The 284,440-nt window shown below is 51.6% G+C and overlaps 1 pseudogene across 1 annotated transcript; it reads right to left on the bottom strand.

The window, feature by feature from the left end:
* Positions 1-116,268: 116,268 nt before the first annotated feature.
* LOC309585557 (epidermal growth factor receptor kinase substrate 8-like protein 2) lies at positions 116,269-272,093 on the bottom strand (annotated as a pseudogene). The gene is made up of 11 exons: positions 272,055-272,093; positions 131,600-131,674; positions 130,790-130,938; positions 130,518-130,644; positions 130,048-130,163; positions 120,361-120,472; positions 119,487-119,594; positions 118,477-118,624; positions 117,206-117,389; positions 116,667-116,799; positions 116,269-116,340 (listed from the first exon to the last, which is right to left on the bottom strand). The product of its transcript is annotated as an epidermal growth factor receptor kinase substrate 8-like protein 2 (transcript).
* Positions 272,094-284,440: the final 12,347 nt, after the last annotated feature.

The following is a 284,440-nucleotide window of genomic DNA, read 5'->3' as shown; positions in this document are numbered from 1 at the left end:
CTTGCCGAGAGCTTTTTTTATCATCCTCATGTCCCACTGCTTGTAGTATAATGTGTTGTTTGAGTTTGTGTCTAGCCTGGAATTGCTCTGCTCTGTAGAGTAGTCTTGGGGGGGGGGGGGGTTAGGTGGAGAAGAAAGGAGACTTTACAGGGAGCCTTTTGCTTTGCTCAGCCACCTGAGCCACGCCTCGGATGGAGTGACTGTGGCCAGTCTGTGTGGTGTTCAGTGGAGATGTGGGAGTGGTGCAGTGGTGTCTTGCAGTTTCATAGTAGTTTGTCCTAAGGCCGACTACTGTGGGATCCTAGGCAGTTTGCTTTGAGGAATGAGAACTTGGGAAAGGCTAAGCTTTCCCTGTCTGTCTGGGTAACTTTGACAAATAATTCTTTTGCAGAGGGAGAGCATGTAAACCTGATATGAATGGAGGAGACCAGAGGAGCACAGCAGCGAGGTGGGTCAGTGCCTGAAGTCCAAGCTACGGCCTGACTTTGGGCTCTATGTTTACCTCACTGTTGGGATTTTCATTTTGAAGATGCGAAGCACTTGGCACAGCAGGGTATTGGCACTGGGGGGACCATGAGCTGGATGAGTATTGATTCCAGCACAGAACTGGATGCTACTGGAGTTGTTGTATTAGTGATGAAACTATAAGTAGCCTTTGATTTTTTTTTTGTGTTTTACAGGTGGTCTGCAGCATTCAAATTGCTACTCCAACATGACAGACACCCTTGCAGAAAGAGGTCACAGTCAAGCACTTTCAGGTGGAACCTATCTCGGCAATGCAACCCTTTTGGACACTACATGGGCATGTGCCTTTCCATTTTGTTTTGCCCCTTCTCCCCTGGGAAGGTTGGTCATCATTCAGCTTTTCAGGGGTGGTGTTTCATTTTGGTTATGTTTCAGGGCTGTTCTTTGTCTTTATTTTTAGGAAGTAAACCTGGATATCAGCAGTCAAGGTCAAGTGAGTGAGGTAAGCAGTGACCAGTGGACGCAACCAGTTACTGCTCGGGTGCCAAATTCTGGGGCAGCTCAAAGCATGCATTGTCTGAGCATCCATTTGTGTGTTTTAGGTGGCCCACTTGTATTATGCCTACAGGGGCTGAACCCCCTCATGGACCAGCTGATGGAGCCAGTTTATCACCCTTGAGCTGCCTGTCCCTGTGAGCCTTCCAGAAGTATTACAGGGCTCTGCGATGAAGCCTGTACCTTTTCTGTTTGAAGGTGCCATCTGGGCAGCCTTTGGCAATGGCTGAGGAGTTGTGGCGAGTCGGGGAGGGAGGGAGGAGCGAGGGTCCCCTCAAGTTTCAGCAATGCCACATCACCTTGTCTCCCCTTAACCCAGGGATACCCTGCGACGTCGGCCTCGGAGTGCGGCCACAGAGTATGAGCCAAGGACCGGGGCGTTCTCAGGAGCCGGTGAGTAGTGGAATTGTTGGGTTTTGGCTGATGTGCTGCTGAGTTCAGGCACTGATGTTTGGTTTTCTTTATTGTAGTAGACTGAGAGAGAACAGCCCTCTGAGGGCAGGAACTTTCCAGATGATGAGGTGGCCTTGTTTTGCACCTGATGAGGATTTGCATCCCTGGATATCTGAGAGCTAAGTCGAGGGCTACACCTCAGGGAGGGGGATGAGAGTGGGGTGCTGGGTCAGGACTTGGTGGGAGGGATCTTTGAATTAGCTTTGGAGATGGGGATGTCCACGAGAGGGCCCCTTAGGCCACGTAAAGGCAAAGTCTCGCTGTTGATCGCAATGCTGAGGTGTGCAGGGCAGAGCAGTCCCGGTGCGTGTTGTGTCACTTGTCTATTGTGTGTTCTGTGTCTCTATTGTGGGCATCTTGTGTCACATGTCTTTTGCCTTACCCCTTTGAGGGGCTTATCAGAAATGCTGGGCATCATCCTCAGCAGCTCCTTTGCGTTCCTTGGCCGGACGCTGGTACCCTTGAACCTTTGACTTGCAAGCTCGGACATGCATCGGAATCGCATCTCTCTTTAGCACTATTGAGTCAGACACCTTTTACAGTCTTGTTCTGAGCTGTATTGACAGCTGTGCACCGCAACGATCCCTTATAACAGATTAGGACTTGGGAGAATGCGAGGATAGGTAGAGGATTCCAACCGTACGATTCTCGGGCGTCCATCTTTGCGGTTCTTGGCGTAAGTCCTTCTGTTAAGGTCTTTTCCTGCCAGAGTTCTTTGAGCCTCATCTAGGTCATGTCATTGGTAATTCTTCTTGCTGAGACTTTCCTCTCCTTGTTGCATCCCCTTGTTTGTCATCTCCTGTGTCACAGGTGTCTGTGTGTTTGGCCTGGGGCTGCTTTGCCCTGCTACATAGTCTGGGTGTAGGTGTAATAGGATAAGTCCTAGGGACTTGACATTTGTAATGTAGGGATTAGTTGGACTCAAGATGGTATTTCTAGATTAACACAAAATGTCTGGAGCTGCTAAGTTATGATGCAGTACTTTGACTTTTGTCATCACTTTCTTTCAGATGCAGATGGATTGAATCTGTGGCAGAGTGCCCCATACCAGGTGAGGTGGTTCCCACAGGAAGGTCAGTCACCGTTTGTCTTTGCAGGGCAAGTGTAAATGGTGACTGTGTTACAGCTTTGTTCTTCATCTTTATTTGTAGGAAGTAATGCTGAAGATCAGTGGTTGAGGTCGATGGAGCGAGGTGAGCGGTGACTGGTGGCCAGAATGAGTTGTTACTGCTTGGGTATCAGTTTCTGGTGCAGCTCTAAGCATCCGTTTTTGTTTGTGCATTTTAGGTGGTCCACTGGGAAGGTGTCCCGGCCCTGGGATGCTGGAGGCCAGGTGGGTGCAAGCTTAAGCTATAGGTGTGGTGTACTTGAGTTGGAGCGGGGAGGCTGTGGTTTCAGTCTCTCAGCATGTTTTTTTGCTTTGCTTCTCTGCAGGTGCTGCTGCTGCCCTGGGCATGCCAAGGGACAGAGGCGAGCAGGTGAGTTGGCATTTAGGTGGGGCGACTGATAGGTGAGAGGTACGTGGCAGCATGCGAAGCGTGTCCCTTTTTGCTTTGCGGGTATCGTCCGGGCCACCTCCGGAGTCGGATGGAGATTTGAGGTGAGCCTGGGCCAGTGGTGCAGAGGGAGCCCAGCCCGTGCCTTTATTCTTCTGGAGGGCAATAGTCGCAGTTTCTGTTTTGTTGTCTTAGGTACCACAAGTAGGTGCAGAGCCTAAGTTTGGAAACGGCTGGTGAGCAATGAGCCTCAGCAGTTATGAGGGAGAGAGGCATTGTGCAAGGGGTCACTTCTGGGACATGTCATCACAGTCTGAATTTTGTCATTATTCTCCATCTTTTGCAGCCACCCAAGTGGGCTGTGGGCCATGTATTGACATCCACGGTGCTGAAGCATTCTTTTCTGTTGAGGATGGATTTCGTCTGCTGGTCTTCAGAGAGCTAAGTGTGGGGACTGTTGGCTGGGAGAAGGCAAAAACCTTTGGAATCACAGGAGGCAATTTGAAGTTAGCTGAGAGGAGAGGGCTGTAGTGGGCCAGGCCCCTTGGAGGTGAAGGGAGAGAGGGTTTCTCTTCAGCATCACTTGAGCCTTTGCCGGGCCGGGCAGTTCCAACCCATCTCCATGTTCTTGTGAGCTTTGCATCATTGGATTTTGAGTCTCGATGTCATTGTCCATCTTTTCACCCGAGGAGCCTGCCTTCGGGTCTGGCACGATTGCCATGGTCTAAATTTTGCCTACTCTTCAGTGTAGCCATGCTTTTGAGCACTTTTGAGCATAGCAAGCACGTGGACATCTTGCATCTTGGCCATTTGTGGGTCGGTCATGTTTTGTGATGTCACTTCAGCCTTTGGCAGCAGAATCCTTCTCTAGGGATCCCTTTGTATCAGCTGGCAGTTGTTGCCTCCTTCTCTAGGCCTACTGCACTTCTTGAGCATCCTCTTACCAGCTTTGGCACTAACTTCTCATAAGGAGTTTACCTTTCACTGTCACGTACTACTGCCGTAGAGCCTTCTTTCCTTCGGCGTCATCAGCCTCTGGCTTATCTTGCACTAGCAATCTTGGGTCCATCAGGTAAAACTGCTGGGCAGTTTCAGTTTGTGTCTATGTTATGTGGTCTGTGTCCGTTGTCTTCAGTGTCATAGGGCTTTGTGATGTCTCAGTGCTTTACAGGCATCGTTATGGGCCATATTGGCAGCAGGAGCACTTGCATACTTTCCTGGATCGGGCCTATTCTGGCATCTTTATGGTTTTGCTTTTTGAGACCAGAAGAAGTACACAAGGTGTTCCTATCCATCTTCCTTCTCAGTTTTGGTAGTATCTTTTTTTTCATGTGCCGTTCCCTTGGACTTCTGTATGAAGTGTACTAGACCCTCCTCACTGCAGTAGTTTTGTAGCTTCTGTCGCCTCAAAGCATCCTGGTCTCAAAAATTTATCTTCTGAAGCGTTATCTCAAGTCTTCATGTCATCTTTGCCTATATTTGATGCACTGTGTATCCATGTGCCACTTATGCTTGGAGCTGCCCTGCCCTGGCACATTCAGTCATGGCTAGTTTGAACAGTTTTAGAACTCTCCTCTCCTGTCTATGGGCTTTTGGGTAGAAAGTTTATGGGGCTGGTGTGGGGATAACTCCTAGCTGTCAGCTACTTTGCAGACTGCCTCATGCTGTCTTGCAGGTCCCTAAGGCAAATTTTGATCCCTATGGTCACTGATGCTACCAATTTTCCCAGGATCTACTGTTCCACATCAAGGAGCAGCAGATGGAAGAAGATGTTAAAGCATCTTCTTTAGGGGGGAGTGTTTCTAGTAAGGGCTGCAGTCAGTGTGTAAGCTGAAGAAGGGGTGTCTGAGAGTGTGTCTGTCTGTGTGTGTTGACTGGCTCTAACCTTATATGTGTGTTGTTTTTTGCCTTTCAGGTTCTTCAGTTCATTTTAAAATTTAGAATATGAAGAACCCAGCTGGTCCTGCCCATGCTGTGGGGTCAGTCAGAGGGACACAGGGTTCCTCTTCTCCTTTGTGCTGGGATGAACTGCCTAGGGAATACCATTTCTGACAGCCCAGTCCTACCTGTGTCCTTTGGAAAAGGGCAGAGGTGAAGAGGCGACTGCCAGAGTTCCTTGGGGATGATGGAGTTGTGGTGTTTGGCTGTGCCCAGAGGGGCAGGTTGGGCATTATTTGTGTGTCTGAGGACTGGGGAGCCGAGCTCTCAGTGCATTCCCAGCTCTCCCAGGGGTGGGAGCAGGTGCAAGGCTGGGTGACAGCCTCTGGTCGGGGCAGGCCCTGGCCCCGGCACAGACACGCTGGGGTGGTTTGGGGACGCTTGGGGAGCAATGGGAAGAAAATGAGGGATGGTGCTGGGCGGAGCGATCGGCCTGTGCTCGTGTCAGCGCAGCCGTGCAGGGCACTGGGATCTGGGTAAAACACCGGCTCTCCTGGTGTTCAGGGATGCAAGGTCTGAGGGACTGGATTTACCTAGGGCTTTTCAGGAACAAGGGGAAATGTGGTGCCAGAGCTGTGCCCTATCAGGTTGTGTTTCCCTTTGGGGACAGGGAGTCTCTGGGCTGAGGTGAGATTGCTGTGTGAGTGGCAGGGAACAGGGAGCTCAGAATTGCAGGCACTGATGGAATAATTGTCTTAGGTCTGTTTGGTTTGTGTTGGTGAAAACTGGGATTTGGGCTGGAGAGGTGCTCTTGGGAACAATGGATAGAGTACATTTGCTCCATGGATGTGTCAGGAAGGACAGAGAAGGGGAGTATTTATAACCTGTTCTCAGTATTTCATGCAAATTTGGGGTGGAGCAGCGATGCAGGTGGGTGGGTTTGGCCTGGGCCTGTCAGGACTAACCACAAAGAATCCAGCCAAGCCCCTGACCCCTCAAGGCATCTGTGAAACACTTCCACAGCAACCCAAGTCAGAAATCCAGTGATTAGGGAGGTAAAATTATAGGTAATTGCCTATGATCTGTGGGGAATTTCCTTTGGAATTATCAATCAAGGCAGGGCCTATCTTTCAGCTCTTTTCCTGGTGTGCAGTTTGCTCTCTGGTTTAAATGAGTTTGTGTGCTCCTGTTAACAAGCAGTGTGTTTTCACCCTGAAATTTGGGGTGATAGGCCTTCTTTAGCGTTTTTCCCACAACTGAATCATCCCTTCCATGAGTAGTCCATGTTGTTCTACACAGCTGCTTTGGCCGTGGGTCAGAGAGAGAGAAGGGAAATGACTTTTTAGGGCATTGAAATTTCTCCAGGCAGGAGTGGGAGGTCGTCTTGCCCCTCCCCAGAGCCCTGCAGGCGCATGGGAGTAGCTCAGTGCCAGCGCAGCTCTCTGAGCAATAACAACGCTTGGGAGGTTTGAGTGTTGATAGCAGCTCTCCTGTCTCCTGGTAGCAGTCCTAGGCGGAGGAGGGGAAAAAAGGAACTTGTGTTATTCATGGAAAACTTTCTGCTGTTTCTTGTGCAATGTTTTAGATCTTTGTATGATTTACTATCCAGTGTCTGTAGGTAGAGAATGACTTATTGGAGGTAAAAATTGAGATAATCACTAATGGAAATGGTAGGGAAAACTTTTGAAGTGAACTTGAGGTGACCTGTAATGGAGAGCATGAAGATTTTGAAGTAAACTATAGCAATCAGTTGTGCACAGGTAGGGAAACCTTTGGGGGTAAAATACAAGGTCACCTCTAGGTGAGGGAATGAACACTTTTTGAGGTAAACTGAGTGAATCAGTTGTGGAAGTATTAGTAAATTCTGGGGGTGAAACTTGATGTAACCTCCATGGTAGAAAATAAATCAATCTTTTGAGGTAAAAAGGAAGTAATCAGTGTTGGAGAGGCAGGGAGATTGAGAGTAAACTTGAGTCTGTAGTCCAGAGAATGAACATACTGAAGTTAAATGGAGGTAGTAACTTGCAGACAGGGAAAAAATGTGGGGGTCAAGTCTGAGGTAATCTCTAGGGGAGACAACATTTTTGAGGTAAACTGAGGCAGTCACTAGGTGACAGGTTGGACAAGTTTTGGGGGGTAGAAATTAAAATGACCTGTTGGGCAGAGAATGGACATACTGAGGTGAATATCAGGTAATAAGTAGTGGACAAGTAGCAATAATTTTGGAGGTGAAAGCTGGGGTGATGTGTGGCAGGGAGAGCGTACATCCTGAGGTAAAGTGAGACAGTACTGGAAAGATAGTGAAATATTTCAGGGTAAAACTTGATGAAATCTCCAGGATAGAAAGAGAATATTTATAGGTCAAAAAGAGTAAATAGTTAGTGGGCAGGTAGGGAAAATACTGGGGGTAAAACCTGAGGTTATCTCTAGGGGGAGAGAATGAACATAGTGAGGTAAAAATCAGGCAATGACTAGTGAATGTTAGGGCAATTTTGGGGGGGTAAAACTGGAGCTAATCTCCAGAGTAGTGAATGAATACTTTCTTGTAAAAAAGAAGAAATCAGAAGTGCACAGACAGGGACAGCTTGGAGGGAAAATCTGAAGCAATCCCCAGGGAAGAGAATGAACAGCATGAGGTAAACTGAGGTAGTCACTTGCAGAGACACAGTGAAAATTTTGGGGATAGACACTGAGACATTCTGGAGGACAGAGAAAATTACTTTTTGGGGTAAAAATGGGATGATGGGTAGGGCAAAGCTTGTGGGAAAAACTTGAAATAATCTGTAGGAAAGAGCATGAGCATTTTGATGGAAAAATGAGATATTTATTCTTTGCTTCCCTTTGGGATAACTTAATCTGCACCCTTCCATGAGCAATTCCTTGGCTTCTCCTGGAGAAAACCCCCATGGCAGAGGCAGTGTGCAAAGGAGCCCAGAGCTGTGCTTGGAGCAGAGAGTGCTGAGAGCTGCGTGTGCCTCTGCTGCCCCAGGCTGGCAATATCCCCATGGAACAGACTGGGCAAATGGCATTAGAGGAAGCACAATCCCTTCCTGGAAGAGGTTTTCTCCTGTGCAGATCAGGCATGGGGCAGGAAGGGAACTTTGGAGATCAGCTGCTTTCCCCCAGAAAGCATCACTCACACCAGCATGGATGACATGACCTGTGCCCACTGCTCACCATGCACCTACCTGGCCAGAATCAAGAGCAAAGGTGGGTTTGGGTGTGAGCACTTGAAATAACTTTGAAAGAGAAGCAATCACCTTTTGCTGCTTCTTTCTTTCTTGCAGATGCTGGGATTGCCTCTGGGCACATGTGCTGAGCTCTCCCTGCAGGGAACTGTCAGCCCTGAATGCCTGTGCAATAACTGCAGCTGCCCAGGCAGACACAGGAAACTATTCCACACATGAAATTGCCATGACCCAAGGCACTCCTGGAGAGAGAGTGTAGAGAGTTAGAGCACTGATCCTGCTCCCTGCTTTCCCAGTAGTGCATGAACATGATTTCATCCTGATCCTGAGAGCTCCAAGGACAGTAACAACTGAGGTGCCACTGATGCTGCCACTTTTCTGATGGGCCTGGCCCAGAACCATAGCCCAGCAGGGGTCTGTGGGAGCAGTTCAGTTCCCCCTCCCTTCCTGCACTCTGGGCAGTTCCAGGAGCCATCTGATCCCTTTCTGAGGTTGCCACCACAGCCTAAGCTCCCCCCCCCACTGGGCCATGATGGCATCTGCGTTCCCAGAGCCAGCGAACGGCTCCGGCCCTCGCACCACTGCTGCACATCAGGCCGGGCTAGGGGAGCTGAAATAAAGCCTGGAACTCTCAAGGGTAAACTGGCACCACAACCACAAACCTCCCTCAGTTGAGAGTAAAGTACACGTCCAGGAACAATACTCCTCTAGAGCAGTCGTGGATTTACTTTTTTATCAGTTGAACTGGCACTGCTGCCCCCTGATGCCATTAAATTCTCCATCCCCACAATCCCTGGTTCCCCTTGGCTGTGGGGTTTTTGCTGTCCCACAGTGAGTTAGGAGGGATCTCTGGCCAGCCTTGTTGTCCAAGAGCATTCAAAATCCTAATCCTCACTTCTCTGACTACTGAATACCTTAAACGCCACTCTGCGTTGTGCAAAAAAGTGCCTTGGGCCCACTGGGAACTGCACATCTCTAACAGCTGTTCTCAGTTATTCCAACTGAGTAAAATAATTATTAAGGAAAAGAGGAACCAGTTAAACCTAACAACTTTTGCCTGATGTTTTCCTCAGGAATGAGTTAGGAGCGCAGTAGCAAGGCCTTCAGACAGGCACAGTGTCTGATATAAACTATATCTGGGCACACATAAAAAATAGGTTATATATAAATAGATAGCTATATGCCCTAATATATAATACATATTTATATTACATAACTCTGTAAGGCATAAATATCTGCCCTACATATAACCAAAAATATTTATCACCAACTACCTCTAAATTACCCCCTGACCCCTGATGCTAGGAATGTAACATTTTTAGGGATCCTAAAATCAAACAGATGCAGGAAAATAAACCACGATTTTATGCCATTAATTCCAAGATGTTTTCCTGGATGTGTGCTGCTGCGTCTGTTTTTCTGTAAGATCTTGTGCCTTATCCCTGAAGTGCACTCAGAATTGTCAGGATCATGAAATCCATTTGGGATTTTACTGTTGCTGCAGTATCCAGTGAGATGAGTTTTTTCAAAATTATTTCTCTTGGACCAAGCACATCTCCTCAAGTTCCTTCTCACTTTCTGCATCCTGGAAATGCAAAAAGGGAAAAGATCAATGTACAGCTCAAGTGAAACAAATAAAAAGCATCATTTCCCTTCTTTCTCTCCAACCCCAAATCAGTTTTTAAGCATATCATGGAATCCTGGAATGGTTTGGGTTGGAAGGAGTCTTGAAGCTCATCCAGTTCCACTCGCTTCCACTGGGCCAGGCTGCTCCAAGCCCCGTCCAAGCGTGAGTCTGAAAAACCCCAAACAAGTCCCAGATCTAGACAGCCCACTGGAAGAAAACCCAAAATTAATTAGAACAGCAGAGCCTGGCTTCAGTCTGGCACTTCTCCTTGACAGCACACAGAGCTGAACGGAGTGGTCAGGGCACACTCGAGGGCAAACTGGGAGAAATCACGGCGGGGTCTGCCCTGGGATGGAGACCCAGCGCCGTCCCGCTCGCCCCCCCTCCGGCCCCAGGGTGGGTCGGTCCCCGCAGCGCGCGCCCCTTCGGCCGGGCTCGCCCACTCTCCGTGAAGAGGGGCGGGAGAGGGGGCTAAGCAGAAGCTGCGGAGACAGGATCCCCTCATGCCGCTTCTCACCGTTGAAGTCCCCGGTGTCGGCCACCACCGTGGTGTGGTGCTTGAGCTGGTCCAGCGCCGACTCCACCTTCTGCCGCTTCACGGGGGACACCGACACGTCCGCGGCTCCGGGGGACTCGCGCGCCCAGGAGGGACGGTACGTGCCCGAAGGGCACCGGCCCGCGCGCTCCCGCCGCCCGCCGCCAATCCCAGCCTGGCTGGGCGGCAGCGGCCAATCAGGAGCGCGGACAGGAGACGGACGAGGCCGGGAGGAGCCGAGGCGGGGCAGCGGGAGGGAGAGCGATTCTGATTGGCTGGTTCGTGAGGGCCGGGCGGGGGTTCGCCTTGGCGACCGTGACGCCGCCATCGTCCCCGACGGAGCGTATCGGGGGAGTCTCCTGGCCCCGAGATCTCTCGGGCCCGGAACCTCCTGTCCCCGGAGTCTCCGTGTCGCCAGAACCCCCGGCAGTCTTCCCCGCGGCCGGTACGGCGCCCGACCCGCCCCTGAGCCACCCGTCCCTCGTGGCCGCGCGGGGCCCGGGCGCGGCCGGTGCCGCAAGGTGGCGGCGGGCAGCCCCTGAGGGAGGCGGCCGTGAGGGAAGGCTCGGGGCCGCGTCGGTGGTGCCCCGCTGCAGGAGCTGAGCGCTCTGGGCTCCCTTCCCCGCCGTTGTGGCAAGGTTCGAAATGGTTTATCGAGTGCAGCTCCAGGCGCTGAGAGAGCCCTCGGCCCAGTAAGGCAGGTGTTTTGGGCTCGTGGTTCGCCTGAACTTTATTTAGGCTGTAAAAGAGGTGATCTTGTTAGTGTGGGCCCACTTGGAAATTGTACTCTCCAAAACATCTACAGAAGGAATTACCAGTTATTTCAGCTGGGTAATTTAATTGTTAAGGAAAAGAGAAGACAAACTTTTGCTTCTGGAAACAGGATGGCTCTTGGCTGGAAATGTTGGAGAATCCGTGTAACAGGCTCCTAGTCATGGGGTTATGCTGTTCCCTCTTTCTGTATGGTTCCACTTGGGACAGCTGCCACAGTCGTTCCCCTTCCAGAGAGGCAAGAATGTGCTTTTGTGCAGCCTTCTCATGCTTTGCCCCTATTCTTAAGACACAGCTATCCAGGCCGTAACATCCTTCCTGTTGAATGTCAGTCCCCAAACCCAAAAGGAAATGTGTGGTTTCAGACATTCTGCTGAGTTTCTGAGACTCTCAGTGACAAAGCATTATGAAAACCCAGTGAAAGAGACGGAGATGGAGTTATAACTTAACTATTTTAATAAATCTTGTACAGTGCATGGTTATATCATTGTCTCCTTCGCTCAGTTACATCAATGTACAGTACTTTATAGCAGTGTCTGCAGGCAGTACAAACAGAACAGATGCACAGCTCAGTCGCGTGGAAATTTGTAAAAGTGGCCTCTGCAATAAGGTCTACTGAGCTATTTGTTTTAGGAAGTGCTCCTGTGGCTCCCGGCTTTACAGAGCTGTCATGTACACTCCTGTTAAAATCCCAGATAACCGTAATTCCCTGTGATTTGCTTTCCTCTACACCCCAGGACTAGAAGATGGTGTGTTTCCTAGCTCAACATTCGTTTTTATTTTCATTTTAGAAACTTTTTCGCCTCCCGTGCTTGCCATCCTGCCTCCCATCTCCACCCTAATCCGGAGCCAGGGCTTCTCAGGAGGATTGTCCTCTTCATCCCTCCCTGACAAGGTGAGTGCCCTTCTCAGATCCTAGCAGGGCTGTGACTAAACCCAGGATCCTCCCCTGCCTGCACCCTAATTCTGCTGGTGAGAGCAGTGTCCTGTTTCAAATGAAGAAAACAGATTATCCATTGGAGACGCTTAAGAATGAAGCCAAAACTAAGGTGCACTGGTGTTCTCAGTTTTAGACATGAGCTCCCCAGATGCTGTTTTAAAGCTTTTTCCATTAAATGTGCAATGACAGGCACAAATTTGGACCAAGACTCAGCATGTGCTGAGAGAGAAAACCCAGCTGTCCCTGGGCTGTGGGCAGCTCTGGAGCTCTGTGTGCTTCACTGCTTTGCAATCAGATTGGTCTGTCAGTCAAACAGAGCTAGAAATGCAATGTGCCAAACTTGCTGTGGACAGGAACTACGCTGCTTGCTTGAGTTTTGAAATGGTGAGTAAATTTTGGAAGCATAATCACTTAATTCTGCTTCTAGGGAGAGGGATTTTCCTCACCCCTATTTACAGATTGCTATATACAAATGCACATAACTTTATGAAGGAAAACGGGAAGTAAAGAGCAACACCCTGTGCTAAATTAGAGGGGTTTTTTTCTTGTGGCCATTTAATTTGTGTTAAACCTGCCTTTCCCAGTGTGCTTTGGGGTTTCAGCTCTTTGGGAATCATTTCAGCTGACTTTTTGCAGTGAAAATGTGAAGATGGGGACAAGTGACCAACACCCTGGGAAGGGCTGTGGGTGTGCCTGGGTCGGGAGCAAACGGTCAGGGCTTATCTTCTCCTGGTTTGAGGCCCGGTTTGGCAACACCACCACAACATTCCAGTGCAGGATCCGTGCCCCAGGGAAGGGCTGCACAGCTGCCCCGAGCCCCAGCCTCTGCATCAGCAGCGGTGGGCGGGTGGAACTCACCTATTTCCAGATTCAAATCCCTTTGTTTGTCACTCCTGCTCATTTCTAGGCACTGAAAGCTCATTTCAGCTGTTCAGAGATAGCACTAGCTGGTCCATGGATTTAAGGAAGCAGCCAGACTTCGGGAATGTGTGTTGCCATTCTAGCCTTGTCCAACGAGGGGGCACAGGGGGACAGGACAAGGACAGGCAGTTGTCACCGGCCCTGTGCTCGTGGGCTGCAGGGGACACCTGCACTGAGGAGGAAATGGAAATGGAAATAGAAAGGGTTAGGTTGCCCAGAGAGGTCATGACTCACCATTCCTGGAAGTGTCCGAGGCCAGGTTGGACAAGATTTGGAACAACTTGGGCTTGTGACAGGCATTCCTGCCCATGGCAGGGGGGTGGAATGGGATGAGCTTTAATGTCCTTTCCTTAAACCCAAACCATTGCAGGGTTCTAAAGCCTTATTCCTCTGGTCCAGGCTCCAAGCCTTGAGGCTGGCCTCTCTTGTGCTGTGTGCCACGCCTGCTCTGCCAGGGGAGAGTGGGGAGCAGGGGACAGCCCTCGGAGAAAAGCTTTGGGGGTCTTTTTTTGCTTGAAGTCAGCCCTTGTACATCCAGCCCCGTGTGAATCCTGCTCTGATCGCATGCACGGAAAATTTCAGTATAAAATATATAGTTATAAAAAAAATACTTCATGCAAAATTAAAACACCTTTCCCAGTGGGACATGGTCTTATTGTCAACCCTTCCCAACAGTGTTCAAGGAATTGTCACTCTGATGGCAGCTGGACCCCAAGGGGAGCTCTGCTGCATCTGGCCTGGGCCAGGAATCATTGCTTTCATTCCCTTTTTTTCTGCACTACTTAGGGCTAAGAGCTGAAATAAAGCAGAGAGACTTTAATTTGCAGAATCAATCCTTTCCTGGCGGCGCTTCGTGATTTCTTGGAGCTCCGACTCCCCTCTGCTTTTCTGGAATGGAAACAAAACAGGCAGTTTGGATTTGAACTTCAAGCTGCAGTTAAGTGACAGTATTTAATTAATGCTGTAAAAGTAGAGCTAGTTTCAAAGAGATAAGTGATATCAGTAAAAAGCAGATTAATTAGTGGAAACAGGGGGATCTTACAGATTTGCTCAAAAGACACTTCGGAATTTTTACGTGTGTTTTATTGCTGGTGTAGGTTTGGTTGCATTTTTTTTCCCCACAATTGTATTTTTTAAAATGCCTGTTTAATGAGCTATCTGACGCTGCTGGTACAGCCCCCATTCCAGCAGGAATTATCCAGAAAAATGCTTACCTCCAGCTGGTTTTTCTCCACTGTGATCTTGCTGTAGACTCTGTTTCCCTCATCACCGCACACCTTCTTCAGCTCCTCTCTGTTGAGGGAGAAGAGCTGAGCTCCGGTGAGGATGCCCAGGTGTTCCACGGTCCTGGGGAGACACAAAGTAGGGAGGTGACGATTGTGCTGCACGTGGCCTCGTGCCAGAGGTGAGGAGTTGGAGATGGGAGGCCAGGAGCTGCAGTGGGACCATATCACGGGGCCCTGGGGCTGTTCCAAGGTGGCAGCTGCAATTCCAGTAGCATTTCAGGCCTTGGATTTAGTTAGTTAACTGTTTATCTCCAAGAAAATATTTATACCAGAGAAAGGGAGTGACTTTGGGCTCTGAACATTCTGGTTATAGAGCCTGGATTGAACAGGGTTGAAATCTAATTTGCAACACAGGCTCTGTAAGTAAATCCAAGTGGCTTGTCCCAGGTGAGATGGTGCCGGTGGCCTCCCCCGCTCCTTCTCCAGGGAAGGACGAGCATTGCACGTGGCAATAGGGCAAATCTTACTCTTTGCTGAATGACTTGGCCTCCAGCCAGGCTTTGACTTCTTCAGTGCTGGATTCAAAGGTGAGGGGCACGAAAACTTGCTGAGGCTTTTCCACTTTGAAATTCCTGTGGGGAGGCTGAATTTTATTGTTTGTGATCTTCTTTAGCAGCTCGTCGTTCAGCTCATCCGTTTGGTGAATAAGTTCTGTAGAAACAAGTAGGGAATGAAAGCAAGTCTTCAGTCAAAAATGCCATTAAATGTTTGTGGGGAAACTGTAAGGCAGATGGGGATGTGGCTCAACATTCTTATTTAAATTCAGCCCAGAAAAGTGATTCCCATTTTCCTGTGCCCCTGTGTTGCCATTTATTTTGCTCCCATCACCCCTTGGCTGTTGCCTGATGTGGACGCACAGTTCTGTGAGAATCTACAATTGGAGGTTTGGAATTGAGACCTTTTCAGTCCTCTCTGCTGCTTCTAGTCACTAATTTGCTGATCGCAGAGCTCCAGGTTTTGCTCCGCAACAGAACAGAAGCGGCAGGAAGCACAAACTGGGAATGAGCAACACACTCATGATGGGATGAGCTTGAAGGTCCCTTCCAGCCCAGGGCATCCTGTGCTTCTGTGAAAACTCCAGTGACTCTTCATCCAGTATCGCTTTCCCCATGAAACTCCTGAAGACTGTGGAGAATAACTCAGTGATACGAACAGATTTGTGTCCTTGTATGGTGGGGCTTCCTGTCGTCCCAGAAGGGCTCCTGCTTCCAGGAGTGGACAGGGTGGGATAAGGGGTGAGGTGAGCAGGGCCCCTGATCTCTCTCCTGCTCTGTGAGCCCCACAGCATGTGCAGGGTGAGGGAGTGATGCGGATCTCCTGTTTGGCCGGGAATTCTGTGGAACCACATGAAGGAAGCGGCCAGGCGGGCACTGTGTGTGTGCCGGGAGATGAGCAAAAGGAAGTGAGAGAAAGGGATTGACCTGAGCTGTTCCTTAGACACACTTAAACATTTTGGAAGAGAAAGGAAACTCTCTCCTTGGGAGGAGGAGGAGGAAGTTAGAACTGGAGGAAGGAGGCATGGGGTGATCACTTATTGCCCTGCTCGGCCCGGGCTGCCCGAGAGCCCCGGCGGTGTCACAAGCCCCAGGGCTGCTCTCTTGGCTCTTGTCCTGCCTGGAATGGCCTCCAGACACAGTGCTGCTGCATTGCTGTGATCAGTAAAAGGTGCAGGGGAGCCCCTTGGGCAGGTCTGGTCCCCCGAGCGCCCAAACCCAGGGGAGCCCAGAGTGGGACACACACGTGCGTTCTTTGGCGTCCTGTGCAGAGTGGCGCGACAACATCTCACTGCCCCACTTATCCCCGGCGTAGCTGGCAGGCAGCTTGTGGGTTGGGCTGGATGGGCCATGGCCCCTGGGGCTCAGGTCTCCTTTGTACCTCTGGTTAGACTGGTTAGAAAGGGAAAGAAAAGTAAGAATTTTTTTTGGTCGTTTTTAATTTTCTTAAGCTTTCTGCCTCACACCCACGGAGGGACAAACTGCCGTGTTCTCCTTGTGCTGATGTGGGGCTGGGGAGACCTCAGGTGGAGCTGCATGGAAGAAGTTAATTTCTGGGAATGAAGAACCCAAAGCAAAGTCTGAAGTTTGCGCAAGGGAATTCCTAGTTGTGCCAAACGTGTTCGATCTCATTGGAAGGCAGAGCCTCACTGCTCCGTAGCTGGGATGTGAAGCGGGACCACTGCCAAGGGCCTGGAGCGGACTGGAAAGTTTTTTGACGTTTTGATTAAACTAGCAGGGATTTATCCAGAAGCCTGCTGGGCCGCCTTAGGCTTTGCCCAAACGCTGCAATACCAAAATGGGGAAGCAATTCCATGCTTCCCTAGGGTGTTTAGAACACTCCAGCTCCACATTTCTGCAGTGCAAGTTGCAGTATTCAGTTAATTCTCACTTAGATGGTGTTTCCATCTGCCTCCACTCCAGTAACGTGTTCCTGGTGCTGAACTGAACTGGCTGAGGGAAGTGTCCATCTTTAATTTAACCCCCAAGAAAAATCTTGATGTGGAAAAATATGGAAAGCAGGAGGCTGGTGCACAAATAGGAAGGATAGGCCTTATTTGGGAAGACGATCGTAGCAAAATGTGAATTTTATCATAGGAGACTCAGGAATCTCCTGGCTTTGTCTACTTCTGAAGGTCTGTCCTGATTGGTGCATAGTATCCTAAGAAATCAGGGAGGTCTAATGACAACATTATTCCCAGAGGCAGATTGTGCCCTGCAGCTGATACCAGTCAGGTATTACCTGACTACAGACCTGTTTGAGCTCTTCCAGTTTCACCACATCCAGGATATTGTACGGAACATAACCGGCCTGCCCACTCCGGTTGAGCAACTTCCACCACTGCTTATTATCTTCCAACACCTGAGAGAGGGACAAAAATAAATCTGCTGTGGGAAAATGGGATTTCAGGCATAAACAACCAGGATATAGCGGGGCCGAACCATCCAAAAGGTGAAGTTGCCAGAAGGACATCACTGAGGCCAGGAGCTCTAATCAGATCTGTTGCTCTCAGATGCAATCCAGGACTGAAACTTTTCCTGGAAAGCATCAGAATGTATCGTAAGGATGAACAGGAGAGCACCTCTGCGTGCTGAAGAACTCATAGTTCCTACATAATGTCCCTGTTTCTCCAGACCTTTTTTTCCTAATGACTGAGTTTCTGATGTCTTTTTGCATTAAAATAAATAATTAAATAAATAAAAAGCCACATTTTGCAGAGAAACCTTTTCCTCAGGTCACAGATCAGTGTCAGCCCAAGTCACATCCCACCTTGTCCAGCTGCCAACAGTGCTGCAGTAAGAGAAAGGTTATGAGAAAGGTGCTTTTCAGAGAAAACAAATCCTCGTGGAGGAGGAAGTGGTGATAAGGAACCGACCCAGCGGGGGATGAGCAGGGCTCTAGAGCGAGTTGTTGTCCTCCCTCCTCACTGTGGTTAAAATGGGACCGATGTCTTTGAGCTGAGGAAATGACACGACACAGCACAGGCAGCCTGCTCCAGCTTTGGGTTTGAGCAAAGCTTTGTGTCACTGCTGAGATACCACCAGGGAAAATGGAGTTGGTGCTTGTTGCTATCCCGAGCTCTCTCCTGCCCCTGGGGGACACACCTTTTCCAGGAGCGGTCACGTACCTCCAGGATTTCATCCTTCAGCACCGAGAGCTCACTGGCGTTTCGCGCGGTGAAATCGTAGCGGATTTTGGCAAATCTCTTGGGCACAGCCACCCCCTGGGCCTCGAAATTCCTGCAGAAGAGAAGTGGCCTGAAGTTCATTAACCTGAGCTAGACTGTTGGAAGGACTCTGTGTGGAAGCTGGAATTGTATTAGAGGATCATCATAAACTAAAAATATATGTGACAATGTGGCCAGATTGCAATGAATCTAAAGACAGGACAGGGTTGGCTCGAGCTCACAGAGCTGCTGCCTCCAGTGTAAACTAACCGCCTCGTGAAAGCAAATGGTTTTTCACAGACATTATTCAAATAAAAGGGGAAAGGGGAAAAATAACCCAACCAAGAAAAAAGGAAGATTCCCATTAGCAAAAAAAGCCTACATGAAAAAGTGAGGTTGTGAGCTATGGCCGAAGGGCCGAGTTTGGTGCTGATTCTCAATCAATTCAGCAAATGACAGTGCAATGATGCAACTGTTTTTTTAGTCAAATTTAGTCCTGATTCTTCACAGTAATTTGCCTCAAGAAAATGAGCCCCATATCCTTTGGTGAGTTCCCTGTTGGCTGAGGCCCAGACCTTCAGGCCGTGACTTCTCAACATACTTGCAGTGAGACTGGCTCCCTCTTAATTGCTTCTTTTTGAAGTATGGTTTGTCACTATCATCCTGCTGAAGATGAACAGGGCTGGTGTCTCATCTTCATGTATTCTTCCCCCTCCTCCCCTCTCCTTCTTTTCCCCTTTTTCACCTCTAAATAAATTTCTTAAAGGCGATTTAACCCTGGGATAGTCTAATCCACTTTAGTCCTTCGTGGTCCACCCTCAGATAGATGTGTTGGCACAGAAGAAGTAAGGGTGTTCCTTTAGGATCTGATACTGTAATAAAGGGAAGAGAAAGATGAAACAGGCATTTCATGTTTGTCTGTTTTCTCTCCATGTCGTTTCGTGAACATGTACTCACACTTGGCCAAGAGTAGTGCATTCAGACACTGAATATGAGTGTTGAAGAGGGGACTGAGAAGGAAGAAGCTTAGTGTTCTGCAATAGGAATTATGCTTTGGGGATTTTACGAATTGTTTCCCTCTTTTTCACCATCATGCTCTTCTTGCACACTTCCTTGTCTTTTGCTATTGAGCGAAAGTCTGGAGGCTCAGAAAGCCCAAGTTTCATCTGAGAAAGATTTCCTGTGTCAGAGAGAACGGAAGGGATTCTGTTTCCATCCTTTCATGCCAGGAAGGATGAACTGCCTGTATCAGGAGGTGCCGAATTGGTTCTGGGTGCTGCTGTAGCTCACAGAATTGCAAGACCCAGTGCTGCAGGAGTTCAAATAACAGACCAGTGGAAAGGCTCAGGGGCCACAAGCTGTGCTGCATCTCTCATGGACTTGCAAGGAACCTCTCCTTTGGTGTCTGTGCAAGTGCTGGCTGATGTGGGCACTAGGATTGCTCTTTTAATCAGGCAGCTCCAGTACCTTTCAGAAAAGAATTTTCATGGCACATCATGAGCCATTAATCTCTTGACTAACCATAACATTTCCTTACTCCTTGGTTTTACAGCATTACTCAAACACTGACATTTGTCATTTCACCAGCCATCTCCCTTGACCTCTAGCATCAGGCACTTGCAGGGGGAAGGATCTGGTCTCACAAATATTTTCATACTCTGATCTCTGTGATTTATTAACCATGAAGTTTTGCCTTCAGAACTCAAGATGCCATTTCAAATAATTTCGTGTGCAAAAGTCGAGTTATTGGGCAAAAGGGATCCTTGATAGCTGGGCACAAAGGACAGCAGGACTGCTGTTGCTGTTTTCTTTTCAACTACTGTGCTTGCTGTGTGACCTTGAGGAAATAGGTTCATTGCAGCTTTATGGTTCCGTTTTTGCATAGGGAAAATAAGGGCAGTGATAATTGCTTTCAGTTGTAAAACACTTCAAGATTTATGGAATATGAATGATTCTTACTAAGTGAAAAGTGTTGCAAAGCTGGCTTAGTTGCACACTGTGCTAACAAAATCGCGTATCAGCCTATTGACCCCAGCCTGAAACACTCATTAAAGTTTATAGGACATTTTGGTGGATGAGTTGAGGCAGTTGTTCTGCTGGAAATATCATACTGAAAGCACTTTTAAATCCATCATCCGCTTTGACTTTTTTCTCTATTAAAACTAAACACAACTGCTTGCTCTTTCCAGTTTTCTTAGTTTAGTTTTTGATGGGTAAGTACTCACTGTTAACTCAGCTTGTACCCCCATGGCATCTGAGACATTACAGTTCATTCTAGTCATAGCATAAACACACAATAGCTGTTGTACTGAGACAAAAAGAGTTATAAAACATGTAAGATATCCAATGGACTGGTATTAACTATCAAGTTGCATGGTCACTTTTGAATGTCAAATGTTCTTTTTATGGATACTGCATTAATTTAATTTGTGCTTAAACGTTAGCTAGGCTAGACATTGGTGTCTGAAAAGTACATATTTTTCCAATGTCAAAATGTGTAAATTTAGTATTAAAGAAACAAAACTATTTACTTGTACTAGAGGAAAAATACTTTCGTAGCAAAGAAATTAACTGAGGTGCTCTTTAGAAATAGGTCTGGCTTGCTTACAGAATTGTTGCTTATGCAGTAAAGCAGATCTACAGATGTTTTCTTTTTTTCTTCCAGATAAAACTTGGATTGTTTGAAAAGTGGGGAGATATTTCACCATAGTACAAAAGAAGATACAGAAGAGGAGAGCAGAATGAGAGCTTTGCAAGTGCCACATGCCTGCAGCCTGCTGTCTTTAGCGATGCTGTTCCTTCCAGTCACTGGAACGTCAAAACAAAATATCCCAAGACTGAAGCTTTCCTATAAAGGTAAACTTTTCAGTAGTTTTTCTGATTCTGGCACTTTCGTTTCGATGTGATACTGCCAGCAGTTCTTTTTGTATTACTAACCAGGAAATACATAATAGAAGCCTTAAAGATGGATGAATTCTGCCTCGGGGCAGTATTAAAATCTGGGTTTTTTGTTGTGTCGGGGCACATGTTTCTGAAGTATAAATGTCTTTTAAAAGTATTATTTCTGTTTGCTCCAAGAGGATGTTAACAGACTCTACATAAATTAGAGGGGAGTGGTCCTTGAAAGGCTCTGAGGTGCATTGGAGACATTCCTGTGTGGCTGGTGCGGATGATGTGACACATGGAGGACATTCACACCTTCCTACAGCATCAGAGAAAGTTGAGAGCGCTGACTCAAGTGTTTCAAGGGGACTGACATTTATTTTTGTAGTAATTCTTTTTCTATCACTAAGTGGATATGTTAAACTCTTCATATGTGGTTTTCTTTCTCCTTGCCTCTTTGGATCACAAAAGCGTGATTCTCTGCAGAATTTCTTAGTCTTGTGTGTAGTTCTTGTTAAGAATGGTACCGTCTGAGGGATTTCAACACAGACATATTTATGTATTAATGGCCAATTTTTTAAAGAAGGTGGATTTCTTTTTGCTTTGCATGTACAGTACACCTCCACAGGCACAGAGATGTGTCACTGACACTTCCTTCTTTAGTGAAAACAAATGCTCTCCAGTTACTTATGTTTCAGCTATGTCAGCACCTTGCCCTTAGGGGAGCTATTTCTGCTCTGTTTTTCAAACTTATGTCTTCCTATGCATTGCAGAGTTACACTCAGGATGGTGTGATGGGACAGGCTGTAGAGCCTTCATCGGGGCTTATGATATGTTTATCATGAGTTTAACACCCAGAGAAATGTATTGAGTAAGCAGAATGACATGCTATTTATTTACAAGCTTCTCTTTTGCTAGATTTGCATGCCACTGTGCATGCTATTCCACTGTGTATATAAATGTGTTTGGATGTGTTTGTGCGAGAGAGACAGAGGAAGCAAGATCAAGGGATCTTGACAACATTTTTATAAATTCAGGGAACAGTTGCACTCCCTGAAGCCAATGCATACAGAAACTGAAAGAGCTGACATGAGTTATGAAAGTTAGCAGTAAAACCCTCCTGACATACAGCCGGCCTTCTCACAGCTAGGCCTTTTGAGCTAATTCCCAAAAGCAGCATATACCATATGGCCATGGCATTTACTGTGGATTTGACACTCACGATTAGTGAATTCCTCTCAACTTCAAAAGCAGATAGCCTTTGGCAAAATCCTGATGGATGTCTTTGGCAGGTAAAGAGGGGGAGAAAGAAAAATTAGTGAGGTCAACACAGGGGAAAAAAAATGGCTGAAATCTTAGTTTAAAATAGTGGCAGAGACCTGCTGGGAACAGTTGGGAAAATGCCTGAGCTTGTTTAAAAAGACAGTGAGCAGATGATTGATATTTAGGCCCTGACCCAAACTTTTATTAGCAACTTTATAAACCTTTCAGTTTGGCTTGAGGGATACCGTTTCCTGTCCAAACTTATTCACCTATATCCCTGTAGGGGGGGAAAATCAACAACAGATACAGATGCAAAACAGCACATAAATCTTAGTTTTGAGAGCTGTGATGGAACTGAAAAGTCAGAAGAAAGAGAATTACCAGAATTTATTGTGCCTTGTCTTACTTTCTTGGGGGGTTGGAAGGTGTATATTTTTCCACATGGAACAAGAAATAATTTAATGCTGTTTTTTCACATTTATGTATTGTAAATGATTCCAGTATGGCTTATCATAATTAAACTATATTTTGCGTGTTGACAACAGAATATCAGATGTACTGAATATTTAATATAGTTGTGAGAATTAAGTCTACCTTCCTCCCCCCAAATCTTTCAAACAAAACAATTCCAAGGTTTCTGAGAATAAGATGTAGGAGAAATGAACTGGTTTTTTGCCAGTTCTCATAAAATTGTTAGTCATGTCACTGACAAGTCCTGGCATCTCTGTTCTTTGGAATTCATACTTGAACTCTCATGAAGAGGAGAATACAGGGCTCTTTTCCTTCTTTATGGAAAACAGATGAGAACTGGCCACATCAGGCAGTTCCAAAAACCTGGTCACATGTGTCTTTGAAGGGAAGGTTTCATCTCCTTTCAGGTGCAATGTGCTTATGGCATAGCTCCATCTTCCCAGAAGAGCTGAGCATTTGCTGGGGCAGGAGAGCTGGAAGTAAGCGGGACTTTGCTCTGCAGTTACTGAAGCTTCCAGTTGCATCAATCAGTGGTGGATGGAGGAAGAGGGAGAGGGGTAGGGTGGTTAAAGATGTGTCTATAACTGCAGGAGTGCTTCAATAAACCACAGCATGTCAAAGCTCCTTTGTGTTCAAACAGCAATTGAAATTTTAGACCTTCTCTGAATGGCAGTTATAGGTTTCCTTCTTCTCAAGGTTGTCATCTTAACGAATGGGAATCTGTGCAGGAAATGTTAAGATATTCCAGTGAGTGATGTTGGGATCAATGTAAAGTCATACAATGGATTTCCTTTATTGTTTGTCCCAGTCTAAAGATGTGTTCTAAAAAATTGTGCATGTATAAAACTAAAACTACACACAAATCAATTAAAATATGTTGTAGTACAGAATCAAAGTCATATATTTTCCACCTGTGTTAACCGAATACACTATGATCTTTAATCACATATCTCATCCTTTCACATTTTCCCTGATCCATTAGTTGAAAAATTCTCTTATTCACTCAGACTTAACGTTTAGATACTCGTTCATGTCATTACTATCCCAGAAATTGTCACTCCTCTTGTGATGTTTTTAGGGTGCTCTCACTGCATATACCTTACTTATTCTGTGTATCTTAGATACTTCTACAAGATTGAGGTGCTTTTACTATTACAGCTTTACTATTAGGAGAAGGTAACAAACTGTCTTCTAATAGAAGATTATGATCTTTAGAAAACCAGGGGATGATTTTGAGTAATATTCCATATTTTGACTCTCTTTGCCTAGTACTGCTTTCAGTCTAAGACCAACAGTGTGTATTTATCACTCATTTTCATGTAGCTGGAGATAACCTGTGACCTTCATCCAAACTGCAGAACTCCACAAGCACAGAAGTGATATTCAGCTTCCCTAAGCAGCACGTCCTTGTTGTCTGCTGCCTCATTTAACATCCTCATTCCAACCTCTAGAGCAGATGCAGAAGGTTTTCATATACCAGTGTAATTCATTAATGTCATTTTCAGGACAGCATCAGTTCTGTTACTAAAGAATGGAAGGCTCAGTGTCCTAATTCATGTATGTTTAATTCATACAGTGTAGACAGTCTTGTTTCTGTTTGATCTTCTGAGTAATAATTTTTCCTAATTCATTGGGAGGTCCTTCCATAAATATCGTGTGTGTGTCTTTTTAGATTTTACTTCATAGGGAGAAGTAAAGAATAGCCAGACCAGAAGGTTGATTGCCTTCTGAGAAAAAGAAGAAAAAAAAGCAAATTTTTCTCAATTTGTGGCTATCCTAAAATTTTCCTGCCGAAAGAGAGAATCCTAATTGCAAATTTAACCCTATTGATTTGATTTACTTGGCTGCTTTTCATGGACATTTTAGTAAGTGCAGTCTGTGTTCTCAGTGAATGCATTTATATTACAAAAGTGTGCACCCTAGTTTCTTGGCTGGGGGGCATGCCCTAGCCCAGATTTGGACATTGTCACCAGTGACATCCACAAACATCTATCATTCCCGTGTGGGAATGTGGCCATTCCCCAGAGCAAGCCATGCTTACTGTGACAGCGGTGACTTGGTCAGAGGACCAGGAATCCTGCATTGTGACACAGTACAGAGGAATAAGCAGGACTGAAGGCAACGTTTGGCTTTTAAAGCAGGATTTACTTAGCACTGTTAAAAACGACTATGGTAGTAATTTACATCTAATAAACAAAAGCATTATTCTCAGCTGATTTGTTTTTCTCCATATAGAATGAATTAAGATGCAGTCTCATTCTCACTGAAGTCATGGCAAGAGTTTTTCCACTGAAGTAAATTGAAGCAAGATCAAATTCACGCTCCTCACTTTTTTCATCTTACCTAAGTAAACTAAAGACAGGTAGTTCTTTCTCCTCTGCTGAAGGATGACAGTGCTAAATCATCAGCTCCACATGGAAATTAGCCATGTTTAAGGATTGTTTAGTTTCACGCAGTGTTTTGCACACAGGATTTTCTTCCCCCAGAGTGATCTATTCTTAAAACATGGTGAAAAAGCAAACAGAGAACATTTTGGTGCCAGGAATTCTTTTGAAAATTTGACTGGGTGAGTGCATTTCCTTAATGTTCAAAAATTATCCTTTGACCATGCTATTTAACAGTGTCAAGCATTCTGTTCTCTATATTGTTTTTGCTTTAAACCTGTTTCATTTTAGAACTGATGAGATGCTTAACTGTTGCATCAGAGCAGTTAGTTTGTTCAGTTTCAGTACAGCTGGCTTATTTCCATGTCATGCATCATTTAATTATACATATAAAACATAGTTAAAATTGTACAGCTCCATGAGCCTCACTTAAACTGTCTGTGGCACTGCAGTAATCCCAGTACCCTGACGGGGTGTTGCACAGCTGTGACTGGTTGGAATGTGGTAAACTGGTGATGTGTAAGAGAGCCTAGAAGTGAGCTTGCATTTTGCAGCTGTGCTCGCTCTACTGGAAGAGGAAGTTAAACCAGAAAAAAACTGCTCTTGTGGCAATATCAGCATCTGTAAATCTGAATGCTTAATGAAAATCAAGGAAAATGTGCTGAGTGAGGAAGTGGTGCTTTTCCCTTGTTTGTCATTTAATTAATTTTTGGTGGTTTGTTATTTCTCAGAAAAATCTATCTCAGATTCCTCTGTGGAAAAACATGAAGTGTTTATGTGAGAGTGAAGATCCTAGTATTGGATGATTGTCTAGATATGCAAAAGACTTTGCCTGTTTTGTCTCAAAAATGCTTTCTGGAGGCAATGATCATTGACACTTAAAATGTACCCTAGCTTGAAGATGGATGGGCACTGCTGTCCATGTGTATATGCTGTCGACTGAGTATAAACTTGAAGGCATCTATTACATCTTAGTAATGGGAAAAGCAGCAAATTTCTTACAGACATTTTTTTCCTTTTTTAAGCTAGTGAACTTGAAGGTCAGATTCAACTATATGTTGCATTTTCTGTCATATAATTATCATATCTATAATGTCCTGAAGAGCAGCCTCCAGTCAGTGACATCAACAGTTTACACAGCAGTTGAACTAAGAATAACCTTGGAGAACTGACCCATGTCAACCTCTTATGAGTGTAAACTGTAGTTCACAACAGTTTCTGTTTTTTCATGATCACAGAAGGGCCTCAGTTGGATAAAAGAAGAATTGTGTTCAAAAAATACAAAACTATTCTGCTGAATGTTCACTTTACTGTATCTCAGAAGAGGAGAGGAAACAAAACTGAAAGAGTAATACTTAACAAAGTATTTTTGCTCCCTTATAAAAAGAAGGACAGGACAACATCAAAAACAGCTTCCCTAGAAGAATGCAGGGAAGATACATGATAAGTGGCATCAGCTTGGAAGAGGGATCAAAACTCTTTCTTTGATTGCTTTTACTAATGACATCTGTTTAAGCAAATCCAATTCAGAGCAGTTTCAGGAATCCCAAACTTGTTCTCTTTCTGAGCACTATTTGGAGGGCATGATCTGCCTGACATCAGTGTCTGTCTAGCAGTGGACATCTGTGGTCACTATGCAGGTGCTCGATTCACATCCTGTTTCCTTTTCCTCCCTCCCCATTTCTGCAGTTCCATTTATAGGTGAGTTCCCCAAAGAAGAGCTGAGGAACATAGGGGATGACTCTTCCGTACTCACAGTCCTTTGGAGATAAATACACAGAGATAGCAGAAAGAGTCAGAATTTCCTTTAATAAACCAGCGCAATATCAGACAGGAAGGGCCAGGAAGTGCTCCAAGAGCTAGAGCATTACACAGACGGGCTGGGAGGGCTGGGAATGTTCAGCCTGGAGAAGAGGAGGCTCTGGAGAGCCCTTAGAGCCTTTTCCAGTGCCTAAAGGCGCCCCAAGAGAGCTGGCGAGGGACTTGAAGAGCCTGGAGTGAAAGGACAAGGAGGAATGGCTTCCCGCTGCCAGAGGGTGGGTTTAGATGGGATATTGGGAAGAAATCCTTCCCTGTGAAGGTGCTGAGGCCCTGGCACAGGTTGCCCAGAGAAGCTGTGGCTGCCCCTGGATCCCTGGCAGTGTCCAAGGCCAGGCTGGACAGAGCTTGAAGCAACCTGGGATAGTGAAAGGTGTCTCTGGCCATGGCAGGGGGTTGGAACGGGATAATCTTTAAGGTCCCTTCCCACCCAATCCCTTCTGTGATTCCATGATTCCAGCGTCTCTACACACATGGAGAGCCAAAGCGCAGTGCAGCATCTTTGGCACCTGATCCTTAAGGTCACTTTGCTGGGCTGATGTTGGGAAACAAGACCTATGGATGGACTGATGAAGTCAGTCAATATTTTTGCCTCCTGCGTGGAAAACACCTGCGATTCCTTTCCTTGCAGAGCTGCTGGGGGTTAAACAGCAGACAGTGCTTATGGGAATAACCCCTCAGCTGATCTGTCTTCCCTTGGTGGTTATTAACAGTGGCAGGGAGTTGTCTCCAGGATGCCCAAACGTCCCAGTGTCACTGTACGTGTCCGTGTGCGTTCATGAGGTTCCGAGGCGGGAGCCAAAGCTCCGGGCGTGCGGATCCATCACCTATTTCCATGTGGAGTGATGTTCTGTTTGAAGGCATCCCCGACCTGTGTCTGCTCAGCCGTCTGGCCACGCTTGAGTGAGGAGTTCCAGTAAGGATATCCATTGGCTGAGGAGAGCTGGAAAGGCAGACATGGAGTCAGTGTTACCAGGAAAGGGGAAAGCTGATCGGAGAAAAGGAGAGGGATAGTGGTAGATGAGTCATGGTCTGGCAGATTTTGGTCAAGGTGTTCTCCAGGGAAGCCTGTGTCCCTGGAGCTCAGTTACGCTGTAGGGTGCTGTTGCCTTGGATTGGGAGAGGCTCATTATTGCTGCCCTTTTCCAGCCTCATTTGCTTTCTGTATTTAACTGGGGCAACCAGATCCAACTGAGTTTTGAGCCAACTACTTGTTGCATGCCACCACTACCCCTGCAGCTCCATTTCTCCGGAAAAGGGGGAGGGAGAGTGAAGAGACAGGGACACAGGACTAACCTTCCTCTTGCAAGTGTCCAATGTCTATTTCCCAGGGAGCTCCACGGAAGATTTCTGTGGGTGGTTCCCAGCCGTTGTGGAATTTGGGGATGTAGGTGGGGACGTTCGTGTCTCGGGGCCACTCGGCTCTAGGACAGAAAGTGGGAATATGAGGTGACATTCACGAAGAATGTGTCTTTCAGGGCATCCCCTGAAAGAAGAAGCAGGAGCATCAGGGAATCCAAGCATCCTGTCTGCGTGGGGAGCCTGGGGAGATGGCAGCTCTGTCCTTACCTGGATCTGGTCCATGTCTCCCCCAGGGAATCCCAGAGGTTTATCTCTTTGGGTGTCAGGTGTCCTCTCAGGAAATGGGTGGTGTCTTTAGAAAGCAGTGGGCTGAGGACAGACGGGGCCAGCTCGGGGCCACTGCAGCTGTTGATGATCTGGGTCACACACAAACCACACAAAGAGGAGAGAACTTGCAGGAAACGGTCAAAATGTCAAACCAGGGACACACAGATGAGCAGGAATCGAAGACAAAGCTGATCCTTGGATCAGCACAGTCACTGCAAGAAACATCAACCTAAGTCTTTGAAGGAGACTGGACAGTTCAAGGGAACATGAGATTTTTTTGGATTGGAGTCAAAGGAAGAGCTGATCTACAAATGAGCTGTTGTTACAGACGAGTGAAGTGTCAGAAGCTGACACTTCAAAAAATGGAAAGTATCTTGCTATTCCTTTGTGGCTCCTTTTCCAAGTTGGGATTTCTGCTTCCAAGCATTTTCAGTGCAAATACTGAGCCGTATTTGCCTGAAGGTGAGACCAGACAGATTCCCAGTGGGGATTCCAGCTGGCTGCCCCTTTTGTTCACAGTAATGCCTTATTGACCCGGTGGAAGGATTCATATTTGCTGGGATTCCTGTATTTACTTCAAGCTTCAAACCGGATCAGAGGCCAGGAACAACCGGCATCGCTTCTGGAAGTTCCTGAGAAAGCTGTGGCCAGGTATGAGCAGTTTTCCAACCCTGTTGCACAATCTATCTACTTGTAAGTGTGAACTAGAAATAAAAGGAGTTCCCAGTGAGACCTGGGAATAAGATTTACCAGTTCCAGCGGCCTGAAGAGGAAATGCACCAACTCTGAAGCACGGGGGTTTTGGATGTGCTTCCTTAGTTTGGCCTGAAAAGAGAACGTAAACACAGTTTAACCCTAACCTGAGTGTGCCTTCTCTTTTCTGTCACATGGGGCGAGTGTTGTGGACTGATGAGAAGAGTAAGGGATGGAGGAGTAGGAATCATTCATTTTTATTTTGTGTCCATTTCTAATTCCCAGTGAATTTCAGGCGGGGGGGAATACCCTCTCTGTTAAATCAGTGCCTTTAAAGCTAATTTGAACAGACACAGAAGACCTTGGCTTATTTTGAAAGTCCTAGTGAGGAAGGGCCAGGATTGCTGGTGCTTCTGCCTCTTGCAGGGTTGAGAATCCCACTAGTTCCATGGATGAAAACAACAGGATAGGTGTTCTGAGGGTCCCCTGGCAAACTGCTGACAAGGGAAAGTCTCCACCAAGGTCTTGCCTGGGGCACCCGGAGCTGCCCTGGCCACTGAAAGGCTCCAAATCCAGTGGTATTTGAGGTGAGCTGTGGCAGAATGGAGGAGCAAACACTTGGGACTGATTTACTGCAAGAACTGGGTTTCAGTAACAGCAATCAGCTGAGCTGTGGTGAGAAACCTCTCCAGTTTGTGCTCCCATTCAGCTCCTTCTCCTGTCCTGGACTCCTGGCACTGTTGCCATGGGAGACAGGCTCCCCGCTCCTACCGAAATGCAAAGCATTTGAAATGCCGGAGATGAAACATTAATGTGGAGTGGGAAGTGCGAAACAACTGCTGGCAGCAGGGTGACCCAATGAACGGGCACTTCCCAGGGACTCGGCAGCCCCATGGTGAGGAACGTGGCAGGACCCCACCACAGTGTCCCAGCTCTGCTGCGTGCTCCACCCTGGGCTCTTGCCAGGAGATCAGCTGCTCCTTCTGATTCTGAGCAGGCACAAATTAGCCATATTTGCTTCTCAAAGAAAAGGCTGGAGCTTGGTATCCTGCTTTAAGGTTGTTTACAGTCTCTTGGTTTTCCTTATTAATAACTGCCCAGGAAGGAGCTTGTAGGATGTGTTCGCTGGACAAGTTTGGTCACAACTGACAGAATTCCTGCTGCAGTGGTGAGGCAGGGACTGAGCCTGGTTCACTGTCCCCAGAGCTCGGGTAGTACAGGACAGTCAGGCCAGTAAAGCCCCTGCTCAGGGCTGGGAATGAGATCCTGGCCAGCTTTCCCTCTCTGCCCCTCTCTGCAGTCCTGCTGGCCTATGTCATGCCCTGGGGCCACTCTGCCGTTGCTCAAATGGCCAAAATCCACTCATCCAGGAGTGGGAAAGGGAGGGAGGGCACAGGAATTCATCTTAGGTGGTGAGGCCTGGAAATTTTCAAGGCAACAAATTGATCTTTGGATAATTACAGCAGAGCAGAGAACACGGTGCCATGGGCTCTGGCAGGGCTGTGCTCAGCTCTTTGTTCTCTCCCAGGTCCAAAAGTGTGACCAGTTCCAGCAGCAGCAGCAGCAGCAGTGACAGCTCAGCCAGCGACTCCTCTGACAGCCAGGACTCCTCTACCTCCTCCGAGGACAGTGACAGTGAGGACAGCTCCTCCTCTGTTGAGAGTCTTTCTGAAGAATGGCTAAAAAGCAAAGGTCATGATAACACAGCAGGCTTAGTAAAGATGCAGACACTGAGTCCTTGAGCAAGAGGTTGCATAGATAACAGAATGTGCATTCAGATAAGTAAGAAGACAGAAAGTAAGAAGAGGAAGATAAGACCACCGTGTTTGCAGATCCCACGGAATAGCTCCCACCAATGAGGAGCTCGACTTTTGTGTTGAGAGTCTTTCTGAAGAATGGCTAAAGAGCAAAGGTCATGATAACACAGGAGGCTTAGTAAAGATGCAGACACTGAGTCCTTGAGCAAGAGGTTGCATAGATAACAGAATGTGCATTCAGATAAGTAAGAAGACAGAAACCATATGGAAGAGGAAGATAAGACCACCGTGTTTGCAGATCCCACGGAATAGCTCCCACCAATGAGGAGCTCAACTTTTGCAATATGTATGAGCTAATTAAAGGTACTATAAGTAAGTGTAGTTTTGAAAAATAAATCGAGACTTGCTGAACATCATGCCTTGAGTGCTTGTCTCCCGCGACTCCACCCGACATCTGGCGCCCGAACAGGAGAAGTTGCCCTAGCCTTATGTGACGGGGGAGTTGCGTTGGGGTCGGGTCCCGCAGCTAGACGGACGGCGAAAGAGGTCTCGTATACTGCAGCGATTTCCTCCGCGCCCGAGCGACCGCACAGGCGGGCTCGCCGATACGTGCTGCCGAAGCCTGGAGGGGCTAGCAACGGTACCGACGTAAGTATGGAAAGGCAAGCAGCACAGGAACTTTTCAAGGCTTTTTTACTTAAGCGTAATTTTAAAGGGATTGATCTTGATAAAGACCTCCCCGCTCTTTTAACGCATGCGCGCTCTTACGGTTTTTTCACTGACCCCCACTCCATTCATGAATTAAGTCAGTGGCGCGCGTATAGTGACAAACTCTGGGATCTTGTCTTAGATGACGATAAGCCAGCTAAAAAGATGGCTAAACTATGTAGAGTTGTCTACAATGAACTTTTAATGGTACAAGCAGAGTAAAGGGCAGCAGAAAAAATTAAGGCAGTCCATGATAAAAACCGTAATTACGATTCTGCTGCTTCCCTTTACTCCGCTGCCCCTAACCCCCCCACCTTTGCTACAGTCGAGGTTCCGCCTGAGGCATTTGCCTCCGGCCCGGCTTCACACTCACCCTCTGCGCCCCCTGATCCTCCCCTGCAGTCCCCGCCCCCGTCCCCCTCGCAGCAGCCGCGGCAGCCGCAGCAGCCGCCGCCGCCGCAGCCGTCTGTTCCTCCAGATCGCTCTCGTTCGCAAAACCCTTTCCTAAGCCATGAGCCTGTCCCTGGGGCAGATTCTGACCTCGCGGAGGCCATGGCCAAGGGTCATAGAGAGCTGTGGGCGGCTCTCGCTCGTGACGGTTTGCATAAGGGCGATGCAGAGATGCTAGCGGCTGCCCAGGAAAGCTTGGCTTTCCCTGTTCTGTTTGTTCCTAATCCACAGGGAGGCAATATTGCGCAAGTTACTAACCTCGACTGGAAGCTGTTAGCTCAGCTACGAGCAACGGTGGGGAATTACGGTGTCACCAGTGAACCAGTTAAACAGATGCTTGATTATATTTTTAACGCTTTTACCCTTCTTCCTGCTGACATTAAAGGCATTACTAAGCTCATGTATACCCCGCATCAGCGACTGCTTTTTGAGGCTCGCTGGAGGGAGGAGGCAGCTGTTAGTGCAGATCTCGCTAGACCCCAGGGAGATCCGTTAGCAGATATCACTGCAGATGAACTTCTAGGACAGGGTCAACATATGAGGGTTGAGGCTCAGGCTGCACTAGGCCCTGCTAAATTGCGGGAAGCTATAGCAGTTGCTAAGAAAGCTATGGATAAAGTCCGAGCCCCGGGTGGGATCCCTATGTATATGAACATTAAGCAAGGCAGAGAGGAATCTTTAGGCTCTTTTGTTGACAAAGTTATGGAAGCCATCTCAAAAGCTGGGGTTCAAGAGCATATGCATGACCCGTTACTTAAGCAATGCCTTTTACAAAATGGCAATCAAGCCACCCGTGCCCTTATTACTTCCACCCCAGGGGATTGGACTGTCCAGCAGCTCCTAGAAAAGGCTGCTACCATGCCCACTGGCTCTCAGCTGTTCTTAGCACAAGCCTTAGCAAAATTAGGTGAAGGGCTTAAAGAACAGGCTATTAGCTCTCAAAATCAGGTAATGGCAGCCCTTGCTCCTCTCCAAGCGGCAGCAGCACGTCCCCGCCCAGCTCCAGGTGGCCGCATGAAGTGTTATCGCTGTGGGACACTCGGTCATATTCGTCGCGAATGTACAGCCGCAAGAATTTAGCGACCCAGCGCGAACAGCGGCCGCGCGACGACACAAGTAACCGCTCCAGCACCTCTACCTGTCCCCGCCCAGCGACAAGCTGAAGTCTTGGCCTGGACCTGGCAGCCTCAGTAGATACTGAGTTGCTAACATCAGAAATCCATCGCATTCCCACTGGTGTCATCGGACCTGTGTACATTAATGGCCACGCTATGGGAGGACTTACTGTAAGTCGTTCATCTGCAATTACAATAGGACTCCTAGTAGAGACTGGTCTTGTTGATGCTGACTCCGCTAAAGAAATTTTTATTTTAGCACATACCGATTATCCTCCCGTTAAGATCCCGGCAGGACAAAAGTTAGCACAACTAGTACCATTACCACATCTGGCTTCAAGCATTCCGCCTGTTTGTGATGCACCTAGGTGTCAGCCAAGTCCTGGCTCTACTGGATCTCTGACCTTACTCACTATTGATCTCACCTCCCGCCCACGGAAGCGTTGTCTCCTGCTGCATCAGGCAGAGTCCATCACCTTGGAACCTATCCTCAACCCCCGACGCCCATGCCTTGGGTGCGCTACAAAGACCCCAAGACGGGACCTTGGCAAGATCCTGTAAAAACCTTGTACTGGGGAAGAGGTTACTTATGTGTGTCCACTCCGACAGGTCCCCTATGGGTTCCGGCCAAATGGACTAAGCCTGTTGTCACTGATGAGCAACCCACAACAGAGGAAGAAAAGAAGGGTACAGAGGAAGATCTCACAGATCCTGCAGGAAGTTGAGCAGCGGTTTTGCATTACCTTCCTTGTGGACTCTGAACAGGAGATAGAGGGTTATCTCCTCCCACACTTGCAGAGACACTTTTTGCGCTTTTGCCAATCTGCTTGCTTTGCATGTAATTGTAACAATCATAAGGCGTGGGTAAGATTGCTTTGCGGAGGCTGTAATTTACAGTGGTGGGTCCACCAGCAACATCTATCAGAAGGGTTTTGGTGTCAGTCTTGCAGTTTTCACTGGCACCGTGAGACGGCTCAAGGAGCATTAGTACAACTCACAGGCAAAAATATCATTGACAGTTTGCAATTAGTTGAAAATCTTGAAGATCTGCGGCTAAGAGAATTAGAGTGGTCAGTACAGCATTTAGCAAAAAAGATCTTAGCCGATAGCTACTCTGTAATTTTGCAATCCTCGTGCCAACCAAATATCGGGGTCCCCATTCAGTGGCAAGTTGACCCAAGAAAGTGGGATCATGTTCGCCGGCGGTTTAAGCATCGTGCTGCTAATCGCAGGCTCAGTAATGGGTCACCCCCTTTCCTACCCTCCTAAGGTGTTTGACCCTAGAGATAATATCTGGGTCTCCTTGGCACGTGAATTGAACACCACAACATTCTGTGCCTCCCTAGCCACACCCAGTACCCCATTTTTGACATGCTTAGTTGGAGTACCACTAACAGATAATACATGGCGTAACTTCGTAATCGAGACCCAGAACCAGTTCAAAATTATTAGACCATTAAAATCCACAATGAATATTACCGCTGGCCTACAAGAGTATGATAGCTGGGATGATAAACTCCCGGTGGGTCCTGAGCCACAAGAGATAGAACTAGTTGATTCTCTTAACGCTACAGCCTGTATTTATATTAATAGTTCACGTAATTTATGCCAAGAGGGCAGCCTTAATGGCTGTCGACTGAATGAATCCAACCCCACCTTGATTTATCCTATTGGCAATGCTTCACAGTGGGATTTAGAATGGTGCAACATTACCGTGAGAAATCGATCTCTTGCAGCCCCTGGAACGTTTTTCCCTCGAAAGTTACCCAGAGGGTTTTTCCTAATTTGTGGGAATCGTGCCTGGTCAGGTATTCCATCCAGGCCTGTAGGTGGGCCCTGTACCTTTGGCCAACTGAGTCTTGCACTTCCACAGCACCATCCTAATGCTACACACCGAACACAATGGCAGAGGTCTTTAACAGAAACTATAACACCTGAATGTCAGGATGACCTCACGCTATGGAGCAAATCAGAAGTGCTTTTTACCTCCCTTTTTGTTCCTGGTGCAGCTGCGGCACGAGCCCATCGTCACTTAGAAAAACTGGCATGTTGGGTAGTTAAACAGGCAAACGGTACCAGCCGAGTGTTGTCTGAACTTGCAGAAGATCTGAGTTCAGTCCAACACGCCCTGCTTCAGAATAGAGCAGCTATAGATTTTCTACTCTTAGCCCACGGCCATGGCTGTGAAGACTTTGAAGGAATGTGCTGTATGGATCTTGAGGATCATTCTAAGTCCATCCATGCCGAAATTAAGAGTTTGATTGAACACTCCCAAAAAATAAAAAAAAGACTCCAGATTTTTCGGATTAGAAGGACTTACAGAGTGGATGGGCTTAGAAGGATGGATGAAAAGTGTGATTAAATCTTTAATGCTGTTGCTAATAATTGTTTTGCTTGGTTTACTTATGCTTAGCTGTATAATGTCATGTGTAAAAAATTTAATTTTGAAGTCAGTCAATATGACTATGATCATGCAAAAAGAAAACAGGGGAAGTGTTGAGAGTCTTTCTGAAGAATGGCTAAAGAGCAAAGGTCATGATAACACAGGAGGCTTAGTAAAGATGCAGACACTGAGTCCTTGAGCAAGAGGTTGCATAAATAACAGTGTGCATTCAGATAAGTAAGAAGACAGAAACCATATGGAAGAGGAAGATAAGACCACCGTGTTTGCAGATCCCACGGAATAGCTCCCACCAATGAGGAGCTCAACTTTTGCAATATGTATGAGCTAATTAAAGGTACTATAAGTAAGTGTAGTTTTGAAAAATAAATCGAGACTTGCTGAACATCATGCCTTGAGTGCTTGTCTCCCGCGACTCCACCCAACACTTTTGCAATATGTATGAGCTAATTAAAGGTACTATAAGTAAGTGTAGTTTTGAAAAATAAATCGAGACTTGCTGAACATGATGCCTTGAGTGCTTGTCTCCCGCGACTCCACCCAACACTCCTCCTCCTCCCCCTCCTCCTCCTCCAGCAGCTCTTCCTCCTCCTCTGACTTCGACTCGGATCCGAGCTCCTCCAGCAGCAGCAGCAGCAGCAGCTCTGAGGATGAGCCCCCAAAGAAGAAGAAGAAGAAATAGCTGGGGAGCTGCAGGACTGGTGTGGAGTGGGGGACAAGCCCCTCCCAGGGGCTGGAGCACACGGCTGCCAAACATTCAATGGTCAACATTTCTACTGCTCACACTTTCCAAGTGTTTTGCCTAGTTGTTCCTAGGACATGGAAGGTATTAAATGGCTTCCTGAGACGTACTGAGAGAGTATTTTTGTGCTTTATCCTTTTATGGAAGATTTTACTTTTTTAGTTCCAAGAAAAATTAAAAAAAAATCTATCATCAGATTCGTTTCCATGAGCTGAAGTCCAGTAACCTGGATGCTTACATGCTGGAAAGCAAAAGCTTTTTATTGCAGGTTATGTTGTGCATCGTGTGCTGTTCCTCTGTTAATGACAGCTTCACTTCCATTGAGAAAATCCTCTCCAGCTGTTAAAAGCAGAAGTTTTTCAGCGCTGCTGTGGAGCTGTGGCATTGTTGAAGCTGAATGCACAACGTGTCCCACACAGAGCCTCCCATCTCATCAGCTGGTGCCAAATGGATTCTGTGCTGCTGAGCTTGTGTTCCAATGGCTTTTCCTGATGCTTCCAGGTCCAGTCTTAAGTGCACCATCCAGCTGAGCTGTGTTGGTTTGTTACTGATCAGTGGAGTGCTTGTCCTGCCCGCAGGCTCTGGGCTTTTCACTCCCCTGTGGCCTTGGCTCGTGCGTTGGAAGTGTTTGCTGAGACACAGAGTGTTGGTGGTGGGAAGCAGCAGCTCAGTGACTTGGGGCTGCTGCTGCTTTAGGAGTTTCATCTTTGTGCCTTTTTTTTGTCAATTCGGTGTGCCCCAGTGAGACAAGGGCTGCAGTGGGTGTTCTGCAGAGCTCCAGCTCAATATTGCCACGCAGCAAAAGCAGAGAAATAATAACAGCCACAACTGGGCACTGTTCTCACTGGATGCTCAGTAAAAAAGAGACTCCTTGAAATAAAGGGCTCAAAGGAAAGTGTTTCCCTTTGCATGTGTGAAATGCAGGATTGCCGAGTGACAGTCTGCAGAAATTCAGTCATTCTTTGTTTGTGGGAACTGCCCTGGAGAAGGAAGTGAATGCAAAAGCCCCACAAGCCCTACAAAAGCAGATGCAGACAGGCTGCAGAGCAGGGATTGCTGGATGCAGAGTGGGAATTCGTTGTTCTTCTGGTGCATTGAAGCAGTTGCCATTAGGATTTTATTTGGTGATGCAGTCTCCTGAATTTCTTCTTGTCGGAGTGCCCTTTGTGGGGAGGGGGCATCACTTGTGGAAGAATTCTCAAGTATCTTGGTTTAGGTAGAATACAGTAACTAAAGTATTTTTAATAATTTTTATGGAAAAAGTAGTGCGTAGACTTCCTTTGGAATAAACTGTACTTCTTTAAATGTTTGTGCGTGTGTGTCTGTGAGCACTCCTGTGTTTTACAGAACACGCTGCAGACTGTAAATAAAACTACCAGAAAGCTGTTGAAGTCTTGTGGACTGAATGTACCATTTAATGGGAAAGGGAATAAATTATTAAGCAGCAGTTGCTAAGTGGATGCTTCCTGCAAATATCTGAAATCTTTGTGGTGTTTGTGTGCAGGTTTCAGCTGGAGTTGCCCTGGCATTGCCTCCAAGAGGGGCAGGATTGCTCCCCAGGAAGTTCTCCAGCCAGAAGTCCCTCTGGATCCAGATTATTTTTTTAAAAAAGTTTAGTTTGTCTTGGCTTTTTCTTTTTTTCCTGCCCTTTCTGGTTTGTCTCTCCCTGTTCTTCTTTTACAGAGGAACCCCTCCCCAGCCTGGCCAGAGCCGCAGCCTCCTTCATGTGCCGCTGCCTCACTCGCTGCTGCTGGTGCTGGCTCAGGAATGTGCTCAAAGCCCGGCTAAGCAGGAATTGTTCCGGGCCTGCTCTGTTGAATCGCTGCCGCCGCGAGCAAAGCTGCCCCTGCTCCTTGAGGGGAGCGCTCGCTGCAGCCCGGCAGGAAAAGAGCCCAGGAAAAGCCGCGCCCTTTGCAGGAGAAGCGCTGGGAGCAGAGGGGAGAGCGGGAAAAGGCAGCGAGAGCAGCTGGGCGGGCGGGGCGGCATCAGCGCTGATCCCTCCGCGGGCAGGAGCGCATCACAAATAGTCCCTCCGGCGGATCACTCCGCGGGCGGGCGCCATCACCGCTAATACAAGTATTTATAAATTCAAAAGAACTCATTAACACAGAAGAAAGCAAGTATGCTTCATGCTGGGTGGGAAACATAGGGTCTAAGGGATAAGAATTTTAAAGTTGTTGATTTTATTTTTTTTTATTTTTTTTTTTTTTATTTTATTTTATGAGAGAACTACATATCCCATGGCACCCACAGAGTTCAGGACGGGTAGAGAGGATGAAACAAACTTTAAAGAGAACCTTAACTGAATTAATAATTGAAACTCAAATGTCATGGGGTAGGTAGTTCTCTCATAAAATTAAAAAAAATTAATATAAAATAAACAACTTTAAAATTCTTATTTTATTATTATTCCATGTTCTTCTCCCCCTCCTGGATGAGGAATAGGGGTCGGTATTTGCGGCTGTGCACTGTAAGGAAATAAACGAGGAGTGGCTGAACCTGCCATCGCAGGTGGCTGTGATCTGGCCACTGGAGGAGAGGGTGCAGTGGATCTGGGTAGGGTACTGCCAGCATGCGGGATGGGTGAGGGGTGGGGACCCAGTGCTGCAACCTCTGGAGGCAGATAATCTGCACGTTCTCTGAGTCGGAAATAAAGGTGACGAACAAAGTCATCCGAAAGCTGAAAGCGACGGTGGAAAAATGAGGGATCAGATGCCTGTTGTGGATTTCGAAGCTGTGAAGAAGGCATATGAGAAGTTGGAGTTGTATTGGTTGTTGTAAAAAAAGGAGATGAAGCTTGGGAAGATAGAGGAATGCTTTCTAAAGCTGTGCTGGTCACTATATCCTTCTCACTGAAGTGTTGAGCAGGCATTTGAGGATGAAAAAGTCCCATAAAATCAGCTGAATGTCCCTGAGAAGTTCGAGAAGAATGTGCATGAAATGGAATGTCTCGATGCGAGACGTCACTATTAATAACACGTGCTTGGTCCTGTTGTGATGGAAGAGGTGTCCACGTATAGTTGAGAAAGTCCTCTTTCTGTTCTGGAGATAAAATCGTATTTGTTTCGCTGAAATGGCACGGGAAACATGGTTCAGCATCGTGTGATTGTTGTGATAATCCTCTGAGTGGTGTTATCAGAGTGATGATAGGGGGTACATGCCGTGGTGACACGGCAGCTGTTGAAATGTCTCTGCTGTGTGTCCACGGCTGTGGCTGCGGTGCAGACGGGGGCTGTGTGGACACAGAGCTGGTAGGAGGTGTAGCTGCCGAAAGCTCCTAGGATGGAACTGCAGTAGCCGAAAGAATTGCACTGCTGGCTGGAGGTGCTGTGCTTATCGGTCGTATCGGCGTGGCAGCTGAAGCGTCCGTGTGCGGCTGGAGGTGCCGGGCGGGCGGCCGGGACCGTGGGCGGGACCGGGCTGGCCTGGGAAGCGCTGGTGCCGGGCAGCGGGGCCGGGGCTGGGCTGGCAGCGGGGCCGGGGCGGGGCTGGAAGCGGGGCCGGGGCTGGGCTGGAAGCGGGGGCGGGGCTGGGCTGGAAGCGGGGCCGGGGCTGGGCTGGAAGCGGGGGCGGGGCTGGAAGCGGGGCCGGGGCGGGGCTGGAAGCGGGGCCGGGGCGGGGCTGGAAGCGGGGGCGGGGCTGGGCTGGCAGCGGGGCCGGGGCTGGGCTGGAAGCGGGGCCGGGGCTGGAAGCGGGAGCGGGGCGGGGCTGGAAGCGGGGCCGGGGCTGGGCTGGAAGCGGGGGCGGGGCTGGAAGCGGGGCCGGGGCGGGGCTGGCAGCGGGGCCGGGGCTGGGCTGGAAGCGGGAGCGGGGCTGCGCTGGCAGCGGGGCCGGGGCTGGGCTGGCAGCGGGGCCGGGGCTGGAAGCGGGAGCGGGGCTGGGCTGGAAGCGGGGCCGGGGCTGGAAGCGGGGCCGGGGCTGGGCTGGCAGCGGGGGCGGGGCTGGAAGCGGGGCCGGGGCGGGGCTGGAAGCGGGGCCGGGGCTGGGCTGGCAGCGGGGCCGGGGCTGGAAGCGGGGCCGGGGCTGGGCTGGCAGCGGGGCCGGGGCTGGGCTGGAAGCGGGGCCGGGGCTGACGTCCCGGGCAGGGCCGGGGCCGGGCCAGGAGCGGCTCGAGCCGCGAGCGGCGTTGCCGGGGTAACCGGCACTGAGGAGGGGCGGCCGATGCCGCGCCGCGCAGGCGTGGAAGCGAGGGCTCCCGAAGGCGGAAGTAAGGCCGGGATGGAAGCGGCGGGAGTGATGACGTCAGCAGCAGGCGCCGCCGTTCAAACGCGGAAGCGGCCGCGAACCCGGGCCGCGTGGGGATAGCGGGAGGGCCCGATGGAAGCTCCGGGACCGCCCCTGGCCGCGCGCATGGCTCATCTGATGGGAGGACCCCAGGCTCGGGAGGTAGGGACCTGCCTCTGCCTTGCGCCGTAACAGATGGATCGGGCGAGATGGAAACCGAGAAATATTCTCGGCACTCTCGGTTCCTACACTCAGGTGTATTCCTGGTTCCTGACATTCCTTTAAAACTACCGAATTCTTCTCTCAGGTCCCTGGCAAATGGGGCTTTGCAGCCTGGGGGAGTTCTTGCAAAACGGGGTCTAGTGAAGCGCTCTGCAGGAGTGGTTGTGCACCTGAGCGGTCATTAATTGTCTCCTCTAATGAGGGAAACGTGATTAAACTCCCGGTGCTGTGCTGCTGTTGTGTGTCGGCCTCGAGGTGTGAGACAGTCCCTGTGTCACACTGGAGTTGCTTAGTGGCTGGACTGGGACTGGGACAGGTCTTGTTGGTCAGGAACAAAAGGGAAAATTTATCTTTTGGCTTGCTTAATATCTTGGCTTTATTAATGTATCAATGTCAATTGTTGTCATTTGCTGCCTCCTGCACAGTGTGTTTGCAGCTCTGTGTGAGAGCAGACTCTCCCCTGTTGGGGAGTGAGACAATCCTGGAATATCCTGAGCTGGAAGGGACCCACAGGGATCACCCAGTCCCACCCCCGTCCCTGCCCAGACCCCCCAACAGCCCCAGCCTGGGCATCCCTGGCAGCGCTGTCCAAACGCTCCTGGAGCTCTGGCAGCCTCGGGGCCGTGCCCATTCCCTGGGGAGCCTGGGCAGTGCCCAGCAGCCTCTGGGGGAAGAGCCTTTCCCTGATCTCAGCGTGAGCCTGCCCTGGCCCAGCTCCAGCTGCTCCCTGGGTCCTGTCTGTGTCCCAGGGAGCGGAGATCAGAGCTGTAGGCCCCGATGTGTTCTGACCTCACACTTCTCTACCAGAACAAACCCAGTGCCCTCAGCAGCTCTTTCATGGTCCTTCCACACCCTTCCCCATCCCCATGTCCCTTCTTTGGATGCTGTCAGCTTTGTATCTTTTGTATACTGTGGCGCCCAAAAGTGCCCCCAGGACTCCAGTACAGTTTAACAGCAATGAAAGGAAACAGTGGATTTCAACTTTGATCTCAAAAGCTGTCTCAGGCCCCTGATACTGCCTCGAAATGTCTTTGCAGTTCTTGCTTTATGACTTGTGTCAAACACGGAGAGAGTGAGACTGAGCCCCTGGGGTCAGGTTCTGTGTGAGAAGCCACACAGCAAGCCAGAAATCTTTGCTCCAGATCACCAGAAATTTACAGTATTGAGGGCGGAAATACTGAGAGTTGAGTCTTGGGAGCTGAGCCAGGAAAGCAGCACCTCTGCCATGGGCAGATTTGGCACGTGGAGAGAGCTCGAGCAGCTTGCAAGAGGTCCCAGCAATGTGTGTGTGGAGCTGGGAGGAGCATGAGTTGCAGTGTCGTGTTTGGAGTCCCCCTGGGTGAGGATGTAGGAATAGACTGGAGTTTTTGGTGACTGAGGTTTCTTTTCTGTGGCAATAATTGTTCTTGGCCACATCATTTTGGTTTGTTACTCGCCTGTGGTTTGTTCTACAGGCCTGTTTCCTTTCTCTCCTACTATGGTGTCTCAGTTATCTTCAGCAGAGGCTCAGCAATAACTAAACTTGAGCTTAGATACTTAAACTTCAGTTCAGAGTAGATACATGGAAGAAATCCTTCCGTGTGAGGGTGGGCAGGCCCTGGCACAGGGTGCCCAGAGCAGCTGTGGCTGCCCCTGGATCCCTGGCAGTGCCCAAGGCCAGGCTGGACACTGGGGCTTGGAGCAGCCTGGGACAGTGGAAGGTGTCCCTGCCCTTGGCAGGGGTGGCACTGGATGGGCTTTAAGGTCCCTTCCCACCAAGGCCTCGTCTTCCTTTGCCTTCAGTGTCTGCCTCAGAGTTTGTACCCAAACCAAAGTGAGGTTGGTGTCACCTTCTCTAAACTGGGAGAACAGATCACTCCAAGCTGTGGGGAGATGGAGAGGCTGTAGGATGGAGAGGGTGCAGCCCTGCAGACGCCGAGCTGTGGGGTTGCTGCTTTCAACAGCCTCGTTGTTGCTGCGGACACAGCTCAAGGTGGGTCTGAGAGAGACAAACTCTGCTTTTGGGGGTTTGTGTTGATGAGGAGGGGAGGGGAGGTCGCTGCTCTGCTTCTTGTAACTGCTGTGGCAGAGCCAGGAGCCCAAGGCAGGACAAGGGCAAAGCAAACCTCTCCGAGCTCTTGGGTTCTCTTCATTCCCAGATATTCTGATTCCTGCCCAAGTCCAAGTTCATTGTGCTGTGCAGGATGCAAGTTTAATCAGGTTTTAGTGCTGGTTTAGCTGAGTGTTTCTAGGGCTTGAGGATGAAGCCAAATGCTCTGCACTGAAAAAGTGATGGATGTTCAGCACGAGATTCTCTTCAGGAACTGGCACGAAAAGTGGTTGCTGAAGCTGAGGGAGAATTCACAGCTTGGCTGGAAGAGGGAGAAGTGCTCACTGCTGGTCTGTCACTTCATCCTCATGAGTGAGTCTGGGAGCTCCCGAGATCGGCCAGGCTGCAATTTCAGATAGTTTAGATGGGCTGGCCTTGAAAAAATCATATTTTGGTGCCTGGAGCAAAAGCTGAAGGTGGCAGGAAGTGGCAGCAGTGGCAGGGAACTGAAGTGACACCACCCTGAGCTCAGAACTAATTTTGGTTGTGACCTTGAGCAGTCCCTGGGCCACACCAGAGCTTTTTGTGTCACCTGCTTTGGGAGGTTCTTCCTTGCCCGTGGAGAAGTTGGGTCTGGCACAGGTCTGCTGTGGAGCACCTGTGCCACCACCTTTAAAGAGCCACCCTGGAGGTGTCAGTGAGCCCCTCAGTGCCTGCCCAGCCTAGAGCAGGGCTGGGAGGGCAGGGGGCTCAGGGAGTGCTCATTCCTGGTGGTGTTGGAGCTCTGAGCCCAGCCCTGAGCTGGGTTTGTGGCTCTGAGGGCACGGGGAGTGTCCGGAGCAAGCCTGGCCTGGGCAGAGTAGGAACTCCTGGAGTAACTCCTGAGTAAGCCACACCTTCCACGTGAGAGGGAGGCACTCCCAGAGTCAGGCGCTGTCTCCTCAGAGGTGCTTTGGGGTTTAATTCTGTTCTCACAGTGACTCCTCTCACCTGGGAACCCCGTGGTTACCTACAGAGGGTCTGAGGCCTTAGGGATGTAAATATGGACAGGAGGGGTTGGAATCTGCCTATCAGGGAATCTTCCCCTTGCCCACAGGAGAGTGTGCAGAACTCTTCTGTGTGATGATAATGTTTTCATACTTTAGGTGTGAAAATAAAAAATGGGAGAAATCTCGTTTTTCTGGCAGCACGCAAAGAACTTTCTTCTGTGTCACCTCTAAAACTCTGTGAGGGGATGAATACCTGGGAATCTGAAAGAGACATAGCTGGAAAGCATCAATATGAATGGATTTTTCTGCTTCTTTTTGCACTTGAAAGAAAGGTGAAAGTTACAGGCTGAGTCAAGCTTTTACCCTTTATTTCAATCAATTCAGTTATTGCTAAATATGGCTACACACAGGTAGCCCAGGTGACAGAGCTGCCTCCAGCTGCTCCTTGGCCCCAGTGTCCCACACGGGATGCTTGAGTTATCCACTGAGAGCCCCCTTGAGACTGGAGCACAGGTAAATCTGCCTGTCTGAAGGGCAGGATTGTGTCCTAAGTCCCTCCTCATTCCTTCCTTTCCTCAGGCCCCACCATTGTGGCTTGGGTGGCAGTGGCACGTTGGAAAGGCCTGGGGGTGCCAGCTGGGGTGAGAGCTCGGGGTGCCAGCCCAGGCTCCACCAGCACTTGGCCCACACTGGGGCACAAATTGAGAGATGAACTCTTGGAAGCTTGTCCTGAGGAGGATGAGTGGTACCTGCTGGCGAAATTCGGTGCTTTCACAGAGCTGTGATAAACCCCAAAGTCTTAGACTGCCAACCTACAGCCTCTGCACCGTCACATTCCCCAGTTGCATTTTGTATTGGAATTTTACCTGCTCCCACCTGCGTCCTCCTGCTGGCAGTGCCAGCAGCCCACGTGCTGCCTCTCCTGAGAGCAAGTTCCTGCCTGTTTCCTCTCCCAGCCCCAGCTCTTGCTTCCCTCTGGCAGAGGCAGCTTTAGGTGCAATATCCTGATGTTTCTGCGAGTGGGTTTTGGAATAAACCTACACACGGGATGTTCATGGGTTGCTGCTATGGATTCTGTGAAAGGTGATCAGGAAAAGCAAGTTCAGAGTTACTCAGGGGATTCTCTGATTCCTGCCCATCTCACGGAGCTGCTCAGGGTGAAACTACTACTCCCATGCTTTTTATTTTGCTCCTCTTAGTGCTGGTTTTTCCCCAGGTAAGTCAGTGCTGGAGCAGCCCTTGTGGGTTTATCTGTGATGAGCAGTGGTTGTGTCTGCACACGGAGATAGCAGATTCCAGCTGTAGTGTGCAAACGTCGGTGCTTTGTGCCTTAGTGCACAGCCACATTTGTCAGCTGACAGGGCTGATGCGATGAGAAAACCTCGCACTCTCCAATAACCTGAGCACAGGCACTTCCTGCGTTGTTACATTTAACCAAAGCTCTGATAAAAAATACTACATTAATTTTTCTAATGGAGACCAGATTCCGCATTATCATCATTTACGTTTTTGGATAGTCTTTGATTGGCTCTGGTGGGAAGGGAGGTGAATCAGTATCTTGTACTTTAGGGAAAGATCTAGGGGAGAATTGAATTGTACTTCCTTGGAATTCACATCACCCGCCCTTAGTCGGAGATGTTGATCTTGAGAACAACAAGCAGAGAACAGCCCAGGAAGGGCTGAACGTGACAAAACAGTGCAGAGCATACAGAAATCCTCTTTGCTGTGTTCATCATTCTGTCTTCATCTTGGATTGTTTCCACCCTTCTCCTCCACCTGGAAGTCACAAGCATCCTGCAGTGGCAGGTACTCTGGGTTCTTCAGCCAGGAGTAGTCTAAGAACAGCTTTTGCTGGGAGCGGCTCTGACCTTGCTGAAATCACTGCTGAAACCTCCCCTGACTCTTGCAGTGCCAGAATTTCAGGGTGCCAGTGGTGAGGCAGGGACTGAGCCTGGTTCATTGTCCCCAGAGCTCGGGTAGTACAGGACAGTCAGGCCAGTAAAGCCCCTGCTCAGGGCTGGGAACGAGATCCTGGCCGGCTTTCCCTCTCTGCCCCTCTCTGCAGTCCTGCTGGGCTATGTCATGCTACTATGTTACAGCATTGTTCCATGTATTTTTTTTTTTTTTTTGGAAGTAATGCCGGATATTGGCAGTCAGGGGCGATGGAGCGAGGTGAGCAGTGACCGGTGGACAGAATGAGTTGTTACGGCCTCGGTCTCAATGTTTGGAGCAGCTCTAAGCATCCGTTGTTGTTTGTGTGTTTTAGGTGGTCCACTTGCAGGATGTCCTGGCCCTGGATGCTGGAGCGTGCAAGCCTAAGGTATAGGTGTGGTGTACTTCAGTCGGAGCAGGGAGGCTGTGGTTTCACAGTCTCTCAGCATGTTTTGTGTGTTTTTGCTTTGCTTCTCTGCAGGTGCTGCTGCTGCCCTGGGCGTGCCAAGGGCCAGAGGCGAGCAGGTGAGTTGGCATTTAGGTGGGGTGGCTGATAGGCCAGCGGTCTATGGCAGCGTGCTGAGCGTGTCCCTTTTCATTGTGCAGGTTTGTCCTGGCCACCTCCAGAGTCAGATCAGGATTTGAGGTGAGCCGGGGCAGTGGTGTGGAGTAGCCCGGGGATGCTCTTCTGGAGGGCAACAGTGACGTTTTCTGTTTTGTTGTCTTAGGTACCGTGAGCAGGTGTGGAGCTGAAGTTTGGAGAGAGCAGGTAAGCGCTGAGCCTCGGCAGTTTCGAGGGAGGGGGCCTTGCGGAAGGGGTCTCTTTTGGCGTGTGTTGTCAGAGGCTGAATTTTCTCCTTGTTCTCCATCTTTCGCAGCTGCCAAAGCGGACCGTGGGGAACGTGTTGACATCCGAGGTGCTGATGCATTTTTTCTGCCAAGGATGGATTTTGTCCGTTTGTCTTCAGAAAGCTAAGTGTTGGGAGCAGTGGTTGGGAGAAGGGAAAGGCCTTTGGAGTTCCAGGAGGCAATTGGAAGTTAGCTTAGAGGAGAGGGCTGTTGTGGGAGGGCCCCTTGGAAGTAAAGGGAGAGGGTTTCTCCTCAGCATCACCCGAGCCTTTGCTGGGCAGGGCAGTTCCCACCCATCTCTGTCATCGGCCTTTGAGTCTCGACATCATCGTGGATCTTTTTGCCCGAGGAGCTCGCCTTCGGGTCTGGCACGATCGCCACGGTCTCCATTTCACCTCCTCGCTGGCGTAGCCACCCGCGGGCATCTTGGCCACTTGCTGGATGATCAAAGGTAAGGGATCAAAGCTCGGGTTGTCAAGGAATGGGTCAAGGGGTCAAAGGTCAGGGGATAAAAGGTCAAGGCTCGGGCTCAGGATTAGAGGTTCCAGCATGATTTTCCGTGGTGGTTCCCAGTGTGGGGACACGGGGTGTGGGGTCAGTGGCGCCGGGGGCGGGCAGGAGCCCCGTGGGCAGTGGCCGGCAGCGGCGGGGACGCCTCCGTACGGTCGCGCCCCTCCAGTGCCAGCAGAAGCCCCCCTGCGCCGTGCGGTGCCCGGCCCCACTCCTTGCCCTCCCCGCCGCTGCCTTCCCGCACTCCCACCGCACCCCCTGCTCCCCTCCAGCCCAGGGAAATGCAGGAAAACACAAAATCATCGAGGTGGAACAGTCACCGGAGCTGCCCGAGCCATCCCCCCGCCTGAAGGCGGCAGCTGCCCAGAGCCAGGGGCACCCAGCAGGATGCAGCTCCTCTTTCCCAGGAGCTGGAGGCAGGGTTTCCCAGGCAGGGGGAGCAGGGAGAATTTCAGCTCCCAGCAGCTCTCTGTGAGTGCTGGATGGACTCTGGGCTGAGCCAGGTGGGAGGTGTGGGTGGTGTTCATGTCCCCAGGAGCTGCTCAAATCCACCTTAAACTCCTGGAATGGTCTGTGCTGGCAAGAACCTTACAGACCATCCTGTTCAGCCCCTTGCCATGGTCAGGGACACCTTCCTGGGGTGTCTGTGCCAGAGTGGTGGAATGGGCAGGACTTTCTCCCTGAGCCCAGTCCCGGGCAAGATTGGGGTTCCCATGGGAAGAAGCCTGTGAGCTGCATTTCCGGAGCTGGGAGCCTCCATGCCCGGGAGTGTTTCCAGTACTGTTCTTTGGCTTTTTCCATAACTGGGCATGATGTTTCTCCCCAGAGCAAGGTGGTTTTCCCTGGATTGTTGGGGTAAGACACTGGCTGTTTGACAGCTCTGTTGTCTCTTTGTCCTGAATGGAAGAGTGAGGAACGGGGGATGCTCCCGACTGTCCCAGGGATGTGGGAACAGCCCAGTTCCAGTGAGGAATGTGACGCCCAGCTCGTGGCGTGTGCCCTGAGATGGTCTTTGCTGTTGTTTTGTCCTTAGAGCCTGTTGGAGTGCTGGCCTGGATTTGGGAGGAGCCAAGTAGCCTGGAGCAGTGAGGTTTTTCCTGTCAGAAATCCATGCTGGGGATGTTTTCCCTGGCTGTCCCAAGGGGAAGGAACAGCTCTGGAGTTTTTGCAGCCACAGGCTGGGGATGCATCCCCTGAAAACCAGTTCAGGATCGTTCATCTGACTCTGTCCCTGACCTGTGGCTTCCAGGGAGCCTTCTGGTCTTCTGGATATTCCCAGGAGAGGATATTCCACCACCTGACTTTTAAGCCAGGAATTCCAAACCCAGTAAGTCGGTCACATTCTATGGGAGCTGCCCCAATGGTGGGATGGCAGAGGGCACACCCCACGCTGCTGTTTGGGACATTCCTGACTGGAACGGGAGCCAGCTGGGCATTTTGGAGCACTGAGGCCACCAGGGCAGCCTTGAGTGGCATTCCCAGGCAATGCTGAGGCATCCCATGCCTGTGGCAACACATGCCTGATGTGGAGCAGAGAGAGGAAGGGAGAAATTCTGAGTTGATGGGAGGAATGGAATTGGGCTTTCCAGAATGGAATTGGGATAGGTGCTGATGGTATCATGGAATCATGGGGTGGCTTGGAAGGGACACAAAGACCCTCTGGGCTCTGTTATCCCATCCCGTGGCAAAGAACACGTCCAAAACTGCCTCCTCACCCCCATGGAATGGCAGTGGGTGTTGGGAGCTCTGGCTGGAGCACCTGGAGACCAGGTAAGAATAGCAGTGGCATTGTTTTGGCTGCTGCTGGATGTGGTTTTCTCTTGTCAAGATGTTCCTCTGATTGATATTTTCACAGTAGCTTGCTAGGCCTCATTTGAGGATAATTCCAAGAATTTGGAAGTCGTTGGAAAAGAATGAGGAAAAAAGGTGAACCTGATCCAATTCTAGTAATTCTGAACTTCTCTTGCAGCACCGTTCCAGGGGAAAGCTGGTGAAAGGATAAAGATGCAGAGGAACAAGTGTTGTAAACCCCCTTGCCTCCCTGACAAAGCAAACCTTTCTGCAATCCCAGTAAATCTCTTGGAGAAACTGTGGGATCATAAGGTTTCCTAGGAAAGGAAAACTAAGGACAGAGATGAGGAAATAGGCTTCCAGTTAACAATGATTTGATGGAGGTAGGAATGATTCTTGTATGTTTGATGCACCCCTTTTTATTCCTGGGATAATTTTAAATGATTTCTTTAAAAAATCATTTTGATTTGGGAATTCAGATTAGAGAGGAAACGATGCAAAATAAATGCAGGGAGAGATCACAGAATCATCCTGGAATGGCGGAATAATTTGGGTGGGAAGGGACCTTAAGGATCACCTCATTCCATCCCCAGGGTGCTCCAAGCTGCGGCCAGCCTGGCCTTGAACACTTCCAGGGATGGGGCAGCCACGATTTCCCTGGGTTTACGGGCACAAGAGGAAATTTCCAGCAGGAACTGAGGGGTTTCCCTTGCTCTGCCTGGCCCTAGCAGGGCTTTGGGAGGCAGAGGCTGTGGGAACAGGAGCTTTGTCCACTGCCTTGGAGGAGTCTCTGATGTCCCAAAACCCAGCAGAGCAAGTGGTTGTGGTTTAACATCCCGTTCAAAGGAGATGCCAGGCCAGGAACGGGAATGGACTGCAGAGCAGGGATGGTGCCCAGCAGAGGGGTGAGTGTCCAGGGGGTCCCAGCAGTCCATCCCTGCTGCCCAGGTTTGGGATGAGCATGCTGGTGAGTGTCCCTGTGCTTGCTCTGCAGGATGAGGAAGCCAGGCCTGCTGAGGAGGAAGATGAGGAGGTGTGGGAGGATGGAGACAACGGCCACCAAAGGCTGGGGAAGGCACAGATCCAGGTAGGAGACGTTGCCTTGCGAGGAGAGGGACTTGTCTGTCCCGTTGGAATTTGGGGCGTGAGGCCAGTGGAACAAAGGCTTTGATTCCATTTTCTTGCTCGGGTTTTCACGTGCCTTAAGAGAGCTTTGTGAAAATGTCATTATCCCTGATTGAGTCTCTGAAAAACAGGGATTGAAGCTTTCAGAAGGGGCCCAACCCTGCCTGCATGTATCCAAGTGCAGCCCCCACTCCCTGTTTTTGTGTACAGCTGGGATGAGACCTCAGCTGCTGTTACTTGCCAGCTCACAAGTTGTGTAGCTCAGAGCCTCAGCCATGAAGGGCCAGGCTGTGTTTAAAACAGCCCAAGGTGCCAGAGAGCTGGAGTCATTTCCTAGCAGGTAACTTGACTTGGAAGCTGCATTCTAAAATTTGTCCGCATTTAATTGATGTCCCACATGGAGACACCTAAAGAAGCAGAGGTGGGGTGTTCCTAAGAAAAGAGCATCTAAATTCTTTGGTGGTAGAGGGCTTAAAGTCTGAGTGAGGTGCCTTTAGGACACTTCCATTCCAGTATCTGAATGGAATTTAAATGAAGTAGCCAAATCCTGACAAGCTTGTATGAACTCCAAAGCCTCTGCAAGTGGTTTACAGCCAGGGAAGGAGATAAGAGTCTGGAGTCTCTTCCCCAAAACCTGGCTGCTGGTTTCTTTGGCCAGGCATAGGAAGAATTGTGTATTCCCTGGGGCTCTCCTTATGGGGAGAGGTTTACTTATGTGCCCTGGGTTTATTCAGTGCATCTTCAAAGTGATGGAAACTGATTGCATTGAAATGCCAGGGGTGCCAAATGTTTTCCCCAGGCAGAGCTCGGAGCCAGCCCAGTGGGAAGGGGTTTAGTGGCCATTTTCCCGCTCCCTCGGGGCAGCAGCACTGGAGCACTCGCAGCCACCCGTGCCCGAGGTGCCGAGTACTGGCAGGAGGCAAAGCCAGGGACTGGGCAGGAGGAGCTTGCAGTGCTCCTGGAATCGCAGAGCTGGAGCTGTGGGTTAGAACTGCCAGGAGCTGCTGCCTCACTCAAACCTTGTTTAAAGCTCAGCATCCCTCCTGCTCCCTTGGAATGATTGTTGCTTCTGTTGTTGCTCTTTCCCGATCCATTATGATTATTATTGTAAATTCCCACTCCATTTCTTCCATAGCCCTTTGCTTCCCAGAGGTGGTGCTTTAGGCAAGCCCCTCCAGCCTGGGAAGGGGCTTTTGGCTCCAGACTCAGTCCCAGTCCCCATGAGCAGCTGGAGCTGTGCTGTCCCCAGCAGGTGCCTTTCCTTCCTTCCCTGCTGCACTTTGGCTTTTTGAGGGCTCTCTAGGGGGCTGAGGGAGAAGTTCTTTGTCATTCCAGGGCAGCATAAGCCCTGATCCCACTCAAAGCAGGAGGAATCATTCCATCCTTGTTTTTGGATACACCTTTGGTGTTCTCTCTCTTTTGCTGACACTGTGTGGTAAAGCAGCAGCTCCCTGGAATAACTTTTATTTGTAAAACAATGAATTCCCTGCTGGAATCCCAGTCCCAGCCCCCCAGATCAAGGTGCAGTTTAAGGCCTTACACCCTGACCAGGACAAGTTCCTGTCCTTAGACATGGAAAACAGGGGAAAACTCAGACTGGATTGGAGCCAGCATCCAGAATGGGGAGAGTGAGGCAGCATGCTTGGCCCAGGCTGGGGCTGGTACAGGGGGTGTTCCCCATAGGATGACACCCGTTTGGAGCAGATGCTTCTCTTCCTTTGTCCAAAGTCCAATGGCAAAGGAGTGAAGAACCCACAAGTGGGGCCTGGAAGGAAAACAGTTCTGTTAAAATTAGGCAAAGAATGCACTAAGAAAAAATGGACATCCTTTTTAGGTATGAAAGTAAGTAGGGGAAAAATGTTGAAAAAGAGCTCTTTTATTTGGTGCCACCTCTCATTTTTTTATGGATAAAACCCTCTAGTGAGCAATCAGAACAGGAGTGGGAAAGCCAGGAGCCTTTGACTTCCACAGTGGACTTAATTGCCATGCTTAATTTCAACAATTTCTTCTTTCTCTCAGGCCAGGAAAACCCACTTAACTTGTCCCATCTTTGCCAAAAGCTTTGGTGTTTGAGCAGCCAAACCCAATGGGCTCTGGCCCCACCAGCCTGTACTGGAGGGCCCCTGGTCCTGCCCATGGTGTGGGATGAATCCCCAATTGTCCCCAGAGGGGGCTGCCCTGGTCCCTGCAGTGCCCAGCACCTGAGACACAGAGAGAGCCCTGTCCAAAGGGGCTCCTTGTCAGGAATGTGGCAGCAGCCCCAGGAGCAGGCTGGAGGTGAGAACTGGGGCTGTGTTTGAGACTGACCAGGTCAGCTCAGTGTTTACCTGTGGGGGGAGTTTGGCCCCCCATGCTGAGTTGAAGCTGGATCAGGGTGACAGATGCTGCATTTTGGGCACCCTGAGAGTTTCTCTCCCCCTTGGAGATTTCCTGCAGGGATGGGGCAGGGCAGGGAGCAGAATTAACCCTGCACCTCCCGTGGGCACTGCTGGCCTTTGTCTCTCTGCTGTGCCATCAGCCTGTGGGAATTTGCTGCTGCTGCTGCCACCCCACCTGGGGGCTGCGTGCTCCTGGCAGCCCTTCCCAGCCCCACACCCGAGCTCCAGCGCTGCCTCCAGGCTGTGTTGGGAGAGTTTGCTGGGAATGTGCCTCATCCCTGGGAGTATCCTTTCCTTCCAGAGTGGCTGGATGGAGCTTCTGGGCTTGTCAGCTTCAGAGTTTGCTTGCAAAAGTCACTGCAGGGAAGAATGACAAGGAGGTTTGTCAGAGTGCTGCTGTCAGACCCCACCTGCCAGTCTGTGCTTTGGCTTGGAGGTTGTTGTGTATTGGCCCTGCAGGGAATGAATGTCCCCTTCCCACCTCAGCCCAGCAGATCCCAAGGGCTCTTCCTGGAGTACTTACTCTTTGCTTCCCTTTGGGATAACTTAATCTGCACCCTTCCAGGAGCAATTCCTTGGCTTCTCCTGGAGAAAACCCCATGGCAGAGGCAGTGTGCAAAGGAGCCCAGAGCTGTGCTTGGAGCAGGGAGTGCTGAGAGCTGCGTGTGCCTCTGCTGCCCCAGGCTGGCAATATCCCCATGGAACAGACTGGGCAAATGTCATTAGAGGGAGCACAATCCCTTCCTGGAAGAGGTTTTCTCCTGTGCAGATCAGGCATGGGGCAGGAAGGGAACTTTGGAGATCAGCTGCTTTCCCCCAGAAAGCATCACTCACACCAGCATGGATGACATGACCTGTGCCCACTGCTCACCATGCACCTGGCCAGAATCAAGAGCAAAGGTGGGTTTGGGTGTGAGCACTTGAAATAACTTTGAAAGAGAAGCAATCACCTTTTGCTGCTTCTTTCTTTCTTGCAGATGCTGGGATTGCCTCTGGGCACATGGGCTGAGCTCTCCCTGCAGGGAACTGTCAGGCCTTAACAGCTGTGAGGTTGTGTTCTTCTCAGTGGGGAACTGGAAATAATTATTAATTAATTGCAGAAATGTTTTCTGAACCTTTCCTCTTTCCTGGTAATCTTCTCTCTCTGCCTCTGAATTTACAGCTGTTCCCTGGTGTCATTGGCCCTGCCTGAATTCCTTGCAGCTCCTCACTGGGAAAACCTGGGATGACTTTGAGGGGACAGAGGAGACATTTTCAGCTGAAAACCTGGGGTGACTGAGAGGGGACACAAGAATTGTTTGTGTAGGAAAATGGGAGGTGATGTCAAGCAGAGCAAGGTGGCATTTTTGAGGGAAAAGCTGAGGTGATGTTTAGGGGAAAGAATGCACATTTTTGGGGCAGAAAAGAGTTAATATTGTACAGGAAGGAAAAACTGGGGGGTAAAACTTGATGTAATCTGTAGGGGACAGAATGAATATTTTGGAGCAAAAATGAGGTACTCAGTAATAGACAAAGAAGGAAAATTTTGGAGGCCAAACTTGACAAAGTCTCAAGAGCAGAGAATGAACACTTGGAGGGAAAAAGGAGGTGATGAATACTGAGCATGTGGGGAAAATTTGGGGGCTAAATCTGAGCTAATCTCTAGGGGAGAGCATGAACACACTGAGGTAACATGAGGGAATCAGTTGTGGGCAGATAGGGAAACTTGTGTAAAAATAATATTAAATAAGCTGTAGAAAGAACATTTTGAGGTAAAAATGAGGTAAGCAGTAGTAGACAGATGGAAAACTTTGGGGGTAAATCTTGATAGAAGCTACATGGTAGAAAGGAAATAAATATTGAAGGAAGAATGAGGGAATCAGTAGTGGACAGGTAGGGGAATTTTGGGGGGTCAAACTTGAAATGATCTAAAGGTTGAGAATGAATCTTTTTTGGTAAAAATGAGGTAATAAGTTGTGGACAGTTCAGGAAAATTTTGGGGGTTAAACTTGAGGTAATCTCTAGGGAGAGTGTGACCACTGACATGAACTGAGGCAATCACTGGGGCTAGGCAAGGAAATTTGGGGTGTAAAACTTGGGAAGATCTGTAGGGCAAAGAATGAACATATTGAGGAAGCAATGAGGTGATCAGTAGTCAAGATGAGGTAGAATGTGGGGGGCAAACCCTGAGGTAATTATGTAGGAACCATAAGTGGTTTTGAGAAAAAATCTGACCTAATTTGTAGGGGACAGAATGAATATTTTGGGGGTAAGACAGACATAACCTGCGTGGTTTGGGTTTTAAAATCTAGTCAGTGCACAGGGGACAAAATAGACATTTTGGTAATAAAATCTGAGTTCATCTGTAGAAGAAAGAACTCATGTTTTGAGGTAAAAATGAGGTGATCAGAACTGGGCAGGTAGGGAAAACTGAGGGGGTAAAATGTGAGGTCATCTCTAGGAGAGAGCAGGAGCATCCTGAGGTAAACTGAGGGAATTGCTGTGGACAGGTGGGTAAATCTGGCAGGTAAAACTTGAGGGAATCTCCATGGTAGAAAATGAGTATTTGGAGGTAAAAATAAAGTACTCAGTCAGTGGTGGAGATGTACAGAAAATGTTGGAGGTAAAATCTGAGGTGATCTGTAGCAGAGAGAATGCACTTGATGGGGTAAACTGAGGTAATCACTTATGGACAGGTAGGGAAGTTCAGAGGGGTAAAAATTGAAAGCATCTGTAGGGCAAAGAATGAAAAGATTGAGGTGGAAATGAGGAAAGAGGTAGTGGACAGGTGGGGAAAGTTTTGGGGGCAAATCTTGTGGTAATCTCCAGAGCAGAGAAAGAATGCTTCCTTGTAAAAAATGAGGAACTCAGAAGGAGGCAGATGGGGACATTTTGGGGGTAAAATCTCAGGTCATCTCAAGGTGAGGGAAGGACTATTTGGAGGTCAACTCAGCACTCACTGTGTCTTCCTTCCTTGGCAGCAGCTGGCAGGGAAGGGAGAAGAGGCCTCAGGCTGGAGAGGGGCAGGAGAAAGGCACTGTGGGCAAAGGCACCTCCCTGGCATCCCCAGGGTACCTGTGGGGAACACAGTGGACACTTGGGGAGCAAAGGGAGGTGATGGCATTGTCCCTTTGGGGGATGCTGGCATTTAGATCATTCCATCCATTTGCCTGCTGACATTTCCCAGCCCAGGGGCTTTGGCTGCCAGGGCAGCACAAAGATTGTTCCCTGGGTGGTGGGCAGATTTGGGGGTTGGCTTTGCTAGTTCAGATGAATTCTACCCAAAGCCCTGAATTCCCTGCTGAATTGCCACTGGCATAGCCTCCCAGTGCCTCCTGGAGCATGGATATTCCCATGCAGAGCTGCCTATTTAACACCAGCTGTGGCAGGACCCAGCAGAGCTTCCAGGGAAGCTCAGCAGGGTCAGGGCAAGGACAGCTTCATGTTCCATAGAATTTGCTGTTTGTAACCCTCATCCCCCAGCCCCCCCCCCAATGTCCCTGGGGGCACCTGACAGAGTTCCCTGGAATTCAGCTGCCTGCACCCCCCGAGCTGGGGCTCCAGGTGATATTTGAAAGCAGGAACAGGCGCTGGCTGGACACGCTCCCAGCCCCTGCTGAGGCAGCCCCTGTGCCCACGGGAGGACTTCTCTCCCTGCAGGAGTTGATTTCATTCCAGAGCCTCAGGAGTGGCCTCTGCAAGTTCTTTTCCCTCAGGAAAGGGATGCACATCCCTGCCTTCAGGGCACCTGCAGTGGGAGCCACCTGGGAAAGCTTTCCATCAGTTGTGCAGTTCCAGCTGGCTCCCCAAAAACTCCCAACTCAATCCAAAGAGATTTCTCTGACTCTGACCTTTCATTTGAAGGCATCTCTGAGGGCATTGCTTGGCATTTCATTGCTGTGGGGGAAGCTTGCCTTGGCCTTAACACTGCTGAGGGATGATGGCCTCAGGCTGGAAGGGAAGGCATTTTGGGTGGCTGGGACATAGCTGGCAGGTGTGTGGGAGGTCAGCACTGGGAATTGCTGTCTGAGCCCCTCTGCAAACAGCCCATTCTGACATTCACCAGTGCCAGCTGTTCCTTGGGGCATTTTTGGGGTGTCAGTGGGGTCTGTCGGGACTGAAGCATCTCTGGGTGCCTGTTCAGAGCAGCCCCTGGCCGAGGGGCCGCGGGCAGCCCTTTATCCATGTCCATCCCAGTGCTGCCCGGGCAGCCCAGTGCCCGTTCCGGGGATGTGTGTTTGGCACACTGCGTGCCACGGGCAGGACACTGCAGGCACAGCTCCTCTCTGCAAATCCAAAGCACAAGAGCTGCTGCTTCCCTTCCTGGGCCTCCTGGCCTTCTCCTTCCCCCCATTCCCTGCCAGCTGGGACACACGGAAGGAGCACCAAGGAACACTCCTGGCAGTGAGCAGGAGTTGCTGAGAGCTCTGTGCAGCTCTGGGCCACAAAAGCTGGCCCGGCCTCAGCAGCCCCTGGGATTTTGGGCTGTGAACACTCACCTGTGGGAAAGGCCCCTCTGCAGGCAGGAGCAGCCCTGACCCTCTCCAGAAGAGCTTTGGCCGTGGACCAAGTGAACCCTCAGGACTTGCCTTGCTCATTTCTCCCTGGAAAGGGCCATGGAACAAGCACCTTTACAGCTGTTGGGTAAATCCTGGAAAGGGCAGGAAATCAGGGTTATGGGAAGAGTTCAGTGCTGTCACACAACTGCTCACCTGTGTTGTTGCATGATCAGGTGCTGGCCATGGAGCTCTGCCCTATGGCAATTACAGGGGCTGGTGTGGCAAGCAGCATTAGCATAAAAGAAGGAGTTGTATTTGCATAGGAATGATCTTGCTGGCACTTGGCATTCCTATCCCAGGCAGGACATTGCCAGGAGCTGAGATTGGCTTGGCTGGAGCAGGGTGCTGAGAGTGCCCAGGTGTGGGTTCAGTGGCCAGAGGAGCCATTCACATAAGGGTTCGACTTGGTGGTCCTTGTGTAGCCATTGCCACTCAGGATCTCCTGTGCTCTGGAAATAAAGAAGAAACATTTTTCCCTGGCCTTTTAAAGCCAGAGGTTTTTGCAGTGGAGCGTGCAAGCCGCAGAGAAAGCGGGGAGGAGGAAGGAGAGCATCAGGTCTCAAGCGGCAGTTGTGGGATGAGCGGCTCAAGCAGCAGCGAGCCCCGGCGAGGCCCCGGTCCCGCAGCGGGCGCAGTCAGAGCAGGAGCGGCAGCAGCGGCCTCGGCGCCAGCGGCCGGGCCGGGGGAGCGGCTCGTCCCGCTGCAGCCGCGCTGGTTGGGCGGGGGCGCGGCGGGCGGGAGGCCCCCGGGGGAGCGGCCCGGGGCAGGGGGAGCGGCGGCCTCGGCAGTGCCGGGGCTGGGGGAGCTCCGCGTCCCCGCGGGGGCTGCGGGCGGGGCCGGGCCGGGAGCGCCGGCGCTCCGGTTGCGCCAGGGGGCGCCCCACAGGGCGGGCGGCGCTGAGGGAGCGGCGGCCTCGGGGGGTGCCGGGGCGGGCACGGGCGGTCCCCGCGGCCCGGCCGCTTCCAGGCGCGATCCAGCGCCTGCTGCGGGGAAGCGCCGCCCTCCCGGCGGGCCCGGCACCGGCACGGCCCCGGCTCCCCGCGGCCGCAGCGGGAGCGTAGCCGGAGCTCCGGCGGGAGCCCAGCCCCGCGCTGGCCGCAGCCGGAGCGGCAGCGCCGGGCTCGGCGCCAGCGCCAATCCCGGAGCGGCACTTGCCAGCCGCGGCGATCCTGATGCCTAATGCCATCCCCCATCCCACCTCAGTTCTCCGAGCCCGGCAGCCGCACCCCGCCCGCCGAGAGACAAGCGGCTCGGCCCGGGACCCCCAGCAGACACCGACAGGACCCAGCCCCGAATCCCAGGGCCCGGGTCCCGTTCCCACCTCAGCGCCTCGGGCTCGGCGCAGCGCCGGGAGCAGCCCCCGGTGCCGGGCTCCGCACAGCGCTCCGAACGACGGTCCCGCCACAGCCCGGGAGGAGCAGGATGAGCATCCACCACACAAAGCGGAGCGGGCGCGGATCCGCCGGCATTTACGGGCGCGGGCGGGGCGGGGCGGGCCCGGCACAGGTGTGAAGGGCGGGGTCCGCACAGGTGCGCGGGGCCCCAGAGCGGCTGCGCGGGGCGGGGCCGAGGGGATTTAAGCCTCGGGAATCGGCGGCGCCGCCATTTGCTCCCTCGGCGCTCGGTGGGAACGGTTGTGGCCGGACCGGGCTCTAGATCTCTGTATTTCCATATTTCTATGTCTCTGTAGTTCTTTTCCTTTATATTTGTGTTTGTTTGTCTTCTTCTAACCCTTCTCCGTTCTCCCCCCTCTGCCTCCCCTCCCCCACCCCCTACACCCCCCCCCCACCCCCCCCCCCCTCTCCCCCCTAGCCCTCCCCTCCCTCCCCCCCCGGCCCGGTCCCCCCCATCCCCCCTCCCTGTCCCCCTACACACCCCAACCCTGCCCTACCCCTCCACCCTCTCTCCCCTTCTCCACCGTTCCTTCGCCCCCATCCCGGGTCCCCCCTGCCCCCTCACCCTGCTCCCCTTCCCCTCCCAGTTCCCCCCACCTGCCCTCAATCCTCCCCCTCCGTCTCCCACCTTTCCTTCCCCCTCCACCTCCCCCTGTTCCTCTTCCCTCGTTTCCCCTCTGCACCTTGACCCCCCACTTGTGCTCCGTCCTCGTCTTCCCCCCGCCTCCTTTCCTGTCCCCCCATCCCACCTCTCCCTGCACACCCCGAACCCCCCACCTGCGCTCCTTCTTTGACCCCCTCTGCTCCCTTATTCCCATCCTCTGTCCCGTCTTTCCCCCGCAGCCGCGGGGCACGGGGCGCCGGAGAATAAAGCCCAGAGGGCCGGAGCCCGGCGCCCCTGCCCTCGCTGGAGCCCCACACGGGCCGGGCCCGCTCGGCGGGTCCCCCGTGCAGTACAAAAACAGCGCCGGGGCTCCGGCTTTCCACACATCACACTGGGGATCCCCTCCTCAGGAGGGGTTCCCGGGGGGGTGGTGGGTTTCAGGGAGGGTGGTGGGTTGGGGTGGGCCCCCTCCGGAGGAGGGGGTCCCGGGGGGGTGGGTGGGATGGGCCCCCTCCGGAGGAGGGGGTCCCGGGAGGGGGTCAGGGTGGGCCCCCTCCGGAGGAGGGGGTCCGGGGGAGGGGGGTGGGGCGGAGGGGGGACTTTCCCCCCCTCCAGTCCCCGCCCCCTCTCCCGGACCCCCTCCTCCGGACGGGGCTCACCCCAGCCCCCTCCCCGGGACCCCCTCCTCCGGACCGGGGCCTCGGGGTGGGGGGGGGGAAGCAGGGGGGGGTCACGTCACTCTGTGGCATGAACAGACATAGAGACCACAGGCCAAACCAACAGCCCCTCCCGCCCGGACCCCCCCACCCTCCCCCCGGGGCCCCGGTCCGCAGGAGGGGGTCCCGGGAGGGGGCCGGGGTGAGCCCCGTCCGGAGGAGGGGGTCCGGGAGAGGGGGCGGGGACTGGAGGGGGGGAAAGTCCCCCCTCCGCCCCACCCCCCTCCCCCGGACCCCCTCCTCCGGAGGGGGCCCACCCAGACCCCCTCCCGGGACCCCCTCCTCCGGAGGGGGCCCATCCCACCCACCCCCCCGGGACCCCCTCCTAAGGAGGGGGCCCACCCCAACCCCAACCCACCCCCCTCCCCGAAACCCACCACCCCCCCGGGAACCCCTCCTGAGGAGGGGGCCCACCCCAACCCCAACCCACCCCCCTCCCCGAAACCCACCACCCCCCCCGGGAACCCCTCCTGAGGAGGGGATCCCCAGTGTGATGTGTGGAAAGCCGGAGCCCCGGCGCTGTTTTTGTACTGCACGGGGGACCCGCCGAGCGGGTCCCCCGTGCGAGGCTCCAGCGAGGGCAGGGGCGCCGGGCTCCGGCCCTCTGGGCTTTATTCTCCGGCGCCCCGAGCCCCGCGGCTGCGGGGGAAAGAGGGAACGGGGAGGGATGAGATGGGGTAGGGAGAGGAGTCGGGGTGGGTTGGGGAGAACGAGGGGGGAAGGGAAAGGTCGGGTGAGGGGGAGGGATGATGGTCAGAGGAGGAGGAAGAGAGGGGAGTCGGGTTGGGGAGCGGGGTACGGAGAGGGGAGAAAGGAGGGGTGGGGGAGAAAGGAGGCGGGGGGGGTCGGGGATGCACAGGGGAGCAGGGAGAGAGGGTGGGGGGGCGCTGGGGAGAGGGCAGGCAGGGGGCTGGGAGAGACAGGGAGGGTGTGGGGGAGAGAGAAAGAAACTGGGGGGGGTAGGAAAGAGGTGATAAGCGGGGGAAGAAGGAGGAGGATAAGGGCAGGAGAAACAGGGGGAAGAAAGACGGGGAAGAAAGAGGGGGAGCGGGGGCCTCTCCCGGGCCACGCCGGGGGAGCCCGGCCCGGCCGCAGCCTCCCCGAGCTCTGAGGGAGCAAATGGCGGCAGGGGCGATTTCGGGGGCTTAAATCACCTCGGCCCCGCCCTGCGCAGCCGCCCTGGGACCCCGCGCACCTGTGCGGACCCCGCCCCGCGCACCTGAGCCGGGCCCGGCCCCGCCCCTGAAGCCGCCCCCGGCCCCGCTCGGCCCCGCCCCAGAGCCCCGGCCCCGCCCGGCCCCGGGGCCCGCCCTGCCCGGCACGGGGGCGGCTCCATCGCTCGGGGCCCCGCCCCTCTCTCCCGGGCCGGGCCCGCCCCGAGCACCGGGGCCGCTCCCGGGACCCTCCCCTCCGCTGACAGACACCGCCCCGCTCGCTCCCGCTCCTTGCCACGCTCGGCAGCCACCGAGGCCGCCGCCCTCTCGGCTCAGCCGGCACCGGGCGGCAGCAGCGCCGCCCAGCTCAGCCCGGGGGCAGGCACAGAGCACAGGGAAAAGCCGGCTCCGGGCGCTCTGCAGCTCCTGCAGCCCGAGCGTCTCGGCTCCTGGGGCCAGGCGCTTGCTGCTTTCCTTCCTACAGAAAAACGCCGGCTCGTTATTCTCAAAACCTGCTGATCTCTATTCCCAGCTTCTTATATTGCTGTATGCGACAGAGTAGACAGAGAGGGCTGGCTCATTTCAAAATGAATTTACATCTACATCAGTAGCATTTGCCTATAGATGTAAAAATGAAGAACTTAACACGTTTTAGTATTCTGCACACATCCCTCGCTGGGAGGAATGGTAAAAAGTTAAAAACAAACGAAACTTTACAAGTAGAAAGTTAGAAACAAAGTTACAACGGCAGAAATTTAGAAACAAACAAAGAGGTAAAATACAAGAAACAAACAAATTTCTAAAGGGAGAAAGTTGAAAACAAACAAAGTTAGAAACAAACAAACAAAAAAATTAGAAACAAACAAAATTAGAAAGGTAGAAATTTAGAAACAAAGTCAGAAAGGCAAGTGTTGAGCCTTTGACAGGGTACCCCTCCTTCTCGGACCAGGGTGAAAGAGCAGAGGAGGCTGCTGTTCTGCTGAGTTCTTTATTTCACGGTCTCACAGCTGTCTTGAAGGCAGAGTTCGAATGGGGTTACATGATACAGCCAAGCAGCAGCAGCAGGCAAAACCAGCTTCTTCTATATGCTCCATACACTCTATTTTTTCTTATAGAAGTGTGGATTCCATTTGTTCATTGACCAGTAAGATTAACACACGATTCTAGTTTTCCTTAAACCCATCCCGGTCTAATTCTAACAGTCGTAAGCCTCACACAAGTGTCATCTGCCCTTGTTCCATAAGGAATCCCTCTACAGACAGGGAGTTGTCACCGGCCCCGTGCTCATGGGCTGCAGGGGACACCCGCACTGAGGAGGAAATGGAAATGGGAAAGAGGGAACTGCAACCTGATGGGACGCACCTCTGGCACCACATTTCCTCTTCTTCCTGCTGTCCTGGAAAACCCCAAGTAAATCCGGTCCCTCAGACCTTGCATCCCTGAACACCAGGAGAGCCGGTGTTTTACCCAGATCCCAGTGCCCTGCACGGCTGCGCTGACACGAGCACAGGCCGATCGCTCTGCCCAGCACCATCCCTCATTTTCTTCCCATTGCTCCCCAAGCGTCCCCAAACCACCCCAGCGTGTCTGTGCCGGGGCCAGGGCCTGCCCCGAGCCCGACCAGAGCCCTGCACCAGCTCCCACCCCCGGGAGAGCTGGGAATGCACTGAGAGCTCGGCTCCCCGGGCTCCCCAGCACCCAAACCGGTCCTCAGACACACAGAAATGCCCAACCTGCCCCTCTGGGCACAGCCAAACACCACAATTCCATCATCCCCAAGCAACTCTGGCACTTGCCTCTTCACCTCCGCCCATTTCCAGTAGCCGGGGCTAGGACCGGGCTGTCAGTAATAGCATTCCCTAGGCAGTTCATCCCAGCACAGAGGAGAAGAGGAGCCTGTCCCTGACCCACACCATGGGCAGGACAAGGGGGGCCCTAGCTGGCTTTGCCTACTCCAGCACCAAAGCTCTTGGTCCCAAAGATGGGGCGAGTTCAGTGGTTTTTCCTGTCCTGAAAGAGAGCAGAAAAGGGAAGTTAATCCCACTGTGGAATCCAAGACTCCTGCATTTCCTATTTCTGCTCTGATTGCTCACCGTGGAGTTTTAGCCATGGGAAAAAAAAGGAGAATGACACCATATCAAATAAAAAGTTGATTAATCCACGTAGGGGCTGTGGAGAGGATACAAAGGAGCTTTTCCATGATTTTGGGGCTTGAAGAGGGACTGAATTTCCCTCAAAGCTGGGAAGGGCCTGAGGATAATAAAGCAAAGGAGCAGCTTCATCTCTCCCTGGCAGAGAGCTCGGGGCTCCATTATGGATACAAATCAATCCCAGCAGGATTTCAAAGGGTTTCTTTAGGATGTCAGGTCCCTCTTTGTCAGATCCCTGCTGGGATTCAGGGCCTGCCTGGTCACGGGGTGCTTTGATAAGGGCTGGATTTAAATCCCAGATCTGAGAACAGACATGAAAGGTCCCTGGGTTTCTAGGGGGTTGAAAAACTCAAGCTGGATTCGCTGCAGAGCTGAAAAATCAGGGTAAGAGAGAGCAAGGAGTGGCCAGCAGGCCCAGGCTCCTGATCACGCCCCTGGGATCCATGGGATCCATAGGATCCACGGCCTCTGGCACGCTGCTCCAGCACCCTGCAGGGTGACTGACAGCCGGGCAGGGGAAGGAGCCACCAGCAGCTCTGCCATGTGCACCATCATTCACCTTGCACGTGGCCTAAACAGCCACCAAGCACTGATGGACTGACTGAGCCGAAAATATCGGAGAGATCTCAGTTTGCACTCCAAATTCCCTGCAGCCTGTTCCCTTCCTGATCCATCCCTTCAAGCAGCAAGAGTGGAATTCCTTCCATCGTTGCTCTTTCCCTCCTGTTTTCCACTCAACAAGAAAAAGAGCAGCCACGTGAACAGGAGTAAAAGCCCCAAACCCACAAAAAAGCACATTCTCAGCATCACTAATCCCTGCCAAACTGCCAGGAACCTTCCAAAACTACATCCAAGCTTGGAAACAGGGATCCAGTTGTTTGTTTAAGCAGCTATTGATCCAGTCTCTTCCAGCTAATTAAACTATTCACTATTTAAACTCATTAAACTGCTCATCCTGCTCCTGGCAGCCAGAGGCAAAGAAGAAATCGTGTCTAGATTAAATGGTGTTGGTGAATGTGCCCATCCTTGGAGAGGTTGGAATTGCATCCCTGTTCCTCTGCTCTCTTTTCCTTCCTTTTTCTTGGAGTGATTCCCACCCGGATTCCTCAGCTCCAGCTCTCTGAGCAGCCTCAGGGGGAGCATTTCATCCCCTTGGAGCCAACTCCATTTGTTGCATCCTTCATGCCTCAACCACCCCTAAAAGCAGGCAAGTGCTGATGGGCAGTGCAGCTGCTTCCACCTGGGAATGTTTCCAGTGGAACAGGGAGGGAATTCTGAGAAGCTTCCACCCACTGCACGTTATTGCTGGATAAAAGGTGAGGCAGCAAAGGATCAACAAAGGGAGATTTCAGCAAGACAAAGTCCAGACAGAGAGGCTGCAAGTGTGGCTGGGGCTGCTAAACTGGGAAAACTGCAAGGTCAGGCTGTGGGAACATGGATTATACTGAGGTCTGGAACTGGTGTTGGGAAGAGAGGGAGAAGGAGAAGGAGAAGGAGAAGGAGAAGGAGAAGGAGAAGGAGAAGGAGAAGGAGAAGGAGAAGGAGAAGGAGAAGGAGAAGGAGAAGGAGAAGGAGAAGGAGAAGGAGAAGGAGAAGGAGAAGGAGAAGGAGAAGGAGAAGGGCCCGAAGTAACTGCACAGTGAATTTCCTTACCATGAGCCAGGCTCATTCCCTGAGCTGACCAATATCTCCGAGCTCCCCTTCATGGCACAGCCCTGCCAGTAAAGAACAGAAGTTCCTGCTGCTCCCACTGGAATTCTGTAGCGTGCCTGGCATTCCATACGTTCTGCTGCCTGAGAATTCCTGCAGCCGTCCTCGGGAAGAGCAGTTCACTGCCACAGGAGGAACAAGAGGAAAGCAGCTGCCACTCTCGGGTTCTGTGCCCTGTAAAAAGTAAAACCAGATAAAGATCAAAGCTCCATAAAGCTGGAACCATCTCCAACCTCGGGACAGCACTTCTGTGGGAAAAGCGTAGATGGGCAATTAGGAAGGAGATCATCATGCAAATGGGCAAGGGGGGGAATTAAATTCTGCTGCTTTCTGATTGAGGCCTGCTTCAATTTGCAGCCTTTATAATATCAGTTTAATGGGACTTTTTGTGCTTTAAAGAGGTTTTTATTAGCTGGGGGTTGTCCCTGCCTGGACTGAGGCACAGCACAATGAGTCTCCTGCCTCCTGAAGCCGTGTCGTTATCCCAGCATCTGAAATTAAAAACCAGCACTCTGGGAAACCTCTCTACTCTGAGGAGAAGTGTGAGGAGCGTTTGGGTCTGTGGAAAGCCTGGAACAGCTCTGAGAGACACCAAACATCCTGTGGATCCCAATAAACAGCAAAACATTCCAGCAGCTCCTTCCAACACCGCCCTTGTAGGGAACTCTGTCACCCCAGTGGGTATTTGTGGGAGTAAGGAAGAAATCCCACTGATGACCTCAGTGTGATCACCTCTGGTTCGTCTGGGGATAAATCTCCTTTATCCTTCTGGGAGAATAAAGGAATCCAATGCTGCCTTAATCCCCAGCTCCTCAGAGTCTGCATTTTCAGAATCCATCTCCTGGCCCAGCATGGGAAGGGTTGTCCAGCGCTGGAACAGCTGCCCAGGGCAGTGGTGGAGTCACCAACCCTGGAAGTGCTCATAAAATACATGGATATGGCACTTGAGTGTTCATAAAATACCTGGGTAAATACATGGGTAAATATAGGGATAAATTCATGGGTAAATACGTGGATAAAAATATGGATAAATGTATATGGATAAACATATATGGATAATCCATGGATAAATATAGGGATAAATATGTAGGGATAAATATGTATGGATAAATACAGACCTTGCTTCCCTGAACACCAGGAGAGCCGGTGCTTTACCCAGATCCCAGTGCCCTGCACGGCTGCGCTGACACGAGCACAGGCCGATCGCTCTGCCCAGCACCATCCCTCATTTTCCTCCCACGGCTCCCCAAGCGTCCCCAAACCACCCCAGCGTCTGTGCCGGGGCCAGGGCCTGCCCCGAGCCCGACCAGAGCCCTGCACCAGCTCCCACCCCCGGGTGAGCTGGGAATGCACTGAGAGCTCGGCTCCCCGGGCTCCCCAGCACCCAAACCGGTCCTCAGACACACAGAAATGCCCAACCTGCCCCTCTGGGCACAGCCAAACACCACAATTCCATCATCCCCAAGCAACTCTGGCACTTGCCTCTTCACCTCTGCCCATTTCCAGTAGCCGGGGCTAGGACCGGGCTGTCAGTAATAGCATTCCCTAGGCAGTTCATCCCAGCACAGAGGAGAAGAGGAGCCTGTCCCTGACCCACACCATGGGCAGGACAAGGGGGGCCCTAGCTGGCTTTGCCTACTCCAGCACCACAGCTCTTGGTCCCAAAGATGGGGCGAGTTCAGTGGTTTTTCCTGTCCTGAAAGAGAGCAGAAAAGGGAAGTTAATCCCACTGTGGAATCCAAGACTCCTGCATTTCCTATTTCTGCTCTGATTGCTCACCGTGGAGTTTTAGCTATGGAAAAAAAAAGGAGAATGACACCATATCAAATAAAAAGTGCCCTTTTCCAGCATTTTTATTCCAGGCATTAAAAGGATGCTCATTTCTCTTCTAGCATTGTTTCCCTCATTTTAGGAGAACCGTTTTCATCCCAGGCCCCACTCGTCAGTTGTTCGATCCTCTGGCACTGGATTTGGACAAAAGAAGGGACGCACCTGGACTGCAGGAAATCACTGAGAGAAACCCTTCCAAAACGTGACAGAGAAAAACAACAGGAGATGCAGGAAGACACATCCCTCATTTGCACGTCTGGAACGCTTTTCTAAAGACTTCTCTGCATCTGGATGCTCTTTGCTCTTGGCTTTCTTCACAGGAATGCATTTGCTGCTAAACACGTCTCAGACCCTTACCTGATCGGGATAAGGTGGGATGGAGATGAAGACTCCCACAGGGAATAGCCAGGGAGATGCAGGGCCTGGGAACATCAAGGACGGAGAAGAGAAGGAACAGGGATTGTTTTTCTTGTTTAGAGCCAGCAGTGCTGTGAGCTTGGAGAACACACGGCACCGCAGGGATCCAGGGCAGGAGCGGGATAACTGCGGGATAAGGGGAATCTGCTCCCACTCCAGGGCTGTGCCAGTGAAGGAGGGGAATTTTTTAGTGCCTTCATTACACACAAAAACCAAACCCAGCACCACCGAGCTGGACTTTCGTGAGCTGCAAAACAAAGCGGCCCCTGGCCTTTGGGGGAACACAACCTCACCGAGTCACGGAGCCAGGGCATGACACTTGGGAATGATCCTTGCTGCTGCCTGCAGGCAAATCAGATGAGGGAGCCACAGGAGCTGCGGGGTTTCCTGCTCTTCCTGCAACGCCATCGGTCCAGACCAGGAGACCTTTCCTGGAACAGATCTTCCCTGTAAAGGGAGCTACACCAAAGCTCAAGCCCTCATTTAGAGACCCTTGGAAAAGCAAAGGTGAGAGGGGATTACCTGGAGCCCCAGGGGACCGAGGCGAAGGCGATGAAGAAGCAGACAGCAAAGTGCTTCCACTGCTTCTCACTCCAGCAAAGGGAACATCCCTGGAATTTCATGTCCGGCGTCGCTCCCAAACCCCACAGGTGAACCCACACGTACTCCAGGACTGATCTCCTTCAAACTTCCAGCAGCACAGACTCACCGGGAGGAACTGCGATCCAAGGACACACAGCAGCAACCATCTTCCCGCTTGCCCCTCTCTCCACATTTTCCCTTTCCAGCGGGATGCAGGTGCCACCCCCCAGAGGCAGGAAAACTGCCTTGCAATCCGCTACAAAACCTGCCTGGAAAGCCCAGGATGCCCGGAGCCAGCAGCCGTTTCTCCTGGAGCTCCTGCTGACAGGCATTTGAAGCCTGCTGTGCCTCACAGCTGCTTTTCTGCCAAGGGCATTCCCATCTTTTCTTTTTTAGCCCAAAGAAAGGTTTGCAAAGCTGAGTTTTGTGAGAAGCGCTTCATATTTGGATCATTCTTAACTTGGAGTTTCCCTTGGCACCAAAATCAGGGGCTCACCTTTTGCTTGGAGCTTGGCTGAAGTCCTCAGCAATGCCAGGGAATGTGGCCATTGGAGGCTTTGGGCAGATTTGGCTCATCTGCCTTTTTAGGCCTTGTTTCTTTCTCTCAGCCTTCCCACTGGATTGTGGCCTCCGAGGAATACGTAAAATCCCATTCCATTCCTATTCTTTCGGACAATTTTTTGTACCGTCCCTGTACAAAACGAGGCCCCCTGTTCGGATGCTTTTCCCCACCGTTCCCCGGCACTTTTATCTGCCGGTGCATTCCCTGCGTTGCTTGGGCTCTTCCCAGCTCTCTGAGCTCCTTCACAAGGCAGGAGATCGATTTGGCCCAGGAACTAAACCCTCCCGAGGAATTGTCTGATGCCATCTCCGCATTTGACACCTGATCCTTGTGCTCAAAGGATCCCTCTTTCTTCCCTTCAGCCAATTCCAAGGCTCGCTGCCCCCAGCTGCGATCAGGCCCCAGCCTGATCCCTGCAGTCTTCCCTGCCGGGATCCTGCTCAGGAATCCCTGGGCTACAAATGTAAGAATTCGTTCTTCCCACCCCTGCCCAGTTCCAAAGGATTTGGTGTCTGCCTTACCCGGCTGGAGCCTGCTTCCAACTCTGTTCTTGCTGCTTCTGCTGCTTTCCAGTTCCCAGGAATTCCACCGACGGAGCGACAGCGTTTTCCAGCTCCGCCAGGATTCCCTCTGCTGCGTTTGGGTGCTGGAAGGATATCAAAACCAGGCTCTCTGGGGCTTTACTATCAGGAAATTACATCCCCGGATTTGTTCATTTCCAAATATTATCTCTTCCCAACAAAGCACTGGGCATCCAAGGAATACAGAAAGTGATGGGCTGACCACTGCTTACTCCTCTGGAATGTCAGAGCTTGGAAAAAAAGGGCACTTGAGGCTTCTCCTGGTGCTGCCCGTGAGGTGTATTTTACTTGAGAGCCCCTTCCCGTGTCTTTCCCTGTATCCACCAAAAAATCCACCCTTTCATTCCCCAGCTGCTTGCTTCCTCCCTCTTTTCCTGTATCCAACAGAATTTTAACAGGTCAATAGTCCCCTCTGCAAGAGCACCTTTCATTCCAAACCTAAGAACAAACGAATCACTTCCCTTCCACCGTCCTTATTAGGATTCCACTGAGAGCAGTGGATGGAAAATGATCCTCTCCTGGTCCCTGCTGGATTCCCGGAGCAGGGATCCTTTCCCTCTTTCCCCCCACCACGGTGCCCTCCTCCCCCTCCCGCCCCACCCCACACCCTTTTCAGGCTTTGTTCCACAGCTTTTGCCTCCAGGCCTCAGATCCTTTCGTTCTCCAGGAGCTCCCAGCAGCTCCACAGCCTTTCCTCTCCCATCCCGACCATTTCTCCGGGAATGGAGCTCCGCATTTCAATTGCCTTCTCTTTTCTCTGACAATTCCCACCAATCCAGAAGACCTAAAGCTGACACAAGGAACACTCGGTGCCCACAAATCCAAACCCAGACCTGGCCATCCCCAAACCAGCAACTCCCGGACAATTTGCGTTCATTCCAACCTAACACTGAGGACTCACCCAATCCTTCAAAATTCCCAAGAAATATCCTGTTGCCTTCACAGCTCCCAGGGGATTCTGCTTCGTGCTCACACGAAGGATTTGGGACTTCCCTGAAAAAACCCGTGCAGGGCACGCTGGAATCCCCGATCCCGTGAATCCGGGGAGCGTTAAAAGCTCGGTCCAGCCTGGGCCCCCGGAAATTTTTGCCAAATATCCCCCAAGTCCTCGGGATAACAGAACTCTCTGGTACTGCATTTTTGGCGTTGTAAAGCCTGGAATTACTCTATTCCTAGTGCTGGGCTCTGCATATGGCCGAGAAAATCCCGGCCTCCACACAGACCCAGGTTCCAAACTTTTGGATACATTTCAGCAAGCCGAGAAATTCACCTTCCCTACTTCTTCTTAAGGGCATCCTTCTCTTCCCTTACCCGGCGTGCTCTCTCCCACTGGGGGTGGGTTTTCCCCTTCCCATGCTAATTAGTCCCTACTTCTAGGAGGTTTAGGTACCTTTCTTCCCTGGGACGGATTTCTTAACACAGCTACCGAGGCTTTGGGAGTCTCCTTTATCTTCTACTTTCTGGATCCATAAATGCCACAATCCAGATGCCCAACTTCAACAAGACATCCTTTCTACCTAAAAACACACACTCTCAACTCTTAGATCTTTTAAAGTTTTACCCCCGCAAAATTCCCCTATTTTTCCACCACTGAATTCCTCACTCCTGCTTCCAAGGATTTCTTGAATACCACGGGGCTTTTCTCAAGATTTACCCCCACGACCTTCCCTACGTGCCCACTGCTCATCACCTCATTTTTCCCTCCATGTGGTCATTCTCCACCCCAGAGAGTTTGTCAAGTGTTGCCTCCAAAATGTTCCCCATCTCTCCACTACTCAGTTCCCCATTTTGCCTCCAAAATATTCAATCTGTCCCCTCCAGATTGCATCCACTTTTACCCCCAGCGTTTTACTTCCTCTACAATATTGATTCAACCTTTTCCACCCCAAAAATGTGCATTCTCTCCCTTAAACAGCACCTCAGCTTTTCCCTCAAAAATGCCCCAGAGGGAAACTCAGATTCAGCCCCCAAACTCCCATTTTCCTACACAAACAGTTCTTGTGGCCCCTCTCAATTCCCCCAGGCTTTCAGCTCAAGGAAGAACTGGAAGCCTATTCCCTCATCTCCACCCTTGTTTTGCTTTCCTGGAAAACCTTGCGATCCCACACTTTCTCCAAGAGATCTGCTGGGAGTACTGGAAGGTTTGCTCTCTCAGAGCACCAGGGGGCTTTACAGCACTTGTTCCTCTGCATCTTTACCCTTTCATCAGCTTTCCCCTGGAACGGTGTTGTGGGAGAAGCTTGGAACTACCAGAAATGGATCACGTTCACATTTTTTCCCCACCAGTTTTTATCTGGTTTCAGATTCCTGGAATTACCCTCAAATGTGCCCTAGAACACTGCTGTGAAAGGATCAATGAGAAGAACAGCCGGAAAGCAGAAAACCACCTCCAGCAGCAGCCACAATGATCCCATTTCTCTTCTTACCTGGTCCTGCCAGAGCTCCCAACAGCCATTCCCATTCCAAAACAAGAGCTATGGAAGACATTCCTGCTGTCCGTGAGGGTGAGGCGGCAGTTCTGGATGTTCTTCGCTGTGCAATCAGACAACAAACAGAGTGTAAATGATCCTGGTGGTCCCTTCCAAGCCAAACCAGCCCGTGATTCCATGTGTGGATCAGCACCTGTCCCAGCTCCATTCCAGAAACCTCCTCCCACTAACCCAGAACTTTCCTTTTTCTGCTCAACATCAGGGCTTTGCTGCCGAGTGCCCCGGGCAGGGGACGCCTCAGCCTTCCCTGGGACCGCAGCATTCCCTGCGCTGCCTCAGCATCCCCTGCGCTGCTGTTCCACGCCCATCCCGTGGTCCAGCGCCTGCGCGGGCTGCAGTGCCGGGCTCTCCCCACGAGGCGGCAGCACCGGGAGCGAGCAGCCCCGGCCGGTCCCGCTGTCTCGGGGCAGCTGCGCCTTTAACCCGCCCTGAGCCGGCGGGGCCGTGAACACAGCGGGCACAAACGCCACCGCTCCCCTTTATTTCACCCTCAGAGGCACAGGATCGCAGCATTTCCTGGGCTGCAAGGGACCCACAGGGAGCATCGAGTCCAAATCCTGGCCCTGCACCCCAAGAATCCCACCCTGTGCCCGAGAGCCTTGTTCAGACCCAAACTCTGCCCCCAAGATCCTGAAAACACAGCGGGGCTGGGAGAAGGATGACCACGGAGGATTTTTTTATACAGATCTCCTTGCACGATCGTTAAATAATATTATTAGACAGTCCATGAACGCATCCCTGTGCCGGGACAGCCACCCCTGTGCCGGAACACTCATCCCTGGGCCGGAATACCGATCCCCCGCGGCCCCCACCGTCCGCTCGGGGCTGTCCCCGTTCCCCGCTCACCTCCGAGCCCGGAGCACCCGCCCCGGTGCCCCCGGCCCGGCAGCGCTGCTCCCCGGGCTCCCCGCCATCGCCGCTCCTGGCGAAGAAGGGCGGAAGTCACCGGTACCGCACCGATGTGGCTATTCGACCTTCTCAAGATGGCGGCCGGAAGGACCCCCCCCCCCCCCCCGCTCCGTCTATTCGACTGCCTGAATGCTCCCGCCTGCCCCAGGCGCCGCTGACCCCGCAGTCGGTGTCCGCGTAGCGGGAAACGCCTCAGAAAATTGCGTGCAAGCGCTGGGCTGGCGTCGGCGTCGGCGTCGCGTTCAGGCAGCCGAATAGACGCAGCTTGGGGGGGCCTTCCCTGCCGCCATATTGAGAAGGTCAGAAAACAGCGCACACGACCGCCATCTTTAGTGTGGCAGTGACGACACTTCCGCCCTTCGCCGCCATCTTGGGTGCTGGCAGAAGCCACTTCCGGTCGAGCCGCCATCTTTAGTGTGGTACACTTAGGGCCCCCGCCGCCCCTCACAAGGGCTTCTGTCTAGTCGGCTGCCTGAATCCGGCCCGGACTCCGACGCCGGCCCCGCGCTTTCCGCGCGATTTTCCGCCGTGCTTCCCGGTGCGAGGACACGGCTGGCGGGGTCAGCCGCGCCGGAGGCGGGCGACGGCTCCGCGACCGGCGGCAGGCATCGGCAGGGACACCTCTCGCAGGGGGCCTACTGCGTCCGCCATCTTGAGTGTGGCGGAAGTGTAAACCACCCTCTGCAAGGTCCTGGCAGATAATAAAATAATAAAATAAAATAAAGACTGTCATATTCTAATAAAAACGTCACTTAACGCCGTCCCGAGAGCGCGGAACTGCGCCTTCCTTTCCGAGCCGCCTCCTTGAGAGCGACACGCGGGCGGCTCGATTCCGACCGTGCCCGCCCGGTGCCTCCCGCCCGGGTCGCGCTGCGACCGCGCCTCTGCTGCCCGGCAAAACCGGCCCCGCCGGGCCGCCCCCCGCGCTGTCATTCCCCGCGGTCGCCGCCCCGCACGGCGCCCGCTCCTTTCCATAGCTGTGGCCCCGCTCATGCACGGCCGTGTCCCTCGGCTCCAAACCGCCCTTCGCCCCTCCCCTCCGCTGACAGACCCGGCCCCGCTCGCTCCCGCTCCTTGCCACGCTCGGCAGCCACCGAGGCCGCCGCCCTCTCGGCTCAGCCGGCACCGGGCGGCAGCAGCGCCGCCCAGCTCAGCCCGGGGGCAGGCACAGAGCACAGGGAAAAGCCGGCTCCGGGCGCTCTGCAGCTCCTGCAGCCCGAGCGTCTCGGCTCCTGCGGCCAGGCGCTTGCTGCTTTCCTTCCTACAGAAAAACGCCGGCTCCTTATTCTCAAAACCTGCGGATCTCTATTCCCAGCTTCTTATATTGCTGTATGCGACAGAGTAGACAGAGAGGGCTGGCTTATTTCCAAATGAATTTACATCTAAATCAGTAGCATTTGCCTATAGACGTAAAAGTGAAGAACTTAACAGGTTTTAGTATTCTGCACACAGCCCTCGCTGGGAGGAATGGTAAAAAGTTAAAAACAAATGAAATTTTAAAAGTAGAAAGTTAGAAACAAAGTTACAACGGCAGAAATTTAGAAACAAACAAAGAGGTAAAATACAAGAAACAAACAAATTTCTAAAGGGAGAAAGTTGAAAACAAACAAAGTTAGAAACAAACAAACAAAAAAATTAGAAACAAACAAAATTAGAAAGGTAGAAATTTAGAAACAAAGTCAGAAAGGCAAGTGTTGAGCCTTTGACAGGGTACCCCTCCTTCTCGGACCAGGGTGAAAGAGCAGAGGAGGCTGCTGTTCTGCTAAGTTCTTTATTTCACGGTCTCACAGCTGTCTTGAAGGCAGAGTTCGAATGGGGTTACATGATACAGCCAAGCAGCAGCAGCAGGCAAAAACAGCTTCTTCTATATGCTCCATACACTCTATTTTTTCTTATAGAAGTGTGGATTCCATTTGTTCATTGACCAGTAAGATTAACACACGATTCTAGTTTTCCTTAAACCCATCCCGGTCTAATTCTAACAGTCGTAAGCCTCACACAAGTGTCATCTGCCCTTGTTCCATAAGGAATCCCTCTACAGACAGGGAGTTGTCACCGGCCCCGTGCTCATGGGCTGCAGGGGACACCCGCACTGAGGAGGAAATGGAAATGGGAAAGAGGGAACTGCAACCTGATGGGACGCACCTCTGGCACCACATTTCCTCTTCTTCCTGCTGTCCTGGAAAACCCCAAGTAAATCCGGTCCCTCAGACCTTGCATCCCTGAACACCAGGAGAGCCGGTGCTTTACCCAGATCCCAGTGCCCTGCACGGCTGCGCTGACACGAGCACAGGCCGATCGCTCCGCCCAGCACCATCCCTCATTTTCTTCCCATTGCTCCCCAAGCGTCCCCAAACCACCCCAGCGTGTCTGTGCCGGGGCCAGGGCCTGCCCCGAGCCCGACCAGAGGCTGTCACCCAGCCCTGCACCAGCTCCCACCCCCGGGTGAGCTGGGAATGCACTGAGAGCTCGGCTCCCCGGGCTCCCCAGCACCCAAACCGGTCCTCAGACACACAGAAATGCCCAACCTGCCCCTCTGGGCACAGCCAAACACCACAATTCCATCATCCCCAAGCAACTCTGGCACTTGCCTCTTCACCTCTGCCCATTTCCAGTAGCCGGGGCTAGGACCGGGCTGTCAGTAATAGCATTCCCTAGGCAGTTCATCCCAGCACAGAGGAGAAGAGGAGCCTGTCCCTGACCCACACCATGGGCAGGACAAGGGGGGCCCTAGCTGGCTTTGCCTACTCCAGCACCAAAGCTCTTGGTCCCAAAGATGGGGCGAGTTCAGTGGTTTTTCCTGTCCTGAAAGAGAGCAGAAAAGGGAAGTTAATCCCACTGTGGAATCCAAGACTCCTGCATTTCCTATTTCTGCTCTGATTGCTCACCGTGGAGTTTTAGCCATGGAAAAAAAAGGAGAATGACACCATATCAAATAAAAAGTTGATTAATCCACGTAGGGGCTGTGGAGAGGATACAAAGGAGCTTTTCCATGATTTTGGGGCTTGAAGAGGGACTGAATTTCCCTCAAAGCTGGGAAGGGCCTGAGGATAATAAAGCAAAGGAGCAGCTTCATCTCTCCCTGGCAGAGAGCTCGGGGCTCCATTATGGATACAAATCAATCCCAGCAGGATTTCAAAGGGTTTCTTTAGGATGTCAGGTCCCTCTTTGTCAGATCCCTGCTGGGATTCAGGGCCTGCCTGGTCACGGGGTGCTTTGATAAGGGCTGGATTTAAATCCCAGATCTGAGAACAGACATGAAAGGTCCCTGGGTTTCTAGGGGGTTGAAAAACTCAAGCTGGATTCGCTGCAGAGCTGAAAAATCAGGGTAAGAGAGAGCAAGGAGTGGCCAGCAGGCCCAGGCTCCTGATCACGCCCCTGGGATCCATGGGATCCATAGGATCCACGGCCTCTGGCACGCTGCTCCAGCACCCTGCAGGGTGACTGACAGCCGGGCAGGGGAAGGAGCCACCAGCAGCTCTGCCATGTGCACCATCATTCACCTTGCACGTGGCCTAAACAGCCACCAAGCACTGATGGACTGACTGAGCCGAAAATATCGGAGAGATCTCAGTTTGCACTCCAAATTCCCTGCAGCCTGTTCCCTTCCTGATCCATCCCTTCAAGCAGCAAGAGTGGAATTCCTTCCATCGTTGCTCTTTCCCTCCTGTTTTCCACTCAACAAGAAAAAGAGCAGCCACGTGAACAGGAGTAAAAGCCCCAAACCCACAAAAAAGCACATTCTCAGCATCACTAATCCCTGCCAAACTGCCAGGAACCTTCCAAAACTACATCCAAGCTTGGAAACAGGGATCCAGTTGTTTGTTTAAGCAGCTATTGATCCAGTCTCTTCCAGCTAATTAAACTATTCACTATTTAAACTCATTAAACTGCTCATCCTGCTCCTGGCAGCCAGAGGCAAAGAAGAAATCGTGTCTAGATTAAATGGTGATGGTGAATGTGCCCATCCCAGTCCTTGGAGAGGTTGGAATTGCATCCCTGTTCCTCTGCTCTCTTTTCCTTCCTTTTTCTTGGAGTGATTCCCACACGGATTCCTCAGCTCCAGCTCTCTGAGCAGCCTCAGGGGGAGCATTTCATCCCCTTGGAGCCAACTCCATTTGTTGCATCCTTCATGCCTCAACCACCCCTAAAAGCAGGCAAGTGCTGATGGGCAGTGCAGCTGCTTCCACTTGGGAATGTTTCCAGTGGAACAGGGAGGGAATTCTGAGAAGCTTCCACCCACTGCACGTTATTGCTGGATAAAAGGTGAGGCAGCAAAGGATCAACAAAGGGAGATTTCAGCAAGACAAAGTCCAGACAGAGAGGCTGCAAGTGTGGCTGGGGCTGCTAAACTGGGAAAACTGCAAGGTCAGGCTGTGAGAACATGGATTATACTGAGGTCTGGAACTGGTGTTGGGAAGAGAGGGAGAAGGAGGAGAAGGAGGAGAAGGAGGAGAAGGAGGAGAAGGAGGAGAAGGAGGAGAAGGAGGAGGAGAAGGAGAAGGAGAAGGAGGAGAAGGAGGAGGAGAAGGAGGAGGAGAAGGAGGAGGAGAAGGAGGAGGAGAAGGAGAAGGAGAAGGAGAAGGAGGAGAAGGAGGAGAAGGAGGAGAAGGAGGAGAAGGGCCCGAAGTAACTGCACAGTGAATTTCCTTACCATGAGCCAGGCTCATTCCCTGAGCTGACCAATATCACCGAGCTCCCCTTCATGGCACAGCCCTGCCAGTAAAGAACAGAAGTTCCTGCTGCTCCCACTGGAATTCTGTAGCGTGCCTGGCATTCCATACGTTCTGCTGCCTGAGAATTCCTGCAGCCGTCCTCGGGAAGAGCAGTTCACTGCCACAGGAGGAACAAGAGGAAAGCAGCTGCCACTCTCGGGTTCTGTGCCCTGTAAAAAGTAAAACCAGATAAAGATCAAAGCTCCATAAAGCTGGAACCATCTCCAACCTCGGGACAGCACTTCTGTGGGAAAAGCGTAGATGGGCAATTAGGAAGGAGATCATCATGCAAATGGGCAAGGGGGGGGAATTAAATTCTGCTGCTTTCTGATTGAGGCCTGCTTCAATTTGCAGCCTTTATAATATCAGTTTAATGGGACTTTTTGTGCTTTAAAGAGGTTTTTATTAGCTGGGGGTTGTCCCTGCCTGGACTGAGGCACAGCACAATGAGTCTCCTGCCTCCTGAAGCCGTGTCGTTATCCCAGCATCTGAAATTAAAAACCAGCACTCTGGGAAACCTCTCTACTCTGAGGAGAAGTATGAGGAGCGTTTGGGTCTGTGGAAAGCCTGGAACAGCTCTGAGAGACACCAAACATCCTGTGGATCCCAATAAACAGCAAAACATTCCAGCAGCTCCTTCCAACACCGCCCTTGTAGGGAACTCTGTCACCCCAGTGGGTATTTGTGGGAGTAAGGAAGAAATCCCACTAATGACCTCAGTGTGATCACCTCTGGTTCGTCTGGGGATAAATCTCCTTTATCCTTCTGGGAGAATAAAGGAATCCAATGCTGCCTTAATCCCCAGCTCCTCAGAGTCTGCATTTCCAGAATCCATCTCCTGGCCCAGCATGGGAAGGGTTGTCCAGCGCTGGAACAGCTGCCCAGGGCAGTGGTGGAGTCACCAACCCTGGAAGTGCTCATAAAATACATGGATATGGCACTTGAGTGTTCATAAAATACCTGGGTAAATACATGGGTAAATATAGGAATAAATACATGGGTAAATACATGGATAAACATATGGATAAATATAGGGATAAATATGTAGGGATAAATATGTATGGATAAATACATGGCACTTGAGGTCATGGGTTGGTGTGACCATGGTGGTGGTTGATGTTTGGACTTGATGATGCTAGAGGCCTTTGCCAGCCTCAACAACCCCAGGATTCCATGATTTTCTGCCTTTTTCTCCTGCACTGGGGCTGAGAAACTCCTTGAGCGGAGCAGCAGTGGGAGCAGGGAGCCACAGGCTGCACATCAGAGCTCTGCAGGCACTTTTAATCCACCTCTCTTCATGTTCATGGAAGATGGCACAGGAAATCTCTCAGCCCGAAAGCATCTCCCCAGCTCTGCACACCCGGGACAAAGCCGAGGTGAATGATCCCCTCCAAGCTCCTTCCAGAGCCATTCCAGCGGCAACCAGAGGCAGCAGTTCCTAGAGAAACGGCTCCTATCCAATTCAGGAGCCTTCCCTTGGGGAGGAGACATCCATTTCCCCTTCTACCTGTCATTCTTCTTCATTCATGGACTCGATAAGGCAGGAAATCTGGCAGGCTTGAAGTAAAAAACGAGCTGTTCACAGCAAAGAGAGCCTCAGCGGGTAAAAAAAAAAACAAACCCCAAACTGTTGGAATCAAGATGAAGTTAATAGGAGCAAAAATAAATAGAAACAGACCCTAAATGTAAATGAACATTACATCACCACTGGCATTTCAGCTCCTTTTCAAATACAGAAATAGCAGCAGATTTAACTTGCAGAAAGTTGCTGTGTTCACACAGCCAGAGCTGCTTCAGGGGCACAGCCCTGAACCTTCTGCTCCCCAAAACAACTCAAGACTCGAGAAAGGAGAAACAGGGATCAGGCAGAGGGGGAAAATCCCAACTTCCCGGTCAAAAGAGGTTAAGAGAAATACAATTCCATCCCTTAACTCTGTGGAGATGGGATCTGTTGGCGTTTGCCAGCTCCAGAGGAGTTCACTCCACCTCGGGCAGATCGGAGGTGAAAGCAAATAATGCAACTGCAGCCCCGGAGAAGGCTGGGCTCTTAATTGACAGAGATTCCAGAGAGAGGGAAATAACCTCCAGTACCATTTGGGCAGCAGGTTTCTCTCCCAGCTGCCACCTCAAATCCTCGAGATCCCCGTTGGCCACCCAAAATTCCAGGCACCATTTCCAGCCTGGAAACAAACTCGGAGTGCTCTCAGAGCGAGACCTTAAAGCTGGAGCACCTCAGCCCCCACACCTGCTCAATCCCTGCTCTCCCAGGGGCTCAGCCTGGAGAAAAGGAAGCTCGAGAGAGACCTTTTCTCTCTCTGGAATTCCCTGACAGGAGGGGGCAGCTGGGGGGGGGGGGGGGGGGGGCGGGCTCTGCTCCCAGGGAACAGGGACAGAAGTTCTGAGTCATTTCAGGGAGTGAAGAGTTACAGGGCAGGAAACAAAGGCAGCTGAAGAAGATCTGAGACGATTTTCCCTTATTCTTACACACCTCAGACATTCAATTTTGTCCAAGTTTGTGTCTCGAATTTAAACCCAACTCCTTCCCTGTGGGAAGGAGGAGATGATCCCGGCCTGCCATGTGCCAGAGCGAGAGTGACAGAGGGAAGGATGTTACTTGGGGAAGGGTGGCACACTGACATTTCATCGTGGCTGATATGGCAGAGAGACTTCATTTTTTTTAACAGCAAAAGCTTCAATATTTCACAAAATCTGTGTTCCCTGTGATTATTTGTAAAGCATTGTGGATGGGCTTGGCACTTCCCTGACAGAAACACTGGCAGGGCTCTGCCTGGAGGGATCTATAATTGGAGATGGGAAGAGTGGATGGGAGGACAGGGATGCAGCAGAGGGAGATCAGAAAGAGAATTAGGAATTCTTTCATTCTTTTCTGGATTTTTTGGGTTCTTTTAATGTGATCCATTTTAAATCCAGGCTTAAGATCTGATTCAACTTCAGATTTTTTTTGCTGCCCAAACTTTCTTCTGTTCCTGGCTGGAGCAGAAAACCAAAATTTCAAAATTCCTCATGAAATAAATAGGAGGGTGGTGTGGGAACAGCCTCACTTTCCCAGGTGGAAACACTTCCCTCCGGGTTTATCATTCTGGGAACAATTCTGGCCCAAAGAAGGGGAAGCACAGAGTGGCACTGCCAGGGTGTGACACGGCCAGGGCACAAGGAGGCCCTGGGTTCTCCTCCAGGTTTGTTTGTGGAAGGTTTGGGGTGGTTTGGGGTGGCTGAAGGGTTTCTGACAGCATTAATTGGGAGTCAATCCCCCTACGGATCCCCATTCCCAGTTCTCCCAGGAAGCTCCTGCAATGGTCTCTAAGGGGTTAATGGAATATCTGCTTTTCCCTGCACGGATGAAGGGGCCCAAAGCACTTCCCTGGCCCTGCAGGATCCCAACACTGAAAATCCCCGAGCAACACCTCGGAGCTGCCACAGGCACCCAGACAGAAGGGGAAGGTGCCCGTTCCCTCAGCTCCCGGCTACCAGATGGGGGAATATTTTGGGCTTTTGGGAAAAGCGTTGGGTTTCCACCTTTTCCCTGCGTGTGAGGAAGCGCCTGGCACCAGGGAATGCTCTGCTGAGCTGGGAGGCCCCGGCATTCCTGGAGAGAAATCTTTAGGATTAGGTGGGGGATTACACCACCTGCTCCCTTTCCCTGTGGCTGGGGGCACCAGGCTGAGGGCACAGCGGGCGGGATGTGCCGGAGACCCAAATCCCACTGGAACCACGGCGTTTTCCATCCCCTTGGGTCCAATTCCGGGCAGGAGCAGCACCTGGAGGACAAAGCTGCGCAGCAGCCGAATGCCGGGTGACAAAACCCCTGAAAAACAGGCTTGAGGAAGTGGCTGGGTGGAAGGGTGAGCTGAGGGAGGTGCTAATTAGAGCACTGGGGGAAGGTGGTAATTAGAGCACTGGGGGAAGGTGGTAATTAGCTCTGCTGCTCACCGTGGCTCAGCCTTCAGCTGTCACTCACCCACGCCTGGAGCCTGTGGAACACGTTCCTGTCCCATCTGCGAGGGAAACGCTTCCCCTTCCCTCTTCCTGCAAAAGCAGAGGAATCCTTGTCCCTGGATGACCAAGGCCGGGCCAGGGGTGGAGACGCCATCCCTGCAAGGCTTCAAAAACCGTGGATGTGGCGCTGGAGGACAGGGGTGGCTGGGGAGCGTGCTGGTGGGGCTGGGTTGAGGGTTGGACTTGGCGATCCCAAAGGTCTTTTCCAGATATTCTCCTGCAAATAGAATGTTTATATAATAAAGCACACAATTTGGAGCTCGTTAAACAGTTATATTTCAGTCAAATCTCTGCACATAATCTCTTCATGAGGGGTTTTGAATTCCACCTCCCCTCTGCAGCAGCGATCCCGTGATTCCAACACGGATCTCCAGTCCCCTTTGGCATTTTCTGATTTCCAGGCAACATCTCATGGCCTCAAAAGCCTTGGTAGACTTAATCAAAACTGGGCTGAGTCTAAAGTGGACTCGAGCACAACGTTCAGGTGCAATGGATGCTGCTGGAATGGGGGCTCTAATGCCAGGTGTCACATCCTCCCAAACTTCCAGCTCCCGGAACTAGAAAGGAGCTTTAATGGATGGAAAAGAAATCCCCAAACCACAACCCCGTGGGAATCAGGGATGCAGGACTCGGCTGTGCTGCCATCACTCCCTCAGGAATAGCCAGGTTTAGCTCATTCTGTCTGCCCAGAGAGGAGGATTTGCCCCTGGATGCCCTGGAATGTTCCAGGCCAGGCTGGACACTGGGGCTGGGAGCAGCCCGGGACAGTGGGAGGTGTCCCTGCCCGTGGCAGTGCTGGCACTGGATGAGCTTGAAGGTCCTTCCAAGCCCAAATGGTTCTGTGAGTCTTAGAGCCCTGAAATTCTCATGACAGAGGTGGAACTGCAAGAGCTTAAGGTCCCTTCCCAAAGAAACCCCATTGCAGGACTCTGCAGCTTCTGGAGCCCTGGGTCCATGGAAATGCATTTTCAGAGGAGCTCCGAGGAAATGGGTGTTTTGGGGAGAGCAGAGTGGCTGGAACAGAGGAACAGGAACGGTCTCCTCGAGCAAGCCCTTGTGTCTCAGGGAGCGGGATCGGCTCGCTCCTAACGCACCTGGTGACTCCCAGAGCGGGGGATGGAAATGCAGCCCAGGTCCGAAAGAAACCTCTGCGCATCATGCGCGGGCGCGCTGCCCCACTGCGCGCGGCCCCCGCGCGGGCGCGGTTGCTACTGCGCATGCGCGGGCGCGGTTGCTACTGCGCATGCGCGGGCGCGGTTGCTACTGCGCATGCGCGGGCGCGGTTGCTACTGCGCATGCGCGGGCGCGGTTGCTACTGCGCATGCGCCGGCGCGCGGGCTACTGCGCATGCGCCGGCGCGGTTGCTACTGCGCATGCGCGGGCGCGGTTGCTACTGCGCATGCGCGGGCGCGGTTGCTACTGCGCATGCGCGGGCGCGCGGGCTACTGCGCATGCGCGGGCGCGGTTGCTACTGCGCATGCGCGGGCGCGGTTGCTACTGCGCATGCGCGGGCGCGGTTGCTACTGCGCATGCGCGGGCGCGGTTGCTACTGCGCATGCGCGGGCGCGGTTGCTACTGCGCCTGCGCGGGCGCGGTTGCTACTGCGCCTGCGCGGGCGCGGTTGCTACTGCGCCTGCGCGGGCGCGGTTGCTACTGCGCCTGCGCGGGCGCGGTTGCTACTGCGCCTGCGCGGGCGCGGTTGCTACTGCGCCTGCGCGGGCGCGCGGGCTACTGCGCCTGCGCGGGCGCGCGGGCTACTGCGCCTGCGCGGGCGCGCGGGCTACTGCGCCTGCGCGGGCGCGCGGGCTACTGCGCCTGCGCGGGCGCGCGGGCTACTGCGCCTGCGCGGGCGCGCGGGCTACTGCGCCTGCGCGGGCGCGCGGGCTACTGCGCCTGCGCGGGCGCGCGGGCTACTGCGCCTGCGCGGGCGCGCGGGCTACTGCGCCTGCGCGGGCGCGCGGGCTACTGCGCCTGCGCGGGCGCGCGGGCTACTGCGCCTGCGCGGGCGCGCTGCCCTTCTTATATTAAAACTAAAATTTTCACTCTGTCCCCTGTAGTTTTCCTCGTATGTACCTTCAAAACGTTCATTCTGTCCCTCACAGATTAGCTCAGGTCTTTTCCCTCAAATTGTCTCTGTCTGTCCCCTACCGATAGGAACCTCAATTTTCATCCCAAAATGTCACCTACTAATTGCCCCGATTTTACCTCAAAACGTTCATTTTCTCCCATACAAATTAACTCACATTTTACCCCCAAAACGTTCGTTTTATCCCCTACAGAACGTGCCCACCATCCGAGCAACAGGACCGCGAATGCCTGGCGGCAGCAGCGCCACCGCTCCGCGATTTGCGCTCTGGCCACTGAAGCCCCACACGGCCGGGACAAGCATGAGGCGGCGGCACCCACGGAAATCGTGAGGTCGTGGCCTGCGGTACGGGATGTTACCCCCTGAGCGGCAGCACCGAGCGTAAAAAGCCGCCGCGCCCGCACGGCCTTCCCGCGGCGCTGCGCGTGGGTAGCTGCGGCCGCTCCCTGCACACGCGCAGCTTTCTTCAGCCGGCATCGTTGGGCCAATGCGCGCCTGCAGCTGCTCCCCGCGGTGGCTGTAGTGCCTCCTGTGCACCAGCAGGTGGAAGCAGCGAGCAGCACCGCGCAGCTCTCCCGCTTCCCTGCGCGCACGTCGCTTTCTGTCATTGCACCCGTGCGGTTTTCCGCGTTACTGCACGGGCACGGCTTCTCAATTTACTGCGCGTGTGCCGCTCTCCAAGTCGTTGCTCATTCCTTTGCTTTTTTGAGTTCTGCCGCTTATGTGCAGGTATTTTTGCTGGGGTTTTTTTAGGTTTGAGGAGTTTTATTACTGCTTTTTAACTGCACGTGCACGGCGCTGCTGAGTTCACATGCACGGGTGCGGTGTTCTTACTTGCGGTGTTAGCGAGAAGGAGAAGAGCCCAGCCCGTGCTTGGGTTCGGGAGGAGTGCAGCAACGCGCAAGACGAACGTTTGAAACAACGCAGGTCAGCGCGGTGCAAACGACCTGGCAGGTGAGGGTAGCGCACAGAGAAAGGCTACTACGCGCACAGTAGCAGAAGTCAGAATTGTGACACGGAAAAACATGCTTTCCTTCTCGCCCCCGATACAGGAGTCCAGGATGGACGCTTGGAGCACGTCCATCAGAGCACCAAGGACCTCTGCAGGAGCCACAGCCCTAAAGACTCACGATGGCACTGAACACCTCTGTGCTCTGTTAACCAAAGACTGGGGCAGATCATGCCTGAAGAAAGAGTGGTCTCTGTTTTTTTCCAAGCTGCTACAGAAACAAACAAAGGTAGAAAGGTAAAAATGAACAAAGGAGGGAAGGTGAGAAAGGTCGTTTGAAAGTCAAAGTCAGAGAGAGAGAGAGAAAGAAAGTCAAAGTCAGAGAGAGAAAGTCAAAGTCGGAGAGAGAAAGTCAGAGAAAAGAAAGAAAGTCAGAGAGAAAGAAAGTCAGAGTCACAAAGAAAGAGAAAGAAAAATAGAGAGAAAAAGGAATAGAGAAACAGAATAGGGTTTGAGAGAAAAAGAAATCGAGTTTAAAAGAGAATTAGTGTTGAAGAGAAAAAGAGAAACTGAGAAATAGAGTGACAGAGACATCCAGAAACAGTTAAACAGTGAGAAAAAGATAAAGAGTTAGAAAAAGTCAAGGGAGGAATAGACTGAAAAGTAAAGCAAAGCAGAGCAGCAAAGCAAGAAATACGGCGAAAAAATTACTAAACCACACCAAAGGAAGAGAGCAACCAAAAGGGGGGAGGGGGGGTATCTTTATTAGGGTTTATTCAACTTGATTGAACGAGGGTTTTTTATTTACACTTCAGCAAAGCAAGTGGAAATAACAACATACACAAGCACAAATACAATCCATATGCACACTGGTCAAAGTCCAATTGACATACAGAGCAATATGTGCAAGTGCAGCAGCAAACACCAACACAGAGCAACACAAGCCAACCCCCTATCAGTACAATGTAACAATTGTTCTATTTCTGGAAAATTCATTACATTTTATTGTTTCAGGAAACCCAAAACAACAGCAGCACAGGGAGAAGAAAACACTCATCCACCACACACCTCCTTCAGCTGACACACAAACCCACCCTCGCTCTCGTCTCGAGAGCACCCCATGGGAACGCGGTTCCCGGGAGCCCCAAAATCATCCCGCCTGACAAATCCCCGGCACGGTCGGCACCCAAACCCTGGCGATGAACGGCACCTCACAGACCGGCCGGGTCCCAGATAAACAAACCCAGCCGGGAGGGAAAACATCCCCAGACAGCGCAGCTGGGTTGTTTTTACCCTAAGTTTAAAAAGTAGCTGAAAAGCCTGAAAGGCAAAACTCACACACACAAGGTTAGGACCATTCCACACCCGCACTCTTCTCGCAGGCAGACAGACACAGGCACACACACACACAGTCACACACCCTTCAGCTTACACCCTGACTGCAGCCCTTACTCCAAACATCCCAGCCATGGAGATGCTCCGACACAGCTTCTGGATGCCGCTCCTCGACGTCGAACGGCGCGCGCCGGGAAAATCGGCAGCGTCGGTGACCGCGGAGATCCGGAGCCGCCTCGGGGACCTGCGAGACAACGGGAGGCGGTCAACGAGACGCCGAGGGCTGGGAGTTATTCCCACACCGGGCCCATAAGTCTTCTGCCCAAAAACCCATGAAAAAGAGATGAACCACTAAGTTTTATAACTCTTCTACTTAACCGTGACCCTACGTGCCGGGGCAGGGCAGCTCAAACCCAGAAAGCACACAGGGAAGTGTTTTACCATGTACAGCCCCGTGAAACAGAGTGGGCCGAGAGGCAAGAACTAAAACGCAGGGGAAAGCAGGGATTAGATACAATAAAATGTCGGTAGGGCCTTTTTTAAGCTGAACCTAAGTCGATCACTACATCAGGTTGAACTCTATGTTCACTTCCAAAGACATATGTCTTTTCAAATCCAGACAGCTGGTTTAGAACTTCTGTGTTGCTGTTTAGACATCAAGCTTTGGGGCTGAGGTTTTTTTATTCCCAGGTGCTTGCTGGCAGTAAAAATACACTTCACATCTGCAGTGTGTGCACGTGGCTTGGGCTGTGGATTCTGGGGCAAAAAAAATTCAGGAATCAGGGAAAGAAAGAGACGGAAAAGAGAAAGAGAAAGGGAGTGTGAAGGGAAAGGGAAAGGGAAAGAAAGGTGGAAGAGAGAAAGGGAAAGGAAAGGGAAGGGAAGGGAAAAATTAGACATAAAAATAATATTAAACCCAAAAATAAAAATAAATATGATGCCGCTCCCCATCCCGTTCCCCAGTTCCCCATCCCATCCCCCGCTCTCCATCCCGTTCCCCCACTCCCCCATCCCGTTCCCCCGCTCCCCCATCCCGTTCCCCGTCCCGTTCCCCATCCCGTTCCCCGTCCCGTTCCCCATCCCGCTCTCCCGCTCCTCGCTCACCGCCCGGGCCCGTCCGTGCCCGCCCGCCCCAACCGCTCCCGCCGATTCCAACTGGCCACGCGCAGCCCCGAGCCGCCTCCCCATTGGCCAGCCCTCGGCCCGCCCCGCCTTCCCATTGGCCGCTGGGCCCGTCAATCACGCGGGAAACCCCGCCGCCCGCAGGCGCTGTCCCACGGCGGCCGCTGGAATGCGGCCTGGGCACATCCCCAAGGGAAAAGGAGGCACAAAATGAGGAATTGGGAAGTAAAAGGGGAAGGCTGCGCAGCGCCCGCGGCGCCCCGACAACGAGGAGCAGCCCCCACTCCTCTCCCCATCTTCGTTTTGCACCCCCGAGCCCTGCACGTTATCAGGGAGCAGCCCCAACCCTCTCCCATCATTAACTCGGAGATATTCCATGGTTTTTCCAAACTGCTGAATTTATTGTGCTGAAGAGCCGCTTCGTTCAGCACACACCGGTCCATAGAGCTGCATAGAAAAGTGCTGAGATACAATTCCAGGCTTCCCCAGCCCATCTCCAGGTGTCACCCCCAGCCCTCCCAGGGGCTCCCAGTTCCCAGGGCAGAGCAGAACCAGCACCCAGCCAGCAGCTCCTCGGTCCTGCGAGGTGTGTGGCACTTCCAGAAGTACACGATGCCTTGGAGCAAGCTGGCCAAACAATTCCACACCTAAACCCTTCAATCCCTGCACGTCAAGGCAGACTCACAAATGCCCAAGAATTCGCACCTGCCATGGAAAAGTTAAAAGATCAACGTCTGCCTGAACTGCATTTGCAGAGTCCAATTGCACCCATTTTGCTCTGCCTCACGCTCGCAAATTGCCCGGAACGTGCTGTGTACAACAGCCTGGAAACCATGAAAAACTCCTGACACTGGTATCCTGACGCCTCTTGCAGACACCCAGCTCAGGGAAAGCTTTGCAGCAAAGCACATCCCAAAGGAGCTGTTTTCCCCGAGGAAGCCCAGCAGCGGCAGCGCTGCCCCAGAGCACAAAGCAGCAGCTCTGCTGGGGAAGAGCATCCTTCAGTTCCTCTGCTGCTCACTTGACCAGAGAGCTGTTCCTAGGCCACATTCACTGCCCCACCCTGGATGAAATACCTGCACCCCCCCCTTCCAAGTGCTCACTGCTCCCTGCTGTTCACGTGACCTTTTCTACATCAAACTACCAGGAACAGTACCCAGACAAATGGAGACCTTTCAAAAAAAAAAAAAACAAAAACCTGGGTTTGCATAAATAAGCACTGAACCTAAAAACTTTTATGTTTCCAGTATTCCAACCATGTCCAGATGGTGAGCAGGTGCTAAAAATAACAACAGAAAAGCACAAAAAGACACAAATCTTCCTTCTCGACCTTCAATATCCTCAATTCAGGAAAATCACCAAACTCAACAGCTCTATATAGAAGGGGAAAAAACCCCACGTGTACTTTGAGCTGGTGAGAAGAACAGGAACCTGCAGCAATTAAGGCTGCACAGTCCACAGCAGCGAGAGCTCAGCACACGTCCAGACAGGCAATTCCAGCACCTAAATTAAAAAAAGAAGAAAAAGTTGATTACTTTTTTTAAAAGTTACTCTAAGTTAGTAAAACCAAACCAGCCTTTGCTCTTGATTTTGGCTCACTGATGCACACACACACACACAAGAAGCCAATGGTCACACAGGGCCCCCTTGCAGAATTCCTGATCCAAACCCTCGCCTTTCCTGCCCAGCACTGAGGGAAATCTGACAGAGGATTCATAAAGAGCCCTCGCTGAGAGCAGTCATCGCCCCAGGCCTTCAGGCTTGGCAAGATCCTGAAGTGAACGGACCCAAATTCAATTCCTAAATCTGAATCTCTGACAAGTCCTGTTAGAAAAACAGCGGACAGTCCATCAGAACACAGAATTAAAAGGCTGCACAAGGAATAACAGAAGCTTTTCCAGGAATAGCACAAGTTCCTTCTCTCCCTCACCGGTCCGGGACCGTGAGACCGAACCTTGGGCCCCAGGAGACAGGAGAGCTGCTATCAACACCCGAACCTCCCAAGCGTTGTTATTGCTCAGAGAGCTGCGCCGGCACTGAGCTACTCCCATGCGCCTGCAGGGCTCTGGGGAGGGGCAAGACGACCTCCCACTCCTGCCTGGAGAAATTTCAACGCCCTAAAAAGTCATTTCCCTTCTCTCTCTCTGAGCCACGGCCAAAGCAGCTGTGTAGAACAACCCGGGGGATTTATGGGAGGGCTGATTCTCTCAGGAAAGACCCCAGACCCTGAGGAAACAAAACCACCCCAAATTTCCAGCTGAAAACACGCTGCCTCCTGAACGGGAGCGCACAAAACTCTCTAGAGCCAGACAGGAGGTGACAGACCGGAAAAAGCCAAAAGATGTGCTCTGCTTGCATGCACTCTCTGACTGGTAATTCCACAGGAAATTCCCCACGGATCGTCAGCAGTCGCCTACAACTTGTCCTCTGCAATCATGACTGCCTTGGCTTTCTGTGGAAGCGTTTCAAACATCCAGGGAGGGTTCAGGGCCTCGGCTGGCTCGTTTATGGCTCTTCCTGACAGGCCCAGGCCAAACCCAAGCACCCCCCTCACTGCTCCAGCCCCAGGTTCAGGGAAATATTGATACGGCTTAGAAATACTCTCCTTCCCTGAAACTCAGTCCCTCCCTGCGCATCCCCGGAGAGGATTTACTCCGTCCTTTGTTCCCGACAGCACCTCTCCAGCACAAGTCCCACTTCACACAGACACTGACTAAGCAGACCTAAGGCAATGGTTCCAGCAGCAGCTGCAATCCCGAGCTCCCTGTCTCCTGCACAGCTCATCCAAGCACTCCCAGCAATCTCACCTCGGCCCAGACACCCTCTGTCCTCAGAGGGAAACGCAACCCGATGGCACGCAGCTCTGGCACCACATTCCCTCTTCCCTTCTCCCTTTTTCCAGCACACCAGGCTGCTGGCAATGGCATTCCCATGGCAGTTCATCCCAGCACAGAGAAGAGGAGCCTGTGACTTACCCACACCATGGGCAGGACAAGGGGGGCCCTAGCTGACAGGGACGGGTTCTTCTAGCACAGAGGTTTCTGAGCCCAGAAAGGAGCCTTGCTTTGGCTTCCCTGACTTATTCAGCAGCCCTCTGGAAACACGTGGCAGGGAGGGAAGCTGCTTTTCCTGACACCATTCAGCTGCCAAAACCAGTAACCCCTCCACAGTGCTCCTGCAGCCTTGCCTGGCCCTGGGGCCATAGAGCAGGAGCCTTGTGGGCATGAACCTGCCCCTGATTCATCCCCTGAGCAAAACCCGCTAGTGAAAGGTGGTGAGAGCAACCAGGGCAGGGGTGGTAAGCAAATCTGGGACCCCTTAGGAGAGGCCTGTGCCACCAGAAATGTAGAATGGTGTCTTTCAGTTGAAGGGGACATACAGTGTTCATCTAACCCAGTTGCCTCACCAAACACGCTATCTGACATACAAAATAATAAGCAGAAACCTTATTTCTGATATTTCCTCACTTCTAAGTCGCAGAACTTGCAACTAAACCTACTCCATCTGAAAATCTGCGAATGTCATTTATTAGATTATTTGTAATCGTCCTCGCTGCTGAAGGGTTAACATGGTGTCCTTACATCCTGATGCTTATCAATAATTAAGGACACAGCAGAATTCTTCACTAAAATCTACTGTAGTCTTTTCCAGAACTGATTTCTAATCCTTTCCAAGACAGCTGCACAATTTATTATTAAAAAAAAAAGTGCTGAACCATATTTCACAACTTGCCAGCTGCCTGCCAGGGCAGAGGGGTGCATGGCTCTGGCAGGGAGGGCACAGCCTCAGCACCAGCCTGCTTGGAGAACCTAGCTCTGCTCAGTGCCTCAAGCAGCAGTGCCTCAGGAAGGACCCTTTCCCAGCCCATCCAAAAGGACATAGGCACTTACTGGTCTGGCCACAGGGAGGGGGTGAGTGCTGCAACGGGGAGGCTCCTGCACAAGTTTGGAGTGGGCAAAGAAGGCACAACTGAGAAGGAATGGCCACCTCAGCCCCTCTCCTTCATTACAGCTCTGCACCTTCCCCTACCTGTAGGTCATAGGGAGAGGTGACAATGGGCACTGAGGGAATTAGTTGGCTGAGCAAGCTGGTGGGCAGAAGGTCCAAGAAGCTGACTTGCAAAAAAACCCCAAAACCTAGAACAGTTCATCGTGATTAACCACATATCAGAAATGCCTTCCTCTCTAATGGTAAAGCCACTGACACACTTCTTCTTCTCTTGCTTTGTCATTTATCTCGTAAATCAACCCATCTGCTTTCAAACCAAACGTGCCAAGTAAATATGAAGATTATTAGGAAGCCTTTTTATTTCCCTAGAGCAAATTAAACAGCTGGAGGTTACATTTTTTTTAACATTGCCAAGCTGTTACCAGGCGTAACAAAAGGCAGTTGGCTGCACACACAGCCCCGCAATGTTTCACTGGGCTGATGCAGCAAAATCAAGGAACTTGTGCCTTGCACCCAGCTGCAAATGCCAGAGACGCACCGCTGATTTTATGGCAACTGTCACACCAGGAGAGCTGATCCTCCCAGACAGTGGAAGTACACAATTAGGTCACATTAAACATCGAGAAAATGCCACAGCAGTTCCACATGCCCACTACAAGGGAGTGACACTGGAAAACAGTTCCTAGCTGGCAAGAGCCATCCCAGCATCAGTGCATAATAAACTGCTAAAAGTTTACAGATGAAGTCTGAGGGTGCAGAAGCGTGAGCAATCACCCAAACAGAGGGATTCGTAACATTTTCCCACAAGGCAGAGAAGTAAGACAGGCAAGCACCAAAGCCTGGTTTATTCCCCCTGGGAAGCCACCGCTACCTCCTGTTCACAGAAACAGAGGGGCTGGGTACAGCATTCCTTCAGGAGGGTTTCCTTTAGGGCCAGAATAACAAGATGAAGCAGTGGTGCTCACAGCAGAAGCTTCAGACTTGTGTAGGCTTTTTTTCCATGTACAACACCAAGCTCCTAGCCCTACCACAGGAGCAAAAGTGTTTGCAGTGTCCTGACCATTGCACCCACACACTACAGAGTACGTCCTTGGCCAGAGGTGGACTAGCGAGAAAAGCACAGCCCACTCTGCTTACAGAAAGCCTTTTGCATCCTGTCAGCACCACCTACGTTCAGCTTAGTCCAGTCTTGCACACCTGAAATCAAAGGTAGTTACGAAAGGCAGCTGTTGTCACAGATAACAGACATTCTGTTGCACAATTATTTGGTGCTCGCCACAAATTGCACCGAAACAACTTCTATGCCATTGCCACAACAGTGGTAATTCTTTAAAACATGAATAAAAGGGCTCTGTACAGGAGGGCAATGCTGCATGGGGAGAGAACACACCACACCATGTAAACTTCAACACTGTGAGAAGTGTCAGTCTATGTCTTTTTACTCCCATATACTCCCATGTATCTTGAAACTACTTGTGGAGTCTACTGATTACAAAAGCATGCTTAATTTTGCCTGTGATCAAAGACACGGCCATGATGCAGCAGCAAGCAGTGCACCTCAGGGAAACGTCACACAGTTTTTGGGATGGTAAGTGGGCAGCACAGCTTTCTCAGCACATGAATTAACACCTCAATTCTTTAAAAGTTTCCATTTTACCAGTTTCTTCACCAGCACTAGTTGTCGTGATCAGCAGTCCTGTTGCAATATCTCCTCTGCATGCATCCTCACAGAGCATCCCCATGGTTCGCTCCCCAACACAAGAGCAAGGCTATTCTTTACACTTTTAGGTCAGCCCTTTAGCACAGGCCAAGAGCAGCAGCTCATCCCAAAAGCAGCTGTCAGAAAGGCACAGGCAGATACGCATGCAGGAAGTAACCTCCTGAGGTACTGCTGCTGCACTGCCCGTGACCAGGTCTGAGAGCAAAGCCACGCACCAGCACATGCTAAGAACCAAGCTGAGGGCTTAGAGGAAACAACCAACCTCCAGGATATTTTGAATTGTGAAACTTAATTTAAGCTACAGCCCAGAACAAAGAAGTTATGACACCCTCATAAACCAGATTTAGTCTGCTCTGTCATGGCACAAGATTACAATGTCACACTTTCACAGAATGGTTAAAGATTGGAAAGGGACCACTGGAGGTCACCTAGTTCCCAGACATGCAAGGGTCCCCCAAAGCAGCTTATTGAGGATTGTGTCCAGATACCTTCTGAATACCTCCAAAGAGGGAGACTCCACAACTTCTCTAGGCAATCTGTTCCAGTGCTTGGGCATCCACACAGTGAAGCTCTTGCTCATGTACATCAGTTTCTGCCCGCTGCCTTTTGTACTATCGTTGGGCAAAACCCAACCAGAGCCTGGCTCCATCCTCTTGGCACTCTCCCTTCAGATACTGATAGACTTTGATGAGGTTCCCTCTCTGTCGTCTCTTCTCGAGGCTGACCAGGGCCAGCACCCTCTGCCTTTCCTCACACATGAGATTCTCCTTAATCATCTTTGTCACTCTAAGCCGGACCCTCTCCAGAGGCTCCATGTCTCTCCTGTCCTGAGGAGCCCAGAACTGCACACAGCACTCCAGATGCGGCCTCAGCAGGGCCGAGCGAAGGCGCGGGGTCCGTCCCTCCCGGGGAGGCTCCGGCAGCCTGTGTGAGGGCCGGGCAGGAGCGGGGCGCGCCGGCCGCTCCCTCTCGCGGCCGCGGGGCCGCGCTGGGCTCGCAGCGCTGCGGCTGCCGGGCCCTCGCTCCCGGCAGGGCCCGGCCTGGGCCCCACCGCCCGTGCGGGAGCACCGGCCGCCGGACCCGCCTCCCGGGACACAGCCCCGCTCCCGCCCGACCCCGGCCCCGCTTACAGCACCTCGAGCCCTAAGTGACAGCTGGGCTTCGCAGGACCGAGCGCCATGGAAAAAGGGAATCCAGCCGAAATACGCACGCCTCACACTCCCAAGCTGTAGGGTGGGCTCTGATGAGAGCAAGAGCTCATCAAGACAGGCCCAGCCTAACCTGGGGGAGACCTGGGACAGAGGAGCTTGAATGTCCCATACCTGGGAAAGCAACAAAAAGCCTTAACCCAAAATTATTTAAGTAGTTCATATTCAGCATAAGTTTTCCTCCCTAATTCCCCATGCCCTCCCCACGACCCCAGCCAGCCTGGGTTTTGTAGAGTAATTTTAGGGCTCCGTGTTTCTGACCAGATCTCATCTACTGTGACATGTGACAGAGCCCAGCGAGTGGAAGGCTCCAGCCCACAGATCCCCAAGAAAATCTAAGATTTCCTTGCTGCTCATGCAGTTTTCTCAGACTGTTTGTCAAAAGTTATTGGTGGCTATTTTTTAAATGAAAGGAGTAGAGAGAAAATAGCTTTGAGGCATATTGGGCTAGCATATTGTTCAGACTCTGTACAGGAACAATAAAGCTTTTAGGATCCTTTGATTGACATATATAATGAAGGTAGCTGTCAAACCTTTGTGCAGCAATTTTATTTTGTATTGACAAGCTATTTCACTGGCCAGGGTTTTGCATAAAAGGAATCATTCACATTGTTGTGGTGCTGCTATTTACAGAGCCTAGAGGACAGTGGCATCACTACAATATAAAGATTAATATTCAAATTTCTTTTGAAATACATAACTCTGTATGCAACCTATCCTACGTGCACATCTTCATACAGGGAGAAAGGCATTGTTCTGCAGAGAGAAGGGGGCCTGGAGCTGCTGGGGGTTGTTGTTCATTCACTGATTCATCATGTAGCTTTTGAAAAGCCACTTAGTCACTCTGCAGTTGAATGTTTCTCTCTGGGGAGCAGAGAACAAAGCCTCAACACAAACTGCCATCACTGTTACCAGTCAGTGGCAGAGCTCACAGAGCCAGCATGGGGTCAAGGGGCTGCTCTGAGCAGCCCTTGTGTGCACAAAGCCCAGGACAGCTGTGCTCCTCCCAAAGAAGCTTCTTTCTCCTGCCAAAGCAGTGGCAGGGTCAGCTTGGGCTACCTAAGACAGCAGTTGCTGCTTGCCCACTACCTTTCTTTGATTATGAACAATAACTTGCCAAGAAATCACTAGCCTCAGAGAAAACAGGCAGAAAGCAAACGAGAGGGCAAAGCAAAACATAAAGGAGAGGGGGGAAAAAAAATCCACATAAGCAAGGATGACTCTCACACTATTTGCTATGCAGTCAAGCCCACAAGTGGGTTGTGTATCTGAAGGTGGAAATACAAAGACGTGTCCTGTTCCCTGGGGAAAGGTAAGCAACTTCTCAAATGATCTTTAGAGGCTATTATCAGTCTCGCACTAGCACTGACATACCCTGTGCCCAAAGCCACAGCATGCACACACTGTATCCATAAAAAGAGATATTCATAGCTCTGCAGCTCATAGAAGTGCTGTGCCCGTGCTCTGGTACCAGTTTCATTTAAAACAAAACAAAACAAAAAAAAGTTTGAGTTGCAAGTGAGGGCATGGAAGAACTTGCACGGCAAGAATTTGGAAAGAGCATGGTAATCCAGCTTGGTCAATGGGCACACAATTTTTTAAGAGTGTACCACGTTTGTTTGTTCAGTCATTCCTATATTCATTTTCAAGTCCAGAGACAGCAGCTTCATGTCTAGCCCCAAAATAACAGCACTGTCTGAGACAAAACCAGCTTGGTCAGGGGTACCAGAGCTTTTCCCAGCCCGTTTATGTAATAAAGCATTATATACAACTGTTAGAAAACATACCAGTTTAAAAATCTTTTATCTATGACTTTAGCCAGGTTTGCTCATCTTTGCCCCAGGGGAAGGGAACTGAAGCTTCTTTCCAGGGCATTGTTTCTCTAGGTGAGGCCTGATGGGCTTAGCATTTCAACAGACTGGGAGTAGCCCCAACAAGATAAAGCCATCGATGGAACATCAACAGAACCAACAGAACCTCAGTGGCCATCTAGGAACATCTACCCCAGACTCTGCCTCCGGCAAAGACTGATAAGAAATTCAAGCAATGAAGATCTAATTAACATCAGAAGCGAAGAAATCCGGATCTAATAGGAGAGCAGATACTAGGAACTACACAACTTGAGACCAATGAACACTGACCCAATTCGTTTCTGTGAGTTTTGACTGCAAAAAAGATCTGAAAATTCTAGTAAAGATCATGTGTCATGGAATGATTCTCTCTGCACACCCGGGCTATGTGCGGATGAGATGATTTCTGTGGTACATCCTGGCCAGAGAAGAAAGTAGTGCCTTGACTCTCTAACATTAAAAATGTTGTTGGAGGGCTTTTTGTTTTTCCTGCAGTTTCAGTGACACAACCAGGAAGCAGAACAGGAGCTATATGTCCCTGTTACTTGGGTCCTAAAATACAGAGAAAGAAGACAGGGCAGAAAGCAAAGAAGAAAAACAGCTTTGTCCTCATTCACATGATAGCCCTGTAAGGCTTTAACCCAAAAGATGTAACTGTATAGTGAAACATCTATGGGGGACTCTCTTGCCTGGCACAGAGGGGTTCTGCAGATAGACTTCCAGGGTGGGGAAAGAGTACCAAGTCGGCAACACAAATTACTTCAGGCCAAACTCCAATACATAACTAGAGATTCCATAGATACATCCAGCCTTAAGCCCAGGAGCAATACAGGTGGAGAGAACGGAGCCTGGGTGATTAAAACTACCTATTTAAGCAGTTCAAGGCAGCTGGAAGCAGCACTGGTGCCTCTGGGTTTCTCTGTTCATTATTTAAGGTGAACATAAAAACACAGAGTGCAGGAGCCCAAGGATGTTCCTCACTGGCTTCAAGCTGGCAGTTTGCTAAAAGCAGCGCTCCTTGGTTTCCTTGGTTTGCCGACCAGCAGTGCCACCTCCCCTCCCTGCTGCCACGGTGCTCAGCCTTCCCCAGGGTTAACAAAAGGGCACGTTACTCTGCTTCACCAGATTTCAGCTCTGAGAATTTCATTCTGAACAGTTCAGCATCTGCTTTAGCCAAAACAGTTCCGCTATTTCCAGGAATATTATTAAAGGAAAAATATACTGCTTGGCACACGCTACCTAAATTCAGGCAACCTTTTACATGAGGATCTCTAGCTCCGGAAGGGAAATTTTGGAATCTGGCAGAGAGGTGACCTTTGTGGTAGAAATGTGTCTATCCCTATCAAAACCTACCTACCTTTGGCCAGATTACAGAGCAGGGAAATACTGCAGTTAAGGGCACGGTAACGAGTTCTGAGAACTGCAGTTACTTGCTGTTTCTGCTGTGGGCAAGAGGTCCCTGATCTCCTGCAGAGCTGCAGCTTGTGCTCACCCACTGCCTTGGCCAGTTACGGCTGCACAGGTCCTCCATGGCTGGATGACGAAATTACAGAGCCAAGGGTGAGCGGAGAGACCAGCATTCCATCTGACGCCTACATACATTCCCGTAACTTTCGGATACGGGACAGCCCCATCTGCCACACAGCCCAGGGTCAACGTCAGCATCACGAGTGCTGCGCAGGCACGAGGGCACTGCAGGAAACAAACTGCGACCAAAAAACCCAGGGCCATTACAATACATCGATGCACAGCTGGAAGAATTAATGTCAAGCAGACAATGGCATTGCAGACGTCCCCTAATAACGAAGGCTTGAATCTGCTGTCTCAGTAAAACTCTCTAAACGAGGTTTGTGTGCAGCTTATGGGGAGTTTCTGAAAGAAATATAAATATAGGCCATCATTCTGCAAAGCTTCACAAACCCAAACCCTTGCATTCAGGTGCCATCTCTCGGACTTTGCTGCAAAATCAAGGCCATTCACGTTAAAAGCACAGACAAGAACATCTGCTCAAACTGATGTGTTTTAACTGTATTAGTTAATTATCCAGACAACTCTTCTTATGTCATGGAAATGCAGTTTGAACACTGGCAGATAAATGCTCTTGCATTAAAAAGGGAGAAATCAGTATTTGCTGTTGGATGTAAGCAGCCATTAGAAGAAACAGTCCCACCTTTCACCCAAGCATACCTTCTCCCCATCTTCAGCACATTATGCAGTCCTTCTGTGTATCCGTGTGTGGGATCTCAGGACTCATATCCATATACCGAGAACTGGCATGTCATCATCATCCTGGAGAATGATTTCAGTTCATTAAGTGCTGCTAGGAAAAAGATATAATTCCTCTCACCAAAAGCCTCAACAGGCTACAAAGGAAGAGTACAAGGAAAAGTTAACTTCTTTCTTCATTATATGTATGCCCTTTCCTCATGCATAAAGCAGGAGCAACACAGAACTTCTATACATATAAAGAAGTTCTATAGATAGATAGATTATATACTTCAGTACATATATGTACGTAGATAGATATAGATCTATGTATTATTATGTACATACTTCAGGTCTGGTTAAAGCACAGTGGCGAGCAGAGGGGGTCTGTGGTGCTTTCATTCCGTGAGAGAAGAAAACCGTACCTCCTGCAGAAGGCAAACTGTCCGTGCAGACTGCAGAAGGCACTCAACAAACAATTTTGGTTTGTCACTCAAGTGCTTGGTTAATGATTCACCCTGAACAACCAGGCAAGGAAGAAGCGAGCTTGTCCTCCTTCAGTGCACTGGCTGCATTAAGAAGAAAGAGCTCAATGTGGAGCCAGTGCAAGAGAGAAACTTCCCACCTGCACTGCTGCAGGAAACTCTTCCCAGGAGTATGAACTGGGATTATGTATCACAACAGCAGGTATGGCTGGAACTATGGAACCAACCCAGCCACACACGGACCTTGTGATATATTTTTCATTAGCACAACCCAGATCCTTTACGCAGTAGTTGCCTCCCAAATGTGGAAACTGCAAGATAAAAAGCACATTTGGGTGACTTCTTGATGGGTGACTGCAGAGCCACAGGCTCATCTCAGATCTCCCACAGACCCAGCCTTGGAGTGCCTGCAAATTCCTTTTTTCCTCTTATGCTTCTGAATGGTTAAAGGCAGCGTGGCGAGCCATTTTACGGGGGATTTCAAGAAAATGACACGCTTGATGTTTACATGTTTTTGCCCATGAGACAACTTTGATATGCCTTGTGAAACACATGCTTTCACAGAAATCTGAGGAGGAAAACGACATCACCAAGAACAGTAAAATCTTGTTCTGTTTGGAACAGACAATTTTAACAAGACTGTTTTAACGGGAATAGCATTTGGTAGATATTTTTAAATGTTGGCAGCAGGTTTTGCTAGACAAAATTTTATGATATCATTCCTTGGATAGATTGCTAATCTGCAAAAACCCATCATTTGAGACCCATTCTAACATTACAGAAGTCCCTTGATTTCCATGTACACAAGGTCAGGCCATTTATGAGTGTAAAGTGTCCCCAGTACTTAATTTTTCCAGGTGACACCCGGTGCCACTTGGCTGTTTGAAAGACAATTTGAGCCAGTACACTTCCACATAGGACTGCACAGAATGGCCATGTTCTTCTTCCCTTCTAAGAGTTGCATAAGCAGATATAAATGTTTCTGTGTTCAATAACTAAAATTAAGATTCCCTTTGCTTGTAGCCTTCTTCGAGAATGTCACTATTCTGTTTGAGAAACCACATCCTGCTCTGCATCCTATGTGGATTCATTCTGTCAATCCAGGGAGATCAAGTTTAATAATCTCCTGAAAGTCCACAGTAAACATTTCTTTACACACTGGATCAGATCTGATGAACTATACAACTTCACACCAGCCAGGAAAGTGTGTGGGACTGACTTTTTAACCAATGCAGACGTGGGGGTACACTTACAGGCCAACTATAATTTTCCCTAGAGAATGCTGAGCATATATTTTTTCCACTCAGAGCTATTGTTCCATGTTTTCCCAGGACTTCAGAGTATGTCCAGCAGTGACTGGAACCCCCATGCAGTAAACCCACTCAGGCTTACCAGGAAGCTTCTGTGGGAGCCTCAAGTTTCGGTGCAGCTCAGAAGCTGCACGCGCCTAAAGCATCTCCACGGGAACACGAAGCTTCCCTCGTGCATTTCATTTCTTTATCCGAAATATTCTTCCCACTCAGCCACAACCTAGAAAGGAAAAAAAAGGAAAAGAAGGAAGATCAATTAATTTTGACATAAGGAGTCTTGACTATCGCGACACACTGCCAGGTGAAAAAACATCCCTGCCCCTCTAACAAATCCCCCTGATACTGTCTCCATCAAGTATCAATTATTTAAACGCTGTATTAAGGAGAGTAAAGACACAATGCTTGGAATTCTCAACAACGGCTCAGCTTGGCTACTCCAAGCACTTTCCCACCTGGGGAGCTGAGCAGTTCCAGATTTAAACACCACATTTAATACAAATCTGACAGCAATTTGATTTGATTTGGCTGCCAGCATCGGAGCTGCTTCCACACAGACACACGAGGCTGCTCCGAGCTGCCATTTCATCGGCGCCTGGGGACAGGAACAGCACCCGCACCGGCCACCTGGCTCAGCCCGGGCTCCATCCAGCACCCACCGAGAGCCGCTGCGAGCTGAAATCCTCCCGGCCCCTCCTGCCGGGGAAAGCCTGCCTCCGGCTCCGGCTGCCCCCAGCTCCCACCTCCCGGGGAAAGCCTGCCTCCGGCTCCGGCTGCCCCCAGCTCTCACCTGCCGGGGAAAGCCTGCCTCCGGCTCCGGCTGCCCCCAGCTCCCACCTCCCGGGGAAAGCCTGCCTCCGGCTCCGGCTGCCCCCAGCTCTCACCTCCCGGCAAACAGCAGCTCCATCCTTGGTGCCTGCTCCCGGCTGCGGGCAGCCGCCGCCCTTCGGGCAAGCCGATGGCTCGGGCAGCTCCGGTGCCCGCTCTTCCTCGATGCTTTTGCGTTTTCCTGCAGCTCCCCGGGCCGGAGGGAGCGGGGGGCGGCGGCGGCGCGGGGGGGGGGGACGAGAGCCCGGCACGGCACCGCGGGGCGCGGGGACCTCTCGTGGGAGAGGCGCGGCGCGCGCGGCACGGAGGTGTCCCCGCCGATGCCTGCTGGCCGGCGCCCACGCGCCTCCCGCCCGCCCCCGACGCCGCTGACCCCACAGCCCGCAGCAGCCCCAGGTGTGAGCGGCCAGGATGAGGAGGGGGCGGCTCCTGCCAGAGGCCGCTCTCCGAGGGTTCCCCGGGCACAGCTGTGCAGGGAGCTGCTGGTCCAGAGGGGCAATGGGGGCATCCCGAGTGTCCCTCCAGGGACAATGGTCGGAGCATCCGGCAGCAGCTGGGGAGCAGCCGGAGGCACCTGGGCACAGAGCACTGCTCCCAGAAAATGCCCAGGGAAAACCCCTCGTGCCAAGGGGCAGCACCTGAGCAGGCAGGGCAGCATGTGGGGTCCCAGGGAAACATTCCACTTTCCCCTTTCATCTTGGCAGCCCTTCCCCAGTGCCCCCAGAAAAAAAGGGGCATTATGAGGAGAAAAGGGATTTAAACGGAGGGAAAAAAACTTCCTTTTCCATAATTGTCTGTGTTTAAATTGAGGGGGAATCCCCTTCCTCTGCAATTTTAAGGGCATCAGTTGGAGAAAACCCTGCCTTTTCCATGCTCTTAGGGGTATCACTTGACAGGGAATCCCCATTTTCCATTATTCTCCGGTTTAAATAGAAGGGGAAAACCTTGACAATGCTATTTTATTGATTGGAATTGAGCATAACTCCCCCATTTTCATCATCCCAAGGTTTAAATTGAGGGGAAAGCCCGGTTGTCCCTCCTTTATAAGGGTGTGAATTGAGGGAGAAATCCCCCTTTTTCCATCACTGGAGAGACCTGAAGTAAGGAAAACCCCTCTTTTTCCAGTATTTTAGGGGATTCAGAGGAGAGAACCCATTTATTGCTATGGCATCTATTTAAGTAGAGACAAACACTCCCTAGTGTCTCATTTTAAGGGGTTCAATTGAAGGAAGCTCCCCCTTTTTCAGCATTTTAAGAATTTAAATCTGTACTTCAGGGCACTTCTAGCTGGGTACTGGCACCTAATCTCTCACAAGGGAGCAAGCCCAGCACTCACAAAACCTTCCTGCTGCCAGAGAGCCCATTATTTTTTCAGTTTTATTTATAATGAATACATCCCTAATTAGAGACCCCAACAGGAGTTACACCATGTATATTATTACTATTCTTCTCCACCCTCCATAGTCCTGTGACTCAATAGCCACCAATGAACAATTACAGAACTTAACAAGGAATCATGCAACTCATGTGTCTACGCTGCCAAAACAAGAAGCTTTTTTACCCTTTCAGTGGATGCAGCTGTAGTAAAACAGAAGGCATCTACAGAGCCCTTTAGTCACCTAGAATTTAAGGCAGAGCAGCCAAACAGCTGCAGCTCCTCCCAGTGCTTTTATCCCTTATGGTAAAATTGCCTCCTCCCTTTTCCCGGGCATTGTGGGAACGAGAGGCGGGCCCGGCCAGGGGTATATTAACCCCAGCCCTGGGTAAAAAGAGGCTCATTCTTTCTGTGGGGTTAGTTGGGTTGAGGGTGTCTTCTTATTTCCATGAAGGGGGGGGTGGTCATTCAGGTTTTCTCAGTTTTCTTTCAGCAGGTGCTTTTGGCATCTAAAGCAATAGAGGCTTTGAAGACACTGTGAAGAAGATAGCATTGAGTGCATAGTTCGTGATTTTTGGATCGAGTGTTCAAGGTTGTTAAGGTGCTTGGTGCTTTTTGTATTTTTTTTTTCCTTTGCCTTGTTTTTCTTAGAAGCACTGCAATTTCCTGAAATTCCAGATTGTGTCAGTATTACACTCCAAATGTTTCAGCAGGTTCATTGTGCTGCAAGAGGGAGCTACCCTGGGTCAGAGATGACATTGGAGATGGAGGCTTCTGATAGGTAAGTTAAAGACTGCAAGTATGAGTGGGAGTGGGAGCAGGGTCCCAGTTAGTAGCTGACTTGTTGGGATTTGGCTTGTATGCCACTACACTGGTGCATTGATTTTGGTTTTCTTTGTCATAGCTGACTAAGAGGCCAACCTGGTGATCCCAGTGCCTTTGGAGATGGCTGAGGTGGACTCCTTTGCATCCAGTGTGGATTCTCATCACCGGTCATCTGAAAGCTAAGTTGGGGGCCAGGGCCCGGAGAAGGGATGATAGCAGGATAGTGGGTTGGAAATTGCTGGGAGAGATTTAAAAAGTAGTGTAGGGGAAAGGGATGCTCTCCAAGGGGCTTCTTAGGTAAGCTAAAGGGAGTAGCCCTACTTTTGACTGCACCTGTAGGGTGTGCAGCGCAGAGCAGTTCCAGTGTGTGTTGTCTTGTCCGGTGTGTGTTCTGTGTCTTTGGCTTCCCTTGGATCAGATCTCTCTGCCTTTTACCCTTAAGGGGCTCATCATAAGCATTGGCCATCATCTCTAGCTTCTTGATCTTTCGTACTTCTCGGTAGGATGCCAATATCACTTGTTCTTTTACCAGTGGGCTTGGCCACATCTTGGAATCACATCTTGAAAGCATTGAGTCGGATCTCTTCTGAGGCCTTGTTCCCGGCTGTACTGCCATCCATCCTTTCCAGCCTTGAGCTGTAATGTCCTGGGGCTTGTAAGATTGTCAGGATATGGGAGCATTCTAAATGTGGCCTTGTCTCTCACAGCCATCTTGATCATTGTGACTGACAGTTCTTAGAACAGGTCACTGTTCCAGTCTTTTCTTCTGCTCCTTAGAGCCTCTTTCATCCACCATTGCCATACCATCAGTTATCTTTTTTGGCGTCGTCCCTGTCCTTGCTATCGTTCTTCTTGCCGAGAGCTTTTTTTATCATCCTCATGTCACACTGCTTGTAGTATAATGTGTTGTTTGAGTTTGTGTCTAGCCTGGAATTGCTCTGCTCTGTAGAGTAGTCTTGGGGGGGGGGGGGTTAGGTGGAGAAGAAAGGAGACTTTACAGGGAGCCTTTTGCTTTGCTCAGCCACCTGAGCCACGCCTCGGATGGAGTGACTGTGGCCAGTCTGTGTGGTGTTCAGTGGAGATGTGGGAGTGGTGCAGTGGTGTCTTGCAGTTTCATAGTAGTTTGTCCTAAGGCCGACTACTGTGGGATCCTAGGCAGTTTGCTTTGAGGAATGAGAACTTGGGAAAGGCTAAGCTTTCCCTGTCTGTCTGGGTAACTTTGACAAATAATTCTTTTGCAGAGGGAGAGCATGTAAACCTGATATGAATGGAGGAGACCAGAGGAGCACAGCAGCGAGGTGGGTCAGTGCCTGAAGTCCAAGCTACGGCCTGACTTTGGGCTCTATGTTTACCTCACTGTTGGGATTTTCATTTTGAAGATGCAAAGCACTTGGCACAGCAGGGTATTGGCACTGGGGGGACCATGAGCTGGATGAGTATTGATTCCAGCACAGAACTGGATGCTACTGGAGTTGTTGTATTAGTGATGAAACTATAAGTAGCCTTTGATTTTTTTTTTTTTTGCGTTTTACAGGTGGTCTGCAGCATTCAAATTGCTACTCCAACATGACAGACACCCTTGCAGAAAGAGGTCACAGTCAAGCACTTTCAGGTGGAACCTATCTCGGCAATGCAACCCTTTTGGACACTACATGGGCATGTGCCTTTCCATTTTGTTTTGCCCCTTCTCCCCTGGGAAGGTTGGTCATCATTCAGCTTTTCAGGGGTGGTGTTTCATTTTGGTTATGTTGCAGGGCTGTTCTTTGTCTTTATTTTTAGGAAGTAAACCTGGATATCAGCAGTCAAGGTCAAGTGAGTGAGGTAAGCAGTGACCAGTGGATGCAACCAGTTATTGCTCGGGTGCCAAATTCTGGGGCAGCTCAAAGCATGCATTGTCTGAGCATCCATTTGTGTGTTTTAGGTGGCCCACTTGTATTATGCCTACAGGGGCTGAACCCCCTCATGGACCAGCTGATGGAGCCAGTTTATCACCCTTGAGCTGCCCCTGTGAGCCTTCCAGAAGTATTACAGGGCTCTGCGATGAAGCCTGTACCTTTTCTGTTTGAAGGTGCCATCTGGGCAGCCTTTGGCAATGGCTGAGGAGTTGTGGAGAGTTGGGGAGGGAGGGAGGAGCGAGGGTCCCCTCAAGTTTCAGCAATGCCACATCACCTTGTCTCCCCTTAACTCAGGGATACCCTGCGACGTCGGCCTCGGAGTGTGGCCACAGAGTATGAGCCAAGGACCGGGGCGTTCTCAGGAGCCGGTGAGTAGTGGAATTGTTGGGTTTTGGCTGATGTGCTGCTGAGTTCAGGCACTGATGTTTGATTTTCTTTATTGTAGTAGACTGAGAGAGAACAGCCCTCTGAGGGCAGGAACTTCCCAGATGATGAGGTGGCCTTGTTTTGCACCTGATGAGGATTTGCATCCCTGGATATCTGAGAGCTAAGTCAAGGGCTACACCTCAGGGAGGGGGATGAGAGTGGGGTGCTGGGTCAGGACTTGGTGGGAGGGATCTTTGAATTAGCTTTGGAGATGGGGATGTCCACGAGAGGGACCCTTAGGCCACGTAAAGGCAAAGTCTCGCTGTTGATCGCAATGCTGAGGTGTGCAGGGCAGAGCAGTCCCGGTGCGTGTTGTGTCACTTGTCTATTGTGTGTTCTGTGTCTCTATTGTGGGCATCTTGTGTCACATGTCTTTTGCCTTACCCCTTTGAGGGGCTTATCAGAAATGCTGGGCATCATCCTCAGCAGCTCCTTTGTGTTCCTTGGCCCGACGCTGGTACCCTTGAACCTTTGACTTGCAAGCTCGGACATGCATGGGAATCGCATCTCTCTTTAGCACTATTGAGTCAGACACCTTTTACAGTCTTGTTCTGAGCTGTATTGACAGCTGTGCATGGCAACGGTCCCTTATAACAGATTAGGACTTGGGAGAATGTGAGGATAGGTAGAGGATTCCAACCGTACGATTCTCGGGCATCCATCTTTGCGGTTCTTGGCATAAGTCCTTCTGTTAAGGTCTTTTCCTGCCAGAGTTCTTTGAGCCTCATCTAGGTCATGTCATTGGTAATTCTTCTTGCTGAGATTTTCCTCTCCTTGTTGCATCCCCTTGTTTGTCATCTCCTGTGTCACAGGTGTCTGTGTGTTTGGCCTGGGGCTGCTTTGCCCTGCTACATAGTCTGGGTGTAGGTGTAATAGGATAAGTCCTAGGGACTTGACATTTGTAATGTAGGGATTAGTTGGACTCAAGATGGTATTTCTAGATTAACACAAAGTGTCTGGAGCTGCTAAGTTATGATGCAGTACTTTGACTTTTGTCATCACTTTCTTTCAGATGCAGATGGATTGAATCTGTGGCAGAGTGCCCCATACCAGGTGAGGTGGTTCCCACAGGAAGGTCAGTCACCGTTTGTCTTTGCAGGGCAAGTGTAAATGGTGAGTGTGTTACAGCTTTGTTCTTCATCTTTATTTGTAGGAAGTAATGCTGAAGATCAGTGGTCGAGGTTGATGGAGCGAGGTGAGCGGTGACTGGTGGCCAGAATGAGTTGTTACTGCTTGGGTATCAGTTTCTGGTGCAGCTCTAAGCATCCGTTTTTGTTTGTGCATTTTAGGTGGTCCACTGGGAAGGTGTCCTGGCCCTGGGATGCTGGAGGCCAGGTGGGTGCAAGCTTAAGCTATAGGTGTGGTGTACTTGAGTTGGAGCGGGGAGGCTGTGGTTTCAGTCTCTCAGCATGTTTTTTTGCTTTGCTTCTCTGCAGGTGCTGCTGCTGCCCTGGGCATGCCAAGGGACAGAGGCGAGCAGGTGAGTTGGCATTTAGGTGGGGCGACTGATAGGTGAGAGGTACGTGGCAGCATGCGAAGCGTGTCCCTTTTCGCTTTGCGGGTATCGTCCGGGCCACCTCCGGAGTCGGATGGAGATTTGAGGTGAGCCTGGGCCAGTGGTGCAGAGGGAGCCCAGCCCGTGCATTTATTCTTCTGGAGGGCAATAGTCGCAGTTTCTGTTTTGTTGTCTTAGGTACCACAAGTAGGTGCAGAGCCTAAGTTTGGAAACGGCCGGTGAGCGATGAGCCTCAGCAGTTATGAGGGAGAGAGGCATTGTGCAAGGGGTCACTTCTGGGATGTGTCATCACAGTCTGAATTTTGTCATTATTCTCCATCTTTTGCAGCCACCCAAGTGGGCTGTGGGCCATGTGTTGACATCCACAGTGCTGAAGCATTCTTTTCTGTTGAGGATGGATTTCGTCTGCTGGTCTTCAGAGAGCTAAGTGTGGGGACTGTTGGTTGGGAGAAGGCAAAAACCTTTGGAATCACAGGAGGCAATTTGAAGTTAGCTGAGAGGAGAGGGCTGTAGTGGGCCAGGCCCCTTGGAGGTTAAGGGAGAGAGGGTTTCTCTTCAGCGTCACTCGAGCCTTTGCCGGGCCGGGCAGTTCCAACCCATCTCCATGTTCTCGTGAGCTTTGCATCATTGGATTTTGAGTCTCGATGTCATTGTCCATCTTTTCACCCGTGGAGCCTGCCTTCGGGTCTGGCACGATTGCCACGGTCTAAATTTTGCCTACTCTTCAGTGTAGCCACGCTTTTGAGCACTTTTGAGCATAGCAAGCACGTGGACATCTTGCATCTTGGCCATTTGTGGGTCGGTCATGTTTTGTGATGTCACTTCTGCCTTTGGCGGCAGAATCCTTCTCTAGGGATCCCTTTGTATCAGCTGGCAGTGGTTGCCTCCTTCTCTAGGCCTACTGCACTTCTTGAGCATCCTCTTACCAGCTTTGGCACTAACTTCTCATAAGGAGTTTACCTTTCACTGTCACGTACTACTGCCGTAGAGCCTTCTTTCCTTCGGCATCATCGGCCTCTGGCTTATCTTGCACTAGCAATCTTGGGTCCATCAGGTAAAACTGCTGGGCAGTTTCAGTTTGTGTCTATGTTATGTGGTCTGTGGCCGTTGTCTTCAGTGTCATAGGGCTTTGTGATGTCTCAGTGCTTTACAGGCATCGTTATGGGCCATATTGACAGCAGGAGCACTTGCATACTTTCCTGGATCGGGCTTATTCTGGCATCTTTCTGGTTTTGCTTTTTGAGACCAGAAGAAGTACACAAGGTGTTCCTATCCATCTTCCTTCTCAGTTTTGGTAGTATCTTTTTTTTCATGTGCCGTTCCCTTGGACTTCTGTATGAAGTGTACTAGACCCTCCTCACTGCAGTAGTTTTGTAGCTTCTGTCGCCTCAAAGCATCCTGGTCTCAAAAATTTATCTTCTGAAGCGTTATCTCGAGTCTTCATGTCATCTTTGCTTATATTTGATGCACTGTGTATCCATGTGCCACTTATGCTTGGAGCTGCCCTGCCCTGGCACATTCAGTCCTGGCTAGTTTGAACAGTTTTAGAACTCTCCTCTCCTGTCTATGGGCTTTTGGGTAGAAAGTTTATGGGCCTGGTGTGGGGATAACTCCTAGCTGTCAGCTACTTTGCAGACTGCCTCATGCTGTCTTGCAGGTCCCTAAGGCAAATTTTGATCCCTATGGTCACTGATGCTACCAATTTTCCCAGGATCTACTGTTCCACATCAAGGAGCAGCAGATGGAAGAAGATGTTAAAGCATCTTCTTTAGGGGGGAGTGTTTCTAGTAAGGGCTGCAGTCAGCGTGTAAGCTGAAGAAGGGGTGTCTGAGAGTGTGTCTGTCTGTGTGTGTTGACTGGCTCTAACCTTATATGTGTGTTGTTTTTTGCCTTTCAGGTTCTTCAGTTCATTTTAAAATTTAGAATACGAAGAACCCAGCTGGTCCTGCCCATGCTGTGGGGTCAGTCAGAGGGACACAGGGTTCCTCTTCTCCTTTGTGCTGGGATGAACTGCCTAGGGAATACCATTTCTGACAGCCCAGTCCTACCTGTGTCCTTTGGAAAAGGGCAGAGGTGAAGAGGCGACTGCCAGAGTTCCTTGGGGATGATGGAGTTGTGGTGTTTGGCTGTGCCCAGAGGGGCAGGTTGGGCATTATTTGTGTGTCTGAGGACTGGGGAGCCGAGCTCTCAGTGCATTCCCAGCTCTCCCAGGGGTGGGAGCTGGTGCAGGGCTGGGTGACAGCCTCTGGTTGGCCTTGGGGCGGGCCCTGGCCCCGGCACAGACACGCTGGGGTGCTTTGGGGACACTTGGGGAGCAATGGGAGGAAAATGAGGGATGGTGCTGGGCGGAGCGATCGGCCTGTGCTCGTGTCAGCGCAGCCGTGCAGGGTGCTGGGATCTGGGTAAAACTCCAGCTCTCCTGGTGTTCAGGGATGCAAGGTCTGAGGGACTGGATTTACTTGGGCTTTCCAGGAACAAGGGGAAATGTGGTGCCAGAGCTGTGCCCTATCAGGTTGTGTTTCCCTTTGGGGACAGGGAGTCTCTGGGCTGAGGTGAGATTGCTGTGTGAGTGGCAGGGAACAGGGAGCTCAGAATTGCAGGCACTGATGGAATAATTGTCTTAGGTCTGTTTGGTTTGTGCTGGTGAAAACTGGGATTTGGGCTGGAGAGGTGCTCTTGGGAACAATGGATAGAGTACATTTGCTCCATGGATGTGTCAGGAAGGACAGAGAAGGGGGGAGTATTTATAACCTGTTCTCAGTATTTCATGCAAATTTGGGGTGGAGCAGCAATGCAGGTGGGTGGGTTTGGCCTGGGCCTGTCAGGACTAACCACAAAGAATCCAGCCAAGCCCCTGACCCCTCAAGGCATCTGTGAAACACTTCCACAGCAACCCAAGTCAGAAATCCAGTGATTAGGGAGGTAAAATTATAGGTAATTGCCTATGATCTGTGGGGAATTTCCTTTGGAATTATCAATCAAGGCAGGGCCTATCTTTCAGCTCTTTTCCTGGTGTGCGGTTTGCTCTCTGGTTTAAATGAGTTTGTGTGCTCCTGTTAACAAGCAGTGTGTTTTCACCCTGAAATTTGGGGTGATAGGCCTTCTTTAGCGTTTTTCCCACAACTGAATCATCCCTTCCATGAGTAGTCCATGTTGTTCTACACAGCTGCTTTGGCCGTGGGTCAGAGAGAGAGAAGGGAAATGACTTTTTAGGGCATTGAAATTTCTCCAGGCAGGAGTGGGAGGTCGTCTTCCCCCTCCCCAGAGCCCTGCAGGCGCATGGGAGTAGCTCAGTGCCAGCGCAGCTCTCTGAGCAATAACAACGCTTGGGAGGTTTGAGTGTTGATAGCAGCTCTCCTGTCTCCTGGTAGCAGTCCTAGGCGGAGGAGGGGAAAAAAGGAACTTGTGTTATTCATGGAAAACTTTCTGCTGTTTCTTGTGCAGTGTTTTAGATCTTTGTATGATTTACTATCCAGTGTCTGTAGGTAGAGAATGACTTATTGGAGGTAAAAATTGAGATAATCACTAATGGAAATGGTAGGGAAAACTTTTGAAGTGAACTTGAGGTGACCTGTAATGGAGAGCATGAAGATTTTGAAGTAAACTATAGCAATCAGTTGTGCACAGGTAGGGAAACCTTTGGGGGTAAAATACAAGGTCACCTCTAGGTGAGGGAATGAACACTTGTTGAGGTAAACTGAGTGAATCAGTTGTGGAAGTATTAGTAAATTCTGGGGGTGAAACTTGATGTAACCTCCATGGTAGAAAATAAATGAATCTTTTGAGGTAAAAAGGAAGTAATCAGTGTTGGAGAGGCAGGGAGATTGAGAGTAAACTTGAGTCTGTAGTCCAGAGAATGAACATACTGAAGTTAAATGGAGGTAGTAACTTGCAGACAGGGAAAAAATGTGGGGGTCAAGTCTGAGGTAATCTCTAGGGGAGACAACATTTTTGAGGTAAACTGAAGCAGTCACTAGGTGACAGGTTGGCAAAGTTTTGGGGGGTAGAAATTAAAATGACCTGTTGGGCAGAGAATGGACATACTGAGGTGAATATCAGGTAATAAGTAGTGGACAAGTAGCAATAATTTTGGAGGTGAAAGCTGGGGTGATGTGTGGCAGGGAGAGCGTACATCCTGAGGTAAAGTGAGACAGTACTGGAAAGATAGTGAAATATTTCAGGGTAAAACTTGATGAAATCTCCAGGATAGAAAGAGAATATTTATAGGTCAAAAAGAGTAAATAGTTAGTGGGCAGGTAGGGAAAATACTGGGGGTAAAACCTGAGGTTATCTCTAGGGGGAGAGAATGAACATAGTGAGGTAAAAATCAGGCAATGACTAGTGAATGTTAGGGCAATTTTGGGGGGGTAAAACTGGAGCTAATCTCCAGAGTAGTGAATGAATACTTTCTTGTAAAAAAGAAGAAATCAGAAGTGCACAGGCAGGGACAGCTTGGAGGGAAAATCTGAAGCAATCCCCAGGGAAGAGAATGAACAGCATGAGGTAAACTGAGGTAGTCACTTGCAGAGACACAGTGAAAATTTTGGGGATAGACACTGAGACATTCTGGAGGACAGAGAAAATTACTTTTGGGGGTAAAAATGGGATGATGGGTAGGGCAAAGCTTGTGGGAAAAACTTGAAATAATCTGTAGGAAAGAGCATGAGCATTTTGATGGAAAAATGAGATATTTATTCTTTGCTTCCCTTTGGGATAACTTAATCTGCACCCTTCCATGAGCAATTCCTTGGCTTCTCCTGGAGAAAACCCCCATGGCAGAGGCAGTGTGCAAAGGAGCCCAGAGCTGTGCTTGGAGCAGAGAGTGCTGAGAGCTGCGTGTGCCTCTGCTGCCCCAGGCTGGCAATATCCCCATGGAACAGACTGGGCAAATGGGATTAGAGGGAGCACAATCCCTTCCTGGAAGAGGTTTTCTCCTGTGCAGATCAGGCACAGGGCAGGAAGGGAACTTTGGAGATCAGCTGCTTTCCCCCAGAAAGCATCACTCACACCAGCATGGATGACATGACCTGTGCCCACTGCTCACCATGCACCTGGCCAGAATCAAGAGCAAAGGTGGGTTTGGGTGTGAGCACTTGAAATAACTTTGAAAGAGAAGCAATCACCTTTTGCTGCTTCTTTCTTTCTTGCAGATGCTGGGATTGCCTCTGGGCACATGTGCTGAGCTCTCCCTGCAGGGAACTGTCAGCCCTGAATGCCTGTGCAATAACTGCAGCTGCCCAGGCAGACACAGGAAACTATTCCACACATGAAATTGCCATGACCCAAGGCACTCCTGGAGAGAGAGTGTAGAGAGTTAGAGCACTGATCCTGCTCCCTGCTTTCCCAGTAGTGCATGAACATGATTTCATCCTGATCCTGAGAGCTCCAAGGACAGTAACAACTGAGGTGCCACTGATGCTGCCACTTTTCTGATGGGCCTGGCCCAGAACCATAGCCCAGCAGGGGTCTGTGGGAGCAGTTCAGTTCCCCCTCCCTTCCTGCACTCTGGGCAGTTCCAGGAGCCATCTGATCCCTTTCCTAGGTTGCCACCACAGCCTAAGCTCCCCCCCCCACTGGGCCATGATGGCATCTGCGTTCCCAGAGCCAGCGAACGGCTCCGGCCCTCGCACCACTGCCGCACATCAGGCCGGGCCAGGGGAGCTGAAATAAAGCCTGGAACTCTCAAGGGTAACCTGGCACCACAACCACAAACCTCCCTCACTTGAGAGTAAAGAGGTGTCCCTGTATTTACACATGTCCAGGAACAATACTCCTCTAGAGCAGGCGTGGATTTACTTTTTTATCAGTTGAACTGGCACTGCTGCCCCCTGATGCCATTAAATTCTCCATCCCCACAATCCCTGGTTACCCTTGGCTGTGGGGTTTTTGCTGTCCCACAGTGAGTTAGGAGGGATCTCTGGCCAGCCTTGTTTCCCAAGAGCATTCAAAATCCTAATCCTCACTTCTCTGACTACTGAATACCTTAAACGCCACTCTGCGTTGTGCAAAAAAGTGCCTTGGGCCCACTGGGAACTGCACATCTCTAACAGCTGTTCTCAGTTATTCCAACTGAGTAAAATAATTATTAAGGAAAAGAGGAACCAGTTAAACCTAACAGCTTTTGCCTGATGTTTTCCTCAGGAATGAGTTAGGAGCTCAGTAGCAAGGCCTTCAGACAGGCACAGTGTCTGATATAAACTATATCTGGGCACACATAAAAAATAGGTTATATATAAATAGATAGCTATATGCCCTAATATATAATACATATTTATATTACAGAGTTATGTAAGGCATAAATATCTGCCCTACACATAACCAAAAATATTTATCACCAACTACCTCTAAATTACCCCCTGACCCCTGATGCTAGGAATGTAACATTTTTAGGGATCCTAAAATCAAACAGATGCAGGAAAATAAACCACGATTTTATGCCATTAATTCCAAGATGTTTTCCTGGATGTGTGCTGCTGCGTCTGTTTTTCTGTAAGATCTTGTGCCTTATCCCTGAAGTGCACTCAGAATTGTCAGGATCATGAAATCCATTTGGGATTTTACTGTTGCTGCAGTATCCAGTGAGATGAGTTTTTTCAAAATTATTTCTCTTGGACGGAGCACATCTCCTCAAGTTCCTTCTCACTTTCTGCATCCTGGAAATGCAAAAAGGGAAAAGATCAATGTACAGCTCAAGTGAAACAAATAAAAAGCATCATTTCCCTTCTTTCTCTCCAACCCCAAATCAGTTTTTAAGCATATCATGGAATCCTGGAATGGTTTGGGTTGGAAGGAGTCTTGAAGCTCATCCAGTTCCACTCGCTTCCACTGGGCCAGGCTGCTCCAAGCCCCGTCCAAGCGTGAGTCTGAAAAACCCCAAACAAGTCCCAGATCTAGACAGCCCACTGGCAGAAAACCCAAAATTAATTAGAGCAGCAGAGCCTGGCTTCAGTCTGGCACTTCTCCTTGACAGCACACAGAGCTGAACGGAGTGGTCAGGGCACACTCGAGGGCAAACTGGGAGAAATCACGGCGGGCTCTGGACAATGTCCTGGCTGGGCGGGATCTGCCCTGGGATGGAGACCCAGCGCCGTCCCGCTCGCCCCCCCTCCGGCCCCAGGGTGGGTCGGTCCCCGCAGCGCGCGCCCCTTCGGCCGGGCTCGCCCACTCTCCGTGAAGAGGGGCGGGAGAGGGGGCTAAGCAGAAGCTGCGGAGACAGGATCCCCTCATGCCGCTTCTCACCGTTGAAGTCCCCGGTGTCGCCACCACCGTGGTGTGGTGCTTGAGCTGGTCCAGCGCCGACTCCACCTTCTGCCGCTTCACGGGGGACACCGACACGTCCGCGGCTCCGGGGGACTCGCGCGCCCAGGAGGGACGGTACGTGCCCGAAGGGCACCGGCCCGCGCGCTCCCGCCGCCCGCCGCCAATCCCAGCCTGGCTGGGCGGCAGCGGCCAATCAGGAGCGCGGACAGGAGACGGACGAGGCCGCGGGAGGGAGAGCGATTCTGATTGGCTGGTTCGTGAGGGCCGGGCGGGGGTTCGCCTTGGCGACCGTGACGCCGCCATCGTCCCCGACGGAGCGTATCGGGGGAGTCTCCTGGCCCCGAGATCTCTCGGGCCCGGAACCTCCTGTCCCCGGAGTCTCCGTGTCGCCAGAACCCCCGGCAGTCTTCCCCGCGGCCGGTACGGCGCCCGACCCGCCCCTGAGCCACCCGTCCCTCGTGGCCGCGCGGGGCCCGGGCGCGGCCGGTGCCGCAAGGTGGCGGCGGGCAGCCCCTGAGGGAGGCGGCCGTGAGGGAAGGCTCGGGGCCGCGTCGGTGGTGCCCCGCTGCAGGAGCTGAGCGCTCTGGGCTCCCTTCCCCGCCGTTGTGGCAAGGTTCGAAATGGTTTATCGAGTGCAGCTCCAGGCGCTGAGAGAGCCCTCGGCCCAGTAAGGCAGGTGTTTTGGGCTCGTGGTTCGCCTGAACTTTATTTAGGCTGTAAAAGAGGTGATCTTGTTAGTGTGGGCCCACTTGGAAATTGTACTCTCCAAAACATCTACAGAAGGAATTACCAGTTATTTCAGCTGGGTAATTTAATTGTTAAGGAAAAGAGAAGACAAACTTTTGCTTCTGGAAACAGGATGGCTCTTGGCTGGAAATGTTGGAGAATCCGTGTAACAGGCTCCTAGTCATGGGGTTATGCTGTTCCCTCTTTCTGTATGGTTCCACTTGGGACAGCTGCCACAGTCGTTCCCCTTCCAGAGAGGCAAGAATGTGCTTTTGTGCAGCCTTCTCATGCTTTGCCCCTATTCTTAAGACACAGCTATCCAGGCCGTAACATCCTTCCTGTTGAATGTCAGTCCCCAAACCCAAAAGGAAATGTGTGGTTTCAGACATTCTGCTGAGTTTCTGAGACTCTCAGTGACAAAGCATTATGAAAACCCAGTGAAAGAGACGGAGATGGAGTTATAACTTAACTATTTTAATAAATCTTGTACAGTGCATGGTTATATCATTGTCTCCTTCGCTCAGTTACATCAATGTACAGTACTTTATAGCAGTGTCTGCAGGCAGTACAAACAGAACAGATGCACAGCTCAGTCGCGTGGAAATTTGTAAAAGTGGCCTCTGCAATAAGGTCTACTGAGCTATTTGTTTTAGGAAGTGCTCTTGTGGCTCCCGGCTTTACAGAGCTGTCATGTACACTCCTGTTAAAATCCCAGATAACCGTAATTCCCTGTGATTTGCTTTCCTCTACACCCCAGGACTAGAAGATGGTGTGTTTCCTAGCTCAACATTCGTTTTTATTTTCATTTTAGAAACTTTTTCGCCTCCCGTGCTTGCCATCCTGCCTCCCATCTCCACCCTAATCCGGAGCCAGGGCTTCTCAGGAGGATTGTCCTCTTCATCCCTCCCTGACAAGGTGAGTGCCCTTCTCAGATCCTAGCAGGGCTGTGACTAAACCCAGGATCCTCCCCTGCCTGCACCCTAATTCTGCTGGTGAGAGCAGTGTCCTGTTTCAAATGAAGAAAACAGATTATCCATTGGAGACGCTTAAGAATGAAGCCAAAACTAAGGTGCACTGGTGTTCTCAGTTTTAGACATGAGCTCCCCAGATGCTGTTTTAAAGCTTTTTCCATTAAATGTGCAATGACAGGCACAAATTTGGACAAAGACTCAGCATGTGCTGAGAGAGAAAATCCAGCTGTCCCTGGGCTGTGGGCAGCTCTGGAGCTCTGTGTGCTTCACTGCTTTGCAATCAGATTGGTCTGTCAGTCAAACAGAGCTAGAAATGCAATGTGCCAAACTTGCTGTGGACAGGAACTACGCTGCTTGCTTGAGTTTTGAAATGGTGAGTAAATTTTGGAAGCATAATCACTTAATTCTGCTTCTAGGGAGAGGGATTTTCCTCACCCCTATTTACAGATTGCTATATACAAATGCACATAACTTTATGAAGGAAAACGGGAAGTAAAGAGCAACACCCTGTGCTAAATTAGAGGGGGTTTTTTTCTTGTGGCCATTTAATTTGTGTTAAACCTGCCTTTCCCAGTGTGCTTTGGGGTTTCAGCTATTTGGGAATCATTTCAGCTGACTTTTTGCAGTGAAAACGTGAAGATGGGGACAAGTGACCAACACCCTGGGAAGGGCTGTGGGTGTGCCTGGGTCGGGAGCAAACGGTCAGGGCTTATCTTCTCCTGGTTTGAGGCCCGGTTTGGCAACACCACCACAACATTCCAGTGCAGGATCCGTGCCCCAGGGAAGGGCTGCACAGCTGCCCCGAGCCCCAGCCTCTGCATCAGCAGCGGTGGGCGGGTGGAACTCACCTATTTCCAGATTCAAATCCCTTTGTTTGTCACTCCTCATTTCTAGGCACTGAAAGCTCATTTCAGCTGTTCAGAGATAGCACTAGCTGGTCCATGGATTTAAGGAAGCAGCCAGACTTTGGGAATGTGTGTTGCCATTCTAGCCTTGTCCAACGAGGGGGCACAGGGGGACAGGACAAGGACAGGCAGTTGTCACCGGCCCTGTGCTCGTGGGCTGCAGGGGACACCTGCACTGAGGAGGAAATGGAAATGGAAATAGAAAGGGTTAGGTTGCCCAGAGAGGTCATGACTCACCATTCCTGGAAGTGTCCGAGGCCAGGTTGGACAAGATTTGGAACAACTTGGGCTTGTGACAGGCATTCCTGCCCATGGCAGGGGGGTGGAATGGGATGAGCTTTAATGTCCTTTCCTTAAACCCAAACCATTGCAGGGTTCTAAAGCCTTATTCCTCTGGTCCAGGCTCCAAGCCTTGAGGCTGGCCTCTCTTGTGCTGTGTGCCACGCCTGCTCTGCCAGGGGAGAGTGGGGAGCAGGGGACAGCCCTCGGAGAAAAGCTTTGGGGGTCTTTTTTTGCTTGAAGCCAGCCCTTGTACATCCAGCCCCGTGTGAATCCTGCTCTGATCGCATGCACGGAAAATTTCAGTATAAAATATATAGTTATAAAAAAAATACTTCATGCAAAATTAAAACACCTTTCCCAGTGGGACATGGTCTTATTGTCAACCCTTCCCAACAGTGTTCAAGGAATTGTCACTCTGATGGCAGCTGGACCCCAAGGGGAGCTCTGCTGCATCTGGCCTGGGCCAGGAATCATTGCTTTCATTCCCTTTTTTTCTGCACTACTTAGGGCTAAGAGCTGAAATAAAGCAGAGAGACTTTAATTTGCAGAATCAATCCTTTCCTGGCGGCGCTTCGTGATTTCTTGGAGCTCCGACTCCCCTCTGCTTTTCTGGAATGGAAACAAAACAGGCAGTTTGGATTTGAACTTCAAGCTGCAGTTAAGTGACAGTATTTAATTAATGCTGTAAAAGTAGAGCTAGTTTCAAAGAGATAAGTGATATCAGTAAAAAGCAGATTAATTAGTGGAAACAGGGGGATCTTACAGATTTGCTCAAAAGACACTTCGGAATTTTTACGTGTGTTTTATTGCTGGTGTAGGTTTGGTTGCATTTTTTTCCCCCACAATTGTATTTTTTAAAATGCCTGTTTAATGAGCTATCTGACGCTGCTGGTACAGCCCCCATTCCAGCAGGAATTATCCAGAAAAATGCTTACCTCCAGCTGGTTTTTCTCCACTGTGATCTTGCTGTAGACTCTGTTTCCCTCATCACCGCACACCTTCTTCAGCTCCTCTCTGTTGAGGGAGAAGAGCTGAGCTCCGGTGAGGATGCCCAGGTGTTCCACGGTCCTGGGGAGACACAAAGTAGGGAGGTGACGATTGTGCTGCACGTGGCCTCGTGCCAGAGGTGAGGAGTTGGAGATGGGAGGCCAGGAGCTGCAGTGGGACCATATCACGGGGCCCTGGGGCTGTTCCAAGGTGGCAGCTGCAATTCCAGTAGCATTTCAGGCCTTGGATTTAGTTAGTTAACTGTTTATCTCCAAGAAAATATTTATACCAGAGAAAGGGAGTGACTTTGGGCTCTGAACATTCTGGTTATAGAGCCTGGATTGAACAGGGTTGAAATCTAATTTGCAACACAGGCTCTGTAAGTAAATCCAAGTGGCTTGTCCCAGGTGAGATGGTGCCGGTGGCCTCCCCCGCTCCTTCTCCAGGGAAGGACGAGCATTGCACGTGGCAATAGGGCAAATCTTACTCTTTGCTGAATGACTTGGCCTCCAGCCAGGCTTTGACTTCTTCAGTGCTGGATTCAAAGGTGAGGGGCACGAAAACTTGCTGAGGCTTTTCCACTTTGAAATTCCTGTGGGGAGGCTGAATTTTATTGTTTGTGATCTTCTTTAGCAGCTCGTCGTTCAGCTCATCCGTTTGGTGAATAAGTTCTGTAGAAACAAGTAGGGAATGAAAGCAAGTCTTCAGTCAAAAATGCCATTAAATGTTTGTGAGGAAACTGTAAGGCAAATGGGGATGTGGCTCAACATTCTTATTTAAATTCAGCCCAGAAAAGTGATTCCCATTTTCCTGTGCCCCTGTGTTGCCATTTATTTTGCTCCCATCACCCCTTGGCTGTTGCCTGATGTGGAAGCACAGTTCTGTGAGAATCTACAATTGGAGGTTTGGAATTGAGACCTTTTCAGTCCTCTCTGCTGCTTCTAGTCACTAATTTGCTGATCGCAGAGCTCCAGGTTTTGCTCCGCAACAGAACGGAAGCGGCAGGAAGCACAAACTGGGAATGAGCAACACACTCATGATGGGATGAGCTTGAAGGTCCCTTCCAGCCCAGGGCATCCTGTGCTTCTGTGAAAACTCCAGTGACTCTTCATCCAGTATCGCTTTCCCCATGAAACTCCTGAAGACTGTGGAGAATAACTCAGTGATACGAACAGATTTGTGTCCTTGTATTGTGGGGCTTCCTGTCGTCCCAGAAGGGCTCCTGCTTCCAGGAGTGGACAGGGTGGGATAAGGGGTGAGGTGAGCAGGGCCCCTGATCTCTCTCCTGCTCTGTGAGCCCCACAGCACGTGCAGGGTGAGGGAGTGATGCGGATCTCCTGTTTGGCCGGGAATTCTGTGGAACCACATGAAGGAAGCGGCCAGGCGGGCACTGTGTGTGTGCCGGGAGATGAGCAAAAGGAAGTGAGAGAAAGGGATTGGCCTGAGCTGTTCCTTAGACACACTTAAACATTTTGGAAGAGAAAGGAAACTCTCTCCTTGGGAGGAGGAGGAGGAAGTTAGAACTGGAGGAAGGAGGCATGGGGTGATCACTTATTGCCCTGCTCGGCCCGGGCCGCCCGAGAGCCCCGGCGGTGTCACAAGCCCCAGGGCTGCTCTCTTGGCTCTTGTCCTGCCTGGAATGGCCTCCAGACACAGTGCTGCTCCATTGCTGTGATCAGTAAAAGGTGCAGGGGAGCCCCTTGGGCAGGTCTGGTCCCCCGAGCGCCCAAACCCAGGGGAGCCCAGAGTGGGACACACACGTGCGTTCTTTGGCGTCCTGTGCAGAGTGGCGCGACAACATCTCACTGCCCCACTTATCCCCGGCGTAGCTGGCAGGCAGCTTGTGGGTTGGGCTGGATGGGCCATGGCCCCTGGGGCTCAGGTCTCCTTTGTACCTCTGGTTAGACTGGTTAGAAAGGGAAAGAAAAGTAAGAATTTTTTTTGGTCGTTTTTAATTTTCTTAAGCTTTCTGCCTCACACCCACGGAGGGACAAACTGCCGTGTTCTCCTTGTGCTGATGTGGGGCTGGGGAGACCTCAGGTGGAGCTGCATGGAAGAAGTTAATTTCTGGGAATGAAGAACCCAAAGCAAAGTCTGAAGTTTGCGCAAGGGAATTCCTAGTTGTGCCAAACGTGTTCGATCTCATTGGAAGGCAGAGCCTCACTGCTCCGTAGCTGGGATGTGAAGCGGGACCACTGCCAAGGGCCTGGAGCGGACTGGAAAGTTTTTTGACGTTTTGATTAAACTAGCAGGGATTTATCCAGAAGCCTGCTGGGCCGCCTTAGGCTTTGCCCAAACGCTGCAATACCAAAATGGGGAAGCAATTCCATGCTTCCCTAGGGTGTTTAGAACACTCCAGCTCCACATTTCTGCAGTGCAAGTTGCAGTATTCAGTTAATTCTCACTTAGATGGTGTTTCCATCTGCCTCCACTCCAGTAACGTGTTCCTGGTGCTGAACTGAACTGGCTGAGGGAAGTGTCCATCTTTAATTTAACCCCCAAGAAAAATCTTGATGTGGAAAAATATGGAAAGCAGGAGGCTGGTGCACAAATAGGAAGGATAGGCCTTATTTGGGAAGACGATCGTAGCAAAATGTGAATTTTATCATAGGAGACTCAGGAATCTCCTGGCTTTGTCTGCTTCTGAAGGTCTGTCCTGATTGGTGCATAGTATCCTAAGAAATCAGGGAGGTCTAATGCCAACATTATTCCCAGAGGCAGATTGTGCCCTGCAGCTGATACCAGTCAGGTATTACCTAACTACAGACCTGTTTGAGCTCTTCCAGTTTCACCACATCCAGGATATTGTACGGAACAGAACCGGCCTGCCCACTCCGGTTGAGCAACTTCCACCACTGCTTATTATCTTCCAACACCTGAGAGAGGGACAAAAATAAATCTGCTGTGGGAAAATGGGATTTCAGGCATAAACAACCAGGATATAGCGGGGCCGAACCATCCGAAAGGTGAAGTTGCCAGAAGGACATCACTGAGGCCAGGAGCTCTAATCAGATCTGTTGCTCTCAGATGCAATCCAGGACTGAAACTTCTCCTGGAAAGCATCAGAATGTATCGTAAGGATGAACAGGAGAGCACCTCTGCGTGCTGAAGAACTCATAGTTCCTACATAATGTCCCTGTTTCTCCAGACCTTTTTTTCCTAATGACTGAGTTTCTGATGTCTTTTTGCATTAAAATAAATAATTAAATAAATAAAAAGCCACATTTTGCAGAGAAACCTTTTCCTCAGGTCACAGATCAGTGTCAGCCCAAGTCACGTCCCACCTTGTCCAGCTGCCAACAGTGCTGCAGTAAGAGAAAGGTTATGAGAAAGGTGCTTTTCAGAGAAAACAAATCCTCGTGGAGGAGGAAGTGGTGATAAGGAACCGACCCAGCGGGGGATGAGCAGGGCTCTAGAGCGAGTTGTTGTCCTCCCTCCTCACTGTGGTTAAAATGGGACCGATGTCTTTGAGCTGAGGAAATGACACGACACAGCACAGGCAGCCTGCTCCAGCTTTGGGTTTGAGCAAAGCTTTGTGTCACTGCTGAGATACCACCAGGGAAAATGGAGTTGGTGCTTGTTGCTATCCCGAGCTCTCTCCTGCCCCTGGGGGACACACCTTTTCCAGGAGCGGTCACGTACCTCCAGGATTTCATCCTTCAGCACCGAGAGCTCATTGGCGTTTCGCGCGGTGAAATCGTAGCGGATTTTGGCAAATCTCTTGGGCACAGCCACCCCCTGGGCCTCGAAATTCCTGCAGAAGAGAAGTGTCCTGAAGTTCATTAACCTGAGCTAGACTGTTGGAAGGACTCTGTGTGGAAGCTGGAATTGTATTAGAGGATCATCATAAACTAAAAATATATGTGACAATGTGGCCAGATTGCAATGAATCTAAAGACAGGACAGGGTTGGCTCGAGCTCACAGAGCTGCTGCCTCCAGTGTAAACTAACCGCCTCGTGAAAGCAAATGGTTTTTCACAGACATTATTCAAATAAAAGGGGAAAGGGGAAAAAAAACCCAACCAAGAAAAAAGGAAGGTTCCCATTAGCAAAAAAAGCCTACATGAAAAAGTGAGGTTGTGAGCTATGGCCGAAGGGCCGAGTTTGGTGCTGATTCTCAATCAATTCAGCAAATGACAGTGCATTGATGCAACTGTTTTTTTAGTCAAATTTAGTCCTGATTCTTCACAGTAATTTGCCTCAAGAAAATGAGCCCCATATCCTTTGGTGAGTTCCCTGTTGGCTGAGGCCCAGACCTTCAGGCCGTGACTTCTAAACATACTTGCAGTGAGACTGGCTCCCTCTTAATTGCTTCTTTTTGAAGTATGGTTTGTCACTATCATCCTGCTGAAGATGAACAGGGCTGGTGTCTCATCTTCATATATTCTTCCCCCTCCTCCCCTCTCCTTCTTTTCCCCTTTTTCACCTCTAAATAAATTTCTTAAAGGCGATTTAACCCTGGGATAGTCTAATCCACTTTAGTCCTTCGTGGTCCACCCTCAGATAGATGTGTTGGCACAGAAGAAGTAAGGGTGTTCCTTTAGGATCTGATACTGTAATAAAGGGAAGAGAAAGATGAAACAGGCATTTCATGTTTGTCTGTTTTCTCTCCATGTCATTTCGTGAACATGTACTCACACTTGGCCAAGAGTAGTGCATTCAGACACTGAATATGAGTGTTGAAGAGGGGACTGAGAAGGAAGAAGCTTAGTGTTCTGCAATAGGAATTATGCTTTGGGGATTTTACGAATTGTTTCCCTCTTTTTCACCATCATGCTCTTCTTGCACACTTCCTTGTCTTTTGCTATTGAGCGAAAGTCTGGAGGCTCAGAAAGCCCAAGTTTCATCTGAGAAAGATTTCCTGTGTCAGAGAGAACGGAAGGGATTCTGTTTCCATCCTTTCATGCCAGGAAGGATGAACTGCCTGTATCAGGAGGTGCCGAATTGGTTCTGGGTGCTGCTGTAGCTCACAGAATTGCAAGACCCAGTGCTGCAGGAGTTCAAATAACAGACCGGTGGAAAGGCTCAGGGGCCACAAGCTGTGCTGCATCTCTCATGGACTTGCAAGGAACCTCTCCTTTGGTGTCTGTGCAAGTGCTGGCTGATGTGGGCACTAGGATTGCTCTTTTAATCAGGCAGCTCCAGTACCTTTCAGAAAAGAATTTTCATGGCACATCATGAGCCATTAATCTCTTGACTAACCATAACATTTCCTTACTCCTTGGTTTTACAGCATTACTCAAACACTGACATTTGTCATTTCACCAGCCATCTCCCTTGACCTCTAGCATCAGGCACTTGCAGGGGGAAGGATCTGGTCTCACAAATATTTTCATACTCTGATCTCTGTGATTTATTAACCATGAAGTTTTGCCTTCAGAACTCAAGATGCCATTTCAAATAATTTCGTGTGCAAAAGTCGAGTTATTGGGCAAAAGGGATCCTTGATAGCTGGGCACAAAGGACAGCAGGACTGCTGTTGCTGTTTTCTTTTCAACTACTGTGCTTGCTGTGTGACCTTGAGGAAATAGGTTCATTGCAGCTTTATGGTTCCGTTTTTGCATAGGGAAAATAAGGGCAGTGATAATTGCTTTCAGTTGTAAAACACTTCAAGATTTATGGAATATGAATGATTCTTACTAAGTGAAAAGTGTTGCAAAGCTGGCTTAGTTGCACACTGTGCTAACAAAATCCCGTATCAGCCTATTGACCCCAGCCTGAAACACTCATTAAAGTTTATAGGACATTTTGGTGGATGAGTTGAGGCAGTTGTTCTGCTGGAAATATCATACTGAAAGCACTTTTAAATCCATCATCCGCTTTGACTTTTTTCTCTATTAAAACTAAACACAACTGCTTGCTCTTTCCAGTTTTCTTAGTTTAGTTTTTGATGGGTAAGTACTCACTGTTAACTCAGCTTGTACCCCCATGGCATCTGAGACATTACAGTTCATTCTAGTCATAGCATAAACACACAATAGCTGTTGTACTGAGACAAAAAGAGTTATAAAACATGTAAGATATCCAATGGACTGGTATTAACTATCAAGTTGCATGGTCACTTTTGAATGTCAAATGTTCTTTTTATGGATACTGCATTAATTTAATTTGTGCTTAAACGTTAGCTAGGCTAGACATTGGTGTCTGAAAAGTTTACATATTTTTCCAATGTCAAAATGTGTAAATTTAGTATTAAAGAAACAAAACATATTTACTTGTACTAGAGGAAAAATACTTTCGTAGCAAAGAAATTAACTGAGGTGCTCTTTAGAAATAGGTCTGGCTTGCTTACAGAATTGTTGCTTATGCAGTAAAGCAGATCTACAGATGTTTTCTTTTTTTCTTCCAGATAAAACTTGGATTGTTTGAAAAGTGGGGAGATATTTCACCATAGTACAAAAGAAGATACAGAAGAGGAGAGCAGAATGAGAGCTCTGCAAGTGCCACATGCCTGCAGCCTGCTGTCTTTAGCGATGCTGTTCCTTCCAGTCACTGGAACGTCAAAACAAAATATCCCAAGACTGAAGCTTTCCTATAAAGGTAAACTTTTCAGTAGTTTTTCTGATTCTGGCACTTTGGTTTCGATGTGATACTGCCAGCAGTTCTTTTTGTATTACTAACCAGGAAATACATAATAGAAGCCTTAAAGATGGATGAATTCTGCCTCGGGGCAGTATTAAAATCTGGGTTTTTTGTTGTGTCGGGGCACATGTTTCTGAAGTAGAAATGTCTTTTAAAAGTATTATTTCTGTTTGCTCCAAGAGGATGTTAACAGACTATACATAAATTAGAGGGGAGTGGTCCTTGAAAGGCTCTGAGGTGCATTGGAGACATTCCTGTGTGGCTGGTGCGGATGATGTGACACATGGAGGACATTCACACCTTCCTACAGCATCAGAGAAAGTTGAGAGAGCTGACTCAAGTGTTTCAAGGGGACTGACATTTATTTTTGTAATAATTCTTTTTCTATCACTAAGTGGGTATGTTAAACTCTTCATATGTGGTTTTCTTTCTCCTTGCCTCTTTGGATCACAAAAGCGTGATTCTCTGCAGAATTTCTTAGTCTTGTGTGTAGTTCTTGTTAAGAATGGTACCGTCTGAGGGATTTCAACACAGACATATTTATGTATTAATGGCCAATTTTTTAAAGAAGGTGGATTTCTTTTTGCTTTGCATGTACAGTACACCTCCACAGGCACAGAGATGTGTCACTGACACTTCCTTCTTTAGTGAAAACAAATGCTCTCCAGTTAGTTATGTTTCAGCTATGTCAGCACCTTGCCCTTAGGGGAGCTATTTCTGCTCTGTTTTTCAAACTTATGTCTTCCTATGCATTGCAGAGTTACACTCAGGATGGTGTGATGGGACAGGCTGTAGAGCCTTCATCGGGGCTTATGATATGTTTATCATGAGTTTAACACCCAGAGAAATGTATTGAGTAAGCAGAATGACGTGCTATTTATTTACAAGCTTCTCTTTTGCTAGATTTGCATGCCACTGTGCATGCTATTCCACTGTGTATATAAATGTGTTTGGATGTGTTTGTGCGAGAGAGACAGAGGAAGCAAGATCAAGGGATCTTGACAACATTTTTATAAATTCAGGGAACAGTTGCACTCCCTGAAGCCAATGCATACAGAAACTGAAAGAGCTGACATGAGTTATGAAAGTTAGCAGTAAAACCCTCCTGACATACAGCCGGCCTTCTCACAGCTAGGCCTTTTGAGCTAATTCCCAAAAGCAGCATATACCATATGGCCATGGCATTTACTGTGGATTTGACACTCACGATTAGTGAATTCCTCTCAACTTCAAAAGCAGATAGCCTTTGGCAAAATCCTGATGGATGCCTTTGGCAGGTAAAGAGGGGGAGAAAGAAAAATTATTGAGGTCAACACAGGGGAAAAAAAATGGCTGAAATCTTAGTTTAAAATAGTGGCAGAGACCTGCTGGGAACAGTTGGGAAAATGCCTGAGCTCGTTTAAAAAGACAGTGAGCAGATGATTGATATTTAGGCCCTGACCCAAACTTTTCTTAGCAACTTTATAAACCTTTCAGTTTGGCTTGAGGGATACCGTTTCCTGTCCAAACTTATTCACCTATATCCCTGTAGGGGGGGAAAATCAACAACAGATACAGATGCAAAACAGCACATAAATCTTAGTTTTGAGAGCTGTGATGGAACTGAAAAGTCAGAAGAAAGAGAATTACCAGAATTTATTGTGCCTTGTCTTACTTTCTTGGGGGGTTGGAAGGTGTATATTTTTCCACATGGAACAAGAAATAATTTAATGCTGTTTTTTCACATTTATGTATTGTAAATGATTCCAGTATGGCTTATCATAATTAAACTATATTTTGTGTGTTGACAACAGAATATCAGATGTACTGAATATTTAATATAGTTGTGAGAATTAAGTCCACCTTCCTCCCCCCAAATCTTTCAGACAAAACAATTCCAAGGTTTCTGAGAATAAGATGTAGGAGAAATGAACTGTTTTGCCAGTTCTCATAAAATTGTTAGTCATGTCACTGACAAGTCCTGGCATCTCTGTTCTTTGGAATTCATACTTGAACTCTCATGAAGAGGAGAATACAGGGCTCTTTTCCTTCTTTATGGAAAACAGATGAGAACTGGCCACATCAGGCAGTTCCAAAAACCTGGTCACATGTGTCTTTGAAGGGAAGGTTTCATCTCCTTTCAGGTGCAATGTGCTTATGGCATAGCTCCATCTTCCCAGAAGAGCTGAGCATTTGCTGGGGCAGGAGAGCTGGAAGTAAGCGGGACTTTGCTCTGCAGTTACTGAAGCTTCCGGTTGCATCAATCAGTGGTGGATGGAGGAAGAGGGAGAGGGTAGGGTGGTTAAAGATGTGTCTATAACTGCAGGAGTGCTTCAATAAACCACAGCATGTCAAAGCTCCTTTGTGTTCAAACAGCAATTGAAATTTTAGACCTTCTCTGAATGGCAGTTATAGGTTTCCTTCTTCTCAAGGTTGTCATCTTAACGAATGGGAATCTGTGCAGGAAATGTTAAGATATTCCAGTGAGTGATGTTGGGATCAATGTAAAGTCATACAATGGATTTCCTTTATTGTTTGTCCCAGTCTAAAGATGTGTTCTAAAAAATTGTGCATGTATAAAACTAAAACTACACACAAATCAATTAAAATATGTTGTAGTACAGAATCAAAGTCATATATTTTCCACCTGTGTTAACCGAATACACTATGATCTTTAATCACATATCTCATCCTTTCACATTTTCCCTGATCCATTAGTTGAAAAATTCTCTTATTCACTCAGACTTAACGTTTAGATACTCGTTCATGTCATTACTATCCCAGAAATTGTCACTCCTCTTGTGATGTTTTTAGGGTGCTCTCACTCCATATACCTTACTTATTCTGTGTATCTTAGATACTTCTACAAGATTGAGGTGCTTTTACTATTACAGCTTTAATATTAGGAGAAGGTAACAAACTGTCTTCTAATAGAAGATTATGATCTTTAGAAAACCAGGGGATGATTTTGAGTAATATTCCATATTTTGACTCTCTTTGCCTAGTACTGCTTTCAGTCTAAGACCAACAGTGTGTATTTATCACTCATTTTCATGTAGCTGGAGATAACCTGTGACCTTCATCCAAACTGCAGAACTCCACAAGCACAGAAGTGATATTCAGCTTCCCTAAGCAGCACGTCCTTGTTGTCTGCTGCCTCATTTAACATCCTCATTCCAACCTCTAGAGCAGATGCAGAAGGTTTTCATATACCAGTCTAATTCATTAATGTCATTTTCAGGACAGCATCAGTTCTGTTACTAAAGAATGGAAGGCTCAGTGTCCTAATTCATGTATGTTTAATTCATACAGTGTAGACAGTCTTGTTTCTGTTTGATCTTCTGAGTAATAATTTTTCCTAATTCATTGGGAGGTCCTTCCATAAATATCGTGTGTGTGTCTTTTTAGATTTTACTTCATAGGGAGAAGTAAAGAATAGCCAGACCAGAAGGTTGATTGCCTTCTGAGAAAAAGAAGAAAAAAAAGCAAATTTTTCTCAATTTGTGGCTATCCTAAAATTTTCCTGCCGAAAGAGAGAATCCTAATTGCAAATTTAACCCTATTGATTTGATTTACTTGGCTGCTTTTCATGGACATTTTAGTAAGTGTAGTCTGTGTTCTCAGTGAATGCATTTATATTACAAAAGTGTGCACCCTAGTTTCTTGGCTGGGGGGCATGCCCTAGCCCAGATTTGGACATTGTCACCAGTGACATCCACAAACATCTATCATTCCCGTGTGGGAATGTGGCCATTCCCCAGAGCAAGCCATGCTTACTGTGACAGCGGTGACTTGGTCAGAGGACCAGGAATCCTGCATTGTGACACAGTACAGAGGAATAAGCAGGACTGAAGGCAACGTTTGGCTTTTAAAGCAGGATTTACTTAGCACTGTTAAAAACGACTGTGGTAGTAATTTACATCTAATAAACAAAAGCATTATTCTCAGCTGATTTGTTTTTCTCCATATAGAATGAATTAAGATGCAGTCTCATTCTCACTGAAGTCATGGCAAGAGTTTTTCCACTGAAGTAAATTGAAGCAAGATCAAATTCACGCTCCTCACTTTTTTCATCTTACCTAAATAAACTAAAGACAGGTAGTTCTTTCTCCTCTGCTGAAGGATGACAGTGCTAAATCATCAGCTCCACATGGAAATTAGCCATGTTTAAGGATTGTTTAGTTTCACGCAGTGTTTTGCACACAGGATTTTCTTCCCCCAGAGTGATCTATTCTTAAAACATGGTGAAAAAGCAAACAGAGAACATTTTGGTGCCAGGAATTCTTTTGAAAATTTGACTGGGTGAGTGCATTTCCTTAATGTTCAAAAATTATCCTTTGACCATGCTATTTAACAGTGTCAAGCATTCTGTTCTCTATATTGTTTTTGCTTTAAACCTGTTTCATTTTAGAACTGATGAGATGCTTAACTGTTGCATCAGAGCAGTTAGTTTGTTCAGTTTCAGTACAGCTGGCTTATTTCCATGTCATGCATCATTTAATTATACATATAAAACATAGTTAAAATTGTACAGCTCCATGAGCCTCACTTAAACTGTCTGTGGCACTGCAGTAATCCCAGTACCCTGACAGGGTGTTGCACAGCTGTGACTGGTTGGAATGTGGTAAACTGGTGATGTGTAAGAGAGCCTGGAAATGAGCTTGCATTTTGCAGCTGTGCTCGCTCTACTGGAAGAGGAAGTTAAACCAGAAAAAAACTGCTCTTGTGGCAATATCAGCATCTGTAAATCTGAATGCTTAATGAAAATCAAGGAAAATGTGCTGAGTGAGGAAGTGGTGCTTTTCCCTTGTTTGTCATTTAATTAATTTTTGGTGGTTTGTTATTTCTCAGAAAAATCTATCTCAGATTCCTCTGTGGAAAAACATGAAGTGTTTATGTGAGAGTGAAGATCCTAGTATTGGATGATTGTCTAGATATGCAAAAGACTTTGCCTGTTTTGTCTCAAAAATGCTTTCTGGAGGCAGTGATCATTGACACTTAAAATGTACCCTAGCTTGAAGATGGATGGGCACTGCTGTCCATGTGTATATGCTGTCGACTGAGTATAAACTTGAAGGCATTTATTACATCTTAGTAATGGGAAAAGCAGCAAATTTCTTACAGACATTTTTTTCCTTTTTTAAGCTAGTGAACTTGAAGGTCAGATTCAACTATATGTTGCATTTTCTGTCATATAATTATCATATCTATAATGTCCTGAAGAGCAGCCTCCAGTCAGTGACATCAACAGTTTACACAGCAGTTGAACTAAGAATAACCTTGGAGAACTGACCCATGTCAACCTCTTATGAGTGTAAACTCTAGTTCACAACAGTTTCTGTTTTTTCATGATCACAGAAGGGCCTCAGTTGGATAAAAGAAGAATTGTGTTCAAAAAATACAAAACTATTCTGCTGAATGTTCACTTTACTGTATCTCAGAAGATGAGAGGAAACAAAACTGAAAGAGTAATACTTAATAAAGTATTTTTGCTCCCTTATAAAAAGAAGGACAGGACAACATCAAAAACAGCTTCCCTAGAAGAATGCAGGGAAGATACATGATAAGTGGCATCAACTTGGAAGAGGGATCAAAACTCTTTCTTTGATTGCTTTTACTAATGACATCTGTTTAAGTAAATCCAATTCAGAGCAGTTTCAGAAATCCCAAACTTGTTCTCTTTCTGAGCACTATTTGGAGGGCATGGTCTGCCTGACATCAGTGTCTGTCTAGCAGTGGACATCTGTGGTCACTATGCAGGTGCTCGATTCACATCCTGTTTCCTTTTCCTCCCTCCCCATTTCTGCAGTTCCATTTATAGGTGAGTTCCCCAAAGAAGAGCTGAGGAACATAGGGGATGACTCTTCCGTACTCACAGTCCTTTGGAGATAAATACACAGAGATAGCAGAAAGAGTCAGAATTTCCTTTAATAAACCAGCGCAATATCAGACAGGAAGGGCCAGGAAGTGCTCCAAGAGCTAGAGCATTACACAGACGGGCTGGGAGGGCTGGGAATGTTCAGCCTGGAGAAGAGGAGGCTCTGGAGAGCCCTTAGAGCCTTTTCCAGTGCCTAAAGGCGCCCCAAGAGAGCTGGAGAGGGACTTGAAGAGCCTGGAGTGAAAGGACAAGGAGGAATGGCTTCCCGCTGCCAGAGGGTGGGTTTAGATGGGATATTGGGAAGAAATCCTTCCCTGTGAAGGTGCTGAGGCCCTGGCACAGGTTGCCCAGAGAAGCTGTGGCTGCCCCTGGATCCCTGGCAGTGTCCAAGGCCAGGCTGGACAGAGCTTGAAGCAACCTGGGATAGTGAAAGGTGTCTCTGGCCATGGCAGGGGGTTGGAACGGGATAATCTTTAAGGTCCCTTCCCACCCAATCCCTTCTGTGATTCCATGATTCCAGCGTCTCTACACACATGGAGAGCCAAAGCACAGTGCAGCATCTTTGGCACCTGATCCTTAAGGTCACTTTGCTGGGCTGATGTTGGGAAACAAGACCTATGGATGGACTGATGAAGTCAGTCAATATTTTTGCCTCCTGCAGTGGAAAACACCTGCGATTCCTTTCCTTGCAGAGTTGCTGGGGGTTAAACAGCAGACAGTGCTTATGGGAATAACCCCTCAGCTGATCTTTGTCTTCCCTTGGTGGTTATTAACAGTGGCAGGGAGTTGTCTCCAGGATGCCCAAACGTCCCAGTGTCACTGTACGTGTCCGTGTGCGTTCATGAGGTTCCGAGGCGGGAGCCAAAGCTCCGGGCGTGCGGATCCATCACCTATTTCCATGTGGAGTGATGTTCTGTTTGAAGGCATCCCCGACCTGTGTCTGCTCAGCCGTCTGGCCATGCTTGAGTGAGGAGTTCCAGTAAGGATATCCATTGGCTGAGGAGAGCTGGAAAGGCAGACATGGAGTCAGTGTTACCAGGAAAGGGGAAAGCTGATCGGAGAAAAGGAGAGGGATAGTGGTAGATGAGTCATGGTCTGGCAGATTTTGGTCAAGGTGTTCTCCAGGGAAGCCTGTGTCCCTGGAGCTCAGTTACGCTGTAGGGTGCTGTTGCCTTGGATTGGGAGAGGCTCATTATTGCTGCCCTTTTCCAGCCTCATTTGCTTTCTGTATTTAACTGGGGCAACCAGATCCAACTGAGTTTTGAGCCAACTACTTGTTGCACGCCACCACTACCCCTGCAGCTCCATTTCTCCAGAAAAGGGGGAGGGAGAGTGAAGAGACAGGGACACAGGACTAACCTTCCTCTTGCAAGTGTCCAATGTCTATTTCCCAGGGAGCTCCACGGAAGATTTCTGTGGGTGGTTCCCAGCCGTTGTGGAATTTGGGGATGTAGGTGGGGATGTTCATGTCTCGGGGCCACTCGGCTCTAGGACAGAAAGTGGGAATATGAGGGGACATTCACAAAGAATGTGTCTTTCAGGGCATCCCCTGAAAGAAGAAGCAGGAGCATCAGGGAATCCAAGCATCCCGTCTGCGTGGGGAGCCTGGGGAGATGGCAGCTCTGTCCTTACCTGGATCTGGTCCATGTCTCCCCCAGGGAATCCCAGAGGTTTATCTCTTTGGGTGTCAGGTGTCCTCTCAGGAAATCGGTGGTGTCTTTAGAAAGCAGTGGGCTGAGGACAGACGGGGCCAGCTCAGGGCCACCGCAGCTGTTGATGATCTGGGTCACACACAAACCACACAAAGAGGAGAGAACTTGCAGGAAACGGTCAAAATGTCAAACCAGGGACACACAGATGAGCAGGAATCGAAGACAAAGCTGATCCTTGGATCAGCACAGTCACTGCAAGAAACATCAACCTAAGTCTTTGAAGGAGACTGGACAGTTCAAGGGAACATGAGATTTTTTTGGATTGGAGTCAAAGGAAGAGCTGATCTACAAATGAGCTGTTGTTACAGACGAGTGAAGTGTCAGAAGCTGACACTTCAAAAAATGGAAAGTATCTTGCTATTCCTTTGTGGCTCCTTTTCCAAGTTGGGATTTCTGCTTCCAAGCATTTTCAGTGCAAATACCGAGCTGTATTTGCCTGAAGGTGAGACCAGACAGATTCCCAGGGGGGATTCCAGCTGGCTGCCCCTTTTGTTCACAGTAATGCCTTATTGACCCGGTGGAAGGATTCATATTTGCTGGGGTTCCTGTATTTACTTCAAGCTTCAAACCGGATCAGAGGCCAGGAACAACCGGCATCACTTCTGGAAGTTCCTGAGAAAGCTGTGGCCAGGTATGAGCAGTTTTCCAACCCTGTTGCACAATCTATCTACTTGTAAGTGTGAACTAGAAATAAAAGGAGTTCCCAGTGAGACCTGGGAATAAGATTTACCAGTTCCAGCGGCCCAAAGAGGAAATGCACCAACTCTGAAGCACGGGGGTTTTGGATGTGCTTCCTTAGTTTGGCCTGAAAAGAGAACGTAAACACAGTTTAACCCTAACCTGAGTGTGCCTTCTCTTTTCTGTCACATGGGGCGAGTGTTGTGGACTGATGAGAAGAGTAAGGGATGGAGGAGTAGGAATCATTCATTTTTATTTTGTGTCCATTTCTAATTCCCAGTGAATTTCAGGCGGGGGGGAATACCCTCTCTGTTAAATCAGTGCCTTTAAAGCTAATTTGAACAGACACAGAAGACCTTGGCTTATTTTGAAAGTCCTAGTGAGGAAGGGCCAGGATTGCTGGTGCTTCTGCCTCTTGCAGGGTTGAGAATCCCACTAGTTCCATGGATGAAAACAACAGGATAGGTGTTCTGAGGGTCCCCTGGCAAACTGCTGACAAGGGAAAGTCTCCACCAAGGTCTTGCCTGGGGCACCCGGAGCTGCCCTGGCCACTGAAAGGCTCCAAATCCAGTGGTATTTGAGGTGAGCTGTGGCAGAATGGAGGAGCAAACACTTGGGATTGATTTACTGCAAGAACTGGGTTTCAGTAACAGCAATCAGCTGAGCTGTGGTGAGAAACCTCTCCAGTTTGTGCTCCCATTCAGCTCCTTCTCCTGTCCTGGACTCCTGGCACTGTTGCCATGGGAGACAGGCTCCCCGCTCCTACCGAAATGCAAAGCATTTGAAATGCCGGAGATGAAACATTAATGTGGAGTGGGAAACAACTGCTGGCAGCAGGGTGACCCAATGAACGGGCACTTCCCAGGGACTCGGCAGCCCCATGGTGAGGAACGTGGCAGGACCCCACCACAGTGTCCCAGCTCTGCTGCGTGCTCCACCCTGGGCTCTTGCCAGGAGATCAGCTGCTCCTTCTGATCCTGAGCAGGCACAAATTAGCCATATTTGCTTCTCAAAGAAAAGGCTGGAGCTTGGTATCCTGCTTTAAGGTTGTTTACAGTCTCTTGGTTTTCCTTATTAATGACTGCCCAGGAAGGAGCTTGTAGGATGTGTTCGCTGGACAAGTTTGGTCACAACTGACAGAATTCCTGCTGCAGTGGTGAGGCAGGGACTGAGCCTGGTTCACTGTCCCCAGAGCTCGGGTAGTACAGGACAGTCAGGCCAGTAAAGCCCCTGCTCAGGGCTGGGAACGAGATCCTGGCCAGCTTTCCCTCTCTGCCCCTCTCTGCAGTCCTGCTGGCCTATGTCATGCCCTGGGGCCACTCTGCCGTTGCTCAAATGGCCAAAATCCACTCATCCAGGAGTGGGAAAGGGAGGGAGGGCACAGGAATTCATCTTAGGTGGTGAGGCCTGGAAATTTTCAAGGCAACAAATTGATCTTTGGATAATTACAGCAGAGCAGAGAACACGGTGCCATGGGCTCTGGCAGGGCTGTGCTCAGCTCTTTGTTCTCTCCCAGGTCCAAAAGTGTGACCAGTTCCAGCAGCAGCAGCAGCAGTGACAGCTCAGCCAGCGACTCCTCTGACAGCCAGGACTCCTCTACCTCCTCCGAGGACAGTGACAGTGAGGACAGCTCCTCCTCTGTTGAGAGTCTTTCTGAAGAATGGCTAAAAAGCAAAGGTCATGATAACACAGCAGGCTTAGTAAAGATGCAGACACTGAGTCCTTGAGCAAGAGGTTGCATAGATAACAGAATGTGCATTCAGATAAGTAAGAAGACAGAAACCATATGGAAGAGGAAGATAAGACCACCGTGTTTGCAGATCCCACGGAATAGCTCCCACCAATGAGGAGCTCGACTTTTGCAATATGTATGAGCTAATTAAAGGTACTATAAGTAAGTGTAGTTTTGAAAAATAAATCGAGACTTGCTGAACATGATGCCTTGAGTGCTTGTCTCCCGCGACTCCACCCAACACTCCTCCTCCTCCCCCTCCTCCTCCTCCAGCAGCTCTTCCTCCTCCTCCGACTTCGACTCGGATCCGAGCTCCTCCAGCAGCAGCAGCAGCAGCAGCAGCTCTGAGGATGAGCCCCCAAAGAAGAAGAAGAAGAAATAGCTGGGGAGCTGCAGGACTGGTGTGGAGTGGGGGACAAGCCCCTCCCAGGGGCTGGAGCACACGGCTGCCAAACATTCAATGGTCAACATTTCTACTGCTCACACTTTCCAAGTGTTTTGCCTAGTTGTTCCTAGGACATGGAAGGTATTAAATGGCTTCCTGAGACGTACTGAGAGAGTATTTTTGTGCTTTATCCTTTTATGGAAGATTTTACTTTTTTAGTTCCAAGAAAAATTAAAAAAAAATCTATCATCAGATTCGTTTCCATGAGCTGAAGTCCAGTAACCTGGATGCTTACATGCTGGAAAGCAAAAGCTTTTTATTGCAGGTTATGTTGTGCATCGTGTGCTGTTCCTCTGTTAATGACAGCTTCACTTCCATTGAGAAAATCCTCTCCAACTGTTAAAAGCAGAAGTTTTTCAGCGCTGCTGTGGAGCTGTGGCATAGTTGAAGCTGAATGCACAACGTGTCCCACACAGAGCCTCCCATCTCATCAGCTGGTGCCAAATGGATTCTGTGCTGCTGAGCTTGTGTTCCAATGGCTTTTCCTGATGCTTCCAGGTCCAGTCTTAAGTGCACCATCCAGCTGAGCTGTGTTGGTTTGTTACTGATCAGTGGAGTGCTTGTCCTGCCCGCAGGCTCTGGGCTTTTCACTCCCCTGTGGCCTTGGCTCGTGCGTTGGAAGTGTTTGCTGAGACACAGAGTGTTGGTGGTGGGAAGCAGCAGCTCAGTGACTTGGGGCTGCTGCTGCTTTAGGAGTTTCATCTTTGTGCCTTTTTTTTGTCAATTCGGTGTGCCCCAGTGAGACAAGGGCTGCAGTGGGTGTTCTGCAGAGCTCCAGCTCAATATTGCCACGCAGCAAAAGCAGAGAAATAATAACAGCCACAACTGGGCACTGTTCTCACTGGATGCTCAGTAAAAAAGAGACTCCTTGAAATAAAGGGCTCAAAGGAAAGTGTTTCCCTTTGCATGTGTGAAATGCAGGATTGCCGAGTGACAGTCTGCAGAAATTCAGTCATTCTTTGTTTGTGGGAACTGCCCTGTAGAAGGAAGTGAATGCAAAAGCCCCACAAGCCCTACAAAAGCAGATGCAGACAGGCTGCAGAGCAGGGATTGCTGGATGCAGAGTGGGAACTCGTTGTTCTTCTGGTGCATTGAAGCAGTTGCCATTAGGATTTTATTTGGTGATGCAGTCTCCTGAATTTCTTCTTGTCGGAGTGCCCTTTGTGGGGAGGGGGCATCACTTGTGGAAGAATTCTCAAGTATCTTGGTTTAGGTAGAATACAGTAACTAAAGTATTTTTAATAATTTTTATGGAAAAAGTAGTGCGTAGACTTCCTTTGGAATAAACTGTACTTCTTTAAATGTTTGTGCGTGTGTGTCTGTGAGCACTCCTGTGTTTTACAGAACACGCTGCAGACTGTAAATAAAACTACCAGAAAGGTGTTGAAGTCTTGTGGACTGAATGTACCATTTAATGGGAAAGGGAATAAATTATTAAGCAGCAGTTGCTAAGTGGATGCTTCCTGCAAATATCTGAAATCTTTGTGGTGTTTGTGTGCAGGTTTCAGCTGGAGTTGCCCTGGCATTGCCTCCCAGAGGGGCAGGATTGCTCCCCAGGAAGTTCTCCAGCCAGAAGTCCCTCTGGATCCAGATTATTTTTAAAAAAAAGTTTAGTTTGTCTTGGCTTTTTCTTTTTTCCCTGCCCTTTCTGGTTTGTCTCTCCCTGTTCTTCTTTTACAGAGGAACCCCTCCCCAGCCCGGCCAGAGCCGCAGCCTCCTTCATGTGCCGCTGCCTCACTCGCTGCTGCTGGTGCTGGCTCAGGAATGTGCTCAAAGCCCGGCTAAGCAGGAATTGTTCCGGGCCTGCTCTGTTGAATCGCTGCCGCCGCGAGCAAAGCTGCCCCTGCTCCTTGAGGGGAGCGCTCGCTGCAGCCCGGCAGGAAAAGAGCCCAGGAAAAGCCGCGCCCTTTGCAGGAGAAGCGCTGGGAGCAGAGGGGAGAGCGGGAAAAGGCAGCGAGAGCAGCTGGGCGGGCGGGGCGGCATCAGCGCTGATCCCTCCGCGGGCAGGAGCGCATCACAAATAGTCCCTCCGGCGGATCACTCCGCGGGCGGGCGCCATCACCGCTAATACAAGTATTTATAAATTCAAAAGAACTCATTAACACAGAAGAAAGCAAGTATGCTTCATGCTGGGTGGGAAACATAGGGTCTAAGGGATAAGAATTTTAAAGTTGTTGATTTTTTTTTTTTTTTTTATTTTATGAGAGAACTACATATCCCATGGCACCCACAGAGTTCAGGACGGGTAGAGAGGATGAAACAAACTTTAAAGAGAACCTTAACTGAATTAATAATTGAAACTCAAATGTCATGGGGTATGTAGTTCTCTCATAAAATTAAAAAAAATTAATATAAAATAAACAACTTTAAAATTCTTATTTTATTATTATTCCATGTTCTTCTCCCCCTCCTGGATGAGGAATAGGGGTCGGTATTTGCGGCTGTGCACTGTAAGGAAATAAACGAGGAGTGGCTGAACCTGCCATCGCAGGTGGCTGTGATCTGGCCACTGGAGGAGAGGGTGCAGTGGATCTGGGTAGGGTACTGCCAGCATGCGGGATGGGTGAGGGGTGGGGACCCAGTGCTGCAACCTCTGGAGGCAGATAATCTGCACGTTCTCTGAGTCGGAAATAAAGGTGACGAACAAAGTCATCCGAAAGCTGAAAGCGACGGTGGAAAAATGAGGGATCAGATGCCTGTTGTGGATTTCGAAGCTGTGAAGAAGGCATATGAGAAGTTGGAGTTGTATTGGTTGTTGTAAAAAAAGGAGATGAAGCTTGGGAAGATAGAGGAATGCTTTCTGAAGCTGTGCTGGTCACTATATCCTTCTCACTGAAGTGTTGAGCAGGCATTTGAGGATGAAAAAGTCCCATAAAATCAGCTGAATGTCCCTGAGAAGTTCGAGAAGAATGTGCATGAAATGGAATGTCTCGATGCGAGACGTCACTATTAATAACACGTGCTTGGTCCTGTTGTGATGGAAGAGGTGTCCACGTATAGTTGAGAAAGTCCTCTTTCTGTTCTGGAGATAAAATCGTATTTGTTTCGCTGAAATGGCACGGGAAACATGGTTCAGCATCGTGTGATTGTTGTGATAATCCTCTGAGTGGTGTTATCAGAGTGATGATAGGGGGTACATGCCGTGGTGACACGGCAGCTGTTGAAATGTCTCTGCTGTGTGTCCACGGCTGTGGCTGCGGTGCAGACGGGGGCTGTGTGGACACAGAGCTGGTAGGAGGTGTAGCTGCCGAAAGCTCCTAGGATGGAACTGCAGTAGCCGAACGAATTGCACTGCTGGCTGGAGGTGCTGTGCTTATCGGTCGTATCGGCGTGGCAGCTGAAGCGTCCGTGTGTGGCTGGAGGTGCCGGGCAGCGGGGCCGTGGCTGGGCTGGAAGCGGGGCCGGGGCTGGGTTGGAAGCGGGGCCGGGGCTGGGTTGGAAGCGGGGCCGGGGCTGGGCTGGAAGCGGGGCCGGGGCTGGGCTGGACGCGGGAGCGGGGCTGGGCTGGAAGCGGAGGCGGGGCTGGAAGCGGGGCCGGGGCTGGGCTGGAAGCGGGAGCGGGGCGGGGCTGGAAGCGGGGCCGGGGCTGGGCTGGAAGCGGGAGCGGGGCGGGGCTGGAAGCGGGGCCGGGGCTGGGCTGGCAGCGGGGCCGGGGCTGGGCTGGAAGCGGGGCCGGGGCTGGGCTGGCAGCGGGGCCGGGGCTGGGCTGGAAGCGGGGCCGGGGCTGGGTTGGAAGCGGGGCCGGGGCTGGCAGCGGGGCCGGGGCTGGGCTGGCAGCGGGGGCGGGGCTGGCAGCGGGGCCGGGGCTGGGCTGGAAGCGGGGCCGGGGCTGGGCTGGCAGCGGGGCCGGGGCGGGGCTGGAAGCGGGGCCGGGGCTGGGCTGGCAGCGGGGGCGGGGCTGGAAGCGGGGCCGGGGCTGGGCTGGAAGCGGGGCCGGGGCTGGAAGCGGGGCCGGGGCTGGGCTGGCAGCGGGGCCGGGGCTGGGCTGGAAGCGGGGCCGGGGCTGGGCTGGCAGCGGGGCCGGGGCGGGGCTGGAAGCGGGGCCGGGGCTGGGTTGGAAGCGGGGCCGGGGCTGGCCTGGCAGCGGGGCCGGGGCTGGGCTGGCAGCGGGGCCGGGGCTGGGCTGGAAGCGGGGCCGGGGCTGACGTCCCGGGCAGGGCCGGGGCCGGGCCAGGAGCGGCTCGAGCCGCGAGCGGCGTTGCCGGGGTAACCGGCACTGAGGAGGGGCGGCCGATGCCGCGCCGCGCAGGCGTGGAAGCGAGGGCTCCCGAAGGCGGAAGTAAGGCCGGGATGGAAGCGGCGGGAGTGATGACGTCAGCAGCAGGCGCCGCCGTTCAAACGCGGAAGCGGCCGCGAACCCGGGCCGCGTGGGGATAGCGGGAGGGCCCGATGGAAGCTCCGGGACCGCCCCTGGCCGCGCGCATGGCTCATCTGATGGGAGGACCCCAGGCTCGGGAGGTAGGGACCTGCCTCTGCCTTGCGCCGTAACACATGGATCGGGCGAGATGGAAACCGAGAAATATTCTCGGCACTCTCGGTTCCTACACTCAGGTGTATTCCTGGTTCCTGACATTCCTTTAAAACTACCGAATTCTTCTCTCAGGTCCCTGGCAAATGGGGCTTTGCAGCCTGGGGGAGTTCTTGCAGAACGGGGTCTAGTGAAGCGCTCTGCAGGAGTAGTTGTGCACCTGAGCGGTCATTAATTGTCTCCTCTAATGAGGGAAACGTGATTAAACTCCCGGTGCTGTGCTGCTGTTGTGTGTCGGCCTCGAGGTGTGAGACAGTCCCTGTGTCACACTGGAGTTGCTTAGTGGCTGGACTGGGACTGGGACAGGTCTTGTTGGTCAGGAACAAAAGGGAAAATTTATCTTTTGGCTTGCTTAATATCTTGGCTTTATTAATGTATCAATGTCAATTGTTGTCATTTGCTGCCTCCTGCACAGTGTGTTTGCAGCTCTGTGTGAGAGCAGACTCTCCCCTGTTGGGGAGTGAGACAATCCTGGAATATCCTGAGCTGGAAGGGACCCACAGGGATCACCCAGTCCCACCCCCGTCCCTGCCCAGACCCCCCAACAGCCCCAGCCTGGGCATCCCTGGCAGCGCTGTCCAAACGCTCCTGGAGCTCTGGCAGCCTCGGGGCCGTGCCCATTCCCTGGGGAGCCTGGGCAGTGCCCAGCAGCCTCTGGGGGAAGAGCCTTTCCCTGATCTCAGCGTGAGCCTGCCCTGGCCCAGCTCCAGCTGCTCCCTGGGTCCTGTCTGTGTCCCAGGGAGCGGAGATCAGAGCTGTAGGCCCCGATGTGTTCTGACCTCACACTTCTCTACCAGAACAAACCCAGTGCCCTCAGCAGCTCTTTCATGGTCCTTCCACACCCTTCCCCATCCCCATGTCCCTTCTTTGGATGCTGTCAGCTTTGTATCTTTTGTATACTGTGGCGCCCAAAAGTGCCCCCAGGACTCCAGTACAGTTTAACAGCAATGAAAGAAAACAGTAGGTTTCAACTTTGATCTCAAAAGCTGTCTCAGGCCCCTGATACTGCCTCGAAATGTCTTTGCAGTTCTTGCTTTATGACTTGTGTCAAACACGGAGAGAGTGAGACTGAGCCCCTGGGGTCAGGTTCTGTGTGAGAAGCCACACAGCAAGCCAGAAATCTTTGCTCCAGATCACCAGAAATTTACAGTATTGAGGGCGGAAATACTGAGAGTTGAGTCTTGGGAGCTGAGCCAGGAAAGCAGCACCTCTGCCATGGGCAGATTTGGCACGTGGAGAGAGCTCGAGCAGCTTGCAAGAGGTCCCAGCAATGTGTGTGTGGAGCTGGGAGGAGCATGAGTTGCAGTGTCGTGTTTGGAGTCCCCCTGGGTGAGGATGTAGGAATAGACTGGAGTTTTTGGTGACTGAGGTTTCTTTTCTGTGGCAATAATTGTTCTTGGCCACATCATTTTGGTTTGTTACTCGCCTGTGGTTTGTTCTACAGGCCTGTTTCCTTTCTCTCCTACTATGGTGTCTCAGTTATCTTCAGCAGAGGCTCAGCAATAACTAAACTTGAGCTTAGATACTTAAACTTCAGTTCAGAGTAGATACATGGAAGAAATCCTTCCGTGTGAGGGTGGGCAGGCCCTGGCACAGGGTGCCCAGAGAGCTGTGGCTGCCCCTGGATCCCTGGCAGTGTCCAAGGCCAGGCTGGACACTGGGGCTTGGAGCAGCCTGGGACAGTGGAAGGTGTCCCTGCCCTTGGCAGGGGTGGCACTGGATGGGCTTTAAGGTCCCTTCCCACCAAGGCCTCGTCTTCCTTTGCCTTCAGTGTCTGCCTCAGAGTTTGTACCCAAACCAAAGTGAGGTTGGTGTCACCTTCTCTAAACTGGGAGAACAGATCACTCCAAGCTGTGGGGAGATGGAGAGGCTGTAGGATGGAGAGGGTGCAGCCCTGCAGACGCCGAGCTGTGGGGTTGCTGCTTTCAACAGCCTCGTTGTTGCTGCGGACACAGCTCAAGGTGGGTCTGAGAGAGACAAACTCTGCTTTTGGGGGTTTGTGTTGATGAGGAGGGGAGGGGAGGTCGCTGCTCTGCTTCTTGTAACTGCTGTGGCAGAGCCAGGAGCCCAAGGCAGGACAAGGGCAAAGCAAACCTCTCCGAGCTCTTGGGTTCTCTTCATTCCCAGATATTCTGATTCCTGCCCAAGTCCAAGTTCATTGTGCTGTGCAGGATGCAAGTTTAATCAGGTTTTAGTGCTGGTTTAGCTGAGTGTTTCTAGGGCTTGAGGATGAAGCCAAATGCTCTGCACTGAAAAAGTGATGGATGTTCAGCACGAGATTCTCTTCAGGAACTGGCACGAAAAGTGGTTGCCGAAGCTGAGGGAGGAGCAATTCACAGCTTGGCTGGAAGAGGGAGAAGTGCTCACTGCTGGTCTGTCACTTCATCCTCATGAGTGAGTCTGGGAGCTCCCGAGATTGGCCAGGCTGCAATTTCAGATAGTTTAGATGGGCTGGCCTTGAAAAAATCATATTTTGGTGCCTGGAGCAAAAGCTGAAGGTGGCAGGAAGTGGCAGCAGTGGCAGGGAACTGAAGTGACACCACCCTGAGCTCAGAACTAATTTTGGTTGTGACCTTGAGCAGTCCCTGGGCCACACCAGAGCTTTTTGTGTCACCTGCTTTGGGAGGTTCTTCCTTGCCCGTGGAGAAGTTGGGTCTGGCACAGGTCTGCTGTGGAGCACCTGTGCCACCACCTTTAAAGAGCCACCCTGGAGGTGTCAGTGAGCCCCTCAGTGCCTGCCCAGCCTAGAGCAGGGCTGGGAGGACAGGGGGCTCAGGGAGTGCTCATTCCTGGTGGTGTTGGAGCTCTGAGCCCAGCCCTGAGCTGGGTTTGTGGCTCTGAGGGCATGGGGAGTGTCCGGAGCAGGCCTGGCCTGGGCAGAGTAGGAACTCCTGGAGTAACTCCTGAGTAAGCCACACCTTCCACGTGAGAGGGAGGCACTCCCAGAGTCAGGCGCTGTCTCCTCAGAGGTGCTTTGGGGTTTAATTCTGTTCTCACAGTGACTCCTCTCACCTGGGAACCCCGTGGTTACCTACAGAGGGTCTGAGGCCTTAGGGATGTAAATATGGACAGGAGGGGTTGGAATCTGCCTATCAGGGAATCTTCCCCTTGCCCAGAGGAGAGTGTGCAGAACTCTTCTGTGTGATGATAATGTTTTCATACTTTAGGTGTGAAAATAAAAAATGGGAGAAATCTCGTTTTTCTGGCAGCACGCAAAGAACTTTCTTCTGTGTCACCACTAAAACTCTGTGAGGGGATGAATACCTGGGAATCTGAAAGAGACATAGCTGGAAAGCATCAATATGAATGGATTTTTCTGCTTCTTTTTGCACTTGAAAGAAAGGTGAAAGTTACAGGCTGAGTCAAGCTTTTACCCTTTATTTCAATCAATTCAGTTATTGCTAAATATGGCTACACACAGGTAGCCCAGGTGACAGAGCTGCCTCCAGCTGCTCCTTGGCCCCAGTGTCCCACGCGGGATGCTTGAGTTATCCACTGAGAGCCCCCTTGAGACTGGAGCACAGGTAAATCTGCCTGTCTGAAGGGCAGGATTGTGTCCTAAGTCCCTCCTCATTCCTTTCTTTCCTCAGGCCCCACCATTGTGGCTTGGGTGGCAGTGGCACATTGGAAAGGCCTGGGGGTGCCAGCTGGGGTGAGAGCTCGGGGTGCCAGCCCAGGCTCCACCAGCACTTGGCCCACACTGGGGCACAAATTGAGAGATGAACTCTTGGAAGCTTGTCCTGAGGAGGATGAGTGGTACCTGCTGGCGAAATTCGGTGCTTTTGCAGAGCTGTGATAAACCCCAAAGTCTTAGACTGCCAACCTACAGCCTCTGCACCGTCACATTCCCCAGTTGCATTTTGTATTGGAATTTTACCTGCTCCCACCTGCGTCCTCCTGCTGGCAGTGCCAGCAGCCCACGTGCTGCCTCTCCTGAGAGCAAGTTCCTGCCTGTTTCCTCTCCCAGCCCCAGCTCTTGCTTCCCTCTGGCAGAGGCAGCTTTAGGTGCAATATCCTGATGTTTCTGCAAGTGGGTTTTGGAATAAACCTACACACGGGATGTTCATGGGTTGCTGCTATGGATTCTGTGAAAGGTGATCAGGAAAAGCAAGTTCAGAGTTACTCAGGGGATTCTCTGATTCCTGCCCATCTCACGGAGCTGCTCAGGGTGAAACTACTACTCCCATGCTTTTTATTTTGCTCCTCTTAGTGCTGGTTTTTCCCCAGGTAAGTCAGTGCTGGAGCAGCCCTTGTGGGTTTATCTGTGATGAGCAGTGGTTGTGTCTGCACACGGAGATAGCAGATTCCAGCTGTAGTGAGTGTGCAAACGTCGGTGCTTTGTGCCTTAGTGCACAGCCACATTTGTCAGCTGACAGGGCTGATGCGATGAGAAAACCTCGCACTCTCCAATAACCTGAGCACAGGCACTTCCTGCGTTGTTACATTTAACCAAAGCTCTGATAAAAAAATACTACATTAATTTTTCTAATGGAGACCAGATTCCGCATTATCATCATTTACGTTTTTGGATAGTCTTTGATTGACTCTGGTGGGAAGGGAGGTGAATCAGTATCTTGTACTTTAGGGAAAGATCTAGGGGAGAATTGAATTGTACTTCCTTGGAATTCACATCACCCGCCCTTAGTCGGAGATGTTGATCTTGAGAACAACAAGCAGAGAACAGCCCAGGAAGGGCTGAACGTGACAAAACAGTGCAGAGCATACAGAAATCCTCTTTGCTGTGTTCATCATTCTGTCTTCATCTTGGATTGTTTCCACCCTTCTCCTCCACCTGGAAGTCACAAGCATCCTGCAGTGGCAGGTACTCTGGGTTCTTCTGCCAGGAGTAGTCTAAGAACAGCTTTTGCTGGGAGCGGCTCTGACCTTGCTGAAATCACTGCTGAAACCTCCCCTGACTCTTGCAGTGCCAGAATTTCAGGGTGCCAGTGGTGAGGCAGGGACTGAGCCTGGTTCATTGTCCCCAGAGCTCAGGTAGTACAGGACAGTCAGGCCAGTAAAGCCCCTGCTCAGGGCTGGGAACGAGATCCTGGCCGGCTTTCCCTCTCTGCCCCTCTCTGCAGTCCTGCTGGGCTATGTCATGCTACTATGTTACAGCATTGTTCCATGTCTTTTTTTTTTTTTTGGAAGTAATGCCGGATATTGGCAGTCAGGGGCGATGGAGCGAGGTGAGCAGTGACCGGTGGACAGAATGAGTTGTTACGGCCTCGGTCTCAATTTTTGGAGCAGCTCTAAGCATCCGTTGTTGTTTGTGTGTTTTAGGTGGTCCACTTGCAGGATGTCCTGGCCCTGGATGCTGGAGCGTGCAAGCCTAAGGTATAGGTGTGGTGTACTTCAGTCGGAGCAGGGAGGCTGTGGTTTCACAGTCTCTCAGCATGTTTTGTGTGTTTTTGCTTTGCTTCTCTGCAGGTGCTGCTGCTGCCCTGGGCGTGCCAAGGGCCAGAGGCGAGCAGGTGAGTTGGCATTTAGGTGGGGTGGCTGATAGGCCAGCGGTCTATGGCAGCGTGCTGAGCGTGTCCCTTTTCATTGTGCAGGTTTGTCCTGGCCACCTCCAGAGTCAGATCAGGATTTGAGGTGAGCCGGGGCAGTGGTGTGGAGTAGCCCGGGGATGCTCTTCTGGAGGGCAACAGTGACGTTTTCTGTTTTGTTGTCTTAGGTACCGTGAGCAGGTGTGGAGCTGAAGTTTGGAGAGAGCAGGTAAGCGCTGAGCCTCGGCAGTTTCGAGGGAGGGGGCCTTGCGGAAGGGGTCTCTTTTGGCGTGTGTTGTCAGAGGCTGAATTTTCTCCTTGTTCTCCGTCTTTCGCAGCTGCCAAAGCGGACCGTGGGGAACGTGTTGACATCTGAGGTGCTGATGCATTTTTTCTGCCAAGGATGGATTTTGTCCGTTTGTCTTCAGAAAGCTAAGTGTTGGGAGCGGTGGTTGGGAGAAGGGAAAGGCCTTTGGAGTTCCAGGAGGCAATTGGAAGTTAGCTTAGAGGAGAGGGCTGTTGTGGGAGGGCCCCTTGGAAGTAAAGGGAGAGGGTTTCTCCTCAGCATCACCCGAGCCTTTGCTGGGCAGGGCAGTTCCCACCCATCTCTGTCATCGGCCTTTGAGTCTCGACATCATCGTGGATCTTTTTGCCCGAGGAGCTCGCCTTCGGGTCTGGCACGATCGCCACGGTCTCCATTTCACCTACTCGCTGGCGTAGCCGCCCGCGGGCATCTTGGCCACTTGCTGGATGGTCAAAGGTAAGGGATCAAAGGTCGGGTTGTCAAGGAATGGGTCAAGGGGTCAAAGGTCAGGGGATAAAAGGTCAAGGCTCGGGCTCAGGATTAGAGGTTCCAGCATGATTTTCTGTGGTGGTTCCCAGTGTGGGGACACGGGGTGTGGGGTCAGTGGCGCCGGGGGCGGGCAGGAGCCCCGTGGGCAGTGGCCGGCAGCGGCGGGGACGCCTCCGTACGGTCGCGCCCCTCCAGTGCCAGCAGAAGCCCCCCTGCGCCGTGCGGTGCCCGGCCCCACTCCTTGCCCTCCCCGCCGCTGCCTTCCCGCACTCCCACCGCACCCCCTGCTCCCCTCCAGCCCAGGGAAATGCAGGAAAACACAAAATCATTGAGGTGGAACAGTCACCGGAGCTGCCCGAGCCATCCCCCCGCCTGAAGGCGGCAGCTGCCCAGAGCCAGGGGCACCCAGCAGGATGCAGCTCCCCTTTCCCAGGAGCTGGAGGCAGGGTTTCCCAGGCAGGGGGAGCAGGGAGAATTTCAGCTCCCAGCAGCTCTCTGTGAGTGCTGGATGGACTCTGGGCTGAGCCAGGTGGGAGGTGTGGGTGGTGTTCATGTCCCCAGGAGCTGCTCAAATCCACCTTAAACTCCTGGAATGGTCTGTGCTGGCAAGAACCTTACAGACCATCCTGTTCAGCCCCTTGCCATGGTCAGGGACACCTTCCTGGGGTGTCTGTGCCAGAGTGGTGGAATGGGCAGGACTTTCTCCCTGAGCCCAGTCCCGGGCAAGATTGGGGTTCCCATGGGAAGAAGCCTGTGAGCTGCATTTCCGGAGCTGGGAGCCTCCATGCCCGGGAGTGTTTCCAGTACTGCTCTTTGGCTTTTTCCATAACTGGGCATGATGTTTCTCCCCAGAGCAAGGTGGTTTTCCCTGGATTGTTGGGGTTACACACTGGCTGTTTGACAGCTCTGTTGTCTCTTTGTCCTGAATGGAAGAGTGAGGAACGGGGGATGCTCCCGACTGTCCCAGGGATGTGGGAACAGCCCAGTTCCAGTGAGGAATGTGACGCCCAGCTCGTGGCGTGTGCCCTGAGATGGTCTTTGCTGTTGTTTTGTCCTTAGAGCCTGTTGGAGTGCTGGCCTGGATTTGGGAGGAGCCAAGTAGCCTGGAGCAGTGAGGTTTTTCCTGTCAGAAATCCATGCTGGGGATGTTTTCCCTGGCTGTCCCAAGGGGAAGGAACAGCTCTGGAGTTTTTGCAGCCACAGGCTGGGGATGCATCCCCTGAAAACCAGTTCAGGATCGTTCATCTGACTCTGTCCCTGACCTGTGGCTTCCAGGGAGCCTTCTGGTCTTCTGGATATTCCCAGGAGAGGATATTCCACCACCTGACTTTTAAGCCAGGAATTCCAAACCCAGTAAGTTGGTCACATTCTATGGGAGCTGCCCCAATGGTGGGATGGCAGAGGGCACACCCCACGCTGCTGTTTGGGACATTCCTGACTGGAACGGGAGCCAGCTGGGCATTTTGGAGCACTGAGGCCACCAGGGCAGCCTTGAGTGGCATTCCCAGGCAATGCTGAGGCATCCCATGCCTGTGGCAACACATGCCTGATGTGGAGCAGAGAGAGGAAGGGAGAAATTCTGAGTTGATGGGAGGAATGGAATTGGGCTTTCCAGAATGGAATTGCTATAGGTGCTGATGGTATCATGGAATCATGGGGTGGCTTGGAAGGGACACAAAGACCCTCTGGGCTCTGTTATCCCATCCCGTGGCAAAGAACACGTCCAAAACTGCCTCCTCACTCCCATGGAATGGCAGTGGGTGTTGGGAGCTCTGGCTGGAGCACCTGGAGACCAGGTAAGAATAGCAGTGGCATTGTTTTGGCTGCTGCTGGATGTGGTTTTCTCTTGTCAAGATGTTCCTCTGATTGATGTTTTCACAGTAGCTTGCTAGGCCTCATTTGAGGATAATTCCAAGAATTTGGAAGTCGTTGGAAAAGAATGAGGAAAAAAGGTGAACCTGATCCATTTCTAGTAATTCTGAACTTCTCTTGCAGCACCGTTCCAGGGGAAAGCTGGTGAAAGGATAAAGATGCAGAGGAACAAGTGTTGTAAACCCCCTTGCCTCCCTGACAAAGCAAACCTTTCTGCAATCCCAGTAAATCTCTTGGAGAAACTGTGGGATCATAAGGTTTCCTAGGAAAGGAAAACTAAGGACAGAGATGAGGAAATAGGCTTCCAATTAACAATGATTTGATGGAGGTAGGAATGATTCTTGTATGTTTGATGCACCCCTTTTTATTCCTGGGATAATTTTAAATGATTTCTTTTAAAAATCATTTCGATTTGGGAATTCAGATTAGAGAGGAAACGATGCAAAATAAATGCAGGGAGAGATCACAGAATCATCCTGGAATGGCGGAATAATTTGGGTGGGAAGGGACCTTAAGAATCACCTCATTCCATCCACAGGGTGCTCCAAGCTGCGGCCAGCCTGGCCTTGAACACTTCCAGGGATGGGGCAGCCACGATTTCCCTGGGTTTACGGGCACAAGAGGAAATTTCCAGCAGGAAATTTCCCTTGCTCTGCCTGGCCCTAGCAGGGCTTTGGGAGGCAGAGGCTGTGGGAACAGGAGCTTTGTCCACTGCCTTGGAGGAGTCTCTGATGTCCCAAAACCCAGCAGAGCAAGTGGTTGTGGTTTAACATCCCGTTCAAAGGAGATGCCAGGCCAGGAACGGGAATGGACTGCAGAGCAGGGATGGTGCCCAGCAGAGGGGTGACTGTCCAGGGGGTCCCAGCAGTCCATCCCTGCTGCCCAGGTTTGGGATGAGCAGGCTGGTGAGTGTCCCTGTGCTTGCTCTGCAGGATGAGGAAGCCAGGCCTGCTGAGGAGGAAGATGAGGAGGTGTGGGAGGATGGAGACAACGGCCACCAAAGGCTGGGGAAGGCACAGATCCAGGTAGGAGACGTTGCCTTGCGAGGAGAGGGACTTGTCTGTCCCGTTGGAATTTGGGGCGTGAGGCCAGTGGAACAAAGGCTTTGATTCCATTTTCTTGCTCGGGTTTTCACGTGCCTTAAGAGAGCTTTGTGAAAATGTCATTATCCCTGATTGAGTCTCTGAAAAACAGGGATTGAAGCTTTCAGAAGGGGCCCAACCCTGCCTGCATGTATCCAAGTGCAGCCCCCACTCCCTGTTTTTGTGTACAGCTGGGATGAGACCTCAGCTGCTGTTACTTGCCAGCTCACAAGTTGTGTAGCTCAGAGCCTCAGCCATGAAGGGCCAGGCTGTGTTTAAAACAGCCCAAGGTGCCAGAGAGCTGGAGTCATTTCCTAGCAGGTAACTTGACTTGGAAGCTGCATTCTAAAATTTGTCCGCATTTAATTGATGTCCCACATGGAGACACCTAAAGAAGCAGAGGTGGGGTGTTCCTAAGAAAAGAGCATCTAAATTCTTTGGTGGTAGAGGGCTTAAAGTCTGAGTGAGGTGCCTTTAGGACACTTCCATTCCAGTATCTGAATAGAATTTAAATGAAGTAGCCAAATCCTGACAAGCTTGTATGAACTCCAAAGCCTCTGCAAGTGGTTTACAGCCAGGGAAGGAGATAAGAGTCTGAAGTCTCTTCCCCAAAACCTGGCTCCTGGTTTCTTTGGCCAGGCATAGGAAGAATTGTGTATTCCCTGGGGCTCTCCTTATGGGGAGAGGTTTACTTATGTGCCCTGGGTTTATTCAGTGCATCTTCAAAGTGATGGAAACTGATTGCATTGAAATGCCAGGGGTGCCAAATGTTTTCCCCAGGCAGAGCTCGGAGCCAGCCCAGTGGGAAGGGGTTTAGTGGCCATTTTCCCGCTCCCTCGGGGCAGCAGCACTGGAGCACTCGCAGCCACCCGTGCCCGAGGTGCCGAGTACTGGCAGGAGGCAAAGCCAGGGACTGGGCAGGAGGAGCTTGCAGTGCTCCTGGAATCGCAGAGCTGGAGCTGTGGGTTAGAACTGCCAGGAGCTGCTGCCTCACTCAAACCTTGTTTAAAGCTCAGCATCCCTCCTGCTCCCTTGGAATGATTGTTGCTTCTGTTGTTGCTCTTTCCCGATCCATTATGATTATTATTGTAAATTCCCACTCCATTTCTTCCATAGCCCTTTGCTTCCCAGAGGTGGTGCTTTAGGCAAGCCCCTCCAGCCTGGGAAGGGGCTTTTGGCTCCAGACTCAGTCCCAGTCCCCATGAGCAGCTGGAGCTGTGCTGTCCCCAGCAGGTGCCTTTCCTTCCTTCCCTGCTGCACTTTGGCTTTTTGAGGGCTCTCTAGGGGGCTGAGGGAGAAGTTCTTTGTCATTCCAGGGCAGCATAAGCCCTGATCCCACTCAAAGCAGGAGGAATCATTCCATCCTTGTTTTTGGATACACCTTTGGTGTTCTCTCTCTTTTGCTGACACTGTGTGGTGAAGCAGCAGCTCCCTGGAATAACTTTTATTTGTAAAACAATGAATTCCCTGCTGGAATCCCAGTCCCAGCCCCCCAGATCAAGGTGCAGTTTAAGGCCTTACACCCTGACCAGGACAAGTTCCTGTCCTTAGACATGGAAAACAGGGGAAAACTCAGACTGGATTGGAGCCAGCATCCAGAATGGGGAGAGTGAGGCAGCGTGCTTGGCCCAGGCTGGGGCTGGTACAGGGGGTGTTCCCCATAGGATGACACCCGTTTGGAGCAGATGCTTCTCTTCCTTTGTCCAAAGTCCAATGGCAAAGGAGTGAAGAACCCACAAGTGGGGCCTGGAAGGAAAACAGTTCTGTTAAAATTAGGCAAAGAATGCACTAAGAAAAAATGGACATCCTTTTTAGGTATGAAAGTAAGTAGGGGAAAAATGTTGAAAAAGAGCTCTTTTATTTGGTGCCACCTCTCATTTTTTTATGGATAAAACCCTCTAGTGAGCAATCAGAACAGGAGTGGGAAAGCCAGGAGCCTTTGACTTCCACAGTGGACTTAATTGCCATGCTTAATTTCAACAATTTCTTCTTTCTCTCAGGCCAGGAAAACCCACTTAACTTGTCCCATCTTTGCCAAAAGCTTTGGTGTTTGAGCAGCCAAACCCAATGGGCTCTGGCCCCACCAGCCTGTACTGGAGGGCCCCTGGTCCTGCCCATGGTGTGGGATGAATCCCCAATTGTCCCCAGAGGGGGCTGCCCTGGTCCCTGCAGTGCCCAGCACCTGAGACACAGAGAGAGCCCTGTCCAAAGGGGCTCCTTGTCAGGAATGTGGCAGCAGCCCCAGGAGCAGGCTGGAGGTGAGAACTGGGGCTGTGTTTGAGACTGACCAGCTCAGCTCAGTGTTTACCTGTGGGGGGAGTTTGGCCCCCCATGCTGAGTTGAAGCTGGATCAGGGTGACAGATGCTGCATTTTGGGCACCCTGAGAGTTTCTCTCCCCCTTGGAGATTTCCTGCAGGGATGGGGCAGGGCAGGGAGCAGAATTAACCCTGCACCTCCCGTGGGCACTGCTGGCCTTTGTCTCTCTGCTGTGCCATCAGCCTGTGGGAATTTGCTGCTGCCGCTGCCACCCCACCTGGGGGCTGCGTGCTCCTGGCAGCCCTTCCCAGCCCCACACCCGAGCTCCAGCGCTGCCTCCAGGCTGTGTTGGGAGAGTTTGCTGGGAATGTGCCTCATCCCTGGGAGTATCCTTTCCTTCCAGAGTGGCTGGATGGAGCTTCTGGGCTTGTCAGCTTCAGAGTTTGCTTGCAAAAGTCGCTGCAGGGAAGAATGACAAGGAGGTTTGTCAGAGTGCTGCTGTCAGACCCCACCTGCCAGTCTGTGCTTTGGCTTGGAGGTTGTTGTGTATTGGCCCTGCAGGGAATGAATGTCCCCTTCCCACCTCAGCCCAGCAGATCCCAAGGGCTCTTCCTGGAGTACTTACTCTTTGCTTCCCTTTGGGATAACTTAATCTGCACCCTTCCAGGAGCAATTCCTTGGCTTCTCCTGGAGAAAACCCCATGGCAGAGGCAGTGTGCAAAGGAGCCCAGAGCTGTGCTTGGAGCAGGGAGTGCTGAGAGCTGCGTGTGCCTCTGCTGCCCCAGGCTGGCAATATCCCCATGGAACAGACTGGGCAAATGGCATTAGAGGGAGCACAATCCCTTCCTGGAAGAGGTTTTCTCCTGTGCAGATCAGGCACGGGGCAGGAAGGGAACTTTGGAGATCAGCTGCTTTCCCCCAGAAAGCATCACTCACACCAGCATGGATGACATGACCTGTGCCCAGCACTCACCATGCACCTGGCCAGAATCAAGAGCAAAGGTGGGTTTGGGTGTGAGCACTTGAAATAACTTTGAAAGAGAAGCAATCACCTTTTGCTGCTTCTTTCTTTCTTGCAGATGCTGGGATTGCCTCTGGGCACATGGGCTGAGCTCTCCCTGCAGGGAACTGTCAGGCCTTAACAGCTGTGAGGTTGTGTTCTTCTCAGTGGGGAACTGGAAATAATTATTAATTAATTGCAGAAATGTTTTCTGAACCTTTCCCCTTTCCTGGTAGATCTTCTCTCTCTGCCTCTGAATTTACAGCTGTTCCCTGGTGTCATTGGCCCTGCCTGAATTCCTTGCAGCTCCTCACTGGGAAAACCTGGGATGACTTTGAGGGGACAGAGGAGACATTTTCAGCTGAAAACCTGGGGTGACTGAGAGGGGACACAAGAATTGTTTGTGTAGGAAAATGGGAGGTGATGTCAAGCAGAGCAAGGTGGCATTTTTGAGGGAAAAGCTGAGGTGATGTTTAGGGGAAAGAATGCACATTTTTGGGGCAGAAAAGAGTTAATATTGTACAGGAAGGAAAAACTGGGGGGTAAAACTTGATGTAATCTGTAGGGGACAGAATGAATATTTTGGAGCAAAAATGAGGTACTCAGTAATAGACAAAGAAGGAAAATTTTGGAGGCCAAACTTGACAAAGTCTCAAGAGCAGAGAATGAACACTTGGAGGGAAAAAGGAGGTGATGAATACTGAGCATGTGGGGAAAATTTGGGGGCTAAATCTGAGCTAATCTCTAGGGGAGAGCATGAACACACTGAGGTAACATGAGGGAATCAGTTGTGGGCAGATAGGGAAACTTGTGTAAAAATAATATTAAATAAGCTGTAGAAAGAACATTTTGAGGTAAAAATGAGGTAAGCAGTAGTAGACAGATGGAAAACTTTGGGGGTAAATCTTGATAGAAGCTACATGGTAGAAAGGAAATAAATATTGAAGGAAGAATGAGGGAGTCAGTAGTGGACAGGTAGGGGAATTTTGGGGGGTCAAACTTGAAATGATCTAAAGGTTGAGAATGAATCTTTTTTGGTAAAAATGAGGTAATAAGTTGTGGACAGTTCAGGAAAATTTTGGGGGTTAAACTTGAGGTAATCTCTAGGGAGAGTGTGACCACTGACATGAACTGAGGCAATCACTGGGGCTAGGCAAGGAAATTTGGGGTGTAAAACTTGGGAAGATCTGTAGGGCAAAGAATGAACATATTGAGGAAGCAATGAGGTGATCAGTAGTCAAGATGAGGTAGAATGTGGGGGGCAAACCCTGAGGTAATTATGTAGGAACCATAAGTGGTTTTGAGAAAAAATCTGACCTAATTTGTAGGGGACAGAATGAACATTTTGGGGGTAAGACAGACATAACCTGCGTGGTTTGGGTTTTAAAATCTAGTCAGTGCACAGGGGACAAAATAGACATTTTGGTAATAAAATCCGAGTTCATCTGTAGAAGAAAGAACTCATGTTTTGAGGTAAAAAGGAGGTGATCAGAACTGGGCAGGTAGGGAAAACTGAGGGGGTAAAATGTGAGGTCATCTCTAGGAGAGAGCAGGAGCATCCTGAGGTAAACTGAGGGAATTGCTGTGGACAGGTGGGTAAATCTGGCAGGTAAAACTTGAGGGAATCTCCATGGTAGAAAATGAGTATTTGGAGGTAAAAATAAAGTACTCAGTCAGTGGTGGAGATGTACGGAAAATGTTGGAGGTAAAATCTGAGGTGATCTGTAGCAGAGAGAATGCACTTGATGGGGTAAACTGAGGTAATCACTTATGGACAGGTAGGGAAGTTCAGAGGGGTAAAAATTGAAAGCATCTGTAGGGCAAAGAATGAAAAGATTGAGGTGGAAATGAGGAAAGAGGTAGTGGACAGGTGGGGAAAGTTTTGGGGGCAAATCTTGTGGTAATCTCCAGAGCAGAGAAAGAATGCTTCCTTGTAAAAAATGAGGAACTCAGAAGGAGGCAGATGGGGACATTTTGGGGGTAAAATCTCAGGTCATCTCAAGGTGAGGGAAGGACTATTTGGAGGTCAACTCAGCACTCACTGTGTCTTCCTTCCTTGGCAGCAGCTGGCAGGGAAGGGAGAAGAGGCCTCAGGCTGGAGAGGGGCAGGAGAAAGGCACTGTGGGCAAAGGCACCTCCCTGGCATCCCCAGGGTACCTGTGGGGAACACAGTGGACACTTGGGGAGCAAAGGGAGGTGATGGCATTGTCCCTTTGGGGGATGCTGGCATTTAGATCATTCCATCCATTTGCCTGCTGACATTTCCCAGCCCAGGGGCTTTGGCTGCCAGGGCAGCACAAAGATTGTTCCCTGGGTGGTGGGCAGATTTGGGGGTTGGCTTTGCTAGTTCAGATGAATTCTACCCAAAGCCCTGAATTCCCTGCTGAATTGCCACTGGCATAGCCTCCCAGCGCCTCCTGGAGCATGGATATTCCCATGCAGAGCTGCCTATTTAACACCAGCTGTGGCAGGACCCAGCAGAGCTTCCAGGGAAGCTCAGCAGGGTCAGGGCAAGGACAGCTTCATGTTCCATAGAATTTGCTGTTTGTAACCCTCATCCCCCAGCCCCCCCCCCCCAATGTCCCTGGGGGCACCTGACAGAGTTCCCTGGAATTCAGCTGCCTGCACCCCCCGAGCTGGGGCTCCAGGTGATATTTGAAAGCAGGAACAGGCGCTGGCTGGACACGCTCCCAGCCCCTGCTGAGGCAGCCCCTGTGCCCACGGGAGGACTTCTCTCCCTGCAGGAGTTGATTTCATTCCAGAGCCTCAGGAGTGGCCTCTGCAAGTTCTTTTCCCTCAGGAAAGGGATGCACATCCCTGCCTTCAGGGCACCTGCAGTGGGAGCCACCTGGGAAAGCTTTCCATCAGTTGTGCAGTTCCAGCTGGCTCCCCAAAAACTCCCAACTCAATCCAAAGAGATTTCTCTGACTCTGACCTTTCATTTGAAGGCATCTCTGAGGGCATTGCTTGGCATTTCATTGCTGTGGGGGAAGCTTGCCTTGGCTTTAACACTGCTGAGGGATGATGGCCTCAGGCTTGAAGGGAAGGCATTTTGGGTGGCTGGGACATAGCTGGCAGGTGTGTGGGAGGTCAGCACTGGGAATTGCTGTCTGAGCCCCTCTGCAAACAGCCCATTCTGACATTGCCCAGTGCCAGCTGTTCCTTGGGGCATTTTTGGGGTGTCAGTGGGGTCTGTCGGGACTGAAGCATCTCTGGGTGCCTGTTCAGAGCAGCCCCTGGCCGAGGGGCCGCGGGCAGCCCTTTATCCATGTCCATCCCAGCGCTGCCCGGGCAGCCCAGTGCCCGTTCCGGGGATGTGTGTTTGGCACACTGCGTGCCACGGGCAGGACACTGCAGGCACAGCTCCTCTCTGCAAATCCAAAGCACAAGAGCTGCTGCTTCCCTTCCTGGGCCTCCTGGCCTTCTCCTTCCCCCCATTCCCTGCCAGCTGGGACACACGGAAGGAGCACCAAGGAACACTCCTGGCAGTGAGCAGGAGTTGCTGAGAGCTCTGTGCAGCTCTGGGCCACAAAAGCTGGCCCGGCCTCAGCAGCCCCTGGGATTTTGGGCTGTGAACACTCACCTGTGGGAAAGGCCCCTCTGCAGGCAGGAGCAGCCCTGACCCTCTCCAGAAGAGCTTTGGCCGTGGAGCAAGTGAACCCTCAGGACTTGCCTTGCTCATTTCTCCCTGGAAAGGGCCATGGAACAAGCACCTTTGCAGCTGTTGGGTAAATCCTGGAAAGGGCAGGAAATCAGGGTTATGGGAAGAGTTCAGTGCTGTCACACAACTGCTCACCTGTGTTGTTGCATGATCAGGTGCTGGCCATGGAGCTCTGCCCTATGGCAATTACAGGGGCTGGTGTGGCAAGCAGCATTAGCATAAAAGAAGGAGTTGTATTTGCATAGGAATGATCTTGCTGGCACTTGGCATTCCTATCCCAGGCAGGACATTGCCAGGAGCTGAGATTGGCTTGGCTGGAGCAGGGTGCTGAGAGTGCCCAGGTGTGGGTTCAGTGGCCAGAGGAGCCATCCACATAAGGGTTCGACTTGGTGGTCCTTGTGTAGCCATTGCCACTCAGGATCTCCTGTGCTCTGGAAATAAAGAAGAAACATTTTTCCCTGGCCTTTTAAAGCCAGAGGTTTTTGCAGTGGAGCGTGCAAGCCGCAGAGAAAGCGGGGGGGAGGAAGGAGAGCATCAGGTGTCAAGCGGCAGTTGTGGGATGAGCGGCTCAAGCAGCAGCGAGCCCCGGCGAGGCCCCGGTCCCGCAGCGGGCGCAGTCAGAGCAGGAGCGGCAGCAGCGGCCTCGGCGCCAGCGGCCGGGCCGGGGGAGCGGCTCGTCCCGCTGCAGGCGCGCTGGTTGGGCGGGGGCGCGGCGGGCGGGAGGCCCCCGGGGGAGCGGCCCGGGGCAGGGGGAGGCGGGCGCTGCCGTGCGCAGGGGGTGCGGCGGCCTCGGCAGTGCCGGGGCTGGGGGAGCTCCGCGTCCCCGCGGGGGCTGCGGGCGGGGCCGGGCCGGGAGCGCCGGCGCTCCGGTTGCGCCAGGGGGCGCCCCACAGGGCGGGCGGCGCTGAAGGAGCGGCGGCCTCGGGGGGTGCCGGGGCGGGCACGGGCGGTCCCCGCGGCCCGGCCGCTTCCAGGCGCGATCCAGCGCCTGCTGCGGGGAAGCGCCGCCCTCCCGGCGGGCCCGGCACCGGCACGGCCCCGGCTCCCCGCGGCCGCAGCGGGAGCGTAGCCGGAGCTCCGGCGGGAGCCCAGCCCCGCGCTGGCCGCAGCCGGAGCGGCAGCGCCGGGCTCGGCGCCAGCGCCAATCCCGGAGCGGCACTTGCCAGCCGCGGCGATCCCGATGCCTAATGCCATCCCCCATCCCACCTCAGTTCTCCGAGCCCGGCAGCCGCACCCCGCCCGCCGAGAGACAAGCGGCTCGGCCCGGGACCCCCAGCAGACACCGACAGGACCCAGCCCCGAATCCCAGGGCCCGGGTCCCGTTCCCATCTCAGCGCCTCGGGCTCGGCGCAGCGCCGGGAGCAGCCCCCGGTGCCGGGCTCCGCACAGCGCTCCGAACGACGGTCCCGCCACAGCCCGGGAGGAGCAGGATGAGCATCCACCGCACAAAGCGGAGCGGGCGCGGATCCGCCGGCATTTACGGGCGCGGGCGGGGCGGGGCGGGCCCGGCACAGGTGTGAAGGGCGGGGTCCGCACAGGTGCGCGGGGCCCCAGAGCGGCTGCGCGGGGCGGGGCCGAGGGGATTTAAGCCTCGGGAATCGGCGGCGCCGCCATTTGCTCCCTCGGCGCTCGGTGGGAACGGTTGTGGCCGGACCGGGCTCTAGATCTCTGTATTTCCATATTTCTATGTCTCTGTAGTTCTTTTCCTTTATATTTGTGTTAGTTTGTCTTCTTCTAACCCTTCTCCGTTCTCCCCCCTCTGCCTCCCCTCCCCCACCCCCTACACCCCCCCCCCTACCCCCCCCCCTCCCCCCTAGCCCTCCCCTCCCTCCCCCCCCGGCCCGGTCCCCCCCATCCCCCCTCCCTGTCCCCCTACACACCCCAACCCTGCCCTACCCCTCCACCCTCTCTCCCCTTCTCCACCGTTCCTTCGCCCCCATCCCGGGTCCCCCCTGCCCCCTCACCCTGCTCCCCTTCCCCTCCCAGTTCCCCCCACCTGCCCTCAATCCTCCCCCTCCGTCTCCCACCTTTCCTTCCCCCTCCACCTCCCCCTGTTCCTCTTCCCTCGTTTCCCCTCTGCACCTTGACCCCCCACTTGTGCTCCGTCCTCGTCTTCCCCCCGCCTCCTTTCCTGTCCCCCCATCCCACCTCTCCCTGCACACCCCGAACCCCCCACCTGCGCTCCTTCTTTGACCCCCTCTGCTCCCTTATTCCCATCCTCTGTCCCGTCTTTCCCCCGCAGCCGCGGGGCTCGGGGCGCCGGAGAATAAAGCCCAGAGGGCCGGAGCCCGGCGCCCCTGCCCTCGCTGGAGCCCCACACGGGCCGGGCCCGCTCGGCGGGTCCCCCGTGCAGTACAACAACAGCGCCGGGGCTCCGGCTTTCCACACATCACACTGGGGATCCCCTCCTCAGGAGGGGTTCCCGGGGGGGTGGTGGGTTTCGGGAAGGGTGGTGGGTTGGGGTGGGCCCCCTCCTCAGGAGGGGGTCCCGGGGGGGTGGGTGGGTTTCAGGGAGGGTGGTGGGTTGGGGTGGGCCCCCTCCGGAGGAGGGGGTCCCGGGAGGGGGTCAGGGTGGGCCCCCTCCGGAGGAGGGGGTCCGGGGGAGGGGGGTGGGGCGGAGGGGGGACTTTCCCCCCTCCAGTCCCCGCCCCCTCTCCCGGACCCCCTCCTCCAGACGGGCCTCACCCCAGCCCCCTCCCCGGGACCCCCTCCTCCGGACCGGGGCCTCGGGGAGGGGGGGTGGGGGGGGGGAAGCAGAGGGGGGTCACGTCACTCTGTGGCATGAACAGACATAGAGCTCACAGGCCAAACCAACAGCCCCTCCCGCCCGGACCCCCCCACCCCACCCGCCCCCCCCCTCCCTCCCCCCGGGGCCCCGGTCCGGAGGAGGGGGTCCCGGGAGGGGGCCGGGGTGAGCCCCCTCCGGAGGAGGGGGTCCGGGAGAGGGGGCGGGGACTGGAGGGGGGGAAAGTCCCCCCTCCGCCCCACCCCCCTCCCCCGGACCCCCTCCTCCGGAGGGGGCCCACCCTGACCCCCTCCCGGGACCCCCTCCTCCGGAGGGGGCCCATCCCACCCACCCCCCCGGGACCCCCTCCTAAGGAGGGGGCCCACCCCAACCCCAACCCACCCCCCTCCCCGAAACCCACCACCCCCCCGGGAACCCCTCCTAAGGAGGGGGCCCACCCCAACCCCAACCCACCCCCCTCCCCGAAACCCACCACCCCCCCGGGAACCCCTCCTAAGGAGGGGGCCCACCCCAACCCCAACCCACCCCCCTCCCCAAAACCCACCACCCCCCCCGGGAACCCCTCCTGAGGAGGGGATCCCCAGTGTGATGTGTGGAAAGCCGGAGCCCCGGCGCTGTTTTTGTACTGCACGGGGGACCCGCCGAGCGGGTCCCCCGTGCGAGGCTCCAGCGAGGGCAGGGGCGCCGGGCTCCGGCCCTCTGGGCTTTATTCTCCGGCGCCTCGAGCCCCGCGGCTGCGGGGGAAAGAGGGAACGGGGAGGGATGAGATGGGGTAGGGAGAGGAGTCGGGGTGGGTTGGGGAGAACGAGGGGGGAAGGGAAAGGTCGGGTGAGGGGAAGGGATGATGGTCAGAGGAGGAGGAAGAGAGGGGAGTCGGGTTGGGGAACGGGGTACGGAGAGGGGAGAAAGGAGGGGTGGGGGAGAAAGGAGGCGGGGGGGGTCGGGGATGCACAGGGGAGCAGGGAGAGAGGGTGGGGGGGCGCTGGGGAGAGGGCAGGCAGGGGGCTGGGAGAGACAGGGAGGGTGTGGGGGAGAGAGAAAGAAACTGGGGGGGGTAGGAAAGAGGTGATAAGCGGGGGAAGAAGGAGGAGGATAAGGGCAGGAGAAACAGGGGGAAGAAAGACGGGGAAGAAAGAGGGGGAGCGGGGGCCTCTCCCGGGCCACGCCGGGGGAGCCCGGCCCGGCCGCAGCCTCCCCGAGCTCTGAGGGAGCAAATGGCGGCAGGGGCGATTTCGGGGGCTTAAATCACCTCGGCCCCGCCCTGCGCAGCCGCCCTGGGACCCCGCGCACCTGTGCGGACCCCGCCCCGCGCACCTGAGCCGGGCCCGGCCCCGCCCCTGAAGCCGCCCCCGGCCCCGCCCGGCCCCGCCCGGCCCCGCCCCAGAGCCCCGGCCCCGCCCGGCCCCGGGGCCCGCCCTGCCCGGCACGGGGGCGGCTCCATCGCTCGGGGCCCCGCCCCTCTCTCCCGGGCCGGGCCCGCCCCGCGCACCGGGGCCGCACCGGGGCCGCTCTCGGGACCCTCCCCTCCGCTGACAGACCCGGCCCCGCTCGCTCCCGCTCCTTGCCACGCTCGGCAGCCACCGAGGCCGCCGCCCTCTCGGCTCAGCCGGCACCGGGCGGCAGCAGCGCCGCCCAGCTCAGCCCGGGGGCAGGCACAGAGCACAGGGAAAAGCCGGCTCCGGGCGCTCTGCAGCTCCTGCAGCCCGAGCGTCTCGGCTCCTGCGGCCAGGCGCTTGCTGCTTTCCTTCCTACAGAAAAACGCCGGCTCCTTATTCTCAAAACCTGCGGATCTCTATTCCCAGCTTCTTATATTGCTGTATGCGACAGAGTAGAGAGAGAGGGCTGGCTCATTTCAAAATGAATTTACATCTACATCAGTAGCATTTGCCTATAGATGTAAAAATGAAGAACTGAACACGTTTTAGTATTCTGCACACATCCCTCCCTGGGAGGAATGGTAAAAAGTTAAAAACAAATGAAACTTTAAAAGTAGAAAGTTAGAAACAAAGTTACAACGGCAGAAATTTAGAAACAAACAAAGAGGTAAAATACAAGAAACAAACAAATTTCTAAAGGGAGAAAGTTGAAAACAAACAAAGTTAGAAACAAAAAAAAAATTAGAAACAAACAAAATTAGAAAGGTAGAAATTTAGAAACAAAGTCAGAAAGGCAAGTGTTGAGCCTTTGACAGGGTACCCCTCCTTCTCGGACCAGGGTGAAAGAGCAGAGGAGGCTGCTGTTCTGCTAAGTTCTTTATTTCACGGTCTCACAGCTGTCTTGAAGGCAGAGTTCGAATGGGGTTACATGATACAGCCAAGCAGCAGCAGCAGGCAAAAACAGCTTCTTCTATATGCTCCATACACTCTATTTTTTCTTATAGAAGTGTGGATTCTATTTGTTCATTGACCAGTAAGATTAACACACGATTCTAGTTTTCCTTAAACCCATCCCGGTCTAATTCTAACAGTCGTAAGCCTCACACAAGTGTCATCTGCCCTTGTTCCATAAGGAATCCCTCTACAGACAGGGAGTTGTCACCGGCCCCGTGCTCATGGGCTGCAGGGGACACCCGCACTGAGGAGGAAATGGAAATGGGAAAGAGGGAACTGCAACCTGATGGGACGCACCTCTGGCACCACATTTCCTCTTCTTCCTGCTGTCCCGGAAAACCCCAAGTAAATCCAGTCCCTCAGACCTTGCATCCCAGAACACCAGGAGAGCCGGTGTTTTACCCAGATCCCAGTGCCCTGCACGGCTGCGCTGACACGAGCACAGGCCGATCGCTCCGCCCAGCACCATCCCTCATTTTCTTCCCATTGCTCCCCAAGCGTCCCCAAACCACCCCAGCGTGTCTGTGCCGGGGCCAGGGCCTGCCCCAAGCCCGACCAGAGGCTGTCACCCAGCCCTGCACCAGCTCCCACCCCCGGGTGAGCTGGGAATGCACTGAGAGCTCGGCTCCCCGGGCTCCCCAGCACCCAAACCGGTCCTCAGACACACAGAAATGCCCAACCTGCCCCTCTGGGCACAGCCAAACACCACAATTCCATCATCCCCAAGCAACTCTGGCACTTGCCTCTTCACCTCTGCCCATTTCCAGTAGCCGGGGCTAGGACCGGGCTGTCAGTAATAGCATTCCCTAGGCAGTTCATCCCAGCGCAGAGGAGAAGAGGAGCCTGTCCCTGACCCACACCATGGGCAGGACAAGGGGGGCCCTAGCTGGCTTTGCCTACTCCAGCACCAAAGCTCTTGGTCCCAAAGATGGGGCGAGTTCAGTGGTTTTTCCTGTCCTGAAAGAGAGCAGAAAAGGGAAGTTAATCCCACTGTGGAATCCAAGACTCCTGCATTTCCTATTTCTGCTCTGATTGCTCACCGTGGAGTTTTAGCCATGGAAAAAAAAGGAGAATGACACCATATCAAATAAAAAGTTGATTAATCCACGTAGGGGCTGTGGAGAGGATACAAAGGAGCTTTTCCATGATTTTGGGGCTTGAAGAGGGACTGAATTTCCCTCAAAGCTGGGAAGGGCCTGAGGATAATAAAGCAAAGGAGCAGCTTCATCTCTCCCTGGCAGAGAGCTCGGGGCTCCATTATGGATACAAATCAATCCCAGCAGGATTTCAAAGGGTTTCTTTAGGATGTCAGGTCCCTCTTTATCAGACCCCTGCTGGGATTCAGGGCCTGCCTGGTCACGGGGTGCTTTGATAAGGGCTGGATTTAAATCCCAGATCTGAGAACAGACATGAAAGGTCCCTGGGTTTCTAGGGGGTTGAAAAACTCAAGCTGGATTCGCTGCAGAGCTGAAAAATCAGGGTAAGAGAGAGCAAGGAGTGGCCAGCAGGCCCAGGCTCCTGATCACGCCCCTGGGATCCATGGGATCCATAGGATCCACGGCCTCTGGCACGCTGCTCCAGCACCCTGCAGGGTGACTGACAGCCGGGCAGGGGAAGGAGCCACCAGCAGCTCTGCCATGTGCACCATCATTCACCTTGCACGTGGCCTAAACAGCCACCAAGCACTGATGGACTGACTGAGCCGAAAATATCGGAGAGATCTCAGTTTGCACTCCAAATTCCCTGCAGCCTGTTCCCTTCCTGATCCATCCCTTCAAGCAGCAAGAGTGGAATTCCTTCCATCGTTGCTCTTTCCCTCCTGTTTTCCACTCAACAAGAAAAAGAGCAGCCACGTGAACAGGAGTAAAAGCCCCAAACCCACAAAAAAGCACATTCTCAGCATCACTAATCCCTGCCAAACTGCCAGGAACCTTCCAAAACTACATCCAAGCTTGGAAACAGGGATCCAGTTGTTTGTTTAAGCAGCTATTGATCCAGTCTCTTCCAGCTAATTAAACTATTCACTATTTAAACTCATTAAACTGCTCATCCTGCTCCTGGCAGCCAGAGGCAAAGAAGAAATCGTGTCTAGATTAAATGGTGTTGGTGAATGTGCCCATCCCAGTCCTTGGAGAGGTTGGAATTGCATCCCTGTTCCTCTGCTCTCTTTTCCTTCCTTTTTCCTGCAGTGATTCCCACCCGGATTCCTCAGCTCCAGCTCTCTGAGCAGCCTCAGGGGGAGCATTTCATCCCCTTAGAGCCAACTCCATTTGTTGCATCCTTCATGCCTCAACCACCCCTAAAAGCAGGCAAGTGCTGATGGGCAGTGCAGCTGCTTCCACTTGGGAATGTTTCCAGTGGAACAGGGAGGGAATTCTGAGAAGCTTCCACCCACTGCACGTTATTGCTGGATAAAAGGTCAGGCAGCAAAGGATCAACAAAGGGAGATTTCAGCAAGACAAAGTCCAGACAGAGAGGCTGCAAGTGTGGCTGGGGCTGCTAAACTGGGAAAACTGCAAGGTCAGGCTGTGGGAACATGGATTATACTGAGGTCTGGAACTGGTGTTGGGAAGAGAAGGAGAAGGAGAAGGAGAAGGAGAAGGAGAAGGAGAAGGAGAAGGAGAAGGAGAAGGAGAAGGAGAAGGAGAAGGAGAAGGAGAAGGAGAAGGAGAAGGAGGAGGAGGAGGAGAAGGAGAAGGAGAAGGAGAAGGAGAAGGAGAAGGAGAAGGAGAAGGAGAAGGAGAAGGAGAAGGAGAAGGAGAAGGAGAAGGAGAAGGAGGAGAAGGAGGAGAAGGAGGAGAAGGAGGAGAAGGAGAAGGGCCCGAAGTAACTGCACAGTGAATTTCCTTACCATGAGCCAGGCTCATTCCCTGAGCTGACCAATATCTCCGAGCTCCCCTTCATGGCACAGCCCTGCCAGTAAAGAACAGAAGTTCCTGCTGCTCCCACTGGAATTCTGTAGCGTGCCTGGCATTCCATACATTCTGCTGCCTGAGAATTCCTGCAGCCGTCCTCGGGAAGAGCAGTTCACTGCCACAGGAGGAACAAGAGGAAAGCAGCTGCCACTCTCGGGTTCTGTGCCCTGTAAAAAGTAAAACCAGATAAAGATCAAAGCTCCATAAAGCTGGAACCATCTCCAACCTCGGGACAGCACTTCTGTGGGAAAAGCGTAGATGGGCCATTAGGAAGGAGATCATCATGCAAATGGGCAAGGGGGGGGGAATTAAATTCTGCTGCTTTCTGATTGAGGCCTGCTTCAATTTGCAGCCTTTATAATATCAGTTTAATGGGACTTTTTGTGCTTTAAAGAGGTTTTTATTAGCTGGGGGTTGTCCCTGCCTGGACTGAGGCACAGCACAATGAGTCTCCTGCCTCCTGAAGCCGTGTCGTTATCCCAGCATCTGAAATTAAAAACCAGCACTCTGGGAAACCTCTCTACTCTGAGGAGAAGTGTGAGGAGCGTTTGGGTCTGTGGAAAGCCTGGAACAGCTCTGAGAGACACCAAACATCCTGTGGATCCCAATAAACAGCAAAACATTCCAGCAGCTCCTTCCAACACCGCCCTTGTAGGGAACTCTGTCACCCCAGTGGGTATTTGTGGGAGTAAGGAAGAAATCCCACTAATGACCTCAGTGTGATCACCTCTGGTTCGTCTGGGGATAAATCTCCTTTATCCTTCTGGGAGAATAAAGGAATCCAATGCTGCCTTAATCCCCAGCTCCTCAGAGTCTGCATTTCCAGAATCCATCTCCTGGCCCAGCATGGGAAGGGTTGTCCAGCGCTGGAACAGCTGCCCAGGGCAGTGGTGGAGTCACCAACCCTGGAAGTGCTCATAAAATACATGGATATGGCACTTGAGTGTTCATAAAATACAGGGGTAAATACATGGGTAAATATAGGGATAAATTCATGGGTAAATACGTGGATAAACATATGGATAAATGTATATGGATAAACATATATGGATAATCCATGGATAAATATAGGGATAAATATGTAGGGATAAATATGTATGGATAAATACAGACCTTGCTTCCCTGAACACCAGGAGAGCCGGTGTTTTACCCAGATCCCAGTGCCCTGCACGGCTGCGCTGACACGAGCACAGGCCGATCGCTCCGCCCAGCACCATCCCTCATTCTCCTCCCAGTGCTCCCCAAGCGTCCCCAAAGCACCCCAGCGTGTCTGTGCCGGGGCCAGGGCCTGCCCCGAGCCCGACCAGAGCCCTGCACCAGCTCCCACCCCCGGGTGAGCTGGGAATGCACTGAGAGCTCGGCTCCCCGGGCTCCCCAGCACCCAAACCGGTCCTCAGACACACAGAAATGCCCAACCTGCCCCTCTGGGCACAGCCAAACACCACAATTCCATCATCCCCAAGCAACTCTGGCACTTGCCTCTTCACCTCCGCCCATTTCCAGTAGCCGGGGCTAGGACCGGGCTGTCAGAAATAGCATTCCCTAGGCAGTTCATCCCAGCGCAGAGGAGAAGAGGAGCCTGTCCCTGACCCACACCATGGGCAGGACAAGGGGGGCCCTAGCTGGCTTTGCCTACTCCAGCACCAAAGCTCTTGGGCCCAAAGATGGGGCGAGTTCAGTGGTTTTTCCTGTCCTGAAAGAGAGCAGAAAAGGGAAGTTAATCCCACTGTGGAATCCAAGACTCCTGCATTTCCTATTTCTGCTCTGCTTGCTCACCGTGGAGTTTTAGCTATGGAAAAAAAAAGGAGAATGACACCATATCAAATAAAAAGTGCCCTTTTCCAGCATTTTTATTCCAGGCATTAAAAGGATGCTCATTTCTCTTCTAGCATTGTTTCCCTCATTTTAGGAGAACCGTTTTCATCCCAGGCCCCACTCGTCAGTTGTTCGATCCTCTGGCACTGGATTTGGACAAAAGAAGGGACGCACCTGGACTGCAGGAAATCACTGAGAGAAACCCTTCCAAAACGTGACAGAGAAAAACAACAGGACATGCAGGAAGACACATCCCTCATTTGCACGTCTGGAACGCTTTTCTAAAGACTTCTCTGCATCTGGATGCTCTTTGCTCTTGGCTTTCTTCACAGGAATGCATTTGCTGCTAAACACGTCTCAGACCCTTACCTGATCGGGATAAGGTGGGATGGAGATGAAGACTCCCACAGGGAATAGCCAGGGAGATGCAGGGCCTGGGAACATCAAGGACGGAGAAGAGAAGGAACAGGGATTGTTTTTCTTGTTTAGAGCCAGCAGTGCTGTGAGCTTGGAGAACACACGGCACCGCAGGGATCCAGGGCAGGAGCGGGATAACTGCGGGATAAGGGGAATCTGCTCCCACTCCAGGGCTGTGCCAGTGAAGGAGGGGAATTTTTTAGTGCCTTCATTACACACAAAAACCAAACCCAGCACCACCGAGCTGGACTTTCATGAGCTGCAAAACAAAGCGGCCCCTGGCCTTTGGGGGAACACAACCTCACCGAGTCACGGAGCCAGGGGATGACACTTGGGAATGATCCTTGCTGCTGCCTGCAGGCAAATCGGATGAGGGAGCCACAGGAGCTGCGGGGTTTCCTGCTCTTCCTGCAACGCCATCGGTCCAGACCAGGAGACCTTTCCTGGAACAGATCTTCCCTGTAAAGGGAGCTACACCAAAGCTCAAGCCCTCATTTAGAGACCCTTGGAAAAGCAAAGGTGAGAGGGGATTACCTGGAGCCCCAGGGGACCGAGGCGAAGGCGATGAAGAAGCAGACAGCAAAGTGCTTCCACTGCTTCTCACTCCAGCAAAGGGAACATCCCTGGAATTTCATGGCCGGCGTCGCTCCCAAACCCCACAGGTGAACCCACACGTACTCCAGGACTGATCTCCTTCAAACTTCCAGCAGCACAGACTCACCGGGAGGAACTGCAATCCAAGGACACACAGCAGCAACCGTCTTCCCGCTTGCCCCTCTCTCCACATTTTCCCTTTCCAGCGGGATGCAGGTGCCACCCCCCAGAGGCAGGAAAACTGCCTTGCAATCCGCTACAAAACCTGCCTGGAAAGCCCAGGATGCCCGGAGCCAGCAGCCGTTTCTCCTGGAGCTCCTGCTGACAGGCATTTGAAGCCTGCTGTGCCTCACAGCTGCTTTTCTGCCAAGGGCATTCCCATCTTTTCTTTTTTAGCCCAAAGAAAGGTTTGCAAAGCTGAGTTTTGTGAGAAGCGCTTCATATTTGGATCATTCTTAACTTGGAGTTTCCCTTGGCACCAAAATCAGGGGCTCACCTTTTGCTTGGAGCTTGGCTGAAGTCCTCAGCAATGCCAGGGAATGTGGCCATTGGAGGCTTTGGGCAGATTTGGCTCATCTGCCTTTTTAGGCCTTGTTTCTTTCTCTCAGCCTTCCCACTGGATTGTGGCCTCCGAGGAATACGTAAAATCCCATTCCATTCCTATTCTTTCGGACAATTTTTTGCACCGTCCCTGTACAAAACGAGGCCCCCTGTTCGGATGCTTTTCCCCACCGTTCCCCGGCACTTTTATCTGCCGGTGCATTCCCTGCGTTGCTTGGGCTCTTCCCAGCTCTCTGAGCTCCTTCACAAGGCAGGAGATCGATTTGGCCCAGGAACTAAACCCTCCCGAGGAATTGTCTGATGCCATCTCCGCATTTGACACCTGATCCTTGTGCTCAAAGGATCCCTCTTTCTTCCCTTCAGCCAATTCCAAGGCTCGCTGCCCCCAGCTGCGATCAGGCCCCAGCCTGATCCCTGCAGTCTTCCCTGCCGGGATCCTGCTCAGGAATCCCTGGGCTACAAATGTAAGAATTCGTTCTTCCCACCCCTGCCCAGTTCCAAAGGATTTGGTGTCTGCCTTACCCGGCTGGAGCCTGCTTCCAACTCTGTTCTTGCTGCTTCTGCTGCTTTCCAGTTCCCAGGAATTCCACCGACGGAGCGACAGCGTTTTCCAGCTCCGCCAGGATTCCCTCTGCTGCGTTTGGGTGCTGGAAGGATATCAAAACCAGGCTCTCTGGGGCTTTACTATCAGGAAATTACATCCCCGGATTTGTTCATTTCCAAATATTATCTCTTCCCAACGAAGCACTGGGCATCCAAGGAATACAGAAAGTGATGGGCTGACCACTGCTTACTCCTCTGGAATGTCAGAGCTTGGAAAAAAAGGGCACTTGAGGCTTCTCCTGGTGCTGCCCGTGAGGTGTATTTTACTTGAGAGCCCCTTCCCGTGTCTTTCCCTGTATCCACCAAAAAATCCACCCCTTCATTCCCCAGCTGCTTGCTTCCTCCCTCTTTTCCTGTATCCAACAGAATTTTAACAGGTCAATAGTCCCCTCTGCAAGAGCACCTTTCATTCCAAACCTAAGAACAAACGAATCACTTCCCTTCCACCGTCCTTATTAGGATTCCACTGAGAGCAGTGGATGGAAAATGATCCTCTCCTGGTCCCTGCTGGATTCCCGGAGCAGGGATCCTTTCCCTCTTTCCCCCCACCACGGTGCCCTCCTCCCCCTCCCGCCCCACCCCACACCCTTTTCAGGCTTTGTTCCACAGCTTTTGCCTCCAGGCCTCAGATCCTTTCGTTCTCCACGAGCTCCCAGCAGCTCCACAGCCTTCCCGCTCCCATCCCGACCATTTCTCCGGGAATGGAGCTCCGCATTTCAATTGCCTTCTCTTTTCTCTGACAATTCCCACCAATCCCGAAGACCTAAAGCTGACACAAGGAACACTCGGTGCCCACAAATCCAAACCCAGACCCGGCCATCCCCAAACCAGCAACTCCCGGACAATTTGCGTTCATTCCAACCTAACACTGAGGACTCACCCAACCCTTCAAAATTCCCAAGAAATATCCTGTTGCCTTCACAGCTCCCAGGGGATTCTGCTTCGTGCTCACACGAAGGATTTGGGACTTCCCTGAAAAAACCCGTGCAGGGCACGCTGGAATCCCCGATCCCGTGAATCCGGGGAGCGTTAAAAGCTCGGTCCAGCCTGGGCCCCCGGAAATTTTTGCCAAATATCCCCCAAGTCCTCGGGATAACAGAACTCTCTGGTACTGCATTTTTGGCGTTGTAAAGCCTGGAATTCCTTTATTCCTAGTGCTGGGCTCTGCATATGGCCGAGAAAATCCCGGCCTCCACACAGACCCAGATTCCAAACTTTTGGATACATTTCAGCAAGCCGAGAAATTCACCTTCCCTACTTCTTCTTAAGGGCATCCTTCTCTTCCCTTACCCGGCGCGCTCTCTCCCACTGGGGGTGGGTTTTCCCCTTCCCATGCTAATTAGTCCCTACTTCTAGGAGGTTTAGGTACCTTTCTTCCCTGGGACGGATTTCTTAACACAGCTACCGAGGCTTTGGGAGTCTCCTTTATCTTCTACTTTCTGGATCCATAAATGCCACAATCCAGACGCCCAACTTCAACAAGACATCCTTTCTACCTAAAAACACACACTCTCAACTCTTAGATCTTTTAAAGTTTTACCCCCGCAAAATTCCCCTATTTTTCCACCACTGAATTCCTCAGTCCTGCTTCCAAGGATTTCTTGAATACCACGGGGCTTTTCTCAAGATTTACCCCCACGACCTTCCCTACGTGCCCACTGCTCATCACCTCATTTTTCCCTCAATGTGGTCGTTCTCCACCCCAGAGACTTTGTCAAGTGTTGCCTCCAAAATGTTCCCCATCTCTCCACTACTCAGTTCCCCATTTTGCCTCCAAAATATTCAATCTGTCCCCTCCAGACTGCATCCACTTTTACCCCCAGCGTTTTACTTCCTCTACAATATTGATTCAACCTTTTCCACCCCAAAAATCTGCATTCTCTCCCTTAAACAGCACCTCAGCTTTTCCCTCAAAAATGCCCCAGAGGGAAACTCAGATTCAGCCCCCAAACTCCCATTTTCCTACACAAACAGTTCTTGTGGCCCCTCTCAATTCCCCCAGGCTTTCAGCTCAAGGAAGAACTGGAAGCCCATTCCCTCATCTCCACCCTTGTTTTGCTTTCCTGGAAAACCTTGCGATCCCACACTTTCTCCAAGAGATCTGCTGGGAGTACTGGAAGGTTTGCTCTCTCAGAGCGCCAGGGGGCTTTACAGCACTTGTTCCTCTGCATCTTTACCCTTTTATCAGCTTTCCCCTGGAACGGTGTTGTGGGAGAAGCTTGGAACTACCAGAAATGGATCACGTTCACATTTTTTCCCCACCAGTTTTTATCTGGTTTCAGATTCCTGGAATTACCCTCAAATGTGCCCAGGAACACTGCTGTGAAAGGATCAATGAGAAGAACAGCCGGAAAGCAGAAAACCACCTCCAGCAGCAGCCACAATGATCCCATTTCTCTTCTTACCTGGTCCTGCCAGAGCTCCCAACAGCCATTCCCATTCCAAAACAAGAGCTATGGAAGACATTCCTGCTGTCCGTGAGGGTGAGGCGGCAGTTCTGGATGTTCTTCGCTGTGCAATCAGACAACAAACAGAGTGTAAATGATCCTGGTGGTCCCTTCCAAGCCAAACCAGCCCGTGATTCCATGCGTGGATCAGCACCTGTCCCAGCTCCATTCCAGAAACCTCCTCCCACTAACCCAGAACTTTCCTTTTTCTGCTCAACATCAGGGCTTTGCTGCCGAGTGCCCCGGGCAGGGGACGCCTCAGCCTTCCCTGGGACCGCAGCATTCCCTGCGCTGCCTCAGCATCCCCTGCGCTGCTGTTCCACGCCCATCCCGTGGTCCAGCGCCTGCGCGGGCTGCAGTGCCGGGCTCTCCCCACGGGGCGGCAGCACCGGGAGCGAGCAGCCCCGGCCGGTCCCGCTGTCTCGGGGCAGCTGCGCCTTTAACCCGCCCTGAGCCGGCGGGGCCGTGAACACAGCGGGCACAGACCCCACCGCTCCCCTTTATTTCACCCTCAGAGGCACAGGATCGCAGCATTTCCTGGGCTGCAAGGGACCCACAGGGAGCATCGAGTCCAAATCCTGGCCCTGCACCCCAAGAATCCCACCCTGTGCCCGAGAGCCTTGTTCAGACCCAAACTCTTCCCCCAAGATCCTGAAAACACAGCGGGGCTGGGAGAAGGATGACCACGGAGGATTTTTTTATACAGATCTCCTTGCACGATCGTTAAATAACATTATTAGACAGTCCATGAACGCATCCCTGTGCCGGGACAGCCACCCCTGTGCCGGAACACTCATCCCTGTGCCGGAATACCGATCCCCCGCGGCCCCCACCGTCCGCTCGGGGCTGTCCCCGTTCCCCGCTCACCTCCGAGCCCGGAGCACCCGCCCCGGTGCCCCCGGCCCGGCAGCGCTGCTCCCCGGGCTCCCCGCCATCGCCGCTCCTGGCGAAGAAGGGCGGAAGTCACCGGTACCGCACCGATGTGGCTATTCGACCTTCTCAAGATGGCGGCCGGAAGGACCCCCCCCCCCCCCCCCGCTCCGTCTATTCGACTGCCTGAATGCTCCCGCCTGCCCCAGGCGCCGCTGACCCCGCAGTCGGTGTCCGCGTAGCGGGAAACGCCTCAGAAAATTGCGCGCAAGCGCTGGGCTGGCGTCGGCGTCGGCGTCGCGTTCAGGCAGCCGAATAGACGCAGCTTGGGGGGGGCCTTCCCTGCCGCCATATTGAGAAGGTCAGAAAACAGTGCACACGACCGCCATCTTGAGTGTGGCAGTGACGACACTTCCGCCCTTCGCCGCCATCTTGGGTGCTGGCAGAAGCCACTTCCGGTCGAGCCGCCATCTTTAGTGTGGTACACTTAGGGCCCCCGCCGCCCCTCACAAGGGCTTCTGTCTAGTCGGCTGCCTGAATCCGGCCCGGACTCCGACGCCGGCCCCGCGCTTTCCGCGCGATTTTCCGCCGTGCTTCCCGGTGCGAGGACACGGCTGGCGGGGTCAGCCGCGCCGGAGGCGGGCGACGGCTCCGCGACCGGCGGCAGGCATCGGCAGGGACACCTCTCGCAGGGGGCCTACTGCGTCCGCCATCTTGAGTGTGGCGGAAGTGTAAACCACCCTCTGCAAGGTCCTGGCAGATAATAAAATAATAAAATAAAATAAAGACTGTCATATTCTAATAAAAACGTCACTTAACGCCGTCCCGAGAGCGCGGAACTGCGCCTTCCTTTCCGAGCCGCCTCCTTGAGAGCGACACGCGGGCGGCTCGATTCCGACCGTGCCCGCCCGGTGCCTCCCGCCCGGGTCGCGCTGCGACCGCGCCTCTGCTGCCCGGCAAAACCGGCCCCTCCGGGCCGCCCCCCGCGCTGTCATTCCCCGCGGTCGCCGCCCCGCACGGCGCCCGCTCCTTTCCATAGCTGTGGCCCCGCTCATGCACGGCCGTGTCCCTTGGCGCTGCGAACCGCCCTTCGCCCCTCCCCTCCGCTGACAGACCCGGCCCCGCTCGCTCCCGCTCCTTGCCACGCTCGGCAGCCACCGAGGCCGCCGCCCTCTCGGCTCAGCCGGCACCGGGCGGCAGCAGCGCCGGGGCGCCGTGTCGGGGGCGGCAGTGCCGCGCTCTCGCCACCAGGCGGCAGCAGCGCCGCCCAGCTCAGCCCGGGGGCAGGCACAGAGCACAGGGAAAAGCCGGCTCCGGGCGCTCTGCAGCTCCTGCAGCCCGAGCGTCTCGGCTCCTGCGGCCAGGCGCTTGCTGCTTTCCTTCCTACAGAAAAACGCCGGCTCCTTATTCTCAAAACCTGCGGATCTCTATTCCCAGCTTCTTATATTCCTGTATGCGACAGAGTAGAGAGAGAGGGCTGGCTCATTTCAAAATGAATTTACATCTACATCAGTAGCATTTGCCTATAGACGTAAAAGTGAAGAACTTAACAGGTTTTAGTATTCTGCACACAGCCCTCGCTGGGAGGAATGGTAAAAAGTTAAAAACAAATGAAATTTTAAAAGTAGAAAGTTAGAAACAAAGTTACAACGGCAGAAATTTAGAAACAAACAAAGAGGTAAAATACAAGAAACAAACAAATTTCTAAAGGGAGAAAGTTGAAAACAAACAAAGTTAGAAACAAACAAACAAAAAAAATAGAAACAAACAAAATTAGAAAGGTAGAAATTTAGAAACAAAGTCAGAAAGGCAAGTGTTGAGCCTTTGACAGGGTACCCCTCCTTCTCGGACCAGGGTGAAAGAGCAGAGGAGGCTGCTGTTCTGCTAAGTTCTTTATTTCACGGTCTCACAGCTGTCTTGAAGGCAGAGTTCGAATGGGGTTACATGATACAGCCAAGCAGCAGCAGCAGGCAAAAACAGCTTCTTCTATATGCTCCATACACTCTATTTTTTCTTACAGAAGTGTGGATTCCATTTGTTCATTGACCAGTAAGATTAACACACGATTCTAGTTTTCCTTAAACCCATCCTGGTCTAATTCTAACAGTCGTAAGCCTCACACAAGTGTCATCTGCCCTTGTTCCATAAGGAATCCCTCTACAGACAGGGAGTTGTCACCGGCCCCGTGCTCATGGGCTGCAGGGGACACCTGCACTGAGGAGGAAATGGAAATGGGAAAGAGGGAACTGCAACCTGATGGGACGCACCTCTGGCACCACATTTCCTCTTCTTCCTGCTGTCCCGGAAAACCCCAAGTAAATCCAGTCCCTCAGACCTTGCATCCCTGAACACCAGGAGAGCCGGTGTTTTACCCAGATCCCAGTGCCCTGCACGGCTGCGCTGACACGAGCGCAGGCCGATCGCTCCGCCCAGCACCATCCCTCATTTTCTTCCCATTGCTCCCCAAGCGTCCCCAAAGCACCCCAGCGTGTCTGTGCCGGGGCCAGGGCCTGCCCCGAGCCCGACCAGAGCCCTGCACCAGCTCCCACCCCCGGTGAGCTGGGAATGCACTGAGAGCTCGGCTCCCCGGGCTCCCCAGCACCCAAACCGGTCCTCAGACACACAGAAATGCCCAACCTGCCCCTCTGGGCACAGCCAAACACCACAATTCCATCATCCCCAAGCAACTCTGGCACTTGCCTCTTCACCTCTGCCCATTTCCAGTAGCCGGGGCTAGGACCGGGCTGTCAGAAATAGCATTCCCTAGGCAGTTCATCCCAGCACAGAGGAGAAGAGGAGCCTGTCCCTGACCCACACCATGGGCAGGACAAGGGGGGCCCTAGCTGGCTTTGCCTACTCCAGCACCACAGCTCTTGGTCCCAAAGATGGGGCGAGTTCAGTGGTTTTTCCTGTCCTGAAAGAGAGCAGAAAAGGGAAGTTAATCCCACTGTGGAATCCAAGACTCCTGCATTTCCTATTTCTGCTCTGATTGCTCACCGTGGAGTTTTAGCCATGGAAAAAAAAGGAGAATGACACCATATCAAATAAAAAGTTGATTAATCCACGTAGGGGCTGTGGAGAGGATACAAAGGAGCTTTTCCATGATTTTGGGGCTTGAAGAGGGACTGAATTTCCCTCAAAGCTGGGAAGGGCCTGAGGATAATAAAGCAAAGGAGCAGCTTCATCTCTCCCTGGCAGAGAGCTCGGGGCTCCATTATGGATACAAATCAATCCCAGCAGGATTTCAAAGGGTTTCTTTAGGATGTCAGGTCCCTCTTTATCAGACCCCTGCTGGGATTCAGGGCCTGCCTGGTCACGGGGTGCTTTGATAAGGGCTGGATTTAAATCCCAGATCTGAGAACAGACATGAAAGGTCCCTGGGTTTCTAGGGGGTTGAAAAACTCAAGCTGGATTCGCTGCAGAGCTGAAAAATCAGGGTAAGAGAGAGCAAGGAGTGGCCAGCAGGCCCAGGCTCCTGATCACGCCCCTGGGATCCATGGGATCCATAGGATCCACGGCCTCTGGCACGCTGCTCCAGCACCCTGCAGGGTGACTGACAGCCGGGCAGGGGAAGGAGCCACCAGCAGCTCTGCCATGTGCACCATCATTCACCTTGCACGTGGCCTAAACAGCCACCAAGCACTGATGGACTGACTGAGCCGAAAATATCGGAGAGATCTCAGTTTGCACTCCAAATTCCCTGCAGCCTGTTCCCTTCCTGATCCATCCCTTCAAGCAGCAAGAGTGGAATTCCTTCCATCGTTGCTCTTTCCCTCCTGTTTTCCACTCAACAAGAAAAAGAGCAGCCACGTGAACAGGAGTAAAAGCCCCAAACCCACAAAAAAGCACATTCTCAGCATCACTAATCCCTGCCAAACTGCCAGGAACCTTCCAAAACTACATCCAAGCTTGGAAACAGGGATCCAGTTGTTTGTTTAAGCAGCTATTGATCCAGTCTCTTCCAGCTAATTAAACTATTCACTATTTAAACTCATTAAACTGCTCATCCTGCTCCTGGCAGCCAGAGGCAAAGAAGAAATCGTGTCTAGATTAAATGGTGTTGGTGAATGTGCCCATCCCAGTCCTTGGAGAGGTTGGAATTGCATCCCTGTTCCTCTGCTCTCTTTTCCTTCCTTTTTCCTGCAGTGATTCCCACCCGGATTCCTCAGCTCCAGCTCTCTGAGCAGCCTCAGGGGGAGCATTTCATCCCCTTAGAGCCAACTCCATTTGTTGCATCCTTCATGCCTCAACCACCCCTAAAAGCAGGCAAGTGCTGATGGGCAGTGCAGCTGCTTCCACTTGGGAATGTTTCCAGTGGAACAGGGAGGGAATTCTGAGAAGCTTCCACCCACTGCACGTTATTGCTGGATAAAAGGTCAGGCAGCAAAGGATCAACAAAGGGAGATTTCAGCAAGACAAAGTCCAGACAGAGAGGCTGCAAGTGTGGCTGGGGCTGCTAAACTGGGAAAACTGCAAGGTCAGGCTGTGGGAACATGGATTATACTGAGGTCTGGAACTGGTGTTGGGAAGAGAAGGAGAAGGAGAAGGAGAAGGAGAAGGAGAAGGAGAAGGAGAAGGAGAAGGAGAAGGAGAAGGAGAAGGAGGAGGAGGAGGAGAAGGAGAAGGAGAAGGAGAAGGAGAAGGAGAAGGAGAAGGAGAAGGAGAAGGAGAAGGAGAAGGAGAAGGAGAAGGAGAAGGAGAAGGAGAAGGAGAAGGAGAAGGAGGAGAAGGAGGAGAAGGAGGAGAAGGAGGAGAAGGAGAAGGGCCCGAAGTAACTGCACAGTGAATTTCCTTACCATGAGCCAGGCTCATTCCCTGAGCTGACCAATATCTCCGAGCTCCCCTTCATGGCACAGCCCTGCCAGTAAAGAACAGAAGTTCCTGCTGCTCCCACTGGAATTCTGTAGCGTGCCTGGCATTCCATACGTTCTGCTGCCTGAGAGTTCCTGCAGCCGTCCTCGGGAAGAGCAGTTCACTGCCACAGGAGGAACAAGAGGAAAGCAGCTGCCACTCTCGGGTTCTGTGCCCTGTAAAAAGTAAAAGCAGATAAAGATCAAAGCTCCATAAAGCTGGAACCATCTCCAACCTCGGGACAGCACTTCTGTGGGAAAAGCGTAGATGGGCCATTAGGAAGGAGATCATCATGCAAATGGGCAAGGGGGGGAATTAAATTCTGCTGCTTTCTGATTGAGGCCTGCTTCAATTTGCAGCCTTTATAATATCAGTTTAATGGGACTTTTTGTGCTTTAAAGAGGTTTTTATTAGCTGGGGGTTGTCCCTGCCTGGACTGAGGCACAGCACAATGAGTCTCCTGCCTCCTGAAGCCGTGTCGTTATCCCAGCATCTGAAATTAAAAACCAGCACTCTGGGAAACCTCTCTACTCTGAGGAGAAGTGTGAGGAGCGTTTGGGTCTGTGGAAAGCCTGGAACAGCTCTGAGAGACACCAAACATCCTGTGGATCCCAATAAACAGCAAAACATTCCAGCAGCTCCTTCCAACACCGCCCTTGTAGGGAACTCTGTCACCCCAGTGGGTATTTGTGGGAGTAAGGAAGAAATCCCACTAATGACCTCAGTGTGATCACCTCTGGTTCGTCTGGGGATAAATCTCCTTTATCCTTCTGGGAGAATAAAGGAATCCAATGCTGCCTTAATCCCCAGCTCCTCAGAGTCTGCATTTCCAGAATCCATCTCCTGGCCCAGCATGGGAAGGGTTGTCCAGCGCTGGAACAGCTGCCCAGGGCAGTGGTGGAGTCACCAACCCTGGAAGTGCTCATAAAATACATGGATATGGCACTTGAGTGTTCATAAAATACCTGGGTAAATACATGGGTAAATATAGGAATAAATACATGGGTAAATACATGGATAAACATATGGATAAATATAGGGATAAATATGTAGGGATAAATATGTATGGATAAATACATGGCACTTGAGGTCATGGGTTGGTGTGACCATGGTGGTGGTTGATGTTTGGACTTGATGATGCTAGAGGCCTTTGCCAGCCTCAACAACCCCAGGATTCCATGATTTTCTGCCTTTTTCTCCTGCACTGGGGCTGAGAAACTCCTTGAGCGGAGCAGCAGTGGGAGCAGGGAGCCACAGGCTGCACATCAGAGCTCTGCAGGCACTTTTAATCCACCTCTCTTCATGTTCATGGAAGATGGCACAGGAAATCTCTCAGCCCGAAAGCATCTCCCCAGCTCTGCACACCCGGGACAAAGCCGAGGTGAATGATCCCCTCCAAGCTCCTTCCAGAGCCATTCCAGCGGCAACCAGAGGCAGCAGTTCCTAGAGAAACGGCTCCTATCCAATTCAGGAGCCTTCCCTTGGGGAGGAGACATCCATTTCCCCTTCTACCTGTCATTCTTCTTCATTCATGGACTCGATAAGGCAGGAAATCTGGCAGGCTTGAAGTAAAAAACGAGCTGTTCACAGCAAAGAGAGCCTCAGCGGGTAAAAAAAAAAACAAACCCCAAACTGTTGGAATCAAGATGAAGTTAATAGGAGCAAAAATAAATAGAAACAGACCCTAAATGTAAATGAACATTACATCACCACTGGCATTTCAGCTCCTTTTCAAATACAGAAATAGCAGCAGATTTAACTTGCAGAAAGTTGCTGTGTTCACACAGCCAGAGCTGCTTCAGGGGCACAGCCCTGAACCTTCTGCTCCCCAAAACAACTCAAGACTCGAGAAAGGAGAAACAGGGATCAGGCAGAGGGGGAAAATCCCAACTTCCCGGTCAAAAGAGGTTAAGAGAAATACAATTCCATCCCTTAACTCTGTGGAGATGGGATCTGTTGGCGTTTGCCAGCTCCAGAGGAGTTCACTCCACCTCGGGCAGATCGGAGGTGAAAGCAAATAATGCAACTGCAGCCCCGGAGAAGGCTGGGCTCTTAATTGACAGAGATTCCAGAGAGAGGGAAATAACCTCCAGTACCATTTGGGCAGCAGGTTTCTCTCCCAGCTGCCACCTCAAATCCTCGAGATCCCCGTTGGCCACCCAAAATTCCAGGCACCATTTCCAGCCTGGAAACAAACTCGGAGTGCTCTCAGAGCGAGACCTTAAAGCTGGAGCACCTCAGCCCCCACACCTGCTCAATCCCTGCTCTCCCAGGGGCTCAGCCTGGAGAAAAGGAAGCTCGAGAGAGACCTTTTCTCTCTCTGGAATTCCCTGACAGGAGGGGGCAGCTGGGGGGGGGGGGGGGGGGGCGGGCTCTGCTCCCAGGGAACAGGGACAGAAGTTCTGAGTCATTTCAGGGAGTGAAGAGTTACAGGGCAGGAAACAAAGGCAGCTGAAGAAGATCTGAGACGATTTTCCCTTATTCTTACACACCTCAGACATTCAATTTTGTCCAAGTTTGTGTCTCGAATTTAAACCCAACTCCTTCCCTGTGGGAAGGAGGAGATGATCCCGGCCTGCCATGTGCCAGAGCGAGAGTGACAGAGGGAAGGATGTTACTTGGGGAAGGGTGGCACACTGACATTTCATCGTGGCTGATATGGCAGAGAGACTTCATTTTTTTTAACAGCAAAAGCTTCAATATTTCACAAAATCTGTGTTCCCTGTGATTATTTGTAAAGCATTGTGGATGGGCTTGGCACTTCCCTGACAGAAACACTGGCAGGGCTCTGCCTGGAGGGATCTATAATTGGAGATGGGAAGAGTGGATGGGAGGACAGGGATGCAGCAGAGGGAGATCAGAAAGAGAATTAGGAATTCTTTCATTCTTTTCTGGATTTTTTGGGTTCTTTTAATGTGATCCATTTTAAATCCAGGCTTAAGATCTGATTCAACTTCAGATTTTTTTTGCTGCCCAAACTTTCTTCTGTTCCTGGCTGGAGCAGAAAACCAAAATTTCAAAATTCCTCATGAAATAAATAGGAGGGTGGTGTGGGAACAGCCTCACTTTCCCAGGTGGAAACACTTCCCTCCGGGTTTATCATTCTGGGAACAATTCTGGCCCAAAGAAGGGGAAGCACAGAGTGGCACTGCCAGGGTGTGACACGGCCAGGGCACAAGGAGGCCCTGGGTTCTCCTCCAGGTTTGTTTGTGGAAGGTTTGGGGTGGTTTGGGGTGGCTGAAGGGTTTCTGACAGCATTAATTGGGAGTCAATCCCCCTACGGATCCCCATTCCCAGTTCTCCCAGGAAGCTCCTGCAATGGTCTCTAAGGGGTTAATGGAATATCTGCTTTTCCCTGCACGGATGAAGGGGCCCAAAGCACTTCCCTGGCCCTGCAGGATCCCAACACTGAAAATCCCCGAGCAACACCTCGGAGCTGCCACAGGCACCCAGACAGAAGGGGAAGGTGCCCGTTCCCTCAGCTCCCGGCTACCAGATGGGGGAATATTTTGGGCTTTTGGGAAAAGCGTTGGGTTTCCACCTTTTCCCTGCGTGTGAGGAAGCGCCTGGCACCAGGGAATGCTCTGCTGAGCTGGGAGGCCCCGGCATTCCTGGAGAGAAATCTTTAGGATTAGGTGGGGGATTACACCACCTGCTCCCTTTCCCTGTGGCTGGGGGCACCAGGCTGAGGGCACAGCGGGCGGGATGTGCCGGAGACCCAAATCCCACTGGAACCACGGCGTTTTCCATCCCCTTGGGTCCAATTCCGGGCAGGAGCAGCACCTGGAGGACAAAGCTGCGCAGCAGCCGAATGCCGGGTGACAAAACCCCTGAAAAACAGGCTTGAGGAAGTGGCTGGGTGGAAGGGTGAGCTGAGGGAGGTGCTAATTAGAGCACTGGGGGAAGGTGGTAATTAGAGCACTGGGGGAAGGTGGTAATTAGCTCTGCTGCTCACCGTGGCTCAGCCTTCAGCTGTCACTCACCCACGCCTGGAGCCTGTGGAACACGTTCCTGTCCCATCTGCGAGGGAAACGCTTCCCCTTCCCTCTTCCTGCAAAAGCAGAGGAATCCTTGTCCCTGGATGACCAAGGCCGGGCCAGGGGTGGAGACGCCATCCCTGCAAGGCTTCAAAAACCGTGGATGTGGCGCTGGAGGACAGGGGTGGCTGGGGAGCGTGCTGGTGGGGCTGGGTTGAGGGTTGGACTTGGCGATCCCAAAGGTCTTTTCCAGATATTCTCCTGCAAATAGAATGTTTATATAATAAAGCACACAATTTGGAGCTCGTTAAACAGTTATATTTCAGTCAAATCTCTGCACATAATCTCTTCATGAGGGGTTTTGAATTCCACCTCCCCTCTGCAGCAGCGATCCCGTGATTCCAACACGGATCTCCAGTCCCCTTTGGCATTTTCTGATTTCCAGGCAACATCTCATGGCCTCAAAAGCCTTGGTAGACTTAATCAAAACTGGGCTGAGTCTAAAGTGGACTCGAGCACAACGTTCAGGTGCAATGGATGCTGCTGGAATGGGGGCTCTAATGCCAGGTGTCACATCCTCCCAAACTTCCAGCTCCCGGAACTAGAAAGGAGCTTTAATGGATGGAAAAGAAATCCCCAAACCACAACCCCGTGGGAATCAGGGATGCAGGACTCGGCTGTGCTGCCATCACTCCCTCAGGAATAGCCAGGTTTAGCTCATTCTGTCTGCCCAGAGAGGAGGATTTGCCCCTGGATGCCCTGGAATGTTCCAGGCCAGGCTGGACACTGGGGCTGGGAGCAGCCCGGGACAGTGGGAGGTGTCCCTGCCCGTGGCAGTGCTGGCACTGGATGAGCTTGAAGGTCCTTCCAAGCCCAAATGGTTCTGTGAGTCTTAGAGCCCTGAAATTCTCATGACAGAGGTGGAACTGCAAGAGCTTAAGGTCCCTTCCCAAAGAAACCCCATTGCAGGACTCTGCAGCTTCTGGAGCCCTGGGTCCATGGAAATGCATTTTCAGAGGAGCTCCGAGGAAATGGGTGTTTTGGGGAGAGCAGAGTGGCTGGAACAGAGGAACAGGAACGGTCTCCTCGAGCAAGCCCTTGTGTCTCAGGGAGCGGGATCGGCTCGCTCCTAACGCACCTGGTGACTCCCAGAGCGGGGGATGGAAATGCAGCCCAGGTCCGAAAGAAACCTCTGCGCATCATGCGCGGGCGCGCTGCCCCACTGCGCGCGGCCCCCGCGCGGGCGCGGTTGCTACTGCGCATGCGCGGGCGCGGTTGCTACTGCGCATGCGCGGGCGCGGTTGCTACTGCGCATGCGCGGGCGCGGTTGCTACTGCGCATGCGCGGGCGCGGTTGCTACTGCGCATGCGCCGGCGCGCGGGCTACTGCGCATGCGCGGGCGCGGTTGCTACTGCGCATGCGCGGGCGCGCGGGCTACTGCGCATGCGCGGGCGCGGTTGCTACTGCGCATGCGCGGGCGCGCGGGCTACTGCGCATGCGCGGGCGCGGTTGCTACTGCGCATGCGCGGGCGCGGTTGCTACTGCGCATGCGCGGGCGCGCGGGCTACTGCGCATGCGCGGGCGCGCGGGCTACTGCGCATGCGCGGGCGCGCGGGCTACTGCGCATGCGCGGGCGCGGTTGCTACTGCGCATGCGCGGGCGCGGTTGCTACTGCGCATGCGCGGGCGCGGTTGCTACTGCGCATGCGCGGGCGCGGTTGCTACTGCGCATGCGCGGGCGCGGTTGCTACTGCGCATGCGCGGGCGCGCGGGCTACTGCGCATGCGCGGGCGCGCGGGCTACTGCGCATGCGCGGGCGCGGGGTCTACTGCGCATGCGCGGGCGCGGTTGCTACTGCGCATGCGCGGGCGCGGTTGCTACTGCGCATGCGCGGGCGCGGTTGCTACTGCGCATGCGCGGGCGCGGTTGCTACTGCGCATGCGCGGGCGCGCGGGCTACTGCGCATGCGCGGGCGCGCGGGCTACTGCGCATGCGCGGGCGCGCGGGCTACTGCGCATGCGCGGGCGCGGTTGCTACTGCGCATGCGCGGGCGCGGTTGCTACTGCGCATGCGCGGGCGCGGTTGCTACTGCGCATGCGCGGGCGCGGTTGCTACTGCGCATGCGCGGGCGCGGTTGCTACTGCGCATGCGCGGGCGCGCGGGCTACTGCGCATGCGCGGGCGCGCGGGCTACTGCGCATGCGCGGGCGCGGTTGCTACTGCGCATGCGCGGGCGCGGTTGCTACTGCGCATGCGCGGGCGCGGTTGCTACTGCGCATGCGCGGGCGCGGTTGCTACTGCGCATGCGCGGGCGCGCGGGCTACTGCGCATGCGCGGGCGCGCGGGCTACTGCGCATGCGCGGGCGCGCGGGCTACTGCGCATGCGCGGGCGCGGTTGCTACTGCGCATGCGCGGGCGCGCGGGCTACTGCGCATGCGCGGGCGCGGTTGCTACTGCGCATGCGCGGGCGCGGTTGCTACTGCGCATGCGCGGGCGCGGTTGCTACTGCGCATGCGCGGGCGCGGTTGCTACTGCGCATGCGCGGGCGCGGTTGCTACTGCGCATGCGCGGGCGCGGTTGCTACTGCGCATGCGCGGGCGCGGTTGCTACTGCGCATGCGCGGGCGCGGTTGCTACTGCGCATGCGCGGGCGCGCGGGCTACTGCGCATGCGCGGGCGCGGTTGCTACTGCGCATGCGCGGGCGCGCGGGCTACTGCGCATGCGCGGGCGCGGTTGCTACTGCGCATGCGCGGGCGCGCGGGCTACCGCGCATGCGCGGGCGCGGTTGCTACCGCGCATGCGCGGGCGCGGTTGCTACCGCGCATGCGCGGGCGCGCGGGCTACCGCGCATGCGCGGGCGCGCGGGCTACCGCGCATGCGCGGGCGCGCGGGCTACTGCGCATGCGCGGGCGCGCGGGCTACTGCGCATGCGCGGGCGCGCGGGCTACTGCGCATGCGCGGGCGCGGTTGCTACTGCGCATGCGCGGGCGCGCGGGCTACTGCGCATGCGCGGGCGCGGTTGCTACTGCGCATGCGCGGGCGCGGTTGCTACTGCGCATGCGCGGGCGCGGTTGCTACTGCGCATGCGCGGGCGCGGTTGCTACTGCGCATGCGCGGGCGCGGTTGCTACTGCGCATGCGCGGGCGCGGTTGCTACTGCGCATGCGCGGGCGCGGTTGCTACTGCGCATGCGCGGGCGCGGTTGCTACTGCGCATGCGCGGGCGCGGTTGCTACTGCGCATGCGCGGGCGCGGTTGCTACTGCGCATGCGCGGGCGCGCGGGCTACTGCGCATGCGCGGGCGCGCGGGCTACTGCGCATGCGCGGGCGCGCGGGCTACTGCGCATGCGCGGGCGCGCGGGCTACTGCGCATGCGCGGGCGCGCGGGCTACTGCGCATGCGCGGGCGCGCGGGCTACTGCGCATGCGCGGGCGCGCGGGCTACTGCGCATGCGCGGGCGCGCGGGCTACTGCGCATGCGCGGGCGCGCGGGCTACTGCGCATGCGCGGGCGCGCGGGCTACTGCGCATGCGCGGGCGCGCGGGCTACTGCGCATGCGCGGGCGCGCGGGCTACTGCGCATGCGCGGGCGCGCGGGCTACTGCGCATGCGCGGGCGCGCGGGCTACTGCGCATGCGCGGGCGCGCGGGCTACTGCGCATGCGCGGGCGCGCGGGCTACTGCGCATGCGCGGGCGCGCGGGCTACTGCGCATGCGCGGGCGCGCGGGCTACTGCGCATGCGCGGGCGCGCGGGCTACTGCGCATGCGCGGGCGCGCGGGCTACTGCGCATGCGCGGGCGCGCGGGCTACTGCGCATGCGCGGGCGCGCTGCCCTTCTTATATTAAAACTAAAATTTTCACTCTGTCCCCTGTAGTTTTCCTCGTATGTACCTTCAAAACGTTCATTCTGTCCCTCTCAGATTAGCTCAGGTCTTTTCCCTCAAATTGTCTCTGTCTGTCCCCTACCGATAAGAACCTCAATTTTCATCCCAAAATGTCACCTACTAATTGCCCCGATTTTACCTCAAAACGTTCATTTTCTCCCATACAAATTAACTCACATTTTACCCCCAAAACGTTCGTTTTATCCCCTACAGAACGTGCCCAGCATCCGAGCAACAGGACCGCGAATGCCTGGCGGCAGCAGCGCCACCGCTCCGCGATTTGCGCTCTGGCCACTGAAGCCCCACACGGACGGGACAAGCATGAGGCGGCGGCACCCACGGAAATCGTGAGGTCGTGGCCTGCGGTACGGGATGTTACCCCCTGAGCGGCAGCACCGAGCGTAAAAAGCCGCCGCGCCCGCACGGCCTTCCCGCGGCGCTGCGCGTGGGTAGCTGCGGCCGCTCCCTGCACACGCGCAGCTTTCTTCAGCCGGCATCGTTGGGCCAATGCGCGCCTGCAGCTGCTCCCCGGGGTGGCTGTAGTGCCTCCTGTGCACCAGCAGGTGGAAGCAGCGAGCAGCACCGCGCAGCTCTCCCGCTTCCCTGCGCGCACGTCGCTTTCTGTCATTGCACCCGTGCGGTTTTCCGCGTTACTGCACGGGCACGGCTTCTCAATTTACTGCGCGTGTGCCGCTCTCCAAGTCGTTGCTCATTCCTTTGCTTTTTTGAGTTCTGCCGCTTATGTGCAGGTATTTTTGCTGGGGTTTTTTTAGGTTTGAGGAGTTTTATTACTGCTTTTTAACTGCACGTGCACGGCGCTGCTGAGTTCACATGCACGGGTGCGGTGTTCTTACTTGCGGTGTTAGCGAGAAGGAGAAGAGCCCAGCCCGTGCTTGGGTTCGGGAGGAGTGCAGCAACGCGCAAGACGAACGTTTGAAACAACGCAGGTCAGCGCGGTGCAAACGACCCGGCAGGTGAGGGTAGCGCACAGAGAAAGGCTACTACGCGCACAGTAGCAGAAGTCAGAATTGTGACACGGAAAAACATGCTTTCCTTCTCGCCCCCGATACAGGAGTCCAGGATGGACGCTTGGAGCACGTCCATCAGAGCACCAAGGACCTCTGCAGGAGCCACAGCCCTAAAGACTCACGATGGCACTGAACACCTCTGTGCTCTGTTAACCAAAGACTGGGGCAGATCATGCCTGAAGAAAGAGTGGTCTCTGTTTTTTTCCAAGCTGCTACAGAAACAAACAAAGGTAGAAAGGTAAAAATGAACAAAGGAGGGAAGGTGAGAAAGGTCGTTTGAAAGTCAAAGTCAGAGAGAGAGAGAGAAAGAAAGTCAAAGTCAGAGAGAGAAAGTCAAAGTCGGAGAGAGAAAGTCAGAGAAAAGAAAGAAAGTCAGAGAGAAAGAAAGAAAGAGTCACAAAGAAAGAGAAAGAAAAATAGAGAGAAAAAGGAATAGAGAAACAGAATAGGGTTTGAGAGAAAAAGAAATCGAGTTTAAAAGAGAATTAGTGTTGAAGAGAAAAAGAGAAACTGAGAAATAGAGTGACAGAGACATCCAGAAACAGTTAAACAGTGAGAAAAAGATAAAGAGTTAGAAAAAGTCAAGGGAGGAATAGACTGAAAAGTAAAGCAAAGCAGAGCAGCAAAGCAAGAAATACGGCGAAAAAATTACTAAACCACACCAAAGGAAGAGAGCAACCAAAAGGGGGGAGGGGGGGTATCTTTATTAGGGTTTATTCAACTTGATTGAACGAGGGTTTTTTATTTACACTTCAGCAAAGCAAGTGGAAATAACAACATACACAAGCACAAATACAATCCATATGCACACTGGTCAAAGTCCAATTGACATACAGAGCAATATGTGCAAGTGCAGCAGCAAACACCAACACAGAGCAACACAAGCCAACCCCCTATCAGTACAATGGAACAATTGTTCTATTTCTGGAAAATTCATTACATTTTATTGTTTCAGGAAACCCAAAACAACAGCAGCACAGGGAGAAGAAAACACTCATCCACCACACACCTCCTTCAGCTGACACACAAACCCACCCTCGCTCTCGTCTCAAGAGCACCCCATGGGAACGCGGTTCCCGGGAGCCCCAAAATCATCCCGCCTGACAAATCCCCGGCACGGTCGGCACCCAAACCCTGGCGATGAACGGCACCTCACAGACCGGCCGGGTCCCAGATAAACAAACCCAGCCGGGAGGGAAAACATCCCCAGACAGCGCAGCTGGGTTGTTTTTACTCTGAGTTTAAAAAGCAGCTGAAAAGCCTGAAAGGCAAAACTCACACACACAAGGTTAGGACCATTCCACACCCGCACTCTTCTCGCAGGCAGACAGACACAGGCACACACACACACACAGTCACACACCCTTCAGCTTACACCCTGACTGCAGCCCTTACTCCAAACATCCCAGCCATGGAGATGCTCCGACACAGCTTCTGGATGCCGCTCCTCGACGTCGAACGGCGCGCGCCGGGAAAATCGGCAGCGTCGGTGACCGCGGAGATCCGGAGCCGCCTCGGGGACCTGCGAGACAACGGGAGGCGGTCAACGAGACGCCGAGGGCTGGGAGTTATTCCCACACCGGGCCCATAAGTCTTCTGCCCAAAAACCCATGAAAAAGAGATGAACCACTAAGTTTTATAACTCTTCTACTTAACCGTGACCCTACGTGCCGGGGCAGGGCAGCTCAAACCCAGAAAGCACACAGGGAAGTGTTTTACCATGTACAGCCCCGTGAAACAGAGTGGGCCGAGAGGCAAGAACTAAAACGCAGGGGAAAGCAGGGATTAGATACAATAAAATGTCGGTAGGGCCTTTTTTAAGCTGAACCTAAGTCGATCACTACATCAGGTTGAACTCTATGTTCACTTCCAAAGACATATGTCTTTTCAAATCCAGACAGCTGGTTTAGAACTTCTGTGTTGCTGTTTAGACATCAAGCTTTGGGGCTGAGGTTTTTTTATTCCCAGGTGCTTGCTGGCAGTAAAAATACACTTCACATCTGCAGTGTGTGCACGTGGCTTGGGCTGTGGATTCTGGGGCAAAAAAAATTCAGGAATCAGGGAAAGAAAGAGACGGAAAAGAGAAAGAGAAAGGGAGTGTGAAGGGAAAGGGAAAGGGAAAGAAAGGTGGAAGAGAGAAAGGGAAAGGAAAGGGAAGGGAAGGGAAAAATTAGACATAAAAATAATATTAAACCCAAAAATAAAAATAAATATGATGCCGCTCCCCATCCCGTTCCCCAGTTCCCCATCCCATCCCCCGCTCTCCATCCCGTTCCCCCACTCCCCCATCCCGTTCCCCCGCTCCCCCATCCCGTTCCCCGTCCCGTTCCCCCCCGTTCCCCATCCCGTTCCCCGTCCCGTTCCCCATCCCGCTCTCCCGCTCCTCGCTCACCGCCCGGGCCCGTCCGTGCCCGCCCGCCCCAACCGCTCCCGCCGATTCCAACTGGCCACGCGCAGCCCCGAGCCGCCTCCCCATTGGCCAGCCCTCGGCCCGCCCCGCCTTCCCATTGGCCGCTGGGCCCGTCAATCACGCGGGAAACCCCGCCGCCCGCAGGCGCTGTCCCACGGCGGCCGCTGGAATGCGGCCCGGGCACATCCCCAAGGGAAAAGGAGGCACAAAATGAGGAATTGGGAAGTAAAAGGGGAAGGCTGCGCAGCGCCCGCGGCGCCCCGACAACGAGGAGCAGCCCCCACTCCTCTCCCCATCTTCGTTTTGCACCCCCGAGCCCTGCACGTTATCAGGGAGCAGCCCCAACCCTCTCCCATCATTAACTCGGAGATATTCCATGGTTTTTCCAAACTGCTGAATTTATTGTGCTGAAGAGCCGCTTCATTCAGCACACACCGGTCCATAGAGCTGCATAGAAAAGTGCTGAGATACAATTCCAGGCTTCCCCAGCCCATCTCCAGGTGTCACCCCCAGCCCTCCCAGGGGCTCCCAGTTCCCAGGGCAGAGCAGAACCAGCACCCAGCCAGCAGCTCCTCGGTCCTGCGAGGTATGTGGCACTTCCAAAAGTACACCATGCCTTGGAGCAAGCTGAGCAAACAATTCCAGACCTAAAACCTTCAATCCCTGCACGTCAAGGCAGACTCACAAATGCCCAAGAATTCGCACCTGCCATGGAAAAGTTAAAAGATCAACGTCTGCCTGAACTGCATTTGCAGAGTCCAATTGCACCCATTTTGCTCTGCCTCACGCTCGCAAATTGCCCGGAACGTGCTGTGTACAACAGCCTGGAAACCATGGAAAACTCCTGACACTGGTATCCCGACTCTGCCTCCTGCAGACACCCAGCTCAGGGAAACCTTTGCAGCAAAGCACATCCCAAAGGAGCTGTTTTCCCCGAGGAAGCCCAGCAGCGGCAGCGCTGCCCCAGAGCACAAAGCAGCAGCTCTGCTGGGGAAGAGCATCCTTCAGTTCCTCTGCTGCTCACTTGACCAGAGAGCTGTTCCTAGGCCACATTCACTGCCCCACCCTGGATGAAATACCTGCACCCCCCCTTCCAAGTGCTCACTGCTCCCTGCTGTTCACGTGACCTTTTCTACATCAAACTACCAGGAACAGTACCCAGACAAATGGAGACCTTTCAAAAAAAAAAAAAAAATAAAAAACCTGGGTTTGCATAAACAAGCACTGAACCTAAAAACTTTTATGTTTCCAGTATTCCAACCATGTCCAGATGGTGAGCAGGTGCTAAAAATAACAACAGAAAAGCACAAAAAGACACAAATCTTCCTTCTCGACCTTCAATATCCTCAATTCAGGAAAATCACCAAACTCAACAGCTCTATATAGAAGGGGAAAAAACCCCACGTGTACTTTGAGCTGGTGAGAAGAACAGGAACCTGCAGCAATTAAGGCTGCACAGTCCACAGCAGCAAGAGCTCAGCACACGTCCAGACAGGCAATTCCAGCACCTAAATTAAAAAAAGAAGAAAAAGTTGATTACTTTTTTTAAAAGTTACTCTAAGTTAGTAAAACCAAACCAGCCTTTGCTCTTGATTTTGGCTCACTGATGCACACACACACACAAGAAGCCAATGGTCACACAGGGCCCCCTTGCAGAATTCCTGATCCAAACCCTCGCCTTTCCTGCCCAGCACTGAGGGAAATCTGACAGAGGATTCATAAAGAGCCCTCGCTGAGAGCAGTCATCGCCCCAGGCCTTCAGGCTTGGCAAGATCCTGAAGTGAACGGACCCAAATTCAATTCCTAAATCTGAATCTCTGACAAGTCCTGTTAGAAAGACAGCGGACAGTCCATCAGAACACAGAATTAAAAGGCTGCACAAGGAATAACAGAAGCTTTTCCAGGAATAGCACAAGTTCCTTCTCTCCCTCACCGGTCCGGGACCGTGAGACCGAACCTTGGGCCCCAGGAGACAGGAGAGCTGTTATCAACACCCGAACCTCCCAAGCGTTGTTATTGCTCAGAGAGCTGCGCCGGCACTGAGCTACTCCCATGCGCCTGCAGGGCTCTGGGGAGGGGCAAGACGACCTCCCACTCCTGCCTGGAGAAATTTCAACACCCTAAAAAGTCATTTCCCTTCTCTCTCTCTGACCCACGGCCAAAGCAGCTGTGTAGAACAACCCGGGGGATTTATGGGAGGGCTGATTCTCTCAGGAAAGACCCCAGACCCTGAGGAAACAAACCACCCCAAATTTCCAGCTGAAAACACGCTGCCTCCTGAACGGGAGCGCACAAAACTCTCTAGAGCCAGACAGGAGGTGACAGACCGGAAAAAGCCAAAAGATGTGCTCTGCTTGCATGCACTCTCTGACTGGTAATTCCACAGGAAATTCCCCACGGATCGTCAGCAGTCGCCTACAATTTGTCCTCTGCAATCATGACTGCCTTGGCTTTCTGTGGAAGCGTTTCAAACATCCAGGGAGGGTTCAGGGCCTCGGCTGGCTCGTTTATGGCTCTTCCTGACAGGCCCAGGCCAAACCCAAGCACCCCCCTCACTGCTCCAGCCCCAGGTTCAGGGAAATATTGATACGGCTTAGAAATACTCTCCTTCCCTGAAACTCAGTCCCTCCCTGCGCATCCCCGGAGAGGATTTACTCTGTCCTTTGTTCCCGACAGCACCTCTCCAGCACAAGTCCCACTTCACACAGACACTGACTAAGCAGACCTAAGGCAATGGTTCCAGCAGCAGCTGCAATCCCGAGCTCCCTGTCTCCTGCACAGCTCATCCAAGCACTCCCAGCAATCTCACCTCGGCCCAGACACTCTCTGTCCTCAGAGGGAAACACAACCCGATGGCACGCAGCTCTGGCACCACATTCCCTCTTCCCTTCTCCCTTTTTCCAGCACACCAGGCTGCTGGCAATGGCATTCCCATGGCAGTTCATCCCAGCACAGAGAAGAGGAGCCTGTGACTTACCCACACCATGGGCAGGACAAGGGGGGCCCTAGCTGGCAGGGACGGGTTCTTCTAGCACAGAGGTTTCTGAGCCCAGAAAGGAGCCTTGCTTTGGCTTCCCTGACTTATTCAGCAGCCCTCTGGAAACACGTGGCAGGGAGGGAAGCTGCTTTTCCTGACACCATTCAGCTGCCAAAACCAGTAACCCCTCCACAGTGCTCCTGCAGCCTTGCCTGGCCCTGGGGCCATAGAGCAGGAGCCTTGTGGGCATGAACCTGCCCCTGATTCATCCCCTGAGCAAAACCCGCTAGTGAAAGGTGGTGAGAGCAACCAGGGCAGGGGTGGTAAGCAAATCTGGGACCCCTTAGGAGAGGCCTGTGCCACCAGAAATGTAGAATGGTGTCTTTCAGTTGAAGGGGACATACAGTGTTCATCTAACCCAGTTGCCTCACCAAACACGCTATCTGACATACAAAATAATAAGCAGAAACCTTATTTCTGATATTTCCTCACTTCTAAGTCTCAGAACTTGCAACTAAACCTACTCCATCTGAAAATCTGCGAATGTCATTTATTAGATTATTTGTAATCGTCCTCGCTGCTGAAGGGTTAACATGGTGTCCTTACATCCTGATGCTTATCAATAATTAAGGACACAGCAGAATTCTTCACTAAAATCTACTGTAGTCTTTTCCAGAACTGATTTCTAATCCTTTCCAAGACAGCTGCACAATTTATTATTAAAAAAAAAAGTGCTGAACCATATTTCACAACTTGCCAGCTGCCTGCCAGGGCAGAGGGGTGCATGGCTCTGGCAGGGAGGGCACAGCCTCAGCACCAGCCTGCTTGGAGAACCTAGCTCTGCTCAGTGCCTCAAGCAGCAGTGCCTCAGGAAGGACCCTTTCCCAGCCCATCCAAAAGGACATAGGCACTTACTGGTCTGGCCACAGGGAGGGGGTGAGTGCTGCAACGGGGAGGCTCCTGCACAAGTTTGGAGTGGGCAAAGAAGGCACAACTGAGAAGGAATGGCCACCTCAGCCCCTCTCCTTCATTACAGCTCTGCACCTTCCCCTACCTGTAGGTCATAGGGAGAGGTGACAATGGGCACTGAGGGAATTAGTTGGCTGAGCAAGCTGGTGGGCAGAAGGTCCAAGAAGCTGACTTGCAAAAAAACCCCAAAACCTAGAACAGTTCATCGTGATTAACCACATATCAGAAATGCCTTCCTCTCTAATGGTAAAGCCACTGACACACTTCTTCTTCTCTTGCTTTGTCATTTATCTCGTAAATCAACCCATCTGCTTTCAAACCAAACGTGCCAAGTAAATATGAAGATTATTAGGAAGCCTTTTTATTTCCCTAGAGCAAATTAAACAGCTGGAGGTTACATTTTTTTTAACATTGCCAAGCTGTTACCAGGCGTAACAAAAGGCAGTTGGCTGCACACACAGCCCCGCAATGTTTCACTGGGCTGATGCAGCAAAATCAAGGAACTTGTGCCTTGCACCCAGCTGCAAATGCCAGAGATGCACCGCTGATTTTATGGCAACTGTCACACCAGGAGAGCTGATCCTCCCAGACAGTGGAAGTACACAATTAGGTCACATTAAACATCGAGAAAATGCCACAGCAGTTCCACATGCCCACTACAAGGGAGTGACACTGGAAAACAGTTCCTAGCTGGCAAGAGCCATCCCAGCATCAGTGCATAATAAACTGCTAAAAGTTTACAGATGAAGTCTGAGGGTGCAGAAGCGTGAGCAATCACCCAAACAGAGGGATTTGTAACATTTTCCCACAAGGCAGAGAAGTAAGACAGGCAAGCACCAAAGCCTGGTTTATTCCCCCTGGGAAGCCACCGCTACCTCCTGTTCACAGAAACAGAGGGGCTGGGTACAGCATTCCTTCAGGAGGGTTTCCTTTAGGGCCAGAATAACAAGATGAAGCAGTGGTGCTCACAGCAGAAGCTTCAGACTTGTGTAGGCTTTTTTTCCATGTACAACACCAAGCTCCTAGCCTTACCACAGGAGCAAAAGTGTTTGCAGTGTCCTGACCATTGCACCCACACACTACAGAGTACGTCCTTGGCCAGAGGTGGACAAGCGAGAAAAGCACAGCCCACTCTGCTTCCAGAAAGCCTTTTGCATCCTGTCAGCACCACCTACGTTCAGCTTAGTCCAGTCTTGCACACCTGAAATCAAAGGTAGTTATGAAAGGCAGCTGTTGTCACAGATAACAGACATTCTGTTGCACAATTATTTGGTGCTCGCCACAAATTGCACCGAAACAACTTCTATGCCATTGCCACAACAGTGGTAATTCTTTAAAACATGAATAAAAGGGCTCTGTACAGGAGGGCAATGCTGCATGGGGAGAGAACACACCACACCATGTAAACTTCAACACTGTGAGAAGTGTCAGTCTATGTCTTTTTACTCCCATATACTCCCATGTATCTTGAAACTACTTGTGGAGTCTACTGATTACAAAAGCATGCTTAATTTTGCCTGTGATCAAAGACACGGCCATGATGCAGCAGCAAGCAGTGCACCTCAGGGAAACGTCACACAGTTTTTGGGATGGTAAGTGGGCAGCACAGCTTTCTCAGCACATGAATTAACACCTCAATTCTTTAAAAGTTTCCATTTTACCAGTTTCTTCACCAGCACTAGTTGTCGTGATCAGCAGTCCTGTTGCAATATCTCCTCTGCATGCATCCTCACAGAGCATCCCCATGGTTCGCTCCCCAACACAAGAGCAAGGCTATTCTTTACACTTTTAGGTCAGCCCTTTAGCACAGGCCAAGAGCAGCAGCTCATCCCAAAAGCAGCTGTCAGAAAGGCACAGGCAGATACGCATGCAGGAAGTAACCTCCTGAGGTACTGCTGCTGCACTGCCCGTGACCAGGTCTGAGAGCAAAGCCACGCACCAGCACATGCTAAGAACCAAGCTGAGGGCTTAGAGGAAACAACCAACCTCCAGGATATTTTGAATTGTGAAACTTAATTTAAGCTACAGCCCAGAACAAAGAAGTTATGACACCCTCATAAACCAGATTTAGTCTGCTCTGTCATGGCACAAGATCACAATGTCACACTTTCACAGAATGGTTAAAGATTGGAAAGGGACCACTGGAGGTCACCTAGTTCCCAGACATGCAAGGGTCCCCCAAAGCAGCTTATTGAGGATTGTGTCCAGATACCTTCTGAATACCTCCAAAGAGGGAGACTCCACAACTTCTCTAGGCAATCTGTTCCAGTGCTTGGGCATCCACACAGTGAAGCTCTTGCTCATGTACATCAGTTTCTGCCCGCTGCCTTTTGTACTATCGTTGGGCAAAACCCAACCAGAGCCTGGCTCCATCCTCTTGGCACTCTCCCTTCAGATACTGATAGACTTTGATGAGGTTCCCTCTCTGTCGTCTCTTCTCGAGGCTGACCAGGGCCAGCACCCTCTGCCTTTCCTCACACATGAGATTCTCCTTAATCATCTTTGTCACTCTAAGCCGGACCCTCTCCAGAGGCTCCATGTCTCTCCTGTCCTGAGGAGCCCAGAACTGCACACAGCACTCCAGATGCGGCCTCAGCAGGGCCGAGCGAAGGCGCGGGGTCCGTCCCTCCCGGGGAGGCTCCGGCGGCCTGTGTGAGGGCCGGGCAGGAGCGGGGCGCGCCGGCCGCTCCCTCTCGCGGCCGCGGGGCCGCGCTGGGCTCGCAGCGCTGCGGCTGCCGGGCCCTCGCTCCCGGCAGGGCCCGGCCTGGGCCCCACCGCCCGTGCGGGAGCACCGGCCGCCGGACCCGCCTCCCGGGACACAGCCCCGCTCCCGCCCGACCCCGGCCCCGCTTACAGCACCTCGAGCCCTAAGTGACAGCTGGGCTTCGCAGGACCGAGCGCCATGGAAAAAGGGAATCCAGCCGAAATACGCACGCCTCACACTCCCAAGCTGTAGGGTGGGCTCTGATGAGAGCAAGAGCTCATCAAGACAGGCCCAGCCTAACCTGGGGGAGACCTGCGACAGAGGAGCTTGAATGTCCCATACCTGGGAAAGCAACAAAAAGCCTTAACCCAAAATTATTTAAGTAGTTCATATTCAGCATAAGTTTTCCTCCCTAATTCCCCATGCCCTCCCCACGACCCCAGCCAGCCTGGGTTTTGTAGAGTAATTTTAGGGCTCCGTGTTTCTGACCAGATCTCATCTACTGTGACATGTGACAGAGCCCAGTGAGTGGAAGGCTCCAGCCCACAGATCCCCAAGAAAATCTAAGATTTCCTTGCTGCTCATGCAGTTTTCTCAGACTGTTTGTCAAAAGTTATTGGTGGCTATTTTTTAAATGAAAGGAGTAGAGAGAAAATAGCTTTGAGGCATATTGGGCTAGCATATTGTTCAGACTCTGTACAGGAACAATAAAGCTTTTAGGATCCTTTGATTGACATATATAATGAAGGTAGCTGTCAAACCTTTGTGCAGCAATTTTATTTTGTATTGACAAGCTATTTCACTGGCCAGGGTTTTGCATAAAAGGAATAATTCACATTGTTGTGGTGCTGCTATTTACAGAGCCTAGAGGACAGTGGCATCACTACAATATAAAGATTAATATTCAAATTTCTTTTGAAATACATAACTCTGTATGCAACCTATCCTACGTGCACATCTTCATACAGGGAGAAAGGCATTGTTCTGCAGAGAGAAGGGGGCCTGGAGCTGCTGGGGGTTGTTGTTCATTCACTGATTCATCATGTAGCTTTTGAAAAGCCACTTAGTCACTCTGCAGTTGAATGTTTCTCTCTGGGGAGCAGAGAACAAAGCCTCAACACAAACTGCCATCACTGTTACCAGTCAGTGGCAGAGCTCACAGAGCCAGCATGGGGTCAAGGGGCTGCTCTGAGCAGCCCTTGTGTGCACAAAGCCCAGGACAGCTGTGCTCCTCCCAAAGAAGCTTCTTTCTCCTGCCAAAGCAGTGGCAGGGTCAGCTTGGGCTACCTAAGACAGCAGTTGCTGCTTGCCCACTACCTTTCTTTGATTATGAACAATAACTTGCCAAGAAATCACTAGCCTCAGAGAAAACAGGCAGAAAGCAAACGAGAGGGCAAAGCAAAACATAAAGGAGAGGGGGGAAAAAAAATCCACATAAGCAAGGATGACTCTCACACTATTTGCTATGCAGTCAAGCCCACAAGTGGGTTGTGTATCTGAAGGTGGAAATACAAAGACGTGTCCTGTTCCCTGGGGAAAGGTAAGCAACTTCTCAAATGATCTTTAGAGGCTATTATCAGTCTCGCACTAGCACTGACATACCCTGTGCCCAAAGCCACAGCATGCACACACTGTATCCATAAAAAGAGATATTCATAGCTCTGCAGCTCATAGAAGTGCTGTGCCCGTGCTCTGGTACCAGTTTCATTTAAAACAAAACAAAACAAAAAAAAGTTTGAGTTGCAAGTGAGGGCATGGAAGAACTTGCACGGCAAGAATTTGGAAAGAGCATGGTAATCCAGCTTGGTCAATGGGCACACAATTTTTTAAGAGTGTACCACGTTTGTTTGTTCAGTCATTCCTATATTCATTTTCAAGTCCAGAGACAGCAGCTTCATGTCTAGCCCCAAAATAACAGCACTGTCTGAGACAAAACCAGCTTGGTCAGGGGTACCAGAGCTTTTCCCAGCCCGTTTATGTAATAAAGCATTATATACAACTGTTAGAAAACATACCAGTTTAAAAATCTTTTATCTATGACTTTAGCCAGGTTTGCTCATCTTTGCCCCAGGGGAAGGGAACTGAAGCTTCTTTCCAGGGCATTGTTTCTCTAGGTGAGGCCTGATGGGCTTAGCATTTCAACAGACTGGGAGTAGCCCCAACAAGATAAAGCCATCGATGGAACATCAACAGAACCAACAGAACCTCAGTGGCCATCTAGGAACATCTACCCCAGACTCTGCCTCCGGCAAAGACTGATAAGAAATTCAAGCAATGAAGATCTAATTAACATCAGAAGCGAAGAAATCCGGATCTAATAGGAGAGCAGATACTAGGAACTACACAACTTGAGACCAATGAACACTGACCCAATTCGTTTCTGTGAGTTTTGACTGCAAAAAAGATCTGAAAATTCTAGTAAAGATCATGTGTCATGGAATGATTCTCCGCACACCCGGGCTATGTGCGGATGAGATGATTTCTGTGGTACATCCTGGCCAGAGAAGAAAGTAGTGCCTTGACTCTCTAACATTAAAAATGTTGTTGGAGGGCTTTTTGTTTTTCCTGCAGTTTCAGTGACACAACCAGGAAGCAGAACAGGAGCTATATGTCCCTGTTACTTGGGTCCTAAAATACAGAGAAAGAAGACAGGGCAGAAAGCAAAGAAGAAAAACAGCTTTGTCCTCATTCACATGATAGCCCTGTAAGGCTTTAACCCAAAAGATGTAACTGTATAGTGAAACATCTATGGGGGACTCTCTTGCCTGGCACAGAGGGGTTCTGCAGATAGACTTCCAGGGTGGGGAAAGAGTACCAAGTCGGCAACACAAATTACTTCAGGCCAAACTCCAATACATAACTAGAGATTCCATAGATACATCCAGCCTTAAGCCCAGGAGCAATACAGGTGGAGAGAACGGAGCCTGGGTGATTAAAACTACCTATTTAAGCAGTTCAAGGCAGCTGGAAGCAGCACTGGTGCCTCTGGGTTTCTCTGTTCATTATTTAAGGTGAACATAAAAACACAGAGTGCAGGAGCCCAAGGATGTTCCTCACTGGCTTCAAGCTGGCAGTTTGCTAAAAGCAGCGCTCCTTGGTTTCCTTGGTTTGCCGACCAGCAGTGCCACCTCCCCTCCCTGCTGCCACGGTGCTCAGCCTTCCCCAGGGTTAACAAAAGGGCACGTTACTCTGCTTCGCCAGATTTCAGCTCTGAGAATTTCATTCTGAACAGTTCAGCATCTGCTTTGGCCAAAACAGTTCCGCTATTTCCAGGAATATTATTAAAGGAAAAATATACTGCTTGGCACACGCTACCTAAATTCAGGCAACCTTTTACATGAGGATCTCTAGCTCCGGAAGGGAAATTTTGGAATCTGGCAGAGAGGTGACCTTTGTGGTAGAAATGTGTCTATCCCTATCAAAACCTACCTACCTTTGGCCAGATTACAGAGCAGGGAAATACTGCAGTTAAGGGCACAGTAACGAGTTCTGAGAATTGCAGTTACTTGCTGTTTCTGCTGTGGGCAAGAGGTCCCTGATCTCCTGCAGAGCTGCAGCTTGTGCTCACCCACTGCCTTGGCCAGTTACGGCTGCACAGGTCCTCCATGGCTGGATGACGAAATTACAGAGCCAAGGGTGAGTGGAGAGACCAGCATTCCATCTGACGCCTACATACATTCCCGTAACTTTCGGATACGGGACAGCCCCATCTGCCACACAGCCCAGGGTCAACGTCAGCATCACGAGTGCTGCGCAGGCACGAGGGCACTGCAGGAAACAAACTGCGACCAAAAAACCCAGGGCCATTACAATACATCGATGCACAGCTGGAAGAATTAATGTCAAGCAGACAATGGCATTGCAGACGTCCCCTAATAACGAAGGCTTGAATCTGCTGTCTCAGTAAAACTCTCTAAACGAGGTTTGTGTGCAGCTTATGGGGAGTTTCTGAAAGAAATATAAATATAGGCCATCATTCTGCAAAGCTTCACAAACCCAAACCCTTGCATTCAGGTGCCATCTCTCGGACTTTGCTGCAAAATCAAGGCCATTCACGTTAAAAGCACAGACAAGAACATCTGCTCAAACTGATGTGTTTTAACTGTATTAGTTAATTATCCAGACAACTCTTCTTATGTCATGGAAATGCAGTTTGAACACTGGCAGATAAATGCTCTTGCATTAAAAAGGGAGAAATCAGTATTTGCTGTTGGATGTAAGCAGCCATTAGAAGAAACAGTCCCACCTTTCACCCAAGCATACCTTCTCCCCATCTTCAGCACATTATGCAGTCCTTCTGTGTATCCGTGTGTGGGATCTCAGGACTCATATCCATATACCGAGAACTGGCATGTCATCATCATCCTGGAGAATGATTTCAGTTCATTAAGTGCTGCTAGGAAAAAGATATAATTCCTCTCACCAAAAGCCTCAACAGGCTACAAAGGAAGAGTACAAGGAAAAGTTAACTTCTTTCTTCATTATATGTATGCCCTTTCCTCATGCATAAAGCAGGAGCAACACAGAACTTCTATACATATAAAGAAGTTCTATAGATAGATAGATTATATACTTCAGTACATATATATATGTAGATAGATATAGATCTATGTATTATTATGTACATACTTCAGGTCTGGTTAAAGCACAGCGGCGAGCAGAGGGGGTCTGTGGCGCTTTCATTCCGTGAGAGAAGAAAACCGTACTTCCTGCAGAAGGCAAACTGTCCGTGCAGACTGCAGAAGGCACTCAACAAACAATTTTGGTTTGTCACTCAAGTGCTTGGTTAATGATTCACCCTGAACAACCAGGCAAGGAAGAAGCGAGCTTGTTCTCCTTCAGTGCACTGGCTGCATTAAGAAGAAAGAGCTCAATGTGGAGCCAGTGCAAGAGAGAAACTTCCCACCTGCACTGCTGCAGGAAACTCTTCCCAGGAGTATGAACTGGGATTATGTATCACAACAGCAGGTATGGCTGGAACTATGGAACCAACCCAGCCACACACGGACCTTGTGATATATTTTTCATTAGCACAACCCAGATCCTTTACGCAGTAGTTGCCTCCCAAATGTGGAAACTGCAAGATAAAAAGCACATTTGGGTGACTTCTTGATGGGTGACTGCAGAGCCACAGGCTCATCTCAGATCTCCCACAGACCCAGCCTTGGAGTGCCTGCAAATTCCTTTTTTCCTCTTATGCTTCTGAATGGTTAAAGGCAGCGTGGCGAGCCATTTTACAGGGGATTTCAAGAAAATGACACGCTTGATGTTTACATGTTTTTGCCCATGAGACAACTTTGATATGCCTTGTGAAACACATGCTTTCACAGAAATCTGAGGAGGAAAACGACATCACCAAGAACAGTAAAATCTTGTTCTGTTTGGAACAGACAATTTTAACAAGACTGTTTTAACGGGAATAGCATTTGGTAGATATTTTTAAATGTTGGCAGCAGGTTTTGCTAGACAAAATTTTATGATATCATTCCTTGGATAGATTGCTAATCTGCAAAAACCCATCATTTGAGACCCATTCTAACATTACAGAAGTCCCTTGATTTCCATGTACACAAGGTCAGGCCATTTATGAGTGTAAAGTGTCCCCAGTACTTAATTTTTCCAGGTGACACCCGGTGCCACTTGGCTGTTTGAAAGACAATTTGAGCCAGTACACTTCCACATAGGACTGCACAGAATGGCCATGTTCTTCTTCCCTTCTAAGAGTTGCATAAGCAGATATAAATGTTTCTGTGTTCAATAACTAAAATTAAGATTCCCTTTGCTTGTAGCCTTCTTCGAGAATGTCACTATTCTGTTTGAGAAACCACATCCTGCTCTGCATCCTATGTGGATTCATTCTGTCAATCCAGGGAGATCAAGTTTAATAATCTCCTGAAAGTCCACAGTAAACATTTCTTTACACACTGGATCAGATCTGATGAACTATACAACTTCACACCAGCCAGGAAAGTGTGTGGGACTGACTTTTTAACCAATGCAGACGTGGGGGTACACTTACAGGCCAACTATAATTTTCCCTAGAGAATGCTGAGCATATATTTTTTCCACTCAGAGCTATTGTTCCATGTTTTCCCAGGACTTCAGAGTATGTCCAGCAGTGACTGGAACCCCCATGCAGTAAACCCACTCAGGCTTACCAGGAAGCTTCTGTGGGAGCCTCAAGTTTCGGTGCAGCTCAGAAGCTGCACGCGCCTAAAGCATCCCCACGGGAACACGAAGCTTCCCTCGTGCATTTCATTTCTTTATCCGAAATATTCTTCCCACTCAGCCACAACCTAGAAAGGAAAAAAAAGGAAAAGAAGGAAGATCAATTAATTTTGACATAAGGAGTCTTGACTATCGCGACACACTGCCAGGTGAAAAAACATCCCTGCCCCTCTAACAAATCCCCCTGATACTGTCTCCATCAAGTATCAATTATTTAAACGCTGTATTAAGGAGAGTAAAGACACAATGCTTGGAATTCTCAACAACGGCTCAGCTTGGCTACTCCAAGCACTTTCCCACCCAGGGAGCTGAGCAGTTCCAGATTTAAACACCACATTTAATACAAATCTGACAGCAATTTGATTTGATTTGGCTGCCAGCATCGGAGCTGCTTCCACACAGACACACGAGGCTGCTCCGAGCTGCCATTTCATCGGCGCCTGGGGACAGGAACAGCACCCGCACCGGCCACCTGGCTCAGCCCGGGCTCCATCCAGCACCCACCGAGAGCCGCTGCGAGCTGAAATCCTCCCGGCCCCTCCTGCCGGGGAAAGCCTGCCTCCGGCTCCGGCTGCCCCCAGCTCCCACCTCCCGGGGAAAGCCTGCCTCCGGCTCCGGCTGCCCCCAGCTCTCACCTCCCGGGGAAAGCCTGCCTCCGGCTCCGGCTGCCCCCAGCTCTCACCTCCCGGGGAAAGCCTGCCTCCGGCTCCGGCTGCCCCCAGCTCTCACCTCCCGGGGAAAGCCTGCCTCCGGCTCCGGCTGCCCCCAGCTCCCACCTCCCGGGGAAAGCCTGCCTCCGGCTCCGGCTGCCCCCAGCTCCCACCTCCCGGCAAACAGCAGCTCCATCCTTGGTGCCTGCTCCCGGCTGCGGGCAGCCGCCGCCCTTCGGGCAAGCCGATGGCTCGGGCAGCTCCGGTGCCCGCTCTTCCTCGATGCTTTTGCGTTTTCCTGCAGCTCCCCGGGCCGGAGGGAGCGGGGGGCGGCGCGGGGGGGGGGGAACGAGAGCCCGGCACGGCACCGCGGGGCGCGGGGACCTCTCGTGGGAGAGGCGCGGCGCGCGCGGCACGGAGGTGTCCCCGCCGATGCCTGCTGGCCGGCGCCCACGCGCCTCCCGCCCGCCCCCGACGCCGCTGACCCCACAGCCCGCAGCAGCCCCAGGTGTGAGCGGCCAGGATGAGGAGGGGGCGGCTCCTGCCAGAGGCCGCTCTCCGAGGGTTCCCCGGGCACAGCTGTGCAGGGAGCTGCTGGTCCAGAGGGGCAATGGGGGCATCCCCAGTGTCCCTCCAGGGACAATGGTCGGAGCATCCGGCAGGAGCTGGGGAGCAGCCGGAGGCACCTGGGCACAGAGCACTGCTCCCAGAAAATGCCCAGGGAAAACCCCTCGTGCCAAGGGGCAGCACCTGAGCAGGCAGGGCAGCATGTGGGGTCCCAGGGAAACATTCCACTTTCCCCTTTCATCTTGGCAGCCCTTCCCCAGTGCCCCCCCCAAAAAAAGGGGGGTTATGAGGAGAAAAGGGATTTAAACGGAGGGAAAAAAACTTCCTTTTCCATAATTGTCTGTGTTTAAATTGAGGGGGAATCCCCTTCCTCTGCAATTTTAAGGGCATCAGTTGAAGGAAACCCTGCCTTTTCCATGCTCTTAGGGGTATCACTTGACAGGGAATCCCCATTTTCCATTATTCTCCAGTTTAAATAGAAGGGGAAAACCTTGACAATGCTATTTTATTGATTGGAATTGAGCATAACTCCCCCATTTTCATCATCCCAAGGTTTAAATTGAGGGGAAAGCCCGGTTGTCCCTCCTTTATAAGGGTGTGAATTGAGGGAGAAATCCCCCTTTTTCCATCACTGGAGAGACCTGAAGTAAGGAAAACCCCTCTTTTTCCAGTATTTTAGGGGATTCAGAGGAGAGAACCCATTTATTGCTATGGCATCTATTTAAGTAGAGATAAACACTCCCTAGTCTCTCATTTTAAGGGGTTCAATTGAAGGAAGCTCCCCCTTTTTCAGCATTTTAAGAATTTAAATCTGTACTTCAGGGCACTTCTAGCTGGGTACTGGCACCTAATCTCTCACAAGGGAGCGAGCCCAGCACTCACAAAACCTTCCTGCTGCCAGAGAGCCCATTATTTTTTCAGTTTTATTTATAATGAATACATCCCTAATTAGAGACCCCAACAGGAGTTACACCATGTATATTATTACTATTCTTCTCCACCCTCCATAGTCCTGTGACTCAATAGCCACCAATGAACAATTACAGAACTTAACAAGGAATCATGCAACTCATGTGTCTACGCTGCCAAAACAAGAAGCTTTTTTACCCTTTCAGTGGATGCAGCTGTAGTAAAACAGAAGGCATCTACAGAGCCCTTTAGTCACCTGGAATTTAAGGCAGAGCAGCCAAACAGCTGCAGCTCCTCCCAGTGCTTTTATCCCTTCTGGTAAAATTGCCTCCTCCCTTTTCCCGGGCATTGTGGGAACGAGAGGCGGGCCCGGCCAGGGGTATATTAACCCCAGCCCTGGGTAAAAAGAGGCTCATTCTTTCTGTGGGGTTAGTTGGGTTGAGGGTGTCTTCTTATTTCCATGAAGGGGGGGGTCGTTCAGGTTTTCTCAGTTTTCTTTCAGCAGGTGCTTTTGGCATCTAAAGCAATAGAGGCTTTGAAGACACTGTGAAGAAGATAGCATTGAGTGCATAGTTCGTGATTTTTGGATCAAGTGTTCAAGGTTGTTAAGGTGCTTGGTGCTTTTTGTATTTTTTTTTTCCTTTGCCTTGTTTTTCTTAGAAGCACTGCAATTTCCTGAAATTCCAGATTGTGTCAGTATTACACTCCAAATTTTTCAGCAGGTTCATTGTACTGCAAGAGGGAGCTACCCTGGGTCAGAGATGACATTGGAGATGGAGGCTTCTGATAGGTAAGTTAAAGACTGCAAGTATGAGTGGGAGCGGGAGCAGGGTCCCAGTTAGCAGCTGACTTGTTGGGATTTGGCTTGTATGCCACTACACTGGTGCATTGGTTTTGGTTTTCTTTGTCATAGCTGACTAAGAGGCCAACCTGGTGATCCCAGTGCCTTTGGAGATGGCTGAGGTGGACTCCTTTGCATCCAGTGTGGATTCACATCACCGGTCATCTGAAAGCTAAGTTGGGGGCCGGGGCCCAGAGAAGGGATGATAGCAGGATAGTGGGTTGGAAATTGCTGGGAGAGATTTAAAAAGTAGTGTAGGGGAAAGGGATGCTCTCCAAGGGCCTTCTTAGGTAAGCTAAAGAGAGTAGCCCTACTTTTGACTGCAACTGTAGGGTGTGCAGCGCAGAGCAGTTCCAGTGTGTGTTGTCTTGTCCGGTGTGTGTTCTGTGTCTTTGGCTTCCCTTGGATCAGATCTCTCTGCCTTTTACCCTTAAGGGGCTCATCATAAGCATTGGCCATCATCTCTAGCTTCTTGAACTTTTGTACTTCTCGGTAGGATGCCAATATCACTTGTTCTTTTACCAGTGGGCTTGGCCACATCTTGGAATCACATCTTGAAAGCATTGAGTCAGATCTCTTCTGAGGCCTTGTTCCCAGCTGTACTGCCATCCATCCTTTCCAGCCTTGAGCTGTAATGTCCTGGGGCTTGTAAGATTGTCAGGATATGGGAGCATTCTAAATGTGGCCTTGTCTCTCACAGCCATCTTGATCATTGTGACTGACAGTTCTTAGAACAGGTCACTGTTCCAGTCTTTTCTTCTGCTCCTTAGAGCCTCTTTCATCCACCATTGCCATACCATCAGTTGTCTTTTTTGGCGTCGTCCCTGTCCTTGCTATCGTTCTTCTTGCCGAGAGCTTTTTTTATCATCCTCATGTCCCACTGCTTGTAGTATAATGTGTTGTTTGAGTTTGTGTCTAGCCTGGAATTGCTCTGCTCTGTAGAGTAGTCTTGGGGGGGGGGGGGTTAGGTGGAGAAGAAAGGAGACTTTACAGGGAGCCTTTTGCTTTGCTCAGCCACCTGAGCCACGCCTCGGATGGAGTGACTGTGGCCAGTCTGTGTGGTGTTCAGTGGAGATGTGGGAGTGGTGCAGTGGTGTCTTGCAGTTTCATAGTAGTTTGTCCTAAGGCCGACTACTGTGGGATCCTAGGCAGTTTGCTTTGAGGAATGAGAACTTGGGAAAGGCTAAGCTTTCCCTGTCTGTCTGGGTAACTTTGACAAATAATTCTTTTGCAGAGGGAGAGCATGTAAACCTGATATGAATGGAGGAGACCAGAGGAGCACAGCAGCGAGGTGGGTCAGTGCCTGAAGTCCAAGCTACGGCCTGACTTTGGGCTCTATGTTTACCTCACTGTTGGGATTTTCATTTTGAAGATGCGAAGCACTTGGCACAGCAGGGTATTGGCACTGGGGGGACCATGAGCTGGATGAGTATTGATTCCAGCACAGAACTGGATGCTACTGGAGTTGTTGTATTAGTGATGAAACTATAAGTAGCCTTTGATTTTTTTTTTGCGTTTTACAGGTGGTCTGCAGCATTCAAATTGCTACTCCAACATGACAGACACCCTTGCAGAAAGAGGTCACAGTCAAGCACTTTCAGGTGGAACCTATCTCGGCAATGCAACCCTTTTGGACACTACATGGGCATGTGCCTTTCCATTTTGTTTTGCCCCTTCTCCCCTGGGAAGGTTGGTCATCATTCAGCTTTTCAGGGGTGGTGTTTCATTTTGGTTATGTTTCAGGGCTGTTCTTTGTCTTTATTTTTAGGAAGTAAACCTGGATATCAGCAGTCAAGGTCAAGTGAGTGAGGTAAGCAGTGACCAGTGGACGCAACCAGTTACTGCTCGGGTGCCAAATTCTGGGGCAGCTCAAAGCATGCATTGTCTGAGCATCCATTTGTGTGTTTTAGGTGGCCCACTTGTATTATGCCTACAGGGGCTGAACCCCCTCATGGACCAGCTGATGGAGCCAGTTTATCACCCTTGAGCTGCCTGTCCCTGTGAGCCTTCCAGAAGTATTACAGGGCTCTGCGATGAAGCCTGTACCTTTTCTGTTTGAAGGTGCCATCTGGGCAGCCTTTGGCAATGGCTGAGGAGTTGTGGCGAGTCGGGGAGGGAGGGAGGAGCGAGGGTCTCCTCAAGTTTCAGCAATGCCACATCACCTTGTCTCCCCTTAACCCAGGGATACCCTGCGACGTCGGCCTCGGAGTGCGGCCACAGAGTATGAGCCAAGGACCGGGGCGTTCTCAGGAGCCGGTGAGTAGTGGAATTGTTGGGTTTTGGCTGATGTGCTGCTGAGTTCAGGCACTGATGTTTGGTTTTCTTTATTGTAGTAGACTGAGAGAGAACAGCCCTCTGAGGGCAGGAACTTTCCAGATGATGAGGTGGCCTTGTTTTGCACCTGATGAGGATTTGCATCCCTGGATATCTGAGAGCTAAGTCGAGGGCTACACCTCAGGGAGGGGGATGAGAGTGGGGTGCTGGGTCAGGACTTGGTGGGAGGGATCTTTGAATTAGCTTTGGAGATGGGGATGTCCACGAGAGGGCCCCTTAGGCCACGTAAAGGCAAAGTCTTGCTGTTGATCGCAATGCTGAGGTGTGCAGGGCAGAGCAGTCCCGGTGCGTGTTGTGTCACTTGTCTATTGTGTGTTCTGTGTCTCTATTGTGGGCATCTTGTGTCACATGTCTTTTGCCTTACCCCTTTGAGGGGCTTATCAGAAATGCTGGGCATCATCCTCAGCAGCTCCTTTGCGTTCCTTGGCCGGACGCTGGTACCCTTGAACCTTTGACTTGCAAGCTCGGACATGCATCGGAATCGCATCTCTCTTTAGCACTATTGAGTCAGACACCTTTTACAGTCTTGTTCTGAGCTGTATTGACAGCTGTGCACCGCAACGATCCCTTATAACAGATTAGGACTTGGGAGAATGCGAGGATAGGTAGAGGATTCCAACCGTACGATTCTCGGGCGTCCATCTTTGCGGTTCTTGGCGTAAGTCCTTCTGTTAAGGTCTTTTCCTGCCAGAGTTCTTTGAGCCTCATCTAGGTCATGTCATTGGTAATTCTTCTTGCTGAGACTTTCCTCTCCTTGTTGCATCCCCTTGTTTGTCATCTCCTGTGTCACAGGTGTCTGTGTGTTTGGCCTGGGGCTGCTTTGCCCTGCTACATAGTCTGGGTGTAGGTGTAATAGGATAAGTCCTAGGGACTTGACATTTGTAATGTAGGGATTAGTTGGACTCAAGATGGTATTTCTAGATTAACACAAAGTGTCTGGAGCTGCTAAGTTATGATGCAGTACTTTGACTTTTGTCATCACTTTCTTTCAGATGCAAATGGATTGAATCTGTGGCAGAGTGCCCCATACCAGGTGAGGTGGTTCCCACAGGAAGGTCAGTCACCGTTTGTCTTTGCAGGGCAAGTGTAAATGGTGACTGTGTTACAGCTTTGTTCTTCATCTTTATTTGTAGGAAGTAATGCTGAAGATCAGTGGTCGAGGTCGATGGAGCGAGGTGAGCGGTGACTGGTGGCCAGAATGAGTTGTTACTGCTTGGGTATCAGTTTCTGGTGCAGCTCTAAGCATCCGTTTTTGTTTGTGCATTTTAGGTGGTCCACTGGGAAGGTGTCCCGGCCCTGGGATGCTGGAGGCCAGGTGGGTGCAAGCTTAAGCTGTAGGTGTGGTGTACTTGAGTTGGAGCGGGGAGGCTGTGGTTTCAGTCTCTCAGCATGTTTTTTTGCTTTGCTTCTCTGCAGGTGCTGCTGCTGCCCTGGGCATGCCAAGGGACAGAGGCGAGCAGGTGAGTTGGCATTTAGGTGGGGCGACTGATAGGTGAGAGGTACGTGGCAGCATGCGAAGCGTGTCCCTTTTCGCTTTGCGGGTATCGTCCGGGCCACCTCCGGAGTCGGATGGAGATTTGAGGTGAGCCTGGGCCAGTGGTGCAGAGGGAGCCCAGCCCGTGCCTTTATTCTTCTGGAGGGCAATAGTCGCAGTTTCTGTTTTGTTGTCTTAGGTACCACAAGTAGGTGCAGAGCCTAAGTTTGGAAACGGCTGGTGAGCGATGAGCCTCAGCAGTTATGAGGGAGAGAGGCATTGTGCAAGGGGTCACTTCTGGGACATGTCATCACAGTCTGAATTTTGTCATTATTCTCCATCTTTTGCAGCCACCCAAGTGGGCTGTGGGCCATGTATTGACATCCACGGTGCTGAAGCATTCTTTTCTGTTGAGGATGGATTTCGTCTGCTGGTCTTCAGAGAGCTAAGTGTGGGGACTGTTGGCTGGGAGAAGGCAAAAACCTTTGGAATCACAGGAGGCAATTTGAAGTTAGCTGAGAGGAGAGGGCTGTAGTGGGCCAGGCCCCTTGGAGGTGAAGGGAGAGAGGGTTTCTCTTCAGCATCACTTGAGCCTTTGCCGGGCCGGGCAGTTCCAACCCATCTCCATGTTCTTGTGAGCTTTGCATCATTGGATTTTGAGTCTCGATGTCATTGTCCATCTTTTCACCCGAGGAGCCTGCCTTCGGGTCTGGCACGATTGCCATGGTCTAAATTTTGCCTACTCTTCAGTGTAGCCATGCTTTTGAGCACTTTTGAGCATAGCAAGCACGTGGACATCTTGCATCTTGGCCATTTGTGGGTCGGTCATGTTTTGTGATGTCACTTCAGCCTTTGGCAGCAGAATCCTTCTCTAGGGATCCCTTTGTATCAGCTGGCAGTCGTTGCCTCCTTCTCTAGGCCTACTGCACTTCTTGAGCATCCTCTTACCAGCTTTGGCACTAACTTCTCATAAGGAGTTTACCTTTCACTGTCACGTACTACTGCTGTAGAGCCTTCTTTCCTTCGGCGTCATCAGCCTCTGGCTTATCTTGCACTAGCAATCGTGGGTCCATCAGGTAAAACTGCTGGGCAGTTTCAGTTTGTGTCTATGTTATGTGGTCTGTGTCCGTTGTCTTCAGTGTCATAGGGCTTTGTGATGTCTCAATGCTTTACAGGCATCGTTATGGGCCATATTGGCAGCAGGAGCACTTGCATACTTTCCTGGATCGGGCTTATTCTGGCATCTTTATGGTTTTGCTTTTTGAGACCAGAAGAAGTACACAAGGTGTTCCTATCCATCTTCCTTCTCAGTTTTGGTAGTATCTTTTTTTTCATGTGCCGTTCCCTTGGACTTCTGTATGAAGTGTACTAGACCCTCCTCACTGCAGTAGTCTTGTAGCTTCTGTCGCCTCAAAGCATCCTGGTCTCAAAAATTTATCTTCTGAAGCGTTATCTCAAGTCTTCATGTCATCTTTGCCTATATTTGATGCACTGTGTATCCATGTGCCACTTATGCTTGGAGCTGCCCTGCCCTGGCACATTCAGTCCTGGCTAGTTTGAACAGTTTTAGAACTCTCCTCTCCTGTCTATGGGCTTTTGGGTAGAAAGTTTATGGGGCTGGTGTGGGGATAACTCCTAGCTGTCAGCTACTTTGCAGACTGCCTCATGCTGTCTTGCAGGTCCCTAAGGCAAATTTTGATCCCTATGGTCACTGATGCTACCAATTTTCCCAGGATCTACTGTTCCACATCAAGGAGCAGCAGATGGAAGAAGATGTTAAAGCATCTTCTTTAGGGGGGAGTGTTTCTAGTAAGGGCTGCAGTCAGTGTGTAAGCTGAAGAAGGGGTGTCTGAGAGTGTGTCTGTCTGTGTGTGTTGACTGGCTCTAACCTTATATGTGTGTTGTTTTTTGCCTTTCAGGTTCTTCAGTTCATTTTAGAATTTAGAATATGAAGAACCCAGCTGGTCCTGCCCATGCTGTGGGGTCAGTCAGAGGGACACAGGGTTCCTCTTCTCCTTTGTGCTGGGATGAACTGCCTAGGGAATACCATTTCTGACAGCCCAGTCCTACCTGTGTCCTTTGGAAAAGGGCAGAGGTGAAGAGGCGACTGCCAGAGTTCCTTGGGGATGATGGAGTTGTGGTGTTTGGCTGTGCCCAGAGGGGCAGGTTGGGCATTATTTGTGTGTCTGAGGACTGGGGAGCCGAGCTCTCAGTGCATTCCCAGCTCTCCCAGGGGTGGGAGCAGGTGCAAGGCTGGGTGACAGCCTCTGGTCGGGGCAGGCCCTGGCCCCGGCACAGACACGCTGGGGTGGTTTGGGGACGCTTGGGGAGCAATGGGAAGAAAATGAGGGATGGTGCTGGGCGGAGCGATCGGCCTGTGCTCGTGTCAGCGCAGCCGTGCAGGGCACTGGGATCTGGGTAAAACTCCAGCTCTCCTGGTGTTCAGGGATGCAAGGTCTGAGGGACTGGATTTACCTAGGGCTTTTCAGGAACAAGGGGAAATGTGGTGCCAGAGCTGTGCCCTATCAGGTTGTGTTTCCCTTTGGGGACAGGGAGTCTCTGGGCTGAGGTGAGATTGCTGTGTGAGTGGCAGGGAACAGGGAGCTCAGAATTGCAGGCACTGATGGAATAATTGTCTTAGGTCTGTTTGGTTTGTGTTGGTGAAAACTGGGATTTGGGCTGGAGAGGTGCTCTTGGGAACAATGGATAGAGTACATTTGCTCCATGGATGTGTCAGGAAGGACAGAGAAGGGGAGTATTTATAACCTGTTCTCAGTATTTCATGCAAATTTGGGGTGGAGCAGCGATGCAGGTGGGTGGGTTTGGCCTGGGCCTGTCAGGACTAACCACAAAGAATCCAGCCAAGCCCCTGACCCCTCAAGGCATCTGTGAAACACTTCCACAGCAACCCAAGTCAGAAATCCAGTGATTAGGGAGGTAAAATTATAGGTAATTGCCTATGATCTGTGGGGAATTTCCTTTGGAATTATCAATCAAGGCAGGGCCTATCTTTCAGCTCTTTTCCTGGTGTGCAGTTTGCTCTCTGGTTTAAATGAGTTTGTGTGCTCCTGTTAACAAGCAGTGTGTTTTCACCCTGAAATTTGGGGTGATAGGCCTTCTTTAGCGTTTTTCCCACAACTGAATCATCCCTTCCATGAGTAGTCCATGTTGTTCTACACAGCTGCTTTGGCCGTGGGTCAGAGAGAGAGAAGGGAAATGACTTTTTAGGGCATTGAAATTTCTCCAGGCAGGAGTGGGAGGTCGTCTTGCCCCTCCCCAGAGCCCTGCAGGCGCATGGGAGTAGCTCAGTGCCAGCGCAGCTCTCTGAGCAATAGCAACGCTTGGGAGGTTTGAGTGTTGATAGCAGCTCTCTTGTCTCCTGGTAGCAGTCCTAGGCGGAGGAGGGGAAAAAAGGAACTTGTGTTATTCATGGAAAACTTTCTGCTGTTTCTTGTGCAATGTTTTAGATCTTTGTATGATTTACTATCCAGTGTCTGTAGGTAGAGAATGACTTATTGGAGGTAAAAATTGAGATAATCACTAATGGAAATGGTAGGGAAAACTTTTGAAGTGAACTTGAGGTGACCTGTAATGGAGAGCATGAAGATTTTGAAGTAAACTATAGCAATCAGTTGTGCACAGGTAGGGAAACCTTTGGGGGTAAAATACAAGGTCACCTCTAGGTGAGGGAATGAACACTTTTTGAGGTAAACTGAGTGAATCAGTTGTGGAAGTATTAGTAAATTCTGGGGGTGAAACTTGATGTAACCTCCATGGTAGAAAATAAATCAATCTTTTGAGGTAAAAAGGAAGTAATCAGTGTTGGAGAGGCAGGGAGATTGAGAGTAAACTTGAGTCTGTAGTCCAGAGAATGAACATACTGAAGTTAAATGGAGGTAGTAACTTGCAGACAGGGAAAAAATGTGGGGGTCAAGTCTGAGGTAATCTCTAGGGGAGACAACATTTTTGAGGTAAACTGAGGCAGTCACTAGGTGACAGGTTGGACAAGTTTTGGGGGGTAGAAATTAAAATGACCTGTTGGGCAGAGAATGGACATACTGAGGTGAATATCAGGTAATAAGTAGTGGACAAGTAGCAATAATTTTGGAGGTGAAAGCTGGGGTGATGTGTGGCAGGGAGAGCGTACATCCTGAGGTAAAGTGAGACAGTACTGGAAAGATAGTGAAATATTTCAGGGTAAAACTTGATGAAATCTCCAGGATAGAAAGAGAATATTTATAGGTCAAAAAGAGTAAATAGTTAGTGGGCAGGTAGGGAAAATACTGGGGGTAAAACCTGAGGTTATCTCTAGGGGGAGAGAATGAACATAGTGAGGTAAAAATCAGGCAATGACTAGTGAATGTTAGGGCAATTTTGGGGGGGTAAAACTGGAGCTAATCTCCAGAGTAGTGAATGAATACTTTCTTGTAAAAAAGAAGAAATCAGAAGTGCACAGACAGGGACAGCTTGGAGGGAAAATCTGAAGCAATCCCCAGGGAAGAGAATGAACAGCATGAGGTAAACTGAGGTAGTCACTTGCAGAGACACAGTGAAAATTTTGGGGATAGACACTGAGACATTCTGGAGGACAGAGAAAATTACTTTTTGGGGTAAAAATGGGATGATGGGTAGGGCAAAGCTTGTGGGAAAAACTTGAAATAATCTGTAGGAAAGAGCATGAGCATTTTGATGGAAAAATGAGATATTTATTCTTTGCTTCCCTTTGGGATAACTTAATCTGCACCCTTCCATGAGCAATTCCTTGGCTTCTCCTGGAGAAAACCCCCATGGCAGAGGCAGTGTGCAAAGGAGCCCAGAGCTGTGCTTGGAGCAGAGAGTGCTGAGAGCTGCGTGTGCCTCTGCTGCCCCAGGCTGGCAATATCCCCATGGAACAGACTGGGCAAATGGCATTAGAGGAAGCACAATCCCTTCCTGGAAGAGGTTTTCTCCTGTGCAGATCAGGCATGGGGCAGGAAGGGAACTTTGGAGATCAGCTGCTTTCCCCCAGAAAGCATCACTCACACCAGCATGGATGACATGACCTGTGCCCACTGCTCACCATGCACCTACCTGGCCAGAATCAAGAGCAAAGGTGGGTTTGGGTGTGAGCACTTGAAATAACTTTGAAAGAGAAGCAATCACCTTTTGCTGCTTCTTTCTTTCTTGCAGATGCTGGGATTGCCTCTGGGCACATGTGCTGAGCTCTCCCTGCAGGGAACTGTCAGCCCTGAATGCCTGTGCAATAACTGCAGCTGCCCAGGCAGACACAGGAAACTATTCCACACATGAAATTGCCATGACCCAAGGCACTCCTGGAGAGAGAGTGTAGAGAGTTAGAGCACTGATCCTGCTCCCTGCTTTCCCAGTAGTGCATGAACATGATTTCATCCTGATCCTGAGAGCTCCAAGGACAGTAACAACTGAGGTGCCACTGATGCTGCCACTTTTCTGATGGGCCTGGCCCAGAACCATAGCCCAGCAGGGGTCTGTGGGAGCAGTTCAGTTCCCCCTCCCTTCCTGCACTCTGGGCAGTTCCAGGAGCCATCTGATCCCTTTCTGAGGTTGCCACCACAGCCTAAGCTCCCCCCCCCACTGGGCCATGATGGCATCTGCGTTCCCAGAGCCAGCGAACGGCTCCGGCCCTCGCACCACTGCTGCACATCAGGCCGGGCTAGGGGAGCTGAAATAAAGCCTGGAACTCTCAAGGGTAAACTGGCACCACAACCACAAACCTCCCTCAGTTGAGAGTAAAGAGGTGTCCCTGTATTTATACACGTCCAGGAACAATACTCCTCTAGAGCAGTCGTGGATTTACTTTTTTATCAGTTGAACTGGCACTGCTGCCCCCTGATGCCATTAAATTCTCCATCCCCACAATCCCTGGTTACCCTTGGCTGTGGGGTTTTTGCTGTCCCACAGTGAGTTAGGAGGGATCTCTGGCCAGCCTTGTTGCCCAAGAGCATTCAAAATCCTAATCCTCACTTCTCTGACTACTGAATACCTTAAACGCCACTCTGCGTTGTGCAAAAAAGTGCCTTGGGCCCACTGGGAACTGCACATCTCTAACAGCTGTTATCAGTTATTCCAACTGAGTAAAATAATTATTAAGGAAAAGAGGAACCAGTTAAACCTAACAACTTTTGCCTGATGTTTTCCTCAGGAATGAGTTAGGAGCGCAGTAGCAAGGCCTTCAGACAGGCACAGTGTCTGATATAAACTATATCTGGGCACACATAAAAAATAGGTTATATATAAATAGATAGCTATATGCCCTAATATATAATACATATTTATATTACATAACTCTGTAAGGCATAAATATCTGCCCTACATATAACCAAAAATATTTATCACCAACTACCTCTAAATTACCCCCTGACCCCTGATGCTAGGAATGTAACATTTTTAGGGATCCTAAAATCAAACAGATGCAGGAAAATAAACCACGATTTTATGCCATTAATTCCAAGATGTTTTCCTGGATGTGTGCTGCTGCGTCTGTTTTTCTGTAAGATCTTGTGCCTTATCCCTGAAGTGCACTCAGAATTGTCAGGATCATGAAATCCATTTGGGATTTTACTGTTGCTGCAGTATCCAGTGAGATGAGTTTTTTCAAAATGATTTCTCTTGGACCGAGCACATCTCCTCAAGTTCCTTCTCACTTTCTGCATCCTGGAAATGCAAAAAGGGAAAAGATCAATGTACAGCTCAAGTGAAACAAATAAAAAGCATCATTTCCCTTCTTTCTCTCCAACCCCAAATCAGTTTTTAAGCATATCATGGAATCCTGGAATGGTTTGGGTTGGAAGGAGTCTTGAAGCTCATCCAGTTCCACTCGCTTCCACTGGGCCAGGCTGCTCCAAGCCCCGTCCAAGCGTGAGTCTGAAAAACCCCAAACAAGTCCCAGATCTAGACAGCCCACTGGCAGAAAACCCAAAATTAATTAGAGCAGCAGAGCCTGGCTTCAGTCTGGCACTTCTCCTTGACAGCACGCAGAGCTGAACGGAGTGGTCAGGGCACACTCGAGGGCAAACTGGGAGAAATCACGGCGGGGTCTGCCCTGGGATGGAGACCCAGCGCCGTCCCGCTCGCCCCCCCTCCGGCCCCAGGGTGGGTCGGTCCCCGCAGCGCGCGCCCCTTCGGCCGGGCTCGCCCACTCTCCGTGAAGAGGGGCGGGAGAGGGGGCTAAGCAGAAGCTGCGGAGACAGGATCCCCTCATGCCGCTTCTCACCGTTGAAGTCCCCGGTGTCGGCCACCACCGTGGTGTGGTGCTTGAGCTGGTCCAGCGCCGACTCCACCTTCTGCCGCTTCACGGGGGACACCGACACGTCCGCGGCTCCGGGGGACTCGCGCGCCCAGGAGGGACGGTACGTGCCCGAAGGCCACCGGCCCGCGCGCTCCCGCCGCCCGCCGCCAATCCCAGCCTGGCTGGGCGGCAGCGGCCAATCAGGAGCGCGGACAGGAGACGGACGAGGCCGCGGGAGGGAGAGCGATTCTGATTGGCTGGTTCGTGAGGGCCGGGCGGGGGTTCGCCTTGGCGACCGTGACGCCGCCATCGTCCCCGACGGAGCGTATCGGGGGAGTCTCCTGGCCCCGAGATCTCTCGGGCCCGGAACCTCCTGTCCCCGGAGTCTCCGTGTCGCCAGAACCCCCGGCAGTCTTCCCCGCGGCCGGTACGGCGCCCGACCCGCCCCTGAGCCACCCGTCCCTCGTGGCCGCGCGGGGCCCGGGCGCGGCCGGTGCCGCAAGGTGGCGGCGGGCAGCCCCTGAGGGAGGCGGCCGTGAGGGAAGGCTCGGGGCCGCGTCGGTGGTGCCCCGCTGCAGGAGCTGAGCGCTCTGGGCTCCCTTCCCCGCCGTTGTGGCAAGGTTCGAAATGGTTTATCGAGTGCAGCTCCAGGCGCTGAGAGAGCCCTCGGCCCAGTAAGGCAGGTGTTTTGGGCTCGTGGTTCGCCTGAACTTTATTTAGGCTGTAAAAGAGGTGATCTTGTTAGTGTGGGCCCACTTGGAAATTGTACTCTCCAAAACATCTACAGAAGGAATTACCAGTTATTTCAGCTGGGTAATTTAATTGTTAAGGAAAAGAGAAGACAAACTTTTGCTTCTGGAAACAGGATGGCTCTTGGCTGGAAATGTTGGAGAATCCGTGTAACAGGCTCCTAGTCATGGGGTTATGCTGTTCCCTCTTTCTGTATGGTTCCACTTGGGACAGCTGCCACAGTCGTTCCCCTTCCAGAGAGGCAAGAATGTGCTTTTGTGCAGCCTTCTCATGCTTTGCCCCTATTCTTAAGACACAGCTATCCAGGCCGTAACATCCTTCCTGTTGAATGTCAGTCCCCAAACCCAAAAGGAAATGTGTGGTTTCAGACATTCTGCTGAGTTTCTGAGACTCTCAGTGACAAAGCATTATGAAAACCCAGTGAAAGAGACGGAGATGGAGTTATAACTTAACTATTTTAATAAATCTTGTACAGTGCATGGTTATATCATTGTCTCCTTCGCTCAGTTACATCAATGTACAGTACTTTATAGCAGTGTCTGCAGGCAGTACAAACAGAACAGATGCACAGCTCAGTCGCGTGGAAATTTGTAAAAGTGGCCTCTGCAATAAGGTCTACTGAGCTATTTGTTTTAGGAAGTGCTCCTGTGGCTCCCGGCTTTACAGAGCTGTCATGTACACTCCTCTTAAAATCCCAGATAACCGTAATTCCCTGTGATTTGCTTTCCTCTACACCCCAGGACTAGAAGATGGTGTGTTTCCTAGCTCAACATTCGTTTTTATTTTCATTTTAGAAACTTTTTCACCTCCCGTGCTTGCCATCCTGCCTCCCATCTCCACCCTAATCCGGAGCCAGGGCTTCTCAGGAGGATTGTCCTCTTCATCCCTCCCTGACAAGGTGAGTGCCCTTCTCAGATCCTAGCAGGGCTGTGACTAAACCCAGGATCCTCCCCTGCCTGCACCCTAATTCTGCTGGTGAGAGCAGTGTCCTGTTTCAAATGAAGAAAACAGATTATCCATTGGAGACGCTTAAGAATGAAGCCAAAACTAAGGTGCACTGGTGTTCTCAGTTTTAGACATGAGCTCCCCAGATGCTGTTTTAAAGCTTTTTCCATTAAATGTGCAATGACAGGCACAAATTTGGACGAAGACTCAGCATGTGCTGAGAGAGAAAACCCAGCTGTCCCTGGGCTGTGGGCAGCTCTGGAGCTCTGTGTGCTTCACTGCTTTGCAATCAGATTGGTCTGTCAGTCAAACAGAGCTAGAAATGCAATGTGCCAAACTTGCTGTGGACAGGAATTACGCTGCTTGCTTGAGTTTTGAAATGGTGAGTAAATTTTGGAAGCATAATCACTTAATTCTGCTTCTAGGGAGAGGGATTTTCCTCACCCCTATTTACAGATTGCTATATACAAATGCACATAACTTTATGAAGGAAAACGGGAAGTAAAGAGCAACACCCTGTGCTAAATTAGAGGGGTTTTTTTCTTGTGGCCATTTAATTTGTGTTAAACCTGCCTTTCCCAGTGTGCTTTGGGGTTTCAGCTATTTGGGAATCATTTCAGCTGACTTTTTGCAGTGAAAATGTGAAGATGGGGACAAGTGACCAACACCCTGGGAAGGGCTGTGGGTGTGCCTGGGTCGGGAGCAAACGGTCAGGGCTTATCTTCTCCTGGTTTGAGGCCCGGTTTGGCAACACCACCACAACATTCCAGTGCAGGATCCGTGCCCCAGGGAAGGGCTGCACAGCTGCCCCGAGCCCCAGCCTCTGCATCAGCAGCGGTGGGCGGGTGGAACTCACCTATTTCCAGATTCAAATCCCTTTGTTTGTCACTCCTGCTCATTTCTAGGCACTGAAAGCTCATTTCAGCTGTTCAGAGATAGCACTAGCTGGTCCATGGATTTAAGGAAGCAGCCAGACTTCGGGAATGTGTGTTGCCATTCTAGCCTTGTCCAACGAGGGGGCACAGGGGGACAGGACAAGGACAGGCAGTTGTCACCGGCCCTGTGCTCGTGGGCTGCAGGGGACACCTGCACTGAGGAGGAAATGGAAATGGAAATAGAAAGGGTTAGGTTGCCCAGAGAGGTCATGACTCACCATTCCTGGAAGTGTCCGAGGCCAGGTTGGACAAGATTTGGAACAACTTGGGCTTGTGACAGGCATTCCTGCCCATGGCAGGGGGGTGGAATGGGATGAGCTTTAATGTCCTTTCCTTAAACCCAAACCATTGCAGGGTTCTAAAGCCTTATTCCTCTGGTCCAGGCTCCAAGCCTTGAGGCTGGCCTCTCTTGTGCTGTGTGCCACGCCTGCTCTGCCAGGGGAGAGTGGGGAGCAGGGGACAGCCCTCGGAGAAAAGCTTTGGGGGTCTTTTTTTGCTTGAAGCCAGCCCTTGTACATCCAGCCCCGTGTGAATCCTGCTCTGATCGCATGCACGGAAAATTTCAGTATAAAATATATAGTTATAAAAAAAATACTTCATGCAAAATTAAAACACCTTTCCCAGTGGGACATGGTCTTATTGTCAACCCTTCCCAACAGTGTTCAAGGAATTGTCACTCTGATGGCAGCTGGACCCCAAGGGGAGCTCTGCTGCATCTGGCCTGGGCCAGGAATCATTGCTTTCATTCCCTTTTTTTCTGCACTACTTAGGGCTAAGAGCTGAAATAAAGCAGAGAGACTTTAATTTGCAGAATCAATCCTTTCCTGGCGGCGCTTCGTGATTTCTTGGAGCTCCGACTCCCCTCTGCTTTTCTGGAATGGAAACAAAACAGGCAGTTTGGATTTGAACTTCAAGCTGCAGTTAAGTGACAGTATTTAATTAATGCTGTAAAAGTAGAGCTAGTTTCAAAGAGATAAGTGATATCAGTAAAAAGCAGATTAATTAGTGGAAACAGGGGGATCTTACAGATTTGCTCAAAAGACACTTCGGAATTTTTACGTGTGTTTTATTGCTGGTGTAGGTTTGGTTGCATTTTTTTTCCCCACAATTGTATTTTTTAAAATGCCTGTTTAATGAGCTATCTGACGCTGCTGGTACAGCCCCCATTCCAGCAGGAATTATCCAGAAAAATGCTTACCTCCAGCTGGTTTTTCTCCACTGTGATCTTGCTGTAGACTCTGTTTCCCTCATCACCGCACACCTTCTTCAGCTCCTCTCTGTTGAGGGAGAAGAGCTGAGCTCCGGTGAGGATGCCCAGGTGTTCCACGGTCCTGGGGAGACACAAAGTAGGGAGGTGACGATTGTGCTGCACATGGCCTCGTGCCAGAGGTGAGGAGTTGGAGATGGGAGGCCAGGAGCTGCAGTGGGACCATATCACGGGGCCCTGGGGCTGTTCCAAGGTGGCAGCTGCAATTCCAGTAGCATTTCAGGCCTTGGATTTAGTTAGTTAACTGTTTATCTCCAAGAAAATATTTATACCAGAGAAAGGGAGTGACTTTGGGCTCTGAACATTCTGGTTATAGAGCCTGGATTGAACAGGGTTGAAATCTAATTTGCAACACAGGCTCTGTAAGTAAATCCAAGTGGCTTGTCCCAGGTGAGATGGTGCCGGTGGCCTCCCCCGCTCCTTCTCCAGGGAAGGACGAGCATTGCACGTGGCAATAGGGCAAATCTTACTCTTTGCTGAATGACTTGGCCTCCAGCCAGGCTTTGACTTCTTCAGTGCTGGATTCAAAGGTGAGGGGCACGAAAACTTGCTGAGGCTTTTCCACTTTGAAATTCCTGTGGGGAGGCTGAATTTTATTGTTTGTGATCTTCTTTAGCAGCTCGTCGTTCAGCTCATCCGTTTGGTGAATAAGTTCTGTAGAAACAAGTAGGGAATGAAAGCAAGTCTTCAGTCAAAAATGCCATTAAATGTTTGTGGGGAAACTGTAAGGCAGATGGGGATGTGGCTCAACATTCTTATTTAAATTCAGCCCAGAAAAGTGATTCCCATTTTCCTGTGCCCCTGTGTTGCCATTTATTTTGCTCCCATCACCCCTTGGCTGTTGCCTGATGTGGAAGCACAGTTCTGTGAGAATCTACAATTGGAGGTTTGGAATTGAGACCTTTTCAGTCCTCTCTGCTGCTTCTAGTCACTAATTTGCTGATCGCAGAGCTCCAGGTTTTGCTCCGCAACAGAACAGAAGCGGCAGGAAGCACAAACTGGGAATGAGCAACACACTCATGATGGGATGAGCTTGAAGGTCCCTTCCAGCCCAGGGCATCCTGTGCTTCTGTGAAAACTCCAGTGACTCTTCATCCAGTATCGCTTTCCCCATGAAACTCCTGAAGACTGTGGAGAATAACTCAGTGATACGAACAGATTTGTGTCCTTGTATGGTGGGGCTTCCTGTCGTCCCAGAAGGGCTCCTGCTTCCAGGAGTGGACAGGGTGGGATAAGGGGTGAGGTGAGCAGGGCCCCTGATCTCTCTCCTGCTCTGTGAGCCCCACAGCACGTGCAGGGTGAGGGAGTGATGCGGATCTCCTGTTTGGCCGGGAATTCTGTGGAACCACATGAAGGAAGCGGCCAGGCGGGCACTGTGTGTGTGCCGGGAGATGAGCAAAAGGAAGTGAGAGAAAGGGATTGGCCTGAGCTGTTCCTTAGACACACTTAAACATTTTGGAAGAGAAAGGAAACTCTCTCCTTGGGAGGAGGAGGAGGAAGTTAGAACTGGAGGAAGGAGGCATGGGGTGATCACTTATTGCCCTGCTCGGCCCGGGCCGCCCGAGAGCCCCGGCGGTGTCACAAGCCCCAGGGCTGCTCTCTTGGCTCTTGTCCTGCCTGGAATGGCCTCCAGACACAGTGCTGCTCCATTGCTGTGATCAGTAAAAGGTGCAGGGGAGCCCCTTGGGCAGGTCTGGTCCCCCGAGCGCCCAAACCCAGGGGAGCCCAGAGTGGGACACACACGTGCGTTCTTTGGCGTCCTGTGCAGAGTGGCGCGACAACATCTCACTGCCCCACTTATCCCCGGCGTAGCTGGCAGGCAGCTTGTGGGTTGGGCTGGATGGGCCATGGCCCCTGGGGCTCAGGTCTCCTTTGTAGCTCTGGTTAGACTGGTTAGAAAGGGAAAGAAAAGTAAGAATTTTTTTTGGTCGTTTTTAATTTTCTTAAGCTTTCTGCCTCACACCCACGGAGGGACAAACTGCCGTGTTCTCCTTGTGCTGATGTGGGGCTGGGGAGACCTCAGGTGGAGCTGCATGGAAGAAGTTAATTTCTGGGAATGAAGAACCCAAAGCAAAGTCTGAAGTTTGCGCAAGGGAATTCCTAGTTGTGCCAAACGTGTTCGATCTCATTGGAAGGCAGAGCCTCACTGCTCCGTAGCTGGGATGTGAAGCGGGACCACTGCCAAGGGCCTGGAGCGGACTGGAAAGTTTTTTGACGTTTTGATTAAACTAGCAGGGATTTATCCAGAAGCCTGCTGGGCCGCCTTAGGCTTTGCCCAAACGCTGCAATACCAAAATGGGGAAGAATTCCATGCTTCCCTAGGGTGTTTAGAACACTCCAGCTCCACATTTCTGCAGTGCAAGTTGCAGTATTCAGTTAATTCTCACTTAGATGGTGTTTCCATCTGCCTCCACTCCAGTAACGTGTTCCTGGTGCTGAACTGAACTGGCTGAGGGAAGTGTCCATCTTTAATTTAACCCCCAAGAAAAATCTTGATGTGGAAAAATATGGAAAGCAGGAGGCTGGTGCACAAATAGGAAGGATAGGCTTTATTTGGGAAGACGATCGTAGCAAAAGGTGAATTTTATCATAGGAGACTCAGGAATCTCCTGGCTTTGTCTGCTTCTGAAGGTCTGTCCTGATTGGTGCATAGTATCCTAAGAAATCAGGGAGGTCTAATGACAACATTATTCCCAGAGGCGGATTGTGCCCTGCAGCTGATACCAGTCAGGTATTACCTGACTACAGACCTGTTTGAGCTCTTCCAGTTTCACCACATCCAGGATATTGTACGGAACATAACCGGCCTGCCCACTCCGGTTGAGCAACTTCCACCACTGCTTATTATCTTCCAACACCTGAGAGAGGGACAAAAATAAATCTGCTGTGGGAAAATGGGATTTCAGGCATAAACAACCAGGATATAGCGGGGCCGAACCATCCAAAAGGTGAAGTTGCCAGAAGGACATCACTGAGGCCAGGAGCTCTAATCAGATCTGTTGCTCTCAGATGCAATCCAGGACTGAAACTTTTCCTGGAAAGCATCAGAATGTATCGTAAGGATGAACAGGAGAGCACCTCTGCGTGCTGAAGAACTCATAGTTCCTACATAATGTCCCTGTTTCTCCAGACCTTTTTTTCCTAATGACTGAGTTTCTGATGTCTTTTTGCATTAAAATAAATAATTAAATAAATAAAAAGCCACATTTTGCAGAGAAACCTTTTCCTCAGGTCACAGATCAGTGTCAGCCCAAGTCACGTCCCACCTTGTCCAGCTGCCAACAGTGCTGCAGTAAGAGAAAGGTTATGAGAAAGGTGCTTTTCAGAGAAAACAAATCCTCGTGGAGGAGGAAGTGGTGATAAGGAACCGACCCAGCGGGGGATGAGCAGGGCTCTAGAGCGAGTTGTTGTCCTCCCTCCTCACTGTGGTTAAAATGGGACCGATGTCTTTGAGCTGAGGAAATGACACGACACAGCACAGGCAGCCTGCTCCAGCTTTGGGTTTGAGCAAAGCTTTGTGTCACTGCTGAGATACCACCAGGGAAAATGGAGTTGGTGCTTGTTGCTATCCCGAGCTCTCTCCTGCCCCTGGGGGACACACCTTTTCCAGGAACGGTCACGTACCTCCAGGATTTCATCCTTCAGCACCGAGAGCTCACTGGCGTTTCGCGCGGTGAAATCGTAGCGGATTTTGGCAAATCTCTTGGGCACAGCCACCCCCTGGGCCTCGAAATTCCTGCAGAAGAGAAGTGGCCTGAAGTTCATTAACCTGAGCTAGACTGTTGGAAGGACTCTGTGTGGAAGCTGGAATTGTATTAGAGGATCATCATAAACTAAAAATATATGTGACAATGTGGCCAGATTGCAATGAATCTAAAGACAGGACAGGGTTGGCTCGAGCTCACAGAGCTGCTGCCTCCAGTGTAAACTAACCGCCTCGTGAAAGCAAATGGTTTTTCACAGACATTATTCAAATAAAAGGGGAAAGGGGAAAAATAACCCAACCAAGAAAAAAGGAAGGTTCCCATTAGCAAAAAAAGCCTACATGAAAAAGTGAGGTTGTGAGCTATGGCCGAAGGGCCGAGTTTGGTGCTGATTCTCAATCAATTCAGCAAATGACAGTGCATTGATGCAACTGTTTTTTTAGTCAAATTTAGTCCTGATTCTTCACAGTAATTTGCCTCAAGAAAATGAGCCCCATATCCTTTGGTGAGTTCCCTGTTGGCTGAGGCCCAGACCTTCAGGCCGTGACTTCTCAACATACTTGCAGTGAGACTGGCTCCCTCTTAATTGCTTCTTTTTGAAGTATGGTTTGTCACTATCATCCTGCTGAAGATGAACAGGGCTGGTGTCTCATCTTCATATATTCTTCCCCCTCGTCCCCTCTCCTTCTTTTCCCCTTTTTCACCTCTAAATAAATTTCTTCAAGGCGATTTAACCCTGGGATAGTCTAATCCACTTTAGTCCTTCGTGGTCCACCCTCAGATAGATGTGTTGGCACAGAAGAAGTAAGGGTGTTCCTTTAGGATCTGATACTGTAATAAAGGGAAGAGAAAGATGAAACAGGCATTTCATGTTTGTCTGTTTTCTCTCCATGTCGTTTCGTGAACATGTACTCACACTTGGCCAAGAGTAGTGCATTCAGACACTGAATATGAGTGTTGAAGAGGGGACTGAGAAGGAAGAAGCTTAGTGTTCTGCAATAGGAATTATGCTTTGGGGATTTTACGAATTGTTTCCCTCTTTTTCACCATCATGCTCTTCTTGCACACTTCCTTGTCTTTTGCTATTGAGCGAAAGTCTGGAGGCTCAGAAAGCCCAAGTTTCATCTGAGAAAGATTTCCTGTGTCAGAGAGAACGGAAGGGATTCTGTTTCCATCCTTTCATGCCAGGAAGGATGAACTGCCTGTATCAGGAGGTGCCGAATTGGTTCTGGGTGCTGCTGTAGCTCACAGAATTGCAAGACCCAGTGCTGCAGGAGTTCAAATAACAGACCGGTGGAAAGGCTCAGGGGCCACAAGCTGTGCTGCATCTCTCATGGACTTGCAAGGAACCTCTCCTTTGGTGTCTGTGCAAGTGCTGGCTGATGTGGGCACTAGGATTGCTCTTTTAATCAGGCAGCTCCAGTACCTTTCAGAAAAGAATTTTCATGGCACATCATGAGCCATTAATCTCTTGACTAACCATAACATTTCCTTACTCCTTGGTTTTACAGCATTACTCAAACACTGACATTTGTCATTTCACCAGCCATCTCCCTTGACCTCTAGCATCAGGCACTTGCAGGGGGAAGGATCTGGTCTCACAAATATTTTCATACTCTGATCTCTGTGATTTATTAACCATGAAGTTTTGCCTTCAGAACTCAAGATGCCATTTCAAATAATTTCATGTGCAAAAGTCGAGTTATTGGGCAAAAGGGATCCTTGATAGCTGGGTACAAAGGACAGCAGGACTGCTGTTGCTGTTTTCTTTTCAACTACTGTGCTTGCTGTGTGACCTTGAGGAAATAGGTTCACTGTAGCTTTATGGTTCCGTTTTTGCATAGGGAAAATAAGGGCAGTGATAATTGCTTTCAGTTGTAAAACACTTCAAGATTTATGGAATATGAATGATTCTTACTAAGTGAAAAGTGTTGCAAAGCTGGCTTAGTTGCACACTGTGCTAACAAAATCCCCTATCAGCCTATTGACCCCAGCCTGAAACACTCATTAAAGTTTATAGGACATTTTGGTGGATGAGTTGAGGCAGTTGTTCTGCTGGAAATATCATACTGAAAGCACTTTTAAATCCATCATCCGCTTTGACTTTTTTCTCTATTAAAACTAAACACAACTGCTTGCTCTTTCCAGTTTTCTTAGTTTAGTTTTTGATGGGTAAGTACTCACTGTTAACTCAGCTTGTACCCCCATGGCATCTGAGACATTACAGTTCATTCTAGTCATAGCATAAACACACAATAGCTGTTGTACTGAGACAAAAAGAGTTATAAAACATGTAAGATATCCAATGGACTGGTATTAACTATCAAGTTGCATGGTCACTTTTGAATGTCAAATGTTCTTTTTATGGATACTGCATTAATTTAATTTGTGCTTAAACGTTAGCTAGGCTAGACATTGGTGTCTGAAAAGTTTACATATTTTTCCAATGTCAAAATGTGTAAATTTAGTATTAAAGAAACAAAACATATTTACTTGTACTAGAGGAAAAATACTTTCGTAGCAAAGAAATTAACTGAGGTGCTCTTTAGAAATAGGTCTGGCTTGCTTACAGAATTGTTGCTTATGCAGTAAAGCAGATCTACAGATGTTTTCTTTTTTTCTTCCAGATCAAACTTGGATTGTTTGAAAAGTGGGGAGATATTTCACCATAGTACAAAAGAAGATACAGAAGAGGAGAGCAGAATGAGAGCTTTGCAAGTGCCACGTGCCTGCAGCCTGCTGTCTTTAGCAATGCTGTTCCTTCCAGTCACTGGAACGTCAAAACAAAATATCCCAAGACTGAAGCTTTCCTATAAAGGTAAACTTTTCAGTAGTTTTTCTGATTCTGGCACTTTGGTTTCGATGTGATACTGCCAGCAGTTCTTTTTGTATTACTAACCAGGAAATACATAATAGAAGCCTTAAAGATGGATGAATTCTGCCTCGGGGCAGTATTAAAATCTGGGTTTTTTGTTGTGTCGGGGCACATGTTTCTGAAGTATAAATGTCTTTTAAAAGTATTATTTCTGTTTGCTCCAAGAGGATGTTAACAGACTCTACATAAATTAGAGGGGAGTGGTCCTTGAAAGGCTCTGAGGTGCATTGGAGACATTCCTGTGTGGCTGGTGCGGATGATGTGACACATGGAGGACATTCACACCTTCCTACAGCATCAGAGAAAGTTGAGAGCGCTGACTCAAGTGTTTCAAGGGGACTGACATTTATTTTTGTAATAATTCTTTTTCTATCACTAAGTGGGTATGTTAAACTCTTCATATGTGGTTTTCTTTCTCCTTGCCTCTTTGGATCACAAAAGCGTGATTCTCTGCAGAATTTCTTAGTCTTGTGTGTAGTTCTTGTTAAGAATGGTACCGTCTGAGGGATTTCAACACAGACATATTTATGTATTAATGGCCAATTTTTTAAAGAAGGTGGATTTCTTTTTGCTTTGCATGTACAGTACACCTCCACAGGCACAGAGATGTGTCACTGACACTTCCTTCTTTAGTGAAAACAAATGCTCTCCAGTTAGTTATGTTTCAGCTATGTCAGCCCCTTGCCCTTAGGGGAGCTATTTCTGCTCTGTTTTTCAAACTTATGTCTTCCTATGCATTGCAGAGTTACACTCAGGATGGTGTGATGGGACAGGCTGTAGAGCCTTCATCGGGGCTTATGATATGTTTATCATGAGTTTAACACCCAGAGAAATGTATTGAGTAAGCAGAATGACATGCTATTTATTTACAAGCTTCTCTTTTGCTAGATTTGCATGCCACTGTGCATGCTATTCCACTGTGTATATAAATGTGTTTGGATGTGTTTGTGCGAGAGAGACAGAGGAAGCAAGATCAAGGGATCTTGACAACATTTTTATAAATTCAGGGAACAGTTGCACTCCCTGAAGCCAATGCATACAGAAACTGAAAGAGCTGACATGAGTTATGAAAGTTAGCAGTGAAACCCTCCTGACATACAGCCGGCCTTCTCACAGCTAGGCCTTTTGAGCTAATTCCCAAAAGCAGCATATACCATATGGCCATGGCATTTACTGTGGATTTGACACTCACGATTAGTGAATTCCTCTCAACTTCAAAAGCAGATAGCCTTTGGCAAAATCCTGATGGATGCCTTTGGCAGGTAAAGAGGGGGAGAAAGAAAAATTAGTGAGGTCAACACAGGGGAAAAAAAATGGCTGAAATCTTAGTTTAAAATAGTGGCAGAGACCTGCTGGGAACAGTTGGGAAAATGCCTGAGCTCGTTTAAAAAGACAGTGAGCAGATGATTGATATTTAGGCCCTGACCCAAACTTTTCTTAGCAACTTTATAAACCTTTCAGTTTGGCTTGAGGGATACCGTTTCCTGTCCAAACTTATTCACCTATATCCCTGTAGGGGGGGAAAATCAACAACAGATACAGATGCAAAACAGCACATAAATCTTAGTTTTGAGAGCTGTGATGGAACTGAAAAGTCAGAAGAAAGAGAATTACCAGAATTTATTGTGCCTTGTCTTACTTTCTTGGGGGGTTGGAAGGTGTATATTTTTCCACATGGAACAAGAAATAATTTAATGCTGTTTTTTCACATTTATGTATTGTAAATGATTCCAGTATGGCTTATCATAATTAAACTATATTTTGCGTGTTGACAACAGAATATCAGATGTACTGAATATTTAATATAGTTGTGAGAATTAAGTCCACCTTCCTCCCCCCAAATCTTTCAGACAAAACAATTCCAAGGTTTCTGAGAATAAGATGTAGGAGAAATGAACTGTTTTGCCAGTTCTCATAAAATTGTTAGTCATGTCACTGACAAGTCCTGGCATCTCTGTTCTTTGGAATTCATACTTGAACTATCATGAAGAGGAGAATACAGGGCTCTTTTCCTTCTTTATGGAAAACAGATGAGAACTGGCCACATCAGGCAGTTCCAAAAACCTGGTCACATGTGTCTTTGAAGGGAAGGTTTCATCTCCTTTCAGGTGCAATGTGCTTATGGCATAGCTCCATCTTCCCAGAAGAGCTGAGCATTTGCTGGGGCAGGAGAGCTGGAAGTAAGCGGGATTTTGCTCTGCAGTTACTGAAGCTTCCAGTTGCATCAATCAGTGGTGGATGGAGGAAGAGGGAGAGGGTAGGGTGGTTAAAGATGTGTCTATAACTGCAGGAGTGCTTCAATAAACCACAGCATGTCAAAGCTCCTTTGTGTTCAAACAGCAATTGAAATTTTAGACCTTCTCTGAATGGCAGTTACAGGTTTCCTTCTTCTCAAGGTTGTCATCTTAACGAATGGGAATCTGTGCAGGAAATGTTAAGATATTCCAGTGAGTGATGTTGGGATCAATGTAAAGTCATACAATGGATTTCCTTTATTGTTTGTCCCAGTCTAAAGATGTGTTCTAAAAAATTGTGCATGTATAAAACTAAAACTACACACAAATCAATTAAAATATGTTGTAGTACAGCATCAAAGTCATATATTTTCCACCTGTGTTAACCGAATACACTATGATCTTTAATCACATATCTCATCCTTTCACATTTTCCCTGATCCATTAGTTGAAAAATTCTCTTATTCACTCAGACTTAACGTTTAGATACTCGTTCATGTCATTACTATCCCAGAAATTGTCACTCCTCTTGTGATGTTTTTAGGGTGCTCTCACTGCATATACCTTACTTATTCTGTGTATCTTAGATACTTCTACAAGATTGAGGTGCTTTTACTATTACAGCTTTAATATTAGGAGAAGGTAACAAACTGTCTTCTAATAGAAGATTATGATCTTTAGAAAACCAGGGGATGATTTTGAGTAATATTCCATATTTTGACTCTCTTTGCCTAGTACTGCTTTCAGTCTAAGACCAACAGTGTGTATTTATCACTCATTTTCATGTAGCTGGAGATAACCTGTGACCTTCATCCAAACTGCAGAACTCCACAAGCACAGAAGTGATATTCAGCTTCCCTAAGCAGCACGTCCTTGTTGTCTGCTGCCTCATTTAACATCCTCATTCCAACCTCTAGAGCAGATGCAGAAGGTTTTCATATACCAGTGTAATTCATTAATGTCATTTTCAGGACAGCATCAGTTCTGTTACTAAAGAATGGAAGGCTCAGTGTCCTAATTCATGTATGTTTAATTCATACAGTGTAGACAGTCTTGTTTCTGTTTGATCTTCTGAGTAATAATTTTTCCTAATTCATTGGGAGGTCCTTCCATAAATATCGTGTGTGTGTCTTTTTAGATTTTACTTCATAGGGAGAAGTAAAGAATAGCCAGACCAGAAGGTTGATTGCCTTCTGAGAAAAAGAAGAAAAAAAAGCAAATTTTTCTCAATTTGTGGCTATCCTAAAATTTTCCTGCCGAAAGAGAGAATCCTAATTGCAAATTTAACCCTATTGATTTGATTTACTTGGCTGCTTTTCATGGACATTTTAGTAAGTGTAGTCTGTGTTCTCAGTGAATGCATTTATATTACAAAAGTGTGCACCCTAGTTTCTTGGCTGGGGGGCATGCCCTAGCCCAGATTTGGACATTGTCACCAGTGACATCCACAAACATCTATCATTCCCGTGTGGGAATGTGGCCATTCCCCAGAGCAAGCCATGCTTACTGTGACAGCGGTGACTTGGTCAGAGGACCAGGAATCCTGCATTGTGACACAGTACAGAGGAATAAGCAGGACTGAAAGCAACGTTTGGCTTTTAAAGCAGGATTTACTTAGCACTGTTAAAAACGACTGTGGTAGTAATTTACATCTAATAAACAAAAGCATTATTCTCAGCTGATTTGTTTTTCTCCATATAGAATGAATTAAGATGCAGTCTCATTCTCACTGAAGTCATGGCAAGAGTTTTTCCACTGAAGTAAATTGAAGCAAGATCAAATTCACGCTCCTCACTTTTTTCATCTTACCTAAATAAACTAAAGACAGGTAGTTCTTTCTCCTCTGCTGAAGGATGACAGTGCTAAATCATCAGCTCCACATGGAAATTAGCCATGTTTAAGGATTGTTTAGTTTCACGCAGTGTTTTGCGCACAGGATTTTCTTCCCCCAGAGTGATCCATTCTTAAAACATGGTGAAAAAGCAAACAGAGAACATTTTGGTGCCAGGAATTCTTTTGAAAATTTGACTGGGTGAGTGCATTTCCTTAATGTTCAAAAATTATCCTTTGAGCATGCTATTTAACAGTGTCAAGCATTCTGTTCTCTATATTGTTTTTGCTTTAAACCTGTTTCATTTTAGAACTGATGAGATGCTTAACTGTTGCATCAGAGCAGTTAGTTTGTTCAGTTTCAGTACAGCTGGCTTATTTCCATGTCATGCATCATTTAATTATACATATAAAACATAGTTAAAATTGTACAGCTCCATGAGCCTCACTTAAACTGTCTGTGGCACTGCAGTAATCCCAGTACCCTGACGGGGTGTTGCACAGCTGTGACTGGTTGGAATGTGGTAAACTGGTGATGTGTAAGAGAGCCTAGAAGTGAGCTTGCATTTTGCAGCTGTGCTTGCTCTACTGGAAGAGGAAGTTAAACCAGAAAAAAACTGCTCTTGTGGCAATATCAGCATCTGTAAATCTGAATGCTTAATGAAAATCAAGGAAAATGTGCTGAGTGAGGAAGTGGTGCTTTTCCCTTGTTTGTCATTTAATTAATTTTTGGTGGCTTGTTATTTCTCAGAAAAATCTATCTCAGATTCCTCTGTGGAAAAACATGAAGTGTTTATGTGGGAGTGAAGATCCTAGTATTGGATGATTGTCTAGATATGCAAAAGACTTTGCCTGTTTTGTCTCAAAAATGCTTTCTGGAGGCAGTGATCATTGACACTTAAAATGTACCCTAGCTTGAAGATGGATGGGCACTGCTGTCCATGTGTATATGCTGTCGACTGAGTATAAACTTGAAGGCATTTATTACATCTTAGTAATGGGAAAAGCAGCAAATTTCTTACAGACATTTTTTTCCTTTTTTAAGCTAGTGAACTTGAAGGTCAGATTCAACTATATGTTGCATTTTCTGTCATATAATTATCATATCTATAATGTCCTGAAGAGCAGCCTCCAGTCAGTGACATCAACAGTTTACACAGCAGTTGAACTAAGAATAACCTTGGAGAACTGACCCATGTCAACCTCTTATGAGTGTAAACTGTAGTTCACAACAGTTTCTGTTTTTTCATGATCACAGAAGGGCCTCAGTTGGATAAAAGAAGAATTGTGTTCAAAAAATACAAAACTATTTTGCTGAATGTTCACTTTACTGTATCTCAGAAGAGGAGAGGAAACAAAACTGAAAGAGTAATACTTAATAAAGTATTTTTGCTCCCTTATAAAAAGAAGGACAGGACAACATCAAAAACAGCTTCCCTAGAAGAATGCAGGGAAGATACATGATAAGTGGCATCAGCTTGGAAGAGGGATCAAAACTCTTTCTTTGATTACTTTTACTAATGACATCTGTTTAAGCAAATCCAATTCAGAGCAGTTTCAGAAATCCCAAACTTGTTCTCTTTCTGAGCACTATTTGGAGGGCATGATCTGCCTGACATCAGTGTCTGTCTAGCAGTGGACATCTGTGGTCACTATGCAGGTGCTCGATTCACATCCTGTTTCCTTTTCCTCCCTCCCCATTTCTGCAGTTCCATTTATAGGTGAGTTCCCCAAAGAAGAGCTGAGGAACATAGGGGATGACTCTTCCGTACTCACAGTCCTTTGGAGATAAATACACAGAGATAGCAGAAAGAGTCAGAATTTCCTTTAATAAACCAGCGCAATATCAGACAGGAAGGGCCAGGAAGTGCTCCAAGAGCTAGAGCATTACACAGACAGGCTGGGAGGGCTGGGAATGTTCAGCCTGGAGAAGAGGAGGCTCTGGAGAGCCCTTAGAGCCTTTTCCAGTGCCTAAAGGCGCCCCAAGAGAGCTGGAGAGGGACTTGAAGAGCCTGGAGTGAAAGGACAAGGAGGAATGGCTTCCCGCTGCCAGAGGGTGGGTTTAGATGGGATATTGGGAAGAAATCCTTCCCTGTGAAGGTGCTGAGGCCCTGGCACAGGTTGCCCAGAGAAGCTGTGGCTGCCCCTGGATCCCTGGCAGTGTCCAAGGCCAGGCTGGACAGAGCTTGAAGCAACCTGGGATAGTGAAAGGTGTCTCTGGCCATGGCAGGGGGTTGGAACAGGATAATCTTTAAGGTCCCTTCCCACCCAATCCCTTCTGTGATTCCATGATTCCAGCGTCTCTACACACATGGAGAGCCAAAGCGCAGTGCAGCATCTTTGGCACCTGATCCTTAAGGTCACTTTGCTGGGCTGATGTTGGGAAACAAGACCTATGGATGGACTGATGAAGTCACTCAATATTTTTGCCTCCTGCAGTGGAAAACACCTGCGATTCCTTTCCTTGCAGAGCTGCTGGGGGTTAAACAGCAGACAGTGCTTATGGGAATAACCCCTCAGCTGATCTTTGTCTTCCCTTGGTGGTTATTAACAGTGGCAGGGAGTTGTCTCCAGGATGCCCAAACGTCCCAGTGTCACTGTACGTGTCCGTGTGCGTTCATGAGGTTCCGAGGCGGGAGCCAAAGCTCCGGGCGTGCGGATCCATCACCTATTTCCATGTGGAGTGATGTTCTGTTTGAAGGCATCCCCGACCTGTGTCTGCTCAGCCGTCTGGCCACGCTTGAGTGAGGAGTTCCAGTAAGGATATCCATTGGCTGAGGAGAGCTGGAAAGGCAGACATGGAGTCAGTGTTACCAGGAAAGGGGAAAGCTGATCGGAGAAAAGGAGAGGGATAGTGGTAGATGAGTCATGGTCTGGCAGATTTTGGTCAAGGTGTTCTCCAGGGAAGCCTGTGTCCCTGGAGCTCAGTTACGCTGTAGGGTGCTGTTGCCTTGGATTGGGAGAGGCTCATTATTGCTGCCCTTTTCCAGCCTCATTTGCTTTCTGTATTTAACTGGGGCAACCAGATCCAACTGAGTTTTGAGCCAACTACTTGTTGCACGCCACCACTACCCCTGCAGCTCCATTTCTCTGGAAAAGGGGGAGGGAGAGTGAAGAGACAGGGACACAGGACTAACCTTCCTCTTGCAAGTGTCCAATGTCTATTTCCCAGGGAGCTCCAGGGAAGATTTCTGTGGGTGGTTCCCAGCCGTTGTGGAATTTGGGGATGTAGGTGGGGACGTTCGTGTCTCGGGGCCACTCGGCTCTAGGACAGAAAGTGGGAATATGAGGGGACATTCACGAAGAATGTGTCTTTCAGGGCATCCCCTGAAAGAAGAAGCAGGAGCATCAGGGAATCCAAGCATCCCGTCTGCGTGGGGAGCCTGGGGAGATGGCAGCTCTGTCCTTACCTGGATCTGGTCCATGTCTCCCCCAGGGAATCCCAGAGGTTTATCTCTTTGGGTGTCAGGTGTCCTCTCAGGAAATCGGTGGTGTCTTTAGAAAGCAGTGGGCTGAGGACAGACGGGGCCAGCTCGGGGCCACCGCAGCTGTTGATGATCTGGGTCACACACAAACCACACAAAGAGGAGAGAACTTGCAGGAAACGGTCAAAATGTCAAACCAGGGACACACAGACGAGCAGGAATTGAAGACAAAGCTGATCCTTGGATCAGCTCAGTCACTGCAAGAAACATCAACCTAAGTCTTTGAAGGAGACTGGACAGTTCAAGGGAACATGAGATTTTTTTGGATTGGAGTCAAAGGAAGAGCTGATCTACAAATGAGCTGTTGTTACAGACGAGTGAAGTGTCAGAAGCTGACACTTCAAAAAATGGAAAGTATCTTGCTATTCCTTTGTGGCTCCTTTTCCAAGTTGGGATTTCTGCTTCCAAGCATTTTCAGTGCAAATACTGAGCCGTATTTCCCTGAAGGTGAGACCAGACAGATTCCCAGTGGGGATTCCAGCTGGCTGCCCCTTTTGTTCACAGTAATGCCTTATTGACCGGGTGGAAGGATTCATATTTGCTGGGGTTCCTGTATTTACTTCAAGCTTCAAACCGGATCAGAGGCCAGGAACAACCGGCATCTCTTCTGGAAGTTCCTGAGAAAGCTGTGGCCAGGTATGAGCAGTTTTCCAACCCTGTTGCACAATCTATCTACTTGTAAGTGTGAACTAGAAATAAAAGGAGTTCCCAGTGAGACCTGGGAATAAGATTTACCAGTTCCAGCGGCCTGAAGAGGAAATGCACCAACTCTGAAGCACGGGGGTTTTGGATGTGCTTCCTTAGTTTGGCCTGAAAAGAGAACGTAAACACAGTTTAACCCTAACCTGAGTGTGCCTTCTCTTTTCTGTCACATGGGGCGAGTGTTGTGGACTGATGAGAAGAGTAAGGGATGGAGGAGTAGGAATCATTCATTTTTATTTTGTGTCCATTTCTAATTCCCAATGAATTTCAGGAGGGGGGGAATACCCTCTCTGTTAAATCAGTGCCTTTAAAGCTAATTTGAACAGACACAGAAGACCTTGGCTTATTTTGAAAGTCCTAGTGAGGAAGGGCCAGGACTGTTGGTGCTTCTGCCTCTTGCAGGGTTGAGAATCCCACTAGTTCCATGGATGAAAACAACAGGATAGGTGTTCTGAGGGTCCCCTGGCAAACTGCTGACAAGGGAAAGTCTCCACCAAGGTCTTGCCTGGGGCACCTGGAGCTGCCCTGGCCACTGAAAGGCTCCAAATCCAGTGGTATTTGAGGTGAGCTGTGGCAGAATGGAGGAGCAAACACTTGGGATTGATTTACTGCAAGAACTGGGTTTCAGTAACAGCAATCAGCTGAGCTGTGGTGAGAAACCTCTCCAGTTTGTGCTCCCATTCAGCTCCTTCTCCTGTCCTGGACTCCTGGTGCTGTTGCCATGGGAGACAGGCTCCCTGCTCCTACAGAAATGCAAAGCATTTGAAATGCCGGAGATGAAACATTAATGTGGAGTGGGAAACAACTGCTGGCAGCAGGGTGACCCAATGAACGGGCACTTCCCAGGGACTCGGCAGCCCCATGGTGAGGAACGTGGCAGGACCCCACCACAGTGTCCCAGCTCTGCTGCGTGCTCCACCCTGGGCTCTTGCCAGGAGATCAGCTGCTCCTTCTGATTCTGAGCAGGCACAAATTAGCCATATTTGCTTCTCAAAGAAAAGGCTGGAGCTTGGTATCCTGCTTTAAGGTTGTTTACAGTCTCTTGGTTCTCCTTATTAATAACTGCCCAGGAAGGAGCTTGTAGGATGTGTTCGCTGGACAAGTTTGGTCACAACTGACAGAATTCCTGCTGCAGTGGTGAGGCAGGGACTGAGCCTGGTTCACTGTCCCCAGAGCTCAGGTAGTACAGGACAGTCAGGCCAGTAAAGCCCCTGCTCAGGGCTGGGAACGAGATCCTGGCCAGCTTTCCCCTCTCTGCCCCTCTCTGCAGTCCTGCTGGCCTATGTCATGCCCTGGGGCCACTCTGCCGTTGCTCAAATGGCCAAAATCCACTCATCCAGGAGTGGGAAAGGGAGGGAGGGCACAGGAATTCATCTTAGGTGGTGAGGCCTGGAAATTTTCAAGGCAACAAATTGATCTTTGGATAATTACAGCAGAGCAGAGAACACGGTGCCATGGGCTCTGGCAGGGCTGTGCTCAGCTCTTTGTTCTCTCCCAGGTCCAAAAGTGTGACCAGTTCCAGCAGCAGCAGCAGCAGTGACAGCTCAGCCAGCGACTCCTCTGACAGCCAGGACTCCTCTACCTCCTCCGAGGACAGTGACAGTGAGGGCAGCTTCTCCTCCTCCTCCTCCCCCTCCTCCTCCTCCTCCAGCAGCTCTTCCTCCTCCTCCGACTTCGACTCGGATCCGAGCTCCTCCAGCAGCAGCAGCAGCAGCAGCAGCAGCAGCAGCAGCAGCAGCAGCTCTGAGGATGAGCCCCCAAAGAAGAAGAAGAAGAAATAGCTGGGGAGCTGCAGGACTGGTGTGGAGTGGGGGACAAGCCCCTCCCAGGGGCTGGAGCACACGGCTGCCAAACATTCAATGGTCAACATTTCTACTGCTCACACTTTCCAAGTGTTTTGCCTAGTTGTTCCTAGGACATGGAAGGTATTAAATGGCTTCCTGAGACGTACTGAGAGAGTATTTTTGTGCTTTATCCTTTTATGGAAGATTTTACTTTTTTAGTTCCAAAAAAAATTTAAAAAAAATCTATCATCAGATTCGTTTCCATGAGCTGAAGTCCAGTAACCTGGATGCTTACATGCTGGAAAGCAAAAGCTTTTTATTGCAGGTTATGTTGTGCATCGTGTGCTGTTCCTCTGTTAATGACAGCTTCACTTCCATTGAGAAAATCCTCTCCAACTGTTAAAAGCAGAAGTTTTTCAGCGCTGCTGTGGAGCTGTGGCATGGTTGAAGCTGAATGCACAACGTGTCCCACACAGAGCCTCCCATCTCATCAGCTGGTGCCAAATGGATTCTGTGCTGCTGAGCTTGTGTTCCAATGGCTTTTCCTGATGCTTCCAGGTCCAGTCTTAAGTGCACCATCCAGCTGAGCTGTGTTGGTTTGTTACTGATCAATGGAGTGCTTGTCCTGCCCGCAGGCTCTGGGCTTTTCACTCCCCTGTGGCCTTGGCTCGTGCGTTGGAAGTGTTTGCTGAGACACAGAGTGTTGGTGGTGGGAAGCAGCAGCTCAGTGACTTGGGGCTGCTGCTGCTTTAGGAGTTTCATCTTTGTGCCTTTTTTTTGTCAATTCGGTGTGCCCCAGTGAGACAAGGGCTGCAGTGGGTGTTCTGCAGAGCTCCAGCTCAATATTGCCACGCAGCAAAAGCAGAGAAATAATAACAGCCACAACTGGGCACTGTTCTCACTGGATGCTCAGTAAAAAAGAGACTCCTTGAAATAAAGGGCTCAAAGGAAAGTGTTTCCCTTTGCATGTGTGAAATGCAGGATTGCCGAGTGACAGTCTGCAGAAATTCAGTCATTCTTTGTTTGTGGGAACTGCCCTGGAGAAGGAAGTGAATGCAAAAGCCCCACAAGCCCTACAAAAGCAGATGCAGACAGGCTGCAGAGCAGGGATTGCTGGATGCAGAGTGGGAATTCGTTGTTCTTCTGGTGCATTGAAGCAGTTGCCATTAGGATTTTATTTGGTGATGCAGTCTCCTGAATTTCTTCTTGTCGGAGTGCCCTTTGTGGGGAGGGGGCATCACTTGTGGAAGAATTCTCAAGTATCTTGGTTTAGGTAGAATACAGTAACTAAAGTATTTTTAATAATTTTTATGGAAAAAGTAGTGCGTAGACTTCCTTTGGAATAAACTGTACTTCTTTAAATGTTTGTGCGTGTGTGTCTGTGTGCACTCCTGTGTTTTACAGAACACGTTGCAGACTGTAAATAAAACTACCAGAAAGGTGTTGAAGTCTTGTGGACTGAATGTACCATTGAATGGGAAAGTGAATAAATTATTAAGCAGCAGTTGCTAAGTGGATGCTTCCTGCAAATATCTGAAATCTTTGTGGTGTTTGTGTGCAGGTTTCAGCTGGAGTTGCCCTGGCATTGCCTCCCAGAGGGGCAGGATTGCTCCTCAGGAAGTTCTCCAGCCAGAAGTCCCTCTGGATCCGGATTATTTTTTAAAAAAAGTTTAGTTTGTCTTGGCTTTTTCTTTTTTTCCTGCCCTTTCTGGTTTGTCTCTCCCTGTTCTTCTTTTACAGAGGAACCCCTCCCCAGCCCGGCCAGAGCCGCAGCCTCCTTCATGTGCCGCTGCCTCACTCGCTGCTGCTGGTGCTGGCTCAGGAATGTGCTCAAAGCCCGGCTAAGCAGGAATTGTTCCGGGCCTGCTCTGTTGAATCGCTGCCGCCGCGAGCAAAGCTGCCCCTGCTCCTTGGGGGGAGCGCTCGCTGCAGCCCGGCAGGAAAAGAGCCCAGGAAAAGCCGCGCCCTTTGCAGGAGAAGCGCTGGGAGCAGAGGGGAGAGCGGGAAAAGGCAGCGAGAGCAGCTGGGCGGGCGGGGCGGCATCAGCGCTGATCCCTCCGCGGGCAGGAGCGCATCACAAATAGTCCCTCCGGCGGATCACTCCGCGGGCGGGCGCCATCACCGCTAATACAAGTATTTATAAATTCAAAAGAACTCATTAACACAGAAGAAAGCAAGTATGCTTCATGCTGGGTGGGAAACACAGGGTCTAAGGGATAAGAATTTTAAAGTTGTTGATTTTTTTTTTTTATTTTATTTTATGAGAGAACTACATATCCCATGGCACCCACAGAGTTCAGGACGGGTAGAGAGGATGAAACAAACTTTAAAGAGAACCTTAACTGAATTAATAATTGAAACTCAAATGTCATGGGGTAGGTAGTTCTCTCATAAAATTAAAAAAAATTAATATAAAATAAACAACTTTAAAATTCTTATTTTATTATTATTCCATGTTCTTCTCCCCCTCCTGGATGAGGAATAGGGGTCGGTATTTGCGGCTGTGCACTGTAAGGAAATAAACGAGGAGTGGCTGAACCTGCCATCGCAGGTGGCTGTGATCTGGCCACTGGAGGAGAGGGTGCAGTGGATCTGGGTAGGGTACTGCCAGCATGCGGGATGGGTGAGGGGTGGGGACCCAGTGCTGCAACCTCTGGAGGCAGATAATCTGCACGTTCTCTGAGTCGGAAATAAAGGTGACGAACAAAGTCATCCGAAAGCTGAAAGCGACGGTGGAAAAATGAGGGATCAGATGCCTGTTGTGGATTTCGAAGCTGTGAAGAAGGCATATGAGAAATTGGAGTTGTATTGGTTGTTGTAAAAAAAGGAGATGAAGCTTGGGAAGATAGAGGAATGCTTTCTGAAGCTGTGCTGGTCACTATATCCTTCTCACTGAAGTGTTGAGCAGGCATTTGAGGATGAAAAAGTCCCATAAAATCAGCTGAATGTCCCTGAGAAGTTCGAGAAGAATGTGCATGAAATGGAATGTCTCGATGCGAGACGTCACTATTAATAACACGTGCTTGGTCCTGTTGTGATGGAAGAGGTGTCCACGTATAGTTGAGAAAGTCCTCTTTCTGTTCTGGAGATAAAATCGTATTTGTTTCGCTGAAATGGCACGGGAAACATGGTTCAGCATCGTGTGATTGTTGTGATAATCCTCTGAGTGGTGTTATCAGAGTGATGATAGGGGGTACATGCCGTGGTGACACGGCAGCTGTTGAAATGTCTCTGCTGTGTGTCCACGGCTGTGGCTGCGGTGCAGACGGGGGCTGTGTGGACACAGAGCTGGTAGGAGGTGTAGCTGCCGAAAGCTCCTAGGATGGAACTGCAGTAGCCGAACGAATTGCACTGCTGGCTGGAGGTGCTGTGCTTATCGGTCGTATCGGCGTGGCAGCTGAAGCGTCCGTGTGTGGCTGGAGGTGCCGGGCGGGCGGCCGGGACCGTGGGCGGGACCGGGCTGGCCTGGGAAGCGCTGGTGCCGGGCAGCGGGGCCGGGGCTGGGCTGGAAGCGGGGGCGGGGCGGGGCTGGAAGCGGGGCCGGGGCTGGGCTGGAAGCGGGGCCGGGGCTGGGCTGGAAGCGGGGGCGGGGCGGGGCTGGAAGCGGGGCCGGGGCTGGGCTGGAAGCGGGGGCGGGGCGGGGCTGGCAGCGGGGCCGGGGCTGGGCTGGCAGCGGGGCCGGGGCTGGGCTGGCAGCGGGAGCGGGGCTGGGCTGGCAGCGGGGGCGGGGCTGACGTCCCGGGCAGGGCCGGGGCCGGGCCAGGAGCGGCTCGAGCCGCGAGCGGCGTTGCCGGGGTAACCGGCACTGAGGAGGGGCGGTCGATGCCGCGCCGCGCAGGCGTGGAAGCGAGGGCTCCCGAAGGCGGAAGTAAGGCCGGGATGGAAGCGGCGGGAGTGATGACGTCAGCAGCAGGCGCCGCCGTTCAAACGCGGAAGCGGCCGCGAACCCGGGCCGCGTGGGGATAGCGGGAGGGCCCGATGGAAGCTCCGGGACCGCCCCTGGCCGCGCGCATGGCTCATCTGATGGGAGGACCCCAGGCTCGGGAGGTAGGGACCTGCCTCTGCCTTGCGCCGTAACAGATGGATCGGGCGAGATGGAAACCGAGAAATATTCTCGGCACTCTCGGTTCCTACACTCAGGTGTATTCCTAGTTCCTGACATTCCTTTAAAACTACCGAATTCTTCTCTCAGGTCCCTGGCAAATGGGGCTTTGCAGCCTGGGGGAGTTCTTGCAAAACGGGGTCTAGTGAAGCGCTCTGCAGGAGTGGTTGTGCACCTGAGCGGTCATTAATTGTCTCCTCTAATGAGGGAAACGTGATTAAACTCCCGGTGCTGTGCTGCTGTTGTGTGTCGGCCTCGAGGTGTGAGACAGTCCCTGTGTCACACTGGAGTTGCTTAGTGGCTGGACTGGGACTGGGACAGGTCTTGTTGGTCAGGAACAAAAGGGAAAATTTATCTTTTGGCTTGCTTAATATCTTGGCTTTATTAATGTATCAATGTCAATTGTTGTCATTTGCTGCCTCCTGCACAGTGTGTTTGCAGCTCTGTGTGAGAGCAGACTCTCCCCTGTTGGGGAGTGAGACAATCCTGGAATATCCTGAGCTGGAAGGGGCCCACAGGGATCACCCAGTCCCACCCCCGTCCCTGCCCAGACCCCCCAACAGCCCCAGCCTGGGCATCCCTGGCAGCGCTGTCCAAACGCTCCTGGAGCTCTGGCAGCCTCGGGGCCGTGCCCATTCCCTGGGGAGCCTGGGCAGTGCCCAGCAGCCTCTGGGGGAAGAGCCTTTCCCTGATCTCAGCGTGAGCCTGCCCTGGCCCAGCTCCAGCTGCTCCCTGGGTCCTGTCTGTGTCCCAGGGAGCGGAGATCAGAGCTGTAGCCCCCGATGTGTTCTGACCTCACACTTCTCTACCAGAACAAACCCAGTGCCCTCAGCAGCTCTTTCATGGTCCTTCCACACCCTTCCCCATCCCCATGTCCCTTCTTTGGATGCTGTCAGCTTTGTATCTTTTGTATACTGTGGCGCCCAAAAGTGCCCCCAGGACTCCAGTACAGTTTAACAGCAATGAAAGAAAACAGTAGATTTCAACTTTGATCTCAAAAGCTGTCTCAGGCCCCTGATACTGCCTCGAAATGTCTTTGCAGTTCTTGCTTTATGACTTGTGTCAAACACGGAGAGAGTGAGACTGAGCCCCTGGGGTCAGGTTCTGTGTGAGAAGCCACACAGCAAGCCAGAAATCTTTGCTCCAGATCACCAGAAATTTACAGTATTGAGGGCGGAAGTACTGAGAGTCGAGTCTTGGGAGCTGAGCCAGGAAAGCAGCACCTCTGCCATGGGCAGATTTGGCACGTGGAGAGAGCTCGAGCAGCTTGCAAGAGGTCCCAGCAATGTGTGTGTGGAGCTGGGAGGAGCATGAGTTGCAGTGTCGTGTTTGGAGTCCCCCTGGGTGAGGATGTAGGAATAGACTGGAGTTTTTGGTGACTGAGGTTTCTTTTCTGTGGCAATAATTGTTCTTGGCCACATCATTTCCGTTTGTTACTCGCCTGTGGTTTGTTCTACAGGCCTGTTTCCTTTCTCTCCTACTATGGTGTCTCAGTTATCTTCAGCAGAGGCTCAGCAATAACTAAACTTGAGCTTAGATACTTAAACTTCAGTTCAGAGTAGATACGCAGAAGAAATCTTTCCGTGTGAGGGTGGGCAGGCCCTGGCACAGGGTGCCCAGAGCAGCTGTGGCTGCCCCTGGATCCCTGGCAGTGTCCAAGGCCAGGCTGGACACTGGGGCTTGGAGCAGCCTGGGACAGTGGAAGGTGTCCCTGCCCTTGGCAGGGGTGGCACTGGATGGGCTTTAAGGTCCCTTCCCACCAAGGCCTCGTCTTCCTTTGCCTTCAGTGTCTGCCTCAGAGTTTGTACCCAAACCAAAGTGAGGTTGGTGTCACCTTCTCTAAACTGGGAGAACAGATCACTCCAAGCTGTGGGGAGATGGAGAGGCTGTAGGATGGAGAGGGTGCAGCCCTGCAGACGCCGAGCTGTGGGGTTGCTGCTTTCAACAGCCTCGTTGTTGCTGCGGACACAGCTCAAGGTGGGTCTGAGAGAGACAAACTCTGCTTTTGGGGGTTTGTGTTGATGAGGAGGGGAGGGGAGGTCGCTGCTCTGCTTCTTGTAACTGCTGTGGCAGAGCCAGGAGCCCAAGGCAGGACAAGGGCAAAGCAAACCTCTCCGAGCTCTTGGGTTCTCTTCATTCCCAGATATTCTGATTCCTGCCCAAGTCCAAGTTCATTGTGCTGTGCAGGATGCAAGTTTAATCAGGTTTTAGTGCTGGTTTAGCTGAGTGTTTCTAGGGCTTGAGGATGAAGCCAAATGCTCTGCACTGAAAAAGTGATGGATGTTCAGCACGAGATTCTCTTCAGGAACTGGCACGAAAAGTGGTTGCTGAAGCTGAGGGAGAATTCACAGCTTGGCTGGAAGAGGGAGAAGTGCTCACTGCTGGTCTGTCACTTCATCCTCATGAGTGAGTCTGGGAGCTCCCGAGATCGGCCAGGCTGCAATTTCAGATAGTTTAGATGGGCTGGCCTTGAAAAAATCATATTTTGGTGCCTGGAGCAAAAGCTGAAGGTGGCAGGAAGTGGCAGCAGTGGCAGGGAACTGAAGTGACACCACCCTGAGCTCAGAACTAATTTTGGTTGTGACCTTGAGCAGTCCCTGGGCCACACCAGAGCTTTTTGTGTCACCTGCTTTGGGAGGTTCTTCCTTGCCCGTGGAGAAGTTGGGTCTGGCACAGGTCTGCTGTGGAGCACCTGTGCCACCACCTTTAAAGAGCCACCCTGGAGGTGTCAGTGAGCCCCTCAGTGCCTGCCCAGCCTAGAGCAGGGCTGGGAGGGCAGGGGGCTCAGGGAGTGCTCATTCCTGGTGGTGTTGGAGCTCTGAGCCCAGCCCTGAGCTGGGTTTGTGGCTCTGAGGGCACGGGGAGTGTCCGGAGCAGGCCTGGCCTGGGCAGAGTAGGAACTCCTGGAGTAACTCCTGAGTAAGCCACACCTTCCACGCGAGAGGGAGGCACTCCCAGAGTCAGGCGCTGTCTCCTCAGAGGTGCTTTGGGGTTTAATTCTGTTCTCACAGTGACTCCTCTCACCTGGGAACCCCGTGGTTACCTACAGAGGGTCTGAGGCCTTAGGGATGTAAATATGGACAGGAGGGGTTGGAATCTGCCTATCAGGGAATCTTCCCCTTGCCCAGAGGAGAGTGTGCAGAACTATTCTGTGTGATGATAATGTTTTCATACTTTAGGTGTGAAAATAAAAAATGGGAGAAATCTCGTTTTTCTGGCAGCACGCAAAGAACTTTCTTCTGTGTCACCTCTAAAACTCTGTGAGGGGATGAATACCTGGGAATCTGAAAGAGACATAGCTGGAAAGCATCAATATGAATGGATTTTTCTGCTTCTTGTTGCACTTGAAAGAAAGGTGAAAGTTACAGGCTGAGTCAAGCTTTTACCCTTTATTTCAATCAATTCAGTTATTGCTAAATATGGCTACACACAGGTAGCCCAGGTGACAGAGCTGCCTCCAGCTGCTCCTTGGCCCCAGTGTCCCACGCGGGATGCTTGAGTTATCCACTGAGAGCCCCCTTGAGACTGGAGCACAGGTAAATCTGCCTGTCTGAAGGGCAGGATTGTGTCCTAAGTCCCTCCTCATTCCTTCCTTTCCTCAGGCCCCACCATTGTGGCTTGGGTGGCAGTGGCACATTGGAAAGGCCTGGGGGTGCCAGCTGGGGTGAGAGCTCGGGGTGCCAGCCCAGGCTCCACCAGCACTTGGCCCACACTGGGGCACAAATTGAGAGATGAACTCTTGGAAGCTTGTCCTGAGGAGGATGAGTGGTACCTGCTGGCGAAATTCGGTGCTTTTGCAGAGCTGTGATAAACCCCAAAGTCTTAGACTGCCAACCTACAGCCTCTGCACCGTCACATTCCCCAGTTGCATTTTGTATTGGAATTTTACCTGCTCCCACCTGCGTCCTCCTGCTGGCAGTGCCAGCAGCCCACGTGCTGCCTCTCCTGAGAGCAAGTTCCTGCCTGTTTCCTCTCCCAGCCCCAGCTCTTGCTTCCCTCTGGCAGAGGCAGCTTTAGGTGCAATATCCTGATGTTTCTGCGAGTGGGTTTTGGAATAAACCTACACACGGGATGTTCATGGGTTGCTGCTATGGATTCTGTGAAAGGTGATCAGGAAAAGCAAGTTCAGAGTTACTCAGGGGATTCTCTGATTCCTGCCCATCTCACGGAGCTGCTCAGGGTGAAACTACTACTCCCATGCTTTTTATTTTGCTCCTCTTAGTGCTGGTTTTTCCCCAGGTAAGTCAGTGCTGGAGCAGCCCTTGTGGGTTTATCTGTGATGAGCAGTGGTTGTGTCTGCACACAGAGATAGCAGATTCCAGCTGTAGTGTGCAAACGTCGGTGCTTTGTGCCTTAGTGCACAGCCACATTTGTCAGCTGACAGGGCTGATGCGATGAGAAAACCTCGCACTCTCCAATAACCTGAGCACAGGCACTTCCTGCGTTGTTACATTTAACCAAAGCTCTGATAAAAAATACTACATTAATTTTTCTAATGGAGACCAGATTCCGCATTATCATAGTTTATGTTTTTGGATAGTCTTTGATTGACTCTGGTGGGAAGGGAGGTGAATCAGTATCTTGTACTTTAGGGAAAGATCTAGGGGAGAATTGAATTGTACTTCCTTGGAATTCACATCACCCGCCCTTAGTCGGAGATGTTGATCTTGAGAACAACAAGCAGAGAACAGCCCAGGAAGGGCTGAACGTGACAAAACAGTGCAGAGCATACAGAAATCCTCTTTGCTGTGTTCATCATTCTGTCTTCATCTTGGATTGTTTCCACCCTTCTCCTCCACCTGGAAGTCACAAGCATCCTGCAGTGGCAGGTACTCTGGGTTCTTCTGCCAGGAGTAGTCTAAGAACAGCTTTTGCTGGGAGCAGCTCTGACCTTGCTGAAATCACTGCTGAAACCTCCCCTGACTCTTGCAGTGCCAGAATTTCAGGGTGCCAGTGGTGAGGCAGGGACTGAGCCTGGTTCATTGTCCCCAGAGCTCGGGTAGTACAGGACAGTCAGGCCAGTAAAGCCCCTGCTCAGGGCTGGGAACGAGATCCTGGCCAGCTTTCCCTCTCTGCCCCTCTCTGCAGTCCTGCTGGGCTATGTCATGCTACTATGTTACAGCATTGTTCCATGTCTTTTTTTTTTTTTTGGAAGTAATGCCGGATATTGGCAGTCAGGGGCGATGGAGCGAGGTGAGCAGTGACCGGTGGACAGAATGAGTTGTTACGGCCTCGGTCTCAATTTTTGGTGCAGCTCTAAGCATCTGTTGTTGTTTGTGTGTTTTAGGTGGTCCACTTGCAGGATGTCCTGGCCCTGGATGCTGGAGCGTGCAAGCCTAAGGTATAGGTGTGGTGTACTTCAGTCGGAGCAGGGAGGCTGTGGTTTCACAGTCTCTCAGCATGTTTTGTGTGTTTTTGCTTTGCTTCTCTGCAGGTGCTGCTGCCGCCCTGGGCGTGCCAAGGGCCAGAGGCGAGCAGGTGAGTTGGCATTTAGGTGGGGTGGCTGATAGGCCAGCGGTCTATGGCAGCGTGCTGAGCGTGTCCCTTTTCATTGTGCAGGTTTGTCCTGGCCACCTCCAGAGTCAGATCAGGATTTGAGGTGAGCCGGGGCAGTGGTGTGGAGTAGCCCGGGGATGCTCTTCTGGAGGGCAACAGTGACGTTTTCTGTTTTGTTGTCTTAGGTACCGTGAGCAGGTGTGGAGCTGAAGTTTGGAGAGAGCAGGTAAGCGCTGAGCCTCGGCAGTTTCGAGGGAGGGGGCCTTGCGGAAGGGGTCTCTTTTGGCGTGTGTTGTCAGAGGCTGAATTTTCTCCTTGTTCTCCATCTTTCGCAGCTGCCAAAGCGGACCGTGGGGAACGTGTTGACATCCGAGGTGCTGATGCATTTTTTCTGCCAAGGATGGATTTTGTCCGTTTGTCTTCAGAAAGCTAAGTGTTGGGAGCGGTGGTTGGGAGAAGGGAAAGGCCTTTGGAGTTCCAGGAGGCAATTGGAAGTTAGCTTAGAGGAGAGGGCTGTTGTGGGAGGGCCCCTTGGAAGTAAAGGGAGAGGGTTTCTCCTCAGCATCACCCGAGCCTTTGCTGGGCAGGGCAGTTCCCACCCATCTCTGTCATCGGCCTTTGAGTCTCGACATCATCGTGGATCTTTTTGCCCGAGGAGCTCGCCTTCGGGTCTGGCACGATCGCCACGGTCTCCATTTCACCTACTCGCTGGCGTAGCCGCCCGCGGGCATCTTGGCCACTTGCTGGATGGTCAAAGGTAAGGGATCAAAGGTCGGGTTGTCAAGGAATGGGTCAAGGGGTCAAAGGTCAGGGGATAAAAGGTCAAGGCTCGGGCTCAGGATTAGAGGTTCCAGCATGATTTTCCGTGGTGGTTCCCAGTGTGGGGACACGGGGTGTGGGGTCAGTGGCGCCGGGGGCGGGCAGGAGCCCCGTGGGCAGTGGCCGGCAGCGGCGGGGACGCCTCCGTACGGTCGCGCCCCTCCAGTGCCAGCAGAAGCCCCCCTGCGCCGTGCGGTGCCCGGCCCCACTCCTTGCCCTCCCCGCCGCTGCCTTCCCGCACTCCCACCGCACCCCCTGCTCCCCTCCAGCCCAGGGAAATGCAGGAAAACACAAAATCATCGAGGTGGAACAGTCACCAGAGCTGCCCGAGCCATCCCCCCGCCTGAAGGCGGCAGCTGCCCAGAGCCAGGGGCACCCAGCAGGATGCAGCTCCCCTTTCCCAGGAGCTGGAGGCAGGGTTTCCCAGGCAGGGGGAGCAGGGAGAATTTCAGCTCCCAGCAGCTCTCTGTGAGTGCTGGATGGACTCTGGGCTGAGCCAGGTGGGAGGTGTGGGTGGTGTTCATGTCCCCAGGAGCTGCTCAAATCCACCTTAAACTCCTGGAATGGTCTGTGCTGGCAAGAACCTTACAGACCATCCTGTTCAGCCCCTTGCCATGGTCAGGGACACCTTCCTGGGGTGTCTGTGCCAGAGTGGTGGAATGGGCAGGACTTTCTCCCTGAGCCCAGTCCCGGGCAAGATTGGGGTTCCCATGGGAAGAAGCCTGTGAGCTGCATTTCCGGAGCTGGGAGCCTCCATGCCCGGGAGTGTTTCCAGTACTGTTCTTTGGCTTTTTCCATAACTGGGCATGATGTTTCTCCCCAGAGCAAGGTGGTTTTCCCTGGATTGTTGGGGTTACACACTGGCTGTTTGACAGCTCTGTTGTCTCTTTGTCCTGAATGGAAGAGTGAGGAACGGGGGATGCTCCCGACTGTCCCAGGGATGTGGGAACAGCCCAGTTCCAGTGAGGAATGTGACGCCCAGCTCGTGGCGTGTGCCCTGAGATGGTCTTTGCTGTTGTTTTGTCCTTAGAGCCTGTTGGAGTGCTGGCCTGGATTTGGGAGGAGCCAAGTAGCCTGGAGCAGTGAGGTTTTTCCTGTCAGAAATCCATGCTGGGGATGTTTTCCCTGGCTGTCCCAAGGGGAAGGAACAGCTCTGGAGTTTTTGCAGCCACAGGCTGGGGATGCATCCCCTGAAAACCAGTTCAGGATCGTTCATCTGACTCTGTCCCTGACCTGTGGCTTCCAGGGAGCCTTCTGGTCTTCCGGATATTCCCAGGAGAGGATATTCCACCACCTGACTTTTAAGCCGGGAATTCCAAACCCAGTAAGTCGGTCACATTCTATGGGAGCTGCCCCAATGGTGGGATGGCAGAGGGCACACCCCACGCTGCTGTTTGGGACATTCCTGACTGGAACGGGAGCCAGCTGGGCATTTTGGAGCACTGAGGCCACCAGGGCAGCCTTGAGTGGCATTCCCAGGCAATGCTGAGGCATCCCATGCCTGTGGCAACACATGCCTGATGTGGAGCAGAGAGAGGAAGGGAGAAATTCTGAGTTGATGGGAGGAATGGAATTGGGCTTTCCAGAATGGAATTGGTATAGGTGCTGATGGTATCATGGAATCATGGGGTGGCTTGGAAGGGACACAAAGACCCTCTGGGCTCTGTTATCCCATCCCGTGGCAAAGAACACGTCCAAAACTGCCTCCTCACCCTCATGGAATGGCAGTGGGTGTTGGGAGCTCTGGCTGGAGCACCTGGAGACCAGGTAAGAATAGCAGTGGCATTGTTTTGGCTGCTGCTGGATGTGGTTTTCTCTTGTCAAGATGTTCCTCTGATTGATGTTTTCACAGTAGCTTGCTAGGCCTCATTTGAGGATAATTCCAAGAATTTGGAAGTCGTTGGAAAAGAATGAGGAAAAAAGGTGAACCTGATCCATTTCTAGTAATTCTGAACTTCTCTTGCAGCACCGTTCCAGGGGAAAGCTGGTGAAAGGATAAAGATGCAGAGGAACAAGTGTTGTAAACCCCCTTGCCTCCCTGACAAAGCAAACCTTTCTGCAATCGCAGTAAATCTCTTGGAGAAACTGTGGGATCATAAGGTTTCCTAGGAAAGGAAAACTAAGGACAGAGATGAGGAAATAGGCTTCCAATTAACAATGATTTGATGGAGGTAGGAATGATTCTTGTATGTTTGATGCACCCCTTTTTATTCCTGGGATAATTTTAAATGATTTCTTTAAAAAATCATTTCGATTTGGGAATTCAGATTAGAGAGGAAACGATGCAAAATAAATGCAGGGAGAGATCACAGAATCATCCTGGAATGGCGGAATAATTTGGGTGGGAAGGGACCTTAAGGATCACCTCATTCCATCCACAGGGTGCTCCAAGCTGCGGCCAACCTGGCCTTGAACACTTCCAGGGATGGGGCAGCCACGATTTCCCTGGGTTTACGGGCACAAGAGGAAATTTCCAGCAGGAACTGAGGGGTTTCCCTTGCTCTGCCTGGCCCTAGCAGGGCTTTGGGAGGCAGAGGCTGTGGGAACAGGAGCTTTGTCCATTGCCTTGGGGGAGTCTCTGATGTCCCAAAACCCAGCAGAGCAAGTGGTTGTGGTTTAACATCCCGTTCAAAGGAGATGCCAGGCCAGGAACGGGAATGGACTGCAGAGCAGGGATGGTGGCCAGCAGAGGGGTGAGTGTCCAGGGGGTCCCAGCAGTCCATCCCTGCTGCCCAGGTTTGGGATGAGCAGGCTGGTGAGTGTCCCTGTGCTTGCTCTGCAGGATGAAGAAGCCAGGCCTGCTGAGGAGGAAGATGAGGAGGTGTGGGAGGATGGAGACAACGGCCACCAAAGGCTGGGGAAGGCACAGATCCAGGTAGGAGACGTTGCCTTGCGAGGAGAGGGACTTGTCTGTCCCGTTGGAATTTGGGGCGTGAGGCCAGTGGAACAAAGGCTTTGATTCCATTTTCTTGCTCGGGTTTTCACGTGCCTTAAGAGAGCTTTGCTAAAATGTCATTATCCCTGATTGAGTCTCTGAAAAACAGGGATTGAAGCTTTCAGAAGGGGCCCAACCCTGCCTGCATGTATCCAAGTGCAGCCCCCACTCCCTGTTTTTGTGTACAGCTGGGATGAGACCTCAGCTGCTGTTACTTGCCAGCTCACAAGTTGTGTAGCTCAGAGCCTCAGCCATGAAGGGCCAGGCTGTGTTTAAAACAGCCCAAGGTGCCAGAGAGCTGGAGTAATTTCCTAGCAGGTAACTTGACTTGGAAGCTGCATTCTAAAATTTGTCCGCATTTAATTGATGTCCCACATGGAGACACCTAAAGAAGCAGAGGTGGGGTGTTCCTAAGAAAAGAGCATCTAAATTCTTTGGTGGTAGAGGGCTTAAAGTCTGAGTGAGGTGCCTTTAGGACACTTCCATTCCAGTATCTGAATGGAATTTAAATGAAGTAGCCAAATCCTGACAAGCTTGTATGAACTCCAAAGCCTCTGCAAGTGGTTTACAGCCAGGGAAGGAGATAAGAGTCTGGAGTCTCTTCCCCAAAACCTGGCTCCTGGTTTCTTTGGCCAGGCATAGGAAGAATTGCGTATTCCCTGGGGCTCTCCTTATGGGGAGAGGTTTACTTATGTGCCCTGGGTTTATTCAGTGCATCTTCAAAGTGATGGAAACTGATTGCATTGAAATGCCAGGGGTGCCAAATGTTTTCCCCAGGCAGAGCTCGGAGCCAGCCCAGTGGGAAGGGGTTTAGTGGCCATTTTCCCGCTCCCTCGGGGCAGCAGCACTGGAGCACTCGCAGCCACCCGTGCCCGAGGTGCCGAGTACTGGCAGGAGGCAAAGCCAGGGACTGGGCAGGAGGAGCTTGCAGTGCTCCTGGAATCGCAGAGCTGGAGCTGTGGGTTAGAACTGCCAGGAGCTGCTGCCTCACTCAAACCTTGTTTAAAGCTCAGCATCCCTCCTGCTCCCTTGGAATGATTGTTGCTTCTGTTGTTGCTCTTTCCCGATCCATTATGATTATTATTGTAATTCCCACTCCATTTCTTCCATAGCCCTTTGCTTCCCAGAGGTGGTGCTTTAGGCAAGCCCCTCCAGCCTGGGAAGGGGCTTTTGGCTCCAGACTCAGTCCCAGTCCCCATGAGCAGCTGGAGCTGTGCTGTCCCCAGCAGGTGCCTTTCCTTCCTTCCTTGCTGCACTTTGGCTTTTTGAGGGCTCTCTAGGGGGCTGAGGGAGAAGTTCTTTGTCATTCCAGGGCAGCATAAGCCCTGATCCCACTCAAAGCAGGAGGAATCATTCCATCCTTGTTTTTGGATACACCTTTGGTGTTCTCTCTCTTTTGCTGACACTGTGTGGTGAAGCAGCAGCTCCCTGGAATAACTTTTATTTGTAAAACAATGAATTCCCTGCTGGAATCCCAGTCCCAGCCCCCCAGATCAAGGTGCAGTTTAAGGCCTTACACCCTGACCAGGACAAGTTCCTGTCCTTAGACATGGAAAACAGGGGAAAACTCAGACTGGATTGGAGCCAGCATCCAGAATGGGGAGAGTGAGGCAGCATGCTTGGCCCAGGCTGGGGCTGGTACAGGGGGTGTTCCCCATAGGATGACACCCGTTTGGAGCAGATGCTTCTCTTCCTTTGTCCAAAGTCCAATGGCAAAGGAGTGAAGAACCCACAAGTGGGGCCTGGAAGGAAAACAGTTCTGTTAAAATTAGGCAAAGAATGCACTAAGAAAAAATGGACATCCTTTTTAGGTATGAAAGTAAGTAGGGGAAAAATGTTGAAAAAGAGCTCTTTTATTTGGTGCCACCTCTCATTGTTTTATGGATAAAACCCTCTAGTGAGCAATCAGAACAGGAGTGGGAAAGCCAGGAGCCTTTGACTTCCACAGTGGACTTAATTGCCATGCTTAATTTCAACAATTTCTTCTCTCTCTCAGGCCAGGAAAACCCACTTAACTTGTCCCATCTTTGCCAAAAGCTTTGGTGTTTGAGCAGCCAAACCCAATGGGCTCTGGCCCCACCAGCCTGTACTGGAGGGCCCCTGGTCCTGCCCATGGTGTGGGATGAATCCCCAATTGTCCCCAGAGGGGGCTGCCCTGGTCCCTGCAGTGCCCAGCACCTGAGACACAGAGAGAGCCCTGTCCAAAGGGGCTCCTTGTCAGGAATGTGGCAGCAGCCCCAGGAGCAGGCTGGAGGTGAGAACTGGGGCTGTGTTTGAGACTGACCAGCTCAGCTCAGTGTTTACCTGTGGGGGGAGTTTGGCCCCCCACGCTGAGTTGAAGCTGGATCAGGGTGACAGATGCTGCATTTTGGGCACCCTGAGAGTTTCTCTCCCCCTTGGAGATTTCCTGCGGGGATGGGGCAGGGCAGGGAGCAGAATTAACCCTGCACCTCCCGTGGGCACTGCTGGCCTTTGTCTCTCTGCTGTGCCATCAGCCTGTGGGAATTTGCTGCTGCCGCTGCCACCCCACCTGGGGGCTGCGTGCTCCTGGCAGCCCTTCCCAGCCCCACACCCGAGCTCCAGCGCTGCCTCCAGGCTGTGTTGGGAGAGTTTGCTGGGAATGTGCCTCATCCCTGGGAGTATCCTTTCCTTCCAGAGTGGCTGGATGGAGCTTCTGGGCTTGTCAGCTTCAGAGTTTGCTTGCAAAAGTCACTGCAGGGAAGAATGACAAGGAGGTTTGTCAGAGTGCTGCTGTCAGACCCCACCTGCCAGTCTGTGCTTTGGCTTGGAGGTTGTTGTGTATTGGCCCTGCAGGGAATGAATGTCCCCTTCCCACCTCAGCCCAGCAGATCCCAAGGGCTCTTCCTGGAGTACTTACTCTTTGCTTCCCTTTGGGATAACTTAATCTGCACCCTTCCAGGAGCAATTCCTTGGCTTCTCCTGGAGAAAACCCCAGGGCAGAGGCAGTGTGCAAAGGAGCCCAGAGCTGTGCTTGGAGCAGGGAGTGCTGAGAGCTGCGTGTGCCTTTGCTGCCCCAGGCTGGCAGTATCCCCATGGAACAGACTGGGCAAATGGCATTAGAGGGAGCACAGTCCCTTCCTGGAAGAGGTTTTCTCCTGTGCAGATCAGGCACGGGGCAGGAAGGGAACTTTGGAGATCAGCTGCTTTCCCCCAGAAAGCATCACTCACACCAGCATGGATGACATGACCTGTGCCCACTGCTCACCATGCACCCGGCCAGAATCAAGAGCAAAGGTGGGTTTGGGTGTGAGCACTTGAAATAACTTTGAAAGAGAAGCAATCACCTTTTGCTGCTTCTTTCTTTCTTGCAGATGCTGCGATTGCCTCTGGGCACATGGGCTGAGCTCTCCCTGCAGGGAACTGTCAGGCCTTAACAGCTGTGAGGTTGTGTTCTTCTCAGTGGGGAACTGGAAATAATTATTAATTAATTGCAGAAATGTTTTCTGAACCTTTCCCCTTTCCTGGTAGATCTTCTCTCTCTGCCTCTGAATTTACAGCTGTTCCCTGGTGTCATTGGCCCTGCCTGAATTCCTTGCAGCTCCTCACTGGGAAAACCTGGGATGACTTTGAGGGGACAGAGGAGACATTTTCAGCTGAAAACCTGGGGTGACTGAGAGGGGACACAAGAATTGTTTGTGTAGGAAAATGGGAGGTGATGTCAAGCAGAGCAAGGTGGCATTTTTGAGGGAAAAGCTGAGGTGATGTTTAGGGGAACGAATGCACATTTTTGGGGCAGAAAAGAGTTAATATTGTACAGGAAGGAAAAACTGGGGGGTAAAACTTGATGTAATCTGTAGGGGACAGAATGAATATTTTGGAGCAAAAATGAGGTACTCAGTAATAGACAAAGAAGGAAAATTTTGGAGGCCAAACTTGACAAAGTCTCAAGAGCAGAGAATGAACACTTGGAGGGAAAAAGGAGGTGATGAGTACTGAGCATGTGGGGAAAATTTGGGGGCTAAATCTGAGCTAATCTCTAGGGGAGAGCATGAACACACTGAGGTAACATGAGGGAATCAGTTGTGGGCAGATAGGGAAACTTGTGTAAAAATAATATTAAATAAGCTGTAGAAAGAACATTTTGAGGTAAAAATGAGGTAAGCAGTAGTAGACAGATGGAAAACTTTGGGGGTAAATCTTGATAGAAGCTACATGGTAGAAAGGAAATAAATATTGAAGGAAGAATGAGGGAATCAGTAGTGGACAGGTAGGGGAATTTTGGGGGGTCAAACTTGAAATGATCTAAAGGTTGAGAATGAATCTTTTTTGGTAAAAATGAGGTAATAAGTTGTGGACAGTTAAGGAAAATTTTGGGGGTTAAACTTGAGGTAATCTCTAGGGAGAGTGTGACCACTGACATGAACTGAGGCAATCACTGGGGCTAGGCAAGGAAATTTGGGGTGTAAAACTTGGGAAGATCTGTAGGGCAAAGAATGAACATATTGAGGAAGCAATGAGGTGATCAGTAGTCAAGATGAGGTAGAATGTGGGGGGAAAACCCTGAGGTAATTATGTAGGAACCATAAGTGGTTTTGAGAAAAAATCTGACCTAATTTGTAGGGGACAGAATGAACATTTTGGGGGTAAGACAGACATAACCTGCGTGGTTTGGGTTTTAAAATCTAGTCAGTGTACAGGGGACAAAATAGACATTTTGGTGATAAAATCCGAGTTCATCAGTAGAAGAAAGAACTCATGTTTTGAGGTAAAAAGGAGGTGATCAGAACTGGGCAGGTAGGGAAAACTGAGGGGGTAAAATGTGAGGTCATCTCTAGGAGAGAGCAGGAGCATCCTGAGGTAAACTGAGGGAATTGCTGTGGACAGGTGGGTAAATCTGGCAGGTAAAACTTGAGGGAATCTCCATGGTAGAAAATGAGTATTTGGAGGTAAAAATAAAGTACTCAGTCAGTGGTGGAGATGTACGGAAAATGTTGGAGGTAAAATCTGAGGTGATCTGTAGCAGAGAGAATGCACTTGATGGGGTAAACTGAGGTAATCACTTATGGACAGGTAGGGAAGTTCAGAGGGGTAAAAATTGAAAGCATCTGTAGGGCAAAGAATGAAAAGATTGAGGTGGAAATGAGGAAAGAGGTAGTGGACAGGTGGGGAAAGTTTTGGGGGCAAATCTTGTGGTAATCTCCAGAGCAGAGAAAGAATGCTTCCTTGTAAAAAATGAGGAACTCAGAAGGAGGCAGATGGGGACATTTTGGGGGTAAAATCTCAGGTCATCTCAAGGTGAGGGAAGGACTATTTGGAGGTCAACTCAGCACTCACTGTGTCTTCCTTCCTTGGCAGCAGCTGGCAGGGAAGGGAGAAGAGGCCTCAGGCTGGAGAGGGGCAGGAGAAAGGCACTGTGGGCAAAGGCACCTCCCTGGCATCCCCAGGGCACCTGTGGGGAACACAGTGGACACTTGGGGAGCAAAGGGAGGTGATGGCATTGTCCCTTTGGGGGATGCTGGCATTTAGATCATTCCATCCATTTGCCTGCTGACATTTCCCAGCCCAGGGGCTTTGGCTGCCAGGGCAGCACAAAGATTGTTCCCTGGGTGGTGGGCAGATTTGGGGGTTGGCTTTGCTAGTTCAGATGAATTCTACCCAAAGCCCTGAATTCCCTGCTGAATTGCCACTGGCATAGCCTCCCAGCGCCTCCTGGAGCATGGATATTCCCATGCAGAGCTGCCTATTTAACACCAGCTGTGTCAGGACCCAGCAGAGCTTCCAGGGAAGCTCAGCAGGGTCAGGGCAAGGACAGCTTCATGTTCCATAGAATTTGCTGTTTGTAACCCTCATCCCCCAGCCCCCCCCCCCCCAATGTCCCTGGGGGCACCTGACAGAGTTCCCTGGAATTCAGCTGCCTGCACCCCCCGAGCTGGGGCTCCAGGTGATATTTGAAAGCAGGAACAGGCGCTGGCTGGACACGCTCCCAGCCCCTGCTGAGGCAGCCCCTGTGCCCACGGGAGGACTTCTCTCCCTGCAGGAGTTGATTTCATTCCAGAGCCTCAGGAGTGGCCTCTGCAAGTTCTTTTCCCTCAGGAAAGGGATGCACATCCCTGCCTTCAGGGCACCTGCAGTGGGAGCCACCTGGGAAAGCTTTCCATCAGTTGTGCAGTTCCAGCTGGCTCCCCAAAAACTCCCAACTCAATCCAAAGAGATTTCTCTGACTCTGACCTTTCATTTGAAGGCATCTCTGAGGGCATTGCTTGGCATTCCATTGCTGTGGGCGAAGCTTGCCTTGGCTTTAACACTGCTGAGGGATGATGGCCTCAGGCTGGAAGGGAAGGCATTTTGGGTGGCTGGGACATAGCTGGCAGGTGTGTGGGAGGTCAGCACTGGGAATTGCTGTCTGAGCCCCTCTGCAAACAGCCCATTCTGACATTGCCCAGTGCCAGCTGTTCCTTGGGGCATTTTTGGGGTGTCAGTGGGGTCTGTCGGGACTGAAGCATCTCTGGGTGCCTGTTCAGAGCAGCCCCTGGCCGAGGGGCCGCGGGCAGCCCTTTATCCATGTCCATCCCAGCGCTGCCCGGGCAGCCCAGTGCCCGTTCCAGGGATGTGTGTTTGGCACACTGCGTGCCACGGGCAGGACACTGCAGGCACAGCTCCTCTCTGCAAATCCAAAGCACAAGAGCTGCTGCTTCCCTTCCTGGGCCTTCTCCTTCCCCCCATTCCCTGCCAGCTGGGACACACGGAAGGAGCACCAAGGAACACTCCTGGCAGTGAGCAGGAGTTGCTGAGAGCTCTGTGCAGCTCTGGGCCACAAAAGCTGGCCCGGCCTCAGCAGCCCCTGGGATTTTGGGCTGTGAACACTCACCTGTGGGAAAGGCCCCTCTGCAGGCAGGAGCAGCCCTGACCCTCTCCAGAAGAGCTTTGGCCGTGGAGCAAGTGAACCCTCAGGACTTGCCTTGCTCATTTCTCCCTGGAAAGGGCCATGGAACAAGCACCTTTACAGCTGTTGGGTAAATCCTGGAAAGGGCAGGAAATCAGGGTTATGGGAAGAGTTCAGTGCTGTCACACAACTGCTCACCTGTGTTGTTGCATGATCAGGTGCTGGCCATGGAGCTCTGCCCTATGGCAATTACAGGGGCTGGTGTGGCAAGCAGCATTAGCATAAAAGAAAGAGTTGTATTTGCATAGGAATGACCTTGCTGGCACTTGGCATTCCTATCCCAGGCAGGACATTGCCAGGAGCTGAGATTGGCTTGGCTGGAGCAGGCTGCTGAGAGTGCCCAGGTGTGGGTTCAGTGGCCAGAGGAGCCATTCACATAAGGGTTCGACTTGGTGGTCCTTGTGTAGCCATTGCCACTCAAGATCTCCTGTGCTCTGGAAATAAAGAAGAAACATTTTTCCCTGGCCTTTTAAAGCCAGAGGTTTTTGCAGTGGAGCGTGCAAGCCGCAGAGAAAGCGGGGGGGAGGAAGGAGAGCATCAGGTCTCAAGCGGCAGTTGTGGGATGAGCGGCTCAAGCAGCAGCGAGCCCCGGCGAGGCCCCGGTCCCGCAGCGGGCGCAGTCAGAGCAGGAGCGGCAGCAGCGGACTCGGCGCCAGCGGCCGGGCCGGGGGAGCGGCTCGTCCCGCTGCAGGCGCGCTGGTTGGGCGGGGGCGCGGCGGGCGGGAGGCCCCGGGGGAGCGGCCCGGGGCAGGGGGAGGCGGGCGCTGCCGTGCGCAGGGGGAGCGGCGGCCTCGGCAGTGCCGGGGCTGGGGGAGCTCCGCGTCCCCGCGGGGGCTGCGGGCGGGGCCGGGCCGGGAGCGCCGGCGCTCCGGTTGCGCCAGGGGGCGCCCCACAGGGCGGGCGGCGCTGAGGGAGCGGCGGCCTCGGGGGGTGCCGGGGCGGGCACGGGCGGTCCCCGCGGCCCGGCCGCTTCCAGGCGCGATCCAGCGCCTGCTGCGGGGAAGCGCCGCCCTCCCGGCGGGCCCGGCACCGGCACGGCCCCGGCTCCCCACGGCCGCAGCGGGAGCGTAGCCGGAGCTCCGGCGGGAGCCCAGCCCCGCGCTGGCCGCAGCCGGAGTGGCAGCGCCGTGCTCGGCGCCAGCGCCAATCCCGGAGCGGCACTTGCCAGCCGCGGCGATCCCGATGCCTAATGCCATCCCCCATCCCACCTCAGTTCTCCGAGCCCGGCAGCCGCACCCCGCCCGCCGAGAGACAAGCGGCTCGGCCCGGGACCCCCAGCAGACACCGACAGGACCCAGCCCCGAATCCCAGGGCCCGGGTCCCGTTCCCACCTCAGCGCCTCGGGCTCGGCGCAGCGCCGGGAGCAGCCCCCGGTGCCGGGCTCCGCACAGCGCTCCGAACGACGGTCCCGCCACAGCCCGGGAGGAGCAGGATGAGCATCCACCGCACAAAGCGGAGCGGGCGCGGATCCGCCGGCATTTACGGGCGCGGGCGGGGCGGGGCGGGCCCGGCACAGGTGTGAAGGGCGGGGTCCGCACAGGTGCGCGGGGCCCCAGAGCGGCTGCGCGGGGCGGGGCCGAGGGGATTTAAGCCTCGGGAATCGGCGCCGCCGCCATTTGCTCCCTCGGCGCTCGGTGGGAACGGTTGTGGCCGACCGGGCTCTAGATCTCTGTATTTCCATATTTCTATGTCTCTGTAGTTCTTTTCCTTTATATTTGTGTTAGTTTGTCTTCTTCTAACCCTTCTCCGTTCTCCTCCCTCTGCCTCCCCTCCCCCACCCCCTACACCCCCCCCCCACCCCCCCCCCTCTCCCCCCTAGCCCTCCCCTCCCTCCCCCCCCGGCCCGGTCCCCCCCATCCCCCCTCCCTGTCCCCCTACACACCCCAACCCTGCCCTACCCCTCCACCCTCTCTCCCCTTCTCCACCGTTCCTTCGCCCCCATCCCGGGTCCCCCCTGCCCCCTCACCCTGCTCCCCTTCCCCTCCCAGTTCCCCCCACCTGCCCTCAATCCTCCCCCTCCGTCTCCCACCTTTCCTTCCCCCTCCACCTCCCCGTGTTCCTCTTCCCTCGTTTCCCCTCTGCACCTTGACCCCCCACTTGTGCTCCGTCCTCGTCTTCCCCCCGCCTCCTTTCCTGTCCCCCCATCCCACCTCTCCCTGCACACCCCGAACCCCCCACCTGCGCTCCTTCTTTGACCCCCTCTGCTCCCTTATTCCCATCCTCTGTCCCGTCTTTCCCCCGCAGCCGCGGGGCTCGGGGCGCCGGAGAATAAAGCCCAGAGGGCCGGAGCCCGGCGCCCCTGCCCTCGCTGGAGCCCCACACGGGCCGGGCCCGCTCGGCGGGTCCCCCGTGCAGTACAAAAACAGCGCCGGGGCTCCGGCTTTCCACACATCACACTGGGGATCCCCTCCTCAGGAGGGGTTCCCGGGGGGGTGGTGGGTTTCGGGGAGAGTGGTGGGTTGGGGTGGGCCCCCTCCTCAGGAGGGGTTCCCGGGGGGGTGGGTGGGTTTCAGGGAGGGTGGTGGGTTGGGGTGGGCCCCCTCCTTAGGAGGGGGTCCCGGGGGGGTGGGTGGGATGGGCCCCCTCCGGAGGAGGGGGTCCCGGGAGGGGGTCAGGGTGGGCCCCCTCCGGAGGAGGGGGTCCGGGGGAGGGGGGTGGGGCGGAGGGGGGACTTTCCCCCCCTCCAGTCCCCGCCCCCTCTCCCGGACCCCCTCCTCCGGACGGGGCTCACCCCAGCCCCCTCCCCGGGACCCCCTCCTCCGGACCGGGGCCTCGGGGAGGGGGGTGGGGGGGGAAGCAGAGGGGGGGGGTCACGTCACTCTGTGGCATGAACAGACATAGAGACCACAGGCCAAACCAACAGCCCCTCCCTCCCCCCGGGGCCCCGGTCCGGAGGAGGGGGTCCCGGGGAGGGGGCTGGGGTGAGCCCCGTCCGGAGGAGGGGGTCCGGGAGAGGGGGCGGGGACTGGAGGGGGGGAAAGTCCCCCCTCCGCCCCACCCCCCTCCCCCGGACCCCCTCCTCCGGAGGGGGCCCACCCTGACCCCCTCCCGGGACCCCCTCCTCCGGAGGGGGCCCATCCCACCCACCCCCCCGGGACCCCCTCCTCCGGAGGGGGCCCATCCCACCCACCCCCCCGGGACCCCCTCCTAAGGAGGGGGCCCACCCCAACCCACCCCCCTCCCCGAAACCCACCACCCCCCCCGGGAACCCCTCCTGAGGAGGGGGCCCACCCCAACCCACCACCCTCCCCAAAACCCACCACCCCCCCCGGGAACCCCTCCTGAGGAGGGGATCCCCAGTGTGATGTGTGCAAAGCCGGAGCCCCGGCGCTGTTTTTGTACTGCACGGGGGACCCGCCGAGCGGGTCCCCCGTGCGAGGCTCCAGCGAGGGCAGGGGCGCCGGGCTCCGGCCCTCTGGGCTTTATTCTCCGGCGCCCCGAGCCCCGCGGCTGCGGGGGAAAGAGGGAACGGGGAGGGATGAGATGGGGTAGGGAGAGGAGTCGGGGTGGGTTGGGGAGAACGAGGGGGGAAGGGAAAGGTCGGGTGAGGGGGAGGGATGATGGTCAGAGGAGGAGGAAGAGAGGGGAGTCGGGTTGGGGAACGGGGTACGGAGAGGGGAGAAAGGAGGGGTGGGGGAGAAAGGAGGCGGGGGGGGTCGGGGATGCACAGGGGAGCAGGGAGAGAGGGTGGGGGGGCGCTGGGGAGAGGGCAGGCAGGGGGCTGGGAGAGACAGGGAGGGTGTGGGGGAGAGAGAAAGAAACTGGGGGGGGTAGGAAAGAGGTGATAAGCGGGGGAAGAAGGAGGAGGATAAGGGCAGGAGAAACAGGGGGAAGAAAGACGGGGAAGAAAGAGGGGGAGTGGGGGCCTCTCCCGGGCCACGCCGGGGGAGCCCGGCCCGGCCGCAGCCTCCCCGAGCTCTGAGGGAGCAAATGGCGGCAGGGGCGATTTCGGGGGCTTAAATCACCTCGGCCCCGCCCTGCGCAGCCGCCCTGGGACCCCGCGCACCTGTGCGGACCCCGCCCCGCGCACCTGAGCCGGGCCCGGCCCCGCCCCTGAAGCCGCCCCCGGCCCCGCCCGGCCCCGCTCGGCCCCGCCCCAGAGCCCCGGCCCCGCCCGGCCCCGGGGCCCGCCCTGCCCGGCACGGGGGCGGCTCCATCGCTCGGGGCCCCGCCCCTCTCTCCCGGGCCGGGCCCGCCCCGCGCACCGGGGCCGCACCGGGGCCGCTCTCGGGACCCTCCCCTCCGCTGACAGACACCGCCCCGCTCGCTCCCGCTCCTTGCCACGCTCGGCAGCCACCGAGGCCGCCGCCCTCTCGGCTCAGCCGGCACCGGGCGGCAGCAGCGCCGCCCAGCTCAGCCCGGGGGCAGGCACAGAGCACAGGGAAAAGCCGGCTCCGGGCGCTCTGCAGCTCCTGCAGCCCGAGCGTCTCGGCTCCTGCGGCCAGGCGCTTGCTGCTTTCCTTCCTACAGAAAAACGCCGGCTCCTTATTCTCAAAACCTGCGGATCTCTATTCCCAGCTTCTTATATTGCTGTATGCGACAGAGTAGACAGAGAGGGCTGGCTCATTTCAAAATGAATTTACATCTAAATCAGTAGCATTTGCCTATAGACGTAAAAGTGAAGAACTTAACAGGTTTTAGTATTCTGCACACAGCCCTCGCTGGGAGGAATGGTAAAAAGTTAAAAACAAATGAAATTTTAAAAGTAGAAAGTTAGAAACAAAGTTACAACGGCAGAAATTTAGAAACAAACAAAGAGGTAAAATACAAGAAACAAACAAATTTCTAAAGGGAGAAAGTTGAAAACAAACACAGTTAGAAACAAACAAAAAAAAATTAGAAACAAACAAAATTAGAAAGGTAGAAATTTAGAAACAAAGTCAGAAAGGCAAGTGTTGAGCCTTTGACAGGGTACCCCTCCTTCTCGGACCAGGGTGAAAGAGCAGAGGAGGCTGCTGTTCTGCTAAGTTCTTTATTTCACGGTCTCACAGCTGTCTTGAAGGCAGAGTTCGAACGGGGTTACATGATACAGCCAAGCAGCAGCAGCAGGCAAAACCAGCTTCTTCTATATGCTCCATACACTCTATTTTTTCTTACAGAAGTGTGGATTCCATTTGTTCATTGACCAGTAAGATTAACACACGATTCTAGTTTTCCTTAAACCCATCCCGGTCTAATTCTAACAGTCGTAAGCCTCACACAAGTGTCATCTGCCCTTGTTCCATAAGGAATCCCTCTACAGACAGGGAGTTGTCACCGGCCCCGTGCTCATGGGCTGCAGGGGACACCCGCACTGAGGAGGAAATGGAAATGGGAAAGAGGGAACTGCAACCTGATGGGACGCACCTCTGGCACCACATTTCCTCTTCTTCCTGCTGTCCTGGAAAACCCCAAGTAAATCCGGTCCCTCAGACCTTGCATCCCTGAACACCAGGAGAGCCGGTGCTTTACCCAGATCCCAGTGCCCTGCACGGCTGCGCTGACACGAGCGCAGGCCGATCGCTCTGCCCAGCACCATCCCTCATTCTCCTCCCACGGCTCCCCAAGCGGCCCCAAACCACCCCAGCGTGTCTGTGCCGGGGCCAGGGCCTGCCCCGAGCCCGACCAGAGCCCTGCACCAGCTCCCACCCCCGGGTGAGCTGGGAATGCACTGAGAGCTCGGCTCCCCGGGCTCCCCAGCACCCAAACCGGTCCTCAGACACACAGAAATGCCCAACCTGCCCCTCTGGGCACAGCCAAACACCACAATTCCATCATCCCCAAGCAACTCTGGCACTTGCCTCTTCACCTCGGCCCATTTCCAGTAGCCGGGGCTAGGACCGGGCTGTCAGAAATAGCATTCCCTAGGCAGTTCATCCCAGCGCAGAGGAGAAGAGGAGCCTGTCCCTGACCCACACCATGGGCAGGACAAGGGGGGCCCTAGCTGGCTTTGCCTACTCCAGCACCAAAGCTCTTGGTCCCAAAGATGGGGCGAGTTCAGTGGTTTTTCCTGTCCTGAAAGAGAGCAGAAAAGGGAAGTCAATCCCACTGTGGAATCCAAGACTCCTGCATTTCCTATTTCTGCTCTGATTGCTCACCGTGCAGTTTTATCCGTGGAAAAAAAAAGGAGAATGACACCATATCAAATAAAAAGTGCCCTTTTCCAGCATTTTTATTCCAGGCATTAAAAGGATGCTCATTTCTCTTCTAGCATTGTTTCCCTCATTTTAGGAGAACCGTTTTCATCCCAGGCCCCACTCGTCAGTTGTTCGATCCTCTGGCACTGGATTTGGACAAAGGAAGGGACGCACCTGGATCGCAGGAAATCACTGAGAGAAACCCTTCCAAAACGTGACAGAGAAAAACAACAGGAGATGCAGGAAGACACATCCCTCATTTGCACGTCTGGAACGCTTTTCTAAAGACTTCTCTGCATCTGGATGCTCTTTGCTCTTGGCTTTCTTCACAGGAATGCATTTGCTGCTAAACACGTCTCAGACCCTTACCTGATCGGGATAAGGTGGGATGGAGATGAAGACTCCCACAGGGAATAGCCAGGGAGATGCAGGGCCTGGGAACATCAAGGACGGAGAAGAGAAGGAACAGGGATTGTTTTTCTTGTCTCGAGCCAGCAGTGCTGTGAGCTTGGAGAACACACGGCACCGCAGGGATCCAGGGCAGGAGCGGGATAACTGCGGGATAAGGGGAATCTGCTCCCACTCCAGGGCTGTGCCAGGGAAGGAGGGGAATTTTTTAGTGCCTTCATTGCACACAAAAACCAAACCCAGCACCACCGAGCTGGACTTTCGTGAGCTGCAAAACAAAGCGGCCCCTGGCCTTTGGGGGAACACAACCTCACCGAGTCACGGAGCCAGGGGATGACACTTGGGAATGATCCTTGCTGCTGCCTGCAGGCAAATCAGATGAGGGAGCCACAGGAGCTGCGGGGTTTCCTGCTCTGCCTGCAACGCCATCGGTCCAGACCAGGAGACCTTTCCTGGAACAGATCTTCCCTGTAAAGGGAGCTACACCAAAGCTCAAGCCCTCATTTAGAGACCCTTGGAAAAGCAAAGGTGAGAGGGGATTACCTGGAGCCCCAGGGGACCGAGGCGAAGGCGATGAAGAAGCAGACAGCAAAGTGCTTCCACTGCTTCTCACTCCAGCAAAGGGAACATCCCTGGAATTTCATGGCCAGCGTCGTTCCCAAACCCCACAGGTGAACCCACACGTACTCCAGGACTGATCTCCTTCAAACTTCCAGCAGCACAGACTCACCGGGAGGAACTGCAATCCAAGGACACACATCAGCAACCGTCTTCCCGCTTGCCCCTCTCTCCACATTTTCCCTTTCCAGCGGGATGCAGGTGCCACCCCCCAGAGGCAGGAAAACTGCCTTGCAATCCGCTACAAAACCTGCCTGGAAAGCCCAGGATGCCCGGAGCCAGCAGCCATTTCTCCTGGAGCTCCTGCTGACAGGCATTTGAAGCCTGCTGTGCCTCACAGCTGCTTTTCTGCCAAGGGCATTCCCATCTTTTCTTTTTTAGCCCAAATAAAGGTTTGCAAAGCTGAGTTTTGTGAGAAGTGCTTCATATTTGGATTATTCTTAACTTGGAGTTTCCCTTGGCACCAAAATCAGGGGGTAAACCCAACATGGCCTCAAAGGGCCATAAGATCCCAGATATCCAATCCCCAGTTCCCTCAGGATTGGTTCATTAAAGCTTTTCAGGGGTAATTTGGCAAACTTCAGGGTTTGGTGATTTCACCATCAAAGCAACATGAAACCTGTGCAAAAGGAACTTAACTAAAGCTGGCTAAAAGTGGTCCCTGCTGATGACTCATTAAAACACCCCCTTAAAAAGGAGCTAGGGCTGATTCCATACTCACAAACCCCCCTTGCCACGAGCGGCGCTCTCTGCCCGCCAAGGACACGGCACCGGGCAGGGACATTTCTCCCACTCCCCGGCAGAGACCTCCTCCTGCCACATCCAGGGAACCGCAGCCGCTCAGGGAACACCAACTTGGTCCTGGGCTGGGAACAGGACAGGGACAAGGAACACTTTGAAGTCATTCCCACCTCGGTGCTGTCCAGACCTGGCAGAAAGCGCTTCCCACACCTCTCCTGGAATTCTCTTCCCCGGCCCTTCCAGCTTCGGACGGCTTCTGTGGGAGCCTCAAGTTTCGGTGCAGCTCAGAAGCTGCACGCGCCTAAAGCATCCCCACGGGAACGCGAAGCTTCCCTCGGGCATTTCGTTTCTTTATCCCAAATATTCTCCCCACTCAGCCACAACCTAGAAAGAACAAAAGGGAAAAGAAGGAAGACCAATTAATTCTGACAGAAGGAGTCTTGACTATCCCAACACACTGCCAGGTGAAAAAACATCCCTGCCCCTCTAACAAACCCCTCTGATACTGTCTCCATTCAGGATCAATTATTTAAACGTTGTATTAAGGAGCGTAAGAACACAACGCTTGGAATTCTCAAAAACAGCTCAGCTCTCGGCTGCTCCAAGCACTGTCCCACCCGGGGAGCTGAGCTGTCCCAGATTTAAACGCCACGTTTGATCCAAATCCGACAGAAATCTGATCTTGTTTGGCTACTGAGCTTTCCCAAAAGCTCTGCAGTCAAGCCTAGAAATCCTCGCTGAAGCTTTGCCATGTCACATTGGGATTTACCCTTGGGAAAACCCCACTCTGAGCACTTGGGTTTCAAGAGGTTGCACCCGATGTTACAGACACAGAATTCCTGTGGCGTTTGGCATTTCCTGCACCTCCAAACACGTGAAAAGAATGAAGTGCAGAGTCCCAAGGCTCCATTATTGCCATTCTCCTCACATCCCTTTCCTCAGCTCCACGTGGCTTTGTGCCTCCTCGGAAGGGCTGGAAAGGAATTTGGGAACCCCCCCTCAGTTTCTTCGGTTTTCAGCTTTTTCTCTGAGGCGGCCCAAAAGGCAAACAGGAAAAAAAAAAAACCCAGAAGTGCACAAAATCCCAGCCCCTCCCAAGATGCAGCTCCTCACACCAAACCTTGGGAGAATCCCTGGTGCTTCCAACACCGCTGCAATCCCACCTGGAGCTGAGCTTCCGGGGTGCTCTGCCTAATCCACATGCAAGCCTGGATAGCCCAAAGCCTGCAAGAAAAGAGGAGGCAAAGTGAAGGGGAGAGGGGGGGAAAAACGGAATTTTGGGTTTTTCCCGTGTTTGCAACAGGATTGAAGGGCAGGATGGAGAGGTTTTGTGGAAAAGAAGTACCAAAGGCTGCTTCATTGCCAGCAATTAGCGCTGCTCAGGTTGAATCCAAGAGGACAAATGCACCAGGATCAAACAGGAGCGGCCGACAGGATGGGTTATGACACAGATCTGTGAAGCTGGAGCCTTCTTTCTTCTCCCGGGCTCTCCCAGAAATTCTCCATGGCTGGACATGCTCCCGCTCTCCCCGCTGGGATAGCCCGGGTGACTGGTGAGCCTAAAACAAGAAAGTGATGCAGTGATCCAAGTGTTTTTCCTGAGGAAATGACATATTCTCTGGACCTGGGATAACCCATATCCCATGGCCTTCTCCAGGAAGGGTCCCAGCTGGATATGGTCTCCCAGAAAGGATTCCATAGGGGCTCACCTTTTGCCTGGAGCTTGGCTGAAGTCCTCAGCAATGCCAGGGAATGTGGCCATTGGAGGCTTTGGGCAGATTTGGCTCATCTGCCTTTTTAGGCTTTGTTTCTTTCTCTCAGCCTTCCCACTCGATTGTGGCCTCCGAGGAATACGTAAAATCCCATTCCATTCCTGCTCTTTTGGACAATTTTTTGTACCGTCCCTGTACAAAACGAGGCCCCCTGTTCGGATGCTTTTCCCCACCGTTCCCCGGCACTTTTATCTGCCGGTGCATTCCCTGCGTTGCTTGGGCTCTTCCCAGCTCTCTGAGCTCCTTCACAAGGCAGGAGATCGATTTGGCCCAGGAACTAAACCCTCCCGAGGAATTGTCTGATGCCATCTCCACATTTGACACCTGATCCTTGTGCTCAAAGGATCCCTCTTTCTTCCCTTCAGCCAATTCCAAGGCTCGCTGCCCCCAGCTGCGATCAGGCCCCAGCCTGATCCCTGCAGTCTTCCCTGCCGGGATCCTGCTCAGGAATCCCTGGGCTACAAATGTAAGAATTCATTCTTCCCACCCCTGCCCACTTCAAATTCCAAAGGATTTGGTGTCTGCCTTACCCGGCTGGAGCCTGCTTCCAACTCTGTTCTTGCTGCTTCTGCTGCTTTCCGTTTCCCAGGAATTCCACCGATGGAGTGACAGCGTTTTCCACCTCCTCCAGGATTCCCTCTGTTGCGTTTGGATGCTGGAAGGATATCAAAACTTTATTCCTAGTGCTGGGCTCTGCATATGGCCGAGAAAATCCCGGCCTCCACACAGACCCAGATTCCAAACTTTTTGATACATTTTAGCAAACCGAGAAATTCACCCTCCCTGCTTCTTCTTAAGGGCATCCTTCTCTTCCCTTACCCGGTGCGCTCTCTCCCACTGGGGGTGGGTTTTCCCCTTCCCATGCCAATTAGTCCCTACTTCTAGGAGGTTTAGGTACCTTTCTTCCCTGGCAGGGATTTCTTAACACAGCTACCGAGGCTTTGGGAGTCTTCTTTATCTCCTACTTTCTGGAAAAACACCCTGTGATCCAGAAATGCCACAGTCCAGACGCCCAACTTCAACAAGACATCCTTTTTACCTAAGAACACTCACTCTCAACTCTTAGATCTTTTGAAGTTATACCCCCGCAAAATTCCCCTATTTTTCCACCACTGAATTCCTCACTCCTGCTTCCAAGGATTTCTTGGGGCTTTTCTCAAGATTTACCCCCACAACCTTCCCTACGTGCCCGCTGCTCATCACCTCATTTTTCCCTCCATGTGGTCGTTCTCCACCCCAGAGAGTTTGTCAAGTGTTGCCTCCAAAATGTTCCCCATCTGTCCACTACTGAGTGCCCCATTTTGCCTCCAAAATATTCCTTCTGTCCCCTCCAGATTGCATCCACTTTTACCCCCAACATTTTACTTCCTCTACAATATTGATCAAACCTTTTCCACCCCAAAAATGTGCATTCTCTCCCTTAAACAGCACCTCAGCTTTTCCCTCAAAAACGCCCCAGAGAGAAACTCAGATTCAGCCCCCAAACTCCCATTTGCCTACACAAACAGTTCTTGTGGCCCCTCTCAATTCCCCCAGGCTTTCAGCTCAAGGAAGAACTGGAAGCCTATTCCCTCATCTCCGCCCCTGTTTTGCTTTCCTGGAAAACCTTGTGATCCCACACTTTCTCCAAGAGATCTGCTGGGAGTACTGGAAGGTTTGCTCTCTCAGAGCGCCAGGGGGCTTTACAGCACTTGTTCCTCTGCATCTTTATCCTTTCATCAGCTTTCCCCCGGAACGGAGTTGTGGGAGAAGCTTGGAATTACCAGAAATGGATCAGGTTCACATTTTTGCCCCACCAGTTTTTATCTGGTTTCAGATTCCTGGAATTACCCTCAAATGTGCCCAGGAACACTGCTGTGAAAGGATCAATGAGAAGAACAGCCGGAAAGCAGAAAACCACCTCCAGCAGCAGCCACAATGATCCCATTTCTCTTCTTACCTGGTCCTGCCAGAGCTCCCAACAGCCATTCCCATTCCAAAACAAGAGCTATGGAAGGCATTCCTGCTGTCCGTGAGGGTGAGGTGGCAGTTCTGGATGTTCTTCGCTGTGCAATCAGACAACAAACAGAGTGTAAATGATCCTGGTGGTCCCTTCCAAGCCAAACCAGCCCGTGATTCCATGCGTGGATCAGCACCTGTCCCAGCTCCATTCCAGAAACCTCCTCCCACTAACCCAGAACTTTCCTTTTTCTGCTCAACATCAGGGATTTGCTGCCGAGTGCCCCGGGCAGGGGAAGCCTCAGCATTCCCTGGGCTGCCTCAGCCTTCCCTGGGACGCCTCAGCCTTCCCTGGGACGCCTCAGCCTTCCCTGGGACCGCAGCATTCCCTGCGCTGCCTCAGCATCCCCTGCGCTGCTGTTCCACGCCCATCCCGTGGTCCAGCGCCTGCGCGGGCTGCAGTGCCGGGCTCTCCCCACGAGGCGGCAGCACCGGGAGCGAGCAGCCCCGGCCGGTCCCGCTGTCTCGGGGCAGCTGCGCCTTTAACCCGCCCTGAGCCGGCGGGGCCGTGAACACAGCGGGCACAAACCCCACCGCTCCCCTTTATTTCACCCTCAGAGGCACAGGATCGCAGCATTTCCTGGGCTGCAAGGGACCCACAGGGAGCATCGAGTCCAAATCCTGGCCCTGCACCCCAAGAATCCCACCCTGTGCCCGAGAGCCTTGTCCAGACCCAAACTCTGCCCCCAACACCCTGAAAACACAGCGGGGCTGGGAGAAGGATGACCACGGAGGATTTTTTTATACAGATCTCCTTGCACGATCGTTAAATAATATTATTAGACAGTCCAGGAACGCATCCCTGTGCCGGGACAGCCACCCCTGTGCCGGAACACTCATCCCTGGGCCGGAATACCGATCCCCCGCGGCCCCCACCGTCCGCTCGGGGCTGTCCCCGTTCCCCGCTCACCTCCGAGCCCGGAGCACCCGCCCCGGTGCCCCCGGCCCGGCCGCGCTGCTCCCCGGGCTCCCCGCCATTGCCGCTCCCGGCGAGGAAGGGCGGAAGTCACCGGTACCGCACCGATGTGGCTATTCGACCTTCTCAAGATGGCGGCCGGAAGGACCCCCCCCCCCCCCCCGCTCCGTCTATTCGACTGCCTGAACGCTCCCGCCTGCCCCAGGCGCCGCTGACCCCACAGTCGGTGTCCGCGTAGCGGGAAACGCCTCAGAAAATTGCGCGCAAGCGCTGGGCTGGCGTCGGCGTCGGCGTCGCGTTCAGGCAGCCGAATAGACGCAGCTTGGGGGGGGCCTTCCCTGCCGCCATATTGAGAAGGTCAGAAAACAGTGCACACGACCGCCATCTTTAGTGTGGCAGTGACGACACTTCCGCCCTTCGCCGCCATCTTGGGTGCTGGCAGAAGCCACTTCCGGTCGAGCCGCCATCTTTAGTGTGGTACACTTAGGGCCCCCGCCGCCCCTCACAAGGGCTTCTGTCTAGTCGGCTGCCTGAATCCGGCCCGGACTCCGACGCCGGCCCCGCGCTTTCCGCGCGATTTTCCGCCGTGCTTCCCGGTGCGAGGACACGGCTGGCGGGGTCAGCCGCGCCGGAGGCGGGCGACGGCTCCGCGACCAGCGCGGCAGGCATCGGCAGGGACACCTCTCGCAGGGGGCCTACTGCGTCCGCCATCTTGAGTGTGGCCGAAGTGTAAACCACCCTCTGCAAGGTCCTGGCAGATAATAAAATAATAAAATAAAATAAATACTGTCATATTCTAATTAAAACGTCACTTAACGCCGTCCCGAGAGCGCGGAACTGCGCCTTCCTTTCCGAGCCGCCTCCTTGAGAGCGACACGCGGGCGGCTCGATTCCGACCGTGCCCGCCCGGTGCCTCCCGCCCGGGTCGCGCTGCGACCGCGCCTCTGCTGCCCGACAAAACCGGCCCCGCCGGGCCGCCCCCCGCGCTGTCATTCCCCGCGGTCACCGCCCCGCACGGCGCCCGTTCCTTTCCATAGCTGTGGCCCCGCTCATGCACGGCCGTGTCCCTTGGCGCTGCGAACCGCCCTTCGCCCCTCCCCTCCGCTGACACACCCGGCCCCGCTCGCTCCCGCTCCTTGCCACGCTCGGCAGCCACCGAGGCCGCCGCCCTCTCGGCTCAGCCGGCACCGGGCGGCAGCAGCGCCGGGGCGCCGTGTCGGGGGCGGCAGTGCCGCGCTCTCGCCACCAGGCGGCAGCAGCGCCGCCCAGCTCAGCCCGGGGGCAGGCACAGAGCACAGGGAAAAGCCGGCTCCGGGCGCTCTGCAGCTCCTGCAGCCCGAGCGTCTCGGCTCCTGCGGCCAGGCGCTTGCTGCTTTCCTTCCTACAGAAAAACGCCGGCTCCTTATTCTCAAAACCTGCGGATCTCTATTCCCAGCTTCTTATATTGCTGTATGCGACAGAGTAGACAGAGAGGGCTGGCTCATTTCAAAATGAATTTACATCTAAATCAGTAGCATTTGCCTATAGACGTAAAAGTGAAGAACTTAACAGGTTTTAGTATTCTGCACACAGCCCTCGCTGGGAGGAATGGTAAAAAGTTAAAAACAAATGAAATTTTAAAAGTAGAAAGTTAGAAACAAAGTTACAACGGCAGAAATTTAGAAACAAACAAAGAGGTAAAATACAAGAAACAAACAAATTTCTAAAGGGAGAAAGTTGAAAACAAACAAAGTTAGAAACAAAAAAAAAAATTAGAAACAAACAAAATTAGAAAGGTAGAAATTTAGAAACAAAGTCAGAAAGGCAAGTGTTGAGCCTTTGACAGGGTACCCCTCCTTCTCGGACCAGGGTGAAAGAGCAGAGGAGGCTGCTGTTCTGCTAAGTTCTTTATTTCACGGTCTCACAGCTGTCTTGAAGGCAGAGTTCGAATGGGGTTACATGATAAAGCCAAGCAGCAGCAGCAGGCAAAAACAGCTTCTTCTATATGCTCCATACACTCTATTTTTTCTTATAGAAGTGTGGATTCCATTTGTTCATTGACCAGTAAGATTAACACACGATTCTAGTTTTCCTTAAACCCATCCCGGTCTAATTCTAACAGTCGTAAGCCTCACACAAGTGTCATCTGCCCTTGTTCCATAAGGAATCTCTCTACAGACAGGGAGTTGTCACCGGCCCCGTGCTCATGGGCTGCAGGGGACACCCGCACTGAGGAGGAAATGGAAATGGGAAAGAGGGAACTGCAACCTGATGGGACGCACCTCTGGCACCACATTTCCTCTTCTTCCTGCTGTCCTGGAAAACCCCAAGTAAATCCGGTCCCTCAGACCTTGCATCCCTGAACACCAGGAGAGCCGGTGCTTTACCCAGATCCCAGTGCCCTGCACGGCTGCGCTGACACGAGCGCAGGCCGATCGCTCTGCCCAGCACCATCCCTCATTTTCTTCCCATTGCTCCCCAAGCGGCCCCAAAGCACCCCAGCGTGTCTGTGCCGGGGCCAGGGCCTGCCCCGAGCCCGACCAGAGGCTGTCACCCAGCCCTGCACCAGCTCCCACCACTGGGAGAGCTGGGAATGCACTGAGAGCTCGGCTCCCCGGGCTCCCCAGCACCCAAACCGGTCCTCAGACACACAGAAATGCCCAACCTGCCCCTCTGGGCACAGCCAAACACCACAATTCCACCATCCCCAAGCAACTCTGGCACTTGCCTCTTCACCTCTGCCCATTTCCAGTAGCCGGGGCTAGGACCGGGCTGTCAGAAATAGCATTCCCTAGGCAGTTCATCCCAGCGCAGAGGAGAAGAGGAGCCTGTCCCTGACCCACACCATGGGCAGGACAAGGGGGGCCCTAGCTGGCTTTGCCTACTCCAGCACCAAAGCTCTTGGTCCCAAAGATGGGGCGAGTTCAGTGGTTTTTCCTGTCCTGAAAGAGAGCAGAAAAGGGAAGTCAATCCCACTGTGGAATCCAAGACTCCTGCATTTCCTATTTCTGCTCTGATTGCTCACCGTGCAGTTTTATCCGTGGAAAAAAAAAGGAGAATGACACCATATCAAATAAAAAGTGCCCTTTTCCAGCATTTTTATTCCAGGCATTAAAAGGATGCTCATTTCTCTTCTAGCATTGTTTCCCTCATTTTAGGAGAACCGTTTTCATCCCAGGCCCCACTCGTCAGTTGTTCGATCCTCTGGCACTGGATTTGGACAAAGGAAGGGACGCACCTGGATCGCAGGAAATCACTGAGAGAAACCCTTCCAAAACGTGACAGAGAAAAACAACAGGAGATGCAGGAAGACACATCCCTCATTTGCACGTCTGGAACGCTTTTCTAAAGACTTCTCTGCATCTGGATGCTCTTTGCTCTTGGCTTTCTTCACAGGAATGCATTTGCTGCTAAACACGTCTCAGACCCTTACCTGATCGGGATAAGGTGGGATGGAGATGAAGACTCCCACAGGGAATAGCCAGGGAGATGCAGGGCCTGGGAACATCAAGGACGGAGAAGAGAAGGAACAGGGATTGTTTCTCTTGTTTAGAGCCAGCAGTGCTGTGAGCTTGGAGAACACACGGCACCGCAGGGATCCAGGGCAGGAGCGGGATAACTGCGGGATAAGGGGAATCTGCTCCCACTCCAGGGCTGTGCCAGGGAAGGAGGGGAATTTTTTAGTGCCTTCATTACACACAAAAACCAAACCCAGCACCACCGAGCTGGACTTTCGTGAGCTGCAAAACAAAGCGGCCCCTGGCCTTTGGCGGAACACAACCTCACCGAGTCACGGAGCCAGGGGATGACACTTGGGAATGATCCTTGCTGCTGCCTGCAGGCAAATCGGATGAGGGAGCCACAGGAGCTGTGGGGTTTCCTGCTCTTCCTGCAACGCCATCGGTCCAGACCAGGAGACCTTTCCTGGAACAGATCTTCCCTGTAAAGGGAGCTACACCAAAGCTCAAGCCCTCATTTAGAGACCCTTGGAAAAGCAAAGGTGAGAGGGGATTACCTGGAGCCCCAGGGGACCGAGGCGAAGGCGATGAAGAAGCAGACAGCAAAGTGCTTCCACTGCTTCTCACTCCAGCAAAGGGAACATCCCTGGAATTTCATGTCCAGTGTCGCTCCCAAACCCCAGAGGTGAACCCACACGTACTCCAGGACTGATCTCCTTCAAACTTCCAGCAGCACAGACTCACCGGGAGGAACTGCAATCCAAGGACACACATCAGCAACCGTCTTCCCGCTTGCCGGTCTCTCCACATTTTCCCTTTCCAGTGGGTGCAGGTGCCACCCCCCAGAGGCAGGAAAACTGCCTTGCAATCCAGTACAAAACCTGCCTGGAAAGCCCAGGATGCCCGGAGCCAGCAGCCATTTCTCCTGGAGCTCCTGCTGACAGGCATTTGAAGCCTGCTGTGCCTCACAGCTGCTTTTCTGCCAAGGGCATTCCCATCTTTTCTTTTTTAGCCCAAAGAAAGGTTTGCAAAGCTGAGTTTTGTGAGAAGTGCTTCATATTTGGATTATTCTTAACTTGGAGTTTCCCTTGGCACCAAAATCAGGGGGTAAACCCAACATGGCCTCAAAGGGCCATAAGATCCCAGATATCCAATCCCCAGTTCCCTCAGGATTGGTTCATTAAAGCTTTTCAGGGGTAATTTGGCAAACTTCAGGGTTTGGTGATTTCACCATCAAAGCAACATGAAACCTGTGCAAAAGGAACTTAACTAAAGCTGGCTAAAAGTGGTCCCTGCTGATGACTCATTAAAACACCCCCTTAAAAAGGAGCTAGGGCTGATTCCATACTCACAAACCCCCCTTGCCACGAGCGGCGCTCTCTGCCCGCCAAGGACACGGCACCGGGCAGGGACATTTCTCCCACTCCCCGGCAGAGACCTCCTCCTGCCACATCCAGGGAACCGCAGCCGCTCAGGGAACACCAACTTGGTCCTGGGCTGGGAACAGGACAGGGACAAGGAACACTTTGAAGTCATTCCCACCTCGGTGCTGTCCAGACCTGGCAGAAAGCGCTTCCCACACCTCTCCTGGAATTCTCTTCCCCGGCCCTTCCAGCTTCGGACGGCTTCTGTGGGAGCCTCAAGTTTCGGTGCAGCTCAGAAGCTGCACGCGCCTAAAGCATCCCCACGGGAACGCAAAGCTTCCCTCGGGCATTTCGTTTCTTTATCCCAAATACTCTCCCCACTCAGCCACAATCTAGAAAGAACAAAAGGGAAAAGAAGGAAGACCAATTAATTCTGACATAAGGAGTCTTGACTATCCCAACACACTGCCAGGTGAAAAAACATCCCTGCCCCTCTAACAAACCCCTCTGATACTGTCTCCATTCAGGATCAATTATTTAAACGTTGTATTAAGGAGCGTAAGAACACAACGCTTGGAATTCTCAAAAACAGCTCAGCTCTCGGCTGCTCCAAGCACTGTCCCACCCGGGGAGCTGAGCTGTCCCAGATTTAAATGCCACGTTTGATCCAAATCCGACAGAAATCTGATCTTGTTTGGCTACTGAGCTTTCCCAAAAGCTCTGCAGTCAAGCCTGGAAATCCTCGCTGAAGCTTTGCCATGTCACATTGGGATTTACCCTTGGGAAAACCCCACTCTGAGCACTTGGGTTTCAAGAGGTTGCACCCGATGTTACAGACACAGAATTCCTGTGGCGTTTGGCATCTCCTGCACCTCCAAACACGTGAAAAGAATGAAGTGCAGAGTCCCAAGGCTCCATTATTGCCATTCTCCTCACATCCCTTTCCTCAGCTCCACGTGGCTTTGTGCCTCCTCGGAAGGGCTGGAAAGGAATTTGGGAACCCCCCCTCAGCTTCTTCGGTTTTCAGCTTTTTCTCTGAGGCGGCCCAAAAGGCAAACAGGAAAAAAAAAAAAAACCCAGAAGTGCACAAAATCCCAGCCCCTCCCAAGATGCAGCTCCTCACACCAAACCTTGGGAGAATCCCTGGTGCTTCCAACACCGCTGCAATCCCACCTGGAGCTGAGCTTCCGGGGTGCTCTGCCTAATCCACATGCAAGCCTGGATAGCCCAAAGCCTGCAAGAAAAGAGGAGGCAAAGTGAAGGGGAGAGGGGGGGAAAAACGGAATTTTGGGTTTTTCCCGTGTTTGCAACAGGATTGAAGGGCAGGATGGAGAGGTTTTGTGGAAAAGAAGTACCAAAGGCTGCTTCATTGCCAGCAATTAGCGCTGCTCAGGTTGAATCCAAGAGGACAAATGCACCAGGATCAAACAGGAGCGGCCGACAGGATGGGTTATGACACAGATCTGTGAAGCTGGAGCCTTCTTTCTTCTCCCGGGCTCTCCCAGAAATTCTCCATGGCTGGACATGCTCCCGCTCTCCCCGCTGGGATAGCCCGGGTGACTGGTGAGCCTAAAACAAGAAAGTGATGCAGTGATCCAAGTGTTTTTCCTGAGGAAATGACATATTCTCTGGACCTGGGATAACCCATATCCCATGGCCTTCTCCAGGAAGGGTCCCAGCTGGATATGGTCTCCCAGAAAGGATTCCATAGGGGCTCACCTTTTGCCTGGAGCTTGGCTGAAGTCCTCAGCAATGCCAGGGAATGTGGCCATTGGAGGCTTTGGGCAGATTTGGCTCATCTGCCTTTTTAGGCTTTGCTTCCTTCTCTCAGCCTTCCCACTGGATTGTGGCCTCCGAGGAATACGTAAAATCCCATTCCATTCCTGCTCTTTTGGACAATTTTTTGTACCGTCCCTGTACAAAACGAGGCCCCCTGTTCGGATGCTTTTCCCCACCGTTCCCCGGCACTTTTATCTGCCGGTGCATTCCCTGCGTTGCTTGGGCTCTTCCCAGCTCTCTGAGCTCCTTCACAAGGCAGGAGATCGATTTGGCCCAGGAACTAAACCCTCCCGAGGAATTGTCTGATGCCATCTCCACATTTGACACCTGATCCTTGTGCTCAAAGGATCCCTCTTTCTTCCCTTCAGCCAATTCCAAGGCTCGCTGCCCCCAGCTGCGATCAGGCCCCAGCCTGATCCCTGCAGTCTTCCCTGCCGGGATCCTGCTCAGGAATCCCTGGGCTACAAATGTAAGAATTCATTCTTCCCACCCCTGCCCACTTCAAATTCCAAAGGATTTGGTGTCTGCCTTACCCGGCTGGAGCCTGCTTCCAACTCTGTTCTTGCTGCTTCTGCTGCTTTCCGTTTCCCAGGAATTCCACCGATGGAGTGACAGCGTTTTCCAGCTCCGCCAGGATTCCCTCTGCTGCGTTTGGATGCTGGAAGGATATCAAAACTTTATTCCTAGTGCTGGGCTCTGCATATGGCCGAGAAAATCCCGGCCTCCACACAGACCCAGATTCCAAACTTTTTGATACATTTTAGCAAACCGAGAAATTCACCCTCCCTGCTTCTTCTTAAGGGCATCCTTCTCTTCCCTTACCCGGCGCGCTCTCTCCCACTGGGGGTGGGTTTTCCCCTTCCCATGCCAATTAGTCCCTACTTCTAGGAGGTTTAGGTACCTTTCTTCCCTGGCAGGGATTTCTTAACACAGCTACCGAGGCTTTGGGAGTCTTCTTTATCTCCTACTTTCTGGAAAAACACCCTGTGATCCAGAAATGCCACAGTCCAGACGCCCAACTTCAACAAGACATCCTTTTTACCTAAGAACACTCACTCTCAACTCTTAGATCTTTTGAAGTTTTACCCCCGCAAAATTCCCCTATTTTTCCACCACTGAATTCCTCACTCCTGCTTCCAAGGATTTCTTGGGGCTTTTCTCAAGATTTACCCCCTCAACCTTCCCTACGTGCCCGCTGCTCATCACCTCATTTTTCCCTCCATGTGGTCGTTCTCCACCCCAGAGAGTTTGTCAAGTGTTGCCTCCAAAATGTTCCCCATCTGTCCACTACTGAGTGCCCCATTTTGCCTCCAAAATATTCCTTCTGTCCCCTCCAGATTGCATCCACTTTTACCCCCAACATTTTACTTCCTCTACAATATTGATCAAACCTTTTCCACCCCAAAAATGTGCATTCTCTCCCTTAAACAGCACCTCAGCTTTTCCCTCAAAAACGCCCCAGAGAGAAACTCAGATTCAGCCCCCAAACTCCCATTTGCCTACACAAACAGTTCTTGTGGCCCCTCTCAATTCCCCCAGGCTTTCAGCTCAAGGAAGAACTGGAAGCCTATTCCCTCATCTCCGCCCCTGTTTTGCTTTCCTGGAAAACCTTGTGATCCCACACTTTCTCCAAGAGATCTGCTGGGAGTACTGGAAGGTTTGCTCTCTCAGAGCGCCAGGGGGCTTTACAGCACTTGTTCCTCTGCATCTTTATCCTTTCATCAGCTTTCCCCCGGAACGGAGTTGTGGGAGAAGCTTGGAATTACCAGAAATGGATCAGGTTCACATTTTTGCCCCACCAGTTTTTATCTGGTTTCAGATTCCTGGAATTACCCTCAAATGTGCCCTAGAACACTGCTGTGAAAGGATCAATGAGAAGAACAGCCGGAAAGCAGAAAACCACCTCCAGCAGCAGCCACAATGATCCCATTTCTCTTCTTACCTGGTCCTGCCAGAGCTCCCAACAGCCATTCCCATTCCAAAACAAGAGCTATGGAAGGCATTCCTGCTGTCCGTGAGGGTGAGGTGGCAGTTCTGGATGTTCTTCGCTGTGCAATCAGACAACAAACAGAGTGTAAATGATCCTGGTGGTCCCTTCCAAGCCAAACCAGCCCGTGATTCCATGCGTGGATCAGCACCTGTCCCAGCTCCATTCCAGAAACCTCCTCCCACTAACCCAGAACTTTCCTTTTTCTGCTCAACATCAGGGATTTGCTGCCGAGTGCCCCGGGCAGGGGAAGCCTCAGCATTCCCTGGGCTGCCTCAGCCTTCCCTGGGACGCCTCAGCCTTCCCTGGGACGCCTCAGCCTTCCCTGGGACCGCAGCATTCCCTGCGCTGCCTCAGCATCCCCTGCGCTGCTGTTCCACGCCCATCCCGTGGTCCAGCGCCGTTCCGGGCTGCAGTGCCGGGCTCTCCCCACGAGGCGGCAGCACCGGGAGCGAGCAGCCCCGGCCGGTCCCGCTGTCTCGGGGCAGCTGCGCCTTTAACCCGCCCTGAGCCGGCGGGGCCGTGAACACAGCGGGCACAAACGCCACCGCTCCCCTTTATTTCACCCTCAGAGGCACAGGATCGCAGCATTTCCTGGGCTGCAAGGGACCCACAGGGAGCATCGAGTCCAAATCCTGGCCCTGCACCCCAAGAATCCCACCCTGTGCCCGAGAGCCTTGTCCAGACCCAAACTCTGCCCCCAACACCCTGAAAACACAGCGGGGCTGGGAGAAGGATGACCACGGAGGATTTTTTTATACAGATCTCCTTGCACGATCGTTAAATAACATTATTAGACAGTCCAGGAACGCATCCCTGTGCCGGGACAGCCACCCCTGTGCCGGAACACTCATCCCTGGGCCGGAATACCGATCCCCCGCGGCCCCCACCGTCCGCTCGGGGCTGTCCCCGTTCCCCGCTCACCTCCGAGCCCGGAGCACCCGCCCCGGTGCCCCCGGCCCGGCAGCGCTGCTCCCCGGGCTCCCCGCCATCGCCGCTCCTGGCGAGGAAGGGCGGAAGTCACCGGTACCGCACCGATGTGGCTATTCGACCTTCTCAAGATGGCGGCCGGAAGGACCCCCCCCCCCCCCCCGCTCCGTCTATTCGACTGCCTGAACGCTCCCGCCTGCCCCAGGCGCCGCTGACCCCACAGTCGGTGTCCGCGTAGCGGGAAACGCCTCAGAAAATTGCGCGCAAGCGCTGGGCTGGCGTCGGCGTCGGCGTCGCGTTCAGGCAGCCGAATAGACGCAGCTTGGGGGGGCCTTCCCTGCCGCCATATTGAGAAGGTCAGAAAACAGTGCACACGACCGCCATCTTTAGTGTGGCAGTGACGACACTTCCGCCCTTCGCCGCCATCTTGGGTGCTGGCAGAAGCCACTTCCGGTCGAGCCGCCATCTTTAGTGTGGTACACTTAGGGCCCCCGCCGCCCCTCACAAGGGCTTCTGTCTAGTCGGCTGCCTGAATCCGGCCCGGACTCCGACGCCGGCCCCGCGCTTTCCGCGCGATTTTCCGCCGTGCTTCCCGGTGCGAGGACACGGCTGGCGGGGTCAGCCGCGCCGGAGGCGGCCGACGGCTCCGCGACCGGCGGCAGGCATCGGCAGGGACACCTCTCGCAGGGGGCCTACTGCGTCCGCCATCTTGAGTGTGGCGGAAGTGTAAACCACCCTCTGCAAGGTCCTGGCAGATAATAAAATAATAAAATAAAATAAAGACTGTCATATTCTAATAAAAACGTCACTTAACGCCGTCCCGAGAGCGCGGAACTGCGCCTTCCTTTCCGAGCCGCCTCCTTGAGAGCGACACGCGGGCGGCTCGATTCCGACCGTGCCCGCCCGGTGCCTCCCGCCCGGGTCGCGCTGCGACCGCGCCTCTGCTGCCCGGCAAAACCGGCCCCGCCGGGCCGCCCCCCGCGCTGTCATTCCCCGCGGTCGCCGCCCCGCACGGCGCCCGTTCCTTTCCATAGCTGTGGCCCCGCTCGTGCACGGCCGTGTCCCTTGGCGCTGCGAACCGCCCTTCGCCCCTCCCCTCCGCTGACACACCCGGCCCCGCTCGCTCCCGCTCCTTGCCACGCTCGGCAGCCACCGAGGCCGCCGCCCTCTCGGCTCAGCCGGCACCGGGCGGCAGCAGCGACGCCCAGCTCAGCCCGGGGGCAGGCACAGAGCACAGGGAAAAGCCGGCTCCGGGCGCTCTGCAGCTCCTGCAGCCCGAGCGTCTCGGCTCCTGCGGCCAGGCGCTTGCTGCTTTCCTTCCTACAGAAAAACGCCGGCTCCTTATTCTCAAAACCTGCGGATCTCTATTCCCAGCTTCTTATATTGCTGTATGCAACAGAGTAGACAGAGAGGGCTGGCTCATTTCAAAATGAATTTACATCTACATCAGTAGCATTTGCCTATAGACGTAAAAGTGAAGAACTTAACAGGTTTTAGTATTCTGCACACAGCCCTCGCTGGGAGGAATGGTAAAAAGTTAAAAACAAATGAAATTTTAAAAGTAGAAAGTTAGAAACAAAGTTACAACGGCAGAAATTTAGAAACAAACAAAGAGGTAAAATACAAGAAACAAACAAATTTCTAAAGGGAGAAAGTTGAAAACAAACAAAGTTAGAAACAAACAAACAAAAAAATTAGAAACAAACAAAATTAGAAAGGTAGAAATTTAGAAACAAAGTCAGAAAGGCAAGTGTTGAGCCTTTGACAGGGTACCCCTCCTTCTCGGACCAGGGTGAAAGAGCAGAGGATGCTGCTGTTCTGCTGTTCTTTATTTCACGGTCTCACAGCTGTCTTGAAGGCAGAGTTCGAATGGGGTTACATGATAAAGCCAAGCAGCAGCAGCAGGCAAAAACAGCTTCTTCTATATGCTCCATACACTCTATTTTTTCTTACAGAAGTGTGGATTCCATTTGTTCATTGACCAGTAAGATTAACACATGATTCTAGTTTTCCTTAAACCCATCCCGGTCTAATTCTAACAGTCGTAAGCCTCACACAAGTGTCATCTGCCCTTGTTCCATAAGGAATCCCTCTACAGACAGGGAGTTGTCACCGGCCCCGTGCTCATGGGCTGCAGGGGACACCTGCACTGAGGAGGAAATGGAAATGGGAAAGAGGGAACTGCAACCTGATGGGACGCACCTCTGGCACCACATTTCCTCTTCTTCCTGCTGTCTCGGAAAACCCCAAGTAAATCCGGTCCCTCAGACCTTGCATCCCTGAACACCAGGAGAGCCGGTGCTTTACCCAGATCCCAGTGCCCTGCACGGCTGCGCTGACACGAGCACAGGCCGATCGCTCCGCCCAGCACCATCCCTCATTTTCTTCCCATTGCTCCCCAAGCGTCCCCAAACCACCCCAGCGTGTCTGTGCCGGGGCCAGGGCCTGCCCCGAGCCCGACCAGAGCCCTGCACCAGCTCCCACCCCCGGGTGAGCTGGGAATGCACTGAGAGCTCGGCTCCCCGGGCTCCCCAGCACCCAAACCGGTCCTCAGACACACAGAAATGCCCAACCTGCCCCTCTGGGCACAGCCAAACACCACAATTCCATCATCCCCAAGCAACTCTGGCACTTGCCTCTTCACCTCTGCCCATTTCCAGTAGCCGGGGCTAGGACCGGGCTGTCAGAAATAGCATTCCCTAGGCAGTTCATCCCAGCGCAGAGGAGAAGAGGAGCCTGTCCCTGACCCACACCATGGGCAGGACAAGGGGGGCCCTAGCTGGCTTTGCCTACTCCAGCACCACAGCTCTTGGTCCCAAAGATGGGGCGAGTTCAGTGGTTTTTCCTGTCCTGAAAGAGAGCAGAAAAGGGAAGTTAATCCCACTGTGGAATCCAAGACTCCTGCATTTCCTATTTCTGCTCTGAGTGCTCACCGTGGAGTTTTAGCCATGGAAAAAAAAGGAGAATGACACCATATCAAATAAAAAGTTGATTAATCCACGTAGGGGCTGTGGAGAGGATACAAAGGAGCTTTTCCATGATTTTGGGGCTTGAAGAGGGACTGAATTTCCCTCAAAGCTGGGAAGGGCCTGAGGATAATAAAGCAAAGGAGCAGCTTCATCTCTCCCTGGCAGAGAGCTCGGGGCTCCATTATGGATACAAATCAATCCCAGCAGGATTTCAAAGGGTTTCTTTAGGATGTCAGGTCCCTCTTTATCAGACCCCTGCTGGGATTCAGGGCCTGCCTGGTCACGGGGTGCTTTGATAAGGGCTGGATTTAAATCCCAGATCTGAGAACAGACATGAAAGGTCCCTGGGTTTCTAGGGGGTTGAAAAACTCAAGCTGGATTCGCTGCAGAGCTGAAAAATCAGGGTAAGAGAGAGCAAGGAGTGGCCAGCAGGCCCAGGCTCCTGATCACGCCCCTGGGATCCATGGGATCCATAGGATCCACGGCCTCTGGCACGCTGCTCCAGCACCCTGCAGGGTGACTGACAGCCGGGCAGGGGAAGGAGCCACCAGCAGCTCTGCCATGTGCACCATCATTCACCTTGCACGTGGCCTAAACAGCCACCAAGCACTGATGGACTGACTGAGCCGAAAATATCGGAGAGATCTCAGTTTGCACTCCAAATTCCCTGCAGCCTGTTCCCTTCCTGATCCATCCCTTCAAGCAGCAAGAGTGGAATTCCTTCCATCGTTGCTCTTTCCCTCCTGTTTTCCACTCAACAAGAAAAAGAGCAGCCACGTGAACAGGAGTAAAAGCCCCAAACCCACAAAAAAGCACATTCTCAGCATCACTAATCCCTGCCAAACTGCCAGGAACCTTCCAAAACTACATCCAAGCTTGGAAACAGGGATCCAGTTGTTTGTTTAAGCAGCTATTGATCCAGTCTCTTCCAGCTAATTAAACTATTCACTATTTAAACTCATTAAACTGCTCATCCTGCTCCTGGCAGCCAGAGGCAAAGAAGAAATCGTGTCTAGATTAAATGGTGTTGGTGAATGTGCCCATCCCAGTCCTTGGAGAGGTTGGAATTGCATCCCTGTTCCTCTGCTCTCTTTTCCTTCCTTTTTCCTGCAGTGATTCCCACCCGGATTCCTCAGCTCCAGCTCTCTGAGCAGCCTCAGGGGGAGCATTTCATCCCCTTAGAGCCAACTCCATTTGTTGCATCCTTCATGCCTCAACCACCCCTAAAAGCAGGCAAGTGCTGATGGGCAGTGCAGCTGCTTCCACTTGGGAATGTTTCCAGTGGAACAGGGAGGGAATTCTGAGAAGCTTCCACCCACTGCACGTTATTGCTGGATAAAAGGTGAGGCAGCAAAGGATCAACAAAGGGAGATTTCAGCAAGACAAAGTCCAGACAGAGAGGCTGCAAGTGTGGCTGGGGCTGCTAAACTGGGAAAACTGCAAGGTCAGGCTGTGGGAACATGGATTATACTGAGGTCTGGAACTGGTGTTGGGAAGAGAAGGAGAAGGAGAAGGAGAAGGAGAAGGAGAAGGAGAAGGAGAAGGAGAAGGAGAAGGAGAAGGAGAAGGAGAAGGAGAAGGAGAAGGAGAAGGAGAAGGAGAAGGAGAAGGAGAAGGAGGAGGAGGAGGAGAAGGAGAAGGAGAAGGAGAAGGAGAAGGAGAAGGAGAAGGAGAAGGAGAAGGAGAAGGAGAAGGAGAAGGAGAAGGAGAAGGAGAAGGAGAAGGAGAAGGAGAAGGAGAAGGAGAAGGAGAAGGAGAAGGAGGAGAAGGAGGAGAAGGAGGAGAAGGAGAAGGGCCCGAAGTAACTGCACAGTGAATTTCCTTACCATGAGCCAGGCTCATTCCCTGAGCTGACCAATATCTCCGAGCTCCCCTTCATGGCACAGCCCTGCCAGTAAAGAACAGAAGTTCCTGCTGCTCCCACTGGAATTCTGTAGCGTGCCTGGCATTCCATACGTTCTGCTGCCTGAGAGTTCCTGCAGCCGTCCTCGGGAAGAGCAGTTCACTGCCACAGGAGGAACAAGAGGAAAGCAGCTGCCACTCTCGGGTTCTGTGCCCTGTAAAAAGTAAAAGCAGATAAAGATCAAAGCTCCATAAAGCTGGAACCATCTCCAACCTCGGGACAGCACTTCTGTGGGAAAAGCGTAGATGGGCAATTAGGAAGGAGATCATCATGCAAATGGGCAAGGGGGGGAATTAAATTCTGCTGCTTTCTGATTGAGGCCTGCTTCAATTTGCAGCCTTTATAATATCAGCTTAATGGGACTTTTTGTGCTTTAAAGAGGTTTTTATTAGCTGGGGGTTGTCCCTGCCTGGACTGAGGCACAGCACAATGAGTCTCCTGCCTCCTGAAGCCGTGTCGTTATCCCAGCATCTGAAATTAAAAACCAGCACTCTGGGAAACCTCTCTACTCTGAGGAGAAGTGTGAGGAGCGTTTGGGTCTGTGGAAAGCCTGGAACAGCTCTGAGAGACACCAAACATCCTGTGGATCCCAATAAACAGCAAAACATTCCAGCAGCTCCTTCCAACACCGCCCTTGTAGGGAACTCTGTCACCCCAGTGGGTATTTGTGGGAGTAAGGAAGAAATCCCACTGATGACCTCAGTGTGATCACCTCTGGTTCGTCTGGGGATAAATCTCCTTTATCCTTCTGGGAGAATAAAGGAATCCAATGCTGCCTTAATCCCCAGCTCCTCAGAGTCTGCATTTCCAGAATCCATCTCCTGGCCCAGCATGGGAAGGGTTGTCCAGCGCTGGAACAGCTGCCCAGGGCAGTGGTGGAGTCACCAACCCTGGAAGTGCTCATAAAATACATGGATATGGCACTTGAGTGTTCATAAAATACCTGGGTAAATACATGGGTAAATATAGGGATAAATTCATGGGTAAATACGTGGATAAAAATATGGATAATATGTATATGATTAAACATATATGGATAATCCATGGATAAATATAGGGATAAATATGTAGGGATAAATATGTATGGATAAATACAGACCTTGCATCCCTGAACACCAGGAGAGCCGGTGTTTTACCCAGATCCCAGTGCCCTGCACGGCTGCGCTGACACGAGCGCAGGCCGATCGCTCCGCCCAGCACCATCCCTCATTCTCCTCCCACGGCTCCCCAAGCGTCCCCAAACCACCCCAGCGTGTCTGTGCCGGGGCCAGGGCCTGCCCCGAGCCCGACCAGAGCCCTGCACCAGCTCCCACCCCCGGGTGAGCTGGGAATGCACTGAGAGCTCGGCTCCCCGGGCTCCCCAGCACCCAAACCGGTCCTCAGACACACAGAAATGCCCAACCTGCCCCTCTGGGCACAGCCAAACACCACAATTCCATCATCCCCAAGCAACTCTGGCACTTGCCTCTTCACCTCCGCCCATTTCCAGTAGCCGGGGCTAGGACCGGGCTGTCAGAAATAGCATTCCCTAGGCAGTTCATCCCAGCACAGAGGAGAAGAGGAGCCTGTCCCTGACCCACACCATGGGCAGGACAAGGGGGGCCCTAGCTGGCTTTGCCTACTCCAGCACCAAAGCTCTTGGTCCCAAAGATGGGGCGAGTTCAGTGGTTTTTCCTGTCCTGAAAGAGAGCAGAAAAGGGAAGTTAATCCCACTGTGGAATCCAAGACTCCTGCATTTCCTATTTCTGCTCTGATTGCTCACCGTGGAGTTTTAGCTATGGAAAAAAAAAGGAGAATGACACCATATCAAATAAAAAGTGCCCTTTTCCAGCATTTTTATTCCAGGCATTAAAAGGATGCTCATTTCTCTTCTAGCATTGTTTCCCTCATTTTAGGAGAACCGTTTTCATCCCAGGCCCCACTCGTCAGTTGTTCGATCCTCTGGCACTGGATTTGGACAAAAGAAGGGACGCACCTGGACTGCAGGAAATCACTGAGAGAAACCCTTCCAAAACGTGACAGAGAAAAACAACAGGAGATGCAGGAAGACACATCCCTCATTTGCACGTCTGGAACGCTTTTCTAAAGACTTCTCTGCATCTGGATGCTCTTTGCTCTTGGCTTTCTTCACAGGAATGCATTTGCTGCTAAACACGTCTCAGACCCTTACCTGATCGGGATAAGGTGGGATGGAGATGAAGACTCCCACAGGGAATAGCCAGGGAGATGCAGGGCCTGGGAACATCAAGGACGGAGAAGAGAAGGAACAGGGATTGTTTTTCTTGTTTAGAGCCAGCAGTGCTGTGAGCTTGGAGAACACACCGCAGGGATCCAGGGCAGGAGCGGGATAACTCCGGGATAAGGGGAATCTGCTCCCACTCCAGGGCTGTGCCAGGGAAGGAGGGGAATTTTTTAGTGCCTTCATTACACACAAAAACCAAACCCAGCACCACCGAGCTGGACTTTCGTGAGCTGCAAAACAAAGCGGCCCCTGGCCTTTGGGGGAACACAACCTCACCGAGTCACGGAGCCAGGGGATGACACTTGGGAATGATCCTTGCTGCTGCCTGCAGGCAAATCGGATGAGGGAGCCACAGGAGCTGCGGGGTTTCCTGCTCTTCCTGCAACGCCATCGGTCCAGACCAGGAGACCTTTCCTGGAACAGATCTTCCCTGTAAAGGGAGCTACACCAAAGCTCAAGCCCTCATTTAGAGACCCTTGGAAAAGCAAAGGTGAGAGGGGATTACCTGGAGCCCCAGGGGACCGAGGCGAAGGCGATGAAGAAGCAGACAGCAAAGTGCTTCCACTGCTTCTCACTCCAGCAAAGGGAACATCCCTGGAATTTCATGGCCGGCGTCGCTCCCAAACCCCACAGGTGAACCCACACGTACTCCAGGACTGATCTCCTTCAAACTTCCAGCAGCACAGACTCACCGGGAGGAACTGCAATCCAAGGACACACAGCAGCAACCGTCTTCCCGCTTGCCCCTCTCTCCACATTTTCCCTTTCCAGCGGGATGCAGGTGCCACCCCCCAGAGGCAGGAAAACTGCCTTGCAATCCGCTACAAAACCTGCCTGGAAAGCCCAGGATGCCCGGAGCCAGCAGCCGTTTCTCCTGGAGCTCCTGCTGACAGGCATTTGAAGCCTGCTGTGCCTCACAGCTGCTTTTCTGCCAGGGGCATTCCCATCTTTTCTTTTTTAGCCCAAAGAAAGGTTTGCAAAGCTGAGTTTTGTGAGAAGCGCTTCATATTTGGATCATTCTTAACTTGGAGTTTCCCTTGGCACCAAAATCAGGGGCTCACCTTTTGCTTGGAGCTTGGCTGAAGTCCTCAGCAATGCCAGGGAATGTGGCCATTGGAGGCTTTGGGCAGATTTGGCTCATCTGCCTTTTTAGGCCTTGTTTCTTTCTCTCAGCCTTCCCACTGGATTGTGGCCTCCGAGGAATACGTAAAATCCCATTCCATTCCTATTCTTTCGGACAATTTTTTGCACCGTCCCTGTACAAAACGAGGCCCCCTGTTCGGATGCTTTTCCCCACCGTTCCCCGGCACTTTTATCTGCCGGTGCATTCCCTGCGTTGCTTGGGCTCTTCCCAGCTCTCTGAGCTCCTTCACAAGGCAGGAGATCGATTTGGCCCAGGAACTAAACCCTCCCGAGGAATTGTCTGATGCCATCTCCGCATTTGACACCTGATCCTTGTGCTCAAAGGATCCCTCTTTCTTCCCTTCAGCCAATTCCAAGGCTCGCTGCCCCCAGCTGCGATCAGGCCCCAGCCTGATCCCTGCAGTCTTCCCTGCCGGGATCCTGCTCAGGAATCCCCGGGCTACAAATGTAAGAATTCGTTCTTCCCACCCCTGCCCAGTTCCAAAGGATTTGGTGTCTGCCTTACCCGGCTGGAGCCTGCTTCCAACTCTGTTCTTGCTGCTTCTGCTGCTTTCCAGTTCCCAGGAATTCCACCGACGGAGCGACAGCGTTTTCCAGCTCCGCCAG

The sequence above is a fragment of the Coloeus monedula genome (assembly GCF_965178545.1).
Source record: "Coloeus monedula genome assembly, contig: HAP1_SCAFFOLD_68, whole genome shotgun sequence".
Classification (NCBI taxonomy): Eukaryota; Metazoa; Chordata; class Aves; order Passeriformes; family Corvidae; genus Coloeus; species Coloeus monedula.
The sequence above is the reverse complement of the archived record's forward strand: the minus strand, read 5'-3'. Positions and strand labels throughout refer to the sequence as shown.